The sequence below is a fragment of the Acanthaster planci genome, linkage group LG04 (genome assembly GCF_054643075.1).
Source record: "Acanthaster planci isolate LZ-2023a linkage group LG04, COTS_SCS, whole genome shotgun sequence".
Classification (NCBI taxonomy): domain Eukaryota; kingdom Metazoa; phylum Echinodermata; class Asteroidea; order Valvatida; family Acanthasteridae; genus Acanthaster; species Acanthaster planci.
In genome coordinates this window covers 14,205,801-14,430,938 of record NC_141780.1, presented here as the reverse complement: position 1 = coordinate 14,430,938, position 225,138 = coordinate 14,205,801, and the positions used below count along the sequence as shown (strand labels likewise).

The window sequence follows — 225,138 nt, the reverse complement described above, 5'->3', positions numbered from 1 at the left end:
CTGCAGGAGCAAGGATGCGCAAGATGACGAGTCTTGGTGCCGCTCAGAGCAATACCACCGACGCTATGATGACGCCTATGAAGACGAAAATCAGGCACTGTCTGGGTTCACGGGCACTCGAGACAGGGCAGGGGTCATCCAAGTTATCCACGGTACAAATCAGGTTGTTAAACGTGCAGTTGGAGTTGTAATCCTCAAAGCCACCGGTGGCACTGTAGCGGCACATGTACACATCTTGTGAACTTCTGTCCGTCACCACGGTTACATCGGTGAAATTGTACACATATCCAAGAGATGAGGGATATAGGGCAGTCTTTGACCTTTTCACGACTGGCAGTCTGTCATCACCTCTCCACAAGGTCAGCGAGCCGTGGGAGTTCCCATCGACATCAGTGACAGTGCAATAGTAAGACAGGTCGTCGCCTTTCTGGGCTTTCGAATCGATGGGGATAGAGATGGAACACGTCGGTAACGGCGGGCTCCATTCCACTATCATTTCCGCTACAGTGCTCCGTGTGAATTCTCCAGAAGAAGCAGAGTGGACACCAAACAGGCATCGGAACGGTGCCGGCGTGCCACTGTCATATCGGCTGACGTGACTGATGGCGATGCTGTACTCTGTCTCGTTCTGACTATTTGTGGTGAGGGTCGCGTTGGAGAAGCGGTTCAAAGCGTCAAAGAAAAGGATTCGCTCGCGATCAGCGATCACCTCCCAGTCACTACGGCCATACCTTTTCCACTGCATCTGAACCGTGTCAAAGGGACGGTTGTCTGTCTCCTTAGCACAACAAGCGAAGACGGCCGTGTCGCCCTCCACGAATCCGTTCAGTGCTCGCGTTCCATCTTCACGAAGCCACGATCCCGTCAGCGATATTTGAAATGATTCGTCGGCACAAGCGACAAGACCCACTCCCCGAAGTATCAGAAGGAGGAACAGAAATCGAGCCATTACTAATCTTCGAGTGGAATGGCTCCCGAGTGCAATCACAAGTTGCATCGCAGCCCTTAATCCTGCAACGAGCAGTTTCTCGATACACTCCTTATATGCAGGCACGGCCTCCAGGCTAGAGTTCTCACCTGTTCCACGTTTGCAATTCATAAGCGAACAAATCATAAGCCCGCGTGCCTTGACTGCGGCTAGAAATTATGCACTTGTCCATGGTACTGCGGCCAACGTCAGTGAATCGTGTTTGAAGGCGCAGCCAAGTGATTTGTTCTGTGTTCTGCGCAACAGCTGAACTTTGACATGACGCTAGGTCGGGTGTGAGATTCATTCCAGTCGTTGCTGGTGTTTGGCTGGTTTGGTCGTGTAATCGCGGTGGTTTCGGGACTATTATGGAACAACTCCAATATTTTTTTTAAAACTGCGTCCAATAAAAATAATCACTGTTATGTGGTGGTAACCGCTAATTGTTGAACGTCAAGCCACAAATCACGGCCAGCTTGTACTGGCATTATCTCCATTTAGTTTTACGACCACTCTAACGACATTGTTACGTCATTTTTAGCAGGGAAACTGGGTATAAATAAGTTATGAAATGGTTTATACGTATTGTTTGGAAAGAAAAATACTTGTGTTTAGTTTAATCAAAACTTGATGAAGATGGCGGTGTTTGACTTGTGCTCGAAAAGAGGCACAATCTTCAATCAGTACTTCAATCATTGTTTTTAACTTGCTTGTAACTCCTGACCTCTTTTAAACCTGTATATGGCCATATAGGCAGAGGGGAATTTTGTTGAACTCTCTTTCATGCAGGTATAAATAACAGCACAAAGTTCAAGTCCGACCGCCATTTTGATACATATTTTTAATGCGAGTTACTGAGTTATTGGCCATGTACTTCGAGGAAATATGCTGCTTGTGATGGTTTGTGGCAAAATCAAAACCTGTACCGAGTTGACATCCATGAGACTGATCGTTTGATTGTTTTTAGTTTGTTTGATTTTAGTTGCAAATGTTTCATCATTTTAGTGCTTGCCTTTTTGGAGCAGACTTCTGCGGTCAGCGGACCGATCAAACATTTGAAAAAAAAGTGGCGCTCGCCTTGTATTTATGAAAAGGTGACACAAAAGATCCGACCTATGCAAGCAGGCCCTTTTCTAACATTATTAAATCAACAGTTTAGGGCAAACTTCAATGTAATTAGGGGAAATGGGTTTCTGATAAGTTTCGCTCATGTCGAAAATTGAGGCGATTAAGATTGCAAATTAAAATATGAAACTAATAAATATATCGTATTCGAGTCCTCCTTTGACTTACTGTGATATAAGTGTCTCAGTCACGGACATCACATATTAAAATAATCGGACTCGCAATGCCTTTGTACCAAATGAAGCCGCCCGCAGCCATATTACCGTGCTTAGCCAAGCTGATGCCTGGCCTGGTTGCCATGATATCTATTGATGCCACGAACGAATTACAGTGGTGAGCGAGCTCCTGTATTATACCTTTGTATTTGATACGGTAAGATGGCCTCCCAGTGGCTTCAACCTCTTCGTGTTGATTAAGGGTAGCCTCGACAGACTGTATTCACGATGTACAAATGATTGACTTGTTTTCATTTGTAAGAAAAACTGATTAGTTTTTCATTCATAACTATGGCTCATGTTTTCAGTAGTTCTCGTAGGCTTACATGAATAGCAGTTTATGTCGATTCTTTGCGTGATTTTGATGGGGCTCAGGGAGTTTAGTTCGGGGGGGGGAATACATGTTATCGTCGTCTGTATAGCCATTTAATATGTATAGGCCTACCGTTGTTTAAACCGGTATGCTGGATTTTCAATTTTAGGAGGTTTCCAATCTTCAGACGTAATCAAAAATCTAAAATAAATAGACAAAAATCAGCCGGGTCATTTTTACGTCTTTTAAGGAAAATCAATTTTTGTGATTTTGGATATGTTCTAAAAAGGTAGGCCTACTTGCATCATTGACCAGTCAACTGAGTTTGTGAATGGAACTTCTGAAACTGCATAGTTACTCTCGTGATCTGTTTCTTTCATCGAGCGACGGTCATAAAGGCCTGGTTTGTGTAGCAATTTTAACTTCATGCGGATTACGGCACTTAGTGTCCCTTCCTTGAAGATGCATGACGGTTATCAATATGGGTGTTTCACACTAGTGCGCCTCCGAGAGTTTGCGACGCGTTGGTCAATCACAACGCGCGAAATCATTATGCTCATTATAGTTGTTAGGTTTTGAATATGTGTGTAACAGTATCCATTTGTAAGCCTTTCCCCAACTGCTTGTACAAAGTATAATTATATAAACTGCGAATTTCAGAGTTCCAAGTTTTCCTCTTGGAAAAACTATTCCTACGTGGGTATTGAAGTGACATAGACACGAGGTTTGGGCATCCGATGGAGCCGATTAAGTGGGGACCGATCATGCAACCTGGTGGAACCGGCCGACGTCATCCTCCGGCCAGTCACAGACATCCGAGATCCTTCGTCGGTTATCATGTGGTTTATTGAGAGGAGAACCCTGGCCGAAAACCTCGAAAAATTTTCAAAAAAGGCGCACAAAACTTGACCATCCAAAAGACACTTACATGCTGCTTGTTGAGGGTTTCAAGAGCAATCGTTGCGAGGTTTATGTTCTGTGGAACATGAATTGTCTGAAATTTTTGTGATGCAAGGTTACATTGATGCAGTAAATAAGGACAATAAACGTGACTTTGCAAACTTTCCTGCATTTCCCACAAATATCAGAGGAGTTTTGTCCGGAATAAAAAAATGGCTACCTATGGAGAGTAGTTTTCCTCAGTCTATGCCTAGTGTGTGTTTTTTTAAACATCTATTTACGAGTTTTTACTTAGAGCTCTGATATACCAAGAAAAAAATGTTGAAGCTAATTTTGAGAAAAGATAAACCTGTGTTCTTCAAGGAAAGACTCGAACATTTCTCTAAAATCTCATCGTCTAATTAATAAGATGCACCTGCCCTCATGTTTATACATTCAGCCTCCCGTCATCAATAAACATCCCAGACGTACATGTACATGTAACAGTATTCAGGGGAAACCGTCTCCATGAATCATCTATCTGAAGGGACAATAATGTCTTTGCAAAACCAATGGAAATTTTCAACTATCTCCATAAAGAATCCCACCCACTTCATACTGTTTATTTTAAAATCAAGCCTTACGAGTGGGGACATAAATTGGTATCACGATCTTTTTGATTTAATTGTTTTTATGATGACAATCCACGATGATCCAGTGAGGCAAAAATCGCATTTGTAATCCAACGTATCAAAATGAGGTATAAGTCGCAAGACCTGTACCTTTGATGTCTATATATAAATAGTTTAAATGGCCTTTGAATGAATATTGCCAGTGTGCAAATCAACAGCATGTTCCAACAACGTTACGACCAATTTCACAACGATGACAATTAAAGGTGAAGCATTGAAGTTAACTACATTTTTCTTCATGTGCAAACCAGAACGGTCGAAGTACTCAAAATCGCTTCAGAGTTGTCGAGTAACTATTGTGGCCATTTTGAAAGACCTTATGTTTTGCAGACGCGGATCGTCTTCTATTAGACATTAAGTTAGTTTTTAAATCTTCATTGTGAAAAGGCATTGTCTATAAGGAATTGTGTTGCAAGTGACCTTTTCAGTTTTCTAAAGATAACTTGCTCTCTATCATCGCTGTGTAAAAAAGATCAGGGGCCAAATTTTGCTCAAACGTCACGAGGTCGAGGTTGTGCACACAGGCGCCATGATGAATTTTTCAGGAACGCTGTATTATATAGGCACTCCAGCATTACATTTCGTAACTCGTCGGCTATGGGTAGCTGAGAAAATAATTGTGAATGAAGACACCCTAGCACATTTATACAATGAGTGCTCGCCATGGCTCCAGGCCAAACGCCAGATCGACACCACTGACGTACCGAAAACTGCGAGTTTGCAAATGTATTACTGCGACGGACTTTTTATTTTATGGGGCTGGAGTTACACTTGAAATCAGGTCGCCACTGACGGTCGTGATCGTCCACTTGCGCCACCGACAAAAACACTTTCCCCGTCCTTAAACGTTGCGCAATACCGGCAATTCACAATACTGCGTCTCCAAGACTTTGCAACGCGTTAACCAATCACAAGCCGCGAAAATCTGTCGACCCATTCCAAACGCGCATAGAGTACCGAATTGAATACCGGTACGTCACATGCGCAATCAGTGTGTAAAAGGCATTAGCGCGAGAACCAGCGCGTGAACCAACACGTGCGCGTACCCCATTCCTTTGCACTGCACTTTCTGGTTCACCGTGACGTCACACTTCGGTACTCTTTTCGACGTGTGCGACATACTATTATTCGCATGAGACCGAAGTTGCACGGTACGTTCTCACGCGATTACACCGAACGCTACACGTAACACGGTACGCGTGGGTGGATTAAACCAGACTTGATTTGAAGTCTTTACGACTGGGCAGAGAAATAACAAAAAGACTCCAAACAAAACATGAAAAAACTATTCGGTCAGAGAGAAATGAAATAGAAAACGCCAAAAACGCAAATTAAACAAAAGAAAACTGTCAACATGTAACCATCCAAACACAACAAGCGTAAATACGCCAACTCATCAAAACTTGAAATAGAGTTGTCCTTTGTCAGAGTCTGTCATTACCGCAATATAATGAACTAAGTCAAATCACAGCCGGGGCAAGTTCGTTTACTCTCTTGAGTAAATTCCAAGTATAGGATCGTGATCGTATCAGAGTGAATGAGAAACAAACAAGCCAAAAATAAAATCAAAACAAAACCACAAAATAAGGGTTACAGCTTTAAACAAAAGTAATATTGCATCGCAAATAATTACATATAAACGGGCCTATAGTTTAGAGGTATTAATCATGTGACAAATTGAATGTTCCAGCACAATTACTACTTTGTTAAATCAGTTTATTTAAACTTCATTATCCCCAACTTGCGGGAAATATCAGTGGCCTTTTACATTTGAGCAAGGAAATGAAAAACGTTAACATTAAAATTCATGATTAAATTAAATTGCATTGATTTATTGCATTAAGACTTTTAACATTTATTGAATAAAATAGAATGTGCAGCATACAAACATGCCGTATGCATAAACGTGTCAATTATAGGTGTTACAGATTTGCGTTTAATTTGCGTTTAGAAGTTAAAGGCTTGGGTTTAACAGTGTAATGGAAATAATGCACAACAAAAGGACTCAAAACGTCTTGCCATCTGCGAATGGTTTGTCTGTTTTCTTTTTTTTTAATTGCACATAATGAAATCCTTTGCTGCATGTTCTCTGTATAATAATAACCTTTCGAATTGCATATTAAACATTCCTGCAGCCGCAGAGACAAATGCGTTGGTGGCATGTACCGCTTCGTTCTTATCCTTCGTTGTAGGACCAGTTATATCTAACAGAAACATTAAGTTAGCATCAGAGAATTATAAATGCTGTCAACCACTAATTGACCAGTGCTGAATATTTTGTTTGCTGTTTGTTTACCTACCCATTTATCCAATTGAAACCAATCTAGTGCTGGCATAGTTCCAAGTTCAAAAGTGAGAGGGTATGTAATAATATTTGGCGATATGCTTTATCAGCTGCTGACATCGGTTATTGTCATCCGAGCACAAGTTTGCACGTGACACACCTTTGCACGGATTTCTCAATACATGTAATTCTCATAATGACATGCTTAGAAAGGACGAAGTTAAGGTTACTTTAATAACTGATTCAAGTGTCAAACTTTAGTCTTTACATCATTAACATAAATTTATACGACATTAAAACTTATACGACCCTCCAAAACGTGAGACGGAGGCCTTGCAGACCGTGTCGGAGTGATAGACCTTAGCAAACACTAGCGCTGTAAAATTCTGAGTCTAGCCCCAGACTGTGACCGAGCGATTTGGATCACGTGGAAACCTGTAGAGTCTCCTGGTTTATCCATCAAAGTCATACCATACATGCAGCTTGCGTGGTATACATGTACATGAATGCGACAGACCTATACTGTACATATAAATATATGTAGTCTTCATATCTGATTACTGACCAGCATATTAATGCGTCTTTTTTTGGTCTAGATGATAATGTTGCATTAGTGTCACAGCCAGTAATCAAACGACGCGCAAAACACTTTGCTGATTTCGAACAAACCAATAATATAGCAAAGGTTAACATGGAAGGTTGTGACCTTGACAAACACGAACATTATCATTTCATCATTGCTATTTGTGCAGAGCTTTGGCAGCGGATAGTCCGAGTGCTGTGAGTTGTTTCAACAAGCCCGCAAAGGCTGCGGCTACTCATCAATAGGCTCTGTAAGTAACTTGAAGAGGCATGCATGCACGTAGCATATATACACACTGCATTAGGAGTATACCGACTAATGAAACGCCGTTGACAAGATTTTCCCACACATTTTAACAAAGACAACTTCAGTCTTTGCGTTTTGCCGATGATTATTAGTTGAGGCAAATTCTATCGAAATCTGAAGACACAGAATGGACATAAGGTGAAAAAGATTAAGGTGAAACCATTGATCACTCGGAGTGATCCGGTTGACAAAATTTATTTCAACATTATTTTTCACACGTGTGCCAGTCTTCCCGAGACGAATTTGAAGTTAACCCTTATATGAATTGAATTAACTCGTTTTGACATATGGGGAAACGTATTCCTCAGTCACTGGTATACAATAATTACGGTCAAAACATCCAATACAAGATTAAACCTAACATGCATGCCAAACTGTTAACAAGGGTGAAAAGAGCGAAGTGGAAAAAAAAACTTACAAGTGCAGCGACAAGATAATGCAACGGACAAGGAGTCATCGAGGGAATTATGGGTAGAAAAAATGGCTTTCTTAAATCCCTTGCAGCGCTAGAATTACAAGTAGTGCACGTTTTGCATATGCACGTCATATTTTGTTACTAAGTCTGACATGACGAGTTATTTGACAAGTTTGTCTAACAATAAGATGCATGGCAATTTGTTTGTCACAACATTAAAGGCCGATTCATCATACTTGGCGCAAAAGTGATCATGATTTTGACGTCAGATCATTACATTCGGGATGCGAATTTGCAAAAGTGGACGCATTTGAAGTCAAGCAAACGTGCTGGGAACGCATCATGGCGCCAAAAGTTGCTTCACATTCGGCTCAAGTATACAGTACCGAAATGAATACGTCACGCGCACAATCAGTGTTAAAAAGGCATTAGCGCGAGAACCAGCGCGTGAACCAACACGCACGCGTACTCTATTCGTTTGCACTGCTTGCACTGCACTTTCTGGTTCACAGTCACACTTCGGCGACAAAGTGCGACGTCACTGTGGACCAGAAAGTGCAGTGCAAACGAATGGAGTACGCGCGCGTGTTGGTTCACGCACTGGTTCTCGCGCTAATGCCTTTTAAACACTAATTGTGCGCGTGACGTATTCTCTTTATTATAGTCTATTAACCTTTAATCAAGGCGCGCGTGGCTACCTGGACACACGACGCACGCACAAGCGCGAGCGGCTTCTCATGATAGGAACCGGCCACTAAAGTGAAATATGTAAGGGCTGCGTAGCACCCGTGATCAGAAAATCGACGAGAATATAATATCAAATCAGTGCTCTGAAATATGTGATTGCCGAGCTTTCGGTAACTGAGTACCTTCTTCAGGGTAAGCAGATTCAGTTCTCAGAACTGGTTCAGATTCAGAACTGAATCTGCTTGCCCTGAAGAAGGTACTCAGTTACCGAAAGCTCGACAATCACATATTTCAGAGCACTGATTTGATATGATATTCTCGTCGACATACCGGCCACTACGGTGCTGATAAGTGTTTCGAGGATGCACGAGAGTACAAAAAGTCACTGTACCGCTCAGAACAATATCACCGACGCTATGATCACGCCTATGAAGACGAAAGTTAGGAATTGTCTGGGTTCACGGGCACTCGAGACAGGACAGGGATCAGCCAAGTTATCCACGGTACATATCAGTTTGTTAAACGTGCAGTTGGAGTTGTAATCCTCAAAGCCACCGGTGGCACTGTAGCGGCACATGTACACATCTTGTGAACTCCTGTCTGTCACCTTGGTTACTTCGGTGATATTGTACACATATCCAAGAGATGAGGGATATAGGGCAGTCTTAGACCTTTTCAAGACTGGCAGTCTGTCATCACCTCTCCACAAGGTCAGCGAGCCGTGGGAGTTCCCATCGACATCAGTGACAGTGCAATAGTAAGACAGGTCGTCGCCTTTCTGGGCTTTCGAATCGATGGGGATAGAGATGGAACACGTCGGTACCGGCGGGCTCCATTCTACTTTCATTTCCGCTGAAGTACTCCATGTGGTTTCTCCAGAAGAAGCAGTGTGGACACCGAACAGGCATCGGAACGGTGCCGGCGTGGCACTGTCGTATCGGCTGACGGGGCTGATGATGATGCTGTACTCTGTCTCATTTCGACTATTTGTGGTGAGGGTCGCGTGGGAGAAGCGGTTCAAAGCGTCAAAGAAAAGGATTTGCTCGCGATCAGCGATCACCTCCCAGTCGTCACGGCCGTACCTTTTCCACTGCATCTGGACCTTGTTAAAGGGACGGTTGGAGACCGTCTCTTTAGCCCGGCACACGAAGACAGCCGTGTCACCCTCTACAAATCCGTTCGCCGCCGACGTTCCATCTTTATGTCTCAACGATCCCCTCAGCGATACTCCAATCTGCTCGGCATGAGCGACTGGAACAACACCCCCAAGTATGAGAACGAGAAACAGCAACCGTGTCATGGCCAATGTTGAGTGGAAATGGCTCCAGCAATCACATTGTGCCATACACTTGATTCTACAACCATAGAGCTATGCTGCCACGATCGTTTTTTCTGCGCAGTGCGCACTGCGCAGGCACGCCCTCCAGAAAACCTCGACTGACCTTTTGCTGAGCTCATTGGCATAAAAAGTGTCTCCACGGTTTATTTTCAAAAAGGAGATTGTTTGGCCGGAAAATGGAAAGATCGTGGAACGATCATGGGCCAGGATCAATTCCCTGGGTGAGGGAGCTTCCATCAGAGGGCAGAGTTGGGGAAATTACCGGTAGAAAACGGTCCTCAGAGCCCCCGGAAGTACAGGGAAGCCATTTCAATAATGTGTGCAAGCCGACTCGGGAGCTATCACTTTGCGCGTACATGTATAATTAAAAATGTAGAAGGCTAACACCAAAAACTGAAAAGAAATGGAGAGACTAGCGTCAAGACAATAATTTAATGTTTGTTTGAGAAACTCCAGTAATGTCGGCTTGCGTTTGTAGCGACCCTTGACCTATAAAGGTCACACCAACAAACGAACCTTTATACAAACGTAGACCTTCAGGAACAAATGACTTCCCTTCTACACCATATAATTGTTTTCGCGCGTGTATTCTCCCAGGAATTTTCCTACGTCTTCAGCCTAATTTTCGGCAGCTTCGTTCACTACTTATTTTGTTAACTGTTCGAGGAGAATCATTCTTCACATCATCTGTTTCATCAACCGTGCAGTGACTTTAATTAACTGACTGACAGGGGTGATATCGTTAGGCCGTCTGACTTTGCTGCCTTAAAGGTGCACGAAGTTTTTGACTCGTGTCATTAATTTTGGATTTTTCTTTATAACATGTTTCCCTTTTAACTGTACCAACGGAAACGTGGCCCGTGACTTTACGAGGGGAAATTCACGGAGATCAACCGACTGAGACTAAGGGCGTTTTCGAAACGAGTGGCCTGGTTTCGTTGGTTCCAGCCACCTTGAAAAAGCTTTCGAACCCACACGTTCAAGCTCTGACGGGAACCAGCAAAACCGAAGTCTATTAAAGCTGATTCCACTTGTTTCGGAGACGCTCTATGAAATGACTTGCGACTTGGCCTATGGAACAAAATGACTCTGTGAAAACTCGATACACGTCCATTTCAGAGATTGGAGGATCACATACGATTGCTTGTAGATGTTGTGCATGTCAACCATGCATTTCTTCCGGTAAGAGCTGTTGTTACACAAGGACATGCACGAACAGACCTTTTCGTGTTATTCCTCTGTATTAAACGAGCAGTTACCAGAATTGATATTGCAAACGCCACGTACTAGTCGGAGTCGCTTGGGAATCCTTAAAATTCTTCACAATCCGCTTTAATTTTTGCTCATTACGAAAAAGTGCGGGGGGGGGTGGTGATTCGATTGCCAATCCCCCACCTCAAAAAAAGAGGGGATAAATATCCCATCCCCAGGGATTTACGCCCATGTGTATCTGGTAGTGACATTTGGCATAACAGAACTGGGCCCACGCCTACTGGCACCTCAACTACGTGTATCGTTAGGCATAGCCTCACCGGTAGGCCGAGGGCCTACCGCCGCTGACGTCTAGTCTGTTGGTGGTAACGCATTCATCGCTTGTACTCTGTCATGAGCGTCGAGTAAACGGTTCGTGGTCTTCTCGGTTATCATGACAAAATTGTTTTTTTTTATCGATAACTAAACTCTCAAAAAGTAACGAGCTATGACTTCTTTGACACACTAGATTCGAGATAGGATTACGCGCTGTCATAGCGTCATAAATTGCCGCCCCCAACGTTTGCTTGTACTTAATTGTTTCTATTCGTCCTTTGATCGTTTGGCTTTGTCCCTTGATCGTTTGGCTCCGTCGTTTAATCGTTTGGGGTTTAGTTTTTGTCTTTAGATCCTTTGGTTTTGTTCTATGATCGGTTGGTTTGTGTTTTTATTATTCATTTCTGTCCTTTTTTCTAATTTAGTTTTGTCTGTTGATCATTTCCTTTTCTCTGATCGTTTGAGGTTTTCATCATATAGTTCGCAATTGCTGTTCGCAGAGCAGGGTTTAGAACTCTGCTTCAGTTTTCTGATATTTGTTTTTAATTTATCCTTTTCACTTTCTTGATGTCCTTTGTTTATGTAATTTTTCTTTTCTTTGGTTTTAAATTTTGAGCTGTGTTTTTGGTTTCTGTAAAATATTAATTTTGGCCTTGATGGCGCCCATTAATGACGCTTGGCTGCCATCATGGTACAACCTCGAAAGTTAGGCTCAATCATCAGCCCCGTCACCAGCTTCAGGCGTTGGGGAGGAGCACAGTACCAGCGAGGGCGGCACATCACAAGAACAACAGGTAAAATATCTGCCTATGATTTTTGCGGTGGGTCAGCTTTTCGCCAAGGCCGGGCCTGTTCTTGACTTAAGTGTTTGTATTAATGAGGTGAAGCAAAGAACATTACGTAGTTAGTTGCAAGAGAATCGAATCACGGCTATTTTGCGCGCATTAGGCATTGCTGACATTAACGTCTCAGGAAACCACCACGACAGTCTATCCGCCTCGAGCAGAAGCAAACCTTCATTGGTTGGAAGAGCCCTTTTGGTCGGGAGTGTTCAGTTCGTTGGTAGCGATGCGACCGTAACGCGTGTATTTCCTAGTCGTTCGTTAACCAGCGAAGTTCAGTTCCGAACAAAGGAGCCTCCGTTGCTAAGAACTTTGCACCCTTTCTTGGTCCAGCTCGAGGCTCATAGTATGCACGAGGCGAAAATCCCGCCAAGTAGAATGAATCAGAACGTTCATCGTGCATGTCACTGCAAAATTAAACTGATGAAGTGATGAAAGTTCACAATCAAATTTTACAGTAAAGGCGAAATTTTGGTACAGTTCCAATATATTTCCAGGGAAAACCTATCCATTTGATTGCAGTCCGATAAATAGTCTGGTGGGCACATTGCCCCACGAATCCACCACGTTTCAACTTAGGTAGAAATAATTCGGATTAATGGACACTGTGCACCGAAATACAGTTTCGAGTAATGTGGAATTTATAGGGGATACACCCCTTTCAGCCGCTGACTCAGATCAGCCACAAAATAAAATAATGCTGTGCTCAGTCAGTGCAGAATTTGATACCTCTCTTGTAAATTTTGTTTACATTGGGGATTTTTCATTCAGTCCTGACCGCATAAAGATTAGTGAGCAAACTTTTCTCACTACGGTCTTGAATGATAAATTTTGGGGTTGGAATAGAAAACCTCTCAAATGAGCAACGCCCTTCTATCGATCGTGACTGCCAGCTCTGGTGACTTCCAGAGCTGTTTGTAACTTCACAACACTTCTCTCATTTGTCAGGAAAAACATGGAGAATCATGTTTGAAAAGGTGGCACTATTTTTACTGAGAGTAATCAAAAAGAGATGTCATGTACTGTCTTCCATTACAATTGATCATAATATTTTGTTTTAAAATTGAATAGATATGGCATTAGAGGAGCGGCTTTGGATTGGTTTAGAAACTGTCTTTCTGACCGAAAACAGTTGGTCCAATGAAAACATCGTCATCAACTCTTAATAAACCTTTCAGATGTGGTATCCCACAAGGATCAATCCTAGGCCCTATTCATTTTCTCATTTATATCAACGACATTTGTAATTCTTCGAGTTTAGTATCCTTTATTTTATTTGCAGATGATACTAATATTTTACACAGTCAAAATCATTTAAAGGAAGTAGTCAGTACTTTAAACAAAGAATTACGTCGCATTTCGTATTGGCTTAATAATCGGCTTGCGATAAATGAAAAAGACGTGTTATATGCTCTGCTCTAATACCGACAGGAATAGTATTATTGATGTATATGTTAATAATTCAAAAATAAGTCCAGTAAGTTCCTTCAAATTTCTCGGTGTTATTATTGATAAAGGTCTTAAATGGAAACTGCACTACCAGCAGATCCATATGTCAGTTTCACGAATACTGGGGATTTTGCGCAAGTTGAAATACATATTGCCAACAAAAGTACTGCTTTCTGTTTATAATACCGTAGCTCTGCCCCATCTTCAGTATGGATTGTTAGTTTGGGGAAACTCCCAGTTGACCTCTATGAATAAATTATTAATATTACAAAAACAAATGCTACGGGTTAGTACAAACTCTGGTCTTAGAGACCATACCGAACCGCTATTCCGGAAACTGAACACCCTATCAATTTTCAATCTATACAAATATCAATTGGGTATTCTAATGTGAATTAAATTTGAAAACAATTTTCTGCCCCCTGAAACCAAATCATTGTTTCTGAGGAACACTGAAGTCTACTCAAATAATACTAAGTCAGCAGCCAAGTTTCACATTACAAAGGCAAGAACTACAATATTTCTTAATAAAAAGTTCGACATCAAGGCCCTTTTCTCTGGAATAAAATCACCCCCAGTACCCTACTTCAGAAGTATACATGGTTTTAAAAAGTACTTGAAGAATATTCCCCTTTCCAGTGTAATATAGTTTATTTACCCTGTATTATACATGTATTTTGTGTACGAATATCACATTTCTACTGTGCATTTATAACCTTCATAAAGAAACAGTCATGTCTAGAATTGTATCATTCCCAAGATGTTATCACAAGGAAAATCTTGCTCAATTCTGAATTTGCAGAACGACCCTGAACCGACGTTTCACTCCCTACACTGTAAGTCTGAATCACCCGTAATCTCATATAGCATACACTGTATGTTGGGTAAGAGGAGCTCTAATCTTCATTTCTAAACTGTCCATAAGCCAATGAACAACCCATTCTCGCAAATTTAAAGTATGATACGTACTGCTAGAATCCTTTTTATCCAGTGTGTCTGAAAATCAACATGGTGAAAGGAAAACGGACATCACAAGGCGAAAGTCGGGAACTGTCTGGGTTCACAGGTGTTCGAGACAGGGCAGGGATCAGCCAAGTTATCCACGGTACAAATCAGTTTGAATTGTAACCGGTGGCACTGTAGCGACACATGTACACATCACGTGAACTTCTGTCCCTCACCTCGGTTACATAATGTGCTATTGTACTCAAATACTGGAAAGGGCGGGCGAAGGTTATTCCTGCATCTTTGAAAGAGAGGAAGTTGAAAATCACATCTCCACACAGAGAGCAAACCGCGGGAGCACTCATCAGCAACAGTGATGGTGCAATATAGTAAGACAGGCTTCGAGCAGAAGGGAATAGAGATGGAACATGTCGGTGACGGCGAGCTGTAGCCTTCTTTCATTTTTTCTACAGTGCTCTTTGTGACATGGGTCCCAGAATCACTGACACCTTCGAGCAGAAGGGAATAGAGATGGAACATGTCGGTGACGGCGAGCTGTAGCCTTCTTTCATTTTTTCTACAGTGCTCTTTGTGACATGGGTCCCAGAATCACTGACACCAAAGGAGCATTGGAACGGTGCCCATATCCAGACGTCAGATCGGCTCACGTGACTGATGGTGATGCTGTTCTCTCATTTCGGCTGTTTGTGGTGAGGGTCGTGTTAGACAAGCAGTTCAGATCATCAAAAATAATTATTTACAGGGGAGGGTTAGGGCTATTTCTAATGCATTCCTAAAAAAAATAGTCAAATAGTGTGCGAACAAATGGTTTTATAGGGTCCAAAGCTCTTTTGCCGAAAGTTTGTTTACGTTTTGATATGATTTTCAAAGTCGTACTGTTGCAGTGCAACAGTACCTACTTAATGCGTCCTGAGCATAATTGTGCATATGACGCACGTCGTTCTATGGTTCTCCTTTCCGTTTATACCTTTCTTTTGGTTGTCAAACAACAGATCCGCTCGATGGAGCCCTTACGTAACGTTTTGCAGGCGCATTAATGCCTGTAATAAAGCGCCCATTCAACCATTGGGGTTTCCTATACCTCCATGATAAAGAAAGAATGCTTTTATCCGTCATTTTAGCGTTCAAACCCAGCTTACCCCCTTGCTCTCCTGTATCAATCTCATCACAGGCAATGAAACGGCAGCGAGTGCATACTTGAGGGGTGTCTCTGGATGCAAACAACATACTCCTCTTGAAAGAGGGGGCTTTTCGTGGTCCCAAGTGGCAGGAGGAATGCAGTTGTGGCAACAATCGCCCTTCCTCGATTTAATACACTCTCGACATCATTTTTCACCCGTTCTGGTCAGTCCAAGTGTTCAACCACAGAGAAAGGTCCTTGCTCTATGGTTCAACTATCTAACTTCGCCTTCGCAAGGTTGATGGTGTTTCTTTCGAACTCGATGGACGCAGAAACCTTTAGCTGAAGTTGTGGTTGGCATAATCTTGACAAGTGTTGAACCAACAATGACATGAAATCTTCAGGGTTCAATTTATCTTTGCCGTCCGAATTCCTTGGGTCGTCGTCCGCTGGGTTGACCACCTCCGGCTCCCAGAGTCTTTCCCCCGGGCACTGTGCTGTTCGCTTGACTGGTTATAGTGGCGCAGACCAGATACAAATTATTCATTCACTCGTTTAATTCCCAAAAGAGGTGGAACATTAGCAAGTACAAAATAGCTTAGGTGAACAAATGTTTCATTCCCTATGCTTGACAAAAGAAGCACAGTTACAAATTATCTCCTTTCCCAATTTTAAACAAGTCAAGTTCTACGACTTGGGCTATACTGAAACCAATGTGTCTGGTAGAACCCTTTTATCAAGTACAGGTGTCTGAAAATTGAAATAACTAAAAGGCAACCTTAAATTACGATTAACCCCTGTTAGTGTGCCACAGATGGATTGTTTAACGACATTAGTGACCCCATCGTACTCCAAAAAATTGGTATGATATTGAACTATAACTTACATCTTCAGACACACGAAAGGAACTTTTACTATCAAGATCACGACTCGTGCAAACTGCTGCGAATATTTCCTGTTGCCACATTTGCTTCGCTTTCGCTTGAGGTGTAAAATAATATTAATATAGCTGCAATGAATTAAAAAACCTCCAAAATGCATCTTTTGTCTCAGTTAATCTCATTTCATTTTTGTTTCACGCTTTCAAAGGGTATTTTGCTGCCTGTTTGCTTTCATGCTAATGGTATTTTTTCATATCCATGAGCAAAACTGTGAAGTTGACTCCCGGAAGATAGTCTTATAGTGTTACATAGATTTGTTTTAGAGTTTGGACTAAATTTTGTCTCCTGCGTTGATTAATTGTTGTTTAAGGACATTGTAATAGGCAAGCAATTAACCCTTTTTTATTCACGGAATAAATTCTGGGTGCAAGATTTGGACAGAAAACCCGAACACTAAACTATGTCTTCCCTAGATGGCTTCACAGCAACAACGCCCTCAGTTTTCTACAGGAAAGCATGGGCAATTTTAAATGTTTTTTGAAAAGTACATTTTTGAATGCCTTTACCCGAAGGGGGGTACAGTTATTTTGAGGAAGAGTATAACGTTGCAGAAAAATAGATCTTAGAAATAAATCATTGCAACTACATTTTCACGGTACTGTTTACGTGGAAAATTGAAAATTGAAAGTTAAATTTTACACAAGAGGTCACTGCATGCATGTGAACACGTGGAACATACATACTGCGGCAGCAAGGATGTGCTAGATGACAAGTTATGGTGCCACTCAGAACAATACAACCGACACTATAATCGATACCATGCCTATGAAGACAGAAGTCAGGCACTGTCCGGGTTCACGGGCGTTCGAGACAGGGCAGGGGTCATCCAAGTTATCCACGGTACAAATCAGTTTGTTAAACGTGCAGTTGGAATTGTAATCCTCAAAGCCACCGGTGGCACTATAGCGACACATGTACACATCTTGTGAACTTCTGTCCGTCACCTCGGTTACATATGTGCTATTGTACTCATATCCCAGAAAGGGTGGACGAAGGGCTGTCATGGATCTCTGGAAGAGTGGAACTTCGAAATTACCGCTCCACACAGTGAGCAAACCGCGGGAGCGTTCATCGGCATCAGTGATGGTACAGTAGTAAGAAAGATCGTCGCCTTTCTGGGCTTTCGAGTCAAAGGGAATAGAGATGGAACACGTTGGTGACGGCGGGCTCCATGCCACTTTCATTTCTTCTACCGTGCTCTTTGTGAAAAGGACCCCAGAATCACTGACGCTAAATGAGCATCGGAATGGTGCCCGTGTCCAGACGTCATATCGGCTGACGTGACTGATGGTGATGCTGTACTCCGTCTCGTTCTGACTGTTAGTGTAGAGGGTCGCGTTGGAGAACCGGTTTAAAGCGTCAAAGAAAACGATTCGCTCGCGATCAGCGATCACCGTCCAGTCGCTACGGCTGTACCTTTTCCACTGCATCTGAACCGTGTCAAAGGGACGGTTGTCTGTCTCTTTAGCCCGGCAAGCGAAGACGGCCGTGTCACCCTCCACGAATCCGTCCACAGCCAGTGTCCCATCTTCATGGAGCCATGATCCCGTCAGCAGTATTTGGAACGACACATCGGTGCAGGCAACGAGACCTACACCATCAAGCATCAGAACAAGGAACAGAAATCGCGTCATGGCCAATTTATTTTTGAGTGGAAATGTCTCCGAAAATCAACACCATCAGTTACAACCCGTATTACGAAGATCAGCTTTCTATCAGCGAGGGATGAAGATGTAGATTGTTCGCATGCAGGCTGGCACGCCCTTCCCCCAAAAAAATCAAGTCAGGAATGCTTCAGCCGCAAGCCGCACTTTTCAACTACGCATGTCCAATTCTAGGGGTATTTGCATACATAATAAAAGTTACTTGTGTCCTGTCCGCGTTTGATGCACATTATGTATATGTACTTTTTGCACCTTTGGAGACAAAAAGAGGGGGCAAATTTACATACAGGTCACGGCTATTTCTGACGCATTCCTTGACAAAAGATATAGTCATAGAGTGTGCGAAAACAGTGATCTTAGGGTACGGCCCGGATATCTTTTCGCCGAGCGTTTGCTTACGTTTTGACATGATTTTTAAAGTCCGAAGTATTCTGTAAGTTTTCAGAAATAAGCTGTGGTATGGAGCGAGGCCTAAAGGTTCCAGATTTGTTTACGGATTTTCACAATTTTTTGTCTTCCCGACTGGATGCGTTTGTGGCCACAATCGACCAAAACTCAAAATTGACAACACGAAACACCGCGTGTAATAATCGTTTACCCGAAAGGACTTAATAATTTAGTGTTAGAAGTAAACTATGGGACAGAAAGATCTCCCCGCCTTTATGTTGGTCAGTGCATGCAGGTAGTACTGGTTTCTCAGGAATTTGTTTCAGACATGGGGGGGGTTAAGTGACAATAGGCGGAGTGTGCCAGATTGGACTTGTTTGGGGGGTACCCCTCTGTCCCATTTCGTGCCTAATATACGATAAACCGTGAAGTTCACAAGAAGTACACTCTTGAAAACATGCATGACATCGCTAGGGGGCGTACAATATACAACACAGATCCAGAGGTCTCAAAGAACGCCGGTTCTATATTGTTGCATGAGCATTGAAATGATCTCTTACAATGTCCTTGAAAACGATTGCCAGTAGGGCTGGACTTAATCGGCTGATTTATGGTGAAAGCCTTCGTTAGCATTGTCGGAACATGGAGGAAGGACACAAACTTGTCGGAAATGAGTAAAAGTCGTATACAAAAATCTAGCTAGATGAAATCGACAGTATTGCATAATACCTGATCTGTAACTTCTAATAACACGGAGAAATTGGAAGTAACAGGGGGTGAGAACCAGTGGAAGAAATGCCGCTTCTTTTAACCATCATGCAAAAGGGGCTCATTAGAGCTAGCCCTTACGTAACGTATTTGTCAAGCCCGATAATGCTTTTAACTGTCAAAGCTCAGATTTCAAATGAACGCCTTTCTTATCGGTTTGAGATTACGACCTTAGAAGCCGGGTACCCCCGTATACACTACATCGCAACTACCCATGCTTGTGTACAATTGCCACATCGATCCATTCTACGAGTGACGACATTAAGGACACAGGAGTTTGAACTGCCCGGGATGTAACATCTGGCCAATTACCGCTTTCTGGCATGCCTGGTAAGTCCATAGCCAGAGCGCGCGAACGCTGGCCACGCACCACCTGTTTAATTTCGCAATCAGGAAACCCCTTTGTACCATAGGGGTGCAGACCACTAATTCAAGTGAGAATTTTTGACCAGCTCATTAGCATTAAAAGTGCCCCCCACAGTATCTTTTGAAAAAGGAGATTATTTGGCCCCCAAAATAATGAGATTGTGTAAATCGTTACCAGGATCAACTCCCTGGGTCTTTGAGCTTTCATATGAGAGCAGAAGGGCTAAAAACTACGGTTGCAAAATGGTCCTAAGTGCCCGAGAAAGTGGAGGGTTGCCACTTGAAAAATGGCTGCAATCAGACTTCGGAAAAATTACTTTTTCAGGGGTGGTTTTGTTTTGTGGGAATAACTAAAAATGTAATTGGTTAAACCACAAAAAATTAAAAAGAAATTGAAAGATAAGTGACCAGACAAGAATTTCATTTGTGTTTCAGAAATCTCAGGGATGTTGGCGTGCATGCTATTGGGCCCTGAACGGTGCTGATTTTACACTGTTTTCAATGGGGCTTGAATTAGTGGACTGGACCCATGGGATCACCGCCGCAATTTGTCGCTGGTAATCTGCGTCCTTAAAACTTCGTATACCGAGGTATAGGAAATTGAATATTCATGTATTTGTTGGTGCTTGGTATGATCTCATGACAAATCAATTTTAATGATTGCGCAGTTGCTTGCATTACACCGTGTGCCCTAAAGCTGTTTGTGCAGTCATTGCCCTCAATAAACTCTTTCTTCTCGAGTTATTTGGGAATAAATAGCCTGGTTGTTTACAAGATTGGGTGTTTTGTTTGAATCATTTGTATTATGGTATTTGCAAAAAAGCGTATTTTATAAGATTTCACGATCACTCCCTGCGATGAAATAGCGCATTTTGTTCCAAATGAACTAAGCTTCCAGTAGTGAACATTTTGATGGCCATTCTTAGCCAAATTCGTAGCAAGTCTTTGAACACTGATGTATTTGACGGAGGAGAATAGAATAAACTTTGCATGGATAATGAAACAGTGTGTCAAAATGTAAAAGTTTATTTACGATGGAAGACGTGGGTCTAATATCAGGAATTTTTTTCTCTCTCTATTTCCTGGTCACATAGATAATTTGTATTTAATTGCAAGCAAAAAACTACAAGGATATCACTGGCCCTGCTTGTCCGGCTAAGATGCAGGCAGCAATAAGACATTTTTGGAATGTTTTCTATTATTCGTATGGCTCGGCGGCGACCATCATTGAACGCTTTGAAGAGCCTGAGTTACAACTCTCTCTGTGTCCTTCCTCTATGATAAACCACTGTCAATCTGAACACTCTGAAAAGGTACATTAGTATTGCGTATTGCTGCCAAAAGCGAACAAAAATTTCCTTTAAACGACTTCCTATCTAATTTAAACAACTTACTATCTCATTTGAACGACTTAGCTATACATGTAATTAGAAATAACGACCTAGCGATATTGTGTTTAAACGAGATGATAAGTCATTATATCGAGATACATGTAATCAATTGTTAGATGAGATTTGAAGCTTTTCATGGTGGAGGTAGTCTTGGTTCCAAGACCTCCCAGTTGTTACAGGATACGAACCATTAAATAAATCAACGGAGCATCATGCGCGAGTCCCAGTCTGAGTGTTTTTCCACTGGCAAATAAGGCTACACGTACTGTACATGTACACACATGTACATGTACATGTACGTAAATGTATATGTACATGTACGTGTACAGGGCGCTATTACCTCACGAATCGTTATCACAGGAAAAATGAGCCCGTCTACTTATAAGCGTAATTTTCGTTGTTATTCCAGTTGACCTCGCTTATTGCGTATTTTCAAAGCAACATTTTGGTATAGGAGTGTGTATAAAGTGCCCGTCAGATCTGATCAAAAGGAATTGTACTTCTGATTCTTTCTGCTCCAGTCTTATCCAGGTTGTCGGAGTCAAACAACCGAGCTGAGCACGCACAGAATACTTTAAATGACCCTCAGTCGTAGCATTGTTAACTGATATTGTGATAATTTGTCCAGACTTTTTGTCCACATTTATATGCATTTGCATGGTTGAAATTCTGATTGGAAATTGATGAGGATAAAAACCGTCACTGCCTTCAATATAGCTTCAAAAGAGTTTGTGCTGATTCGCTTTATCACCGGTCCTCAGATTTAGCGTATACTATAAGCCTAAAACTTGTCTGTCCTCGAAAAAACTAATTCGAGGAAACTGGTGCTCACTTAAATTGCAATTCCTGTACCAATCCACCTCGAATAGAAGCACCCCCTCATCGGTTAAAAAGAGCCATGTTGGTCGGAAATAGTCCGGACATCAACCTTTTCATTATAATCATCCTTCAAAAACAACGATCAGCTTTCTACGGGCGCAGGATGTACATTATTCGCAGGCAGGCACGCCCTCCCCGAATCAAATCAGCTATAGGCTTCAGCTGCACCTTTCAACACGTATGTTCAATTCCAGGGGTCTTTTGCATACACACGACCAGCTTGTGTCCTCTCCACGTTTCATACACATGAAACGCGTAATTTTGCACCTTTGGACACCAAAATAGGAGGCAAACATTCACAGGGGATGGTTAAGGCATTCTACCTCCATGGTTAAGGCTATTTCTAACACATTCCGTGGAAAAAGAGACATGGTCATGGACGGTTCCAAACTAGAGATATCGACTGTATTGCATAGGCCTGATCTGTAACTTCTAAAACGGAAAAATTGGAAGGACATGTGGCCAAAAGGGGGAAGAATCAGTTGAAAAAATGCTGTTTCTTTTGCCATCAAACGAAAGGGGGCTCATTAGAGCTAGCCCTTACGTAACGTTTTTATCAAGCCCGATAATGCTTTTAACAGTAAAAGCCAGGATTTCAAATGAATGCCTTTCTTATCGGTTATAGACATAAGAAGCAAAATAAGAGAACCCCTCACCTTTGCGTTGGTCACTGTTTGATTGGAATTTCAGGAATTCTTTACAGACATCGAGGGGGATGTGTTAGGTAACAATACTCTGGGGTGTGTATAGTGATATGGGCATGTAGGGGGGTACCCCTCCGTCCCATTTCTTGCTAGGTATAGTTTGGGCATCACGTCCTTACTACAACTTACAAGCCGGGTATACCATTATACATGTACACCGGCAACCTCACAACTGCGATTCGCGTACCAATCCGCCTCGAACAGAAGCACCCCCTCATCGGTTGAAAAGAGCCATGTTGGTTGGGAGTGTTCATATTTGCTGACAGCGATGCGACCCTAACGCGTGCATTTCACAGTCGTTCGTCAACCAGCGAGGTTAAGTTCCGACCAAAGACGCCTTCGTTGCTAGGAAAACTGCGCCCTCTCTTGGTCCAACTCGAGGCACATAGTAAGCTAAAACTTACTTGAACCCTATGAGACTTATTCAATGAAAAACAGAATTCGTGTACAGTCGTCGTACGCGTGATTTGCAGCCTCATACCTCCGGTACATACCCCCCCCCCGGAAGACTGGTATATTTTATCCATCCATGCGACTGCCATTTGTGATATGATTATACCACACGTAACTGTATTTCGAGCCCTAACCACTCGAATCTGACGGCTGGCTTTCATCTTATACTGTACTGTTTCCATATATCTTAGGCGTTTGTTATGGCCTTTTCTCAACCATTCCATAAGTTCCCTAAAAACCGACGTCTCTTCCATTTTTTCGGAATGTGGTTATAGAAATTAGGTTTCTTGCATAGGAACATGGAACATTATAAGAAAATACGATTTCTTTTGGGTAGACGGAAAAGGAGAACACGTAGAACAACGTGTGCGTGATATACATGTATATACAGCACATATTCTCAGAAAGTGTTTACGTTACTACACCTCATAAATATTCATGAGCAAATCGGAGCGCCTCATTGGCCGATTCCACCTCACGTCCGGGAAATAGAAATGATACGCGACCAGTAGACGTCATCTACCTCGCTGCCATGCCGTGCGTTATATATACTACGTGTAGTTTTTCTGGTAACATCAGTAAAAAAATCCCTCTGGAACCCACCGCGTGAATATGTAGTCTGTATCATGTAATCTTTGCGGAACCAGTCTCGAGTTGTATCCTAATAACTATTACAGTAAAGTCCCAACACGTATGTCGGCACCAGACTACTGAAGCCCTGTTTCTATGGTTGCACTCATCGATCTCCATTAAAGAGACTGGATAGGACATCGCGCATTGTTTAAACGTGCACAAAATGCGCGGCCGAACAATGGCGGTGCTTCAGGAGGGCAATGCGATGCTGTATGCTGTGCATTTCTGGTCAATTCCGCTTCCCAGACCCCAACAATCTTCATGTAGCGTGTGTAATGGATGACAAACAGTTGTTATGGTAGGGAAACCAGTCCATGCTACCAGGTGCTAGGCCAATTTCAATGAAGCTGCTAAGCACAAAAATTTGCTTAGCACAGTATTATCTTGCTCAGGAGAAAGAGGTTATTTCCGAAGATGGATGTTTTGCGCTGGGGAAATGTTTTTTTCCCCTGCCCGACGTGTATGCTAACACTAATACACGTCAAGGAAAAGAAATCATGCTCATGATCCATGAAATTGTCCCTGGACGCTCACAAATACGACGTTCAACCTCACAAAAAGTCACAAACACGACGTTCGAACTCACACACACGACGTTTGCCTGTCTGCTCTATTTCTGTGTCCATGGAACACCATAGGAAACAACTCAACTTTGACAGATCGCGGCGCGAGTGTTAGATCCGTTCGAGTCTCGTTCGTTTTAGCAGGACTTGCAGCTGGCCCCACACACAACTGAAAGAGTAAAGACTGAAAACGGGGTTATTGTAAGAAGTTGGCGGTGATAGCCACTGAGCCTCTCTGAATGCTAAGCCGCATGACGGCCAAACTGGCTGCATATGACCACGGAGGACGCGACGAAGAGTTCCTCCGTGGTATGACATAATCCTTTTCCAGAATCGCGAGAATCGGCTTGCTTTTGTGTGTCATGCTGACTATGAAAGCAGCGCCTCACACAGCGCTTAGATTCATACTGTGGTCGTCGGTGCTAATTCACATCTAACCTGCTACTGGTATAGAAAGAGGATGTCCGATTGTTTTTCTTTAACTGGTTCATAATTATGTGAACTTGTTGGCACCGTCTCCCACATTTTGTGTACAGATTTCCCATCATGGACATTCGAGGAAAGGGCCAAACCTTTTGTTACTTTTCACGCAAATGTGTCATTGGATTGGATCACAGACTATGGGTCTTATGCATACCAGTATTTTTGCTTCGGACTTTATCTTAATACCCACTCATCCATCCACAGATGAATGGACATTTCTTGAGAAAGACGTTTTAAAATTACCAAAAACCTCACATTTGTAAAGCTTATTAGAAAACAAAATTCTCTTCATGTATGTCTTTTCTGGCCAATCCCAGTTCAATGTCGTTCACAGTCATCGTCCATGACAGAAACCCGCTCAAGGAAGAATCTGTAAAACTTCCTTTGTTCTGACAAGCTTGACAATTTGAATATTTTCTCATATCCCTTTGAATTATTCTCCCAAATACTCCATGCAACACTGCCACCGCATGTGTAAAGATGAAGACATTTTGTACACTCCTTCCATGCATCTGTACATAAACTGCACTGCTTGTCTGTCATCCCTTCTCATGATGCAAGGTGAATGGTGAAAAGGCTTATTTGAAAAGGAAACTTTTTTCTCTCATACGTGTCCCACACCACAACAAAGAGCACACTGAAAGCAACCATTCTGTGCTGTTTGTCAATCATAAATGAATATTTTATTGAATTGTAATCAAATGGTAAACAATTCATTAGTATACTTTTCAGTAACAACTGCACAAAGGCCCCAATAATACATTTGATAGTGCTTTCTGAAACTCTGTGTCTCCTTTGCCTCAAATACCACATACTCAGCCCCAAGCAATGTGAAGTTAATCCAACATAAAACTCCCACAAGTCAGTGTATATTAACTCATGAATTATCTGCAAAGTCCTGAAGTAACTTTAGTGACTCCTACTCTAACCGAACACTGTTATTTTTCCTGTACCCTGTAACAGCTATAAAATATAATCTTCAGTTCTGGGAGAAGAAAAAGTTGCTTTACATCGCTTCACTCATACAAAGAAAGCAGTTCATTTCCAGAACTCTCCTAAAGCTGAGACAAAAAACTGACAAATCTCTGTGACATCAGAGAGATTTATCAGGTACTGGAGTTCTAACTCATAATTTGGACACGATGGCATTTATTACCTATATTGTGTATTCATCAGCAAATATTCCCATAGTTTAACCCTAACAGTCCTCAATCCTTCACCTGTTGGAGGACTGAGGACCCTAACAGTCCTCCAACTTTTGTAGCAAATGCTTTCCCAAAGTTAGCACACTGTCCATACCAAATACTTGAGGAAACTCAATAAGCTTTTGCGAGTTAAATAAAATCTGGTCCAACTGAGTCATCTGATTGCATATAAACATAACAATTTGAATTCCCCGGACTAAAGACACTTTTGCTGTACCTTGTGATTTGGGAAAGCTTTACATAGCGACCACCATCTCTGGAATGGACTGGTCCCTTTGTGTCCTTATCCATTATAGACAGTGTAATGGTGCATGGCGTCTCTTATGTAACAAAGCAAAAGCTTGCCCCGAATCACGAGGTATAGTAATAGTGTCTTTAATATGGAGAGCTATTGTAGATCATGTGAATTTAAATAATTCAGTGCACCAGTTTTCATTCAAATTAACTTGCAAAAGGCTTATTGCCGAAACAGAATAAGTACAATGTAAGCAAGTTTGCAAGTACATGCACATACATGTATACATATACCGTTATTAATTCTGCAAAAACTGTTTCCATGTCCAACTCCCTTCTTTTGCATTTACCAAAGTACTCAACGGCTGTGTTTTGGTGGTCATAACCAAGCACTGATTTGGCTGATTGCTACATTTTTGTCGGCAGTCTCAGTGGTGCAAGAATTGCATGAGAAATTTCCAGATTTACTAAGCAGACACAACCAGCCCCATTCTCGGATGGGATCAAGAAAACACACCAAAGCATGGAGAAACTAATGAGGGTATGTTCCACAGTCTCATACTGAAGAGGAAAGTGCGCCCTCTGTAATGCAGGAAAATTTGGGCTGTGTGACCCCACAATGTTTCTGGTGCAATCTGTGTCATCCTGACAACTACAGAACAAGTAATGTACCACACTGCCACGTTCTTTCATGTGTACATCCAATTTCCATGCAAACTGTGTGAGGTCACTACCGTAGCTGTGGGGACATACACTTGACATTTCACCCTTTTTGTGGGGACTGAAAACATGGGGACTCAGAAATGTCCCCACAGCTCGGTTCAAATTTCTCTAAGTTGTCCCCTGAACAAGGTGAATGCCTACCCACATTGTCAGATTGCAGCAATGCCACACAGAGAAATGTCAACTTGCAGTCTCATTCTACTTGTGAGCATGTCGCCAATATTCCTGAGGGTTTCTTCTCACTCTGGACATGCCATAAAAGGAAAGCGTCCTCAGCCTCAGTGTGACAGGATTACATTGCATTTTGAGCAAATGTTGAAACAGGTCTTCATAGAACAAGCTTACGTTGAAATCCCTTGCACCCTGTAATAACAGTATTCGAGCATATGTATGTGCATTTGCCACTGTGTGAGAAATGGCAAAAACTAAACCATTCTCTTACAGGTATGGCACAGGCCTACATCTGCAGCTACTGATGAAGTAACTGACCAAATATTGTTGAAAAGCATACTTGGTTTAAGATAGTTATGGGAGTATCTCCCTCAGACCCTGTGAAATCATTCTTTCAGGTAAGCTGTGTCTGAAGATTCATTCCTGGAAATTGCCATAGGTAATTTATTTTTAATTTGGCAAAGCGCACGCAGGTGTTGACAAGACGCATCAGCGTGCATGGCTGATATAATTCGTCAGATAGGTGAGCAACATCGCATGGCTGCAACTGGCTGACTGAGAGCATGTTCCAGATGATGAATTTGGGTGCAATTCCACACATGACTCTGTAACTTGAGATCCTGGAATATTGTTCCACAGCATTCACTGACCTCAAACTTCATAAGGTTAATTGTAAAGCATCCTTCCTCAGATCTGTAGAGTTTGAGCATTTCCTTTGTCTCAAATCAACATAAGGCACAAGGGACAGACTGTACCTTTAATGGCTTAAATGTGCCATTTCAATGCACTGAAATAAACCATCAGTATTACATGTACAGCTTCGAGTTCAGGTCAGGGCCCTGTGACAACATTCCTGGCATGAATCTTGTGTTCTGTAAAAGTGATACCAAATTAGCATACAGCAGCTTTCAACAAGGTTTCGAAGATACCTTTACCTGACTACCACTGACATGCAAGTATGGAAGGATAATAAGCCTTGGCGGGCCTCAACCACACGCACCATTTGTTATAGTGACAACGGCAATTTCCTGAGTGCACATAATTTCCCTTCATTTTTTTTCATTGCTAGATATCAAAGCTTACACTCCCAGACCTCTGGTTATGGAATCTTCAGACTAAAAGCCCATTCATTTCCCGTGACATCACTGAAAGTAAAAAACAAACTGCAGTGGACTGCAACAAGGCTCTGCCTTGTGATATCTACATGTATACCATTCATCAGCCATGCTCACTAAAAATACCACAAGGATATACACGTACGAGTTGCCGTTCATTTCTTCTCTTTTGGGAAAGGGGTCAAAATATCAAGCCTGGGAGTTCTGGCATGAGTGGTTTACCAGAACAGTCTTCTAATGGTTTCAACACTTCAAATAGCACAACAGGTTCCAAACACGAATGGAACATTACGTGCAGAAAAACCATGCCGAATAAAGATCAGAGCAGCTTCAGCCTGTAACAGACAAACATCTCTATACTTTTCATGAGGCATAAACAAGGTCTGAAAGTGTTTCACCAGCCCAGGTCTGAGGTCTCCAATCTATTTTGAAAGCAGAGTTTCTCCAACATTTAACCAGGGAACTTGCAAAAACCAATGCCAAAGACCATTAGACTACAGTGGTATATCCAAACATCACACAAAGCTTGACAAGTCAATGGTCTGGCTACCTTGTGATGGACAGAATGTTCAGAAACAGATTTAGGAACCAGCCCGAAAATAACACGAGTGTGTGGCAGTGGCTGCAGCCAGTGATTCAGTGGGGGCCACAGTTGACGGTATTGGACAGATTGTTTAATGCACTAGACTATTTTTTAGTGTTGTGTGTTTTTACTATCTTACGTTTTGGACTCTCCTGAACAGTATGGAGAGTCCCAAATCTTCAGACTGTACACCAATGTTCAGAACTAGAAGTACATGTAGAACTCTGATTAACGGGGACAGCTTCATCCTCACAACGGCTTTCTCAGTAGTTTAACTACACCTACCCCTAACATTTACACAAATCTAAGCAATGGATTTATCGCAGCCCACACTAGACTTTGCCAAGCAGGTCAGTTTGTACTGGCTCCAGAAGCAACTGTACACGAGAATGTGACACCGAGAAGCTTCCAATGCAAAATCTGCCGCAGATGGAATTTGCTGAACTGAGGCAAATTCCAAAGCATGAATATTCAGCATGTTACCTGCTGTGACCAGGACGAAGAGTCCTTCACTGTGTTGCACTTGCCATTACTCAAGACAAACTCCACAGAATTCTAGGAGCAGCTTTTCTGGAAACTTTTGCGATGTTCCCCCCAAAATTCCAGCCGTTCTGGCAGAGGAGCTGGGCTTAGAACATTTGATTGTCCAGTGATTTAACTGTCTGTCTAGAGCTATATCTATGACTGAACAAGACAGGTAGTGTAGAGCCATGGTAGCCATCTTACAGGACAGTTGTTTTGTTCCATAGGGAAACCTCTTCTGTGCACACCCTGAGGAACAAAAGCACTGACCTGCAGGATTGCAGCCATGCAAACCCTCTACTGTGGTTTTTGATACAACTAATCATTACGTTAGATATTCCACCTTTTCTGCAATGCCGTACTTTACAATTTGTAACAATGAACAAGCGTGTTCCTATGCCCGCCTTGGCTTTTAAAATTCTTCAATAAACATCCTTTTACATTCAAACTGCCCAGGTATTTTTTTTTAAATTTTGGCATCAGTCTTGTTAAAAACAAGAGAGTGCCTCACCACTGTATCATTGCGCAAGCCACGTTATACTATCAGTGAACATGTCATCATCAAGTTCCAATAACAGAGTTACAGTGTACGTCAATATTGAACCATTTTGACTCGCCAGTTTTGACTTTCTTTGGGCTTCCTCTGAGCTAGCCATTTTGACTCATTAAGCCAGATGCTGTCAGACTTCAAATTCTTCAAAGGATACCAGGCCCAGACATCCCATAACATGAATGACACATCAGCAACCCAGTCTTTGGACAAAGCATGCCAACTCCTTTACATCAGAACATCCGATACAACCATGCTGACATAAATCTACAGGTACATACCGGTAACACATACTTTCACTCTAGCCTATGCAGTTTCAATAAATGTGGTTAAAATGACACATTTTGGGAAGTCACTAAATCTCACAATGCTCTGCTTCCTCATTTTTTTTCTTAACCGTGCTTCATGTGGACATGCACAATTCAGACAATTCAGAAGGTGGTTGCTTTAAACGTCAGGACTGAAAAGAGAGAAGATGAGCTCAAGGATCAAATATGCACGTGAAACTTGATGTACGCATGGAGGAAGGACACAGAAGGAGTTACAACTCTGGCACATTAAAGTGCTCGATGATCATCGCCGCCCGGTCAGACGAACAATAGTAAACATTTAAAAAATGCCTGCTTACTGCCTGCAGCTTAGCCGGACAAGTGGGGCCAGTAATATCGTAGCAATATTTGTGGTGTTTTCTTTGCAATTAACTGGAACTTGTTGCAGTGACCAGGAAATAGAAAGAAAATTAGCTAACATTAGATTTACTTTTGCAGCTGTAATTTTTTTTTTAGATTTTGAAGCACTTTTCTATAATCCATGCAATGTTTGTAATTTTATTTTGTCACTCCAAAACATCAATTTTCAAAGTCTTTCTACGAATTTGGCTAAGTCTAGCCAACAACATGTTGACCACCACAGGACAGTTAAGTTCACGAAAAACGAAATGTGTGGTTTCATCACAAGGAGTGATCATGAAATCTCATAAAATACCTTTATGTGTGTAAATTCCGTAATAAAAATGATTCAAATAAAACGCAAGATCTTATAAACAACTTGGCTATTTATTTCCAAAATAAGTCCAGAAGAAAGCGTTCGATAAGGGCAACAACTGCACGTGAACACTTCAGGTACACAGCCTAATAAAAGCAACTGCGCAAGCATTAAATTTGATGTTGTTGTCATATCATACCGAGCACCAGCGATGGCACGAATATACAACTTCCTATACTGCAGTACACAACATTTTAAGGATGCAGATTACCAGCAAAAAATTGTGGCGGTGATCATGGGGTACAAAGGGGGCTTATGGTTGTGAAACAGGTGGTGCGTAGCATGTATTTGCTGGGCTCTGGCTATGGACATACCGAAAAGCGGTAATTGGCCAGATGTTATAGCCTGGGCAATTCAAGCTCCTTCTGTGTCCTTCCTCCGTGATGTACAGCAGCTCAAACAACAATTCAGTTGTCCTGTACAACTTCAATTTTGGAATTTCAGACTCACCACTATAACCTCTACGCGTACCACCACCATCACCATTTGGAACTTTTAAAGGTATATGCAGTCTTTGCTTGGGCGAGCTTGATCAGAAGCATGCTGTAGCAACCGGGTGTGGTCTGCAGTACAGTGAAGGACACAAAAGAAAAAAAAGGTGAGTGATAAGTCGGACGTGAAGTTTCGGTTTTTGAAATACATTCCAAGAACTTTCTGTCAAACACTAAAAAAAACCTATATGAAAAGGTTAAATGGCCGTTGTTCTGGGAGCAGGCTGTGGATACTTTGATCTTGAGTTGAGAGTGTTTCAGAGAAGCTGTGTTAAACTGATCAATAACAACACATGTAAGGACCACTCTGCTAATTTTACTTGTTATTTATTGTTTAACTGTCGGGTTGTTTGTACAGATGAGAACAGATGGAATTCCATGGGCCTGTTTCTTTTTTCACATGGATCAGAATCTCAATCAGTGATCTCAAAGCTGGTTCACTACGTCCATTAATTACATGTAGGATCTGGAGTTAGAGAACCAATTTTGGATCATTGATCACCATCTACGATACACAAACAGGCTCCTTGAGGTAAAAAAAATCAAACATGCCACTTTGCTTTGGGACTGTTTACGAAGAGAGGGAACAAAGCATGCAGCAGGGTAACAAACCGCTGCGTTCAGAAACCTGAACAATTTTTCAAAGATGCTGAACTGAGACAACATGATCTAGAAAATCAGCGGTCTCATTAGGTATAAAGCCATGGACTGACAGGCATGGTCGATTCATCCTTGCCTTGCCTTTGACTCTTACGATGGGCTGCGACTGTTACTATGGAAAGTCGGTATCTGCATACCAAGCAGGCTTCTGCCTTGTATGTAAAACAAAACTCTTTCTGCTTTGTTTCCACTCTTCTTTGAAAATGGGCCTTTAGTCTGTAAAACTACATGTGCATGTACATATCGCAAAAGGCTGTGCAAGACTGCATATACCCCTTAACCCTAACCTTCCCCAACCACACAGAATTAAACAGTAGAAAAGTGTTTAATTCTGTGGGGATAGGTCTGGTAGGCCCATAACAGCTGGCTTTTGCATTGGGTTTGGCATACCTCAGAAAACAAAGTTCAACAGCCTCTGTGCACAAAAGGTTAGGGCCAGCAACCCTTGGGGGGTTAGGGTTAATGCACAGAAAGCAATATATGCATCACTTAAATTGCTCCATCATGCTGAGTTCGGAGCTTTAATATGTTATATAAAAGAATGCTACGTAAGAAATAAGAAGTTAACAACAGACTTGTTTATCCTGAGAACATGCAAACACCATCACAAACTAGAATCAAATGTTTTGGCAGAATGGTGCATATGTAAAAAAGCAGCAATGTTGTTCTTAATCACAAGATAGGAAACTTTAATCCTTCTCGAGGTCCTACAACATACACACACCACTGATCCCCAAGTTACACTGATTGGATAGGGCATTGAGACACTGAAGGTACAAGGCACTATCTTGGGAGGCCAAATTTTGCTCCTGTCCATGATGGTATATTAGTATCCAAGAGATCAGTCACATGCCTTCAGCAATTAGCTAATAAACTTTCTAACAAGGGCACCACTTTTCCCCCCAACATTGATAATGTTTTCAAGTTTATCGGTGTCGTCTGTTATCTGTGATTGGGCCTCTTGGTGTCACAACTTGTTTGCCCTGGTTGGATGACATTTTGCAGACCTTCACATCTGACTGATCTCGGGGAAAAGGATTCGCTGCTCTGCAATAATATCTTTGTTTTCAATCCTTATAAATTTTGCCAAGCAGTGATACATGTAACTCTTATGTGCCCCCTCCAACAAAACAGAAAAATTAAATGCGGACCCAGAATGATATGCTTGGACATTGTATATATAAACTAAATTCTTTGACCTAAATATTAGTTTAAGAGGAAGAAAAAAACTGATCACAAGACCACATAAACGGATGTTTATATTGATTATAAAAACTTTTGATCGCTACTGAGTTTGTAATTGTCAGAGGTTTTTAATGCTATTGTTTTTAACAACTGCGCACACATGAGATTGTCAAATGCTAAGTAGTGAATTCCTAACTTTGTCTTGCATAATGAAGGGATTATGCAGTACCTAAATTATACATCAGAGTGAATCAGAATCATCTGAATCATCATCATCGTAATCATCTTCATCATTATCTTCGTCTTCACCGTCAACAGCAACAGCTCCATTCTCCCCCTCACCTGAAGCACTCCCCGTCTCTCCCTCATCATCGGTATCAGATGATACAGTGGCACCGCCTTGCATTGAGGAAGCCGCCATGGCGACGGTCGCCGCGGCAATCCCATCTCCATCTTCCTCCTCATCCTCACTGTAGTCAGAGCTCTCCCCTGAGCCAAAAAACTCAAAGTAATCACTCCAAAGTCCGTGGTCCTCAATGTCACTGAAGTCGAAATCATCCGACCAGTCATAGTACAGAAACCAGTCGTCATCGTCGTCACTGTCCCAGTCCATCACACGGTTTTCCCTCTCCTCGAAAAAGTCCCACAGAGACAAGGAGCGGCAGGTGTTGAGTTTGCCGTCCCCACTGCTGAACTGGCGTGCCTTGGTACGGTCCTCCTTGGTTCCATCTGGGTAGGCATGGAGGTAGAAGCACTCGGCACCAAATGGACAGGTTCCAGAACCCTGCTTGAAATACTTGCACTCTTTTTTACTGCAGAGGAACCAAAAAAAAAAGGTCAATCAAGACTCTATCTCTCAAGGGACTTGTGCTGAGAACCTTTCTGAATACTTAAAAGCCATTTTCAGCAGAGGACCCAATAGCACATTCGTTGCGTTTTTCAAGTCCCATGTAAAGTGAAACAAAACTGGTTGGCATGAACTTTGCTTAATCTTGCCTTCTGGTGAATTTTCAAGGATCAGATAAGGTTGGTTTACCGATTCTTGTTTTGGTTCTGTCCTGGTTTCCAGAGGAGCAATTAAAGAAATTAACCAGAAGATTTTTTTGAGTGCCATTTTTGAAAAGAAAATCACCCACAGTGCCACATTTACCTTTGCAGTGCACTCTTTGTCTGTGGAGGCTAACTGAATATTAAGCTTGAACTTTGCTAATGTGCAAGCAGCCTGTAATGGTAGCATACATAAGAAATATGGTATAAACGCCATTCAAATGACGCTGGCAAATCAGTATTTGTGGTATCTGCAGAACCTTTGGGACGGCGCTGTGTGTCTGGGGGTATCCCATGCCTGGCATCCTTAACCCTAACCCCCAAAGGGTTGCTGGCCCTAACCTTCCCCATTCACACAAAGTTAAACGTGGGACTTTGTGCACAGAGGCTATTGGACTTTGTTTTTCTGAGATATGCCAAACCCAATGCAAAAGCCAGCTGTTATGGGCCTACCAGACCTATCCCCACAGAATTAAACACTTTTCTACTGTTAAATTCTGTGTGGTTGGCGAAAATTAGGGTTAAGGGATCAGTCAGATAGACTGTCCCAGTAAAACAGCTCTTATGCAGTGTATTAACCGCTTGCTGCCGGGGAGCCTGGTTTTGGGCACATATTCTTTATATGCAGAGCAAAGGTCTCTGAATTCGGACAAAGGGAGCTGGGCCTTGTAACAAAAGACTGAACTCATAACAAAACACCAGCCTCCTGGTAATTACCAACATTTTGGCACTGTAAATTAGTGGAGACAATCCAGCATTTTTGGAAACAGTATACCACTGTTTGGGGCATTAAGTGCGAGTGGATTACCACCGGGGACAAAATCACTCCCCCAACGCAGTGATGAGCCACACAGTACCGCTGCACACTAATCTGGCCCCTATTGAAAAGAGGTCAGCAGCGCACTTTGCCAGTCTCGTGACCAAAAGAAAATTACATAACACCGCACAATCTGGGCTCTTTTTACAAGGTGGCAGGCTCGGCCGAAATACTCCAGCGTCAATAGATGTCGTCTGTCAGATTAGAGTAGAAACCAGACAGTTTGTCTTGTGGGTGTAAGAAGTGTCCAATAAATGAAGATATGAATTTTTAAAGAATTTTGAAAACAGAAAAAAATGAAAAATATTCCGTCTCAGCTGAATCAACATTCATAAATGCCCCCGGCGCGATGTGGTTCATACATGTAACTACTCAACTTAATTATTAGCCATTGTAAATTTTCATGTATCTCTCTCTGTCTTGCTTGATAAATCAATGTAAATCGCCCTGAGGTTAATTTAATAGCGGGCGTTGGCCAAATCCATTTTACTATAATACTAATTATTATCATTTGTCAGTACATCAAATGGTGGCAGCTGTATCTTGCCTTTTTGAAAGTTGCAATTTTTAGCCCCCCCAACACATCTTTAAGTGGTTTAATACAGAAAAAAATGCAGACTTGCTACAGAATACAGATAATACCTTAATGCTTCTTTGTACTTCTCCAATACTGTCTTCTTCTCCTCTGCATTGTCAACCCAGAAATCACTCGGTGTGACGAAGGGTGAGGCTATGCGGCAAATTGGGCATGCTCTGTTCCGAAAAAAACACAGAAATAAAATAATAATTTCCACTTTTAAAGTGTACAGAAGTTGAAAATCTTCTTTCTCTATTCCATTTGTCAGCTGTCTTTTTACATTTAACAGTCTCTTTTACCAGATAATGCCAAATGACTTTCTCCCAAGAAGTCAACAACCAACAAAGTCAAGTTTGAAAGATGACAATCTGTCAACCACAAGTAGATTTTTCCCTGGTAACTTGAGCACAAAATACATCCTGGGTACCAGGCAAAATCAACCAGTGGTTGATACAATAGTCCTCCCTCAAATTTGCCCCAGCATAAACAGAATGCCCCAACTTGTACTTTGCACTCTCAAGCCGTATCTTTTCTGACCTCAAGCGGTGTTGTCTAATTTTTCGGTTGATAAGGTTCAAACTCGTGCATAAATAATGAAATCTTAGCCAAAGGTTACACAGAGCAAATGATGCAATTAAAAAAGCGGTCCCTTTGACACTTAATGGCACATTCTTTTTCAGTTCAGTGAAAATGCCTAAGAAGACGCAAAATGAAAACACCTTGTCTACTCATGACTATGACTATAAAAAAAATTCAACCTGGAGATGTACTGAGATTCGTTTGAATGGAATGACACTCGATGGAAACTTTAAGGATACTTGTGATGGGGGCAAAAGTAATGGGCCTTTTTTACTGTTTACGTCACTTTAGAGGTAATGTGCGTATACTTCAGAGAGAGGTCAAAAATTACCACCATTATGTTTGTACTAAGGTGGCATTGCAAAATTGACCAACCGTTCTGCACCGCTGACATCCTGCGGGATCACGAAAAGCACGACAGTCCCCGCCAAACAAAAGACTCCTTGACAACCAGGAGCGCCCACGGACGGAACACAATATGCTAGGCTTATGTAACTTAGCAGTCTCATGAATACGCCCGATATTCCGTGGATTCCTGGCTCAGAAAAAAAAGCTACTAGGCTTCTTTCGGCCTGCCATTGCCCATGAAAGGAATGGCTTCAGTTTGTACCAAAGATAGATAAATGACAGCAGTAACATATTTCTCGTCACTGTAGGGAAACAAAATTCACTGATCCTTGATCGTCAGCAAAGTTACATGCTTGTACGAGCATGCAAAATTTCTTGTTCGCACTGCCTCTAGATTGCCAAGCGTCTGAAAGCCTCCCACTATCGTGCACCAAAAGCATGATACCTACCTTACAACTTTCTTTTCGTACTGCTTGGCACTGCGCCACTTGCGGATGCAGGACAAGCAGTAAGGGTGGTTGCAGTTGGACAGGAGGCCGAACTTACGCTCTTTGGCCGGCGACTTCTCCAGGACGACCTCCATGCAGATGCAGCACTGGACGTCCTTGCTGTGCTGGAAGGCAAACGCCTCCTGCATGCTCTTCTCGTGGGCTGCTAAACATAACTGCCAATGAAAAAAAGAAGGGATGTTGGAAATTTCACATAATAAGGCCGTTCGACTCCAAAAAAAAAAAGGCACTTGTTCTTGTGTGTCTGTACCTACACACCATCTGCTTTCTAAAATTATACAATTAAACCACTACGGTGCTTGTGTGTAATATTAACATACACGGTATTAAATCTGGCATTGTCAAAAACCTTCAAGTATGAGTGCAATTACAAAAACAATCCATCATCATCCCATCCTAATTATTTATTCTACCCACTAACCCATGCTAATTTTTTTCCCAATGTAACGGGAGAGACAGTTAATATTTACTTGTCTCTAGAAGCTTTACATGTACATGTATGTGCTATCGAAATCAGGCAAGAGATGGCAATGAGCCCTTTACACAACATAGGAGAAAATTTCCACACGAGGTCAAATTCATGCAAGTTTTTTTCCATACTAACCTCACGGTGATGCTTGTTTTGCACAGGATCATTGATAATGAGACAGGCCGAGCCGCACATGTCGCACACCTCCCCGTGCAAGAACTTGCAGTTCTCGCCGTAACGGCACGTCCCCTGCAGCGCAAATGGGCACAGCAAGTCTTCTGCGTGTTGCGGCCCGTCGTGAAGGACTGCAGACGGGCCAGGACTGACGTCCTTGGAGTCTACACCAGACTGAGCAGCGGCTGAGTACGTCGGCGGCACTGTTGGACAGAAGTGAAAACGGTACAGTCTGTGATGAGCCAATGTGGCTCACCAGGCCAGCATTTCATCTCGTTTCAGTACCATGACACAAGGACTGAGAATATCCCGAAGGATTGGCCATTAGTCCATCACAGGTTCTGCAGCTAAGGCTGTTTCACATTTGTTTTCCTAGGTGGAGAGAGGTTAGTGTGAGTGAAGGACACAACACCCAACGCCCAGTGGCTGCAGTTGAATCTTTAACCCTCTGATGAGTTGACAACCCTAACCACTTGGTAAATCTTTCCCACAGTGTTGACCACTGGTAGATAGACAAATTCAATTTCAAGTGTAGCATGTCAATACAGTGACTACTTTATGCCGAAGTGTAAAACTGTAAGCGTTTTTATGAGTCCAGAAGAAAAAAACAAATCAAAAGATAAAGCTGTCACTGTTTCATTTTCACACCTCACTCACAGATTCTAAACAATATTAAGAGCAAGTTTTCCTCAGTGCAAATCACTCCTATTTCAGTTCAGCATTTCTTGAAAACCAGGCCATGATGGCCAGTGCCCACGGTTTCTTTTAATTTGCCATACTGCCCTCTATAAAAACACACTTTAAGACTCTGTTTGTCTTGCCCATTTCCCAACTGATAGAATTACGGCTGTGCGTACAGGAACCTTTTTCAAACTCATTGGTAAATGTACATTTTCAAACTTCTCTGTAAAGATATTGGGTACAACCAGTTTCTTAACAGCAAAGTAAAGAAATTGGTTGTACATAAAGTGGCGAATTATCCACGATGATTAAACCTCTACATCTGTACAGTTTGGGGTTAAAAAAATCCTGAACTCTGGAAGAATCCTGAACAATCCGCCTCCTCTCATGGTCAAAGACAGTGTGAAAATCCATGAACTCAGGAAGAATCCCGAACAATCCACCCCCTCTCATGGTCAAAGACAGTGTGAAAATCCTGAACTCAGGAAGAATCCTGAACAATCCGCCTCCTCTCATGGTCAAAGACAGTGTGAAAATCCTGAACTCAGGAAGAATCCTGAACAATCCGCCTCCTCTCATGGTCAAAGACAGTGTGAAAATCCTGAACTCAGGAAGAATCCTGAACAATCCGCCTCCTCTCATGGTCAAAGACAGTGTGAAAATCCTGAACTCAGGAAGAATCCTGAACAATCCGCCTCCTCTCATGGTCAAAGACAGTGTGAAAATCCTGAACTCAGGAAGAATCCCGAACAATCCACCCCCTCTCATGGTCAAAGACAGTGTGAAAATCCTGAACTCAGGAAGAATCCTGAACAATCCGCCTCCTCTCATGGTCAAAGACAGTGTGAAAATCCTGAACTCAGGAAGAATCCTGAACAATCCGCCTCCTCTCATGGTCAAAGACAGTGTGAAAATCCTGAACTCAGGAAGAATCCTGAACAATCCGCCTCCTCTCATGGTCAAAGACAGTGTGAAAATCCTGAACTCAGGAAGAATCCTGAACAATCCGCCTCCTCTCATGGTCAAAGACAGTGTGAAAATCCATGAACTCAGGAAGAATCCTGAACAATCCGCCTCCTCTCATGGTCAAAGACAGTGTGAAAATCCATGAACTCAGGAAGAATCCTGAACAATCCACCCCCTCTCATGGTCAAAGACAGTGTGAAAATCCATGAACTCAGGAAGAATCCTGAACAATCCGCCTCCTCTCATGGTCAAAGACAGTGTGAAAATCCTGAACTCAGGAAGAATCCTGAACAATCCACCCCCTCTCATGGTCAAAAACAGTGCAGCGGCTGGCAGGCAAATTGTAACAAGGTGCCTGGCAATAAATGGGTTGCCAAGGCAAACTGTGTGACACCCACAACCAATCACGCTACTTGGCCAATATTCTTACTTCCAAAAGGTCACGTAATTTGTGAACAAGGATGCCATGACAGCAGTCTTAGCACAATCATGGTCAGTGCATGTGAGCCAGGGTATGGCTGCACTGATACGGTAAGCCTTGCATAAGTGCATTGATGCTCTTGAATGGCCTGCGACATTTTGTTTTGTACAAGTGCTATTGGAATTACGGTCTCCCCTGAGCTGCTGATGAGCATGAGGTGGTAAGAAAGGTTTGTATTCTGTGGCCTTCTGTGCCAGTCAGAACAATCCAAACGAGAACTATTCCACAAAATACTTGGACTTTTATTATTTTTCTTTCATTTTTATCTTTTCTTTTTTTTAACTGTAGGGTGGCAATGTTGGCAAGAAAAGGGCTGGGGGTGGGTTAAATAAAATTAGTGAGGCGAATCACCTCGCATTTGAATAGAACGAAGAAAGCTAGGTTGGGAGACCAAACAGACTTGCAGCTAAACTCACCAGAGCCGACGTACAGCTGACCAGGCACAAATTCGGCAGCTCCGACCAGATCCTCCATGCGCCACTTCCTGAGTGGGCTCAGCTGGTCTTCCCTCATCGCCTCGCTGGCCAAGCCTTTCCGCAGCTTCACCATCTTGCTGGGGGCATCTTCCAGGGTGCCTACAGAGGCGGTGCCTTTATGGGCTGAACTGAGTGCAGTCGCTTTATTGGCTCTCTGAGATGAGCTCTTTGAGTTTGGTTTGACATGGTCATACCTGTGGATGATCAAGTTTCTTGAGATTCACTGAATGATTTTGTACCCTAAGAGATTTTCGAAACCAAACTTGTCTGTATTGTTTGAATAATTTTTAAATTTTAAACAGATTTTTTGTTAGCTTTTGGGTGATTTTATCACTGTACTTACACCACTTGCTGCCGGGGTTGCCGATACCGAAACCGTATTCTTTACACACGTGACCAGGGTCTCCGAAATCGTTCAAAGGGAACTGGGCCTTATAACAAAAAACCCTACTCGTAACAAAAGACCAGGCTGCTGGACATTACCAACATTTTTTCACTCTCATTAGTGGAGATAATCTAGCCTTGTTTTGAAACAGTATGCCTCAGTTTTGGGAATTTAGCGTGAGCGGATTACCATCGGGGACAAAAGAGCTCCACCACCGCAGTGATGAGCCACACAGTACCGCTGCACACTAATCTGGCCCCTATTGAAAAGAGGTCAGCAGCGCACTGTGCCAGGTTCGTGAACAAAAGAAAATTACGTAACACCCCAAAATCTGTCGTCTGTCAGATTACAGTAGAAACCAGACAGTCCTTCATGTGGGTGTAAGCGTCCAGTAAATGAAGACATGAATTTTTAAATAATTTTGAAAGCAGAAAAAAAGAAAGAAAATTATCCCGTCCCAGCATCATCAACATTCATAATGCCCCCAGTGCGAAATGGTTAACCTGCCAACAGTTTCATGAAATGACATTTAATTTGGCCTTTAGAATAAAAAATAAATCAAAAGCAATCAAGACTCAAACCAATTTATTAAGAATAAAAGTCAAATGTTACAAAGATTTTTGTAAGCATGTTGAAGTGACCTTTAAATACAGAAAAAGATTTGACCTTGCGGAATGGTATTTGATCTTACAACAGGGGTCAAACAGGACCCTACCTGCAGCTCGAACCAAAGCGACAGTTGCCACTGAGATAAAATCGGCAAATGTTGGCATCTTTCCCCGATCTGTCATGAGCATATCTGCAGTTGTCCCCTGCCCGGCAGACACCATGGATGAAATATCTGAATGGAGGAAAAAAGGACAGGACACATGAACTCCATTTTAACCATTTTGGGGTATCATAAGACAGTAGGCCAATTCATTTTAACCACTAAACACGAATGGGCCAAATTGATACCAAAATTTCACAGATTTCTACAAACTGGAATGGCCCAAAGTAACACATAGGTGGTTTGATGGGGTGAGAGATCCATACATGCAAAAGGATTTCATAGAAGGCATTTTTGCAGAGTCTCCACTTTTTGGATTGACCGGTGTGGGGCCAAGGATACAGAGGGAGTCCAGTACTCGGCAGTAGACTGGCCCCCAGTCTGGGGCTACCCAGGCATCTTCATGATATGGATTTCTTATACCATATTTGTGTTCCGGCAAAGTAGGCCTAGGCCTGTGCTGTGGGTTATGGTGCAATTGGCTGGTCACTGACCAACAGCACAGGCCTACGGCTAGTCAGGTCATGTTTCGTTAGGGGTGTTTAACATCCATGGAATACTTCCGGGTTAAGCAAACCTTACAGATGGCAACGTAAACAGTCATATCCGACATGGTGTTACTTCGGTTTGTATGAAATTTCTATGCTGTTACATGTACACCGATGTTACCCCAACAATTTCATGAGGTCTCCCAGGATACATTTTTGTATGGGACAGGGAGGTTAATTTACATTTTACCATTTAAAAGGGTGAAATTTATGAGATTTTTCCTGACCCACACCGTGTCCACAACTGCTTGCGAAAGGAAACTGAATAGAAAGAGATGGGAGCCACGTTGTAATTGGTGACGCTGCCACACCGCTGACAACGATGACCTTTCAACTGACATGATCAGGTGAGCTATGCAGGCAGTTGTGGACACAGGTGTGGGTAAGGAAAATTCTCATAAATTTGATGGTACAGTCGACTCCCGTTATAACGAGCTCGGTCATAACGATAACCCGGATGCAACAAGCATATTCTCCCAGTCCCGAACAATTTGTGTTCGTTGCTATGGAAAAATATTTGGTTATTACATGCACAGATATCGCGAGACTCCGCCTAAAACGACGATTTGTGCCGACCCGATGCGATCAAAAGTATTGTTCTCAACCCATTTACAGCGACTTTTTTCCAAACCGTGTTATCTGCACCTGTCAACGACAAACCCCTTGTCCCGATTCGGGCATCATACGTTTTCCCAGTCTGTCAAGGCCTTATCAATGCACCTTTGTAAGAACTTCAACGTAATGTTGTTTCATCTCGCCGATCTTTCATCAATGACATTGCTCCCTCTCTTGTCCCGTTTCATTAAATGCAAATCTATGTGAAACGCATCTCCCTTAAAACAGGTGCAGGAAAATATGCCCTGCAAAAAGCATCAAAATAATCCAAAGCTTTTATTTGCATCAATAAAAGAAAAATTTCACTAGAAAAATAATCTTATCTACATCTCAACAAAAACCCCGGATATACTGGTAATAGTGGTGCCCTCTTTTGACTGGTTTTAGCCAATTCATGACGAAAGCAAACCGTACACTCAGGACGTGTGACGTTAATGTACTGACAGGCATGGACTTGAATGTTTCTTCTCACTCGGCTATTCTTCTCGGCTTCTTCTGATCCAGGTTGTGAAATATTTGACTTTTAAATGTACTCTATTTACATCATTTTATTCATCAACATTAGATAAAAATTCAGCATCAATAAGAGACACATAACATTGTCTTTTCATGTGTTCGGCGTGCGGTATCAGAGTACCTGTACATGATTACAACAGACACGTACGTGGCTGTAAACTTGTGCAAAATGAGTGTGAAAAATTGCGCTCCGGTTTTAACAACGCTCTGGCTATAACGACAGAATTGTGAAAGTCCGCCAGCCCTCGTAATAACGGAAGTCGACTGTATAATGTAAATGAACCTCCCCGTCCCATACAAAATCAAAATTGTATCCTAGTTCTGGGAGACCTCATGAAATTATAGGGGCAAAATCGGTGTAACGGCATAGAAATTTTATACAAACCAAAGTAGCACCATGTCGGATATGATGGTTCACGTTGCCATCTGTACAGCTCTGCTAAGACCTAAGTTCTGGAAGTCGTCAATCGTGTCTATGGCCGGCCCAGGGCTGGCTGCATCATGATCATGCGGCTGCGAGCTCGGGAAATTAAAGTGAGTGATTTTGGCCAACTCCCCCGAAATCATCAGTTTCCCTGGGGATCATCAAGAGCAACATATATCAGGCTATACTTTTCCCAATAAAAATTAGCAATCGCACTTTTCACAAACCTGCATGTGATGTTTTTCTGCCAGTCGGTGTTCGGCCCGGGAGACTCCGCTGCCGCCATCTTGGTAAACTGAACCATCTGGTGTGAAAAGCGCGCCATCTATCATCAAGCAGACGACACGTTGGCCTAGCGCCCAGCGCTGCACGTACCATGCGCCTGACTTGCATGCATAGGATCAGAATGCGCCTCGAAGTGGGCACGGCTTCGGGTTCATGATGGTTAAAGCAAAAACACCTGCAGGTGTTCAGTAAAACACTCCAACAGAACAGGAAGTAAAGTAACAGACACTTACACAGGTGCAAGAACATTGTCTGGAGGCACTTCTTGATTGGAATGGGGGGGGGGGCTTTAGGCAAATGTGGTGATTTTTGCCCTTTACTCCCTTACTCCAATGCCAATTACATGTTTATCTCCCTGCCAACTTGACTTCAAGGACAAGCGCAGTGTCAAACCCCCGTCATAATTTCTTGGTCCAGTTTTAAGATTTTTTATTCTCTGCCCGGCTGATGGCTGACCCAACACCCTTGCAGATAAATCGGCCTGGCCAGCCACCGGTTCTTAAAAAAATCGGTCGCAACTCACAGGTAGGTGTGAGCGCAGCAGGGGCTCTGATGGGGCCAAGCTCCAAGATTACACCTATGAAAGGCCACACAAACGCACTCGACAGTTTCGACTCAAATAAATGGAGGCGGACCCGTGACTTCAGAGTAGACGGACACAATATGCAATCACTTCAGGTTTATTCCTCCCAAAAAAAAAAAAAAAAAAAGGAAAAAAAGAAGCCAAATATATTTGGTCTTACCTCGAGATATATGGGACAACCCCGCTTACATACAAATCAAAATGTGCTATTTATTATGCTACTTTACAATACACATATTACAAACGCTTGGTTTAAAGGCAGTTTAACCTCCATTACGGTGACAAATTTGTAACAAGAAATAACCACAGGGGTAAATATAAAATTAGAAACTAAATAGAAATCATGTAGCTTTAGCATATTGTGAAAAAGGTATGGTCTTTAAAATAAAATATGTATTTAACTTAATCTTAATAAAGAGCCACATTTAATGAAACAACCCAGATGAGGATGAACACATTATAAAAAAACAAAACACAATTATACAGAAAAAATAGAACAAACAAAAAATTCAAAAACTAAATAAGAGGGTTTCAAAAACTGAAACTGCTAGCATCATTAAACACATGTACCTCAAACAAGATGTGATCCTTCTTGCAAGGCTGTAAAGATCACTTTGCATTGAAGAATATGAGTAAACCTTTGTCATTTTATATTCCAGAAACACTTCTAACACAGGGACGCAAACATTTAGGCAACCCAACAGGATAGATCCATTGTAATGAAAGAGGTCTACATGTCATCTGAAATTTCAGTGATAAAAAGTTGCAAGCTTTCTTGATCAATTCCTTTCATTTAGCTTCCTTTTTTTTTCTACACAGGACTGATTTTCAGTTGTTTCTGAACAAACAGGGTATCACATTCTTAAATATATGAAATGGCCATGTGCCTTTCATTACAGTGGATTTTACCAAGATCTACAGGCAATGTCCGAGGAGAGCTTCCTTTTGTGATCAACTACATGTGCGAGTGTATGGGCATTCAATGGACCAAACAGAAAAGTGCCAGTCTGTCAATTAACAGAGCACGCCATTAAGTGCAATACCCACCCACATGGCCAAATGCAACATCTGTGGGGTGGAAGTAAACAAATGGAAACAGTTTATTTCCAGTCGATAGCAAGTTTCGCCTTCCTCATTATTGGAAGTTGACAATAGGTTAGGGAGCTAAAATTGACTACCTACCAGAAACAAATCCTATTATATTTGATCCACCACACCTCAGTCATATTCAGTTGCCATAAAAATGCCAGGGGCAAGAAAAGGTGGCATGTATGTGCCCCACTGTCTCTTCATATGTAATGTGCATGTAGCACATGCATACTCCACACGAATGATGATTACACTGAACTGTTGGCATATCTTACTTGTGTGTGGATCCTCGCGTGCACCCCGGTAAACAGTTAAAACGGCAACTGGCAAGTGACGACGAATGGACCAGTGAGAGTTTAGCTCTTGATCATAAATATGTATGAGACACGGTAACAGATAATGTAATAATGTACACACTGTTAATTTGAAGTAGCCAATACGCTACTGGGGAAAAAATCCACTCACACTATTTCAAAATAACCTATACATAAATTATTACACAATGTCCCTCGGCAATATTCCCAAGGGAATAACAACTCTTGACCAGAATTTTCCATCTAAGTTTGGACCACAGTCTTACACTCAGGGGCATACCATTTTTCCACTCTTCTATTTTGACCAGTATGGCAGGTGATACTCAAAGTAATGTCACAGCAATTACTACAGTGGTTTACAGGTTGCTATAGTGGTTTTTCTGGTGGTGTTTAGAAGGGACAAGCATCAATATTTCACAAATATGAGTGAATTTATCAATCAACAGTCATGACAGCTGCTTCAAACTTACGAAATGGACCTACACGTTCGCTCTGACCCTGAAAGCCATGTCTTTGGAATTTTGATGTCTGTAAACTTTATGTATAAAAAGCATGCTTCTTTCTGTGAAACTGAATAGGCTGCAAAATCAAATCAAATCAAACCAAATCTGTTATCAGATCTTAAAATAATGAGTACGCTTTCTCTAGATGAAACTTAATCAAAGATTTACTCAGTTTCCACCTACCATTAGTAACTTTCATTCCTTCATAAATCACTCAATAATTAGGTTCAAGTGCCTCATCAGTTATCATGCAGATGGATAAACGATACTCAATGATATGAAATCTTATCCACTGTATTAAACATAACATAAACTCACACTATCTTTGTGATAGTACCACCTGAAGAGCTTGATGGATAAACCTTTGCCCTTATTTGTAGCAAGGGCAGACAGTGACCATACTCTACTCTGACCGACTACTCTCTGATGTGTTACCATCATCAGATGCATCATTAAAACTAACAATTCTGAATTCTCTATGGTAGCAGGATTTCAAGACTGTTAAGGTTGGAGAAAACAACTGCCAAGTCCTTAATTAAGGTTAACCAGTTACTGTTATTTTTCTTGAATGAATTCAAATGACGTAAGTCTTGATACAAAAACCACCTAACTAACAATGTCAAGAGTTGCACTTTGGCTCATCAATGACATAAAGTGCATTTTGAAACAACATTTTTTTAAAACGAAGCTCCTGTTTTGTGCAGATTACCCGCACCTTGCCAGAAAGTTGTACTTCTGTCTGGAAACAGACTGCAGACCAGTCTACTCATATTGTTACTGCCACTTTGATCAAGTTCTGCCACTCCACAACAATCCTCTCCTCAAAAATCTGACAGCAAAATACAACGTGGGGCAGCTAACTGCTCTGGTATCATTTGTGTAGATGACTTGCCATCAGACCATTGAATCGTTTTTTTGGTCCAACTTATCCGAACAAAAGCCCTTGCCTCCACTATCACATTTTTCCTTGTTTACAAAAACAGTTATGTACAACATATGCATATTGACGGTAACCAAAATTAAGACAAGTAATTACCCTGCGCACGTCGGTTTTACAGGGATTTGATTAAAAACCATGTATCTAGTCTTTTGGATGTCCAGCATGGACACTCCTATTCAAATTCCCAAGTGTCCAAACCACTGATGTCCAATTAAGGAAAAAAAAAACCTGGACAGACCACTGGCTTTATAAGCGGAGTCGCTATCTTCCACAGGACCACCTCGTGAACAATAGATACGTAAAGGTTTTTGTTTATTTAGTGGAGATTGATGGTCCTAACAGATCCCACAGTTGTAGAAACATTGTTCTGCAACAGGTTCCTGGGATGCCTCTTCATCACCGAAAGCTGCTCAATGATATGTATAGTATACAGCGTCACCAATTTACACGTAATTCTACACACTGCTATCGAGCTGAACTATGATCTAACATCCAGGAAAAAACGTAAACACTTTCATCTGCCACACACTGGTGCTATGGGGAACCTTGAGAGGGATAGCACATCCTTTAATATCCTCTACTCCTGTCTTTACATGTATGCAGCAAAAAAAAATCAGCTCACTCTTGAAAGAACGAGTCACTTGTTGGACATCAACTACTGATCATCCTTTCTGCACATCGGTAGAAATTTCTTGCAACTAATATCATCATTGACAGTAACCAACTGCAGCTGATAATGAAACATCAATTCACTGGAACCTGTATGAAGCCAAGCTATCTACAACGGCCCATACTGCATGCAATGTTATGTACACAACTCTCAACCTTTAGCACTGACCTTTGACACTGACCTCTGACATTACAAATGGCTGCACCCTTTCGACACACAGACGTCAGACAACACACAAATTCACGTACAGAAAAAAAGCTGTTTGCTTTTCCAAGATTGCATCACTGCATCAAAATCAAACAAAATGTGATGTGAAGAAATTCTATAAGATTGTTTCAATCATGACATGGCAAGTATGATCCAATTGGTAATTTTGATATCAAGGACACAAGACTTTCAGACAAACAGAAAAATAAATTAATAAATGAAATAAAACTTCCCCATCTTTGAACATTCATCTGCCATCTGTCAGTGTGTAATGAACTTGGATGGGCATGTTATACTTAAACACGAGTAGTAAAGACAAGGCCATTGATAAGTTGACGTATTAATCTGCACAATCGTATTCAGGACCCTCAATCACCCATTTCTTAATTTTGCAAACACATTAGAAACTGTTGAGTATGTTACAATTTGAAAGGCATTTCTTATCAAACTCAAAATCAATGGCACGAGTTTGCATCCATGTGTAAATCTATGATTTCTTTTTTTTTTTACAAAAAGGCCAACGGTTTTGACATAGGAGGGCAAGGAGGGGGTTTTCCGTTTTCACTGCTCAACTTTTTTGGCATTTACATCAAAACCTAGCCTGCACATTACAAAGTCTTTGGATAATCGTGTCCTTCTGCTCTGAAATAACACCCCCCCCTCAAAGTACGGCCATCTGTTCATTTAAAGTAATAAATTATTTCTGATACACAGTCAGACAATCGAAGACAAAGTTGAGTTAAAAGTACATGTACACAGACAATAAAAAAAGTTCAATCTTTGTTGATATGACCCCCATTTTTCAATAATTTTTCACTTTTTCTTCAACTCTGCTCCATTTATGCATTCTGTAGGTGACCAAGCAAAGTTCAAGGAAACAAGGTCCACGGACCAAACTAACCTCAGAATATCTGGGCACATTGGTCCAGTTGCATACCCCTTAAAACGTTACATTATAACATTACTTGCACTTGAATGGTTCATCAGTTAAAAAAAAAATTTACAGTTAACGTAAAAATCACCTCAACAATTTAAACAAAAAAAAAATCATACAGATGGGAGGACACGTGAAGGGAGCCCTCCACCATCTTTGTCACATCTCAGAGGATCGTGGGAGAAAAATGGGCTTGCCTTATAGCTTTGGGAGGAACGCTGCAAAGATCACAGCAGGGCTTCCCTCCCTTCCCCCCTCCCCCATTTCTCTGGTAATTAGAAATATAAGCACATTACAATGCATCAAGAACAGGACAGAAAACCGACTCCAGCTACACGCCAAACCACAGAACTCATTTCCTTTTTCCTTTTCTGTTGAGTGTGTGTGTGTATGTGTGCGAGGGAAGGCCTTCACAGCACGAAGGGATCATTTCTTTCGTCGAGAAATTTGGGACTGAGTTGTGGAGGCAAAATTTTGTCCCCATAGTGTTTTGGGTCCCCACAAAACAGGTGCAAAGAGGAGTGCTTGTCCCCACAATTACTTTATACATCCCTGCGTGGGTGTGTGTGTTTTACTGTGGGCAAATAATTCAACATATGGAAATTAAACGTAGCTGGTCGACAAAAAGGCTATTTCTTGACAGTTCCTTTTAGAAATAGCTTGCAAACCACAAGTCCTCTCTGTTGGAGGCAAGTTAGCAAATCATGTCACAATCAAGCTCTTGTACGTGCCCTATAATGTGATTACACAATAACTTTAAACTGAGTGTATAAAGGGGAACTGTGGATTATCCTGTTTAAGGTTAATATGATATTATACAAATCTTCTACTATGGAAATCATGACGAACGACTCAGCTTTCCTGGTTCTTGAGCGTTTTCAGTCCTGCTCTATGGTGCATGGATGTCCATCACATTATCTGCAACGGAGGAGAAAAAAAATCAAAATCAATTTGTAAATTAGACTAGTTTTTAAAACTTAACACCCCAAAATCTCACATCTAATATTAAGAAAGAGTAACCTGTCTCCTATTTAATTCTAAATATAGCAGGAGCATATATCTAAAAATGTCATTTTCCCAGCAATTTTGACGATAGCATTATTCGTGCCTGGTCTGAAATGTTGAAACAATGTCCGGAACCAAGACACAGAGCTGCCAGAATAATGTCACATTGTCACCTTATACTTCTACCCTAGGTATACTGTATACCCTAGGTATACGACGTACACTGGAAAGCTCTCTTTCTGCTGAATTCAAAAATGCCAATACATATATCTCTATTTTGAAAATGCATACAGTTGAATGACAGTGATCAAACTTCAACAGGCAATTTTTATCTAAACTAAAGTGAACCCTTCCATTCAGTGACAGATAAAATTTTCCACTCCATTTGGCTTGGCCTTATGAAATGGAACATTCCACATGTCCCTCCTGAAATTACAGTACAACACAGCTAAACAGAACAACTGCAAGGAAGATTATTTTGCTTGGACCCTGTTGTGTTCATTGCAGCTACATTGTACTGTATTCTTACCACTTCACTTTAATATTAGGCACATCTACGGATCACAAATGATTCCTTTCCATCTTATTTTACCTGCTTAAACTCCAGCAGTCCGCTCGCTGCAGCTGGACTCAGTAACCTCTCCTCTCCTCAGTGACCTGGGATCCGTCGGGCATCACGGTCACATCGGCCCGCTGCGGCATCTGTACCATGTGGGGCGGGACGTAGTAGGCGGCAGCCATGACTGGTTGGTACATGGGGTGGACGGGGGGCTGGCCCCAGCTGATGTTCTGGGCCATGGGGATCATGGCCGGGGGTGGCAGGCTCATGGGCTGGACTGGGGCACCCGGCACGTCATGGTCAAACCTGGAGAGAACAAACAGGTTTAAAGGTGGGGTGAATGGAGGTTTTACACTCCATTTACACAGTGAATGGGAAAGATATGCCACGTGGCCCAAACTATAAAACACAGTAGTTTCCTATGTGACTGATTACATGAAAGTAGTCACAGTGCACAAAAGGGCAATGAACATTTTCATTTATAAAAATGAGCGATTTTCAAGGATACCAAAGTGCGATATGAAGTTCTGGCAAGTACATATGAAGTACAATATCTTTAGGATGGAGGACTAGCTGGCATGGTTGAGTGCTTCTTCATGACGCCTTGGGGCTCTTCCTATGGTGCATTCAGGGTGGAAATTTACGTATAATTTGAAAAACGTTTAGAAACTTTCCTATTTAAACGTTTAGCCAACGCTTTCCAGAGGCTGCTGCTGCCTACCTCGATGTTTTCATACATGCATAATTATATAATTCAACAATGCACATGGTCCAACCAATGCAAAAATGTAGATTGATGTCGGGGCATTTAAAAAAGCAATGTTTATTATTTTAGAATTCACTTTTTTCTCAAAACGTACATGGATGTCAAAGGGGAAAAGTTTTTTGAGAATCAGATTACATTTGTGTTTTCGTCTTACAGTCTGCCATGTTTTGGTAACAGCTCTTCTTTGAGCATCCTTGTATACAAGACTACGATCAGTGTTTGTTCTTCCGTCGTTACCGACGATAAAGTCTGCATCATAGATTAAAGTGGTGTAGTTCTGTTCTGTCCAAGATCCCAGTATAAGCTGGCGATTTTTCTGGCACACAACGACTGCAGTCTGATATCGCCAAGTCTGATGGTAGCCATTGTGACCCTGTACGTTTGCGTGTGAACAGGTGACAAAATTCTGAACTGGATGGACACAAAGGGTAACTGAAGTTATTTTTGTTATTGTTGCGTCAGCCTTTCAGCTTCACTCGTCAACCACAATGACAAGAATGGGTTACTACTGACAACGGCCATGTTACTGGAAACGCTGCTTCTCAACACTGCAAACAACACTCAGGTTTCTGAAACCTGCATCTCCTCCTATGGCAATTCTTTGGACACATTCAATATAACGTTGTTACCATGCGGTGATATTGAGCCAAACCTAGGACCAGATGCTCAACTTCTTCACCGAAGTCTTATCCATTACAGATATTCCAATCTTGTACACAATCCAGATGATCTTGAAGTCATTGGCGATGCCAGCTGCCCTAAAGCACCTTTCCCTCTACATGATTGGTCCATCACTGTCGACCTTGGATCAACTCAAACCGGCCCACACATAGGGGGCCCCGAGCCATTGCCCTTTAGGCCAAATATCGTCCAAGTCGCATATTCAACATGACCTCAACCACCATTTCCGATCACCTCAGTGTGCGTCTTTGGAATGCACGCTCACTTCGCAACAAAACGCTTTCATTTTCTGGATATGTGACAGAAACCAGGCTTAGTATTGTAAGAAATCCTCGCTGGACACGAGCAAACTCACCGACTTTCACCCACTGTCAAACCAACCTTTTCTTTCAAAAGTTATTGAGAAGGCCATAGTATCCCACCTCCCTGCACACATGGATGACCACCATCTCTGGGAGTCCCATCAGTCTGCATACAGATATGGTCAGAGTACGGAAACTGCACTACTATTGGTAAAAGATGACATGCATGTAACACAGGCGATGGACAATAATAGAGTAGTGTTCCATGTCCTCTTGGACTTGAGCGCAGCTTTTGACACTGTGGATCACCGTATTCTTCTCCAGAGGCTTGGCGAATCCATTGGCCTGGTGGGAAATGCTCTCTCTTGGTTTCGCAGCTTTCATACAGACAGATCTTGTAGTGCATATGTTGAGGGGCACTCCTTGTGCCCAAAACCTCTCAACTACAGAGTCCTCAAGGCTCCGTTCTAGGGACCTTTGTATTTATCATCTACATCAACCTTATGGGTGACATCATTCGCCCATACGGTCTCAAGTTTCACATTTATGCTGATGACATTCAGTTATATTGCACTTTTAACTCTAAGGATCCGGACTCCATATCAGCTGCGCCTTCCAGGTTGTTTTCTTGCATCCAGCACTTGAAGTCATGGTTGACTGACAACGTGCTTAAGCTGAATGAAGCAAAACAGAAGTTCTCGTTGCAGCATCAGCCCATTCACTTCTCAATTTGCCTCTTGTCACCTTGCAAATCGGGAGTTCCATTGTCTCACCATCACAGTCGGTCCGCTATCTCGGGATTCACTTTGATGAACACATGTCCATGACTACACCCGTTGCCACAATCCAGCGGTCCATTAACTTCCACTTTCGGAACATGTCACGAATTCGCGGATACCTTGATTTTGATTCCTGTCATCATGTCAGCAGAGCCGTTGTTCTCTTACGGCTTGATTTTTGTAATTCTCTGTTATTTGGTGAAGCTGAAACACATCTAACAAGACTCAAACGACCTCAAAATCATGCTGCCGGCATTTTATTTGCTGCTGGCTGGTGCGAACCACTGTCTCCACTGCTTGCCCGACTTCACTGGCTTCCTGTCCAACAGAGAATTCAATTTAAGCTTGCTCTGCTCATCTTCCAATTTCACCACACAGTTCCTCAGTACCTTGAACACTGCTTCACCCTTGATGTTCCTGGTCCACCTGGTCTTCGTTGCAGCTGTGATGTCACCCTGCTGTCAGTACTACCGGGATCACAACACGGCTTCACCCACGAAGCCTTCACAATCTCTGGTCCCACACTGTGGAACACAATAGCTGCCCACATCAGAGCTCTGGAAACTGTTTCATCCTTCAAAAAACAACTAAAAACATCGATATTTGCGATCTAAATTAAATGTCCTTTTATCATTGGTCGTTGCTACCCTTAGCGCCATGATCTACATGTAGATGGATAGCACTATAGAAATCCTGTATTATTATTTTATATTATTTTACAGGCATCATTTACAATAAAAAGAACATAAGATTGCATCAATCAAAACAGCAAACCTCTAAAGGACGGTTCCATTTATTAACCTTGGATTCTGTGTGAGTTGGGACACACACAGGTCACTGTGTGCAGTGTCTGGCTTGCTGTACTAATTGTTGGACTATGCTTGATTTTGTCAGGTTTGGTACTGTTCAGTGCAAGTCATCCTATACTGCATAGACTCATCCATACCATATCACTCAAATTCCAACGGGCTCATTCTGTTGGAGTTTATCAGGTTTGGTACAGTAACCTGCATATACAAGTACATAGACAAGTACATAAACCTGTTGGATTTTGTGAGGTTCGGTATGCTTTTCTAGTGCAGGAGCCTTGGGGGTTAGGGTTAAGCATTTGGCAAAATCTGTAAACGGATTTGGAACTTGCTTACTTTAAACGTTTAACATCTCACCCTTATGGTGCATTATTGTAAAAAGCTAATAATATGCTTTGCAAGCCAAGCTAGCTTCCGCCATGTATGTAATCAACATATTATACGGCATGTCCCTTTCTGTAAATGCTTTTCATAACCACTCATCTGTGTAAATGGGCCCATATGAGAGAACTCTGGCAGCAGCCCGCAATACTTTGAAAGCAAATTAGAAACTCGGCTCAAAAAGGAGGCATTGGTGGCACATACATGTAAGTTGTCACAAAAAGTGGTTACTATACACGTCTATCTTCTCTTGCAGCTCTTTGAGGGCTTTTGACTGTCACCTGATATGTTACCTGAATACATAGAGCTGGACGGCTCTGTTGGCAGAGTAACAGCATGGTTTACTAGATTTGCAAGAGGTCACCGGTTCAAATCCTATCCAAGTCAATTACTGTCAATCTGTAGGCAGTGACGTCACTTGAGAGAGACACCTACATGTATTTTGTGTTTAAAAGGCTTAACCCTACACGTAACACTTAAACTTGCAAGACTGTACTTGTGACTATTCAAAATATCCTAACCCTATACTGCCAGGATCCTACATGTCGATGAGAATGAGTGCCCTTTAAAAATTAAAAAAAAAAAGATGCTTAGTGGTGGATTTTGCAGGATCTAGAAAGATTTAGAGCAGAAAATGCCAAAATTGGTCCTTTAACCCTTAACAGTCCTGCACATCATTTGGCTTACAGTACTCAGTAGTATAAAATACCACTTAGTAGTCTGAGCCTTAAGGACCTAGTGCTACAAATTACTACTTCTGGATGGGGCACCCTCCCTTGTTACTCGTACAGAGAACAATAAAGTTGTGCATTCATAGTGCCATAGCACTGTATGGTGCATTGTTTTAGCTATTGTATTTTATGGCTTCAGGTAACAATAAGGTCATGTCCTCTTACAAGCGACAGCACTTAGTACTACATTTTACTACCAAGTATTATGTACTGTTAAGGTTAAACAATGTGCAACAAGTATAAACTAAAAAAAAGTACTTACTTGCACTGGTTGCCATAGCGACAGGTTCCAAGCAAGAAAAATTTGCAACGTGTGGAAGGTTTACCTGCCCGGTCATGGGCGTATCTACAGTTGTCCCCTGCTCTGCAGAGTCCATGAATGAAGTATCTGCCAAGGCACAGAAGATGGGAAAAATCATTAAAAAAACACTGTCTTTCCCCAAAAAAGACAACTCGAGAAAATCAGAGTTATCTAAGTCGGCTCAATCACTGTCTTCTTTTTTTCATTTTCTGAATTAACTGACAGTGTTTCCAGTGTCAAGTTAGAAACTAAGAGAAGAAAATCTGTCTTACTTTCAATTGTTACCTGCTTTGAAATTTAGAACCAAAATGCCATTCCACTACCGAGTCCATTATTCAGAATTTGTCAACGAAAGGGGGTAAGCTTTTTTTTTTTTAGAAAAAAGTCAAATTTGGTAATACCTATTAATTTTGATTTCTGAAAACTTCTTGTTGTTTTACTTTCACTTTCACTTCCTATAAAACATCTTTTCCATTACAAACATTGGCGAGTTAAATTTTCAGAATGGTACGTGTCTGCTTTGGTGTGAAAGTGCTCTTTCCCAGATATTTTTGATTCCATATATTTACATAAATTTCATTCTCATGAATCACATTTTAGTGAGAGAGAGATTTTCACTTGTATTTCATAATCATAAGTGATTTTAGTGCTTTTAGCAGGGCAAATCTGGGGGCAATTCTGAGCACAATCATGTAAATCCTGGTTGGAATTGGAATCAAGTTTCAAATCGTAGATTTGTCCAAACCTAGTTTGGTAATTACAGTCCATTCAATTTCTCCGGAGGGGTGTATTTTGTTTCCTTCGTTGCTTTCTAAGTGAGAGCTACATGGTAAGCTAGGATTCTACTTTGTGATTGACGGGTATAGTAAAACCAACAGTACATTACAGTGAGCTTTGCTTTCAATCAGGGTTTCCCCTGGGGTACTGATATGTTTGAGGCAGTCACACAAATTTAGCCAAAATTCAAGCGCCTAAAACAAAAGCGAGTATTTTCCAAATGGCCTACAATAAATATATTTACCCTAAATTTCCAATCTAAAATAAAGCGATCTGGTATTCTATGCCCCCCTTTACCATTCTGAATGATTTGAAACTGATCTATTTCAGAATATCTGTATAACATTTGTTTTGCTTTTTCCTTTCATCTTTGTCTATTTTAAGTGTTGAGGTGGTAAAATTCAACAGAAAAGCTTAAGGTGGTCACTAAAGTCAGTGAGGTGGGCCGCCTCACAGTTGAATTGGCTGGGGAAACCCTGCTTTCAATGTATACTTTTGTCTTGCTTTGCTCGAGTGTACTCTTATTTTCCAGTGCAATCAATGTATGATTATATTTATTTTTAAAGCGTACTAGATGAAATGATAAACATTCTTGCAAACTACTATATCATGTGGAAGATTTGTGCAGGAAGAATGGACTTGACACAAGTTGAATGTACATACAATGGTCATCAAAACCAAACAAAACTGCAAGTCTGTAAACTAAATGATGACATGTGTACATGTACATTACTCTATGCAAATAAGAACATAAAAATTGTAAGACTGACATGCATTAGGAGTAACAAAATATGCAGTTTTATGCAACTCCTTCATTTCTTGACTAAGTTTATGAAAGCATGTGTGCACGTCATGCACGTAAAAGCACACAGGCCTACACATAATATGTAAGCCTGTAACTTATAAGTAACACAAGAGAATCAGATTGGAAATGAAACAGCATTCTATCCACTTTTTCTGGTTGCCCTTTCCCCATTCAATCAAAATATCTACACAATATTACAAGCACAGATCATGTTTCCTGACTTGCTGTGTGGCATACAAGCCAGACATGATGTATCAATAATGTACTCATGTTATGCAAGTAAAACATGGTAAAGAACTTTTTCCTTAACCAGAGTGTATTTCCATAACTATAAAATAGACATGATAGAATAGGTAGTTCTGGACAATCATGTTCACTGAATCAACTCTGCAATGTCTCCCAACTGTGCCATTTTCATGTACTGCAAACACAAGAACAAAACAGAAATGTTGTCAAATCACGGTCACACTGTTTATGACTAATGCTATTTGATCTTGATTCCACAAGACAATGCCTATGCACTGCGCAAGCATATTTGCAGTACGGCAACTCGCAGGCAAAATACCAGTCGTGCCATCTGCTCGCACGACAAATCACATGCTGGTACAATGTCATGTTACACGTCTACCAACGACAACGCACGACATCACACCGGCTCACGATCGCAACGCCCCATCGGGAAATCACATGATAAAAAATCACAAACACTGCATTTATCGCAGTGAAATGTGGGACAAACCTGCAAGCGATGTTTTTCCGCCAGTCTGCGCCGTTGTTCGGTCCGCGCCCCTGGCCTGGCATGCCTTGCACGCTAGACAGCCCGGGCCCAGACGGCGCATTACTGGCAGCAGCCATCTTGTACCGATGGAGCTGCTGTAATTGCTGGTACCCGGCACTCAGATTGGGCTTCATTCATTCAGCACGGGTGTGGGTACCGATCTACGTCTGACAGCGCGATGTGGTTTACCGTAACCAGTGAAACATAATTGATCGATTGATCAATCGATACATTTCGCCGGCAATCATCAACTCGAGCTGGTATGGTACAAACAGCCTGAGGCTGACAAGTTACCTTTGAAGGGCAATTGGGAAGTATGGAGAAGGGACAACAACGAAAAAATCAGGTTCACCCAAACCCCAAATGCATTGATTGCCATTGAGTTTCTCGGAACCGTAACTCGGGGGAGGGCACGGACGCCCGCTCCTGGCCTGTGGCCCCCACTCAGAACTTAGAGAAGGAAAAAGTGTGGACGTAGTCCGCTTTAACGGTCTTTTAACTGTGACCGAAACCCACTGAGTGTCCCCTCCAGAAAATGACAATCCTAGCCCCCCCCCAAAAAAACGAACCCCAGTTACAACAGTGGAGTTACTTAAAATATTGAATTATAAAGGTCCAGTCGCTCCCCGTGTCTTCCGGTAGAGTGAGAAAGGTGGGGCTGCCGGCCGGCGCAAAACATTTATGTGGCAAGCAGATGCTGTTCTGATAACATCCATGTACACTTCAGTAGCTGCAAAGGCATCAACGTGCAGAGCCAAACACCCTCGTAGCCTGGAATCCACTGCAGAAATTCAAAACACGGTACGTCAAGTAAAATCGCCACGCGCGCGAGTCAATCGGCGAAGAAATTAAATTGTTTAACAAAATCGTTGGAAATTTATCATTTTAAACTTATTTTAGAGGATGATGTAATAGAAATATTTCACTAAACTGCACCTCTGTGTTTCAGTTGACCTTATTTTGCTTTTTTAAATCTGTATTTTGGGGCTGTTTTGTTTGACAGCTAATTTGAATTTACATATTCATGAGCAAATCTATGATGTAATCCGTGGCACTGTCCTCCGAGAGGGCACAGTTTTGTATCACTGGGATAGGCTTGAGTAAACCTTATTTGCACTCGTTGTAACTAAATTAAAATAATATAAACAGCCTCGGAGACACTATGTGGACGCCAGCAACGCCTAACCTCTACGTTGCATTGATTTTTGCACCAAAAATTGCAAGATTTTTTACAGTTCGCTATCGAAGATTTTCGTTTCTTTTGGCAGTTTATTGTTGTGTAAGTAGGCCTACATGGCAATAAACTCGCAAGCAACTTTTTTCTCAGAAATATTTTCAAAGAGCAAATTTGGGGTTCAAAATGTGAACATGAAAACATGCAAACTAAACTGTGCCTTGCGTATGTCGATCATTGCTGGATTTACACCACACAATCAGCGCCCTCACTAGTGTTGAAAAACGTGGGCAATTTTGAATAATTAAAAAAGTGCACTTCACTGTTCACTTAAGTCCAAAACATAAATTCAACCATTTTTCATGCATTGAAGAACAATTTGAATGTACACAGAAAGTGATTGTTAGAACATTAATTGTTCCTTTAACTTCGTTTTGAGACCAGATCAGGATAACACACGCTGAATAATGGCGGAGGCGAACGTTCGAAGCCCGCAGATCCCAAAATCCACGAGCGTCAATTGGTGGGGGACTGGGAGACATGCCCCTCCCCATTGTTTAAATATTTTTTGGGGGGATCATATCATTTGCTCCCTCCCCTTTTTCCGGACTCTTAATACACATGTAGAGGGAGTAGGCCAACATTATTTTTGATAGTTCAGATAGAAATTATTTTGAATTTCAGATAAAAATTATTTGAAATTGACGTCAATCTTGCAAAAGCATTTGCTAATATCAAAGTTTGTCAAAGTGGCCAGAAATTGCCTTAGATCTCACCACAAAACTTTTAGTATCCAAAATTTCCCAGGGCCCTCAAGCGGGTCCTGGACCTCACGTTGTTGGGGGCTTCGTGTTTCGCGTTTCTGTTAGTTCTTTACAAGGTTATGACCCCCCCACTTTTGAAAAGCGATTGATACGCATGCTATCCAGCAGACCGTTTCTTTAAGATAGGAAACGAGCTGTTGCCCGTAAGTGTGCAAGACTGAGTTATTAACAGAATGATCTTTTGAGATCGCTGCAGTTTACAAGAAGCCCAAAATCTGAATTTTCGAGTTTGCATTTTTGCGAACATGCATATAACTAGTTTTTTGGGATGGTACTCATGTGCCCCTCGGACGCGGTCGGGCTATAGGGTCGACAGAGCGGTGCACATGCTTGCTGATGTCGACAAGAAGTTCAATATTACCACGGAGAATGAATTCCTTCCTCCATGGTATTACCAACACTGGCTGGCAGAACTGGCCCTGGAAACTCGTTTGTTGCATTGGACATGTCGACTGTTATTTGCCAGAGTCAATCTCAGCACTATGCCCCCCTGTAGGCCTATACGTCTTCCTGAACTGACATTGACCGTGTGACTGGCCATCTGCTGCCGAGGCCTGGTGGTAGCATGTACGTGTATTCTGGATTAGATCGGCAATACATTCCAACTTCAAAGCCGACACTTCGGTACGAATTGTCTCGGGAACACAATCTAGCTCGTAGGACGCTTAGTACGTTGTCATCGACAGGAAATCCATTATAAATCTGTCCATAAAAAAGACGGACGTAATTAAATTTGTTAAAAGGACGTAATTAGGGGAAATCACAAACATTTAGCTTTCTGTGCAGTTTGGACTAAATTGCTTAACAGTCAAAGTGCTAAAGAAAACGTACTGTCTGCAAGGACGCGCTACGTGAGAGTGCAAATAAAACACGTTAAAAGTTTGCTCCTCATGTGGGTTCTGTCACGTCGACGTGTCCCTGCTCGATCGTGCTCTGAAGCATAACGGATGGACTGATAACCAGTCTACACAATATGGTGCGCAGTGTGACGACTGGTATGGTGGTTGTGGGGGATGTCAACCCATTTTTAACTGGCTGTTTGTAAAGCGTGTATCTTTGTAAATTTCCCTTAAATGTTATTTCTGTTCTCCCAATAAAATACAAAATAGAAATAAAATACAAAAATAAGTTGCTTTTTCTAATCTATAAATCTATTTTCCTGCCAAAATAGAAGAAATGAAAAAATATAAATATTTATTCTAGAATCTCTCAGCCAATCACAGAGAATTGCTGTAAGTTACCGGTTTCTGTGGGGTTGTCTCTTTCTGCAAAGGAGTGGAAAATTAATCGACCAAAATGCTTTATTTAGAGGATTATTTAGAGAGTAAGTATGGATTTGTGCCACTTTATCACTGCAAGTGAAACCAGGGGCCTGTTCTGTAGTAGTAGTATTCCACTAGAAGTCCATTAATGTGATTTCTCTGACTTTCTTTTTGCCAGTGATCGAGCAACTTCCAATGGACTTAAGAGAGCGGTTCACAGAAATGCGCGAGATGGACCTCCAAGTACAAAGTATGTCCGTTAAATGGTCCTCTTCTTCCAAATGCGACTTTTTAAAATTTCTTTATGAGACAAGATTACGTGATTAATATCCTTTCTTTCCATTTAGATGCAATGGACAACCTGGAAGAACGACAAAACAAGTTTTTTGAGGCTGCAAAGAAAACAAATTCAGGAAAGCCAGAGTTGAAGAATTATGAAGCCATCAGGAAGGTGAGTAAAGAGGGCGCCCTTTGCATTAGCTTATAGTCTAGTTCCTGCAAAGGCCAAGTGTACATCAATTACTAATTAGATTCTATATTGTAAATATTGGACTTCCAGTTTATTTTTTCACTTTTGATCCAGTTCTTGCCATCACAGAAATTAGAAAACCAACAAGCAAAAAAGAAAAAGTTGCCATTAGTTTTTCTGTGTTTTAAAAGTCTTGAAACTGTTCTGAGTGTTATTTTACTCAGCCTGGTCTAAGTAAGTATAATAAAGGGATATTAAGGGGTGCTGTGTACTTACTCATTTTACTAATTGGAAATTGTGATTAAAATTTGTGTTTTTTGCATGATGTGTCTCCTCTCTTCAAATTCCAATTTCAATTTTTTTGAAATTCTAAGTAAGAATTTTATTCATTGAAATAAGGCCCGATTATGAATAAAGGTTTAAATGAAAGGGTGAAATTTAAGCATTTCAGTCCAAAATTCGCACATGTTTTGTGTACAAAATAATCACAATTTACTCTGCATTATGCATGTACATTTTGTTTCCTCAAAACATCCCCTGCTTCAAATAAGTTTTTCTCTCCTTCAGTGGCGTAGCCAGGATTTTACTAGTGGGGGGAGGGGGCACAAGGTAGACACCAGCGTCTTATGGGGGCACCAGCTTTCAGTGGGTTGGTTTTTTGTGGGGCAAGTTTTTGTTAGCCTTGTTCAATATCCATTCATCCATTTTTTAGTGGGGGGGGGAGGGACCTGGGGGAAATGGAAATTTGTGGGGACATGTGCCCCCCCCATGACTGTGACACTACTTTCCTTTCAAGCCTGATAGAATCCAATCTTACATATCTATCAAAATGTGTCTTATGACTTCATCTCCAAGATCATCTCAAAACAAAACAGGAAAAAGTGTCTCAGAAAGAAGTATCCCACCAACTTATATTTTTTACAATTTTAAGAAATGTACTGTTGCCAATAACCTTCTGAAATGCCGAAATAGATATTATCTCAGCACTTGAAAGGTGTGACTGTTCATTGTGTGTCAGTGCGTTACAAACTTGCAACACTGGGACATCCAAAGCTGTGATACAGATTACCATGGAAATGCCTAGAAAATGGTTTGTTGTTTTATTGCATACAATACATGTATTAATTGATGGCTATCATAAATCAGAAAGATAACATGGAGAATAATCCAAAGATTTAAAATTGGAAGTGACCAAAACAAGGATTTTAGAATTTTTTTTGGTCACCACTCATGATCCAAAAAGGCAACTGCAGTTTCAAACGACAAAAAGTCTTTTATTTTATTACATAAAATGACGCAAATAGGCAATTCCTTCTGCTGCTTTGTAATATTAATTAAGTTTCTCCCCTTTTTCTACATTTGCTTCCAGGATTATTACAAAGTCTTGGAGGACTGTGATGAGAAGGTTCAGTTGGCGAACCAAGTTTATGATTTGGTAAAGTAGAAAGCCCACTAGGAATATTGCATTTCTTGTATCTGTAACGCTTGACATGTCCTTAGTGTATATCTTGTGTAGAAACTTCGGCTACCATTTCCGATGGATGGCCAAGGTTGGCGGGAGTTCTTCCTTGGGTGGCCAAAGATTTTACTTTCAAATGCACATTTGCCACGTAAGCATTAAGAAGTATTTTGTGTGCTGATAAAATAGTGCGCTACTGCATCTGACTGTGGATCTATGGGTGTGATGATTACACAAGTGCATTATTAGACTAAAAAGACTGATTGGAACACCTTCAACAGATTTTTCCAAGAGATGGAACGGAACCCAAACCAAAAATGGACTTTTATTAATCCTAATGCTTTCCAGCTCCGTTTTATGTAGAAACAACAATGCAAATCATATGGATTGGTGGGATTTCTTATCTTTGCTGGGGTTGTTATCTGGGTTAAAATGCTTGCCAAAGGAATCACAAAGTTTTCCCAATACATTTACGAGGATGACAAGGAAGATGGCTAACTGAATGCGATGATGAGTAAAATGCAGGTCAATTACCTCAGGATGACATCTTTACACAGGTGGATCGCTACTTGCGGAAACTAGACCAGGAACTGAATAAGTTTAAAATGGAACTGGAAGCAGACAATGCTGGTATCACTGAAGTCCTAGAAAGAAGTAAGGCTAAAGAAATTGATATTCTGGCAATCTGTTTCTGATAATGACTGCTTCGAGAGAGTTTGTGGCAGTTTCATGTAAAAGTGGAAACAAGGTCACAGTACATGCACTGACCTCCATCAAATTGTAATTCACAAAGAAAAGAAGTGTTCCATAATACCAACATTGGAATTCAAAACAATAGTGCTGCTTATTTCCACTGGCTTTTTCCCCCCAAAAAATCCCCTTCTTTTTAAGAATTACAAGCAAGTTATAAGATCAACAACAGTGTGATTACTTTCCGCTTTCCCACGGGAGTGCCCTCTAGTTTTATGTTCTTTATTTCAATCTTCAGCGTACCTTAAACTCTAGGTATCTGGTGCAATTAAATAGGGCAGGAGCACAGTAAAGTTACTTGTAGCAGCACCTCTTATCGGTTGACCTCAACTCTATCCAACTTAACCATGTCTTCTTAACGTGGGCTTTATGTGTGCGATTGTTGCAGGGTCATTAGAGCTGGACATTCCACAGAAGCAACTCCAGGCACCGACGAGGGGAGAAAGTAAGTTGGAGTAGCTTTGGGGCCTCGTGCTTTAGTTCTAGGAGTAAGAAATCAGCCCGTTCGAATAGCCCACAAACTGATTGTGATTGCATTCGCGTGCATCAACAGGAAATTCTGCATCAGGATTAAAAAATGGGCTGTAATGCATACAGAATCACAAATGTCATCAGTGTAATGGAAGTGAGAGTTCTTATTTTAAAAGTAAGCGGCAAATTCTTGACACTGAACAGTACCGTCTTCTGCAGTATGTTTTATTCCTCAATCTGGAATACTAAATTGGCATACTGTGTCACTGCAAACAGTCGCCATGAAGTGTGATTTTAATAGATCTGTAATAGATCCTAATAGATCTCAATCCTCCTGGGGTGTTTTGGTGAAAGTCAGTGAAAATTACGGATGGTTGATAGTCTTCAAGATTCGAGGGATGGGATTATTTAGCATGTATCAGTAACTTCATTGATTAGACAGCGACTGATTGTGCAGATATCCACAGCTTGAGAGGTTTAACCCTCAGTGTTCTTTCTCAAACCCTCCCCGTGCAGAGAGGAAGAACCACATGGAGAATCACACGGACAAGAAGACCCTCTCCGAGAAGAAGCTTCTGTCCAGCCTCCCCGTGGATGTCTCCCAGGAGATGCTGAGCTTCCGCACCAGCAGCCTGACGACCAAGGCCGCCTCCTCCCTAATGGAGGGCCGGGAGTCTGGGGCTTCCCAGCCCGCCTTGTCCTACAACCTGGGCCACGTGGGTGCTGGCAGTAACGCCATAGCGCTGGCAGCTGCCCAGGCTGTCTCCAACACTCTACAGGTGTGGGGGGGTTAACCAGTTTGGCAACAGTTTACTTGGAAAGATGGTGTTTAAATCATAGTTATTCATCAGGTTTTGGGGGTTGATTTTTGTTGTCAATTTACTCTCAGTTGTGTAGCTGATGTACCCTTTTACCCCTTGTTCTATGAAGAAGGCCTTGGTAGTCCAGCTTTTAGAAGTCACGTTTCTTGGGGCAGTGCAAAAGATTTAATCAATTGAATCTCGCATATGTTCTATTAGATGCAACAGGGTAGGCGAACGGCCAGCCTGAAGGCCAGCTACGAGGCGCTAAAGTCGGGGGGCTTCAGTGGACTGGGAGCAGTGGGCAGAGACATCAGCCAGTCAGCATCGTCAAGCACGTCAGCGGCCACCTCCACGACCCTCACCAGCACGGAGAGCAGCAGGCACAGAGGTAGAAGGTCAGTGAACCTTGGAGACAAGCAACAGTTGGGAGCAGGACCAGTGTGCTTGTGTACTGATGATGTCACGGTTTCTTTACTTGTACGCTGGCCTATTGAGTTTCGACTCTGGTTTCTCCTGCCGACTTGAGCAGGAAAATGTACACAGAGATGAAGTGTAACGTCATCAGTACATGGGCCAATTTGTTCTTGATTTGGGGGTTGCGCTTGCCTCATCATTGATGGAGGTAACCCCACCTGCATCTTTGGATCTGATTGGTGGGATGAATTCTTCTTTTCTTCTGCCGTCTGCTGTTGATTTTATCTTCAATTTAGACTTTAGATCCGGACAATTGTTTCGTTGATTGAGTGGGCAACCTGGTCAATATCTTGGTCTACTTTTAGTTTAGGGTGAGCTTAAGAGAAAAATGTTTATAAGTATGCTTTACAAAGATTTGTTCACAGAGGTTTAGGCAGTTCGCAATTGAAGAGGCCTTTGAGAGTAAAAACTATATGACAAGTTTGTAACAGTATGGAAAGGCGGGATGTCCTTTAAGTACATGGGGGAACAAATGTTCCAAAGGAATGAAATTTAAATTTGACATCATTCGGTGCATTCCTAGATACATTTGCTGCTTTCCCATGTTAATGTAAAATGTAAACCAGGTAGTAAATATGCTGTTAACTCTTTCAAAGGGAAAGTAATGGGGTTATACTTTGCTAAGTTTGTTCAAAACTCCTCCAAAAACCTCCAGGTGAATTCTGAACGATCTGGGTGAGAGTTCATGAGGTTTTAGCAGTTATCATTTAGTTTTTGTAATCCTGTTCTTGTCCAGTAGGACAAACTCCAGGGCCTCCACGCCTAGCGTCACAAATGTCCAGTCGCAGGCTCCGACGACAACCTCGACGCAGCCCCTGGCGGACCTGCTGACAGACAGCATCCTGGACGACTCTAACCCGCAGACCGCCGACTGGACCTACGACCCCAATGAGCCCCGCTACTGCCTGTGCAATCAGGTGTCGTACGGCGAGATGGTCGGGTGCGACAATGCCAATGTGAGTATGCCGATGTTCTATGACGAAATGGTCTGTCTTATAGCTGTAACTGATTGAGGGAGTGCTCCCGTCAAAATGTGACCCACTCTGTGAAAATAAGTCAAAAATCACCAGAGCCACTTCCTGAGTTGAACTTCTATTGGAATGAGCAAAGTGACGTCTTTGTGTTGATTTGTATCTCAGTTTAGGTATCCTAATAAAAATTGACACTATGAGGGGGAACAATGTACCGGAGACATTGGCTTTAAACGCATGGCTGAGGTGACCGAAATCGGACAAAAGGAACAGGGCCTTTGTAACAAAAGACCAAGCTGCTGGGAATTGCCCAAAACTTTTAGCACAGAGGTAATCCGTCATTGTTTTGAAGCAGTAAACCACTGTTTGGGGCATTCATCCCCCGCGGATTATCAGCGGGGACAAAAGTGTTCCAGCACTCCTGTGTGAGCGATACAGTACCACCGCCGCGCTAATTTGGCTTCATTTGAAAAGACACCACTGCCATTCAGCAACGCACTGGGCCAATTTCGGGAACAAAGGAAATTACGCTTCATCGCACAATTTTGGGCTCTCCTTACTGGGTGGCAGGCTTGGCTGCAATACCCCAGTGCCAGTGGAGGCTGCCTGTCAGATTAGAGTAGCCACCAGACAGTCATTCGTGTGGGTGTAAGCGTCCGGTAATTGAAGTTATGAATTTTTGGAACAATTTACAATTTTGAAAACGGAAAATCATGAAAAATGGCCCAGCGACTTGTCCTGAATGTGCAAACTCCACCCGGCAGGAAGTGGTTAAGGTTAACATACACGCTGTGTGCCTTTGGCCGTCTGCACGAGGGAGAATGTAGAGGGTCCCGAGAGTACAGCCAAAAATGTCTGTTTGTGACCACATCCCAGAAAATGTGTTTGAAAGCGATTTCATTTTTTAGTAATTTTGTGTAAACTGAAATTAGAGCAAACTGAGCTCTGCGGTTTGATGCATCAGTCAGTGTGGCAGTGTGTTGAAAGATGACATTTCCCCTATGGAAATCATGGTATGTTGGTGGCTGAGCCACAGGATGTGTGTGATTCAAGATTTCTCTTTAAGGCCAGAAGCTTGAAAGTGACTCTAGTGATTTTCAACTCATTTTCTAAGGTGTGGACATAATTTGAGATTCAGTAAATTATGAAATGTCACAAACTCTTATCTTTGCGTATTAGAACGTGTCAGTGTTTACAAGTGCTGATATGGTAAACCCTCTTACCATTTCAAAGAGACGATTTGGGGACTTGTTTTCATCTGGCAAATACACTCGGCCTTTTCAAGTCTATTCTCTCTTGTTCTTTTCCTACAGTGTCCCATCGAGTGGTTCCACTACGGCTGCGTGGGCATCACCAACCCCCCTAAGGGCAAATGGTACTGCCCGCAGTGCACGGTGGCCATGAAGCGTCGCGAGAAGAAGGACTCCAGCAACAAGAAATGAGAAAAGTTCAGCGCAATAGTTACAGCTTCCCGACATTGGTCATCGCCATTCAGCCTGAAATCCTTGCTGTTTTGGAAGTTGGTTCTAAATGTGAAGAAGACAGACTCTTCCAAAAGTGTGTCCCTGCAGCCCCGTTTGCTGTTTAAGGTCGCAATAGAACAGCCAGTGTGACGGAGCCTTACTTTACAAAGCTGGAAGACTCGGGCAATGCTCTCCGACAGCTTTTCTTGACTGGGCATATTACAGCAGTGTGTGACACATTGCAGGAGGTCCTGCATGTGTGCTCAGCAATGTAGATGTGTGTCCAGCAAAAATGATCTGCGGTTACAGTACGAAATTGGAGTCAAGAACAGGTTCTCTTTCTCCTGTGAACAGTCTTTCCTGTGAATAACGGATTTTCCCCCAAGAAACTTGCTAACAATTAATAGAATCACTGATCTTGCTTAACATGTATGTTTTTTTTTTTTTTGAGAAAGAAATAGTCAAAAAGTAACAAAGAAGATTGCCTTTGGAACCCCCCCTCAAAAATCTGTTCATAACCTGCTTTCCTAAACAATGGATATGTGACTGTTTATGAATCACTAAGAAACAACATATTTTAAAATCTTAAAGTCTCTCTGGTATTCATCTTCTTGAAGGGGTCAAGAAATAAAGGCATACAAACTTATTCAAATTATGTTCAGACTTTTTGTTTTTCCAGCTGTGTGACGTGGCTTGCTTATAAAAACCCAAATCTACACATAAATTGAAGAGTGCTCAGTCTGTAGTGATATGCAATATCTGAAAGCTAATATCTGTGGTACTGAATGCTCAAATGTTTACACTAAGTTCCAAGTCCCAAGACTGAATTGAGGAAATGTATACTAAGCATTACATAATTGTTGTCTTATGGCCAGTTCATGCATGGTGTAAAAGTAAACGCGAGTAAGATTTTGTGACCGATTAAATCTATTTACGCTGCGAGTTTGCCTAACTTGAACACTTTTCAACTCGAGTGAGTTTGGCTGCAAATATTTTGTGATGTCAAGTTTGCTGTGCTCTCGCGTTCATCGGAAGTATGAACTGGTCTTTATCCTGTCTATGCCAAGTTCAGAAACATTTAGATATGCTGATCCACAAGTTGATTTGTTCTAGACCCATCTTCTCAAAGTAAAAGTGATCAGTCTTTTTATTTCTGTTTCTTTCAATGTATGATTTTATTCTTTGGTAATGAGAAATACTGAATGAGCTGTAACAGGTGCCGTTCACAGAAGTACTAATATGGCTAAATAAGAGCTTGTCACTGAATGTTGTGGCCTATGTTATTTATAGATTGACTACATTTTTAAAAGTTGGTTGTGGAAACTATACAGGGACGGGAGCCTTTGGATGAGTTTATAAAGTTTATAAGACAGAGAACAACAAATTACGGCTTTCCTTATCTGAGTATCACAATTTTGAGGGAAGTTTGAATAAACAGGGAGCTCAGCTAATGAATTCAAGTTACCATTTGGGGAGTTTTCAAGTAGCAGCGCCATTGAACACCTACCCCCCCCCCAACTTACTGATATCCACTGTACTGTACTCCGCCATCCAACTCCCCCTCCCCCGTACGGATACCCACTTATGGTACAAGGAGAAAAGAATGATGATGAAAGTTGATTATCATGTTAAATCTATATAATGTTCCTGGAGAGGCTTTTTGGTTTTTTTGTGTTTGTTTGTTCGTTTTTTTTTTAGTCTGTGGGTTTACCGAAGATCGTATTGCGCCGCGAATCTGCGCATCTTTGGGGTTTACATAGGTTTTGAATTTTAACCTTACCGATGAGGGCGCTATTCATGACGCATGGTCTCTACTCCATTTTTAACGCTAAATTATTATTGTTGAGGTCACGCACGACCATTGATTGGGGTGTCAAGAACTTTCACCGGTTTTTTCATCATGAGTTCTCGAAAAGGTATCTTCTTTTGTAAGATAATTTTCTCAAACTGGACGTCACTTATTTAGTGATGATACTGCTGATTTCGTTCTTGGTCCTCTTGTTTTCGCAGTGATGGCCATCCAGGCGAGGAAGAAACGAAAGCCGCCCAAGAATCGGCAGAAACATGACGGCGGACCTAAAAAGAGCGGATCGGCGGCCATGTCAAAGTGCGTACCGTTGTGTCATTCTTTCTCGCGTGTTGTGTGTGTGTGTGTAGTCTGCATACCAACATTGATGTTGCCAGGGAAAAAAATGTTGCATCCTGACTCCACTTTTCTCATATCATCTCAATAAAAGTCAGTCATTACAGAAATGCTGGAAAGACACGAATTCTGGATTGAGAAACATTTACCGGTGTTGTTTGGAAATAGTTTGAAAATTCTCTTCACTCCCCATAGACTTTGTACACAACTGCCGAAGTGGAGTCATCATGCAACATTTTTTCCGTTGCGAGGTCTGGCAAAGAAGAAAAAATTGTACTTGAGAATTTGGGAATACAGGCCATTTGCCTCATGTTGGGCCAGGCCTGTATTTACATGAATGTGCAAAACTAATTGTCCGTGTGTTTGATCATCATCATGGTCATAATATTGTTCCATCATTTCTTTTTTCATCGCTTAAAAGATGGGCATAGGAAAGGCAAAAGAAGTTGAAAAGAAATTGAACGAATTAAATAAAAGAGCAGCATTGCCACCATAAAAGGCATTTCACGTGAAATGTTTTTGTAAATTTTTTTGGTTGGAATGACATCACGCTGTGTCTCTTTCTGCCACTCTCTACATCCTGACGTGTTGCGTGCCATCGGCGTTTGTTATGACCATATGGAAACCAGGCTTTCCACCCTTCCGAACTCTGCAGTATTTGTATGCAGTAAACAGTACATGTAAATAGCCAATTGGAGAAGAAGGCTCTGGGTACCAGTTCATGTGTGTTTATTGTATATACTTCGTGTTAACTCGCCTCACTGCCCATGTGGTTCTGGGAAGGTGTACAAATACATGGAGTACAGATGTTGCAAAGCATTGCTGGTTGCTTATGGAAGTGCTAACCCAATTCACCTTAGTTGAAGAGGCTTAAAGAAATTCCATCCAATCCTGAAAAAATTAGCCCAATCCAGTGCTCTGTAAGGATGGTAGGGATGACTGCGATATCTACTCGCTTGTGGTCACTGTGGTCACCCACAGTCCTCTGAGGATGCTTGGGCCTACTGCAGGAAGCTTAAGTTTTCAGCTTAGATTAATGTGGGATTCTGTTTCCTTCCAACTTAGTTCTGCTTGAGTCCACAGTACTTACCAGGTGGCAATTATAACAGCCAATGAAAACAAACCTACTATATACATGTACATGTACATGTATGGCACATGTACATGTATGCTCACAATGAAAGGAATGGTATTTCTTGTTGATGTGCTACATGTCAGCACCGAGAACTGCCACTCATACATTGTACATGTACTGTGCATGTAAAAATATCAACAAGGTGAGGGGGTGAGATTTGTCTTTTTTTTCTGGATTGCAGGATTTTTTCTTCAGGATTTTCCTTGTTTCAGGATTTTTCAAGCAATCTCTTTCAAAGTCCGGAAAATCCTGGTTGACCATTATGGTGGTTTTACATACATGTATATGGGTCATTCCATGAGGTTGGGGCACAATTTGTGATGGTGTCCTTGTTACAAATAACACACACCTCTGTATTCAGCCTTACAAGATGTGTCAATTTGGAGTCCACCTGCAGGGAAATAGCTGTTTATTTTTACGGAACCCACGTAATAGTGGACACTGTCACAAATTATGCCCCAACCTCATGGAATGACCTGTATATAAAAGTTGACATCGAGCATATTCAAGAAATGGGTATTTAAATGGTGCCTTTAGGCAAACACTGCAGTGGGGCCCCTCAAGCTCTCTGCCAGTTATTTTGGGGGTATTTCATTTTCCTCCAATCTCACCTGTGCAACATATCGGTATTGGTACATGTACCTGTACATATCATGTGTATCCAAACTGAGTCATCTCCATCTGTGCCAAATGACGTTTCTCAAAAATCAGTCTTCACTGTCGTCAGAGGGCATGTTGACTTTGTTGCTGCAGTTCAACATTCCATTTGATTTGATTCCATTTGAACAGAAAGAGTTTCATACTCGGACATCACTTGAAACCCCGCGCACAAACACCATGTGAGACTGTTGTGAATATTCAGTTTTTTTTCAGACTAAATTGCTTTGACGCTTTCCCTGCTGAATTTGACTTTTGAGGACAGGCTCTTGCTTTCTAATGGCCGATATACCACTTATTTTTCCATAAGTGATACCTGCATGCATATACAGCTGTGTGGGACTCGCTTAGGTGTAGCTGCAGGGGAGCGGGCTAGGGATGCAAAGGGGACTCATCCAAATGTCGGTCACTCAGCGCCCATCCTATTCAGCTTCCTAATAATTCGGCACTTGACCGTGTCGGTGCCTAATCAGCTCGGCAGTGAATATTGCCTCCTGAATAATATTTTCATGTTTTCATAAATTTTGACAACAAAATGCAAATTTTGCTATTGAGACCAACACAGGAAAACAGTTCTAGACGATATCTCTTTGTAACAAGAAGAAACTTCATTTTATTAGCAAACAGAAGCAAAATTAACCTAGGATTAATTGAAATAACAAACAAATCAACACCACTGAGCACAAAAACAGACAGCCCGACAAACATACAGTCAACCCATCAAATAATCCCAAGATATTGCCAATAAGAAGTGAGAATGATGCTTGCCATTGGGCTACCGGTATGTGGACAATATGCCAAAGGGAAGACTGTGAGTCCTTTTGATAATTTAATCATTACATTCATTTTTTAAATTTGATTTTTTTTATATTCAAGTTTTTTTCCTCAAATGTCTCCAAAAGGAAGAGTTGCACTTTCAGTACTAGTTCATCCATGCAGCCTCGCTTTATTTTGGAGGTGTAGAGCTTGCGAGGTGACAAGTTGGCTAGGTGCTGAACTGTTGAGGTGCCGAGTTGGGTGTCAAGTTAACAAGGTGCCAAAGTGACCAGATACCACTCATATTCCCTCCCCCTAGCAGAGGTCTGTGCCCTCCGGGTGCCCCAAACTGAAAATTTAGAAATGTACATGTACACAACCTTCATGTATTTGTGCAAGCCACAGACATGGCAGACACAGTATTGAGACTGTACAGTGTGGAAATGTTGCTAAATACTTTCCATACAAATGTTAAATGTGCATCTGTGTTGATGCCAAATTCAATTACAGTACACTTACGATTCATTGTAGGGGCCTCACATGTATTGTACAATGTGACACACCAAGTGCTGGAATCGAACCTGGGACCAGCCTCGACCACACAGTCCTATCTCCTAGGCCACACTTCCTGAGCTGGTGACCTTTGGTTTGGCACCGAGTGGTTTCAAACAAAGTTCCCAGTTAACCTTAATTGTTCGACCAGCTGTGGCGCTGTACATCATGTACCGTATCTGCTTTGGAATTTTGAAAACTGATTCCCCACTTGCTGTCAACAGACAGGAATCGCTTTTTGTCCTGTTCTGACACATGCCTGCGCATTTCCTGGTTGTGAAGTTGAGCTTACACTCACATTTAGTTTGGGATTGTGTTTTTCCTGCAATGCCGGAGCCAAGTTTCCACGTTTAACCAACTCTGCGGTACCGGTACATGTGCACTGTATGCTCATGTACATGTAAGTTGAGAATCGTATTATGTTTCATGTCAGAAAGTTACATTTTAGCACCGCGTACTTCCTGTATACATGCGTTTTCTTGTTCCATAGTTGTGGGGACATACACACAATATTTCTCATTTTGTTGGGACCGACCACGTTATGGGGACAGAGAGGTGTCCTCACTCTGTCCTAATTTTCCTGACAGAAGACAGGGAAAGAAGGCCTACCCATGCATTCACACAAACTGCACACATTGTAGAACCTTGGTAACAGTTGTGACCTTGTGAAATTTGAAAGAGTTTTTAAGAGCTTTGGTCTTTTTCAGGAACATACTGCGGACATCTGCATGATGTATAGTGAAATTGTTTAGGCCTACATACCTAGTACATGTATATTAAGTCAAGAATGCATGCTGGTTCATTTGCCTTTCTACTAGTTCTTGTACATGTGGTCAGTTCTTTTCTGACTAGTTTTTTTATTGACTTTTGCAGTAAAGGACAATGTTTAGGACAAGATGTGTGTGAAGAGTCTTGCAAACTGAATTAAATTTCTTCCATTTGTTGTGTCCATTGTTCAGTTAAAAAACTAGACAATCAATTCTGATTAACGTTTTAATTTTATGGATCTTGTTTTAGTAGCCACATTTTGCCTGAAATTTGAATTGGCATTGATGACGCTTGTCTTGATTGAATCCGAATGCTCTGTGATAATGCTGGCCTGGAGTGATTGGTATTCATTTCAAGAAAATTGCAGTTAGAAGATGAAGCATAGTTATTGAAACTTTTAGTGTTGGTTGTAATTGAAAGTCCAGCGGCCCACGAAGGTAAAGGTTTGCAAATTTTATAGTTTACAGTTTACATGTGGATTTGACTGTTAAATGGGCGGATATTGGCTATAGTACCCCTGTAGGGGTGCATTGACTGTGGCTACTGATCCATGCTACCTGTGAAGACTATGGGTGATCACAGAGACCTTGCTTGCATGATGTAGATCATGTACATTACTGTTACATGTACATGTATGCTGTACAAGCAATAACAAGAATGGTTGATTATGCACTACCAGTGCCCAACTGTAATTTTTTTGTCTGTTTGTTGAGCCTGCTATGTGTAAATGCTCATTTAGTCTGGATTATAGTGTAGATGACGTTGTCAGTGAAAAAAATAATTAAATAAAAAGCGTGTTTAAAATTGTTAGATTGCAATGGACATTCATTTTCATTACCAATACTCCGAGGACTTTCTACCGGTACGTAGAAAATAGCACTCTCACTGGTCTGAGGGTACTTGTATGTACCAGTAACCTGTTAACCTATCAATTGAATGCAACCTGCTGCGTGGTACCAGACTACCAGTACCCGCTACATACATGTATGTACATGTAGCTTTTGTATGTGTAACTGCTTAACATTTAGGCTTATGGAATATTGTTGAGACATTAGCAAATGTCCTTTCCCCCTTCCATTTCATAACTGGATTTAAAAAATAAATTCAGTTGTTCCATATAAAATAGAAATGAACATGAGCAGCTAATATTGATATGGTCCGTGTACCACTCCACTTTCGTGTCCTACACATGTACCTGGTCTTGGTAGAATTCCCACTGAGCATTAGGGCTGCAGGAGTTGAACATGATTCGGGTCAATTTCAAATAGAAGTTATGTGTATGTGTATTGGGAAGACATGATTTAGCGCATACAGGGTTCTGCCCAGGATGGTTTTAGTGCCGGCAGGACTATCTAAGCGGAGCGCCTCCATCGGTTGGCGCGGAGTGTACCAGAAAATTTTTGGAATCTAAAAGCCCCCAGATGGCCGGAAACAGCACTTTCTGGGTGTTTTCAGCTGTGTATACACAGCCTAGAATTAGGGATCTCATGTCTGAAATTTCTGAAATTTAATAAAAAAATTGAAAATTTGTAATTTTGGTCAACTAGGATGAGGTGATAATTTTAGACGGGCAATTGAATTAGAAAAAAAGAGTAGAAATAAATATTGATTTTATTCTGTAAATCCCTTAAATATTGAATTAATTTCTATCTCTATGATGCCCATAATGTTTCATTGCCATTCAAATCATTTTTCTTTTTTTTGTGTGTTGAAAATACATGTAAGGCGAAACATGCAAAATCTTGGCGGAATATTTTCCTTATTTTCTTTGTACGAAAGTTCGTACAGTATGCATATGGGATAACGACATTCATAAATGTGTGCAGGGATTTTCTGAACAGTCATTTTAAAGTCTACATGAACATAATGTAGATTGGCCATTTGCTTTTCTGACACATCTGGCCATGTGTCACGTGCATACTGAGCGCGTGTATCTTGCCATATGGAACTCATTTACAGAAAAGGCAAAATCATGCTGTTACTTTTGAATAAAAAAATTGCCGAGTTAATATTTTCACCGTGGGATAAACAACAATTAACGAATGTGGTGCGATCGTTGGTTTAAAAAACGATCGCAGTGATCGTTTTATGCAACATCGAGCAGAAAATACACGCACCGAATGTTGCTAACCGTGGTCGGCGCGGCGAAAAACAGTCACGGTCGATTGTCAGTTTTGCAAGTACATGTAAAATTGTTTTTCTGCCAGATTTTTAAGTGTTTAAACGAAGTGTGAATGGGGTCATTTGCAATTTTGTCTTTCTGAAAGTTAAGCCAAATTTTCTTTTCAAGTTGTGGAACTGGTTAAAATGCAGAACTGGACAAACAACGCTGTACATCATGGAGAGGGGGTTTTCTGATCTTCGCGCACTGAGAGTGTTGCATATGCAAGCCTATGTGCGGCCTTCCAACCAATGGAAAGATTCGTTACACACTATGTACACGTGCATTGCGCGTAACAAAGCCTCCTATTGGTTCATGTTAATATTTGGTCCAGGTATGTTGCATATGCACGTACGTGGGTGCGCAGACGATATGCATAGCAGTGCAAAGTGAAATTTACGAAGAAATTTTACGGTTTCTTCACGATCTTCATATCTTCACGATCGATCCCTCGACCAAGGTGCTATTTTATTTGGGTTCTTATCGGGAATACGTGCCGGTCGGAAAAGTTGATTTGGCAGATTGTTGCGGTCGGCAATTCTGCGTGCCGGTCGGGCCCGACCGGCGCCGACCGGATCCCTGCGCATAGCTTTTTTTGTTCAAATTGTGAACCCAAAATTAACTCATGGAACACATTTTAGAGAAAGGGTTGCATGATTTCTTATTGCCACGTAGGTGTACTTACGTGTAAGCAACAGTGAATCACCTGGGAAAAAAATCTGAGTCCAGTTTTTTTACAGGCATGTAGGAACCAGTGCAACATTGAGATTCTCTTCCTGGGATGACATCATAGTTTTGTTCATGAATATGGAATTATACTCATTAGCATACAAATAAAAAGGCAGCAAAATACCCTTTGAAATAGTGAAACAAAAAAAATTAAAATGAGGTTAATCGCCATGTAAAGACGTGTGCATTTTGGAGGTTTGTATTGCATTACAGCTACATGTGTACCCTTTAAGTCACTGCTTTATTCTGTCTTATCTTGTCCAAGGTTCCCCGTAATCTATACAGGTCTGTATTGGGAAATTCTCGTTACTGCCATAAATTATTCCAAGCAGTCTGGGCTGTTAACCTTTCTGAGAATTAATCGTTCCACGAGGAATTCGACCCCAGGGACAATGGTGTGCTCAACACTGTTATAATTACGCCGAAGATGGTTAACAACTTGCAAGTTCATGACACCCCCGCTCAGTGTACCGGGTACACACCTGTACACATTTTGTGCCGATGTAAAATGATGTGGACATGTAAGGTGTACATTCAGTGTACGCATACATGTATATGTGTGTTCATGTAAATTACTGGCGCATGTACCGGTATTTTTCAATGTTGTTTTAACTTTGGTTTTACACCATTTGGAGTGTTTGTTTTCTTTTGTTTAGATTTTTTTGTTTTGTTTTGGCTGTACATGTAGATCCTTTATTTTTTGCAAGAATTTGCTACCTGTACAGTACATGTGCATCTTAAATTACATAGTTTCTTTGAGAATAACAAGATTTTTTTGTGTAAATTAACCAATATCACATTTAACAAATTGATGATATATTGGAGAAAAATCGGACTGTGCAAACTTGCTATGGATGGTACAAATCACATGTGGAAATTAACAGAGCTGATGAATTACAGTTGCCAGTCATTATAAGTACAGTCAAGGGAAACCTCTCCACCTTTGCTGATTCATTCTACCAGTATCTCGCTACCTCATGGCAGCATATCTTATTTCATTTGGCAGGGTAAAGACCGCAATCATTACTCAAACACATGGAAATGCTCTTGTTCGATGTTGCTGTTTCAGTTATTTGTTTTTTTTTTTAAATCAGTGTGGAATCCATCCATTTGGTTTAAGTTCGGCAGTATAATTTGATTGGGTGCTTTTATTGCTTGACTGGGCTTCTTTTGTCCTGGCCATTACTTTTTTGGTCAGGGATTGTTAAAAATTAACACTGACAGCTAAGAAGTGAGGAAAACTGCAGTCTGAGGATTCAGGAATTTTGGAGTGAAGTTTACATGTAACCCACTTGAACCTTGCGTTCAAGAAGGAATACATGTATCTTCCAAAATCATTGAGCAACGCAAGCTGTTTTTTTCACTCCTTTTCAGTCGTACTCGGATTGACATTGATTGTATTTGTAAGACATTTTGTTGCCTTGTTTTCTGTTAGGATCATCATTTTGCATAGGGAAAGCAAGCAGGCCTTACTTGTACCTTTGACATGGGTCAGTGATTTCTATTAGTCCATTCTTCAAGAGGCTCTCAAAGACAAGGCCAACGTCAGGCCCCCCCTCGAATAATGCTGGTCACAACGAAACCTTGACTCTGTTGGCTAATGTACATGTAGGATTATGTAGGGTTTATGCCTTACTAAAGGAAGTTAATATTAAAAATCCTCCCACAGTATCTTTTACCCTTACATTATACATGTACATGTGTGAAGATTTGCGGCTTTAAGTTTTTATTCACATGTACAAGTACCGGTACATCTATGTAGAAACCAATGTTACATTTTTAGGGCACCAGTTTAGATTGGAAATGTTATACCGGTATGTACATGTACAATGTAGGTAGTTAAAGCCAAAAGATGGATGTTTGCCACGAAGCTGTATCTTTGACGTACTGTGTGATGTGCACACAGCCCCACTGCATCATGAGTGTTTCCTCTCATTATGTTGTTCACTCATGTTGAGCACATGACTGTGTTTGAGGAATGCAGCTCCATCACTCATGTTCTCATGGTCAGCAATTTTCGCCTTGCACTTGTGCGTAAGGGTAAAGTAGTCTGGTAAGACTCGAGCGAAGCCAAGGCGCCAGGATGGTTGTTCACTTCTCTTCCTTGGGTTAAAACCCGTTGGATGGTATAAATTACACAAAATATTACTGTATGTGGGTGTCCATACGTGTAATATGCACGTCATGTTGTCTGTTTCATGAGCAAACGTAACAGCAAATCATGCTGGCTTGATGTGCATGATTTTTGCACAGCATATGCACTTGCTATACATGTAGTTATAAAATACACGTACATGTACATACATGTACAAACACATGTACTGGTTTTGTGTGGGAGTGAATGCAGTTAGCATGCCAGATGGGCCTTGTGGTTTTGGAATTGTACATGTATGTAAATAACTTGTTTTAACCCTTCACATACTGAAAGAATACTGTACATGTACCTTTGTTGTGTCAGAAAGTAGAATCGTGACAATGTACACTGTACATGGGTCTTGATTTTAATATGGGGGCCAATGTGTATTTCAGGGACATCACAATTATGACCATTTAAAACGACAAGTTTCACTTTCCCATTTAATTTTCACATGTACATGTATTTGCCAGTTAATATAAGTTGATTACATTAAATTCATTTACATTAAAAAAGTGGATTCACACAATAATTGTAAGGGAAAAACCTCATCGTTTCTTTCTGTTTTTTGGTATTTAGTGTGACATTTTTGATGACCTGTGTCATATGACATTTCAAGCCACTGGCAAAACAAATACATGTACATGTAACTAACCTATCAACAGAGAGGTAAATTATGATATCGTATAAATCTCCAAATGAAATTCATTTTAATTGAGAATACAGGTGCCATCATAATCTGATATAACAACATAACATTTCGTTTCTCCAGTTGTTACAAAGTGAAAATCATTTTAGGCTGTTAAAACAAACAAAAAGCTGTTGCAAATCATTTAAAAAACCTAAAATATCAACTCTAAGTACTCCCCAAAATACCTCCTACTAACTTGTGTCTGAGATCCCAAACATTTCTGAAGATATCCCTGTCATTTCTCGTAAATAAATATTTTGGTTACAAATTTGGCTCGCAAAATGGTTACATTGTAAGCAAAAAAGTTCTTGCAGCTTCCAACATTTGCCCGAATTGGGATCATATTGCAAGCCTGCATGCGCTGTCATGTGATCGTCACATGACACAAACATGCCAAGTTCCCGCCATTCCTTCATCGTCGAGAAATTTCAATCGAAGTTTTTGTTACTCACACATTACGCTATGACAAAAAGTTACGGGTTGCAGGTTTCTTCTCAAGACATGAAGGTAAAATTTTACCTGAAACTTCATGTATTTACCGAAAAAAGGAGCACGATAGCCACTTAAAACTTACAAATAAAAATGAGCGTAAGGAAGAAAAAAAACATTTTTCCCCTTCGAATCGGAAACGCTTGTCGTCGTCGCCATTTTTCGTTTTGCGAGTTTACCTTTTATGCTAGTGTCCATTAACGATGTCATGACACGCCGGCCTCGCGGTCCATTCACAGCGTGCTGTGTCAAGTCGGTACACGTGCGCTGGCGACTGTCTTGTGAGTGGTGGAACGTTCAGTGGCAGTGAACACATGGAAAGAGTGCAGTGCACATTACGCCTCTCGGGAAACAGTCACCGGCATATGTGTGCCGCGCCGACTCGGCATGCTGGTGCTATTTTGTGAATGGTCCGCTAGGCCGGCGTGCTGTGACCTCATCAACATACATGTACATCAGCATACAGCTCAAATCACAAAATTGGACATGGGGATTTTAAAAACTTTTTGGCATAAATGCTTTGTGACATCAAACTTTCTTTGCATTCCACTTGAATAAAAATCTGAACCGGCATCTAAGTACATGTATCTCTGCAACTCTGAATTCTTTGAAATTTTCTTCATTATCCACAAAAGACAGAAGTTATGTTTTTAACTTTCAAGTAGGCCAGTGGGTGCGTGACAAGTTTTTATAGGCCTACCCGTTCAGTCATGACAGTCCAACCTCGTTAATAACAGCACTTTAAATACAAGATTCTCCTTTAACAAGAATTCTTTTTTAAGCCCCAATCCTTAGTTTTTCTACATTTTCATTATAAAAGGTTTCTTTTCTTATTCACAAATGTTGAACCCACTGCAATATGTGCAATGTTTGGTGACAATTGTAATGCTTTATGACATCAAAATTGCTTCCCATTAATTCCCATTCATCGGAAATATGGACAGGTTTTAGAGTACATTTGTATCCCTAATTCATTTGAGATCACTATTCATTGACTGCAGACATGAAATGTTGTTGCCATTGTTACAACAAAATCTAATGCAGTTCCCAGTGTAAATTAATATTTGTATTGTGACAGTTTTCCCATGTGTAACAGAGAAACCGGTTTCTCTGTTAGACGTGAAATGAGTCATGAACCTCTTTAAACTAAAAACTTCAAAACACTTAATGTTTCTGGCAAAGGTGCACAAGCTGAACGGCATACATACTTATGAGCTGTGCCATATATTTACTATTTAACCAACTTTGTGTTAAACCAAATGAAACTTTGCAAAATAATTTTTAAAAATAGCCAAAAAGTGAAATTTGGGGGAAAATGTTTTGCCCATTTTTATGCCACCGGAAACAGTATCTAGAAGAAGCAACTTGTGATTGGAATATATGGCATGTACACAAACAAAATTGGCAACGGTTGAAAAGAAACCTTTACCAACCAAAAATGACATGCATAGGACCATCATGTTTGGTTTCTTTGTTACACATTAAATAATTTCCTGCACCACTGCACAAATTGAGTCTGTACACGTCAAAGTAGTTATTCAAAGCAAAAATTTTTTACATTTATTGCATATGTATTATCAATTACATATCAACAAGTTTTGAATTTGTTTAGACAATTTTGAAATTTTGACCACCATGTCACACATTTGGCCCCCTATTTAAAACAAGTAATAATATTTATGTTGTAATGTTTCTCATGATTACAACATGTACTTCTTAAATAGGCTGCAAATAATGTGGATTTTACCAAAAACGTAATGAGGATTTGGGAATAAAGCTTGTTTCTGGGTACCTACATGGACACAATTTTCTATACATGTACATGTGTAAAATGGGTTTATTTGAAGTTTCCACAGTGTAAATTGTCACCCAAACTGACTGCCTGATAAATACAATGGAGCGTACAAATGTTGACTGGACTGCAACAGGGAGCAGAAATAATCCAGATGGCTGAAATGGCTCATTTCTAGTAAACCATATTGAAATATTATAAGCTTCCTCTGCCAAGTGGCGCCTCAGAGATGTAGAGACATCGGTGGAGAGCCTGACTGGAGCTTGGATCTATCCCGTACCCAGGATATTAATGTTCAGGTGGGATGGGAAGGAGGGAGACGCTGTATGTGGGGCGGCACGGGAAGATCATGCATTATTACTCGCCTCACTCGCCGCTCAGTCCTAATCGAGCGAGACACACACTGCACTCATATTATCATATACATGTACTGTAGAAGGGTTCCTTCAGGACACATCTGTCTCAGATGGTATGAATTGAAGCCGTTTAAGAATTGGCTGGTTTGAAGGGATACCGAGAGACTTTGAAACCTCCTCTGTTTCCCTCTTCCCATTTCTTGGGTGGAAAAATGTTGAAAGAACCTGTGTTCCGATGAAGCTTGTGTTTTTCAGCTGTTGTTGGGGAAATATGCCGCACGTTCACTCCTGTTCCGGCAGTGCACAGGTTGCGCCTGGCTCCGTGTACGGCTGTCGTCTAGGCTGTTCCCTTCCACATACTGGTTTTGAACGGTGAGTGAGTCGCTGGCATTATTTACCCCCCCTCTCTGCGTGTTTTCCAGAAGGCATGGATCTCAGCTGACTGTGCAAATGGGTAATGATTTTTTGGGGAATGCTGTAGGGTCCTTGCCATGGTGATTTGTAGACTGCTAGAATGGTTTATTCATCATGCCAGCAGTTACATGTACATGTGCAATACACACCGATGTTAGCATCTTGGGAGCAGACAGCATATTTTGTTTTTGTCATTGAAATACATGTGCCAGTAGCCTGTGGAACCACCTGTCTCTTGTGCCCCCCCCCACCAAATTAAGCATTTTACAATTACAGAGTACCAGTAGTACCTGTCAGAGACTTGTTGTGTTTGTACGTGTACATGTATGTGCAGTAAGTACCGTACCGGTACGTCCCACTTCACCTGCCATGCATCGTGGGAAAAAGGTTGACAGTTCTTGACTAGTAATTTCAAATGGTATCCATTTTTTCACAGGGTGACAAAGAACCATTACCGGTACCTTTGTGAATTTGTGGATGTGCGGCGATTGTGCACACTGTGTCTGCGAAAGGCTGTGTATTTTAGTAACTTGACATTTAGCATGTGATCGTGTCTGGTCCATGCATTGTACGGTACTGTACCAGCATGCATGACACACAAATGATGAGTGATGGTAGAATAACGGCTGAACAATATGTGCAAATGTTGGGAGTGCATCATGAAGTTGAAAAGAGGTCTGTTGTGCTCCCTGTGCTCGGAATATGTATCTACCGTTAACTGAAGGCATTGTGTGTAATGGGTATTGTTTGAATCATACACCTCTGTGGATTGACGTCCAGTCAGACCCCTCGACCTATTAAATATGTGCAGTGCAGTTTCCACTTCACTGTCTGTTCAATCAGATGTTTATATACAGCGAAAACAGGCAGAAAAATATCGAAGGTCACCCATTTTCATGTGTAAAAACAACATTACTAAAGGTTTTGGCTATGTAACCGTATTTGTTTTGAATGTACATTGTACATGTACCAAATCTGGTGACAGTTAGCGCTTGCTTTGATAGGTGGTTGTCAAACACACTTATAACTATGATGGCTTATTGGAGCAAAGTGCCTTATTCAAGACACACAGACATTCTTCAAAAGAATCAGGTACCCAAGGAGTTTGGATTAGATGGTCAACAGCCGTATACGCTATGCTTCAGAGGTTGCAAGTTTGAACCTGTGAAGTTTTCCCTGTACATTTATGTCAATACATGTACATGTACATGTATGTAGACTCCTTGTCTCCTTACAATCAACCCTAAACCTATGTATCTTTCAGAATCCACTAAAGGTTTTTTTGGACTTTGTTAGGATTGAGAAGGTACTGGTAGAGCCAAGCCACTATTACATGTACACCTTGCATTAATCTTAGCATTCTGTGAAAGTAGGGAGCATGTAATGGAAGTGTTCTACTGAAATCCATAAAATTGCACCTTACTGGTATTTGTTTCAGTTAACCTCAGTTTCGTTTTTTTCCCATTTTTTATCTGTATTGTGGGCCTTTTTAATGTTTTTGTGCTACATACATGTACATGTACAGTAATATGACTTCATGAGCATAACTGTGATGTACAGTTTAATTAGAGGCACAGAAGTGGACTGAACCTCAGTGTTACATTACATTGATTTGTGCACAAAAATACTAGATTTTTTATACTTCGCTATTGGAGATCTTCCAAATCCTTTGACAATTTATTCTTCTGTGAGCCAGCGGGCAGTTTTTCTGAGAAATCTTTCAAGAAACAAATTTGGGGTTCAAAATTTGAACATGAAAACATTCAAACTGAACCGTGTCTTCCTGGATTTACCGGGGCTACTGGGTACATCACACTAACAGCACCCTCACTTGTCTAAAAAAAAAAAGCAGTGCCAATTTGAAATGTTTAAAAAAGTGCACTTTCCAGTTCACTTAACTTAAAAAAGATTTCCTTTTTTTTACATTGAAGAAGAGTTTAATCAGGCACAAAAAGTGATTCTAAGAAAAATTCATTGCATTTGTCCTTTTAACTACAAACTTTTATACATTTAGAAATGTACCAGGTACTCATAATTGTAAAAATTGGTTTTTTGTACAGTGTACCGGCAGAACTAGGAGGATTCCAGAAGGTTGTTATTAAGTGTATGCATGACCCAGAGATTTAGAGTTTATGTACAGTACCAGCACATGTAAATAATCAGTTTTGTTAAGCGATTAAATCCTCTTTTAGAAAATTAATCTTTTTTTTTTTTGAGTATTAAATCTTCAACCTGGCCATGAATAGACTTACATTTACATACCATACTGGACACAGTGCAAGCATGAAAATGATTACATTTAAATGTAGTGTTTCTTCTAGATAATTTTTAAACTGATACATTTCATGCAGATTGCATTGTTGCATTGTGTATTGGTTGATTCATACTGCATGTACATGGCCTTTAGCCCACATACTGTGTACAGTGTGTACGCACAAAACTGTAAACGTAAATTTGAAATCGTAACCCTTTCACTCAATCATAGTCTTTCCAACTCCCGTTTGCTAATTGCTTAGTTCTGTTCAGTGTATACAGTACCCTGGGGCTGTAGACACACAGACACGTTCCGCCTCTGGCGGTTTCCAATATAGCGATACATTATAATTGAATTAACAATGTCTCATGGTTAAATGTAACATAATACAGGTGCACTTAATGAGCTCGGGGCACAGGTTGTGCGAGCACTGCATTACAAACACTTCACCGCCCAGTTAAATTTTCACCCAGACTGCATCAACATCTACCAAGAAAAAAAATTGGGCCGGCTCACTTTGAGCTGAGGGGAATTTGCATTTCAGGCACATGCGTGATTCATCAGTGCTATTAATAAATCTCATTGTAAACTGAAATTTTAAATCCCGGCATTGAAAATACTGGCAATTGTAAATATTAATGTCTTCAGCTGTGAAGTTTAATAATATATGCAAATTGGGAAGTGTTGTTCATTAGTTGAGGGGTGTCATTTCTTCTAATTTCTTGAGAATTTGGGATTTTGACTCCAGAAGTCTAGATTTTTAGAGTTTCAATCATTCAGGTTTTTGTCACTTTTTCATTTTTCTTTGCACATACAGTAATTATTTTTTTTCAATATACTCACAACAAACTGCGAGTACGACACATGCAGTCATGGCGATTTGTGAGAGAGATCATGCTATATGACCTAGTAAAAGCTCTTCAAAGTCCCAATATTTTCTTGTCATTGTTTCACCTTCTGCGCTGGATATTTCCCGGATTTTCTCTTCATCCCCCAGTTTCTTCCCCGATACAAAATTAGTGTACTTGAAATACATGTACGACTTCATTCCATACATTTGGATATTTGTGTTTACTTCACATTTGACTGTAGAAACTTTAATTCACATTACTACATGTACACGTATATCTTAAAGCTTAGATTAGGCATTGCTTCTGTCTCACTGTGCCGTTGCTTGTACATGTACATTGGCCGTCCTGTATCTTCTTATGGTGTAATCTTCCAGCTATCAAGCGCATGTTAGGGAAATGTTCATTAGGAATGTCAAAGCAGCGGTAATTTGAAGATGACACATCTTTGGATTTTAAGGTTGCACGTGCTACATAGTTGGCCTGGCAATGTGACGTACTCAAAGGTTGATTTCTTCATTGTGTCCTGCTCAGTAATCCTACTGGAAGAGATCCCTGCAAGAAGGGAAATGACATACATGTTTCACAGAAAACCTGCAACAAGATTTTTGTGTGACATGCTGCTGGTGAATACAACTGTCACATGTGTTTTTCACTGTCATGTGATCTATTTAGAGTGCAAATAATACTTGAAAAAGAATAGTCTGTAGTCAAATGAGAGTTTGTTGAAATTTTAAGTGGAAAACGAGCAAAGAAATCGATAACAGAAGGGCACGTACTTTGGGGCTGAGTTCGGGCGGCTTGTTCTCGTAGGTTCATGGAGAGCTCGATTTGTTGTTCGTAGGTCGGCCGCTCGAACGATGGGAACATACAACCGGTTAGTATTGCTAGTAGTTATTTGTGGCAAGCAACATGCAACATGGCAGCGTCCTTGTACCGGTACATTCTTTGAGAGTCAATGTCGGATAACTGGGCTAACTTCTTTTCCATTAACAAAAATCATTTCTGTCATGGAAAATTATTAATGCTAATTTTGCAAAACTTTCCATTGTTTTCGGCTTTGTAAGCCATATCAATACTTGTTGAGGCTGTTCAAAAATCAAATCTCACAATTTTTTCCGTGTGTTCGAGTAAAATACCGATGAGGAGGTGGTGCGTGATCCTGTTCCGAGAACAGTGTTCTAAGGTGTGTTTCCACGTTCGAGTGCGAGAACACGAAACCCGTGTCAAGAAGAGGCCGCCCGAACTCGACCTTTGTGTAATGACATGTACATGTATGTCTACATGAAACAAAAGTTTTTGTCTTTGCTTTCAAGCAGTTCCCAGAAATCATTTCTTGTTTGTTTTAATGCTGAACCGTTGTTCTGATGAAGAGTACTAGTTGTTGACTCATACTCTTGAAAATGTACTTCTACTCACATAAAAAACACAATCCATGTACTCACACGTGTTCTCATGCAGAAGCACTTATACCTGCTCTCTGATTCATTCTGATTCCATAATGTTTTCTCGCGAGTATGAGTACGTGTAGTTCAGATGATATTTGGTTCAAAGTTTGAACAGAACCCCCCATGATCAGTGTCTTCATCTAATGACATCACAATAACAGTGCCCTCATTTGTCGGGAAAAGTATCGAAAATTTTCTGGTGGTTTATGAAAGAAAATGCACTTTTCGATGAGACTAACCAAAATGGATACATATTTCTTACATGTATTGAAGAGGAAAGAAAGTTCCACAAAAAAACATGTCTCCAGATAAAATTTGCATCTTGGACCCTAAATGATTGCCACTGTACAGAATACACTTGTGTGTGTGGTTGTACAGTGTATGTGATTCTGTGAAGGATCCAATGATTGTGGTCTGAGGTAGTGCCTACCCCCTCGCTTGATTGGTATTTCGGGAATGTACAGGTGCATTTCATTCCAACTGAAATTACTCAAGGTCAATGAAATGTTTTCATAGTTTTTTTTATCCGTAGCAGGTATTCAATTCTGTTTGTGTATTAAACGGTATCTCCGGTGCTTCTTTCTTACCTTGTTGGCAATTCTTGTTTTCTTTGTATTTTGAATTCAAGCATTACACCTTCAGTTGTGTTACCTGTTTTATTTTGAGATGAAAAAATTCTCTGCAGAAAATGACATACATGTACAAATGTAAAGTGACTGAGGAAGAGCGCCCCCAAGTGTCACCCTCATTTGCTCCAGCTATTCATTTCTTTTTCATTGTCACGCTGCCTGCTGGATAGCTCACCTACAGACACAAAAGCTTAATTGTCCAAAGTTGTAAGCCGTACCCTCTCTCTTGAATAGTGAAAATTGTTCAGCAACCTTGTGACCATAAAAGACAGAAAAGCAAAGAACAGAAAAAGTCAAGTGCAGTGCTGGAATAGGGCTGTAGGGAAGTCCGAGCTTTACCCATTGTCAGTTTTACACAAACATACATGTAAATGCCACCTCTGTCTCTTAGTACAGTTAAGAGATTTTTGAAAGCACAACTGGTCGCTTTATGTCTTTCACATGTATGTGTTCAGTTGAGGCACAAACAGCTCTGCCTTCACATTCTGTAAACAGAAAGGTTCGTTTGGGTCAGTGTGCTGCTATCGATCTACATTTACAATGTAGCCCTAGGTAAAGCTTAGTGTAGATGTAAACCCTGTTTTGGCTGAGTCATTGGACTATAAGGTCGAGTTTGGGCAGTCCATTCTTGGCATTGGTTTCATGTTCTCATGCTCGAACGGTGGGAACATGAGTCAAGAACACTGTTCTGGGATCACACAACAGGGTCACTCACCACCTCTCGTAAGGATTTTACACGAACACACGGAAAAACTCGTGAGATTTGATTTTTGAACAGCCCCAAAGAGCACCAATGTGGTTTTACAAAGCCGAAGACAATGGAAAGTTTTCAAAATTAACAGTGGGCCCTTATAATTTTCCACGACAGAATTTTTTAAATGGAAAAGAAGTTAGCCCAGTTATCCAACATTAACTCTCGAAGAATGCACAAGGACGATGCCATGTTGCATGTCACAAATAACTACATGTACTAGCGCTAAGAACCGGTTGTACATTCCCGGCGTTCGAGCGACTGACCCACGAACAACAAATCGAGCTGTTCGTGAACAAACAAGAACAAGCCGCCCAAACTCAGCCTAAGAGTCAGATTGACTGTACATGATGTACAGTGTATAGTGATAGTTCATTACAAAAAAACGGAAAAAAAAGGAGAAAATTGCAGAACTAGAAATATGCTTGGAAAATGTACATTATATGTGTGCAAGGGCACAGTTACTGAATTAGTTAACCATCCAAAATCAGTGGTGTTCGTGGGGGACGGCTTTTCAAAGTAGCAGTAGATTACATTTGTATTTCTCCGAAAGGTCTTGGGGACCTTTTTTACAGTGCATTGTGGGGAAAAGGTTGACACCACGCTCTTGACATTACATGTAATTCATTTTCCACGTACTATAACAGACAAAACCAGAAGCAAAGAATTGCCCATGTGAAAAAAATGTCCAGCAGAATTCCTCCTTCCACCTAGAATGAATCATGGCCCAGTTTCACGGCCTTGTAAATCCATGGCTCGTCACGGATTACCTGGTATCTTAACAGTACATTGTACTGACAGCCCTGTTTAAGGACCGAATTCCCAGTCACGGGAAAAAGTGCAAAATTCAAAGTTTACTGCTGACCCATGAAATACATGCTCACCCGTAACAGAAGTTTAACGGCAAACACCTCCTGTTCATGTACATGTAGGTTCTGCACAGCATTTTCTCATTTGAGTGTATGTACCCGGTATCATTGGCAACATTTCCAGGGTTCAAGATCTGGAACCCTTGTACTAGTACACAAGGATGCCTTGCATTCAACTTGCAGCTGTAGAGATCCGCATGCACATGTGTACCCGTAGGACAGTGGATGGTCGGTGCAATATTGTCCACGATTAATAACTTCCCTGGCATTTCCTGTTCTAGGGAAGTGACAGGTGCAAATATTTGTCCATTACTGTGATCGTACATCCCGTACCGGTACTTAACATCTTCATCCACTTTCTCTTCAGAAGGATAACAGATAGGTGATTGTCGTAGCAGTTTACAGGGATCCAAATCAAAATTTCTCTTGAAATGAAACATTTTCAAGGATGCATAACCCACGTAGTGAATTTAGTTATACTCTGTACATGCATGTACATGTACTAGTACGTTAATACCCCCCGACCCATAGAGTAACAAAACAGATTTCATACATTCGGTTGAGAGCAGGGGCAGTTCTTATCAGTTGATATACATGTACACAAGTACCGGTGCAAACTGGGTCTTTACACTTTCACAGTTCTCATGTCTAAGTTTGACACTTCATGTTCTCTCCTCTTCACTTAGGCATACACAATATTTATCCAAAGAGTCTGCAACTCTGCATTTCATCACAGAGTCGAACTCCCACTCTGCACCAACTCAGCTTCATTCTTTGTCAAATCACACAGCACGCACCACGCGCAAAATGTCATGAACACACGTTGTGCATGTATACACTGTACATGTACAGGAACAGTGCATGCGAGGACTTTTAAGTACTAAGCACAAGGTGCACGTCTAAAGGGGTTTTTGCGAAACAAAAGGTAAAATTGATGAACAAAACGGTTGGAAACATGTGACTGTTTGACTCATTTTTACCTTTTTACCCCAAAAGGTCCGGGATTTATGAAAGGAAATAACAATGTGAAGGGGTTGGTTTGGAACAAGCAGATGTATGTTTTAACCAGCTTGCGGCTTGCGGACAATGGAACATTTATCATCTCCACCCCTTGCCGATTTTAAGCCTACTAGTTTTCAACCAACCCACCGCACCTTCATTCCCTTACTCTGCTTTCTATTTGGCTCCATGCAGTGGGCTGATCCTCCCCTACATGTACATGTAGGCTTTCAGGGGCAATCACATCCAAGTTTAATGGTCTCTTGAAGAAGAGTTTCTCATTACATGTATGCGCGCATCTCCCCAGGTGTGGTTTTCAGGCCAATGGATGCATACAGGTACCATTCTGCATTTCATGTAGTGTTGGATGCCATGGTAACATGTCCATTAGCAAAATAGTGAAATGTACCGGTAGGTAATTGAGAAGAGTGGAAGAAAAAGAAAAACAAGGCAACAAATGATCTGCTAAAAAAGATTCTTTTATCCCTAGGGCAGTTGCTGCATGCAATTTGAAACATACAAGGGGAACAGACGAACTTTAATAAGATGTGGTATTGATGATTTTTAATGATTTGTAATGTATTAATTTTGTATTTTAATTAGATTCAGGGTATGCAGGTGTTAGAATACTAATTTTTGTATGTTTTTGATGAGGCTTGTACGCAGAGATGTAATTTAACCCTAACTCCCAAGGGTTGCTGGCCCTAACCTTCCCCATTCACACAAAGTTAAACACCCATATGGGACTTTGTGCACAGAGGCTGTTGGACTTTGTTTTTCTGAGGTATGCCAAACCTAATGCAAAAGCCAGCTATGGGCCTATCAGACCTATCCCCACAGAATTAAACACTTTACTACTGTTTAATTCTGTGTGGTTGGGGAAGGTTAGGGTTAATTCCTTTGGGATTAATAAAATAGCTATGAACTATGAACTACAGTACCAGTACACTATGATGCACTAGTACACACATGTACAGTTCACTAGAACTTCTACTTAGTGTCTTCAGACTTGTGTAAAACTTGTAATTGGCCATTCCCCAATTTTCCCCCATCACGTGTGACTACTTATCAAAATCTGTCACAGTGGATGACACTTGATTAGCCTGGTCTGCCAGAAAGGTTGGTCCTCACAGCCTTGCAGATTTGTCGGTTGACTGAATAGCAACCTCTCTAAAGAGAGCCCCGAAGAAATATTGATGAGGAAGACAGCCTTGCTTGCTCATTCACGCAGTGCCTTTGATGCTGTTACGTGCACGCCTTTGTGACAATAAAGGCTTTTGTAGCGACAGTTACGGTGAACCTTTGTGTTCAGTGGGACATTGTTAACGACCGGCCGCTGTGGATCTGGGTGAGGTGAAGGTCCAGATGAGTCGAAGGCACATGTCAAGTTTGTGAATTGTTGGGGGGGGGGAAAGGAGGAAAAAATGCCTCAGTGTGGCCCATTCAGATGCTCTGAAGCTGAACGTGGTCCGTACTTGTTCATTGTACATATTACACATGTTGATACTTTGTCTGGGTCTTATGTCTGGATTTGTGGAACAGGCACCTGGTGCCATGACGACTTGAAACCCCACATTTTGCCTTTATTGATAGCGCAGATGCCATATGAAATGTATGGTACCATTTTGAATTGAAACATGGACAACTGGGTACCTGGGAAATACTAGTCCATGTACCTGTTTGGAAAATTAACTTAATAAAGTCCAAAGAAAAAAAGAAAATACAATGCACATGTGAAGAACGTATTCAAATTTCCAATTTGTTCTTATCAAAAATACTGAAAAGCAATCTTTGGACATAGACATCTGTTTGTGAAACGTTATCTAACAATCCACTTTGGCAACATTTGTGATTTAAAAATTTCCCTACAAAATCCTATATATATTTTTTCCTTGTCCTGTGGTGCTCATCCCCAACTGCATTGTGGCCTTAAGCAAATCTCTGGAAACCTCCGTATTCATGTGACATTTGGTGTAGCAATTTTTCTTGCCGGGCAGAGGCCAGTGTGCAGCGGTTCCATGCGGTGAACTTGTTTTGTTGGGCAGTAATTGAAAAAAAAAAAATTAAGTATTGTTGAAGCTGTCATTGGGCGAGTAAAATGTGCATACATGTACTTGTACGTTTGCAAAGAAGAAGAAAAAAAAACCATGGAAACATAAGAAATAAACACTTGATGATGATTGTATGATTGTCAGTATGTAGCGGTGTCTGGAGCTTGCGAAGGGACTAAAAAGGCAAGTTGAATTGAGATTGAGATTCTCCGTAACAAATTCAGACTTGGGCCAGAAACTGGAAATAAAGTGTGCTTATCTGAGTTCATATACATTTACTGTGCACAACTGCACATGTACCGAAACATGTAAGTTTGTACACTGTACACTTTATATAGAGTACATGTGTACATGTACATTGTAGATGTACCAGTACAGTGTAGGCCTACTGTACATTTGTACATGTAGACATGTCCAAACATGTACATGTACGTGTACATTAGGTACCCCTTTAAGAAGATGACGTAATAGGTTCATGTACGAACATGTGATAAACTATGTCAAGTGTACTTTTGTAGATACATGTGTATGAGTATTTATTGTACTTTGACATTGATCCATTGGATGGTTTATTTATTAAACAGGCTGCTATTTGTGTGAAACACCTTTGTAACTACATGTATTGTCTGTTTTGGAAATTCCCTGTTTTGCACATATGGGTCCAAAATTACTTTGACGAATGTGCCTTTTTTTTTACAAAGAATAAGGTGTACCTAAATCAGTCTTCATTATTTTTGTTCGAAGAATGATCTAGAATTCTTCAACTTCCAACATATCAGTGAGTTGTGGTGAAGTTACCCCCAGAATACATGGCCAACTTTTGAATATGCGCAATACTTGTTTTGTTACATTTGTAAGAGTTAACAATTGCTAGTGTACATTGGCCTTTTTTTTTCACCCGAGAGAAATGACGACCATCAAGTTTCAAAAGCTCAGTCTTCATGCAGGGCCATGCAACTTGTCAGTCTGTACATGCTGCTGGCGATGGAGCTAGGGTTGTCAGCCTTGCAAAAGCTCCATAATCCGATTATTTTGAGAAGCAATCAATCCAACTCAATTACCAGGCTACAAAATTATTTTTAGCCTTTGTTGCCAGTCCTTGACTTGTAACACTTTCTTTCCTGTAGAAAAAGTTTATTCCTGATCTTGGTATCTCAAAGACTTGCAGGTACCCTACAGAGTTTTTTTTCCGTGTGCCAGAACGCAAACTCACCACAACCACAAAGTATTTGTAATGGGAAAAAAGGTCATGCTCAGTTTATGCCAGTAACAATGAGAATTCTTAAATGACAGTGCTTCAGTGCTTGTCAGCTTTAATGGATTTTCCCCCCTCCGTTTGGGGTTGACGAATAGTCTCTCTTGATTGGTTTGTTGCCAGACCGAAAGGACCAGGTTTTGAATATTCACGTTTGATTGCTAGAGAGTTGAAATGGTCACGCTCGGTTTGAGGGCACAGACGAGGCCCATTCATCAAGTTCTGGAGTCAGATACTGTGTCAGTCTGTTTGCCTCCCCCCCTTTTTCATATTGTTGGGCACCTGTGACTTGCGTCCGGTTTCATTGTCAGGAGGATCTGAAAAGTTTGGGCTGGGTTGAAGTTTGGGGCAGTTGGGGCTTGGGAGTTGCGCGGTGTCGACACACTGCCGAATCTGGACGTTGTGTTTTGGCAGCCTTGGAGCAGTGTTGCATCATGCCCTTCATACAGACTGAGGAAGGGCTCTATTACTGGCTCACTTCTCTGGAAATGATGTAAGTTTAGCTGAGTTGTGGAATTTTACTCTCTGAGACATCCACACTGTGACCCACTTCTTGGGGCCAACTTGTTCCAAAATGTTCAGCTGGTGTCTTTTCTATTAAGCTAAGCTGAGGTTTTTTGTTTCTTTAACACTATGATGTTCTTAAACAGTTTGAAAATTCTGGGGGAACCTCTGTAGCGAGCATTACAGCAGCTTCATTCTTTTTCTTTGAACTTTCTGTAAATTTCAATAAATGCTTTTCACTTTTGAATTTTGTATTTATCCTCCCTCCTCCCTCACAATCAAAAATAACCCGTCATTTCAGTTTACTGTGTCATCACCGCATTGCCAGTTGTGTAAATGAACAAGGATCATCCATACATAACACAAGTACAAGTACTTGCTAGCACATGTACCTACAAATTGGTAAAAGGGTGATATGAATAAAAGTACATGCCAAATTGCAGTGTGACTGGATGAGCATCTAGAGGGAAGATGGCCATAACCAAATTAAACCATTCTGATTGAGGATGGAGTTTTGTATCTATGGTTACCTGAGGATAGAGTTTGTTACTGTGGTTGCCTCAGGATAGTTTGTCACTGTGGTTGCCTCAGGATAGAGTTTGTTACTGTGGTTGCCTCAGGATAGAGTTTGTCACTGTGGTTGCCTGAGGATAGAGTTTGTTACTGTGGTTGCCTCAGGATAGAGTTTGTCACTGACGTTGCCTGAGGATAGAGTTTGTTACTGTGGTTGCCTCAGGATAGAGTTTGTCACTGTGGTTGCCTCCAAGGATAGTTTGTTACTGTGGTTGCCTGAGGATAGTTTGTTACCGTGGTTGCCTCAGGATAGAGTTTGTCACTGTGGTTGCTTCAGGGGCAGTGTTTTCTGCTTGATGATGTCTGATACCAGGGTAGCAGTTACTGGTATTCTGTAATCAGTGGAAGTTCTTGTGTGTGCACTGCAATTTATTTTTAACCCCTTCCTACCAGGGAGCCTGGTACCGGAGACCTTCACTGCATACGCATTGCCGGGGTGCCTGAAATAGGACTGTTCTTTTTAAAAAAAAAAAAGTTGCTCGGCATTTTTAGAAAAAGTTCACTTGCTGTCAGTCAGCTGCTGGGACTTGCCAGTCAAGGTTCATATGCTGTCTGCAGCATGCTTACCATTGTAAGTGGAGGTAATCCGTCATTGCTTTGGAACAATACTATTGTTTGCTGCTGCCAGCGCCCACAGATTATCAGTGGGGACAAAAAGGCTCTAGCACTCCAGCGATTAGCGATACAATATTGCTGGGTGCTCGTGGAATCTGGCAACGTTAGTACAGACGACACCGCTGTTCAGCAACGCACTGGGCCAATTTCCAAAACAAAGAGGAAATTACACAACACAGCCCAATAGGGGCTCTTTACTAGGCTCACACATCAATGGAGGTTGCCTGTCAGATAAGACTTGCCACAAGACAGTCATCTATTTGGGTGTACGCATCCCATAAATAAAGATATGAATTTTTAAAGAATTTGTAAAACGGAAAAAAATGAAAACGCATCCGACAGGGGGTGATGCATGCCGCTAACTCCACCCGGCAGAAAGTGGTTAACCCTAACTCCCCAGAGTGATTTACTATGAACCGTACCATTCACACAAATTCCAACACCATATGGTAAACTGTGCACAAAAACTGTTGGACTCTGTTTATTTTGGGTATGCCTGAATCCATGTTAAAGCACAAGCAGTTTAGGGGTACAGTACCCAGTGCCACCAATTCACACACTTCACCGGTGCTCAGTTCTGTGTGATTAGGGAAGGTTAGGGTTAATGCACTTCTCAAAGTCTGTAGGCTTGTGGTTTGAACAGAAACTGGCACTTACGTAATCATACATGTACAGTACATAAATTTTATGCATGTGTCAATGACCTGTCTATTAAATGTGCATGTACAAATGCATACGTGTACATGTACCGGTATGATGATGTGAACACGTTTATTAGTGTGATTGTGTAGAAGCGTATACTTAATGGTACATACTGCAGCATGGTTGCCAACATTGAATGAGAGTTGATTGACTTTGTAGCTATGGAAGCCCATTTTGAACACAACTTACTTGTACATGTACGTGTATGTACATGTAAAGCCAACTCACACAAAAACATACACTTGTACTGCATCATTGGCATTAGACTACCGGTAAATATTGTGAAACATTATACTACGAGTGCTTTCAAACGTTCCATCATGGGTATTTTTATGTGTGTCCATGCATATATGTAGATCAGTTGTGACTTGCAGGAGGGCCTTTGGTCACTTACAACTTGCAGTGGCGTGTCTTCCCAGAATCTCATGAGGGCACTCTCTGATTGCCTGTATAATCTGACCCTGGATGTTGCCTGAGGGAAGCCTGAAATCTTTCGAATTTTTTGTCATACATGTACTCAAGTTGTCCAATTTGCATCTCCAAAGTCCAGTGGACAGCACTGCTTCAGATTCATGTGCAAGAGAAAACAGGTCACATGGGTATGCCCTGACCCAATCATGTAATCAGAAGTAAAGTTAACAACACAGTCAGTAGCTGTCCGCATGGGACTTTTCCTACAATGGAAAAGTTACAATCCACTTCTCTTGCACCCCCTTTCGGCTGTGGAAAGTACATGTAGTTACCGATGATCAGTAGTTGACAATTAAATGTTCACCAATTGTCCATATTGGAACATTTGTGAACATACTGGTGCCTGGTGACATTGCCACTACCAAAAAAAAAAAAAAACCACCAGAAACAAGCTTACAGATGTTCATTCCAGGGTTTAATAGACACTGTAGGGCAGGACGAGTGACCTCTTCAAATATTGTATAGTATTTATTTCATATATAGATTTTTATTTTTGGCATGAGAAATCCCATTCGGATGTGGAAGGTTGAGAATAACTTCCAAGCCCGAGATGCGCGAGTCTCAAGGGCATCATTCTGGTACATGTACCTGTAATTGTTGGTACATTTTGTTTGAAAGCCAGTGATGAGGGACTTCTCGTGACAAGTGGTGGTGATGTCGTGATTATTAAATTTGTAGAAGTCTAGAGTCATTTTATGCTTAGGAAGTAGGGTTGTCTTTCAGATTGGGACTGTAGGTGTGCAGTTACAGTACAAGTGCAGCACAGTTCAGCACAGTTCACCATGCACCATAGTCAAAAACAACAAAGAAGCACAAAGTACTTTCTGAAAGTAAACTTGATACAAAACCCTGACACTGGGCTTTGTTGTGCAAGTTGTCAAAATACAGGGTTTATTTTTTAAGTTGTTTTCTCACTTGCAAGTGTTTAGTTTTGATTGCAAACTCAAACAAACCAGGACAGAGCAGGTGAATGGGCCATGCCAGTCACAAATTTTGTTGACGTCAAACTTCCCCCCCCAGTTCATCAGAGGTCGTGGTTTTTTGTGGAAGAGGGCCTACTGCCTGAATGGTCACACACAAGTTACATCTACCAGTAGGTACACGTACTTATACATGTATATACATGTATGTACATGTACATGTATATCCATGGACATACATGCAACATCACTGTTGTACCATATTTACGAGACAAGGAAATGCTCGTATGAATTTGGCTCACGCGGCATGCCTGACTTGGACACAATACAAATTATGCATTGCTTGATTGCTTTTTCTGTAATGAGTTGCCTTGCTTATGAAAGCCCATATTTGGTTGTGGGACAAACGGGACATGCAAGGCTTAATTTTAGACTTTGTGCTTGATTTGATAAAGTGACGGTGGCAGTTCCGAAGAACTAGTCGTTAACGTTACATTTACAAGTGCACAGCTACTGTGCATTGTCACTGTACTTTGCTACTGTACGTCGTCAGTTTGTAAACTCATGGAGTGCAGTAATGTGCAGTTGATGACTTCAGAAAAGACAGAAATGGTTGCTTCTTCGCCCATGCTGGAAATAAACTGCAAAGAACAAGGTGACTGCACTTTATCGTCAACATTTCTCTATCTGCCTAGGTAGTCTGACAGTACAATGCCTCCATTGTTTCAGTGCCACAGCTGGCAGCGAGTTCATGTACATGTAGGTGTGGCTTCACAGCATTGATCCATGTCATATTTACATGTAGGCTAAGCATTGTGGATCTTCAGTTCTGGGTCCATTTAAAAAATAGACTAAACAGTAGGAGACTGCATTGATTGCAGCATGGAGCTGTTAAACACATTGCAGGAACGCTTGAAGGCATTGATCGGCTTTTGTACCTGCTGAGTTCTACATGTATTGTACATGTACATTGTGTACACATGTACATGTACACTGTATCTGAACATGTGATGCCATTGCTGCACCTGTATAACTGCATGATTAGGCAGCCCTCAACAAGCAGATGAAATTGGTCTGCAAACTGACGCCAGGATTTACACCTTATGTAATGAACCTCATTTGAATCATTTGCGGGTTGCTGACAGGGCTCGCTGTGTACATGTACAGGGATGAAGTCATTTGACCCAGTGTGAACAGCTGAGGCTGTGCTGGATGGAGCACACAGGCTGGAGACTGCCGGGATTGGATATTTGGGAAACATGAGAATAAATGGGTCGACAGGTCCCTTTTTTTTTTTAAATAAAAGAACACAGCTCAGCGGCTTACATATTTTGGCAGACTTTCACGCAGAGATTTCCTCCTGTGCCTGTATAACTTTGGTAGAAAGTTGGGAAGCATTCCTATTCGAAACGGCAAGAGGAACACATGGGTCATCCTTTAGAACTTGAGGATCACGTAGACTCTGCATGTATACGTGTACAACTTCATACTTCCACCCCTGTTCGCATGTATGCGGCCTTTGCAAACTTTTTTGATGTCAATAAATAACATCGTTCGGGATATCATTTGACAGACTGTACAGCCAATGAGAGAATGCCAACTTGTGGTCACTGATGGGGTCCTCTGATGGGGTCCTCTGACGACCCACATATACATGTACTTCAGAAACCAGCACTATAAAGGGGGGCTTTCTGACAAGCCGACCAAGCGTGTTGACAGATGCCATACCTAAGCGTGCATACTGGAGAAAGTCTTGTACCCCCCCTTTGTTCCCCCCTCCATGTTAAACTCAGTTGATCTAGGATCTTCAAGCCCGACATTTTTTCTTCGAGAGGGTCTTCCATTTTCAGTGACTTTCCCTGGCCTGAACTTCCTTGACTCCTTTTTCGCGGAAAGTGCTGGCCTGACCTCGACTTAGTGCCAACAACGGGACCAGGATTGTGTTTGATTCCAAGGGATCACATTTTAAGACTGCGGGCCACAGGTTGCAGGAGGTATGGCCCCCCTTGAACGCACTGGGCGGAACGTGTCGTGACTGTGATTGGAAAACTTGGCAGTCTCTCCAGCCGCAATGCCAGTAGGGGTGCTGCGCCTTTTCAAGATCTGCAGGTATCATTTTTTTAATTTTGTGTTAAAAAGTGGTTATTTTGGGGATTTTTTTGTTTTGACTTTTCAGATTGGTTTTGTTGGATCTGCTTTCAAAATCAGAGGTTGTAACTCACAAGCTTGCTCATAGACAGTACACTGTAAGTGCAAAGTGAAGGGAATGTTCAGAAAACAGTCAGAAAGTTCACTATTGCACCGTATATGTGCATGTCATTCCAGAAACATTAGGAGACAAGATTGAACCAACAGCTATCAAAACTATACCGGTATGTTCTTTGAAAGATATCAGTGACCTATCATAAAATTGCTCTGTCCTTGATACGACTTGTGTTGATGACTTCTTTATTAATGCATTCCGTACATGTGTGTGGTTTTGAATCTCAGGTAGTTTTTACCATTAGAACAGCGTAGAAAAGGTTTATACATAAAGAACATGTACACATCAGTAAGATTAGATGAGGGGGGATGACTTGCTTGCAAGCAGTACGTATACAGTACCGTGATGTGCACCTGTTAACAAGCTGATTTTTACACAGGAAAGCTTCTGCTTAAACCCTTGCATTTGAAAGCAAGCCACACTTTCATGGCTTGTGTCAAGTCATTAAACTGCAGTGGAAGGTAGGGTGTGAAAGGAGTTGATGAAAAAGTCATGAAAGTAACACCCATTTGTTTTTTGTGAAAACTTCCCCCCCCCCCAAAAAGGATGTAGGGCATTTATCATGTTCATTTGCTTGGCCAGGTAGAGGGAAATTTACAGTTTTAGCCCCTCCCCCCACGGTCTTTCTGTGTCTGGTGGGATTTACTTCACAATTTGGCTCTTGAAACTGAAGATTTCATAAAGTGCTTGTCATAAACTGTTGATCATCGGAGAAATGGTGAACTTCACCGGGTGAAGACACTGAAGAAATGTTTCGGGGCCATTCAGTATTTTTAGTGTTTTTAAATTTTGATTTTTCTTTCCGAATTTTTTCGGCCCACACTCCCAGCCTCATTTTCGATTAACAAAAAGTGATTTTGTCACCCAGTAAACCAGCGTACTTCTGGTACATGAAATTGCATACATGTACTGGTACACGTATACACATACATACAGTACGTGCATACATACACGTACATGTACCGGTATGTTGTACCATGTTGTACATATCATGTAGTTCAGTTCAGTCGCATATCGTAGTTCATGCAAGTCAAAGGATCTTTTTTTTCTTGTTTGTTTGTTTGGTTTTTTTATGAAAAATGAATTTCGATTTTCAGTTATTTTCCTTGACCCACTAACCTACTATTTCGAAAAAAAAAAAATTGAAATTTATAAACATTGAAAATTTTGAATGGTTAGTTTTTGGCTTTTAGAGATAGGAAGAGAGTCCCAGATTTTATGTGGATGTCAATGCAATTTACACCGTCCATTTCACACAAGTGCTACAGCTTTTAGTATTTGTTGAGGAAGAAAAAATTGGGGTGTGGATCGAAATTCTCCAGCCCCAACGAGCAGCACATTTCCCACCAGCACATTTTTAACGCAATAAAATGGCAAGCTTTTCTATTGAAAAGTGGTTCTAGAAATGGTACCAGTAATTGTATTGATAATTGAACGTTGAACCTGTAACCTTGGATCACAACAGGCCCCAGACACCTGTAGAAATCTGGAGACCGTTCATGTGGTGAGAGAAATTCCTCTCTACTCAGCCAGCAAAACTCTCAGCCAATGTTTGCCGAGGACTAAAGCCTGTACATGTGACCAGTCAACCAACTCCTCTTTTTGTTGTTGCTGAGCTGAGTTGAGGGCTGGGTACAAAGACAACAAATAGGGGATTGCCAATATTGATGGGCTCTCAGCGTATTGTTTGGTTGGGTTACTCATCCTTCGGCTTATGTGAGACTCACACACATCCACACACGTGTCTGTATGCCTGCCTGGTGTGTGCTTTGGTCTATTCAATCAACACCCAGTGCAAGGTTTGCATGTCTATTGGGGAGTTTGCCCTTTATCTCCTAGCTGATAGGACAGATTTGACTGTTACCACTGGACATGTTTGGAAAAAATCTTATTTTATTGTTGTGACTCAATTTTGGAGGCAGGGTGCTGAATGCTGTGGGCCTTCCAACAAAGTTGTGCACTTTACACTAGTAGCAAGCAAGGAACACTCTCTGTTTAGGAACGTGGAACACAATATGAATGATGTATGGATTTTGTGTTGTTGGGTAAGTGCTTCCAGTATTTGGGATTGATTCAGCACTAAATTGCTGTCATTGACTTTGACTATGTACATTTACATGTAGTTTTGTTTGTGTGATTTGTAATAGATGTCTGGTACATGTACTTGTAAAATACCTGTACATATATACATGTACATGTATGTACAGACATTTTTAAATGTACATATGTATGTGCACTGGATATCGTGCACATTGTTCAGGTTGATTTCTGCTCCCTGCTACAAGATACTGGTACATGTACATTACAATATCAATATTGTCAGGATTATTTTTTTGCATGGGTGTTACATTTAGGTCCACAGTGAACAGTTTACAACCTTGGGTAACTTCACTGTTGTATTCAATCGTATGGTAGTGTTCTTCAATTTATTATGTAGCGGTAGTCCAGTGCATGTACATTACAAACAAGTACTGATACATACTTGTGCATGTATATGTACCGGGTATATATACCGGTACGCATACACAGAGTTGTAATGATTACTGTACATTCTTGTTGAATCATAGTTATTAGCACTCGGTCCCATATTTCTGAACATGAGAAATTGTCCCCTTGTCCGTAGAGCGAGGAGTAATTCAGAGCCAGCCAGGGGACACATACTGTGCACTGGTACGTTTTCCACGGCTGTTTGATATCACACACCTGTTGGATGATGGAATAAAATCTTTATACGGATGTACAAGAGTCCCAACAATCCAGCCGAATATTTCCAAACAAATGTCCCCCCATTAAATCATTAAATACTAAGACAGCAGGTGCAGTATGAGCTGTACATTTACATGTACATTTAGACATTGTACGGGGACTCTGATAATGAGGATTAGGCCTATAACAAAAGAAATACCAGTTGTATTGGAAGACTGAGGGTCAATAGAATTGAATCAGTATTATCTGATCACAGAAGAGAAAAGAAAGTACTTGTGTACAGGAAGTGGTTTTTCATTGAATTCCACAAAAGAAGGGCTAACCTATAGGAAGAGCACACACACCTTTGGATTGAGACCCATTTGGGACTGTTTTGTTTGAGTCTGAGTCACCAGTTCAGGGAACCATTATCTCTTGTGTGGTCTCACACAAGATTTTATAACCTGTCACTGAGGACACTTAAAAGTTTGTAACTTTGCGTTTCAAGAAAAAAAGAAAGAAACAACAGGAAAAAGAAAGAAAAAACATACAGTAAAACCAAAGTGATGGAAAAAAATCCTGCTGCTTTAAAGGTTTGTTTTGAGCAATATTTTGTCTGAGACAGGAACAGGGAAAAATTGACTTTTGGCAGCAGTGTCAACATGTAAATTTATCCTTTTTCAGTGTAGATTTCTGAAAAGGAAAGCGATAGAGATCATGAGACATCCCTCTGAATAAAATGTTCGTTAACATAAAGCACTCGCTAATGTTGGCAGCACCCTTCGCGAGTCAAATTTAGTGCCTCGTAAATGCTTTGATAAAAAAACTGCAATGGTGCCGGAGCCCATACATCTGCTCACATGCCAATGTCTTCATTGTGATGCTGTCCATCATCTATTGTGATTCATTGTTCGGGATGTGCATTAATGGATGGTTTGGAGTGCCACACCATGCTGGTGTTACTGCTGGGCCTTTCAACAGGGTTCCGTGTTCGTGCCAATGTGCTGTCTCCCAACAGCTGTATCTGAATTATCAAAATGCATACATTGTACGGTTTACACACCACACTGACCAAGGTTCCATGTACATGTACATGTACGTACTCGTACATTGAGCAGTTTGCGCAGCAATATGGGATCGTTTTTATCAATGGTGAACTCAAATGTTTGTAACATACCTCTGCTTTCTTTGTAGTTTCATAAAGAGACCTTTTAGGTGTAATGTTTTCACAGCTGAGGAAAAGGCTGTTTTGTGAAAGCCAGTCATTTGGTGTTTTGTGCCAAACATTTAAGTTAATTTGTAGTATGTGAACACACACTATGAAAGTATACAAGAAGTCTTCATCACATTCGTTTAGGATAAAAAAAGAGTCAACATGTATGTTCGTGCATTGCAATGCAATCTAATGAACTTATGTTTTTACACTACCAAGTGACCCTAACCATGCACCGGTACGTATGTGTAAGACTGCGTGTCTTTGTTGCCGTACCGGTATATGTACACGTACATGCATCAAAAGTTAACATGGATTACCGAAGAAGAAAATTGTAAGGCTAATTTTTATCAAGACAATATTGCCTATCTTTTGTCTGTCAGCAGTAAAGCCTCCACGGTAAGCTCATTTTCTATGAATAAAGATTTCCCCCTTGCCCTGGGGTGGTTTTGGTCTGAGCTGCTCACTGCCGTCTCTTCCCCCCTCCCACCCAGAGCAGATCATTTGGGAAAAAAAAACTAGGTCAACAGGCTGTATGCAGAGTCTAGGGTTTCAGCCTGACTTGAAGTCTGCAAATGGAAGAGAAGATTTCTTTCTCCTTGTTGCTCGTTATTCAAGACTTTGGTGTTTAATCACAGAGCATGTACATTACATGTAGCTCTTAAAGGCTCTGTGGTATGGATTCTGCACTAAATCATTTTTTTGTGTGCAGCTATCTGTATGTTAAACTATGATAACCTTTGAAATAAGAACGTGTATGAACTTTCAATCGGCTGCACACATGTGTACATGTACATACATGTAAGCATGAGCATGTAAATTCCAAGGATTTTATGATAAATGCATTGACCATAAAAAATTATGTTCAGGTGAGTCAGCATTTGGGTATTCATTTTCGATACCTGTACATTGTACATGTACATGTATGTGTACCTTTCAATGTGTTTGGCAACTGGCAAACAGGTAAGAAAAGTTGTTCAGGTATTGGGTGTTATTTGAAGCAACCAGTGTCCATTTACCGGTAGTTTAAAAATGCCAACTGAGCATCGTTATAGCGTACGATTATAGCGTACAGTGCGGCTGGCTGCTCTGCATGCTGTACTGGTAGAAGTGGAAAACAAAGATCGTAGAGCACCACGTAGTGGCGCAAGATGGAGAACTTCACCATGAATACATGTAAAACGTTGTGATCGCATGGGAACCATTTCAGCAAGCGATACGCCTGCGCAATGCACATTAATGCACAGGTGCAGGCGTTGCGGCAGGCACGTACACCTGGTGTGTCTGCACCTGTGCATTACCGTGAACTGCGCAGGCGTATTGCTTGCTTAAATGGCACCCATGGTGATTGCACCTTTTGGGTAGAGTTATCCATCTTGCGTCTTCGGCACTATACAATCGTTGGTGGAAAGAGCCCTGAATTTTGCAATTCAGTTTCAAGCATACACATCCATGTTAAGGTTTTTCAGTTTAAACACAAGACCAGATTCAAACTTAAGGGCTGCAGTGTGCTTAAAAGGAAAATAAGATGGTGACTGCCTCTTTAATGTGGAGAATGTATTGAAAGTACAGTACATATGTACATGTATTTTGTGTGCATGCCTGTTTCCCTTTCCATTTCACGGCCATTACGTGCTCATTTCCTCGTTTTCGGTTTTGTAACTGGATAACTACTCTTGAGGTCAAGCAGGCTGAACTAATACGGTGCCTGACAAAGTTTCTTCTGTGGAAACTTTTCATTTTGTTTTGTAAATACATGTACTAATCTGTTGTTGACATTGTAAATTAGTCATTGGATATATATGTAAGTCATTGGTTGTTTCAGTTAAAGAAGTCATCCTTTTTCCTGTGCTCAAGTGCTTTAGACAGACAGGCACACATGAAAAGGTGTCCCCAAAATCTGACTGTTGCATGGAAATCAGGCGGGGAAAGATAGACTGGCTCATTATTCACAAATTAGTCAAGAAATGCCTGGAACCCCCCCTTTTTTGGAGGGCATTGTCATGCGCTGTACTTGTTGACTTGTGATAACCTCTGCAACTTGCCCACTTGACTTCAGTCATTGATGAGCTGGTTCGCTTGTCAAAGAATGAAGCATCACCAATGCGGAAGGCTCTGTATTTACTGTGTTTGCAAGAGGGGGCACTTTTTACCTAGCAACAAGCTTGACACACTGTGTGCACACCAGTTATCACATGCAAAACTATTTCTGTTGTTTGACCTGGTGTTCAGCCACTCGTTGCTTTTAAACATGCATCACAAAGTGTGTTATTCAGCCAATCGTGATTATTTGCAATTGCTATGAACAGTTGAATGCAAATTTGTGAACCAACTCATGCTTCATGCTACATGTACCTACATGTACATGTACCGGTATGCATGCCTGTCATTATTTAAACTCATATTTGTGACCAAGCTTGAGCTTTACGCTGCCTTTCCACCAACGTGGTATTGGTCCATTCTGTTTATGTATCCATTTGTTCCACTTGTTATTCCCTTTATTCCCAGACCTGAAATGCAGCTGACTGTAAGCTGAGCAGGACAGGAGGCACACATAGCTGAACTTTACTTGTACAATGTATACATGTGCCATTCTAACTTGTAAACAAATCCAGGTCTTTACAAGTGTCCATGTACAGTACATGTACATGTAGCATGTACACATGTATGTACCCTCATGGACATGTACATTGTACAGGTGTACATGTACAACTCCACTAGTGGGCATGTGTATTACAACCTGTCATTTCCATGTAATGATCTCCATGCTATTTATGGCCGGCCAAGGTGTGAAGAACATTCCAATCCAATTACATGTACCTGTTTGCTGCATGCACTCTCTCAGCCAGCCAAGCCAGACGGGCTTCACTAGACTAGCCACCAGTCTCTCTTCTGGAGATGAATGGAAGCACAGTCGATGGAGCGGTGTTAAGACTGATCCATATTTCAGACGAATGCGAAAGTGAAGCAGATTTGACATCATGGAAAATTTGCAGCGAAATTTCGCCCGAGTTGAAATATGTTCAACTTTTACGAATATTTTGATCTGCCCTCACAAATGCATAGTGTTCATTTTCCCTTTGGCGTTAAGTACATCTACATGTTCAAATGGCCTTTAATGTACTTTTGTGTGTGTGCTGTCTGGATTGGCTTCATACATGAACAAGAGAGGGAGCTTTTGTTACCAAGCAGTGATTACTGCACAGACAATACCTACTGCACAGACAGTATCTACTGTTGACATGCATGAGCATGGACATGCAGGGACAAAGTATACACATGTACATGTAGTGCAGGTGGTGCAAACTTTGCATTCACACTATCTATAGAGGGATTTCACATTAGCGCTGTCTGCGCATATCCGCATTGAAACCGAGGCTCTCTGTGTTGAACTTTGTAGCGCGCGCCCGCGGAGTCGACACAGTTCATGCAGTATCCAGTTCGTAAGTGTGACGCCACTTCAGTTTAAACCACGCCCACTGCACATGCAGATACACGACCACCGCAGGTACGTTAGTTCGCGGTAAATTGTCGTTATTTTTTCTTTTGATTCGACATGTGGAGTCATCCTGAAAGACTCTTCCAAAAAATTTGCAGCCTGAACAGTCTGAATTTAACATACCTTCAGGTATTTTGTGTCTTGAGTCCTTACTTTCAATCGTCTGATCGTATTAAGAATTGAAGCTGACACGTACAGCCTCGTTTTCAAACGCAGAAGTGTGCAGATCGATGCTAAAAGCGTCGCATTGGGATCCCTTTATTCCTTCCTCTTTGCCATGAAGGAATCCTCCATGTGTTGACTAAGCTATGGTCCATAAGGTTTGTTACTTTCAGAGAACGGTTTTCAAGGCATTTTTGGTCAGAGAGTTGTTCAAAATAAGGAGGGACTGACAAGGAAACAACACAAACCAAATCAGGCTAAGCGTTCGCAGTGTGAGAAAAATAAGTACAGATATGTTTTTTAAAACTACGCTAAATTAAAGGAATGTTCATACTAGGTGTATGTACATGTACATATCAATCAATCTATGATGGTTTATTTAAATATCCACCTTTAGCAACAGAAGGCCGAATTGTCGGTGAATTTACGGTATCTAGACAGTAAGACAGATAAATAAAACATAAACTTATATTGTTAAAATGAACGAAAAGGCCATCTTAATAAAAGTTTTTATAAATTTGCATTCATAAAAAGGGGTTTACAAAGGAAATAAGAAAAAATAAAACAGAATTAAAACGACGACAAAAAAACAATGAGACGTGACATTAAAACCCGACAGTAACTAACAAAAGGAATTACACTGTTAATGATCAACACACATTTAAACAATGGACAAGGTATGGTAAGGCACTACTCTTCATCCTGTTGGTTTGACAGTGGAATTCAGGAATTTTGGCTTTGTGGGTGAGGGTCTTGACAGTGTTGGTAGAAGTTTTATTTGAAAATTTTTCCATAAATGAAACACAAAGGGATTTTCTACTGTCTTCCAAAGATTGGAGCTAACACCGGGAAAGTATTTCATCATGTGTTGTATCAGCGGATCCGAATATTATCTGCAACGCACGTTTCTAAATCGTCTCAATGTGTTCAAGTTGATTTTGAGTCAGGGCTCCACTCCAAACTGGTACCGCGTATTCGGTGAGAGGCCTAATCTACCCAACATACATGTAAACAGTTCATAAATCCTCACTCAGTTCATAATGACTCTTCAAAATGATGTGCACATAGCACGTATAGTTTGCCATTGGCACGTTTCTCAATATCCTTAACAGGTTTCCCATTTCGAATCATTTTGGATGTAAACGCCTTGTACCTTCGCAACACTAACAGTGGCTAAATTATGATCGCCGGTAAGGATGCCTGGTCCGTTTGGGGGATTTCGCATACAGGAAGTATCCATTGTAACACAGTTCATCAGGATTTAGTTTCATCTTATTTCTATTAGACCATTCGACAAGGTTATCTACTGCAGATTGGATATATGACAGCTGGCCAGTACCTCAGCACTTAAACAGTGTCAGATTGTCTAGGTATTTGAATATGTGTAGTCGATCAGAAGGGTTAACATCACTAATCATTGACCCCCCAAAAAATTGGTCCGAGTTTCGTGCCCTGAGGAACCTCAGCATTAAGTGTTAACCAGTCAGAGCAAGTAGAGTGGAATCTTACACGTTGTTGGCGAGACAAGTGAAAATTTCAAATCCACCTAAAGATGGCAATTCTCACTCTGAGATCAATTAATGTACCTTGTAGCAATAGTGTGGTCGATTCTATCAGATGTCTTTGAGAAGTCTGTAATTACTACAAAAGATGATGGTTGGGGTTTCTCAGCATTAAGATATATCGGGTGAAGCATGTAATTAGGTAATGGCTAGTAGACAAAGATTTCCTGTTCCGAACTGGTCCAGGGCACAAGGAGAGGCGGGACTGAAGTGTGAAATTTTCTACTGGCAGCTGTGCATATTGTGTAAAGATACAATGTCTCTTTAGTCACATGGTGCCAGTTCTGTCTTTAAGGCATGCATCAATGGGTCTTATACTTGCTGTACTTCACTCAGTTGTGCTAAAAATCGCTGCCGGTAGAAAATTTCACACTTCAGTCTCACATCCTCTTGTGCCTTGGACCATTTGCTGCCATTAGACTCTGTCACTGTACATGTAGATATAACAAGTGTTTACTTCTGAAATTCTAGATAAAATTGAAAAATTTGATCCAAATTTTAAATTGGTCAGAAGATGTGAAATTACATACTGCTGGTGTTTGCGGATTTCTTCAGCAAGGAGACAAGTGTGGGAAGCACTAGTAATCTAGTTGCATTCCAAGCTGTTTTGTCTATATCTCCTTTGCTGTTTTCCCTGGAGGAAGAAATGCTTTCAGTTCTGTGTTATTCTGACCTTCTCATGTTTCAGTCAGTAATTTTTTTCAGAGGTGAACATTATACAATGTATGCCTGTGGTGATTAGTTCTGATGGTCAGGCTTACAGGTTGCCAAACCCCAAATCCCGGCTTTCAGGCAGGTGTTAGAGTGTTTCATTGGAGCAGAGTGTTGCATGCTTTAGTCCCTGGTGAGTAGGCGCTCTAATTCCAGAAATGTGTCAGCTTTTGTCTCTCTGCTCACGGATTGAGATGCCAGTCAGCTTGAAACTGGGGAAGAATCCCAGAAATTACAGATTTGACATTGGCTTTATTTTGTCGAATTACGGAGAGCCACCGACATTCATCAGCCTTCCCCTCTCCCCTCGAGCTTAACCCCAAAAGCTTGACTCCTAAACCCTCTTAGATTCTTCAAAATCCTCTCAAAGGATTTGAAAGATTTTCTAAGATTTGGACGGGTATTATGTACATGTATCCTATATGGTACATGTGCGCGTACATTTATTGTACATGGTAGTAAAGCCAGTGTTACACTGCGTGAAAGGTAGCTGGTGCCTCTTGAAAATCGTAGTCCATGTACACTGTACTGGTACCAAGAACATGCCTCGTTTCCAGCAGAGCGAAAGTTTGGGAGGATTTACTACCGTATATATTTAATCGTTGGGTCAAGCTTAGTGAGTTTACATGTTTGAACAAACATGCTTTTCAAACCATGTTTTCTCCCTCTGAAATCAAAACATTTTTAGAAGATGTATTGCAGAGAAAGCTTACATGTAAATTAGGATTTTTCATGACTGGCAATAGTAAGTGAATACACTACTTTGGCAGAGATTTTTAAATCTTGTACTGGCACATGTTGGTGTATATGGGATATTTGTTGTAGGTGGATACGGTCAAGTTCACACCCGACAGTAGCCCCTTTCGACTACGTAGATTCAGGCACTGTGTGCTTCACAGGCAGGGTCTCCCGGGAAGTGTTTGCATTCCTCTCAGAGATTGGTGGCCCCAGACATGACTAATAACAGCTGCTTTAATGTCTTCCTTGGTATCCAGTGGGCTGAGGCCCGATCGTTATGAAACAAGAGGTCGGAGAGGTTGATTGAGGAGCGGGCCGTGCAAATGTGTAAATATCACAAGCATCACTTAGGGTTAAAATTGGATCCCGGCGTGCGGCAAGGCAGAAAGGGAATAGTGCTTTTCATTGGCTCAGATTGATGGATGAGAAATTCGCATCATTGTAATCGGTCATCAAATACACAAGTGCATTGGACACTGCTTTGTACAGTGTCTGTGCGTAACCATCACATTTCAGTGCAAACACATCATTTTTTCAGCCAGTATTACATAGCCATTGATACCCATATGTGAAGAGATCACATGAAAGGAGTCATTTGTCGACCCAGGTGTATGAATTGATGTGAAAACGTTTTATGTACAATGTACCTTGGAGTGTCCTGCCATAACATACATGTAAATGTACCGGGTCTCAGTTTGGAGAACTTAATGTGATTGTGGTGTGATTTCAAAGAAAAAGCATGATTTATGCCTCTTTTGGCAAATCATCTCTAGATACATGTACTTTTCCAAAAATCTACATTGTACAGGCCTATATGATTATTTGCAGCTACATTTTTCCAGTGGCTGATTTGACATGTGTGGCTTGTCCAATTGGATAAGTGCTGCAACTATCTGACACCCGGCCTGAAACATGTTGCAGCCAACCCCAAGAAATGGGGGGGGGGACAGGGAGGGTACCAGGAGCCAACGTGAGTCCACTTTATTGATTTGTCAAGTTGAAATTTAAAACCAGGCACTACTACTAGTAGGTTGTAAACCGTCTATGCACTTCGTGTACTTCAGTCATTGGTTGGGCGTTGTCACATCTTCAGTCATGCCTCCGTGACGTCCTTGTTCCAACTGAAAGAATCAAAAGATTCGGCCAATTCAAAATGGCAGACGATAAGCAAGCTTTTTTGTCGGTTTTAAAAGAAGTGAATTCTGTGTACTTACCTTGCAATTTGTTGTTGCATTCAGTGAAACAAAATGTATACTTTCTTTGAGAATGTGAAAAAACATAGCATGAGTGGTGAGGAAACGTGCTAAAAACTGAGAGAAAATGCCATTTGCCTACAATGTTGTCTGCTAAATGTACCGTATGTTGTACTTTGTCTCTCTTGGATGACATACATGCAACATTTTCTGGTGACTGCGGTTTTTTTGCAGGCTCCCCGTAAACATATTCCTCAGTCATTCCAAGTTATTCCTAGTTATTATTCCTTAGTTATTCTTAGTTATATACATTAGCTTTGACGTCACATGCATACTTGTACATGTACTGTGTGTTTCTGGTTAGGGGTTATGAAAACATGTTCCAGACTGATGTGTTTCGTGTACGAGTGTGCACATCTGCATGTACATGTATGCATGATTCAAGTAGGTGGAGCCTGCACCTTGAGCGGCTGGAGAAAATCCAGCTTCGTGACTCGGACTGAGCAAGTCAGAAGTTTGTGCAAACAGTGTGTGAGCCCCAGGGGAGAGGGAACATTATTGCTTACTGACAAAACACCCCGCTTATTAATGTGGTACCCGTAGTCATGGGAGAAAAAATACATATCTTTGCAAGTGGAACTTGAAAATATTTGCATGTCTCTTTTCTCCTGATGAGCATATGCTGATGTCAAAAGAGGTTTTGAGACATCACTTCTATTACTCGTAAGACTTCTATTACTCATGTTCAGTTACCTGAATGTGGAAGTCTCAAGGCTCTGCGTTATCAGAGACTGGAAGAGCTATCCACAAACACTTACATGTACATGTACCCGGTATCCTGTCAAGCGCTAACCAGCAAGGATCACTGCAAGCTGTGATGGGGATCTGAGATGTCAGACTGCAATGGCAAGAATTTTGTGAATTGACAGTGGAGACAAGCTTGTGATTCGCTGCGAGCACAGCAGATGCGTGCCAGGAAACAATTTGTTTTACTTACCGCGTCCTTGGACACTTCGTGTATTTATTATTTATGATCAGCTACCTGTAGCAACAATGACAAATTATCAAGTAAAGTTGTGAGGTGCCCTTGGGGCCAGTTCTGAGCACTACACCTTGCCAGAACATGCTTTGAATTTACATATGTATCATTTTCGGGGTTTGCAAATCTTTGGCAAAACATGAACGTTCCTGCCTTGTAAGTTTCCTTTAACCCTCCGTCTGTTTTGTCAAAAACAGTCAAAAATGCCTTCCACTTGATTTCCCCCAGTACACAGACATATATGGAAATTTGACTGATTTTGACTGATGTGACAACTGTGTCGAGAGTGTATCTTAGCATAGGAGGGTTAAGGACGTGGACGGACTACTAGACGTTGTCATAACAACTAAGCCAAATCATGGCAGGATCCCCTGTTCTGTTTTCCCAGACATCATTAGTGTGGCGAGAGGAATTTGCGGGATGCGTGCCTGTACCTCGCACGTCAACGTTCCCTCTAGCAGTCCACAAATTAATTGAGGAGCTTTAAGGGGGATGTGGTGTGGATGCACAAGGTAATCTCAGTCACACCTCAGTCAGACAGCATGCAGTGTTAGACTTCTTGCCAGATCCACAAATTTAGCAGACTTGGAAAATTCCACCCAGTGTACATGTACATAACATACATGTACATGTAAACCGGCACATCAGGTCTCAAACAAGCTGGATGTATGTCTTTAAGATGAGTAGTTTTTTCCATCAGGGAGATGTTCATTTCTGTATTTGGTATTCTTGTCCTATATATTTGCACTGTATACTCAGTATTGTCTGAAGGCTTGTTTAGAAATTATTCACAAACTTACTCTGGTGGGACTTGAACCCATAACCTGCTGCTTACTAGTGCAGATGTCTCACCACTGAACCATAGAGCTTGCCTTGGATGTATGCGTATATGTGTAAATTGCCGAAGACAGCCTAAAGTTCATGTATGTGAGGCCGAAGCACTTCATATCCGTGGTAGGTTTTCTTTCCCCATACAGTAGTTACCAGGTATCCATGGAAACCAAATGCTTAAAGCCCACATTTGGATTTGAAGTGGTCTGAGGCTGTGGAGAAACACATGCACTCCTTCAACACTTCCCTACACGTACATTAAAGTGCCTTGGTAATCTGTATCATTCACATCAGGCAGGGGTATTTTGTGACGTAACGGTAACACGTAGCATGCTCCAAGTTTTGCACTTTCATTCAGGGTTCATTCTGGTCATGGATTACAGAATCTGCTGGGCAAATGGAAACACCAGTTGTAATTTTTGAAGGGTCAATGTGATTTAATTTTTTAGATACGTTATTCACATGTACATATATGTCTTTATAATATTCTTTAGTGTATGAAAACTGTTTGAAATCCTTTTGAGGAATAAGTGCATTGCACTTTATTTAACACTAAAATTGTCCAAACTTTTTTGATAGCTGAGGTTGCTGTTCCCTTGATGTCAGTCAGAGAAGACATTGCTCAATTTTACATTTCTCTGTTCAGAACGTGAACTGCCAAGGTGCTTGTTGACACTTGCCGATCCCTGTCCTATTTACTACAGTACATGTAAATCAAAAGAGAAATGAAAATTTTAGGACAGCAAATTATAAAATCCAGCAGGTTGTTACATGTACATGTACATACGTATCAATACTGTACATTGTATATTCAGGTTTTCACCCTGGGATGACTTCATACAATGTAGATTTGCTCATGAATATGGAAATTTTTATTAGCATAAAAATCTAAAGGGCACCGAAACAGCTTTCAAACTACTGGTAGAAAAACCAATTCAACAATAAGGTGTGCTTAACTATAAAGGTGCATTTTCAAGGTATTTCACAAAATAATAGTATTGTGTGGACCCTCTAAAGGTTTCCCAAATGTGACATGTTACTACAAAATGAGCTGAAAGTTGGAATTTTCAAAAAATGAGATATTGGTATCTTTGAATTCAGCAGAAAGAGAGATTTCCAGTGTACATGGAACACTTGCAGTAAAAGTACCTGTATAGGGTGACACTGTGACATTATTCTGGCAGCTTTGGGTCTTTTTTCCGGCATTGTTTCAGGCACGAATAATGCTTGAAATTGCTGAGAAAATGACATCTCTAAATGCCTGACCCTGCGAAAAAATTTTGAATGAAATACATGTAGATGGGTTACTCTGTCCAAATATTACAAAAATTGACCTCCACTTCAATACTTGACTTTGAACCCTCAAAATAGGAAAGAGCCAAATGCCGGGTCACAAATGATACACATTTAGCTTGTGCTCATCTTATTGTCAGTCTTGCGCAAGGCTTATGATACGTTTCATTACCTTGAACATGTATACATGTACATGTATGTACATTTTGTAACCGCTGCCTTTTTCCTACTGTGTTATTCATACCAGTACCCATTTTGTTTGCAGTACACACTGTATATCTACATGTATTTGTAAATTTTAATGTAATGAATTTATATGATGTAAAGGGACAAAGGGAATTCCCCCAGGCATTGCAGGACATCAAACTGAAGATGAGACCTCCTTCAGAATTTCCCGTGCGACATGCGGCATTACTTCTCCATCTTGTCTAATTCTTGAGTGGAGATCTCCTGTTCCCTTGAGTAAAGCATGTAAAATGTACTTGTACGGAGGCTAAGTTCAAGAAGATGCTGCAGGAAATGCCTCAGGGAGCACTTGGAGTTACTTGTGAAGGCAAGGAGATAGGACTGCAAAATGTTGCTGTGATGTCCAAACAAGGAAATAAATTCATTTCAGTTCATGATCCATCGTTGTTGGTGCATCTTGTATTCGCGAAGTGCATGTATATAATCTGTTCAGAGTCCTCCCATATTGCCTGCTGTTCATGTGGATGGCCATATTTGCAAAAATACATGTACCACCCTTGGTTGGTGTAATATTTTACATGTACATGTACATTGTACCTGAAAATATACATGTAGACACTGTACATTTGCCCAGTGGCTTTGAAAGGGGGTCCTACTTTCATTATGAGTAGTAATGAAGTATTTTTTCTTGGGTACCATGATAGCTGTGTGGGATTTTTTTAACAATTACTGACTTATTCTTGTGCTTTTGTGCTGATGGCTAGCCATAGTCTTTACTCCGCAGTGAGCAGGCTGGTCTTGTTTGAACATACTGATTAATTTCTACTGGAAAGTATTAAACTGCTCACGTACAGTTCTCCTTGTTCACCACAGGTCTCATCCCAGTAAGCCGTCCCAGAAGCCCCTGGACTCCTCAGACGAAGAGGAGCCCCAAGACAACAGCTACTTCCGGGAGGATGGCGTCAACGAACGCGACAACCTCATCACGGACGGGGACCAGCGGGATGAGAGATATCGGGCCGAGGAGGACGAGGAAGAAGAGGAGGAACAACTGGGATCCGACGATGATGAGCAAGAGGACCCCAAGGATTACTGCAAAGGTGGGCGGTTGATGCTCAAAGGCTGTTTGGTATTAAAACCCTCATGAAAATTTTCGTTTTCAGTGAAGTTTTCATACACCCGCAAGTGTGTTGTACTCAATGCTGTCAGTCAACATTGGTTCCTCAGTGTCCAGCAGTTCCTAGAGCACTAAGATTGTGATGTAGATCTGTACATTGAGCAGAGGCAAACACTTCAGCATTGGGATTTATAACTAAATGATCACCGTCTGTAGCCTGTTTTACATGTACTTGCAAGATCTATGAAGCTTCAGCCCCATTGCGTGATCCATTATGAGTAGATACAATGTAGATTTATAGTGATTGCCCTCAAGAATGACCTGTCTCAGGTTTTTATTGCAGTGATAGGTCATTGGTTTGTGACTTTTTGTTCTGGAACATTGGTATCAGTAATAGGTTTTTTGGGGGGAGGGACGTCAAACTGTAGGCGATACATAGCTCTCCTAAAAGTACCCATATTGGCCTGGGACGCATTCTCAACACTTGAGCATACATGTACATGGGTATCTGTTCATGTACCTGGTATAGGTTTGCTGGTTGAGTTTTAAGAACAGTACTGGTACCTGAAGTTTGCAGCGGTTTAAGTTGAAAGCTGGCCTGCCACTGTCAATGCATCAGTTGGTCTTCCGACTGCCCACAGGACCGGTCAGACACCCATCGAGTCCGATGCCGTGGCTGGTCCGAGGAACAGAGCAGTCACGCCAGCTGTCACTGCCAAATAGCAGTTGGTTTCCAGGATCGAATGGAATGAGTCTCTCGCCATGCCGACCCCAAAATAACCACATATGGGGGGGGGGAAGTCCAGGTTATTGAGGACCGTGACAAGATGGTCATTTGGTTCACGCATTTTCAGCGCCAGATGGTTGATCATCCGTTATTTACTGTGTTTGCAGTTGGAATGCCAAGAGTATTCCGCTAAAGAGGTGTTTTGGGGTGGATCAAAAAATGCGGTAAATGTATACTGTCTTGGTGTTTATAGTCATGAACAAATTATGAATAAAAGAACTGTGGAAATTTTGTCCCAGATGTACCTGTATACTGTATTTAGACATAGATCCTGTGTACATAGTAAACTGTTCTTTCCTCTGTTGCTAGTGGCCACTTAACTGTACTTTACGTGTATTTGTACTCAGAAACTATGGCCACTGTTGGATGGGGATTTACATGTACAGTTGTTGAACTAGTTTTTACAGATATTCTGTACTACAACATGCATTTACTTGTACATGTATTTCACTTTGATAAGAAACCCTCCAATGGCGTCTACACAGTGCATTGTTGCCAGCTTGTCTTGTCCAATGTTGCCTTGCTTTTTGTGTAGGCCTACTGGGTACATGTAGTCCTTGGCCAGGCACCCAGAGCACCTCTTGGGTGAATGATCTCTTGGTCAGTTTCTCTTGTTGTAGGGGGTTGTGCGTGGGTAGCATTGGATCTTTGCCTTTTGGTAGTGACCATATCTGTTGCACCCAAGGTCACATTTACATGGTAATTGATACTTTTCCACCCTGCTGTGAGACAACAGGATGCGACAGATGTTTTAAGATTCACACGCTGTAAAAGACTGTTTTTCACCATCAGTGTACTGGTACATTTACTGTATGTACAAGTACATGGATTTTCAGACTTGAATAGTTTCCCCTGTACCACAGTGTTTGGGGAGTCAGGTTGGCATTGTTCTTTCCTTGCCTTCCACCTCTGTAGTCTGGGTTGGATTCCCGGTTGGTCCACATGGGGATTGGGTTGCCTGATTTTTTTATTCCTCTGGAGTTTTCCTCCCACCTCCGTGACATGTCTGTTCCGCATTGGCTCCTCTCTACAGGTTTCTTCGGGCTCATTAGCTACAGTGCCTTGGGCGCTTTTGAGGAATCCTCGGTGTCATTACCGGAAACTATTATTCATGAGAATAGCAAGTTCTGTTTGACAGCCAGATCAGGGTGCATTGTAATTCTGAAGAAATCGATCCAGAATTTGCTTCTATCTGTATTGTTGAAGACCACCCTGAATTTCCAAGGAGTGAATTTATAGTTGGGCTTACCTGCATGTACTGTGGATCTAATGTACATGTACATGTATTGCAGTTTGTGCGTCTTCGGGTCACCTTTCTGTCTATTTGCATTACAAAGCAAAGAAAGAAATTACTCATAAGTATAAACCTCCTCCAAATCTCAAAGCATCTTCCTTAGCAATAGACAAATAAGCATGCATATAGAGGAAGCACAGAGGTTTCTTCTTTGGGACGTGTTGTCTCAGGCACCACAATGAGAGTTGGGCCCAAGATGGCGGCACGTGTCCACCAGCTGGCATGAATCACGCACGTTTGCCCCCTGATACACGGCCATGCTTGAACTACCTACCGGTACCGACCACATTCCCTGGGCATTCCCAGCCTGCTGGATATTTCACGATCATTGGATATGACTGATGGATTGTTTATCTCCCAGGCTGTGACAAGACAGGGACTGTGCTTATGTGCTTGAATCTGGACACAGTCAATGTTTTTCTTTCTGTGCGCAGTAAGATGTGCATTTAAAAGTGCCAACACTATTCTCTGGAATACTCAGGGGGGAGATTTCTCAGCTATTTTTGGTTTTGGATTTCAGCTTTTTTCTTCATTGGCTGTGTACAAAAGTATAGGAGATTTTCACAGGTCAGCTTCTTTTTATGCCTTTTTTCAGCTGTTTTCAGCTTTTTTTATCATTGTTCAATCTCACCCCTGAATACCGTATCCTGAAAAATTACACATACTTACATGTACTGTACACATTTGTAGTTTGTTACCGGTAGTTTGAAAATTGTACATCATAAAGAGGTATAACATAACATGATAATAGGACTTTGCTGGTAATAATTATTGGTAGTATCGGGCAACTGCTTGTTTTCCACAGGTGCTGCTCAAAAGTAGTAAATGAGTGACCCAAAAATGTGATTCAGTCTTTGAAACGATGAGGGCCTGTCAGTTTCACACTGATCTGGATCTCAGTCAGTAGTCCCCATGCTGGTTCACTTCATCCATTGGACGCGTTTACATGATGTAGTTGTCAGGGAACCGACCAATTTGGATCCGTGTGAAACAAGCAAACCCTTCACTTAGCATTTGCTTGCGTGCAGGATGTCATGCATATGAGATCTTTAAGTGCCACTTTGCATTTGATGTATTGCCCGTCAGCTTTTTGGTGTGACTTCTTTCCAGCAAGTCGAAATAAAGACGCAGGTGTGATGTTTCACACTGGTCATATGAAAGTAAACACAGCCAGCTTGATCCGACTCGGATGAGTCTTTGGGGAGAAGGGAGCAGAATTGATTCCAAACTGAGTTTCAGAATGCTGATCGAAATTCGTTTGCAGGAATAAACTAATGGCCAAGGAGTTCTACCTGCATCCGTGGTTTCCTAAAAAGTTGATTCCAAGCAGCTCTGAAGATTTATCACCCAACCGCAACATGAATTAAAGATTAAAAAAATGAAATGGATTCTTAAGAACCTTGAAATGGTAACTTGGAGCAGTAAATGTTAGAGCACGTTGATGCCTTTCATCTGTGAAAACTGTGACTCTAACCTAATTTTAGATGGTAGTCATCTGGATGACTTGAGATCACAAAGTGCGCTTATTTGAGCTATTTGTGTTCTTGAAGGTCTGCCCTTAACAAGGAGGACTTTGAGACGGAAATTGTGACTCTTGCACAGAACGATAATTGGCTTCAAAATTTCGGGACATGCTTGCACAAGTCCTCCCATGATTTGCTGCCTCCGGACATTTAAAAAAATTGTCTATACTGGTACATGTAGGACAGTGCAAGCAGATGCTTACAAATACATACCGGTACTTTGTACATGTACATTATGCGCGCAAATACCTTGTGAACTTGTCACAGTTAGAATCCTTCCTTTGCTTGATCCCTAGCTGCCAAATTGGTTTGAGTTGTAGAATTTGTTGCTTTGCCAAATTCTCCTTTTGCCAATCCAAGGCAGTGTGTATTTTCAAAGCTGACTATACATGTACATGTATCATACCGGTATTTACATGTACACTGTATGTACATGTGCTTCCTATTGACTGTCTCATATACATGTGCATGTGAAATGTACAAGTTTGCAAAAGCTGTTGCCCTCATTTGTTCATATTCAATCGCCTCTTGTCCTTACCGTCATCTGCCTCAAGTGGGAAATTCTTGCAGTTTCCCTCAATTAACAGTTTTCTGCATTCAAGGCTTCATAACTCAAACATCAGCCAATAACTACCGGTAACCGCGCATGCATTGGTCCACTGGTTGACACATGTGCATGTGGTTTAGCGGTAATGTATACCAGTCTGCATTGACGGCAGCTTTGTCATGATTAATGACCTGCATCATCAGCGGACTTGTTTGTTGATATTTTGGCTCCTGGTTTCTCTACAGAAGCAGGGGGAAAAATAGGCCATTTGTTCGTAATTTTTCTCCCTGAACATTTTGCAATTCTAGTCGTGCACAAGTGAATTGATGGTTGAGTTGGTCTGACTCAATTGACCCAGTAACAGCAGGTACGTGTATTTGTTAAAAGGGTTGTAGGCGTACTGTACTTTTAATGGTTTACTTTGTGGAGTAAGCTACTTTCGCAAATATACCAGGTACATGTACAACTGTATGATTTACACTGTGGAGGTGTAATTCCTTAAACTTTATCACAGTTTCTGTTTTCCCCTCTAAGGTTTAGAATTTTGTTTAATTTGAAAAACCTCTAGGAAACTTTCCCATACTGCTTAAACATTTAGCCAACACTTTACAGAGGCGGCTGCTGCCTACCTCAGTATTTTCGTATGCATTAATAACAAGCAGTGTTTATTGTTTTAGAATCCACTGTTTTGTCAAAAAGTACAATGTACATGGATGCCGAAAGGGAAAAAAGTTTTCTGAGAATCAGATAACATTTCATGAATTTAACATTTGATTGTATCGATCAATACGTCAAACCTCTAAAAGGGGCGGTTCCATTTAAACTGCTGGCAAAATCTGTAAATGGATTTAGAACTTGTTTCATTTAAATGTTTAAACATGTAAACATCCCAGCCTTATTGCGTTCCATTCTAAAAACATGGCATCCCCCCTCCCCCAAACCCCAAAAATTTGTTGCAATTCATGTATGCAGGTATAACTGTGCTGGTGCACTTCAACCAGTCACTTCAGCATTGATAATCTCAGTCGCCTCCCATTCAGTGTCTCTTGGCGACCTCTTACTCCTCCCACAAACATGTACGTGCATGAAATCCCTGTCTGTAATCTTTTCAAATGAAGGAAAGTAAAAACAGTCAAACCTCCCCCCCCAAAAAAAAAAAAATTGGAGTGCAAGTTTTTTGTCAGCTCATATTCTCACAAATTTGACCTCGATGAAAACCTGCTCTGTGCTTGTATACACGTGTCGAACATCTAAAATCCCATTTCTGTCTGAATTTTTCAGACAGGAAATTGGTCACAGATGACCGATGATTCCCCTTAGAACGAGACATATACAGTTAGGCATGTACACTTGCGTGTACGTGCAGCCCGCTTGGTTTCCTCAAAAGCAAAGAGTTCTGATTTTGTGAGGTCTTTAGAAAGTAGGTCACTGTGTCCAAGCGTAGATCCAAACTTGTAACACCCACGGGAACAGATACATGCATACATGTACTAGTGGACACATGTATAATGCCAGTGTTTCTAGCCGCAGGTGTTCAGGCCAACTGCATTTGCAAATTGGAAAATCAATGAGTGGCTGCATCAGAATGTCAAATGGATCGTGCAAAGGTGAAGAAAAAGCTCGGCACTTCATGTGTTGGAGTGCTAAGCAGTTCATAGGGAGATTCAGTGGAACGTGTTTGACTTTGAAATAGCCTCCGGGCATTTGCAGCACATGTGCACTGCACATGTATGTCTAAAACATGAATATGTCTCTATTGAAATTGGTCAAGCAAAACAGCGGTAACAAAGTAAAAAAATGTTCTGTATCATACATCTGTGTTCATGCACATGTGCTGTATTCATCCCCATTTTCAGGTCTCAAAGAATGCTTGAAAGTTGGAAAAATTCATTCAAGGTTGACCAGTTGATTTACAATTTATTACATGTGCTGTATATGTATACATGTACATGTATGTAGCATGATGAACATGCACACGAGAAAATACAGTACGTATGTGCATACATAAATGTGTATAGTCTACATGTACGGTAACTGCCTTGCACTGTAGTACTACCGATATGTGGTTTTGGACAAGCGGTTGTCAGATTTCTAAGGTGGTCAATTGAACAAATGTTGTACTTTTAATACCATGTCATAGATATTTAATTTTTATTGATTGCGAAATCATCATGCCACAAGCAAGTATCGTTTACGACGGAGGGCATTGGCGATGTTGCCGTGCTACAAAAAAATCATCCTACTGTACCTTGGGTAGGAGGATGGATAGCCGTGACAACGACATGAGAGTTTGTTAACAATGGCGATTGCAATTAGCAGCAGAACAGTGATTAGAGCGTGCTACTCATGTACTACTCATTCCATGAGCATAGCCGGGAGCAACGGAAGTCTAGTAACCAGTGGCCTGGTCAGAGTACATGTACATTTACATGTAGCTCATGTGAACACACACAGTGCTTCACTGTACAGCGTACATGTACAAGCTGACATTTTATGCTTGTACCCCAATACATACATGTACATCAGTGTAGCCTACATGTGTATGTACATGTAGGCTACATGTACGTACATGTAGACTACATGTACAAGGCACCTTGGAATTTTTCTGATCAAAATGTTGGTATACATTGTACATGTCAATGATGATATGCCATCTATGTGCATAGATGGTGTAAAGGTCCCTATGCCCAGTCCAAATAAACAGGATCGGCCCATAGACCTTTTGATGACAAAATGTGATAGATGTGCGGCTAAAAAATGAAACATTGCCCTACATAATGACAACTGACTGGTGTACATGTTTGTACATGTTTACCAGTGATTGTCACATTGGGTAAGATGCTGAAGCTGGGGTCTACATGTAGCTGCCTTTACAAAGATGCACATGCATACATGTACATGTACATGCACATGTGTAATGAGTCAGACACGAGTTCTCATGTTTATTCTTGTGGTCACTCATGTCCAGTTTTCTCCCCACATCCTCAGATTCACTTCATTTGTAAGTTGTGCAGTAGCATTAGGTCTGTGCTTCAGCTGTGCATGCATGTGATTTGGTCAATTTTTGGGTTTTTTTTTAATGTTGGATTTGTACTCACAGTACAGGTAAACATACCCTGGTACATGTACATGTATGCTAGTACATTTACATAAGAATGCTTGGAAAAATTTGTGAGGTATTCATATTGCTCTTGATTCGTAATTGTGTTAAGACTTCTTACAGAATAAGTCATTTAAGGTTACTGGTATCTACACAAGGGCTTTGGTGCTTGTGAGCTTCAAAACATGTGATACTGTGCACGATGAAGTACCCCTTATTTGAGAGCAGCATCAAAATCAGACTTCAAATATTATTGATTGGTACCCATAGTATCAACCTCTTGACTTTCCAGTCTGTGTGTAGAGCATGTAGTGCCAGACTATGTGTACATGTATTTTAGACAAAAATTAATGCCATCTGCCCTTGCAGTGCGTAGTCAGGGGAACATACCGTATTTGTACCAGATTCATACTCTAGGGAGAGTTTTACCGGTATCGCATTCTGCAGCCTGTGTGAGCGTCAGGGTGCCACTGGTCCTCTGTCAGTCTTTTGTGAACTCAAGAAGTCTCATGTGTACCGTGTACATGTGTGTAATGTACAAGCAGGACAGACTGCGTCGGTGATGTTTGCTGCAGTTTATCACATCGTTATTTCATCCCTCTGCCATTTTCAACATCTTCATCCCTGAAGTTGCTGGATATCTGCCATAACAGACAACCAGATGTACTGCCCATGTTTGTGTACAGATAAACAAGAATTTACGAGTGCACGGACCGATATATGTATGCTGGAACTTTACAAATCTCTGGATCAAGAATCGTTAGTTAATCAGTAATCAAGGTTCAGCAGAGTAGTCGAATGTTTCACCCTGAAATATCACAGTGTTGGCTATGTGCCACATTTTGGTAACAAACAGCTATTGATAGCCAGTGATGTGGCTCATCGGGGTTGGATGGTTCTGAATTGTCAGGTTGGCCTTCTGGAAAGTTGTTGTCTTCCTGTGATTAACCTTGAATATTAACCAAATTCACCCCAAAGGAAACATGTTCAGCAGAAAGAGGGCTGTAATTTACTGTGGCTGCTCATGTGGAAATGAGCAGGGAAATTGCACTTTTCTTACCAGGGTTGGAGTGCTTTTCAACCAGTTAATTTGAACAGACTTTTCAAAGGCATTTGAAAGGTTTCAATGTTAAAAAAAAGCATAACAAGAGTGCAACACGAGAGGGCCCACGTCAGAGTTTTTAACCCTCGGTTCCTTCTATCAGGGTCCAAAACCATCACCGATTTGTTAAAGGTCAGATTGGGACCCTCAGTCGACTGATTAAGTCACATCTGCGTACTGAATACCATGCCTGTAATTTTCGGCATCTCTTTTTCCCTTCTCCCGGCAGGTGGCTACCACTTAGTGAAAATTGGTGACCTTTTCAACAACCGGTATCACGTCGTCCGCAAGCTAGGCTGGGGACACTTCTCCACTGTCTGGCTGGCGTGGGACCTCAAGTAAGTCAGTAAAGCTTGGTAAAAGTCCCCAGTTAATCATTTACATTTTTCAACCTTGCGCACACTGTGTACTGCATGCACCACTCATGTAGATGTACATCTGCCCTTTATTAATCTCATTGGTTATTAGCATGGGAATCACCAAGATTTTGTCCAGGGCAGGGGGGCAAGATATTTTTTGGGGGGATGGGTGGGAAGCACTTATCAGTGGTAAATAGGTAGACCACTAAAGGTGGAAGAGGGGTCTGTTGTGAAGTATTTTTAAGCCAATTTCTATCCACTGTTCTCCCTTTTTTGTGCCTCCTACTTTTTTCATTCTTTCATTCTTTACCTTTTAAAAATGTTTTTCTCTTTTTCATGGGGGGGGGCAACCTGTCACTCGTAATTCATGAATGAAATCATTTTTATTCCTGTGAAATTATTCTTGCCGTTAGACCCTGTGGGGAACATGTACATGTATACATGTACCTACATGTATATAGCCATAAGTTTGATGGTACAGGAGCAGATTTTGGAATTCTGAAATCGCAACCGAGCTCTTAAATTTTGGGGGGCAGTCGAGTGCTATTTAGAGTCCCTTTCTTTTACCCTAGGGCATGAGAAACACAGGTACATGTACATGTTTTCTCTAGATTTTGTAAAATTTGGCCATGAAATACACATTTATATTAACCTTCCATTTGTTGTGACAGTCGTAGCCAGACCAAACTTCCTCCCACTTCTCCCTCTATAGCACGTAGACATACCATACATGTCACTTGACAGATTTTGACTGATAGGACAACTTAGTGCAGATGCATCTTTGCACGGGAAGGTTAAAGGAGGAGAAATATGTAGCTGCAGCATTTTACAAGCGATATCTTCTTTTTACATACATGTACCTACATGTATACCAGTAATTCATGCAGATTTTTACGATTGGAATAAATGCCTGCACATGCACCTGTACTCCAAGTAGGCATTTGGCTGGGATGTCTGTTTCTGGGAGCAGAGAAGCCTTTTTTCTGCTGGTGACTTATTTTGGGTCCATCAAGCCTCATGCTTTGAATGGATGCTGAACAAAAGAGATTTACTGCGCCAGACTGTTTAAAATAACTCCAGGGCTGTCAAAAATCATGGATTTGCCTTGAGTGGTCAGGGATGATGAGAAGGGAAAAAACAGAACAACTGATAACAAACTGACGATGTGTTATAGTTTGGAGGCGTTTATTTTTTTACCCCTTTGAAAGGAAGATTGCCCAAGGGAACACTGTCATTCTTACTCCCCATCATTTTGTTCCCGTCTTGATCATTTCAACAACTCCAGCCAGCTCCCAAGTAACAAAAATTTGGACTGCAAACACTGAATGGCCCTTTTGCATCAACCCGTCGGATCGATTACTAGGGAACAACAACGTGTGCAGAAAGTGCAGCCACAGTTGTTGCGTTGGCGTGGCGTTAATAAATGAATGGAGTCTTTAATTCTAGTGTACAATTAGCACCACTGGCTGATGAACCGGATCCGAAAATACCTTTGTACTTTTCTGGGTGAAGCTGTAATGGCTTAGAATAGAGCCACCAGTACGGACCCTGAGGCAGTGACACACCGTGAAAGATCACAGGGCAGGAGAAATCTCAGCATTCCCCCGGGATGCTTGTGTGATTTCCCCCTCAAAATCACAAACGGCAGAAAAGACATTCATCTTTTTTGTAACACACATCATTCGAAATTCGACTGCTTTGCCAAGGAGTATGGTCAAAAGGTGCTCTTTTTTGAAATGATCTTGAAAGCCTTGGAACTTTAGAAGTGACATTTTCACATGTGCTGAAGAAGAAAAAGTCTCACATTTTGGATGTCGAAATGTAAAATAGTTGCGTTCAAATTTTTACTGTCACGGTTTTAATGGGCAAGACTGATTGATGAATGGTTCAAGCAGTCTGTGTGGTCATCTTGCCGATGTTAAAATTCTTTTTTGCCATTCTCTTTCCAGGGGCCGTAAATATGTAGCACTGAAGGTGGTTAAAAGTGCACAGCACTACACAGAAACTGCAATAGATGAAATCAAACTACTTAAAGCTGTGAGTAGATTGTACAACTATCCTCAAACTGGCCTTGGCATTTAAATATTCTCACAAAATGTTTGCTGTCCCACTTTTTTTCGTAAACTTGGCAAGGATATACATGTAATGAGGACAGTCGTGCACATACAGTTTTGCTCCAGTTGGAGGAGGGGGACGTTGCTATGGTTACTTTTGTAATAAACAGAATGGCTTATCAGTTCATGCGTAGGACATTCCCTGAGTATGTTTTGAAGAAGAAGAACAGTTTTGTGCTTCGTTGTAGTTGTATTACTTTGCTCACTGCACCAATTGACTGCTCTGCCAAATGTTTTGTCCATTGAAGATGTTTATTGTGTCAGGAAATGGATTTTCATGCAGCTCCCACAGACCTTGTGTGCTTATTTTGAAAAAGTCAATTTTCCAGTCTTCCTTAAAATCCAAAATAAGTAAGCTGTGGCCTGTTTTTTTCCCTTATTTGTGCTTCCTGTAAAATTCATGACAACTGAAATTAGGCATTGAATTGGAATATCAGCCCATAACTCTTTGACAATCTGTCAACTTATTTTTTTTTTTCGACAGGTACGAGAGAGTGACACATCTGACGCAAACAGAGAGAGAGTAGTCCAGCTGCTAGATGACTTCAAGGTATCCGGTGTCAATGGAACCCGTATCCTTAACATCTATACATGGCTAAACAGTGGAATGCCGCTATACCGAACACCGCTATACCGAACATTTGGCTGTACAGAAAATTGTCCTTGGCTCCCAATATTTTATGCACAAAACCTACCGAACATTATGCAGTTGCAAATCAAGCAAGATTCGCCACAGCATGCATCAGAGATGGATCCTGAGTGGTAGCTTCACAACTTTTAGGATAAACTAAATATCAATTTTGTAACTCAAGATTTAATAAAAAACAAAAATAATTATAGATACATTTCTATAAACCTCAAACGTGAATGCAACGGCAAAACATCACGAAAACAGCAAATCATAGTATCACAAAAGGGTGCACTTCAGTTAGACAAGAGAGGGCGCTATTCAACATGGCAACGAAATGTTCGGCAGTTAATTTCGCTATACTGAATGAACAGTTGTCATGAAAAAGATTGATGCTTTCAATTGATCGGGAAAAAGTTTTGCCCTAACTCTGTTTCCCCATAGATGTGTGCATGGTCTTTGAGGTGCTCGGCAATAACCTCCTCAAACCCATCATCAAGTCCAAGTACATGGGCCTCCCACTGCATCAAGTGAAAAGCATCATTAGACAGGTGGGTGCCTGGGTGTCGTAGCGGGCGGGACTTGTCCTCCCCGGGGAGGGGTCGAGAAATGAAGAGTACAGTAATGGTGGGCGAAGAAATGAGAAAATGAGAGAAACAAAAGAAAACGGAGGAAGGGGATGAACGCTTGAAAGTACCTGAGAAATGGACCCTCTCCACTGCTGATGATTTTTTCAGTTTGCTGGTGGTGAGTCTTGTAATAGAAAGGAGGACACAGTTGAAACCAGACAAACCATTGGCTTGTTTATTTTGGCTCCATTTCTAAAGGTCCTGGAAGGCTTGGACTACTTACACACCAAGTGTCACATCATCCACACGGACATCAAGCCCGAGAACATCCTGATGTGTGTCAACGATGAGTACATCAGGAAACTGGCCCATGAAGCCAAGGATTGGGTGCAGGGTAACGCCAAGCCCCCAGTGTCATCTGGTAAGCCCAGTGTCTCTGGTCGACCTCACCAATTTTCTCAGACCCTCTTTCTTCCCAGTGTTTTTCGCAATCGAATTGCTCACAAGTGCCGTCACAAGTAATCCAGTCTCAAGTCGAGTTTCAAGCTATTCAAATGAACTTTGGTGAAAAAATCCTTGAGTAATTGTTCAACCGATGTTAATTGCTATGGACTTGTGATCTGACTTGTGATTGTCTTGTGGTTTGTCTTGTGATGGACTTGTGATCTGATTTTCGATTGTCTTGTGGCTTGACCTGGGATGAATTTGTGACCTGACTAATGATTGGCTTATGATTTAACTCACATTGTGGTCATTTCCCCATGTCACAGTAAGCACCGCTCCCATTGAGAAGAAACCAGAAAAGCTGTCCAAGAACAAGAAGAGGCGGTTGAAGCAGAAGCAGAAGAAACAACTTGCCCTCCTGGAAAAGCAAGAGCAACAGCTGATGGAGCTGGAGAAGGAGAGACACTCAAGGTTATCAGGTACACTGGGCTCTTCTGTTTCCATGAGGAGTGTGCTTAACAGCAGAATCATTAGCAAAAACAACTGTGACTCGTTTGCTCATAATTCATGTGACATCATGTAAACAGTTCTGGGCGTTAAATTTCTTTCTCCATACTTCCGTAAGAAAACAATTTTGTTTTCTAAATCCCCCTCATGTGTGACACAAGGGATCAGAAATAATGACAAGGGTGGACGCAAACATTGGAACACATTGGGGAGGCCGAGCTGCTTGCCTCGCCCACACCATAATTTAACTTTCTCATTCTCTGGCGTACACAAATATTGTATCAAACCAACATAACATTCTGTATCCTCTCTGTGACCTTAAAAGCCGGAAGAAAACAAGCATTTCATAAAAAAAATGACACGCTGATCGGGCAAATGAACTTCCTATCAGACTTTCTTTCAAAAGGTTTCAGGAGTGCCCTGGAGGTTGGTTGAAAGTGAACTACAGCTGCTGATGGGAGTAAAACTGTTTCCTGATCTGGCTCCACATATGTGTTTCTAGATTTGTCTGTCTTCCGTGTCTTGAAATTGAATATGACGGTACCCGTGTGTAGGAAGCAGCAGTTGCACCTCCTGACCCGAGGCTGTGTGAACCAAAGTTCTGAATGTTTGGAACCAAAGGGCTGAGTGCTTGCAAAACAAATTTCTCTGGTTCTAGTATAACTAAGTTCATATTTTGTTGGAACGAGACCCTGTTTGGTCCGGGTCAGTCGGCGAAGGACCGGCAAAGGTGAATCATGGGGGTCACCCAGTGCTCCCAAGAAATATGTACCGGTATCTCTCTGCGATGGCAACAGGGCAAGTTGTCTTAAAAGTTCGGGCAGTAGTTACGGTATTGCCTTGCCAAAACTGATCAGTCTTGGACCTGGGGCAGGTGAGTAAGGAGCCTGTCGCTTAGAATGCTGCAGTCCATATGACAGACATTACTGGTGTCATTCAATTTGGAGAAATCCGACGTAACAAATGAAACACACAAACAGAATGCCTAGATCGTCTAGAGCAGCACCTGGCTGCCCGTGAACTTGGTAAAGCTTCGTAAATAGTTCTAGAGAAATGGGTCCCTTCCTGTTGGGAGTTGAGGAGGTGAGTCTTCTGTAACCTTGTAAAATTGTTTTGACCAGAGGATGCTCCATTTGTGATGGTAGGCCGGCTAAGCTATTCGCCCAATTAGCTGTGGATATGGCAAATTCTGCTGCAGATTGCCTGTCTGTGCGGGAAAGCGCAGGTAAATAAAGCGCAAGGTCTGTTAGGTCGATCGGGAAAGTTTGGACGTTGGTCTTGGATGAAGCCCATTGCTTCCAACTGACACTGTATCCTCTGGACGTGAATTTTGCCCTGGATGCCATCAGAATTTGTGGCAGAGTACTGTCGACGAGGTCATGTTTCCCAAGCTGTTGAAAAACAGAAACAAAGACAAAACTAGGTTGGTTTAACTGGAAAATTTCGGGTGGGAGGGCTTTTGGGACAGCGAGGTTACGCTGCTCAAGTGAGAGTGAAGCTACCCAGGGAATGCCCTGCATTTAAAGGAATGTGTTATATAATAGGATGGGCTCTGAAGAGTGCAACCCACCTGTCATCTGATAATGAAAAGAAAATTAACTACCCACAAGTATATTTGCAGTAGTCAGTGCACTTGTAGTGTTAACACAATAGTGGATAAACCCTTTCTAGCCAGTGGCCCAAGAGCACAATATGGCTGTTAAACTTTGAAGTTGTATTTTGAATCATTTCTTCAGGATTCATTTATTCTGCAGCCTCTGTTTTCAAAAATTGTTTCCCCCCTTGTGTAATCCAACAGTCATTTGAAAGCACGTTTGCAGAGAAAGAACCCATAAATTTCATTTGTCCAAGAACGTTTTGTTCTGATGGTGTTCATTTCTATTTCCATGCCATGGTCCAAACAAGAGGTTTTACTTTGAAATAATTTAAACACAGCCACATCTGACAAAGACCAAGTCCACTCCATGGAAACAGAGAGGCAGCAGCATGCTGGCAACAACAGCAGCGGCAGCAGCAACGGCAACCAGACGCCGCTCAGCGAGACGGCCACCACTCCAGGCAGTGAGTTTGCCACTACCCCGAGCAGCGAGTACGCCACCACGCCGGGCAGTGAGGTTGCCCCAGCTGCCCTGGCGGGTAAGGAAATGGGGAACGAGACGGCCATGCAAGGGGTGCAGGAGGAGGCGGAGGAGGTACAGGAGAGGAACGACCGGCTGGATGCCGATGGGACAGAGGGCCAAACAGGTACTGTTGCTAATTGGATCGAAGCTGCTACTGGAAAGAAAGACCGCACTGCAAATAGTCCAGTGATTACAAGTACAACAGTACCATGTTCACAATTAAAAACAAAGTTTAATTATCACTTCCAATTAATCCCGATTAATTATCACGTCCCGAATTCGAATCCCCAAGTGACTGTACCACGGATTAACATAGGAATCCCAGTGGTAAAATGCACAGCCTGATACCTTTCAAATATAATGAAAATAAGCTCTGATAAATAATCTCAATGATTTGTGACTATAGTGAACTAGCTTCAAAATCTACTACCCATAAACCTCAACTAAACTTTAGAGCATCATTCTCAATTTACATCAATGTCAACTACGCTGATTAGTGGGTAAAATTATTCAGCAGCATTCCAGAGACATATGTGCCACAATCTCTGAAGTTTAAAATCAAGTTCCCAAATCTCAAAGCAAACTTGCTGATCAGATTCAATCTGAAAATACCAGGGATCTCATAAAACACTTAAAATCACAATCATCTAATTCTAATACATGCAAAATTGACAAAAGAAAGACAGTTCACAGCAATCGCGAAGTTGTGGTTTGTTGAAGTGAGGTACTGGTCCAGTTTAGCTGACGACCAAGGTGCTGTGCCCCATGCTCCACTTCACTTGGTAGGGTCATTCACATCACCGTTAGCATGGTTTTGATCGTGCACCATGCACTGACCAGTGGCGACAATGGCGGTGATTTGCTGTGTCGGGTTTGTCAGCGCCCTCTATCGTTGGCCTGTAATGCAAGATCGGTCATCTGGAGTCTTGTCCATGCCCACCACAAGGCTCACAGGAAAACATCAGGTCAGGGCAGGCCACCTAATATTTAATGAAAACTTGGCCACATATACTGCAATAATATTCGAAATCCTAGCAGATTAGCTCTTTCAGGTATAATCTTGAAGTCACATTTTTTAAAACACCATAAAATTCAGTTGAATAATCACTGTGCGAGATCAATTTCAAAATATCAACACATCAAACCATTATGTTTGACAAGGGCATAAAAGAAAGGGAAGAATATCTTTCAGATTTCGAGATGTTCCAAAACTTTAATTGCTTATCCAGCCGCTCAACTAGCTCTGAACCAATTTACCCTTGAGCAGTCTGAAAAATACCTGCTCCAAATAGCGCAAACTCCGGCTGCTACAGGCTTGAAAGCGCGCGGCTCTGAGGATCACACAAACTGTCCACCTTCATACTGTCTCAAAACCAAGAGTTGTGTCTTGACACACCCCCAACTGGTTATATATCCTTGCCATCATCTTTTCACATGCAAAATAAATTCCACTGACCCACACTCTCCTTCAACCACTGACGCCTCATGGCAAACTGCAGTGAATCTAAAAGACTTGACTGATCAAACACAGAAGAAAGGGCATTCTACTTGGGAGTCTGCACTCCGTACCTGAATTGTTAAACAAAAACTGGCAGTTATTTGCATGGTGTATGGAAATCTATGGCCCTGAGAATAAAAAGAAACAGGTTACGGATTAAAGAAGTGAATATGGATGAAGGCTGCTTAGGCCTGTCTCTGAAAAGAAATAGAGAAATAAAAGGGGAATCCTGATGGGGGGGATGTGAGACTTGGTGCTGGTGGCGAAATTTCTTGGTTCAAAAACGTTGTTGCCTTTTTGTGCAGCATAAACTGCAGTTGTTTTCATTAAACACTGACAGTTTTGTTGGAACTGCATCATTGTTAGATTAATTGTGGCTAACACTGAAATGTCTTCTACTGATTGTACTTGTTATTGAACTGATATGGCATGGTGCCAGTAGTTTTTGTCCTGGACTGTTTCCACATGCTGTTCTGGTTACCATGCATGGCTTCTCTACTGGTATTGACTGACCCATGAAAGGAACCAGGAAATAGAAATGCTTTTATAAATTGTACTAAAAACCCTTGAAATTGCATCTTTTTGTTTCAGTTAATCTTATTTTAAATTTTTGTTTTGCAATTTTAACCCATATTTTAATGTTTTATTTTGTTTTATGCTAATGTATTTGCATATTCATGAGTAGAACTATGATGTCATCCAAGGCGCTGAATCTCAGTGTTGCACTGATTTGTTCACAGGAAAATTTCTAGATTTTTTAAACTGCTGTTATGGCAAATTTCATTTTCTTTGGCAATTTATTGCTGTGTAAGCATATGGTAATAATTCAGCAAAAAACCTTTTTACAGAAGTGTGCCAAGATACGATGTAGCGAATTTGGAGTTCACAATTTGCTCATGTAAACATGCAACCTGAACTACATGTATGTCTTCCTGGATTTACATCAAAGCAAAAGCGCCCTCACTTGTCCAGAAATGCTTGGTCAATTTTTAATGTTTGAAAAAGTGCACCATTCAGTTAACGTAACGCAAAAAAGATGTCAAACAGTCTTCATACATGACCGATCACAGCTGCCAGTGTGCAGCTGCAAAAAGCAATGAGGCATTGAAGAGAAGCACGTACTAGTTGCCCTTGTGCACAGCGTGTGGGACTGAATCACAGTTTCTACATGGGCATTTTGTAGTGCCTACAGTTCAGCACTGGAATGAGTATGCACTGGTATTTAAATGGAACAGTAACTTTCATACAAAACTTTGTATGATGCCCATGGTTTCCGTACTTGAAATCAAGTGGGGCCCATGGTTTCTGTTTGAAATTTGGACGGTACCCACGGTTTCTGTGCTGGGATTTGCTTAGTGCCCAGTGGTTTCTTTACTTGAATTGCCTTATTCAGCATGTCTGATGTGCCACTCTAAACTTAGTTCCGTAAGCTCCATTGTGCAAACAGCTTTGTATTTATACTATGCATGGAATTGTCATTTTATCTTACAGATGTCACAAGCCTGACCACAAATGGCAACGGGAACCCCAAAGAGACCAACATACTAATCACGGACACCCAGGACCCAGTGGATGAAACATCGTCAGATACACCGGCTAGCCCGCAACGGTTAAAACAGCAGCAGGAGCCGTTACCCATGGCAGATCCTATGGTGGATCCCATAGGGGACGGCCCCTGGGTACAGGCTCAGGACGCCGGCGAACTCTGCAACGGCTACGGGGACGAGGGCGGAGACATGGAGAGGGAGGAGAAGGCGGATGAGGTGGAGGAAGGAGTCAACGACAGGGAGAAGAACGGGGAAATGCAGAACGGTGGGACGGACCACAGCCAGATGAATGGGGATAAGAGCGACGACAAAGGTAACCACGATTACATGTTGTAACTGCTTATCGATTGCATTCCAAGTCGCGCTTGCTGCTTGCTGCTTGCTGCTGGGTGCTGGGTGCTGGGTGCTTGCTGCTGGGTGCTGGGTGCTGGGTGCTGTATCCACCCTGAGCTGCAGTGCACCCTCAGCAGCAAAAGAAAGACAGATGGTACTAAGTTCTCCAACCAGCTCATTGCACGTGTTCGGGGTGCGCGCAAAGACCATGCATTCCAGACTAAACTCGTTACGCGTACTCGGCGTGCTCCGCGTCAAGCGCACATAAACTTGCACACCTATGCGGTGAATGCGTACCAAAGGACCGTCAGTTTAATTTTAAAGGGGCCCTGTTTTGTTCCTGCTCGGAGCGGATTACTTTCAGCCCAAAACACCAGCATGCTAAAATGACAAGACACCAAAGCCACGGTCCGTTACAAAGATGGACTTTACAAATGCCACCACCGGGGAGGTCATTTGTTTCAAGATTTGTGCAACATTTCTTACCGTATCGGTGTCTCTTTAAAACTGCGAGACTATGTCATAGAGCGATGTTTACTGCAACGCGCAGCTGTGGCCCACAGACGCTTGAGGGCTCCACACATGTGTAAGAGGTATTCCCCTTTTTTTTTTTTACTAGTCCCCTTAAAATTTTACTCTTTATTGTTTTCTTTCTTTTGTATGATACACCCCCAACCACTTTTTGTTTTTGCTGTTGGAGTTTCAACTTGGTTTAGCCCACTACACCTGTGCTTACTCTAGACAGTTAGATCCCCTTCTTGAAAGTGGAGTGACCCTGGATGGGGTGGTGAGCTGGTCTGGGTGGTGTGGTCCAGCATGCTTCAGTGCTGTACCATCCCCTACCTATTCCAACCACCTTGTCTGTGTTCTCTCCTTTTCAGCCTGCCAGCAATCAAGGGTCACAAGCCCCCCCCCCACCCCATTACAAATGCTCAACCTCCGCGCACCAATTCAAGTTTATGGGAATCACTCAAGCGTGGGGCAAGTGAAGATGTCATGTGACATTGCATGCAGAATTTGCCCAAACTTGTTAATTTTAACATCCACCTTGTTGTGTGATACAGGAAATCCTTGCGTGTCTGCACTTCGTCACGCATGAATTTGTTAATGTGGAATTCCATCTCTGTATCGCAATTTGACTCAAAAATGAGTTGGAAGATGGAATCTGTTCCTTAACCCCCCCCCCTCAGTTTTGATTTCCTGACAGAACCGACATAGTATTTTGGGGGGATTTTACCGACAATGGTGTGTGAAGTACTGATTACCAATAGTGCAAACAATTTTCTGATTGGACTGAAATTTTGCCCATGTACGGAGTAAGAACAGGCCAAATTTCATGCTTGGTGTAAGTAAAAGTTCATCTCTGCACAGCTGGAATCTAAAGAAGGAGGACGTAGGGGATTGTTCAAGGTAAGATAATAAACTATGCAGGACCGACTCCCCCAATATTCTTGTGAGCATTATCTTCTTTTTCCCCTGCTTCAAAGATGATCTTGTCAAAGACGCAAGTCCTGAAGTTTCGACAAACCAGGAGAACAGACTTCTGGATGACCCCTCACCGAGCAAAGAGGTAGAGCTGACCAGCGTGCAGGAGACCGGACAAGACACGACGGAGGTTGAGGCACGAGGGGAGAGGTGGCAGGAGGCAGAGAGAGGCACAGACGAGCGACAGGAGAAGCGGGAGCTGGAGAAGGATAGCGACGAGCAAGATGCAATACGGGAGGCGGGGAGGGCCAGCAAGGAGGATGCAATGAAGACGGGCAATCCGACTGAGGGTAAAAAGAATTACTCTGTGTACAAGTTTACCTGGCAAAATCTTTGCTATCTCTACAGAGTAAACTTCGCAGAAAACTGTTTGTGGACTGTTGGCAAGTCTAACATAGAGGGATTTCACATTAGCGCCGTCTGCGCATATCTGCATCGAAACCGAGGCTCTCTGTGTTGAACTTCCTCGCGCGCGCCCGCGGAGTGCACACAGTACATGGAGTAAGCTGGTTCGTAAGTGTGACGCCACTTCAGTTTTAACCACGCCCACTGCACAAGACACACGACCATCGCAGGTACGTTAGTACGTTCGCGGGAAATTGTCGTTATTTTTTCTTTGGATTTTACGTGTCGAGTCATCCTGAAAGACTCTTCCACAAAAATGCGCAGCCTTAAAAGTCTGAATTTAACATACCTTTATGTATTTTGTGTCTTGACTCCTTACTTTCAATCGTCTGATCGTATTAAGAATTGAAGCTGACACATACAGCCTCGTTTTCAAACGCAGAAGTGCGCAGATCGACGCTAAAAGCGTCGTATTGGGATCCCTCTATTATGCTGATAGAGAGCAGTCAAAATAGTTAATTGATATTTGAATATTCAACCTGAAATTCTGTTCAATATTCTCAACATTCAGTTGTACATCAAATTGAAATAATCAAGTGTTCAGTAATCGATTAAATATTTGTATGTTTGGCACAACCTAATACTCTTGTTTTTTTTATGATTTCGATGATTTCTGTTGATTATGTTAATCCATCCCTTGCCTAGATCCTTCCAAACCCACCTGTTGGTTTTGGAGGATTTTGCTGTCTTGAGGGGATGCAGCCTCTCCTATGTTACATGACATGGGGCTTGATGCCTTTTGAAACTTCTTATCTAAAGAAACTGTGAAACTTCTTATGTAAAGAATGTACCGTGGAGGAACCCTGTAAGAATGTCCAGAGAATCCAAGTTTAGTTAGTAGCTGTGCACCTGTAGATGCTGCATTGTTGACTTGTAGTGTAGCCTCTTCTCCTCTTCTCAAGCGACCGTTCACCAGTCAGTTGTACTTATCTCATTAGTTTGACTTGTCTGTCAGGTGAGGAGAGCCCGTCAGCCAATGGCGACACTGAACTGAAAGTCAAGATCGCTGATTTGGGCAACGCATGCTGGACCGTAAGCTGTTTTGAGTTAGCTTTAAAACTTGCTGTGTCAGGTCGACCATAGCGTTGACGCTGCCATGAATTGTTAAACAGGTTTTTTTGAAAAGTCGGTGGTTGATTTGATAACTGTTTTGAATATGTGTGATAGTGTGTTACAACTGATTTCACACGTTGTTGCTATCAGTGTTGAATAGAAGTTTTGTCTTATGAATGACTTACGAATCTTCGCACTGTACTTATTCTTCATTCTTGATGGGATAATGGTTCGCACGATTGCTGTGATAAAGTGTATGCATTTTGGGCATAACATGGCAACGGTTGTGCCGTTCAGAAAGTATGTCATGAACTAATCATTCATGAGTCCGTTGCAAGACTGGCTACAGACAATCACTGGTGTATAGTAATGAAGAAATACCTTGGTCAAAAATCCTATTGCAACTTGTACCTCGAACTGAAACCTGGATGACTTGCGATGACCTGATTTCAAGTGCACTCCATAGTCTGATTTCATCTCTTCACAGCATCATCACTTCACCGAAGACATCCAGACGAGGCAGTATCGAGCCTTGGAAGTCATTATCGGAGCGGGGTACGACACTCCCGGAGACATCTGGAGCACAGCTTGCATGGTACGCCACTCCTAGGCTGAACTCTGTTTGAGGGAGGGCGGGGGGCTTGCTCTTCTTTTTAAAAAGGCTTGACAACATTTCAACATTTACGTCGAACACTAACTGCACCTTGAACAAGTGAATTGACTTTTGTAGGAGGACTCTGGCAGAGGGGAATGTTGGTTAATTGATTCAAATCGTGAAGGTTTCTTATTGTTTACTATTTGTAACATTTCCAAGTTACAGTGCAGCATGTGTTCTGTCAACAGAATTTTGTCACATGGTGTTTTTAAATACATTCAGCGTTGTATGGCCCACAAGTGTGCTCCTTTGTGTTACTTTTTGCTCTTCGCACAGTCATTCAATTTGATGTCGTACTGCACTGATTATGACATCACAGAAATTCAGGCCATTGTTAAAAAATTCTCAGTTGTGGGAACTTCAAACTGGCAACAGGTTTTCATTGCACATTGACTTTTTTTTTTCTTCAGGCATTCGAGTTAGCCTGTGGTGACTACTTGTTTGAGCCTCACTCGGGTGAAAACTACAGCAGGGACGAAGGTGAGTCTCCCCCTCGTAAATGCCGCACGGACGGTGCCCTCGATTTGAAACACGTGAGCTGCGTTTGTAGGTAACAAAACTTTCATCAAATCTGAAGGCACTCTCGTTCCTCCTTGAAGTGCGAAATGTAAATCTTGTTTGGCATCAGAATTGCAGGGCAATTCACTCTGAACTTGCCTGTAAATGTGTTCAGTTTGGTGAATTCCCAGTGAAAGTCATTGGTCGTGATGTCACAGATTTGCAGTCGTCTTCACCTTTGTGATGAGTTTGGCACAGTGGTGTCCATTCTCGTCCGGTCTCTGTAGAGAATTTTCGGTTACATGATTTTTGACGGTCAGTGTTCAATTTACTCAGATGTGCGTGAAAATGCTCACACCTTCCTAACATTTGGGCGTACATGAAATTGCCAATAGAAATACCCAGATTGATTCATGGTATGCCTCCTTTAATGCCTTTTCCCGTCATGTTACGTCGCGTGAAACCTTCCATAGTGTAATTGGGCAACCAGAATTTGAAGCCATTACTGCGGTGGCACAGCGCTTGTGAACAAGTGTTACGCGCTCCATTCATGCCTCTTTGACTAATTGGGTGTTGTGATTTACTAAATGCAGGCGCGTGTCAAGCGCAATGCCACCATAGTTACGGCTTCTCCTTGGATTGGTCTACAGCTGTTCAAAGCAAACTTTGGCTGTGATTTTTGTTGTCTGCTCATCCACGTCTGGGTGGCTGTTTAATCTGCATGGTGTGTATAGACGTCAGAAAAAAAGTGGCTTGTTTGGAGTCCAAAAAATGTTCCTGCCGCTGCCTTTGGCTAACTTTGCCAATGCTTATTTTTTTTGGTTTTCAGATCACATTGCCCACATTACTGAGCTGCTGGGCACGATACCCAAGCACATTGCCCTCGGGGGGAAGTTCTCACGGGAGTTCTTCAACAGAAGAGGTAAGCACAGTTAAGAACAGAAACGTGAGCTGTTTGTGAAAAAACGGTAACATAGCTACCGATTTTATGGTACTTCTCGTTTTTTGTCTTATCGGGCAATGCTGCTTACTTGTGTTATAAAGAGAAACATCTCTGGTGACAGAGAAACTCTGGGCAGTCTTTTGAATTTTGTGGTCACTGCACCCAGTGCGCACTCAAAAATCTGGAGGGTTCATATTTGGGTTAACTTTGTGCTGTGGTAATGAAGCTTTCTTAAGTGGCCACGAACTCTTGTCTGCTGTCTGCTTAAAATGTAAGGTACGTGTTGAGGCTAGGCAGCATCTGAATTTGAATGGCTGTGGCTGTCAGTAACCCAGTTTCCCATGGAAAGTAACTGGCAGCGGCTGCAACCACTTTCAATAGACATGCGTGTACCTTCCAGCTGCAGCTGATAGATTGGACACAGCCTCGCTGTTCTGTTTTGTGAACTGATTCAAGGAATTATGGTACCCAGAGTTTAGAAAGAATTGAAAGTATGAGAGAATAACTAAATTTGGAGGCAACTGGATGGTTGCCAATTAGGCAGTTTCATCTCATACAGGTATTTTAAATTCTAATATGCATGGGCTTATTGAAACCAATATAACTTGAAAAATAATAACAGGTGTTGAGTGATAGCAGTCTGAATAGCCCACCACCAATTAAGTGGAGTGCATCTCTAGGGATTGGGTACGTGTGTATTCCAAACGTAGTTATTTGATTCTGTGTTTTGTAAATAATGGGTTTCATTGTTGGTTTAAGGAAACTTTTGCTTGTGTGGTGTTCAAAGGCTGGTAAGAATTGCCTCGTTCTCCAGTCATTTCACGAATGTACAACATTTCTCCCAAATTGTATGACTCTGGGACAGTTGCCATTCTCTTGATTATATTTGACCTTACTATCCCTCCCCCGGAATTCTTTCCTCTGCCAGGTGAGCTGCGCCACATCACCAAGCTGAAGCCCTGGAGCCTCTTCTACGTCCTGACAGAGAAGTACGACTGGACCGAGCGGGAGGCCATCGAGTTTGCCTCCTTCCTGGAGCCCATGCTGAAGTTTGACCCCAACAAGCGGGCCACGGCTGCCGCGTGCCTCCAACACCGCTGGCTCTACTCCTCGTGACGGCGGCTGCACCGTAATCAGTGCTCGTAGAATTTTGAAAATAAAGGGAAAAGGCGAAAACACAACCGAGCTCTTACTCATTTGTACAGTACACAGGGTAGGGCATTGTTCTTCCGTAAACGGCACGTGATTGAATGAACATCATATGTGTAAGAAATAAAGTACTATAAGGAATAGAGTTGTTTCACTGTCAGTCACAAATAAACGCAAATCATCAGTTGAAACAAGGACTTCCCTCGCATAGTCCCTGCACCTGGAGCGACTTATTTTCAAACGTCCATGCATGGAACATCACTTCGGTGTATGAAAAAAGTATCCCCTCTATCGTTTTTTTTAGATTAGCATCAGAAGAGCAGTGAAGTGGATTACACTGTGTCAACAGTCTAGGCTCACTGCGATATTTGCTATGATCACAACAGATCCCTGTTGCTGTGCCTCCAGGCAGGATCTGGGCGTAACAGGGAGTGATCTTTGACAAAGGATTGGGACTAATGCCTTGGCCGGGGTGCATGTGAATAGCTTGTGTTGTACCTTGACGACTGGGCCATTTGCAATTTCATGTGTGACAAATCGACAATTAGTTGCTGACCAGTCTGGTAGAGAATGAACAGAGAACATTTGTAGCACTTCTTAAGGACAAAGGTTTGTGCTTTTTATGTTTGTTTTTTTAATATTTCAAATCGGTCGTATTTTTTCTGTATCTTTAACCCCTTTGCTACGGAGGACTGCTACTACCACACCGTTGTGTGAGGATTAATGCATACCACACATACAGTCCATTCACCATGCAGCTGCTGGTTCAATGGGGCCTGCTGCTGGACAAAGCTTTGCATTCAGGGCATACCACAGCCCAGCAGTCGCGGTCAAAATAATCCAGCCGTGAAGGGGTTAAGGGTTGTGTTTCACGTCTCAGCCAGGGTATGTCCTATTTTTGTAATTTTTGTAAGTCTAACTTTTCAGTTGACTTCATTTTTCCCATTCAAACTCAGAGGGAATGTGCAAAACATGTTCGCTGCTCAAAACAATTGAAATCTGAATGGAAGGACGAAATAAACATTGCTAGTGTCTGGAAAGGAATCCTCGTTTGGTTCTCAGTCCAGAAGGATCTCGTCGGAGCAGATGTGGCGTACAGCACCAGGCCCGAGTAACTGAGTAATTTGGAAACACTAACGCAGAATGCGCCATTGTTTTGTCAAGGACGTTTGCATCAAATCTTTCCATCACAGTTTTGGAAATCTTCAGATCAGGGTCATTTTCCCAACCTTATTTTGACTCGGGGGGTACCGTAGGCCACAAGTTTTCATCTGTCCAAAGTGGCCCTTTCAGCATCATTCTGTGAGCACTAAGAGAGAAGATGGCTCCTTTGGAAGTCAGTTTGGACATGTGAAATCAGATCTCGGTTCCGAATGGGTCTCTCTCTAGTGACATCACTGAGCACAGATTGCCACATGCATCAGCACTGTAGACTTCTAATTTCCTTGAGGTGCATCTGCTGTGCCGTATTTCGAAGATAGTCGGATCAACCCACGTTGCTTGGGTGTAGAACATTGCACACTGTGTGCACACACACCTGTTGGCGTTGTACATGCGGTCGTAATTTTTCTACAAAGATGGCACCCTGTGAGCGAGAGATCTCTGACGTGCTGGGAAGAGTGTACCACAGTTCCCCTTGTTTATTATCTCTCATAGAGAAACCAGTTTTAAGGAAGTCTTGTGCGAGAGACGGTACACCTTTTTATCATTTTACTGGCAGACAAGGATATTTCTGTGTATTCAACATTTCTTGAAATGTCTAGCATTCTGCGTCATAGTTTCCTCCTTTGATGATGGTATTATGAGCCCGAATTGATTGAGCAGTTCCCCCGTGAAATATGGATTTACTATCCATCCTGTAATTTTTTTATCGCAATGTTACGGAGCAATAAGTACATCAAAAATCCTAGCTTCAAATTTATTAATGGAATTAAAAAAACAAAGAAAAACTTGCGTCGGCGTTCCAGATTATGCACATGTTTAGCGTATTGTAAATAGGTATATTTATTCACAGCAAGTTTAGTGAGAGCTGTGTTGTAAATTTGAACAATATTCCACATTGGTTGGTGTTGTACATGAATTATAAGTGTACATGTAAATTTCCTCTCTTTTTTGATATTGGTAGTGTTTTGTAGGTAGTTGTTTGTGAAGCTGTGTGTTATAGGGAGTGAGCACTGTTTGGATTGATGAAACTAGTGTCAGGTGTCATACCCATGTAAATTATTCCCGGAAATTTTATACCACGTTTCTTGTCGATCAAGTAAAAAGAACAAAAAAGAAAATTGTGACACATCATGTGCGAGTGTCGGTAGAATGTAACAGCCCATCGAAATCAATAGGCTTTGTATTGTTCTTATCTTTTCCATAATTTGTATAACAGGAAACATGCAAAAGGAAAGCTTTAATTGCCTGTCTTTTCATTTTTTGTAGTGACTGTGATTAGCATCTTCTGTGCCCTCCAAAGATCAGTGAATTTGATGTAAACTGGTCAAGATATCAAAAACTTTTGGACCAGTTTGTGTGGAACATGCGAGGTCTCCTGTTGTGGATGCACAATGCACACATGATGCACTTAACCTTGGCGAGCTGCCAAGACTGCAGACGTCAACCTTGTTCCCATGGGTAGGATCTTGCTGAGCCATTTTGGCTCCCACCATGCCTTGCGTGATCTTGGTGAAGGAACGCGCACGCAGCCCATGGAGTCAAGGTTGACCGCAGGCATTGCTGACTGCCTTGAGAAGTCTACTGAACAAGTTGTCAGTGACATGAATTGTATGTATATGTATCACTGTTGATGGAGCTTAGCACAAGGGAGATGCAGTGGCGTGGCTGGGGTACATTTTACCTGGGGCACTTGGGGACCCTCATTTTCTGGGGAGGGGACACAATGGGTTCGGTCACAGTCAAAACTTTGACCATGGTGAACTATCACCAGATTATCTTCTAATTCCTGAACAGGGGAGGGGGCACCCCCCCCGTTACCTTACTTGGGAGATGTATTTACATGTATACTAATACCAGATGTTTGGTCTTGGGCACAGTTGGTCGAACTATGCAGTCACATATTATTATGCTGTGGTGGATTCGAACTCTCAACCCTGTGATCGGGAGTAACAAACCCTATACATGTACATCCGAAAGGCTGCTTGTCTGCTTACCACACAAACACTTACTACTGTTTGAAAAATTGACGCAGAATCCTTGCAAAACAAACTCTTGCTGAAATTCCATGCTAGTTTGATACCATTTGAAAGAGTGACATTTAATCAGACATGTGGTCCAATTTGGTTTGTAAGACTGCTTAATGGTTACGTATGTTAATCTTTTTTATATCAAACGATGTAAAGATTTTTTCCATGGATCAACAAGAGATGCCCTCAAATAGTGTACCAGATTTTCCAGTAGTATGATGATGTTCATTTTCCTGTTCATAAATCATTCATTCTGCCATATTAAGTGACTTTGACAGTGCATTGTGATTGGCTGGTATATCAGTACACTTGTAGATTTCATGCAGTTGGAAGTTGAACTAGTCACATCAAAAAATGAATTATTCATGAGTTACTTGGAAGGAGTACCATTTCCACTGTAAGTTTCACACATTGTGATACACATGTTAATAATCGTTTGTAAATGTGAAGGAATTATTCAAACTAAGTTTTCCCTCAGACACTACCGGTCCAGTGGTAGATGTCTTGTAGGACAGCTAATTTTTTTCCTTGGTGTGTGCGTGTCATTAATTATTCGTAAATACACTCCACCGGCATCTTCCCTTTGAAATATTCCTTATGGTCGAGGACCACACCGAAACTTCAGTGTAGGCCAGTTATTTCGGTAAGTGGTTGGTATATGTACATAGTTCGACTCATTCGAGAGATTTTACCCTCAAGTAACCTGTGTTGATCACAGAATGAGGAATTGCCGAAAATGCAAACTGAGACTCAAACTGTGTGATTTTTTTTTTCAGACGTGCGGAGCAAGAGGGATCTTGGGGATGGGCCAATTATGGTTTCTTTCGAACTTGTCCTAGTGTGCACGAGAGAGCGAGTAAAATTCACAAAGGTGAAAAACAAGGCTGGAAAATGCCTGCCTACTGGTTGAAAATTGGCCTGATCTGTAGTGCACGTGACCGATTCAAAGATAAAAGATTTCCCAATGTGACCAAAAGCCGTCAGTTTTAAACATCAGCCGTATATGATCTATGAATCGGTTGAAACGAAAGTGTATGTTCAGATTTGATAACCTTGGCTTTTTCATTTGTAATTGGGCTTAGGTAGATGCCGTCCTTGCAGAAGTTTGTTGTATTCAAAAGGAATCGTGCAACCAGGAATTCTCACAGGGCTGCGAAGCGCGGGAACGTTCCTTTTTTTTTAGCAAGAAGATGGATGTTGAACCCTTCAGTGTCACATAGAAGACACGATGTTGCATGGTGCCTTCAGGTTGTGTTAAGCCAGATTTGTTCAGCAAATGAATTCGATAAGAACTGTTTTTGCTAAGTAGCTCTGTGGTCATACCTGATAGTCAGCCGTGTAGAGGGAAGTTTCTGTAAATTGGATATGCAACAAAATGAGTAACACAAGTAGTGGTGCGCACTACGTTATTTTATATGCAGGATAAAAATGGAAATAGACTTAAAGTAACAGTACTTTTAATAAAGAAATTAATGATTTAAAAAATTACCAACTTGATATGCAGTGGCCGTGTCGGATTCTATAAACAGGAATTTCAGAATTGGAAGTTGGTACTCCTTGAAAGAATTGAATTTAAGCTAGAAAGTGAAGCCCATTTTATGATGAATTTGGCCGTGCATACTTTTGGGGACGTCATTTAATGCGGCTGGAAGTGCACAGAGGCCGTCTGAATAGCTCGGCTGCGGCTGGAAGACATGTTTGTAACTGGTAGAAGCGTCAAGCCGTTGGCTTGCGGCTTCTATAGGTACGCGTCATGTCCAGCCGTAGCCCAAGTCATTCAGACACGACCCAAGCGCTTAGGTTGAACATGACCGAAGGCCGGCAATTTAGAGTTGAGTTGGTTCATTGTGGTTATCTTGGACATTTCATCCCACTGGGGAAAAGACCAACATTTCGACTGCAGCTTGATTTTGTAAGTCTGTAAATTGTCACGGGTGTATGACTTAAATGCTGATTTGCGTTCGGGAGTAGGATCTGAAATGTGACGACACTGACGAGTCTCGGAATCAAATGCAAATGAAATAAACTACGTCATAAACAGTGAAATTGTTTTTCCGGCTTCATGTTAGTTTGGAGTCTGTACACGTTTAATCATAGTGTCTACAGTAGAAAATTCACTCAAAAGTCTGACGTCAAACAGGAGCTTGAATGTAAAAGTACGCGATTTTTAATTATAGCATCGACCTTTATCCTTTACATATACAAGTCAAATTCACAGCACTGAACCATTTTAGGCAGTTCTACGCTTCGCCTATCTGCTATGCCTTCAGTGGATGTCGTGATTTATACAACTTGGAATTTACAGTCCTCTACAGTATAAATCCAGTGACTTTGTTTGGATTAAGCCAAAATAGTATACGTTTTGTACCTTTAAAATGAGGCACTGACGGTATGCTTAAAGGGCGACTTCAATTGCAGAAATAGCTTGTCAAATGTCCTATAATGAACGTTGCTCTATTGTCATCTAAGTTTGCCTTATATCTACAGTTGGAAAAAAAAGACCTACAAAAGCGGTTTCAAACACTTGGAAAATGGTACAATACTATAGTCCCTATTTAAAAGTATCTCTTGTGGTAAAATAGTAGGAATATCTTATTTTAACCCACCGTAGCAATGTAATGCCATATTTTTTTACGATTCTTCTTCATTTTAGCAGAAACACCGGTTTATTGAAGACTTTCATGACCTGGAGTTGCATAATTCGTATAATAAGTCAAAAGTTGAGAAATCCAGGGAGCTTGCTGTAATGATGCTCAATACAGCGTGAATTAAAACTAGATTGTGTTCATTATTGAAGGACCGAATGAGATGCCGTTTAAGGATCGAGAGGCACCTTCTTTTGCGACTTTTTTAAAATCATAGATATCTTTTCCTTATTACCCTTGGTTTGCTTACAACTTATGTAATGGCGTTTAACAGAAACTGCCACTAAAATCCACGAACAATACCCCGCTCCGGTTCACCTCCATTTACGTACGTAAATGTTGCCCCCTTTTTTGTAAAAGCTGGATCCACCGCTATGCGCTGTATTTTGTCCTCCATTGTGCCGGAAAGGTAACGTTTTCTTTTAAGGAGCTTTATCAATTTGGCAGATGAGGCAGGTGACCAGACCATATTGAAAGAAGATTTGCTAGTAAATAGTTATGTTTATTTGTAGGAAAAAAGGTCATCGTCAAGGCTGTGTAACGGATGTACTGCCGTTAGCCGAACATCCAACAAGAGGAGAATCGGCACCATGTTAGACGCTGAAGCCGTATTGAGCGGGAACAACTAAAACCGTCCGTCAATATCTGCCCCTTGTTCGGTTACATCTTTGTGGGATGGTTCGATACCTCCTCGTCAGGTGGTGCAGATGGGGCCCCTCTCCTTGACAGAGGCGGGGGTGGGGGCGGGTATGCAGCCCGTGGGTACTGCCTGGCCGGAGCAGTGCGTTTGTCCAGTAGTGGTGGGGCCTGTTGCCCGGAAGCAGAGAACAGTGGCGAAGAGGGCGGAGGCGGTGGTGGCGGCGGTGGGTATCGAGGCGACGGGGGAGGCGGTGGTGGGTAGGCTGCGGCGGCAGTGGGGAACTCATCAGGCGCTTCAGAGGTGGCACTGGTGTGCTTGTCGAGCAGCGGAGGTGCTTGGCGCTGGTGTTCACTGGACGCCACCGAGTATGGCGGCGGGGGTGCCGTGAAGGACGGCAGGGGTGCGGCTTCGGCGGTGGGGTAAGCAGGCCCCTCGTGCACCATCCGGGGGACCGGATGCGGATATGGCTGGGGAGGATAGTTCGGCGGGTAGCTCGGCGGATACTGGTGCGAAAGGTATGGCAGCGGGTACTGCTGGGGCGGGTGGGGCTGTTGTGGTGGGTATGGCTGAGGGTAGGGTTGGGGAGGGTAACTGGGCTGGGTTGGGGCTGGGCGATGATGTCGGCGTGGCGGTGTTGGGATCTGTGGACTCGAGTCCGATGACGCGGCAGGTGAAGCTGGAATTGCACAAACAAAGGCAAAAGTTTAAGAGCAACCCATAGACAAATAACTACAACGTTAAAAGGCCAGTTGAATCAGAAACATGCATCTTTAACGGTTTTTAGTAAAATAGCTGCACTTCATGGACCGTTCCAGGTCCGAAGTACTCGCTGCGAAATTCACAGAAGTTTAAAATAATGTGTTCACTCATTTTCGAATTCGCCTTTCCCATGACCGCCCACATACACATTCATGTTCCTTGCCCTGCCGGGTATGACCGGCATTTTGACCAGCATTTTAACACTGTCAAAAATGTGACGTGCTGGTCGGGTCTTTCTGTTTCTGAGATGAACAATTTTGCACCCATGCAATTTACGCATGCATGTACTGTTTCGATTCCAGATCACCTTCATAATATCCCACCCACCTTCGGTGTTGGGCGCCCTCCTTTCCCGCCTGGCCCGCATTAAGGTCTCCCGGAGTCCCCCGGGCGACATCATGTAGCGAGCCGACCGACGTCGGTCAGGATGCTGGTGGTAATGGTGATGGTGACGGTCGGAGTACACGCGGCCCCTGGTGCACAGACAGCAGGAACAGCAGCAGCAGCTGATGATGACGCAGAGCAAGACGATGACGAAGACGCTTACCAGGATGCCAATCAGGTTGCCGATACTGCGAGGAATGCCGTAAGTGCACATTTCAATTCTTCAATGCTTTCACAAGCAGTTCTAATTCCTATTCATGGTTCAAGCTCTTATCCTACGAAAGGGCGAACTTTTGATTACAAACATTGTGTAGTATAGGTGGGTCATCATTCAAAGATATACACTCGTATACATAATGATGAGGGACCATCTATTTCCCATCTTTTGCGCAAGCGTGCAAACTGTTCACTGGGGAACGGGGAGGAGGTTACGGATCGATGGACGCTTTTCCAAAATATGAAAAATGACGACACTCAACATAGAAATTAACATGTTTTCCTTTTCAATTTGTACACTGTGGGAGGTTGGCTTGTATTACTTTTATCAACCACCAACACCGAATGAATTTTCATGCTTATAGTAATAGTATTTTTGTTTGCATCACAGAGGTGTTCCCCAGTTTGATAGTGCTGTCAGTTTTGAGTCAGCCGGATGAATCGACCGTGGTATGTTGAAATTACATTTGATGCAAACTTTGGGACAGAGAGAACCCCCTCCTCACCTTTATGTTGGTCATTGTTATACTGGTATCTCAGGAATTCTCTTCAGACATCTGGGGGGGGGTGTTAATTAAGTAAAAATAGGCTGGAGTGTGTATAGGGATTGGACTCGTGGGGGGGTACCCCTCTGTCCCATTTCGTGCATGGTAAACGAAATTGCTTCAGTGGTGACGAGATCGATGCAGTGAAAGCCTAGTTTTTGAAATTATCCAACTTTTTTGTAGCTTTCTGACCACTTGGAAGACGAAAATTCAATTATGACACCTGTGCGTAGGCGGGATTTGTTTAATTAAATTCAGTCCTGAATTCTGCAACAGGTGGAGGATTCGGGTCGAATGACTGGGGTTATCAGTCAGATAGAGTCATCAGAGCTTTATTTAGGGGGTTATTGAAATATAGTTGACTCAATGAGGTACGGGTAGACTCAAACCTTATTACATGTGTAAAAAGTATCCAAGGTCAAATCTATTGGCATCATTGTCTGAATGCAGGCTGACTGTAAAGTTGCGTGATCATGAATTTGCGACGTTTGAGCAAGTTGTTTTGAATCATGCTAAAGTCTTTAAAGCCAAAATGACAGACTTGTTCAAGTGTCCTTTTTCGTTTCGAACAGTGATAATTCAATGAATGTAGCTGCATGCACATTAGAAATTAAGCCCTATAAAGTAATGGTGGATGCATGTGTTTATCAGAAACAAAAACCAAGCGGGTACAAAGGCTTTACGTGGAAGCCATCTTGCAGGGCAGTTCTTTTGTTCTACAGGGAACCTCATCTACGCACACTCTATGTATGAAACAAAAGAAATGTTCTGTAAGATGGCTGCCACGCGAAGCACATTGGCTGCGACTGTGGGTAACACGCGTCTATATGAGAAGCATTAGAATCCAGTGATCTCTGGACCAGTGATTGTCTACGTCTAGTTAAAATACAAGTTGGAAATTTCTTAGTTCGCGAGGACTGACTTTTTCAAAATTGGGTTTTGTTCAGGAGTGATTTACACTGTTCGCAGAGTAGGTCCTATTACATTATTAAAATTTATGGCTGATGACTTGGTAATGTAATGGTGAAACGGACCTGGACCAACTGCATTCGAAGGCCTCTGATCAGGTGGGAAATCCTGCATGGGAGGTTAAGCGTTCTGAGTCATGTTCCTGTTTCTAGGTGAGAGTTCAAATATCGAATCTGTTTGGATCATAGGAGGTGTGCTACCTATAAGTTCCTATTCATTCCATTTTGTTGGAAAAGAGTTGGTCATCGTGCACTTCTTCGGGATAGATTATATACTTGTGATTTATCGTGCATATAGTGCGCCAAACGAGGCTATTACAAAATGGCGTTTTGATGGACCCTTCAGTAAATAGAACCGGTCTATGAGAGCTGCTGTGTTCCTTCGTTACGGATCTCTGGAGGAACCATTCAGGGTGTTGATGTCATAGATGTCGACATCTGCGTCGACGTCGCTGTCATTATGGGATGGTGGCACCCTGAAGTTAGAAGTTATCCTTTAGAAACCTATCACTTGTTAAAAATATCTTTGAGGGCACGATGTCGACATCCTTACAACTAAAATTTTGTGGAAAATCGACAATTTCAAAGTGGGATGTCAGTAGCTCGTCATTTATTTATAAGAGATCAAATGTCGACACCCTGGGGATAGAGGATGACGACGCCTCTCCTTTTTATGCTGCAATGAATTAACTGTCGACATTAAGACGTCGACATTATTCTCCTAAAATGTGACTGGTTATCTCACTGGTTATCTCATCCTAGATTAAAAAAATATTGACACCCTGAGATACAATTTTAGAATCTTAGACTTGGGTACCACCCGGCGAGCTCCGTGGTACAAGCACTACAGAAATTTCACCCCTGTTGAGGTGTTTCGCTCCAGGGATCCAGAAGAAATTCACAAAAGAAGAAATTACAAGTATGGGGCCTTTTGTCGAATCTCCATTGATAATGGCAGAAAAGGCGAATGAAGAGGAATGCTTTACCGCTTTCGTTGCATCAGTCACTGTTTACTGATACGAACAAATCTACACCAGAAATTTCAGCTCAGATTTCTGGTGTATAACAGTATTACCCCGTCTGAATATTGTGCTTAGATGAAACTGCTGCATGAATTACCTTGCCACATTGTGTTTAAGAACTCAGGACACTTCTCTATCCTGCAAAGAACTGAACGGGAAGGATATCAAAATCACCCTTCCGTTGACAGGGCGGAGTCGTAATTGCGTTCAAAGAGTACATTTAAAGGGCATTCTTTTGCATTGTACAGCAAACTTCGATAGCCGGTGCAGATAACTTTACAGAGAGTAAAGTCAAATAGGAAGTATTTTTCCTTAACCTAATTATGACCCAGAGCGCCCGTACATTGATGACCATCCCCACAATTATGGCAGACAATGCCGTGTTTAATGTGTGACTTCCCTGTAAGTTATTCAGTAGGCTATCCGTCTGTCTCTAAGCTATCCAGATCCGCCTTTCTGTACGCGTGTACTTTTTTCGGGGTGGGTTGCGTACACGACGCGTTCATGCGTTTCACTTTTACGGACACAAAAAACAAGTCCATTAACATCACACCCGTTCGCGTTGCGTTCGGCCGTCAAAATACGTAACACCTGTTGCAAGTGTTGACTCGCATATGGAAAGGAGCCTTCAAGCTCGTTTCATTCCTGCGGGTAATAGGCCTATAATGCTTGTATACAAGTGGCAGGCTAAGCAAAAGCAAAAATCCCAAGTAACGACGGTCTCCAGTAGCACCATTTTGAAATGTCTTTTTGGGAGCGAGAAGGGGCCCGAACAGTATGTTCTCAGCGTTTTGGATAGTATGCTGGTATGCTCCTGGGAGATTCCCGACGACAAACAGGGCATACTGTCCAATACTGTTAAGTACATGAACCTCTTTTGGACCAACTCACTTTCTTTTGAAGAGACCTTTCGCATGGTACTATGTTACCGGAAACCTTTGTTATACGTCTATGTCCACCATGTAAAACCTCCAACATTTAATCATGTATAAATGGAAAGTTTTACTTCAGTGATTGAAGCATCTTGTAACTTTTCCATAACTTTTGCAATGTGTGTTGGCCTACGAATGACTAATTGAGACATTTACATATAATGTCTGCACCATCGAGATAGCGCTTACTACCGTTTTTTATGCTGGAACATTGCACTTCATCATTTTTTCCTGCTAAAAAAGGCTTTCTCCTGGGAAATATGTGGCATTCGATTGACAGATTAAGAAAGATTCCTGGTGTTTTGTGATTAAGATTTGATTTTCAGACAGATACCCAGAGAAGAGTTTTTATGAGAGTAAAACGAAATTGCCCGCGGTTCTTATAGCAAAATACATTATTACAAGACGACAGCAAGAACAGAAATTTATCGCACAACTTTTTCCATCTTTTCAACTGACAGAGAGTTTCCGATGTCAATACGGCCGTTTCACAATAGGGCGCCTCCAAGAGTTTGCAACGCGTTGGCCAATCACAACGTTCGAAATTTGTCGACCCTGTCTAAACGCGCAATGGGTCGACAACTTTCGCGCATTGTGATCGGCCAACGCGTTGCAAACTCTTGCTGGCACACTTTTGTGAAACGGCCGTATTATCTACGTGAGTGTTGAGCTCTTAGTTATACATGTACATTTCTGTTATTGCTGTTCTGTTTAGTTACAATGTAGTTTGCTAAGAACCGAGGGAATTTCATTTCACTCTAACGATGTTTTCTATATGTTTACAAAGTAATAATATTAGTAATAGCAACTTAATGTTTTGTAAAATGTTTATCTGCTAAACAGCGTTTGACATTAAGTCCACAAGACTTGAGGTGGATGGAGGAGAGAGAGAGAGAACTTACCTCAGTGAATCGATAAAGAATCCCTTGTCACAGCAATATTTGTCAGTGGGTGTTCCGCAGCAAGAGAGTTCATCAGGTGCGTCGTGTGTGCCTTTACACTGGAAACCATCGTGGTATTCTTTGTTCTCGTCATAATATCCCTCGCAGTACTCGCCAAGAACTGTTCATACGAATGACAGTATCTATTTAAAATCGGATTCTGGCAATGTAATTCACACGTGTTACCTTTTTGGCATGACGTCTGCGATTATCGGTTAAAAATGCAGTAAGAGTTCGAATTAACTATCCCTCCACATCATTTTACGATCTCGATATACAAGCGATCAAACATTTCGAAACAAAGCCACTTAAAGTTAGCGACATCATTGTTTGCAATGCAACAACACCATTAAAAGTAGAAAATGTGTATGGATAAGGGATTGGAAGATGATAAAACGAATTTCCCTATAAACTAGGGATAAATCGCCACCGTCCCCCATGGGGAAGGGGGAACGGGGGCAATGCCCCCATCGTACATCTACCCCCTACTCTCCACCCCTCAACTTAAAATCTTGAAATAAATCAATTTTCAAGCTGTACTTAATATTCCCCCCCCCCTGAAAATCTTTGCATCCACCAAGTGCCTGCTAGAAATTTCACTCCAGTGGGCCAATGCATTTCACTGCCAAGAAAAAAAAATGGGGCAATTAACAAGTAGTCTCTTTATGCAATTTTATACTCACCCTCTTCCAGGGAGACCAAGTTATCGGGATCATCTGCCAAACATAAAGACGCGACAGCAGCGAGCAATAGGCCTAGTCCCACCAACAACAATCCTGCGCTGCGGGCCATGTCCGCCACATTCGATTTGAAAGAGGCTAGAGTCCAGCTAATTTACCGCGGACATTTCCATGAAACACTGGTCCATTCGACCGTCATAGAGAACGGGTCTGATCAGGGCGTATATCATCAGTCCACGCAGTTAATACATTGCACCAGTACATACTGGTAAAAAAGTTGCCGGGGGGGGGGGTTACGTGCACTCATTATTTTGCTGACGTCAAGTGGGGGATACACTTAGCCTGGGAAAAGAGCACAGTCTTTCGACGACGTTAACGTCTTGAAAGATTTACGCGGGGAGGGTTTGGGCCAGGCAGAACACAGGGTTGGTCTAAGGAAAAGTAAGGCATGAGTAATACCCATGCGAGTCAAGGACTACAGACTAGATGTTACTTCGTCGGGGCCGAAAATCTAATTGTAAGCTTCCTTTCACGTCACAACATAGCAGGGAGAGTACACCCATATACACTAGCTTTTGTAGTCGGGTTTCATACAATAAAATTATTTCAACTATTTGAAGGGAAAATCCTCAAGTTCGATAGTCACCACTGTCACGTGGCTGAAACGGAAGGGTGGGATAATTTTCAAAATTGTCCGAATTTCTGGAAGCATTTCGTTGATTTTCAATCACTGTTCATTTTCGTTAATGTCTGCAGAGCATAAATCTCATTTTCACTGAAGTTACAGAGTACACGCACATGCATTTTTTAAGTGGTGCATTTGCACAACTCATAAACCTTATCAACATTTAGAATTGTATAGACATTCTCATTGGTCCATTGACCATCGCGCAAGCGATGATCCACTCACAAGTGAAAACGCAACTAACATTATGTTTATACAACGAGAGTGCTTGAGGGGTGCACTGAACCAATTCAAGCTCCATTGAAAATAGTGTAAAATCAACCAAGTTTGGAGCCCCATGGCAGGCAACTGAAGTCCTTGAGGCCTCTCAAACAAAAAACAATGTGTTGTTTGGTCCTTCAGATTTTATTTGATTTTTAATTTTAGTAGGTTAACCGATGATTTTTTTTTATTATCCGCCCAAAACAAACTCACCCCCCCCAAAAAAGTGAATGTTGCCAAGCCTTCCCAGCGGCCATTTTTCAAATGACATCCCTCACCTTCCTGGGGATCTTCTGACTAATTTTCAATCCCATTTTTGTCTGCTTTGCCCCCAGATGGGTGCCCCTGAATCCACAGAGATGATCCTGGGCCATACTGACACAATCTCACCATTTCTTGGCCCAAATAGACCCCTCTTTTCGAAACAATCTGTGGGGGGTACTTTTTGTGCGCCTCCGCCTGGTGGAGAATTTTCCTTGAATTGGGACACTGCACCCATTGACGGAGTTCGCATCTTGGGATAGGCTGGTTCCCACTCTATATCAGTATGATGATTGTTGGTAGCCATCGACAATAAAACAGAGTGTAACGTGCAGTGCATTGGATTCTGCCCTCTCTTGTTTGCTGCAGTGCATGCACATCAATTACTGCGCAAGATTGGAGACCAGTAAGACAGTAAAGAGAAAAAACAGTATTTCTTCTTTCTTTCTTTTTTTGCCTAGATCGCAGGGTATGAATGCAAGAAATAAAAACGAAAAAGGGAAATTCATGGTGTACATATTTTATTATGACTGCCAACATGTCCGCTCTTGCTTCAACTAAAATGGATTGAGTAACATACATTTAATGCTCAACCAGATAAGCAATTTACAGCTGTCGTAACAGACACAAACGGTCAAAACTGAAGACTTCCTGGGTCACTTCCAGAAGTGATACGAGTCAAGGTCTGCCAATAAAACTCCCTGTATTTTGACTTATGAATTTCTTTTTAGCGCAATAGGGCTATCGGTCTATGGAACATGCCCCTAAGGTTAACTCTGTCTAGATTTACTGGTATTTATTATGACTTCTAAATTCAAATACATATTATGACTTCTAAATTCAAATACATATGAATTTAGAAGCATTGACTTCTAAATCAACCAACCAACCAACCAACCAAAACACGCCCTCTTTTGCTCCACTGGGAGCGGATAGGCCCCCTATCCGGTTCGTAAGTGTAACGTCACTTCAGTTTAAACCACGCCCACTGCACATGCACTGCACCTAGAGTTACATGCAACGATTGCCGTTTATGTGGAACCATGGAACGGAAACGGAAGTTAACAGGCAACTACTGCGATCGTCCAATGGGAGCCTGCGAATCGTGGCGCGTCCGCCTTTGTGACGAAGTCACTCACGAACCGGATAGAAGACCAACAAAGGATTTTCAGTCACGTGATTTTTGACGGTCGGCGTTCAAGTTACACAAATGTGCGCGGAAACGCGCGCCTTCGATGTCTCTCAACATTCTGGCGTACATGATTCTGCCAAAAGAAAGAGAAGATTCGAAAATAAGTTTCAAAAGAATGGTTGTCGAACAATCAGGAATGAAAAAGAAAGTAAAAAAAAATCTAACTAAAACAAAACACAAAACTAAAATTGCCTATTAAGGGACTTTCCAAGGATTTTGCAAGGACAACCAATGCCTGGCACCAGGTGACCTCACCGGATACGGTAGTAGTGTTGAATTAACATTAGTCCGGATGCCGAAGCTTTTTGTACTAATAGAGGAATATTGCTGAATAAACCAACAATTCACCACAAAGCAAAATTTCAAGTCATGCAAAAGTGAAAGGTTAACGCATTATTACTGGTATGCCATAGGCCTTCCAGATGCGAGTTTCACTGAATTAATTAGGGAATAAGCATGTGCTTAGCTGTTCTTACTCGTTTAACACCTTCTCACGAGAATGGATATGAGTACATGTATAATGAATGCCCGTACATCAAGCGCCTTTTGTGCGAACGTTCAAAATAACACGTTGCACACCGCATTCCGTTGGGCCTGATGCTCATCTGTACAATAATACTGTCTCGGTGATCCATACGAACTCTCAAGTCAGTGTTTTTATAAGCCAACGTTATTTTCCGACTCAACAACATAAAACATCAACATAAAACACGTATGCGTTGCGTTCAGCCGTCAAAATCACCCCGCGAACGGATATGTAACGCTTGGCAAGAGTGTTGACGTGCATATGGAAAGCGGCCTTAATACGCCAAGATACACGCCTAATGATTTCCTACTTTTTCGTTCGCTGTCGAGCTTCGATTACTATCGTGCTTGAAACTTGGCATATGTTGATGTTCCTACGCCTGTTTTTAATGAGTAATGAACTATGCCGTCACTGCATTACGATCCCACTGATAGGAAGCAAGACATTCAAAAACAATTCTCCGTCTCCTGTAATGTACAAATTAATTATGATGCATCTTATCACATCTCTTCCACCTGATTTCAGTTTGGGTTACGTTTTCAAAGTAAATTAAATCTTGTTTCGAAAGTGAGTTTCAACTCAATCGCAAGGTTGTAGTGCTTCGCAGTTCCCACACTCCCATGAGTACAAGAAGTTCTTGAGTGAAATTGCGAACAAGAAAATGTGCGTCTTCTACCTCTTTCCTTTCAAACAAAGAACACTTTCTTGGCCAGGAAAATGGAACTATACCGGTACGTGATTAAAAACAAGCTTACTCTAATAAACCCAAGACTGAACCTTCTTTCCAGTGATATATGCGTATACAAAACAACAGGCAATTTTCGGCAAATTTGTGTACGTTATAAATTCCGTACCAGGGAACTAATCGACTCCCGGGGTTGTTTTAATTGCTACAAACCTACGACGTAACGATAATTATAAACGCGTTTACTATAACGAGAGGTATCACCTAAGCCTCTTCTGAGATCTTTTTTATTAACTTTCCCCCCTTATTTTCCAGTATACTTTTTGCAAGCGTCGATATTTTTCTTTTGCATTACACATGATAAACTTTTGCAAACTAGCTAATGCCCACAATTTCGGGAAATAGCATGGACGGGTGAGCCAGACAAGAAAAAAATTCTGCTAGGATCAAAATGTCGGGCCCACTCTCTTTGAATATTTTGGATCGAAACCCAGAAACAAGTCTATCGAAATGAGAACCAAGGAAATGAAAAAATGGATGCTCTGTCTAATCTTGGATTTCGAAAGCCTGAATCTGCTCCTGTCTACCAGCCCAAATGGAGGCTAGGAGTTGCTGCCAGCATCTTTCCTCTTCCTCTGGCCTCCATTCCAGGCACGTGATCTTGTCTCGAAGTACCGTCAAGGTGGTTGGCAGTGCATCCACTGGAAGAGCGTCAAGCAACACCAGAAGGATGCCTGTCGCCCGATCCAAGACAGGGGCGTTAACTGCTGCGGCGGCTGGAACTGCACCTACGCCGGCGCCGGCCTCCATCATCCTGGAACACGCCATATTTAACTCGAGCACGCACTGGCCGCTGGCGATGAAGTTGGCGTCTAGGAGAACGATCACCAACCGACTCTCCGTCATTGCAGTCGCCACATTATCCAACTTATTGGTACCGACAAGGAAATCGCGAAAAGACACACACAGGCGGAAATTATTGGGCTCCCCCTCGAGGCGTGGAATCATTTGTTCGGAGATAAACTCTTCCATGTCGCCATGATGGCAGATGTAAGCGTCGTATTGGTATCTTGTATTATCAGCTTCATCACCCCTGTGATGATGAGGACCAAATCTCCTAAACAACCCGACCCACTTCAAATTTATCTTTCTGTGGAATATCACAACCACGGCTGTAAATGCTATTCCAAGCAACACAATGGCTGAGATAATTGGGGCAGCCAGCCGCGCGACTGTGGAGGAGTCTACAAAATCCGGCAAATCCCGCGTTGTGTAGTTCACAGGTTTTGCAGTGCTTTCTCCGGTACAATTAAGTTCCACATACGTGGGGAGACTCAAGTCAGAAAGGTATTTGAAGGGTTTGGGGACTGCTACAGAGATATTCCCCATATAAATTCGAAGTTAAAGAAAATGGAGGCTCACCGTGCAACAGGTTAATAAACGACAACAATTCACATGTGCAACTGAAAGGGTTGTCGAACAAGTAAACTTTTTCCAGAGAAGGTAGCCTCATCAGGGCGTCTACGTCCGTGGCATATACCGTTCTGATGTTGTTATTGGACAGTTCTAAGAGAGTTAGGCTAGAGAGGTGAGATAATAAATTAATCGGTACGCGCTCCAACTCGCCACTAACTATTATAAGTTTCTTTAGAGCGGGAACATTCCGGATTGCACCTGGTGAAACGCGCACAACCCGAACCCAAATGAGGGTTAAAGATTCCAAGGAGGGTAAGTCATTCAGGAAACCGTCAGGTAGAAACTTGGAAACCATCGGCAAGGCATTAATAGTAATATCTTTTAGAGCTTGAAACGAGTGGAAACGCGGAGGTTCAATCGGCTCGCCGCTCCTCTGACGTACCCTGACTATTTCAACATATTCTAAGTTCATCTTCTGGTCTCGAAAACTCTCTAAGGGCAGTCTGGTCATTTCAGTTCTGTAGAACTTGAGACCCTTGATAGTCCGACCAGCAAATGCCCCCTTCTCGATCGATAGGAGGTGAACGCCATCAGTGGCTAAATCGAACGGTGTTACGTTAGCCGAGGACGGAATGGCGTTGGCCGGGATGATCAACAGATTTTTCGTATAATTCCCGCCGTCACGCCACGAGTGGAAACGCAGAGTCCACGGAAACACTGCGGAAAAGTTCAGGAGGGCTAATTCTGAGAAATTAAATCCGGCCGAACTGACCCCACACGAGACCGTCAGAGCGGAGAAGCGCTCCTGGCGATAAGGGACATACCTGCAGAAGCATCGTCTGGCAGGGTCGGTACTTGTACAGATGGGTGGGTCGTCCCTAAAGGAAAACGCCCAGTGCAGGAAACACAGCAGAAGCAACAAGCGGTAAGACAAGCCCTCCATCGTTGAACAAACTGTGGATAAATTTCCAGAAATATCGTTGGACAAAGAACTAAAAGCCTCATTAAACTTGAGGAAATGTGTCGATTGTTTGAAGTAGAAATAAACGCTAACTTATTTTAGGACAACACTTTTCAGTGTAGTATCAAGAGAGATTTGAGATTTCTGGACTTATCACGATTATGTAAGTAGTTGCCAATGTATTTATGATGAAGACTGACGACTGATATAGCCAGCGCTGGCGCAAAACAACTGAGCACTTATAAGCAGTGACCAGCAAGATGACAGTCATGCAAACCCTCTATTTCCGATTTCAATTGATACCAACAGCATCAAATCCAAGACTTTCCGCAAAAGAAACCAAGAGTTTGCTTAAATACCTGACTGTGCAACTTGCATAAAGGCAGGGAGTTGCAGTGAGTTTCCGCGAAGGCAAGGAAGAGGAATCTAAACGAAGCAGAGGCAACTAGAAGACGATAGCAACGAAAAGCCCTGCACAGCTATGGCTGGAACACGATACACGAATTAACTGGACCTTGGAGTAACTGTTCCATCAGTGATAGTTCCATCTTTGTTCGCTGAGATTCAAGGGCCAGGCTCGTGAACACTGCCAAGGGCACATCATAAAATGAAACTGTACCTTTCCCAACCTTACTGTTACATTAACTTTCTGAAAGGAATATAAATAAAATATGCTACAGGGTAAAATAAAGCAATATACTGGCTTGTCTTCAGGTAGTCTTACTTTCATTTTCAGTGCTAACAATTATCCGAACACGACTCAGAGTTCAGAAGTGTACTGTGGTCGCAAGGATAAGAAAAACCATTAAAGGTCCCATATTTCGAACTGAGATGCTTGATGAGGAATCAACAGAGAAAAACAATCCAGGCACACCCCCGCTCGCTATTATTAACGAAATGGTTTGAGCAACGTGTATAAAGGGGTTTTCTTTGCTTCTTCCTTTTGCTCAACGTGCTTAGGAAAGGGTATAGGCCTATTACATGTTCGTTACAGTTAATGCTCTCTTGGGTTTATTTCTTTGTGTTTGTGGTCACGTGATGCCTGGTACGTTAACTTTTGAGTCAACTAAATATTAGTTTATTTGCATATATCATTCCTGTTATCATTATTATTATAAATCACTATTTGTTCTTGAACAAGGAATAAAAAGAAAGTTTAAAAACTCAAAATAAAACAAAGCACAAAACTAATTGTCTCTGGATGGAATTTCCATGGATGAATTTCAAGGACAACCACTGCACGGCATCAGTGCACGTGACTTCAACGGACTGCAATGTTGACTTAACACTGATCTGTAGTCATGAAGGTTTGGTATATAGACGGATATCGCTGTTGCACCAAATATCTATCATAAAGCAAAAGTCATGCAGATGTGAAGAGTGCTAGCTTCCCATGTCGTATACAAACCCCACTGAGCTAATGTACGAGAAAAGGTCAAACTACACCGGAATTTGTACCTTATAATATTCCATATCCGTGTTCATGCCAGACTTTTTACCCTCTCCTCATTCCTATTCATCCCTACGTCAACCTGTGCCATATCTTTCCCCCCTACACCTCATTCTTATTCATATCCTCATGATCATATAATTATGCTTATACATATTCATGTGGCTTTTTATATTTCTGTAGCAAAGGTCAAACTGTACCAGACAGCCCCCCCACTACTCATGTCTTCCAAAAGCCAATGCTGTCGTTACCTTTCTAAGGGGATTACCGCCATAAAATGGCCCCAAATTACATTTTTCAGATAATTTACTTAGTTTAGTTCAAACGTTTGATTGCAAAGAATCCAGTCTTGTGCCTTACAGTTGCTGAGAAATAATAAGAAACATTAATTTGTCCCCAAGACACACGACGCACGGGAAGGTATATTTCCATCGAAATTTTTTGGTGGTAAAAAATGGTACAGCTACAGGTTAGGATTTACTAAATAAATTCATTGTACTCCCCTCTCTCATTACTCCATCTTCCCAGACCACCCCGCACCCCATCGGCCTTGCACTACGATATACGTGTGGAGCACCCCCCTCCCCCGTTCCCGCTCAGACGTTCTCTTGGCATGTGTTGCACGCCAAGAGAACACTGGCCTCGCGATTCCCATAGGGATATACATTTGTAGTTCTCTTGGGTACACCTTCATTCCAAGTCCTCATCCTAATGAAGGATAACTGATTCACCATACCATACGACGGTGTTTTCCTGGGTAACACTACTATGAACTGAAATAAACCGTATCGATCTGAGAGTACCAGTATAAAAAGAAACAAGACATTTGCCAACCTCGCTTTGCAAATTGACGAAGGCAAAGGAGTCGCAGTGAGTTTCTTCGAGGGTAAGGAAGAGAAAGTCCAACTGAAGTACATGCAACTAAACGACGATAGCAACGAGAAGCCCCGTACAACTTCAACTACGCCGATACAATAATAAGAATAATGTACGTGTGAAACTACATTTTTCGTAAAGTGACCGTGTGCGTTAAGGCAGGGACAAGATGAATCTTGTTCGCTGAGATGCACGGGCTGGCGAACACTGCAAAGGCTATTTCATGACTGAAACTGTTAGGTCCTTTTCCAGCTTGACTGCATAACTTTTTTCTTTCTGAAAGGAAAATAAACAAACGAGACAAACGTAAAATAATTATGATCAGAGTATAAAATAAAGCACATGTACATCCGGTTTGCCTTCTGGTAGTCTCACTTTTATTCTCATTCTTATTGTACGTGAACATAAATTCGAAAGTGAATTTGGTTTTAATACATGAAAAGGAAACTCTCATCTTAAACCATAATTTATCTGTCGGACCTTCTCGCATGGACGGAAGATTCCACCCTCCACTTCCAAGATCTCAGGTGTCCCATACTCAGCCAACTAAGCATGAAGCCGTCCATTATAAGCAAACCTGTGAAATTTGGTCTGGTCCTTGCATGCGTACAAGAATTTTTGTTGTGGCGGTCCTTAAAACTCCCACGCTGTCATGCGTTTGCGCGTACTTAGCACGTCAGTAAGAAATGACAGCTGTTTACGAACTTAAATGGTCATTTTAGCCAAGTAGGTGTGTTCGATTTTCATGAAAAATTGTGTCATATTTCCGGAAGACAATGAGCGACTGAAGGATGCATTGCGATGACAGCAGATGTGTATGAGAGGGAGGATTCCTTCGCCAGTGCTCTTTTAAGGTTGAGTGGATAGATGGTGACGAGGGAATCTGGGTTGGAACTTGCACAAAATATGACGATTTTTCACGAAAACGAGACTCGGTTTTTCCAACCAAACGCGAAGAACTTTGGTTGGTTAACTGACCGTCATAGCTAACAATGGACCTTAAAACATCGCAAACAGCCTGCGTGGGTCCTTGCTCTATGGTCAGAAACAAACGGAGGAGAAAACTCACCCCCCGCTTTAGTCGATCAATAATATACGATCATCTATAAAGTGTTAAAACCGCTCGGAAAAAAATGAAGAAACTGAAAAGAATATAGTACAATCGTCACTTCTATCCTTTTGAGTTTTTGTCTGTAGTTCAAGTCTGTGATAGTGACTTAGTCCACTTCTATTCGTGTGGTGTTTTCCGCTCACCCACATCTGCTGTCATCTGTTGTATAGTACAGCGACACAAAATATTAATCTTTGTTAATACCAGCCACCCATCAATAGTTTGACCGTGACACTGTGGCACATGCCATTTTGTTGACGTCCTTCTTTCGGGTAAATTCTATTTTGTTCGAGTTCAGCTCAAACACACGAGGCTGCGATTCCTTGAGTGGGGTGTCCCGGATAGACGGTTCAGGGAGAAATGTTCCGGAACAAAGTGGTCGTTCAGTTTACTTCCGTCGCGCCCTTTAACATATATATTATTAGTGACCCAATAATAACATTGCAAAAACCTCCAAGTTTACTGCCAAAACGCGTTAAACTGATTAGAGTTGAAGCATAACCCAACATCAGTGAAACTGTGTACAGAATTACTTGCATACAACCACAAAGTGAAACTTATATCCCACTCTGATATTTATAGATACTGTAGTCTCACTAACCAGCTAGACACACAATAATTATTGCGATACTTTGAGCTGCACCTGTTGTGCTTTCTAAACGGATACGCGCTTCCTAAACTTTGTAATACAGCAAAAGAAAGGTGCAGGCCCTTCGGTGCACCATGCTGAGTAGATTTCTGCATACATTAATGAGTGAAAGTTACCAGGAAAACTGGCCCGATTAGTATTAAGGCACCAAATGCTTAAAGTTCGCAGTTAACAAACTTCATAATTGATCACATTTCACAGCTTGTATCCTAGCGCTTTGCCTCTGCCAGACAGCTGATCAACAAGCAATTAAACTAAAAACAAAAAAGGGATACATTGCTGCAGTCCTAGTATATCGATGGAAGAATTCGGGAAACAAGGAAACTGCTCCTTTTTACAAAACTCGAACAGTGAGACACCGATGTTTGTGAATAACACTTTAATCCTAAATCTGATTTGTGAGATACGAACCTGGCAATTTTGAAGGCCTCATTAGTGTACAAGTCCATGAATGGAAACAAAATGCACACAAAGACAATATCCAATACTGCGCGATTCTTCTGAAAACTTGACGGAGTCGGGAATATTTGGGCATATTTATATTTTTCGGGAATATTGAGCCGTAAATTATTTGGAATTCGAGGAAAAAATTGACAACTTTTCCAAACGGACAACAAAATCTCATGAAACATCATTCGCTGAAATTATTTTTTACTCCAAATGGAAGAAATCTCGGGAAGCATCTCTGAACATGTGTCCAGGCAACGTGATAAACCAATTCCGTTTTCTTTTTTGTCGTTGGTTTCTTTGAGGCATGTGACTAAACTGAAGTAATCCATTCTCGATTATTCGAGAAAATTCGGCCAAAACATAACGCAAGCAAGTAGGAATTGTTGTTACTGAGTATTCTTCTTAAGCAACCTAGAAACCTACATAAGCAGCATAGCCGACTTTTCAGGTTTGACCGATGTGATGTCAAATGTTCTGCCTAACATACGACTGGAAGCTTTGCCCTCCAAATTATATAAGCGGTTGTGTTATATCAAAACTCTCAAGTTGAGGGCTTTGGTAGTATGTAGTATTCCGGAGGGAGATTTTAAATTGTTGCCAGCATCTTCTGGTGTCCTCCCTGTTCCACTCCAAGCACGTAATCTTGTCCTGGAGTACCTTTAACGTTGTAGGCAGGGCTTCCACGGGGAGTGCTTCGAGAAGAACGAGCAGGAGACCAGTTGCGCCATCCGGGAGGAGATGGTGAGCCTCGGAACTCGGCGCGGCTGGGACAACACCTACGCCGGCCTCGAGCGTGCGGGTGCACGCCATATTCAACTCTAGCATGCACTGACCGCAGGCGATAAACTCTCCGTCCAGGAGCACGATTACAAACCGACTAGCCTTCATGGCAGTCGCTACGTTGTCAACTTTGTCGGCACCAACAAGAAAGTCTCTGAAGGATAGGCACAGACGGAAGCCGCCTGGTTCCCCTTCCATCTCCGGCATCATCTCGTTGACGACGAACTCAGTCGCGCTTTCGTGATGGCAAATGTACGCGTCGTATCTGTAGCCCATTTCCTGGTCGGGGGTATTTGACACTTGTCGGGGAACAATGCTGGGATCAAAACGTCTAAACAAGCCCACCCACCTCCTCTTTAGTCTATTGTGCAGCATCCAGGTAGCAACCACACCCACTGCACTCAACACGACGGACACAATGGCAACAGGTATGATAAATCGATACGATAAGGAGACATCAGCAACTTTCCCGCCGTGGCTTTCCTCCGTCGTGTTAGGCGGAGATGCTGAAGGCTCAGCGGTTACATCTCTACTGCAGTTTGATTCTAGGTAGGAGAGAAGATCAGGCGACAGCAGTCGCGCTCCAGATAGTTGTGGGGGATTCTTGCACGCGTAAGAGGCAAAGTTGCTCTTTTTGCCGATGTGTATTGAGGATTTGTGCAACCAGACTAGGAAGGGAAGCAACTCGCACGTGCACAAGAAGGGGTTGTCACCGTCAAGACGGAAAGCCTGGAGGGATGTCATGTTTTCCAAAATTGCCGCCACCGCCCCGTCTAACACCTCGATTCGGTTGCCCTGCAAATCCAGTACTTGCAGTCCCCGAAGACTGCTTAAAACTCTTGCTTCAACGTTCTCGATTTCGTTATCCGAGAGATCCAAGCGTTTTAGGGTCCGGAGATGGGTCAGTGCAGCGGGTATCTCGGTGAAGCCAACGCGGCTCAACCGCAGGGTTTCCAGACGAGGCACGTCGTTAAACACTGATGGGGGAAATCCTTGGTCTCCCAAGAGCACATTGGAGACTTTCAAATGCAGCAGAGCGGGTAAGTGGCAGAAACTGAAGTTTGGGAGAGGCAGAAGTGTTGTGTCCTCGATACTGATTGTTTGAAGTGCCTCAAATGAGTCGAAGCGGGGAGGTATTATGGCTCTTCTGTTGTGGGTGGACACATCAAAGATATCTACTTTAAGCAACGATGAACTATGCTCCCTCAAGGCCTCCATAGGTAGACTCTTCAAACCTAGACCAGCGAATGCAACTCTTCGCAGTTCAAGTCCACGGAATACACCGCTCTTGATCGGGGCTAGATTGTAAAATCTGTAAAAACCGAGGCAGCAGGGTGATGCATTTGTGAAGGACGTAAACGCCCCGACCGGCACAACAACGAGCTGGTTCGGCGACACATAACTCTGCAGTTCCAGCTCGTATTCTTCCGAGGGAAACTCACTCACATTACTAAAATACGACGAGAAGTGGTCGAGGCTCCTGATCTTGCACGACGCAGAGATGTAAGGTGGACCAAAGACATTACTCAAACAGGAACACACTTGGCACAGATGCGTGTTTAGTGTAGTCTTCATCACCAGACACCCAATGATTACAAAAGCCAGAATTCGAAGAGGAAGCTCACGGGCCAGAAGGAAGTACACGTATAGCATCTTTGCAGCGGGAAAAGAAAGAATAAATTATGAAGACGAGCAAAAGGTACCTTATGCATGCTGCTGGACGTTCTGTTGCTTATGCATTATACTGGGCTACAGGGACATATCTGTGATGTTCCTGTTGGGAAACAACATTACATTGCATATCCTGTTTTTGTAAGACAAAGGACTGCAATTGTCATCTCTTTGCTGTTGTTACAAGGTCGCAGCAACTAACACCATACATGATAGAACGGATCGTGGTACTATCTGACTGCCTAAAAATATACTGACTTTAGAAAGAGATCTAGCCAACAGCATGTTTTGCACCAAGCCAATGCAGTAAACTTTCTAAACGATATTTGAACCGTTGGTTTTAGATAGACATATGTATAGAGAGGTTAAAGCAGTGAACTTTCATTATGTCGCTTTCTGAAAGTGTTTGTCATGATCACGGTGGCAGGGGAGTGTGCTCATTATGTGAGGACAAGTTCCTCACAGACTAATGTAAAAGACACCATCGCAGCACAGCTTGAACCAGTTTTGGCGCCGGAAGCGTCAGACTTGTCGCGGAAAAGAATAGACACAGTTTCAGCCTGCGTCCGAATCACCAGGCCGTGGCCTGCAATTACACGTGACTCTGTAGGAACTGGCTGCAGTTACTTCCACACTCTTGCGTTAGGCCGAAGGTCATCAGATTTCAAATCACAAGCGATTGTAGTTTAAAAAAAAACCCAAGAAAACACAACTTCTATCAGCTGTATCTCATGATCTGATATAAATGGTGATTATGTATTTTGAGATTTTAGAGATCTTGAGTTGACAACAATTTTGTCTGGAAGGGAGGCTTCGAAGTCGTCTGACCTTATTTTCTGGGGTTAAAGGGTCAAAGTTGAGGTATATTTGAGATGCTTGTGCCCTTTAAAATCAGTGCATCGGTCAATAGCTTTCAAACTGTTTCGAATTTTAATGCGAAACTCCACCCTGATGTAGAGATGTGTATTTTTCTTGATATCACTCTGACGTCATCAATTTAAAAGGTAGCTACAAAGCTGGTAATGGCAATACGGCGTTTCACAATAGTGCACCTCGAAGAGTTTGCAACGCGTTGACTAATCACAACGTGCAAAATATGTCGACCCAGTCCGCGTTTGGAAAGGGTCGACAAATTTTATGTGTTGTGATTGGTCAACGCGTTGCAGACACTTGGTGGCGCACTATTGTAAATCACCCGTATTTGCAGTTATACATGCGCCTCAATGGCAAACACCATATAAGTTATTTTTATTTTTCTTCAGAACTCACTTTCTTTTCCCTTGACGCAGAATATTTGACAACGAAGTGATGGATTTCATAAAAATTACATAGGCCTATCCGCTCCAAGCGGAACAAAAGAGGGCGTGTTTTTTGGTATTCACCACAGACATTTATGTCTGTGGTACTCACCCATTGATCTCCATTATGTAATGGACATCGATGCACTAACCACATAGGCGCGCCTCCTGGCGCGCAAGTATATGCGCGTTTGACGCGGAGCACGCTGAGCACGCGTAATAATTCTGGCACAGTGTTCCGGCATGTTTTTTTTTTGTACACGCAAAACACGTACAATTACACAAGAACCCACTTGTGACCACCTGTCTTTCTTTCGCCGATTGGAGGTGCACTTCAGCTCGGGGCGGATTCTTTACATTGATATCAATCTGAAACATCTATCATAGAACCTACTCAAGATTACTGAGCACAAGAGCAATTGTACATTACAGGCATATACATGCACATTATTCTTGACTTCACTTTGTTAGAGTAAGAGTTTCATTCTGGGATGTGAGATGCTTATTACTTACCCCAAAGACGTAAGTCAATCTTATTATGTTTCCATTGAGAAGCAAGATGTGGTATCAAACGAATGATTTTGACATTTAGGTGATTTGGCTGAACCTAATCACCTTGTTTTGAAATCATACGATTCGATCTTTTCCTTTCGTTTTTTTCTGGGTCTTTATGTCAACATGGTACAACACATGAACTTCAAAGCAGGGGCGTAGCGAAGGCATTTTCTTAATGGGGGTGCTAAAGTCAATTTAAGGACTTGTAACTTATTCGCCAACTTCGTGTCCTGTAAAATGGAAGTCTGTGGTGGGTTACATTTCATGCTTCGATGAAATGCCGACGGCAAACGTATATCGTTTGTGTACCAATGTTGAATTCATTTGCCAACCACAGCTCTATTTGCCGACGGGGGGGGGGCACACCCACCCTCGATCGCTACGCCCTTGCATCAATACGCGTATGAACGTCAATTTTGATCCTGAAGTGTGCAGAAACAATTTACGTCATGATGACGTCTTCCGGAGTCAAATTACAAACGATAAAATTGAATATTTTCAAGTTTTAAAAATCCAAATAAAGTCATTTTTGAGAAACCCATCTTACGTTTTTTGCAGCAAGTGAAATGATGAGTGTTGTCACCCGGCGATCTATAAAGGGTCTAACCACGATTCGTCTTTTCTCCCCGTCCATATAAGTTATAACCTCACAATTGTTGCTGTCCATGTCGAAGCATTTATTGGATACTAATTCAGTAAAAACATTATGCAAGACACCGATCCTGTAGTATTTTTATCTCTATCTTTTCTGAAAGACCTTATAATTTGATGGGAATGTTTAAATACAGTGTACTTTTAATGGTGGAATTATTATTTTAGCTATGAGTCGGTACCGAATGGGAATGTCATGTGAAAAAGGACTTGTAGATCAGCAACTTTGCCTCTAATGCTTCGGGTGATAAGAGACATCGTCATTTTGCTTTTGTGAAAGTTTTTCCTGCTTGCACCACTTGTAAAGAAGCTCCACCCAGTTCACTGTGACCTAAGTCGAGTTTCTTTCGCGTATTTTTAGCTCATGATTCTCAAAAACGAACTTGAGAAGGTTAACAGTTTTTAAGCAGTTCCACACATCATGAGTCCCCCGATTTTTGTAGTGATTGATGATTCTGAGATGTGCAGGACAGCAAATCCACCATTCGCATGAATCACAGTATAACCATGGAGGCAGAAAAATACTTCCATGATATAAGCATGGAGAATTAAATTAATAAAAAAAACTAGTAGCAGAGTACGTCTGTCTCTCTTGTATACGTTGTGGCCACATACTCCACTAGAGCTGTGCTGCACTCATTACCACGGATCCGCATTGTTTTGAAGATCTTCAAGGCCATCTTTAGGTTCCTTAGCTTCACTCAGAGGTCGATGGAATTTCATTGGATACCTGAGACTGGATTTTTATCCCCATTCCGGCCAAGAACTTTACTTTTTAACGAATGTGCAGTGCAACGTGTTTTAAAATACCGAAGGGCGTTTTTGATCCTCCGTAGATGACGAGACCAATCCCTTGTCTAGTACCCCAAAACATCATGCTGGTCCCGTCCTTGCCGAGCGGGGAAAACTGCCTGTCTAAAAATTGGACCAGTCTAACTTACTATTTGTAGGCATTAGATAAATTCAGGTGACTCGTTTGCTACCGCCGTACCGGTATGCTGTAATCTGCTTTAAAGCAAAAACTAAGTTACACTGCCTTCGAATTGCAAAGTGGAAGCCAAATTGCTTGAACCATGGACGAAGGAAAGCAGGTGGAGCCTAACCAAGCGCGCAAAACTCAGGTGAAATTTCAGCAGATTTGCTTGCTTAACTTGCATTGCCTGGCCTGGCTTAGACCCTAGTCAGGCTAGTCCTCTGTCTGGTCCGAGTACTGGCCTACCGGTAGGCCTAACTGAAACTTGAACCCTACAAACATGATAAATCGCCTTTTTAAACATTTGGACGTGGTTGGGTGATAAGTAGTGCCTTTTTTGCCGTTTTGCTACTCTTGACGAATTTTGGCCTGACTTGTATATTAATACACAGACTGCTTTGTATGGTTAAGTAATGGTAGACTTCAGACTTCAGCACCTAAGAATTTCGTTCAGATCTGCTAGAGAACCTGTCGACCTAAGTGCCCGTGGAAAATCACAGCTGCTTTGTGTCGCAGCTAATGTGCAATGCCCTTGGCTGGTTCCCTGTCCAGTCACACACTGCTTGCAGCAAATCATTGGTAGCATGGATTGCTCTCTGTGACGTAACACGAGAGTGACGAAACAGCTGTCAGTTTTGTCCAAGTGGGACAAAATTCGTCCGGAGTGGAAAACGGCAAAAAAAGGCAACATTTTTTCCTCCAAACAAGAAAACGGCAAGTTGTCTGCAATTAGCCACCTAGCGGAAAGTTTACCCTGTATGTAGTGAACGTACTGAGGCAATTTCAGCTCATAAAATCAAGGGTATGTTTAGTTATGCCCCCGGATATCCCGGATAAAACTTTTCGAAATAAATCCCTATGAATCGGGACAAGGTTCAGTATACGACGGAGGAGTATTCGTTGGGCCCCATTTACGGGTCTAACTTGGACCCTCCTAAGTAGTCTATATCCCGACCACATCCAAATGTTGAAAAAGGCGATTTGTAGGGTCCAATTTACTCGGACTAGGCCTGACTGTGGTCTTTATGGTAAGACCTGACACTGTCATGACTACTGTCATTGGGCAAGCCTGCTGGATTTCATGATTTTTTAATGGTTCGTAACGCAGTGGGTTTTTGAATGCAGCCCAGTTAATCAAAGAGGAAAGAAAACAGAATTCCTCCATGGTCAGATCGAGGTACATTTCTGTGCAGCAAAAACTCCAGTCTCCACTTTCTCAATCAGATCTTCCCTCCAATACAGTACCCAACAAAACCGATGCTATTTTCAAAACCATGCGACTGGCTGCAGATGTACATTGTAGCAGGTCAAGACTTATATCTACATGTACATGTACCTGTCAGGCCTGTATAAACTCAGGAAGTGGAGGCCCTTCTTCCTTTTCTTCAAATTTGGACATTGCCCCTGTATATTGTACCGGTAGCATAGACTAGGCAGAAAATCTTAATTAAAACAAGAGTTGGTTCAGTGAAACTGCATAAATGTACATGCCAAAACAGTCCAGAAAATCAATGATAACACTGAATCGTGTTCAGCATAATATATTCAGGGAAAGCCTACTTGTATGTGAAACTGAAATCTCTCTGTATGAAAATGCACTCAAGTACAAGAATTGTAGTTTACATGTACTGCACCAAAACCAAGCTGCATCCATCTTGTGGAAGTGAACTTTAATTTTCTGGCCATTCTCACTGCCTTGTGCAATAATTACTGCTGCACTAATGAGATGATTGAAATGCACAGTAAGAAAAATTTCTGGTGTAAAAATATTGTAGGTATATTGGACTTGAACAGGCAAAGTACCTTACACCAAACTAAAATGAATCATGTATGTACTTTACATGTACAATGTACACGTATTTGATTTTTTTCTTCTGTTTAACTACCTGAAACCTTTGCGTCATCCAATATTGGTTCCAAAAGTTTTTTCCCTTCCGTTATTGGTAATGATTACCTCTGGCCTTGTGCTAGCTTTTCGTCCTGGTCGTCCCACTGGGCTGCCATGCTACAGTACGCTTTCTAGAGCCAACTGGTTTGCTCTTTTTGTGCAACTTTAAGGTTATCTCACAAGCATGCTATCATGCTGGATACATGTACCGCTAAATGTCACAGTTAATCAGATTATTTGGATTGTACTGAAAGTATTACATGTACCGGCACATGGAAATGTACATATATTGGATCTTTCCTCTTGACTCTTTCCTGGCCCCCCTCCCCCCCTCTAAAAGAGTACAAAATAAAATGATGATTTCTCTGTGGTACATGTACACTGAGGACCCATTCTAACTCACAATGTAAGGCTGTTCGTGTGCAGTAGACGACCAGAGAGTAGTGGCAGGAGGAAAAACAATGTCCATGACAGGCCTCGACATTCGTGGTTTTCTGATTGCCCGGGACAAATTTCTTCTTTCAGTTTGGGCAAGTGAAAATTAAGGACAAATTGCCTGATGGACAGGTACATGTACTTTTTCTTAAAATGAAACTGTCCATTTTTTTGTGGCCAAGAATAGCAGTCAGCAAATGTGCCTTTGATTTGATTTTTTCCCTCTTCACGAAAGCTTGTAAAAAGTGGTAAAAAGTACATGTATACAGCTATGTTGTTACAATAATTGTTTACATTGTTAAGTACATGTACCAACCTGCGTGTATTAAGCATGCTGTGCATTTAGCAGGGCACCTTTCCACGTAATTCTAACTAAAACAAAACACAAAACTAAAATTGCCTATTAAGGGACTTTCCAAGGATGATTTTGCAAGGACAACCAATGCCTGGCACCAGGTGACCTCACCGGATACGGTAGTAATGTTGAATTAACATTAGTCTGGATGCCGAAGCTTTTTGTACTAATGGAGGAATATTGCTGAATAAACCAACAATTCACCACAAAGCAAAATTTCAAGTCATGCAAAAGTGAAAGGTTAACGCATTATTACTGGTATGCCATAGGCCTTCCAGATGCGAGTTTCACTGAATTAATTAGGGAATAAGCATGTGCTTAGCTGTTCTTACTCGTTTAACACCTTCTCACGAGAATGGATATGAGTACATGTATAATGAATGCCCGTACATCAAGCGCCTTTTGTGCGAACGTTCAAAATAACACGTTGCACACCGCATTCCGTTGGGCCTGATGCTCATCTGTACAATAATACTGTCTCGGTGATCCATACGAACTCTCAAGTCAGTGTTTTTATAAGCCAACGTTATTTTCCGACTCAACAACATAAAACATCAACATAAAACACGTATGCGTTGCGTTCAGCCGTCAAAATCACCCCGCGAACGGATATGTAACGCTTGGCAAGAGTGTTGACGTGCATATGGAAAGCGGCCTTAATACGCCAAGATACACGCCTAATGATTTCCTACTTTTTCGTTCGCTGTCGAGCTTCGATTACTATCGTGCTTGAAACTTGGCATATGTTGATGTTCCTACGCCTGTTTTTAATGAGTAATGAACTATGCCGTCACTGCATTACGATCCCACTGATAGGAAGCAAGACATTCAAAAACAATTCTCCGTCTCCTGTAATGTACAAATTAATTATGATGCATCTTATCACATCTCTTCCACCTGATTTCAGTTTGGGTTACGTTTTCAAAGTAAATTAAATCTTGTTTCGAAAGTGAGTTTCAACTCAATCGCAAGGTTGTAGTGCTTCGCAGTTCCCACACTCCCATGAGTACAAGAAGTTCTTGAGTGAAATTGCGAACAAGAAAATGTGCGTCTTCTACCTCTTTCCTTTCAAACAAAGAACACTTTCTTGGCCAGGAAAATGGAACTATACCGGTACGTGATTAAAAACAAGCTTACTCTAATAAACCCAAGACTGAACCTTCTTTCCAGTGATATATGCGTATACAAAACAACAGGCAATTTTCGGCAAATTTGTGTACGTTATAAATTCCGTACCAGGGAACTAATCGACTCCCGGGGTTGTTTTAATTGCTACAAACCTACGACGTAACGATAATTATAAACGCGTTTACTATAACGAGAGGTATCACCTAAGCCTCTTCTGAGATCTTTTTTATTAACTTTCCCCCCTTATTTTCCAGTATACTTTTTGCAAGCGTCGATATTTTTCTTTTGCATTACACATGATAAACTTTTGCAAACTAGCTAATGCCCACAATTTCGGGAAATAGCATGGACGGGTGAGCCAGACAAGAAAAAAATTCTGCTAGGATCAAAATGTCGGGCCCACTCTCTTTGAATATTTTGGATCGAAACCCAGAAACAAGTCTATCGAAATGAGAACCAAGGAAATGAAAAAATGGATGCTCTGTCTAATCTTGGATTTCGAAAGCCTGAATCTGCTCCTGTCTACCAGCCCAAATGGAGGCTAGGAGTTGTTGCCAGCATCTTTCCTCTTCCTCTGGCCTCCATTCCAGGCACGTGATCTTGTCTCGAAGTACCGTCAAGGTGGTTGGCAGTGCATCCACCGGAAGAGCGTCAAGCAACACCAGAAGGATGCCTGTCGCCCGATCCAAGACAGGGGCGTGAACTGCTGCGGCGGCTGGAACTGCACCTACGCCGGCGCCGGCCTCCATCATCCTGGAACACGCCATATTTAACTCGAGCACGCACTGGCCGCTGGCGATGAAGTTGGCGTCTAGGAGAACGATCACCAACCGACTCTCCGTCATTGCAGTCGCCACATTATCCAACTTATTGGTACCGACAAGGAAATCGCGAAAAGACACACACAGGCGGAAATTATTGGGCTCCCCCTCGAGGCGTGGAATCATTTGTTCGGAGATAAACTCTTCCATGTCGCCATGATGGCAGATGTAAGCGTCGTATTGGTATCTTGTATTATCAGCTTCATCACCCCTGTGATGATGAGGACCAAATCTCCTAAACAACCCGACCCACTTCAAATTTATCTTTCTGTGGAATATCACAACCACGGCTGTAAATGCTATTCCAAGCAACACAATGGCTGAGATAATTGGGGCAGCCAGCCGCGCGACTGTGGAGGAGTCTACAAAATCCGGCAAATCCCGCGTTGTGTAGTTCACAGGTTTTGCAGTGCTTTCTCCGGTACAATTAAGTTCCACATACGTGGGGAGACTCAAGTCAGAAAGGTATTTGCCCTGAAGGGTTTGGGGACTGCTACAGAGATATTCCCCATATAAAGAAAATGGAGGCTCACCGTGCCACAGGTTAATAAACGACAACAATTCACATGTGCAACTGAAAGGGTTGTCGAACAAGTAAACTTTTTCAAGAGAAGGTAGCCTCATCAGGGCGTCTACGTCCGTGGCATATACCGTTCTGATGTTGTTACTGGACAGTTCTAAGAGAGTTAGGCTAGAGAGGTGAGATAATAAATTAATCGGTACGCGCTCCAACTCGCCACTAACTATTATAAGTTTCTTTAGAGCGGGAACATTCCGGATTGCACCTGGTGAAACGCGCACAACCCGAACCCAAATGAGGGTTAAAGATTCCAAGGAGGGTAAGTCATTCAGGAAACCGTCAGGTAGAAACTTGGAAACCATCGGCAAGGCATTAATAGTAATATCTTTTAGAGCTTGAAACGAGTGGAAACGCGGAGGTTCAATCGGCTCGCCGCTCCTCTGACTTACTGCGACTATTTCAACATATTCTAAGTTCATCTTCTGGTCTCGAAAACTCTCTAAGGGCAGTCTGGTCATTTCAGTTCTGTAGAACTTGAGACCCTTGATAGTCCGACCAGCAAATGCCCCCTTCTCGATCGATAGGAGGTGAACGCCATCAGTGGCTAAATCGAACGGTGTTACGTTAGCCGAGGACGGAATGGCGTTGGCCGGGATGATCAACAGATTTTTCGTATAATTCCCGCCGTCACGCCACGAGTGGAAACGCAGAGTCCACGGAAACACTGCGGAAAAGTTCAGGAGGGCTAATTCTGAGAAATTAAATCCGGCCGAACTGACCCCACACGAGACCGTCAGAGCGAAGAAGAGCTCCTGGCGATAAGGGACATACCTGCAGAAGCATCGTCTGGCAGGGTCGGTACTTGTACAGATGGGTGGGTCGTCCCTAAAGGAAAACGCCCAGTGCAGGAAACACAGCAGAAGCAACAAGCGGTAAGACAAATCCTCCATCGTTGAACAAACTGTGGATAAATTTCCAGAAATATCGTTGGACAAAGAACTAAAAGCCTCATTAAACTTGAGGAAATGTGTCGATTGTTTAAAGAAGAAATAAACGCTAACTTAGTTTAGGACAACACTTTTCAGTGTAGTATTAAGAGAGATTTGAGATTTCAGGACTTATCACGATTATGTGAGTAGTTGCCAATGTATTCATGACGAAGACTGGGGACTGATATAGCCAGCGCTGGCGCAAAACAACTGAGCACTTATAAGCGCTGACCAGCAAGATGACAGTCATGCAAACCCCCTATGTCCGATTTCCATTGATATCAACAGCATCAAATCCAAGACTTTCTGCAAAAGAAACAAAGAGTTTGCTTAAATACCTGACTGTGCAACTTGCATGAAGGCAGGGAGTTGCAGGGAGTTTCCGCGAGGGCAAGGAAGGGGAATCTAAAAGAAGCAGAGGCAACTATAGAAGACGATAGCAACGAAAAGCCCTGCACAGCTATGGCCGGAACACGGTACACGAATTAACTGGACCTTTCGCGAGTGACTGTTCCACCAGTGATAGTTCCATCTTTGTTCGCTGAGATTCAAGGGCCAGGCTCGTGAACACTGCCAAGGGCACATCATAAAATGAAACTGTACCTTTCCCAACCTTACTGTTACATTAACCTTCTGAAAGGAATATAAATAAAATATGCTACAGGGTAAAATAAAGCAATATACTGGCTTGTCTTCAGGTAGTCTTACTTTCATTTTCAGTGCTAACAATTATCTGAACACGACTCGGAGTTCAGAAGTGTACTGTGGTCGCAAGGATAAGAAAAACTCCACCTTATCCATTAAAGGTCCCATATTTCGAACTGAGATGCTTGATGGGGAATCAACAGAGATAAACAATCCATGCACACACCCCCGCAAGTGTATAAAGGGGTTTTCTTCGCTTCTTCCTTTTGCTCAACGTGCTTAGGAAAGGGTATATTACATGTTCGTTACATTTAATGCTCTCTTTGGTTTGTGGTCACGTGATGCCTGGTACGTTAACTTTTGAGTCAACTAAATATTAGTTTATTTGCATATATCATTCCTGTTATCATTATTATTATAAATCACTATTCGTTCTTGAACAAGGAATAAAAAGAAAGTTTAAAAACTCAAAATAAAACAAAGCACAAAACTAATTGTCTCTGGATGGAATTTCCGTGGATGAATTTCAAGGACAACCACTGCACGGCATCAGTGCACGTGACTTCAACGGACTGCAATGTTGACTTAACACTGATCTGTAGTCATGAAGGTTTGGTATATAGACGGATATCGCTGTTACACCAAATATCTATCATAAAGCAAAAGTCATGCAGATGTGAAGAGTGCTAGCTTCCCATGTCGTATACAAACCCCACTGAGCTAATGTACGAGAAAAGGTCAAACTACACCGGAATTTGTACCCTATAATATTCCATATCCGTGTTCATGCCAGACTTTTTACCCTCTCCTCATTCCTATTCATCCCTACGTCAACCTGTGCCATATCTTTCCCCCTACACCTCATTCTTATTCATATCCTCATGATCATATAATTATGCTTATACATATTCATGTGACTTTTTATATTTCTGTAGCAAAGGTCAAACTGTACCAGACAGCCCCCCCACTACTCATATCTTCCAAAAGCCAATGCTGTCGTTCCATCTCTAAGGGGATTACCGCCATAAAATGGCCCCAAATTACATTTTTCAGATAATTTACTTAGTTTAGTTCAAACGTTTGATTGCAAAGAATCCAGTCTTGTGCCTTACAGTTGCTGAGAAATAATAAGAAACATTAATTTGTCCCCAAGACACACGACGCACGGGAAGGTATATTTCCATCGAAATTTTTTGGTGGTAAAAAATGGTACAGCTACAGGTTAGGATTTACTAAATAAATTCATTGTACTCCCCTCTCTCATTACTCCATCTTCCCAGACCACCCCGCACCCCACCGGCCTTGCACTACGATATACGTGTGGAGCATCCCCCTCCCCCGTTCCCGCTCAGACGTTCTCTTGGCATGTGTTGCACGCCAAGAGAACACTCCCCTCGCGATTCCCATAGGGATATACATTTGTAGTTCTCTTGGGTACACCTTCATTCCAAGTCCTATCCTAATGAAGGATAACTGATTCACCATACCATACGACGGTGTTTTCCTGGGTAACACTACTATGAACTGAAATAAACCGTATCGATCTGAGAGTACCAGTATAAAAAGAAACAAGACATTTGCCTACCTCGCTTTGCAAATTGACGAAGACAAAGGAGTCGCAGTGAGTTTCCGCGAGGGTAAGGAAGAGAAAGTCCAACTGAAGTACATGCAACTAAACGACGATAGCAACGAGAAGCCCCGTACAACTTCAACTACGCCGATACAATAATAAGAATAATGTACGTGTGAAACTACATTTTTCGTAAAGTGACCGTGTGCGTTAAGGCAGGGACAAGATGAATCTTGTTCGCTGAGATGCACGGGCTGGCGAACACTGCAAAGGCTATTTCATGACTGAAACTGTTAGGTCCTTTTCCAGCTTGACTGCATAACTTTTTTACTTTCTGAAAGGAAAATAAACAAACGAGACAAACGTAAAATAATTATGATCAGAGTATAAAATAAAGCACATGTACATCCGGTTTGCCTTCTGGTAGTCTCACTTTTATTCTCATTCTTATTGTACGTGAACATAAATTCGAAAGTGAATTTGGTTTTAATACATGAAAAGGAAACTCTCATCTTAAACCATAATTTATCTGTCGGACCTTCTCGCATGGACGGAAGATTCCACCCTCCACTTCCAAGATCTCAGGTGTCCCATACTCAGCCAACTAAGCATGAAGCCGTCCATTATAAGCAAACCTGTGAAATTTGGTCTGGTCCTTGCATGCGTACAAGAATTTTTGTTGTGGCGGTCCTTAAAACTCCCACGCTGTCATGCGTTTGCGCGTACTTAGCACGTCAGTAAGAAATGACAGCTGTTTACGAACTTAAATGGTCATTTTAGCCAAGTAGGTGTGTTCGATTTTCATGAAAAATTGTGTCATATTTCCGGAAGACAATGAGCGACTGAAGGATGCGTTGTGATGACAGCAGATGTGTATGAGAGGGAGGATTCCTTCGCCAGTGCTCTTTTAAGGTTGAGTGGATAGATGGTGACGAGGGAATCTGGGTTGGAACTTGCACAAAATATGACGATTTTTCACGAAAACGAGACTCGGTTTTTCCAACCAAACGCGAAGAACTTTGGTTGGTTAACTGACCGTCATAGCTAACAATGGACCTTAAAACATCGCAAACAGCCTGCGTGGGTCCTTGCTCTATGGTCAGAAACAAACGGAGGAGAAAACTCACCCCCCGCCTTAGTCGATCAATAATATACGATCATCTATAAAGTGTTAAAACCGCTCGGAAAAAAAATGAAGAAACTGAAAAGAATATAGTACAATCGTCACTTCTATCCTTTTGAGTTTTTGTCTGTAGTTCAAGTCTGTGATAGTGACTTAGTCCACTTCTATCCGTGTGGTGTTTTCCGTTCACCCACATCTGCTGTCATCTGTTGTATAGTACAGCGACACAAAATATTAATCTTTGTTAATACCAGCCCCCCATCAATAGTTTGACCGTGACACTGTGGCACATGCCATTTTGTTGACGTCCTTCTTTCGGGTAAATTCTATTTTGTTTGAGTTCAGCTCAAACACACGAGGCTGCGATTCCTTGAGTGGGGTGTCCCGGATAGACGGTTCAGGGAGAAATAACATTGCAACAACCTCCAAGTTTACTGCCAAAACGCGTTAAACTGATTAGAGTTGAAGCATAACCCAACATCAGTGAAACTGTGTACAGAATTACTTGCATACAACCACAAAGTGAAACTTATATCCCACTCTGATATTTATAGATACTGTAGTCTCACTAACCAGCTAGACACACAATAATTATTGCGATACTTTGAGCTGCACCTGTTGTGCTTTCTAAACGGATACGCGCTTCCTAAACTTTGTAATACAGCAAAAGAAAGGTGCAGGCCCTTCGGTGCACCATGCTGAGTAGATTTCTGCATACATTAATGAGTGAAAGTTACCAGGAAAACTGGCCCGATTAGTATTAAGGCACCAAATGCTTAAAGTTCGCAGTTAACAAACTTCATAATTGATCACATTTCACAGCTTGTATCCTAGCGCTTTGCCTCTGCCAGACAGCTGATCAACAAGCAATTAAACTGAAAACAAAAAAGGGATACATTGCTGCAGTCCTAGTATATCGACGGAAGAATTCGGGAAACAAGGAAACTGCTCCTTTTTACAAAACTCGAACAGTGAGACACCGATGTTTGTGAATAACACTTTAATCCTAAATCTGATTTGTGAGATACGAACCTGGCAATTTTGAAGGCCTCATTAGTGTACAAGTCCATGAATGGAAACAAAATGCACACAAAGACAATATCCAAGACTGCGCGATTCTTCTGAAAACTTGACGGAGTCGGGAATATTTGGGCATATTTATATTTTTCGGGAATATTGAGCCGTAAATTATTTGGAATTCGAGGAAAAAATTGACAACTTTTCCAAACGGACAACAAAATCTCATGAAACATCATTCGCTGAAATTATTTTTTACTCCAAATGGAAGAAATCTCGGGAAGCATCTCTGAACATGTGTCCAGGCAACGTGATAAACCAATTCCGTTTTCTTTTTTGTCGTTGGTTTCTTTGAGACATGTGACTAAACTGAAGTAATCCATTCTCGATTATTCGAGAAAATTCGGCCAAAACATAACGCAAGCAAGTAGGAATTGTTGTTACTGAGTATTCTTCTTAAGCAACCTAGAAACCTACATAAGCAGCATAGCCGACTTTTTCAGGTTTGACCGATGTGATGTCAAATGTTCTGCCTAACATACGACTGGAAGCTTTGCCCTCCAAATTATATAAGCGGTTGTGTTATATCAAAACTCTCTTCAAGTTGAGGGCTTTGGTAGTATGTAGTATTCCGGAGGGAGATTTTAAGTTGTTGCCAGCATCTTCTGGTGTCCTCCCTGTTCCACTCCAAGCACGTAATCTTGTCCTGGAGTACCCGTAACGTTGTAGGCAGGGCTTCCACGGGGAGTGCTTCGAGAAGAACGAGCAGGAGACCAGTTGCGCCATCCGGGAGGAGATGGTGAGCCTCGGAACTCGGCGCGGCTGGGACACATACGCCGGCCTCGAGCGTGCGGGTGCACGCCATATTCAACTCTAGCATGCACTGACCGCAGGCGATAAACTCTCCGTCCAGGAGCACGATTACAAACCGACTAGCCTTCATGGCAGTCGCTACGTTGTCAACTTTGTCGGCACCAACAAGAAAGTCTCTGAAGGATAGGCACAGACGGAAGCCCCCTGGTTCCCCTTCCATCTCCGGCATCATCTCGTTGACGACGAACTCAGTCGCGCTTTCGTGATGGCAAATGTACGCGTCGTATCTGTAGCCCATTTCCTGGTCTTGGGTATTTGACACTTGTCGGGGAACAATGTTGGGATCAAAACGTCTAAACAAGCCCACCCACCTCCTCTTTAGTCTCTTGTGCAGCATCCAGGTAGCAACCACACCCACTGCACTCAACACGACGGACACAATGGCAACAGGTATGATAATTTGATACGATAAGGAGACATCCGCAACTTTCCCGCCGTGACTTTCCTCCGTCGTGTTAGGCGGAGATGCTGAAGGCTCATCGGTTACATCTCTACTGCAGTTTGATTCTAGGTAGGAGAGAAGATCAGGCGACAGCAGTCGCGCTCCAGACAGTTGTGGGGGATTCTTGCACGCGTAAGTGGCAAAGTTGCTCTTTTTGCCGATGTGTATTGAGGATTTGTGCAACCAGACTAGGAAGGGAAGCAACTCGCACGTGCACAAGAAGGGGTTGTCACCGTCAAGACGGAAAGCCTGGAGGGATGTCATGTTTTCCAAAGTTGCCGCCACCGCCCCGTCTAACACCTCGATTCGGTTGCCCTGCAAATCCAGTACTTGCAGTCCCCGAAGAGTGCTTAAAACTCTTGCTTCAACGTTCTCGATTTCGTTATCCGAGAGATCCAAGCGTTTTAGGGTCCGGAGATGGGTCAGTGCAGCGGGTATCTCGGTGAAGCCAACGCGGCTCAACCGCAGGGTTTCCAGACGAGGCACGTCGTTAAACACTGATGGGGGAAATCCTTGGTCTCCCAAGAGCACATTGGAGACTTTCAAATGCAGCAGAGCGGGTAAGTGGCAGAAACTGAAGTTTGGGAGAGGCAGAAGTGTTGTGTCCTCGATACTGATTGTTTGAAGTGCCTCAAATGAGTCGAAGCGGGGAGGTATTATGGCTCTTCTGTTGTGGGTGGACACATCAAAGATATCTACTTTAAGCAACGATGAACTCTGCTCCCTCAAGGCCTCCATAGGTAGACTCTTCAAACCCAGACCAGCAAATGCAACTCTTCGCAGTTCAAGTCCACGGAATACACCGCTCTTGATCGGGGCTAGATTGTAAAATCTGTAAAAACCGAGGCAGCAGGGTGATGCATTTGTGAAGGACGTAAACGCCCCGACCGGCACAACAACGAGCTGGTTCGGCGACACATAACTCTGCAGTTCCAGCTCGTATTCTTCCGAGGGAAACTCAGTCACATTACTAAAATACGATGAGAAGTGGTCGAGGCTACTGATCTTGCACGACGCAGAGATGTAAGGTGGACCAAAGACATTACTCAAACAGGAACACACTTGGCACAGATGCGTGTTTAGTGTAGTCTTCATCACCAGACACCCAATGATTACAAAAGCCAGAATTCGAAGAGGAAGCTCACGGGCCAGAAGGAAGTACACGTATAGCATCTTTGCAGCGGGAAAAGAAAGAATAAATTATGAAGACGAGAAAAAGGTACCTTATGCATGCTGCTGGACGTTCTGTTGCTTATGCATTATACTGGGCTACAGGGACATATCTGTGATGTTCCTGTTGGGAAACAACATTACATTGCATATCCTGTTTTTGTAAGACAAAGGACTGCAATTGTCATCTCTTTGCTGTTGTTACAAGGTCGCAGCAACTAACACCATACATGATAGAACGGATCGTGGTACTATCTGACTGCCTAAAAATATACTGACTTTAGAAAGAGATCTACCCAACAGCATGTTTTGCACCAAGCCAATGCAGTAAACTTTCTAAACGATATTTGAACTTAAAAGGGTTTTAGATAGACATATGTATAGAGAGGTTAAAGCAGTGAACTCGCTTCCTGAAAGTCTTTGTCATGATCGCGGTGGCAGGGGAGTGTGCTCATATTATTATCGTATTTTTTTTCATATACGCATGCGCATAAAGAACACAAGCATTTTCTGTTTGATTTTTCACTGGACAAGTTCCTCACAGACTAATGTAAAAGACACCATCGCAGCACAGGTTGAACCAGTTTTGACGCCGGAAACGTCAAACTTGTCGCGGAAAAGAATAGACACAGTTTCAAGCCTGCGTCCGAATCACCAGGCCGTGGCCTGCAATTACACGCGGCTCTATAGGAACTGGCTGCAGTTACTTCCAAACTCGTGCGTTAGGCCGAAGGTCATCAGATTTCACATCACAAGCGATTGTAGTTAAAAAAAACCCAAGAAAACACAACTTCTATCAGCTGTATCTCATGATCTGATATAAATGGTGATTATGTATTTTGAGATTTTAGAGATCTTGAGTTGACAACAATTTTGTCTGGAAGGGAGGCTTCGAAGTCGTCTGACCTTATTTTCTGGGGTTAAAGGGTCAAAGTTGAGGTATATTTGAGATGCTTATACCCTTTAAAATCAGTGCATCGGTCAATAGCTTCCAAACTGGTTCGAATTTTAATGCGAACCTCCACCCTGATGTAGAGATGTGTATTTTTCTTGATATCACTCTGACGTCATCAATTTAAAAGGTAGCTACAAAAGCTGGTAATGGCAATAGGGGCGTTTCACAATAGTGCACCTCGAAGAGTTTGAAACGCGTTGACTAATCACAACGTGCAAAATCTGTCGACCCAGTGCGCGTTTGGAAAGGGTCGACAAATTTTATGTGTTGTGATTGGTCAACGTTGCAGACTCTTGGTGGCGCACTATTGTGAATCGCTCGTATTTGCAGTTATACATGCGCCTCAATGGCAAACACCATATAAGTTATTTTTAGTTTTCTTCAGAACTCACTTTCTTTTCCCTTGACGCAAAATATTTGACAACGAAGTGAAGGATTTTTATAAAAATTACATAGGCCTATCCGCTCCAAGTAGAACAAAAGAGGGCGTGTTTTTTGGTATTCACCACAGACATAAATGTCTGTGGTGAATACCAAAAAACAATGGACATCAATGGGTGAGTACCACAGACATAAATGTCTGTGGTACTCACCCATTGATGTCCATTATGTAATGGACATCGATGTACTCACTGCATAGGCGCGCCTCATGGCGCGCAAGTATATGCGCGTTTGACGCGGAGCACGCTGAGCACGCGTAATAATTCTGGCACAGTGTTCCGGCATGTTTTTGCGTACACGCAGAACATGTTAAATTACAAGAACCCACTTGTAAAAACCTGTCTTTCTTTCGCCGATTGGAGGTGCACTTCAGCTCGGGGCGGATTCTTTACATTGATATCAATCTGAAACATCTATCGTAGAACCTACACAAGATTACTGAGCACCAGAGCAATCGTACATTGCAGGCATATACATGCACATTATTCTTGACTTCACTTTGTTAGAGTAAGAGTTTCATTCTGGGATGTGAGATGCTTATTACTTACCCCAAAGACGTGACTCAATCTTACTATGTTTCCATTGAGAAGCAAGATGTGGTATCTAATGAATGATTTTGACATTTAGGTGATTTGGCTGAACCTAATCACCTTGTTTTGAAATAATACGATTCGACCTTTTCCTTTTGTTTTCTTCTGGGTCTTTATGTCAACATGGTACAACACATGAACTTCAAAGCAGGGGCGTAACGAAGGCATTTTCTTGGGGGTGGGGTGCTAAATTCAATTTAAGGACTTGTAACTTATTCGCCAACTTCGTGTCCTGTAAAATGGAAGTCCGTGGTGGGTTACATTTCATGCTTTGGGGAAATGCCGACGGCAAACGTATATCGTTTGTGTACCAATGCTGAATTCATTTGCCAACCACAGCTCTATTTGCCGACGGGGGGGGCACACCCACCCCCGATCGCTACGCCATTGCATCAATACGCGTATGAACGTCAATTTTGATCCTGAAGTGTGCAGAAACAATTTACGTCATGATGACGTCTTCCGGTGTCAAATTACAAACGATAAAATTGGATATTTCAAGTTTTAAAAATCCAAATAAAGTCAATTTTGAGATACCCATCTTCCGTTGCGGCAAGTGAAATGATGAGTGTTGTCACCCGGCGATCTATAAAGGGTCTAACCACGATTCGTCTTTTTTCCCGTCCATATAAGTTATAACCTCACAATTGTTGCTATCCATGTCAAAGCATTTATTGGATACCAGGTCAGTTAAAACATTATGCAAGACACCGCATCCTGTAGTATTTTTATCTCTATCTTTTCCGAAAGACCTTATAATTTGATGGGAATGTTTAAATACAGTGTACTTTTAATGGTCGAATTATTTTAACCATGACCGCAGAGAATGTCATGTGAATAAGGACTTGTAGATCAGTAACCTTGCCTCTAATGCTTCGGGTGATAAGAGACATCGTCATTTTGCTTTTGTGAAAGTTTTTCCTGCTTGCACCACTTGCAAAGAAGCTCCACCCAGTTCACTGTGACCTAAGGGATGTTTTCAGTCGAGTTTCTTTCGCGTATTTTTAGCTCATGTTTCTCAAAAACGATCTTGAGAAGGTTGACAGTTTTTAAGCAGTCCCGCACATCCCCTGATTTTTCATTCATTCGCATGAATCAAAGTATAACCATGGAGGTAGAAAAATACTTCCATGATATAAGCATGGAGAATTAAATTAATAAAAAAAACTAGTAGCAGAGTATACGTCTGTCTCTCTCGTATACGTTGTGGTCACATACTCCACTAGAGCTGTGCTGCACTCATTACCACGGATCTGCATTGTTTTGAAGATCTTCAAGGCCATCTTTAGGTTCCTTAGCTTCACTCAGAGGTCGATGGAATTTCATTGGATACCTGAGACTGGATTTTTATCCCCATTCCGGCCAAGAACTTTACTTTTTAACGAATGTGCAGTGTAACGTGTTTTAAAATACCGAAGGGCGTTTTTGATCCTCCGTAGATGACGAGACCAATCCCTTGTCTAGTACCCCAAAACATCATGTTGGTCCCGCCCTTGCCGAACGGGGAAAACTGCCTGTCTAAAAATTGGACCAGTCTAACTTACTATTTTTAGGCATTAGATAAATTCAGGTGACTCGTTTGCTACCGCCGTACCGGTATGCTGTAATCTGCTTTAAAGCAAAAACTAAGTTACACTGCCTTCGAATTGCAAAGTGGAAGCCAAATTGCTTGAACCATGGACGAAGGAAAGCAGGTGGAGCCTAACCAAGCGCGCAAAACTCAGGTGAAATTTCAGCAGATTTGCTTGCTTAACTTGCATTGCCTGGCCTGGCTTAGACCCTAGTCAGGCTAGTCCTCTGTCTGGTCCGAGTACTGGCCTACCGGTAGGCCTAACTGAACTTGAACCCTACAAACATGATAAATCGCCTTTTTAAACATTTGGACGTGCTCGGGTGATAAGTAGTACCTTCCATAGGTTTTCCATCTACGAGTTATTTTGAGTGAAATTATTTAATGGAAGCAAAAGCCTGTGGAAGGTACTTGCCACTTGGACCTAGACCCGTAAACAGGGCTGGACTCCTCCGTCGTATACTGGACCCTGTCCTGATTCATAGGGATTTCTTTCGAAAAGTTTTCTCCGGGATATCCGGCGACATAACTAAACATCCGCTTGATTTTATGAGCCAAAATTGCACCAGTATGTTCACTACTTACACTCACAGGGTAAACTTTCCGCTTGGTGGCTAATTGCAGAAAACTTGCTGTTTTCTCATTCGGAGGAAAAAATGTTGCCTTTTTTGCCGTTTTCCTACTCTTGACGAATTTTGGCCTGACTTGTATATTAATACACAGACTGCTTTGTATGGTTAAGTAATGGTAGACTTCAGACTTCAGCACCTAAGAATTTCGTTCAGATCTGCTAGAGAACCTGTCGACCTAAGTGCCCGTGGAAAATCACAGCTGCTTTGTGTCGCAGCTAATGTGCAATGCCCTTGGCTGGTTCCCTGTCCAGTCACACACTGCTTGCAGCAAATCATTGGTAGCATGGATTGCTCTCTGTGACGTAACACGAGAGTGATGAAACAGCTGTCAGTTTTGTCCAAGTGGGACAAAATTCGTCCGGAGTGGAAAATGGCAAAAAAAGGCAACATTTTTTCCTCCAAACAAGAAAACGGCAAGTTGTCTGCAATTAGCCACCTAGCGGAAAGTTTACCCTGTATGAAGTGAACGTACTGGTGCAATTTCAGCTCATAAAATCAAGGGGATGTTTAGTTATGCCCCGGATATCCCGGATAAAACTTTTCGAAAGAAATCCCTATGAATCGGGACAAGGTTCAGTATACGACGGAGGAGTATTCGTTGGGCCCCGTTTACGGGTCTAACTTGGACCCTCCTAAGTAGTCTATATCCCGACCACATCCAAATGTTGAAAAAGGCGATTTGTAGGGTCCAATTTACTCGGACTAGGCCTGACTGTGGTCTTTATGGTAAGACCTGACACTGTCATGACTACTGTCATTGGGCAAGCCTGCTGGTTTTCATGATTTTTTAATGGTTCGTAACGCAGTTTTTGAATGCAGCCCAGTTAATCAAAGAGGAAAGAAAACAGAATTCCTTGATGGTCAGATCGAGGTACATTTCTGTGCAGCAAAAACTCCAGTCTCCACTTTCGCAATCAGATCTTCCCTCCAATACAGTACCCAACAAAACCGATGCTATTTTCAAAACCATGCGACTGACTACTTCCTGAAAAAATAAATCAGAGCTACAGTACAATGTAGCACTGTGAAGTCAGTTACATGTACTTAGACCTTTTCTTCATTAGACAGTCAATATTGAGTAACCGTTTGATATTCAAGGTTGAATAAGTAACAGTTTGAAATTTGACGAGTGCTCAAGATGCACACCCCCTAACAAAGCCCTTGCTGGCATTCTGGTTGCAATACACGTAGAAAGGATGGAGTGCAAAAGGGACAAAAATCAAACTGTGGCACCTACATTTGAGGGCTGGTTTGACACCAAAAACGTCAATCCCTGGGTTGCAAGGAGTAATTGGTGATAGAGGAAAACAGTAAGATCAACGTGAAGGTACCGGTAGTCTTGAGGTGGGGCAAGTGGTTTGGATATTTTTTATTTGATTTTAGAAAAGTTTGACAATGTGCCAAGGTTTACTAAATTGATTTTCCCATCTGGTCTGTAAGCAAAATGCTCCACCAACAAGTAAGGGGTCTGGTTAACCTTAAAAACCACCGTTCCCCTAGTAGACATGGTAGAAATGGAGGCAGTGGGCATGGTGACGTTGCTTACGAGTCCAGAAATACTTTGAAAAGCAGGGGCCTACTGGTTCATGTATTGCAATTTTTGGAATATGCTTCACCTTGTACCTTGTTGAGCAGTGATGAACCTTACAATGAATATGATTACATACATGTACAGGCAGTCAGTATTTTATAACTGTCATTTAACCAATTTTTTTCAGAACCACTTAAACCACCTAAAATGACTGCGTAAGTTACGCCCTAATTTGTTGCTGAGATTGTGGACTTGGGCAGTGCGTGACTGTTGTGAAGTATGGTACATGTATGTCCTAATGTATTAAAGAACTACAATAAAATGTGGCATAAGTGAAGTAACACCACTGCGTGTATGCATTCCTGGAATGAGATTCATATATTGGGGCATCATTTGACACCCTGTGCATACATTGTAAATCCTGTGAGACCGCTCTGAAAAATCCTGAGCATTTTCTAAGTAAATGCTTTAATGATTTCCCTCGTACATGTGAACTGGACTTTTTGGCGCACGTGATTACTTTCTGATGGCTATTAAATCACTGCAAGGGAAAGTGAGACATGAACTCTTGTACCTGTAAGCTTTCATTAAACTGGCTGCAGATCTACATTGTAGCAGGTCAAGACTTATATCTACATGTACCTGTCAGGCCTGTATAAACTAAGGAAGTGGAGGCCCTTCTTCCTTTTCTTCAAATTTGGACATTGCCCCTGTATATTGTACCGGTAGCATAGACTAGGCAGAAAATCTTAATTAAAACAAGAGTTGGTTCAGTGAAACTGCATAAATGTACATGCCAAAACAGTCCAGAAGATCAATGATAACACTGAATCGTGTTCAGCATAATATATTCAGGGAAAGCCTACTTGTATGTGAAACTGAAATCTCTCTGTATGAAAATGCACTCAAGTACAAGAATTGTAGTTTACATGTACTGCACCAAAACCAAGCTGCATCCATCTTGTGGAAGTGAACTTTAATTTTCTGGCCATTCTCACTGCCTTGTGCAATAATTACTGCTGCACTAATGAGAGAAAAATGTCTGGTGTAAAAATATTGTATGTGTATATTGGACTTGAACAGGCAAAGTACCTTACACCAAACTAAAATAAATCATGTATGTACATGTACTTTACATGTATTTGATTTTTTTTTCTTCTGTTTTACTACCTGAAACCTTTGCGTCATCCAATATTGGTTCCAAAAGTTTTTGCCATTCCGTTATTGGTAGTGATTACCTCTGGCCTTGTGCTTCATGTAGCTTTTCGTCCTGGTCGTCCCACTGGGCTGCCATGCTGCAGGTAACTGCAGATTAAAGTAGACTAGCCCATGTTATACTCTCATTCGGTACACATTGAGAAACTCATTTTTACAATTCACAGACGGCATTGTGTTGCGTATATCAGATGCCACATGTACCTCAGTTGACTCGGTCTGACACACTATATAGCTGTTCAGCCAGTAAAGGTTGGAAAGGTGGATTACGATGTGAAAGAGAATAGTACACATGCCCTGTACCTTGCCATGAGCTCTGCTGTGTTATGGTACGCTTTCTAGAGCCAACTGGTTTGCTCTTTTTGTGCAACTTCGAGGTTATCTCACACAAGCATGCTATCATGCTGGATACATGTACGGCTAAATGTCACAGTTAATCAGATTATTTGGATTGTACTGAAAGTATTACATGTACCGGCACATGGAAATGTACATATATTGGATCTTTCCTCTTGACTCTTTCCTGGCTTCCCTCCCTCCCTCTAAAAGAGTACAAAATAAAATGATGATTTCTCTGTGGTACATGTACACTGAGGACCCATTTTAACTCACAATGTAAGGCTGTTCATGTGCAGTAGACGACCAGAGAGTAGTGGCAGGAGGAAAAACAATGTCCATGACAGGCCTCGACATTCGCGGTTTTCCAATTGCCTAGGACAAATTTTTTCTTTCAGTTTGGGCAAGTGAAAATTAAGGACAAATTGCCTGATGGACAGGTACATGTACTTTTTCTTAAAATGAAACTGTCCATTTTTTTGTGGCCAAGAATAGCAGTCAGCAAATGTGCCTTTGATTTGATTTTTTCCCTCTTCACGAAAGCTTGTAAAAAGTGGTAAAAAGTACATGTATACAGCTATGTGGTTACAATAATTGTTTACATTGTTAAGTACATGTACCAACCTGTGTGTATTAAGCATGCTGTGCATTTAGCAGGGCACCTTTCCACATAAGGGAAAATGCGTACATAAATAAACTGTAAAATACACTTGTGTCTGGGTACCAAGCCTCATTGCACACACAGCACAGGGGAGTTTGGGGGAAGCTCGAAGACTATTTCACATGTGGCTGTGATTTCGACGTCAGTGAATTTTTCCTGGAACTTGTGTGTGTACTTTTTTCATATACATGTACATATATGACACCGGGAAAAATCATTGAGTGGTTAAGAAATAGCCGTTGGCCGAGCTTGTATGAATGATGCATCAAAGCTTTTTTTTTTACATGAGACAAATGAGAAAGAGCATTAAATTTGATGTCATTCGGAGCAAATTTTGCATAAGTTGATACATAGTACATGAGTACATGTTCACCTTTTGCAAATTCATGGGAATATTTGATCAGGAATATTTGATCTGACTTCACAAAAGTGTGGTCATGTTTGCTTTTGCCCCTGGCATGGACAGTATGAACTGGCCTGAATGGCTGAACAATGTGGGCATGTCAGTGTAAAGCCCGACATGTTTTCTGGGGAATTGCACTGTTGAGAAACTTACATGAATGTGTAGCCTCCAGGCTCAACCTCTAGGGTACTCAGTGTTCTCTAAGTTGTACATGTACATGTAAGTTTTAATCTTCCTGGGGACTGATGAAAATGCTGCAACGGGGAGGGGGAAGAGTGGAATTTTATGTAGGTTATGGCTCACTTAAAGAGGTGGTAGAAATCTAATTAGTGCATTTCTTGACATCTTTGCCATCATTGAAATTCAGAGCAATTATACATGTAGCTGTTTGGGTGTAAGTTCAAATATTCCAGAATGTAAATGTAGCACCAAAGATTTTCAACTAGATGGCTTTAAAGCTTGGTGGCTACTTTCTAAGCATGATGGAAGGCGAACAAAATGTGGTGGGCCGCCTTGCTTCATCTGTGGGTTGGAGAACACTGGTTGGAATCGTACACGTTCCAGGCACTAGATTTAGGACATACACTGGAAGGAGACCTGTGTGAAGCATTGTGTGTTTTTACCCCTTTTGGCACCCAACTATTCACAAATGCTTTTCTCTGTGGTTCTCTTTCACACACAGGAGTCACTCTTCCGGTTCAGGGTGTTGCTGGAACCCAGGGGATTCTTGAGAATCATTGAGTTCGTGAGTGTTTTTCTCTGTTTTCTCTCTGCTGAATGCAGCCAAGGGCAAAAGTTGTACATAGCCTGAATGTGCAGTTGAATGCAGAGATTAATATGAGCCGTAGAGGCACTGCAGTACATATGTAGCTACGCAGTGAAAAGGCTAGTCAGGGGTGGATCCAGAACCAGGTTATCGGGAGGAGGGGGCGGGAAGGGAGCCATGTGGGGGAAGGGAGAATATAGGGAGGGCAAAACTTGTGAACTTTGTACCGATATGTCTTGCTGATGAGCAAGGCTCAATTTTGGGGCTTTTTTGCATGCTTTTGGAAGGACTGAAATACATGTAGTCACCTAAAAGTGAAAATCTTGGTTTCCTTCCTTTTGGACTCTCCTTAATGTACGTGTAGGTGTGTTAACTGTGCACTCTCCTTGTGTCTTTCTGTTCTACAGTTCTTAGCCGTGCTCATGTTCGCCACTACAGCTGGATATAGCAGTTCGGTGGTGTACAATATCACTTGCCTCAATTACGAATTTGAAAAAAAGTATGAGTTTGGTTATCCGTTCAAGTAAGTGTCCATTTTGCTTCTCTCTCCGGCAGATGGTTTTCTTTATGCCAGATAACATTCCCAGTATCTTCTTTCTTTAATAGAGCTGACCAAAGAGTCCAGTGTTTTCCTAAATATTTAGGGGTTTGACCTATGGGCCTAAACATAGAACCAGGACCAAAATTGAAACTCAAATACTAGTGCCCCCTTGTTCCAGCCACACTTTTTAACCTTGTTTGGAACTGCATCAGTTTGAGTCAGGCCACATGGTGGGGTGGTTGAATTGGCTTGGAAGTGACCTTATTTATCCTTCAGTCATTTTGACGATTCTGTGAAAGTCAGACATACATGTACTGGTCTCACAAAATGCATATTTTTCTGAGACAGGTAAAAAAAAAAAAATTTAGCATGTTTAGTAGGCCAACAAGTGTGGGGCCATAAATTACACATGATTTTAACAAAAACCCTGTTGGATGGGATTGAAATTATACAGGTTTACTCTTAATAAAGGTACATGTATTTACTGGTACATCGTGTCATTTAAAAAAAAAATGTACGAGGCAGCGGAGATTGGGAGGGGGGGATTTCCCCTACCTCTCTGTTGTAAAATGAAAACTGGGCATTACGTTTAATACATGTACCATCCTTTGGAAGTGCGTATGCATATTAAGCTTGATGCTATACATGCTGGATGGGCAGTTTTCAACAGAAGCGCAAACCACGTTGGTGAAAATGTTCCGAACGCTTTCCATGTCGACCTTGTGTCCGTTGTTGCTGAGAGAAATCTCTTCCCCCCCCAATTGCAGTTTCAAAGACTATGACGAAGTCTGTGTACCATCCAATGCAACGGGCGGTATGAAGGTGAACGCCTACCCCGGAGGGAAAGCGTCCTTCTTTGTTGCCATCGGAGTCTTGGCGATGCTGTACTGCATTGCCACTCTCATCTGGTACGTCATCTTTGAGGTCAAGTTCATCAGGTTCGACCTCATCCCTGCCGCTGTGAGTGCAAAACTTTTGTTATGGGTTCTTTGTGGACTGAGAGAGAGAATTTACTGAGTTGTTGCCAGCTTCTAACATCATTATCACATTTCATAAATTGATACTCTGACCCCAAAGTGATGCAGACTTTCTGTTGCAGTGATATTTGGCGAATGCGTTACATGTAGTCACTGAGCTGAGAAGAGCCTCATTTCATCGCATAAAGGGAACCCACTTGGTTCTTTGTTATACCGTACCTTCTAGTTTCACCTCCAACCCCTCGGAACCTCAGCTAAATACTTTTGCCCACAGGCATGCACACTTCAAAACTCTTTGCAGTCACTGTAGCCCTCTGCCGATGGTTCCCACCGAAATCTTTCACAGTTCATGGGAGTGGTAAACTCGGGCAAGGAATTGGACTCGGTTTCACTTCCCTGCACAAATTCAACCATCGGTAGGTGCGGGGGGAACAACATAAATTATTTGACACAATGAGACTTTTTTCAGAAAGTGTTCATTAATCCCTTACCTTTAGCCCTTCCCCCCAGTAAGACCATAGAAGGCTATATTAACACATTTTCCTTATTTTTTACTCCTGCCACGGCCCCCCCCCGATTTGGTTTTTGATCTGCCATGCAACTGCTCCCTCAGGCCAACACTTTGGTACACCCAAATTAAAAAGAGTTTCAAAGTGTAATACAACAGGGACTGGTGTAAAATTGCTGCGTTCATGTATTGATGGACATGTACTCAACCACCGTTATTTTCGGAAAAGAAGCCACCCGATGCATAAGCTGCAGCACGCGAAAATCGGCAACTTAAGTTTTAAATTTATGAGCGTATATACCAGTGTGTAAGTTGCACCGGTGTATAAGCCACAGTGCAGCGCTAACGATCCAACCTGGAAGGGCATCGTGCTGCATGCTGAAGCACCAGTGCGGCATGTGCAGTACGTCAGTGGCTCCACTACATGTGCGATCCTAATAAATCTAGGCAGAGTGCAACCGAGTGCCACCATTAAAGTGAATATTAAGTCCTTGAAAATTGATAAATTTTGCAGGGTGGATGATTTTCCTGCATGGGCCCTACAGCAGCTCTTGCCCTTTTTTCCAAGTGGGCAGCAAAAGTTATGCAGACAAGGATGAACTATAAAATCTTTATAACTCAAAGTCAATTTAGTCAAAAGACCATTTTATTTCGTAGGCCATCTTTTTCTCGTCAAAAGAATATGTTGTTAAGTACAAAAATACCTCCGTAACTTGAAATGTCCACAACACTACTAGACCTGAAGATGTACATGTTCATTTCCAGTGGAAGAGTACCCCGTTTTCAGAAAGGTATGAAAAGATGTGAGTGGCGAAGGCGCAAGCTCACATGTACAGGTTTGACCAGTTGTGTTTCTGTGCAAAACATAGCGTGGTTGTCATTGTTGTATCAGGTAACTTTTCCTTGGATCTGCTGATTTCCTCACTTTTTACTTCACACTCATGCTATTGAAAATTGAAAACCTCCTTACAAAGTCCTGTGACAATTGGCATTTCCTCGTTTTTTGGGGGGCTCAAAGTCCAAGTCACATGCCTGATTCATTTGGTTTTTGTTCTAGGATCTGGTCCTCACTGCGACGTTCGCACTGTTCTTCTTCCTGGCGTCTTGTGCTTGGGCCTCCGGTGTCTCCACAGTCAAATACTGGACAACCTTTGAGAACATCAAGACCAACTTCTACAAGAATGTTTGCAACACTCCAGGAACTAAGTGCATTGGGGTCACTCCTGCAAGCTATGCCTCCCTTAATGCCTCGATCGTAAGTAACCCCCTCCTGCAAGCAGAAACTGACACTGGTCATGTTTAAATAAATTTTTTCTTCAGAAAGGTGGCCAAACTGGGCTTGTGTAGGCCACTTAAGGACTGCCATTCTGAAGGGTTTTTTATTAATTGGGCAACATGTATAAGTCTATTGAATCATGATATTTAGAAATTGGGATGCAGCTATCATTCTTAATACATGCAGTTCAGTAGATCGTGTGCCACAACATTGTTTGCATAGGTCACAGGGTCACATATTCAGTTTGCTTTTCAGGCACTTGCTGATGGCATTATATTTGGCTGATACATGTACAAGGCATGACAATGCGGCCAGTGTTTGATACACAGCCAGACCTCACAAACACTGATTCAGGAGAGCCATTTGAATAGTATTTCTATGCTATTCGTTGCCACATTCCCATCTGTCTCAGTACTCCAGGGTGTGCCTGGGGAGTGATATTTCCTTCCACAACAGGCTGTGCAATGCAGCAACTGACATGAACTACATGTCTGTAAATACAGTGTACATTACCATGGTCACTGAATTTATTTACATATGTACAGGTGTTGTTTTTGAGGGCTATGGGCTGTATAAATTTTCCCTCATCCGTCAGTAAAAGAGAGGCTAGGCCCCTTTCCCAGTTCCTTTCTCCGTAATTCTTCAAAATAAAACCCACAATCTGGCAACCAGTAACAACTGTCCATCCTCCTTCTCTCAGTATGCCTAGTTTTCTACCAGATTAAATCAATCATGAAAACTCACTTCTGCTTTTCACCGGTGCCCATTTATTCTCCTGACTGGAGAGAGGCAAGTTAGAGTAAAGCAACTCGCCCAAGGTCACAATGTATGCCCTATTGCAGGATTGGAAGCCCGACCTACATGTAGTGATTTGCTGTTCCAAACCCTAAAGACCTTTTTTACCCACATCATTGGATTGCGCTAAATGTGAACAATAGAGTACCAAAGTGAATGCGTCACGCGCACAATTAGTGTGTAAAAGGCATTAGCGCGAGAACCGGCGTGTGAACCAACACGCGCGCATACTCCATTCGTTTGCACTGCACTTTCTGGTTCACAGTGACGTCACACTTCGGTTCTCTATACCACTATGTGTGGACTGTTGTGTCCACGGTGATCGCATACATTCCTACAGGCAGTTTCAACCATGTGCAAGCGCACGTGCGAACGCTGCATGCTTGACTAGTTTATCTTGAATAAGTAAATCACCATCACAACACTATGCACTCATTACCACCACAACACATTGCAGTCCATCATGATTGTGACATCACAGGAAAAAGGTCTATACCGATAGGCCCCAAAGCCTGTCTAATCATACAAGTATGTCTGTGTTTTAATAGTGGTTGAATTTGTATCTCTCAGATTCCCATTGGAGCTGCTAACAAAATATTCTCTCCAAATGTCTTTTTGTCCCTTGGCAGCTTTTTGGCTTTCTGAACTTCCTGGTGTGGCTGGGCAATTGTTGGTTCGTCTTCAAGGAGACTACCTGGTTCCAGGCTCGGCAGAAGAAGCAAGAGCCACAAACCCAGGCGGAACCTCCTCCCAATGATATCTAGACCTCTGAGAACACACCTCAACACGCCCAGCTTGGAGAGCTTTCTGCCATACCGATCTCGATTTCCTGCTGTCGCTTCTGTTTGCCTTTGTGAGAACAGACCTGGAGGTATTATTTAGTTTAATCTTATGTGGGTACATTTTTTTCTGTTAGATTACTTGAAAACACAGATTTCCTTCCAGATGATGAAAAAGAATAGCCAAACATCACTTTGTCTGAAAATCTCAAACGTTCTCAAGTATAGAAAAACAGCGGAAGGAACACAAAGGAAGATTGCCTTTAAAAACCGCCATCATATTGGATTCAGTTATGACTTGAATAGACGATCTGCCTGAAAATTCCTTGAGACTGACTACTTGCTCAAAGATTGTGGTTGGAAGGTGTAAGTTGGGTGATGACGCTTAGTGAAACTTCATTAGTACGGACAGCTTGCTGCTTTGTTGTCGTTGACTAAAATTTTAAATGAAATTGATGGACTGAAACTCTTCTGTTTGATTAATTGTATCTTTAATCGAAAAGGGAAGGGTAATCAATCAAGAGAATATTTTAAAACTTCTGGGACCAGAGGAGGAGCCAATTGTGTAGTGCATTATGGGAAGGCAATTGACCAAAAAAATGGTATTCATGTCACTGATCAACCTTTTTATATACTGGTACATGTAGCCCTCTTTGGAATCTTTTTAGACCCAAGTGTTTTTGGGTAGGTGGAAATGACAGGTGCGCATTTCTTTGGGAGTTTGATACAGCTACCAACAAGCACAGGCATTGATCCAGTTGACGGCAGTAAATTATGTCTGTAACCCAGACAAGTTACCTGTTATTTATCCTTTTTTGGGGGGGATATGCTATATTTAGACAAGCATGAAGTACATGTACATGTACGATCTATCAGCTTTTACATATGCAAATAATGTGATCAATATGATAAATAATGCTTGATGTATGTGTGTTTGTCAATATATTAGGAGTTACTCCTGTGTACAACAAGTTGGCAGAGCTTTTACTGCGTACGCATAGTTGTTGCTTGTAGCTGTGTGATTGTTGGCTCGTTTGGCTGTGATATCTTATGATTATTTGAAAATATTGCTGTGATGTAGTGACCATGTACATGTATGGCTTTTTGGTACTGAGATCGCTACTGAGATTAAGGATTGAACAGACAAGGTGCATTTGTTATTGTGTTTTGTGCAGTGCATATTGTGTTCATTTTGATGGGAATCTTGTTTTCTGAATCTTAACTGAGTGTAAGGAAAGATGCGACCGTGTTTTGCCCTTTTTTTTTCAAGTGTACAAAGATGTAAATTCCTTGCTACACGCCCAAAACGAAATCAATTTTTGGGTTACTGAAGTTCTTTAGACAGTCTCGCTTTATGAACTTGTTTAAAGAGTGTGCTTTTTCTAGGGAGGACCACTTGGGCTCTAACCCCATCTGGGAATGCCATGCCAAAAATTTCATACTTCTGTAGTAACTTACATAGTGGTCTCAAAGCATTTCACTGGAACAATCATCGTCTTGTTCAGCAGACAAGACCAGTGAACTGCTTGTATAGGCCTACATGTACGTGTTTGTGTTGGCTACATTTGTAAACTTTTAACTGCAACTGTACCCACTTATACAGGCCTGGGTAGAGAACTGTACCCACTTATACAGGCCTGGGTAGAGAACTGTACCCACTTATACAGGCCTGGGTTGAGAACTGTACCCACTTATACAGGCCTGGGTAGAGAACTGTACCCACTTATACAGGCCTGGGTAGAGAACTGTACCCACTTATACAGGCCTGGGTAGAGAACTGTACCCACTTATACAGGCCTGGGTAGAGAACTGTACCCACTTATACAGGCCTGGGTTGAGAACTGTACCCACTTATACAGGCCTGGGTAGAGAACTGTACCCACTTATACAGGCCTGGGTTGAAAACTGTACCCACTTATACAGGCCTGGGTTGAGAACTGTACCCACTTATACAGGCCTGGGTTGAGAACTGTACCCACTTATACAGGCCTGGGTAGAGAGGGGCTAGGAGGGGTAAAAGTGATCTGCCCCAGCTGAGCCAAGGTCACAACTTAATCCCTGCAATCTGGTGGTCAAGGGTCGCTGAGCCCTCACCACCAGTAGGTAAACATGCCACACTAAGTCACATCAGTCATCAACTTGATACTGCAGGTTGCCTTGTGGGTAGTTTCCCAGATTCCACAGACCCCAAGTCCAGACAGTCCTGAAGCCTGTTCTACAGACTTGGGTGCCATGGCTCCAACTATTAATCATAGAACCCGCCCAGTGTTGGATTTTAACAGAAACAAAATGTACATGTATTTTCAGTATTTTTAAAATGTATTTTCAGGAAAAATAGTCCTGCTGTGATTTGGACTGAAACAATCCCTTCACGAAATGTATTTAATAATGTTCACACCTTGGCTTAATAGAATATACCAGGAAGTAATGGATTTGTATTGGTTTATTTATCTTATAAGTTTTCCTTGGTGTAATAGGAACATTTATGTTGTGCTTGCTTTATGTGTGCAGCTGCCTGATCCATATTACCTAGCAAAACAAAAAACTCTCTTAACAAAACCATGGATTCATTGCGTAACATGTGCCTGAGTTGTTGCTGGTCAAAATGTACATACATGTACATGTGTGTTCCCCTGCGGCTGATCAAGGAAAATAATCTGTATACCAGCACCTGTAGAGTGATTGTCTGTGAAATGAGTTGTTGCTGAAGCATGCTTATGAAACATATTATATGTACATGGGTCATTCCATGAGGTTGGGGCACAATTTGTGACAGTGTCAATTGTTACATGGGTTCCGTAAAAATCAACAGCTATTTCCCTGCAAGTGGATTCCAAATTGCCATTGTTATACATCTTGCAAGGCGTCTTACAGAGGTGTGTGTTATTTTTACAGAGTAAATGACCTGCTCTACAGGTCATGACAGGTGGTAAAAGTTACCCATGTACCAAGGACACCGTCACAAATTGTGCCCTAACCTCACTGAATGACCCATATTTAGATGAATGACAGAAACAATGTTAATCTCTCAGCTTGCATTTGTCATATTAATAACACTGGGAATCTTCCTGGAATAGGCATATTGCTCTTCTTCCAAATGTACATGTGGCTGTTGTGTTCTTTATGACATACATGTCTGTTCTGAAGACGGACAGAGCACTAACTGTCTGAAATGTGGAGTAACCACACATACTCAAAGAGATATTTTCCACGTGGTGTATCCACAAACCCTCTACCTTATCGTATTCCTCCATGCAAACCTTCAAGAGCTACTTTACATGTAAAGCCTTGAATATTGCTTTTTTTTCCCCAGACATTTGCTATTCTTCCGTGATGCATATTTTTTAAATGTAGATATTGTATATGTGACATTTTGCCTGGTACTGTATACCACACAGAGTTTTCACTTGAACGGGAGATGACCTCACCCAGAATAGCTACTGGTAGGGAGGTGGCATGTGTCAGAAGGTCAGTGTGTACTTGCTGGGTACAGTGCACAGTAAACATGACATATCCAGGGCAGCACTGACTTTTATCTGACACCATTTCAGAGTATCGTTTTGGTCACTGACATTTGTCTAAGATGTATGCTGATTATGTGCATATGATTAGGGCTGAGTAAAATAGAAGTTTCTTGTCACACCTGCTGGGTCGGATTAAGTGTTCTGCAGGCTTGAGGCATGAGTTCCTTTTAGGCCCGACTCTGATCCCGGTACCATTACCAATTTCATTGAGCTACCCTATAGTTTGGGCTGGAGCCTTGGATTTCATTTAATCTTTAATGCCAAGAGGAACAGAGTTTAAGGGACCTACATTGTACATGTAGTTTGAAGTTTTCTGAAAAGTAGAAGTTCAGAGGAAGACACTGCAACTAATCAACATGTCTCTTACGTTTGTTGTTTGTGTTGTTTGACGGTGCTATTTCGAGAGTTATAAATGTATTTTTAGAGGCCCTCAATTTTTTTGTAGCTCACTAATTTTATTAGGCCCAAGGTGTGTGCCTACTTATGAATAGTTTGGCCTGAAATTTTTTATTGAGGAATAACTCCCTGTTGTCTTTGTATGGTACTAAGTTTTAGTGAACTACAGTCTTGTAGATATACTTGCCAGTAGTAATCCCTGAAAGACAGGTTAAAACAAAATATCTCCACTAGAGAAAATTGATGTTTTTTTATTGCTAGATACATACTGAATCCTACAACAGCCTTAGTTTATAATATGAAACGATTCTGCAATGCAAAGGAAACAAAATATGTTTTTGTGATTGTCTGTGGCACAATGTGCTCTATTCCAGTGAATGTTATCACCACATTCTTGCATGGTCACATTTCCTGTCAAATTTACAGCAAAATAGTCATGCATCTCACCCCAAGGCACGGCCTGGTACATGTGCTTCATAGTTTGTGGTGGGTCAAGAATTTTTTTGTAGTGAGAAAGAAATGCAAGAATTGGATCACATTTCTGATTGCTTTGTGGTGTGCTGAGTGAAGCTGCCTCGTGAGAAAAGTCACACAGGCCCCAGTGCCAGCACTGAATTGTTTTTTATTTTTGGGGGGGGTGCCCTCTCGCCACCCTCCCCCATTAAGCTTTTAATAAGAACTAATGTGCCATCGGCCTCAACTATTCCACCCTAGGCATTAGCACATTTACATTTCAACTTGATAATAAGCTTCATTAGGAGATGTGTTTTTATACTACACCTAGATTGAATCATTCCCCCAAATCAAAAACTCAGGGAAAGACCAGAAGTTGAAAATCATTTCCTGTTTGTGTATTGGTCGTTACTGGTGTGAGTGGGTATTCAGATGGCACACATATACAGTGGAGCGTTTATAGTAATAAGCCTTAAAATTTTTGTAAGTCCCAGAATTTTTCGTAAGCCCAAAGATACTGTGCCTGTTAGGTAATCCAGCCCTTCACATCTGCTTTAACCCTGCCTTTTTCCTTTTCAATTTTCTGTTTTTTTTTTAGTTTTCTACCTTTTTTGTTATTTGCAAGGTATTGTGACAAGTTCAAAATCTGTTCGATGGTGCACAGGTCCTTTTGTTTCAAGGGACACAAATGTATCAGCAGAGAGTCCAGAGTTCCGTTTCCTGTCCTAGGAAACTGCTTGCCTCCTGTTTTAGGAAAAAAGGAACAAACTATTTTACACAGCCTGGGAACAAGCTCACTGAAACTTGCGGCTGGGTATTACACTTTGGGATTATTGAATCACCTATTAATATGATTTTGTTTGTATAACAAAATGCTCTTTGCAATACAAGTTTGAGCAGTAGGAATTAGTGTGTCAAAGTTTGTATAAATGCTTCATGGTGTTGATTTTTTGTCTTGCTTCTGTGGCTCGAGTTGTGACTTGAACAAATTTACTTTTAATTAAAGTAGTGACAATGCTATTACATTTGCAGTAGTGGACTCGAAAGAATGATTCTATTGAATGACTTGTGTGTACTTTAAGAATTCAAAGCAAAGGCTAGTGACACTTCTGTGGTTTGGACAGTTTTTGTGGTGACTTTGATGGTAAACACAATAAAAATGCTCTTGGTGCAGAAAGAGACCGAAGACATACCAGCAGAACGTCTTTGGTGTTATGGTGTAAAGTGGTCATTCACAAGGATGTGCATGAGTGGTCATTGCAGAGACTCAAGATTACAAGCCAGTAATTATGCAGAAAAGGAGTTCGATGGAAGTCGCTTGGCGACAGAATTTATTGAGAATTGGAATGAATGAAAAAGATTATTGAATGAAGACAAGGTGATTGCTAAAAGGGGGGAATGGAGGATAGGCTTTAACAATTTTTTGATTTCTCAAATGATCAGATTATGAACGACTTACGAAAATGGGAGGGGCTTACTTTTGTGTATTTAGGGGTCAGCTTGAGAACCGACCCCCCCGCGTGATAGCATAAAATCTGGTGCTTGCCCCTCCCCCGGCTATTTTTCCCCTTTTCAGAAATTGGGAAAAAGTGAAAATTGTGTTTTGTAAAACTATGTTGTGTTTTATAGTTCTATAATAAAGCCCTATGGGGCCCTACGGCGAGGATATTGAGGAAAAGTGACCAAAAATGTCCAAAATATGACAGTTTTCTTGACATAATGGGGTTCTGTACCCTGTTTATCTAAGCATACTCTCCAGTTAGGAAAACTACAGGTGTACTGACTATTTGCCGGTGGCTATTCGCACTGACTATATTTCACCTAAAAAGATCCGAACAATTATGCCACACGAGGGCAGTATGCATTTCGTGATAGAAATTAGACTTACACAAGTTTAGTGAGTGTAGCGTTCGTTTATGCGAGCTATTTTTATAATAACAGGCATAACTTGCAGAGCTCGAGTTTGCCAGGGACATCATTTTTGTTCGCGGCGGGTGGGGATGGGGGTGTTACTAAATGTAGTTGTCGTCATTTGTAAAGCCATTTAATCTCTTTGCTTTTTGTCCTTAGCCATACATGCAAAATAAGAACCCGTCATACTTTATGGAATTTTGGGGTCTTCCAACCTTCTGACGTTAGCTACCTTCAAATCATGATGATATTTTTTTTTGTTAAATAAAAATGAATAAGGCAGGGTGTGTGAAAGAGATTATCCCCCACACAGAATTCGCTACTCTGCTCATTGAAAATGTTGTTCCAATAGTGTAATTATTTTCTGTTACATGTTGATGGACTGGCCAAGGGGTTGGGAATCAAACGCAAAACGCAGATATGCCCTTGCAGCGATCGATGGTAGCTAGCTACTCATTAGTTCTAATCCCATTAGCCACTGTGTTCTGAAGTGCCTTGTGTGGTTAGTCCCAGAGACGCTTCGAAGCTGAGGAGGTGTATACATAGGGGCCTATACACGGCGTATTAAAAAAAGGAAGCCCAACTTTAAGTGGCCACTGTGGCAAAACTACACACCTTCTAGCCGAACACTTGGTATCATCTCAAAGTAGAGAACAAAATGATGCCTTGTTTGTGATTTTACCGTTACGGATCACTGAGCACCACTGCCTTGAAATTTAGCCACTTGCGAGTATCTGCAGCAAGGTATGAGATGGAGAGAACCCCCCGTGCTTTGTGTTGGTCATTGTCTCGCAGGAATCTGGGGAATTCCTTTCAGACATCTTGGGGGGGTGTGTGTTGAGTAAAAATAGTCTTGAATGTGTATAGGGATTGGACATGTTGGGGGGTACCCCTCGGTCTCATTTCTTGCTGGGTATATTTGCGAGTTAAATTTGAATAAAATCTGGTACACTATGTTATCTGATTGCATAGAAACGTAACAATTTGAATTCCCCAAACTAAAGACACTGTTGCTATACCTCGTGATTCGGGGCAAGATTTGCATAGCGACCACCATCTCTGGAATGGACTGGTTCCTTTGTTATACCCAGCTAGCAAGAAATTTGATAGTTTGTCGCTGGGAGTTCTGCTTTGGAGGTGTTTTGAGGGAATTTCTCAGTCTGCGCTAGTTTCATTTTGTTTGTCTGCAAATAGTTCACTCGTGTGACACTGGGTATTATGTTGGGAGACCCTGAGGATTACGGTTGACATGGCTTTCGTGTGAGGGGTTGTAACGCATAAGGTATGTGATTCACCTCCGTCTTTGAAACTGATTGATAGCTATGATATGAGTGAGCGTTGAGAGGGTTTAGTGTTCGGTATTGTTCGGTAGATTGGCCACGGAAGCTGAGTCTTGGGCTTTTGATGTACTGATGAGCTGTGTTGACCAAAGTTTTGGAATTTAACATTCATTTGATTTGCCTTGTTGGTTTAAGTAATTTTTTGCCATTTTGTTTGGAGAACATCATAATGAAGCAAATTTTATAAATTGTACCGTTCGCTATAGAAAGGCCTGCAAGAATAAATATTTCGGCAAATCCAACAGACAAGTGACTATCCCTGTGCCGCCGCGCGCCCTGATCTGGCTGTTGGAAATGGACTGCTTGAAACGCTTGTTTAAAGCAGTCTGGAGAGGGGCTATAGAGCGACGTCACGTGGTACAAAACTTACTGTCTTTGACCTTTGAAAAAGGCTTATACAGACAGTCTTTATGTCTGTTTATGAAGCATCATGTCTTCAATATTCAAAGATACTCTAATTACGTGCAAGGAGGTGATATGGTCCAAAAAGAAAAACAGAGTACAAAAGTCATGTCAAACTAAACTTCGGTTCTAAACTAATTAGCATCGCCGTGAAAAATATTAGGAACTTGGGCAATATAACTTTCGGCTTGGTGACGTCACAGAACGTTGATAGCTATCATCGAATGATCTTATTGGTTCATTTTTGTGTGTGCAAGATAACACCTCTAAAGTAGGCTGTATTAAATGAAGACTTATAATAAAGAGAGTTTATAATAGTCATCTCAAAATTTCCGAACAGCATCCAGAATAATGAAGTCCCCATTTTCAAACTTTATAAAATAATTATTCACCCATTGTTTCTGCCATCTTTTAGAATATGCAGAAAAACGCACTTTTAATTTCTAAAATCAACTGTCTTTGATGTGCCAGTGCCGGGAAAACACCCTCTTATTTCATGACGTCATCACCCATTGTATAATACTTGGCATAATCTTCTTTAAAAATTTAGTCAGTCATATTAGTTTGGGGGAATTTCAATCGGTAGTGTAGTTATATTCACATATTTTGCTCTTTCAGTTGTTCCCAAAGTTCAGGTTACGTGGTTCTGTGTCCAAACATAGATCGTTTTTCAGAAAATTCTTCTAATTCTTATATTTGCATATTAAACAGTGGCAGATACTTCTATTGCAAATGCATTTCTTCCACAATTATTTTCAAACCCACGCACTGTACCAACCGAGAACACATGACATGTTATTTACTTCGTTTACTATTTTACATGGCACCAAACCACGGTACAGTTACCTTGAAGCTGCAGCAAACAAAAGTATTGATCCTCAACAGCCATTTGTAGGTATTTCATTTACGCACAAATATTGGTGCGATTGAAAAGGGAGTGTTTTCTTCTCCCCCCCAAAAAAAATCTTCCATGCCGTCTCCAAACATTCGGTTTGTCGAATCAAATTGGCTGGATTGACGCGCCGAAGTCGTATCAAGCCTCTCTGACCAATTAACAAACGGAATTACGTTACGTCACACAATTTTTCACTGAACACCTCGAAAATAGGGCTTTAAAAGGACCCCCAAATCACTTCAAGGTCTACTTTTTAATGGAAATGGAAAACATCATAAACTAATCGAAATCGTAGCTCACCTGTTTTAAAAAAAATGAAAACTAGAATGTTTTAAAACATTTTGGTGCGGAGCAATATCTAATAGTGCTCCGTCTCGCGTAGTGAGAAACAGAGACAGCGACTTTTCACATTTACATTTTATTTTAGTGTGCCTTCGGATTTCAAGAGGAGAGGAGAAATGTGTCATCTACTCTGCCGAATTTTTCCCTCCATTGGTGAAATTTATCCTTTGAGTTTGGAAGCTAAAATACTGCCCTTAACATCAGGCAAAAATGTGGACTGAGACTTTACTGATTTTCGACAACATGGGAGAAATTGGGCTGTGGTTGGACGAAGAAGTCCACGGAAGCTTCGGCCAAATGCACCATGCATACACTGCAGTGGCCTGACCCTGCGGACATGCCGGTGCCCGGCCTAAGACATCCCTCGATGGATTTGAACTTTGACTTCAGAATGGACAGAGCTGGATATTTGTCAGCTTGTAAGAAACTGAACTTATGGCCCATAGCAAAAAAAGTGAACTGAACTTTAAAAATGTATTTGAAATTGTGTGGTCTTATTTTTGTCGAATGATCTGAGTGACGAATTCGGACCAAGTACCAGGCACCGTGGTGAGTTTGTTTGAAGAACATTCTGAGGTAAGTGGAGTTTGAATTCATGTAAGATCGTAGTTTTTCCTTGAAAAAATTTGAAAACGCGTGGCATAGGTCAAACCGCAAGTATCCCTCCGAAACAAACGCTCGTAAGTTCGGTCAAAATATGTGAACTTCAAAGCAGATTCATATTTACGGACTCTTTTGCTTCGCATAAAATAGGTCTCGTTCGAGCTTTAAGCGTGACCCAAAGTCCAGACAAAAACAAGTATCTGTGGCGAGTGGAAAAAAGACTGACAGGTAAAAGTCCAAATGGGTTAACATTTGTTTATGAATAGAACAAGCGCGTGCTTTTATGAAGCACGCCGTGCAAGCGGCTGGGCAAGGTATGCTACATTATCTAACTTGAATGCTGCGGTACGCGACCAGGTGTCACGTGTTGGCTAGAAACTCGCTGACAACCAACTACAGGGCTTAAGATGTATAATATTCGAATAACTACAGAGGAATCTCCAGAATTTAAATGATTGATGTATAAATCATCAGGAGAAAAGGACAGCGGCGGGACTGTTGTCCATTAATGAATGATGTATCAAAGATAAAACAAAAGGACAGCGGCGGGTCTGTTGTCCGAGAATTGAATGATGTATAAAGACAAAAGGACAGCGGCGGGTCTGTTGTCCGAGAATTGAATGATGTATCAAAGATCAAACAAAAGGACAGCGGCGGGTCTGTTGTCCGAGAATTGAATGATGTATAAAGATAAACAAAAGGACAGCGGCGGGTCTGTTGTCCGAGAATTCAATGATGTATAAAGACAAAAGGACAGCGGCGGGACTGTTGTCCGAGAATTGAATGATGTATAAAGAAAAAAAGGACAGCGGCGGGACTGTTGTCCGAGAATTGAATGATGTATTAAAGATAAAGCAAATGGACAGCGGCGGGTCTGTTGTCCGAGAATTCAATGATGTATAAAGAAAAAAAGGACAGCGGCGGGACTGTTGTCCGAGAATTGAATGATGTATAAAGAACAAAAGGACAGCGGCGGGTCTGTTGTCCGAGAATTCAATGATGTATAAAGACAAAAGGACAGCGGCGGGTCTGTTGTCCGAGAATTGAATGGTGTATAAAGAACAAAAGGACAGCGGCGGGTCTGTTGTCCGAGAATTCAATGATGTATAAGGAACAAAAGGACAGCGGCGGGTCTGTTGTCCGAGAATTGAATGATGTATAAAGACAAAAGGACAGCGGCGGGTCCGTTGTCCGAGAATTGAATGATGTATAAAAACAAAAGGACAGCGGCGGGTCTGTTGTCCGAGAATTGAATGATGTATAAAGACAAAAGAACAGCGGCAAGACTGTTGTCCGAGAATTGAATGATGTATAAAGATAAACAAAAGGACAGCGGCGGGTCTGTTGTCCGAGAATTCAATGATGTATAAAGACAAAAGGACAGCGGCGGGACTGTTGCCCGAGAATTGAATGATGTATAAAGAAAAAAAGGACAGCGGCGGGACTGTTGTCCGAGAATTGAATGATGTATTAAAGATAAAACAAATGGACAGCGGCGGGTCTGTTGTCCGAGAATTCAATGATGTATAAAGAAAAAAAGGACAGCGGCGGGACTGTTGTCCGAGAATTGAATGATGTATAAAGAACAAAAGGACAGCGGCGGGACTGTTGTCCGAGAATTGAATGATGTATAAAGACAAAAGGACAGCGGCGGGTCTGTTGTCCGAGAATTGAATGATGTATAAAGAACAAAAGAACAGCGGCGGGACTGTTGTCCGAGAATTCAATGATGTATAAGGAACAAAAGGACAGCGGCGGGTCTGTTGTCCGAGAATTGAATGATGTATAAAGACAAAAGGACAGCGGCGGGTCCGTTGTCCGAGAATTGAATGATGTATAAAGAACAAAAGGACAGCGGCGGGTCTGTTGTCCGAGAATTGAATGATGTATAAAGACAAAAGAACAGCGGCAAGACTGTTGTCCGAGAATTGAATGATGTATTAAAGATAAAACAAAAGGACAACGGCGGGTCTGTTGTCCGAGAATTCAATGATGTATAAAGAAAAAAAGGACAGCGGCGGGACTGTTGTCCGAGAATTGAATGATGTATGAAGACAAAAGGACAGCGGCGGGTCTGTTGTCCGAGAATTGAATGATGTATAAAGAACAAAAGGACAGCGGCGGGTCTGTTGTCCGAGAATTAAATGATGTATAAAGACAAAAGGACAGCGGCGGGTCTGTTGTCCGAGAATTGAATGATGTATAAGGAACAAAAGGACAACGGCGGGTCTGTTGTCCGAGAATTGGAGGATGTATAAAGAACAAAAGGACAGCGGCGGGTCTGTTGTCCGAGAATTAAATGATGTATAAAGACAAAAGGACAGCGGCGGGTCTGTTGTCCGAGAATTGAATGATGTATAAAGACAAAAGGACAGCGGCGGGTCTGTTGTCCGAGAATTGAATGATGTATAAAGAACAAAAGGACAGCGGCGGGTCTGTTGTCCGAGAATTGAATGATGTATAAGGAACAAAAGGACAGCGGCGGGACTGTTGTCCGAGAATTGAATGATGTATAAAGAACAAAAGGACAGCGGCGGGACTGTTGTCCGAGAATTGAAGGATGTATAAAGAACAAAAGGACAACGGCGGGTCTGTTGTCCGAGAATTGAAGGATGTATAAAGAACAAAAGGACAGCGGCGGGTCTGTTGTCCGAGAATTGAATGATGTATAAAGACAAAAGGACAGCGGCGGGTCTGTTGTCCGAGAATTGAATGATGTATAAAGACAAAAGGACAGCGGCGGGTCTGTTGTCCGAGAATTGAATGATGTATAAAGAACAAAAGGACAGCGGCGGGACTGTTGTCCGAGAATTGGAGGATGTATAAAGAACAAAAGGACAACAGCGGGTCTGTTGTCCGAGAATTGAAGGATGTATAAAGACAAAAGGACAGCGGCGGGTCTGTTGTCCGAGAATTGAATGATGTATAAAGAACAAAAGGACAGCGGCGGGTCTGTTGTCCAAGAATTGAATGATGTATAAAGACAAAAGGACAGCGGCGCGACCGTTGTCCGAGAATTGAATGATGTATAAAGAACAAAAGGACAGCGGCGGGTCTGTTGTCCGAGAATTGAATGATGTATAAAGAAAAAAAGGACAGCGGCGGGACTGTTGTCCGAGAATTGAATGATGTATAAAGACAAAAGGACAACGGCGGGTCTGTTGTCCGAGAATTGAAGGATGTATAAAGAACAAAAGGACAGCGGCGGGTCTGTTGTCCGAGAATTGAAGGATGTATAAAGAACAAAAGGACAGCGGCGGGTCTGTTGTCCGAGAATTGAATGATGTATAAAGACAAAAGGACAGCGGCGGGTCTGTTGTCCGAGAATTGAATGATGTATCAAAGATAAAACAAAAGGACAGCGGCGAGTCTGTTGTTCGAGAATTGAATGATGTATAAAGACAAAAGGACAGCGGCGGGACTGTTGTCCATTAATGAATGATGTATCAAAGATAAAGCAAAAGGACAGCGGCGGGTCTGTTGTCCGAGAATTGAATGATGTATAAAGACAAAAGGAAAGTGGCGGGACTGTTTTCCATAAAATGAATGATGTATAAAAGATGGTCTGTTGTCCGAGAATTGAATGATGTATAAAGCAGCGGGACTGTTGTCCGAGAATTAAATAATGTATATAAAGACGAAAGTACAGTGGCGGGACTGCTGTCCGTGAAATGAATGATGTATCTAGGATAAAAGCAAAAGGACAACGGCGGGACTGCTGTGAATTAGTTGAATTTATGTATTAGAAAAGAAGACAATAACGGGACTGTGGTCCAATTAACTGTATACCGAGTTCCTTTTAAAAAGCGGTATGACAATTGCTCGAATATTTTCTAATGGAAATATGCATTAATGATGGTCGGAATTCAAGGACAATATCAGGGATGTATCAGTGTAAAAAGAAGGAAAATGGTGGAAGTGTTGTCGATCATTTGATTTGATAGATAGATAGATTTGATAGATAAAGTGTAACGGTAGAAAAACAACAGTGCGGGAAAGTTCTCCAATTAGGGTTTGTTTTACTATGAAGAAAACAACCGTTGCACAAAGATGGAGATCGGAGGAAAAATGTCTACTTTAACCGCGACTCTGATGCCACCACCAAAGGGAACAGTTACTCCAGAGGTGCGCTGAAAAATCTCTTTTGTTCTTCTCCTTACGTCCCTTCCTGTCATTAAAGATCCAGTTTTTAATGTGAACAGTTACACGTTAATTCTTCAGCCTTTGTAAAACTTTATAATTCATCCGACTACAAACGTCAATGTCTTCTGTTCCACCAGGTCATCTCAGTACGAGCGAAAGTCTATACGCCATCTTTGTAAAGTCCCCAATGCAAATACTGTTTCCAGTCATCGTCGTAGAAATGCCGATATACTTAAATGACAATGTTAATTTCAATCCAGTCGTGTTCAATGCATAATGTCGCGACTTTCAAAGGGTTCCCACGAACCCCTTGTAACAAAATAATTGGCAAAGCCTGTCGGTTCGCTTAATCTTCGACAAACAATTCAAATTGAGACGAAAATGCAATACAATTATCGTCGATAAGCCGTAAAATTGGTCGGTACTCTCGTCACTCAGTGAAGTGACAGGGTTGAAGTACAACCCTGTCACTTCAAATTGTCAAAATGAAAAGATTAAAACGACGTTATTCGCAACTACCGAAGAGAATCTCTTTCGTTTTGGTCGATAAAAAGGAATTTATGAAAGACGTTATCCACGTTGAATTCAATTATCGTCGAAAACTGCGTCATCTTCGAAATATTCGGTATCATTTCATTGTCTTCTCTTTAAGCGAATGGTGAAAATTTTAATCAAAGTACATAAAAATAAAGTGAAAACGACGTTATTCGCAACCATCGAAACGAATCCCTGCCTGTTGTTCTGCACTTTTTCGTTAAGTGAAACGGTCTGGTTGAAAGCAGGTTGTTTCCACCTGGTCATTTTCAATGTAATGACCGCACGTACCTTGTCGTCTTCGAAAAGCAAAACGATATTCGCAGCTACTGAACCAATAGTCTTTCGTCTTGATCGATAAAATGCTTATGAAAGACGTTTTTCGTCTTCGAATTATCGTCGAAAAACGGCACGTTTAAGTGAAATCACCAGATTGAAAGCATGTTGTTTCTACCTGGCCATTCTCATTACGAACACACATACCAATTTATAAAGAACTGAGCGCAAGAGGGTTAATTGCAAATACCAAAAGACCCTTTTTCGTCATTCTCGATAAAAATTATTTAAGTGGTTTTGCTATTATCGTCGATAAAATGACAAGGTCGGAGCACATGGTTTCCCCCGTCATTCTCAATACAAAAAGTGCATATTATTTGCCATCGGTAAAAACTCTGAAAAATGTATTGCATTGCGTCATCTGTGACAATGGTGAACAATGTGGTATCGTTGTACTTTCTCTTCAACTGAATGATAAAAATTGTAATTAAAATACATATAAATATAAATAAAATGACAACCACGCTCTTTGGAACTGCGGAAAAGCCCTTAAAATGAAATTGATCGAAGTGCTGTTGCATTTTCGAAATTGATTAGTTGAATTAAATTACGGTTGGAGGCGTTTGCTTCGATCGAGTCACGATTTCATATACCGCGTGGCTTTCCGGGAATGCCTAAATGAGTCTTGCCAATTTATCAAATCATCACGAAAAAAAATCAAATGGAAATAACTGTTTTGTACTTGCCGTCGGTAAAATATTTGTGATCTGTCTTCGACTAAAGTTACGACACGTACGAAACGTTCTGAAACTACGCCATCTTAATTCATCGAGAACCGACATATGCAATAAAAATTATGCCGAGCACTTGCTGGCACAAAATCCGATAGAAAAATCGCATTATATTCTTATATCGTCGCAAAACGTTTAAGCAATATATCCTCGAAAAAATGCTCTAATCTGAAGAGAAAATTCCGATGAAAACGTTTTCATCAGACATTTTTGTGTATTTTAATTTGCTGTCGCGTGTAAGGTTATGTAAAGTTGCTGTTTAAGAGCCCTGAACGTCAGTCCGACCAGGAAAGATCGGCTATTTAGTTTTTTTCTGGAAAGTAACGTTTTAGTCTCCGTGTAAGACAGAAAGTTTGATCTGCATTTCGGTTGTTTATTGAAATGACGAAGTTGAAGCCCATCATTTCCAACGGTCGCAGTATCTTGTCATTGTCATAGAAATCGGCAAAAACCGTATTACATTGCGTCATCTTTTAAAAATGTGATATCTTTGGGTCTTCTCTTCAACTGAATGGTGAAAATTGTAAGTAACAATACGTATATACGACGCTATTCGGTACTGCGGAAAGGCCCTCTTTTCTTCTCTGTAAAAAGAAACTTATCGATGTGCTTTTGCATCTTCGAAATCGATTGGTTGAATTAAATTACGATTTAAGGCGTCGTTTCCATCGGCTCACTTTACAACGATTTCGTATACCGCGTCTGTCTTCGAATGAAGTTACGACACGTAGAAAACGATTCTGAAATTACGCTATCTTCAGTGAGGACCGACATATACCATGAAAATTATGTCGAGCGCTTGCTGGCACAAAATCCGATTGAAATATTGCATTACACTTTGATATAGTCGCAAAACTTTCAAAGCATTATATCCTCGAAAGAATGCTGTAATCTGCACAGAAATACTGATGAAAACACAAGTCCGACCTGGAAAGATTGGCTATTTATTTTTTTTCAGCAAAGTAACGTTTTAGTCTCCGTGAATTTACAATCAGTCGATTGACGCATATATGAAATCGATTGAATTCTATTCTCGTCAATAAACGGAAAGGTCGTTCTGCACAGTCGTCGTTTTTTAATTGAAGTGACGAAGTTGAAGCCCATCATTTCCAACAATCGTAGATATCTTTACATCGTCACAAATATCTGCAGATAGGGTATTACACTACGCCATCTTTGAAAATGTGGTATTGTGGCATTTTCTCTCCAACTGAATGATAACAATGTGATTAAAAATACATATAAATATGAATTAAATTAAAACATCGCTCTTCGGGACTGCGGAAAGGCCGTGTTTCTTCTCTTTCGACGTGCTTCTGCTTCTTCGAAATCGATTGGTTGAATTAAATTACGGTTGGAGGCGTTCGTTTCAATCGGGTCACTTTCAATAAAACGATTTCATATACCGCGTATTTTTCTGGAAATGCCTAAATGAGTCTTTCCAAATTATTAAATCATCGGAAAAAACAAATGGAAGTATTTATTTTGTACTCGCCGTCCGTGACGCAATTGCGGTCTGCCTTCGAATGAAGTTACGACAAGTACGAAACGATTCTAAAACTACGCTATCTTCAGTGAGGACCGACATATCCCATAAAATTATGTCGAGCGCTTGCCGGCACAAAACCCGATGAAAAAATCGCATTACACTCTGATATCGTCACAAAACATTCAAAGCATTATATCCTCGAAAAATATGCTGTAATCTGCACAGAAATTCTGATGGAAACATTTTTATCAGATATTGTGTATTTTAATTTGCTGTCACGTATAAGGTTGTGTTCTTTGTAAAAGTGCCGTGTAAGAGCCCTGAACGTAAGTCCGACCTGGAAAGGTTGGCTATTTAGTTTTATTTTTTTCAGCTAAGTAACGTTTACGTCGATCGATTGTCGCATGCATGAAATCCATTGAATTCCATTCTCGTCTAGAAACGAATGGTCGTTCTGCACTGTAGTCGTTAATTGAAATAACGAGGTTGAAGCCCATAACTGCCAACGATTGCAGTAACTTGTCATCGTCTCAAAAATCTCCAAAGAGAGTATTGCACTGCGTCATCTTAAAAAAAATATCGTATCGTAGCATCTTCTTTATTTCAAATGAATAATAAAATTGTGATTAAAAATACATATAAATATAGATAAAACGAAAACACGCTATTTGGAACAGCGGAAAGGCCCTCTTTCTTCTCGGTAGATAAAAAGAAATTGATCGAAGTGCTTTTGCATCTTCGAAATCGATTAGTTGAATTAAATTACGGTTGGAGGCTTTCGTTTCCACAAGGTGGACTGTCAATAGAACGTTTACATATACCGCGTGGTCTGCTTTATACTCATTTTCATCAGATATATATTGTTGTGGATTATTAATTGTTGTTACATATAAGCTTATGTTATGTATAACTGCTGAATAGCGGCCCTGAATGTAAGTCCGACCTAGCCCCCGCAAAGATGGGCTATTTAGTTTCCTTTTTTAGCAAAGTTACGTCTTAGTTATTGTGAATTTACGATCAGTCGATGGCAGCATAGCATTTTTATCAAATATTCTTGTAAGATTATAAATTGTTGCCACCTATTAGATTGTATCTAATATACTACTGCTGTCCTGGACCTAAGTCCAACATAGCCTGCAAAGATCAGCGACCTTATATTTAAGTTTTTCAACACACTGTGATTTTACAATTAGTCGAGTGACACGACATTTTTCTTATGCTTGCAGATTATAATTTATTGTTGCGTTAAAATTGTTTCCCATGTAAAACAGCCCTGAACGAAAGTCTGACCTGCAAAGATCGGCAAATTATTGTCAATTTTTCCTACAAAATAACGCTTTAGCCACTGTCGATTGTCGCCTGACCTTTTTTCCGACGATATTCTTGTTGATTAAACATTGTTTTCACGTGTAAGGTTGTATCTCATGTAAATCTGATGTGAAAAACAGTAAACATACGTCTGACGCGCAAAGATCGGCAATTTATTGCTTTCTTGCAGCAAAGTAACGCTTTAGTTATCGTGAGTTTACGATCAGTCTGTTGTCGCCTGACATTTTTCATCAAGTGTTCCTGCGTCTTATTGTTTCCATGTAAACTGCGTATAACAGCCTTAGACTAACTTGGACTTGCAAAGATTGGCAAATTGGCGTTTTGTATTTTTGTCCTGAAAAGCAACCTTTAGCTACCGTGATTTTACTACAAGTCGATTGACTGTGACATTTTCGTCACAACTTAAAAATGTGGGTTTGTATTTATCACATGTAGGGTTGTGAACCATGTCAAACTGCCGTAAATATGCCAGTCCTGATCGTAAGTCCGACCTGCGAGGATCGGCCCATTAGGGTTTTGTTGTCTGGTTACAGTCAGGTTTCACGATCGGTCGATTGATAACATGACATTTTCTATCAGATATTTTTAGAGACTTGAAAATTTTTGTAACGTTTAAGGTCGTATCCTATACGCATAACTACTGTATGTGCAACTGCCCTGATCGTAAGTCCGACATGCAAAGATCGGCAAATTAGGGATTTGTTGGGGTTGTTTTTTGTTTTGTTTTCTTTTTATGAAGGTTTTAAGCAAAGTAATGCTTTGGCGACAGTGAGTTTTGTAATCAGCCGATTGATGCGTGACATTTTCTATCAGATATTTTGATGGATTTGAATTTGTTGTCACCTGTAGGTTGTATCCTGCTGTATGTACAACAGCCCTGATCGTAAGACCGACCTGCGAAGATCGGCAAATTAGGGTTTTAAGTTGTTGGGGTTGTTTTTGGTTGTGCTTTTTCTAAACTTCTTGAGCAAAGTAACGTTTTCGTGAGTTTACAATAAGTTGAGTTATGCATGACATTTTCTATCGGATATATTGATGGATTTGAATTTGCTACCATGTGTATACATGTAACAAGGTTGTATTCCATGTTTAACTGCTACATGATAGCCATGATCGTAAGTCCGACCTTCGAAGATCGGCATATTCGTTTTTTTTTTCAGCAGTTGAATGTAAAGCTTTATTTAGTATGAGTTAACGATGAGTCAGTCGTCGCAAGAAATTTTCATGAAATATTCTTTTGGATTTCAATTTGGGTTTGTAAGGAAGTACTGCATGTCGCTCAGCATGTCCATCTCCGAAATTGCGAGTGGCACCACCAACTGTAGTTCCCGTTCACTGGTGCGTACACCGTTCATCCATCTGAATACTAGCCTTTGTCATAATTGTCTCGTGTTGTGGATTGCTGTTGAGGACGCTATCAACACTGCGCTGCTGCATTTTAAAACATCGCACAGCTCAATAAAACAACACCGTTTGGGAAGTAGAACGTAAACTGCCTGAAAATTCTGAATTCTATCGTTTAAGAAGATAACCAGGACGTAATCCTATTTTTTGTAGTATTCATTCAACAATGGTTAGGCTTAGTGTGGTTTACTAGTAAACGAAGGTAGAAAGGTGTACTAGTGGAAAGTGCAGAAATCAGTTAGGCTTACACGACTAGGTAGGACTAACCTCGTGGTAATCTAACTGACTTGTTCTGGTGATAACTGAGATTTATGTATACTAAATTCAGCCTGCCTTGGCGAGTGTTTGTCTTTTCATCTCAACAGTGAGTACCGTACCAGGAAAGCACCTAAATTGTACCCATGTGTCTTGCAGAGGGAGGAGAGACGGCCTTCGAGTTGGATTTCTGGAATGGCGATGACCGATTAGCAAGGAGATCTAGATGAAGACATCCCAGGCAACTTTGGTAATAAATCTAAAAAAATACAATATTGGAAAAAATTCATTTCGCTCACTTCTCTCTAGTCTTCCCGTTTCCCAAAATGCAGAGCTTTGCAGGCAGCCTCGAGATGGTTTTTTCTACACAAGCGACACCTGGATTACTGGCCTAGGAGAAGTCGTCGACTTGCTGAATACCACACAATCCATGGTCGTTGGCTGGATGCACTCTTCACCAATTTGTTTCCTCCAAGTCCATCCAAGTAGGCTTGAGCTGTACTGCAAAAATGTGACATTTGCCCCAAACTGTATCTCCTTTTTTTTCACTGGGTTGGAAGAGAAGTCCACATATTGAGAAAAGATTTCTTTTGTGAAATTTGATGTAATGAGCCTGTGCACTGTAAAAGTGTAGGGCTTTTTAAAAAACATTCTGAAGTGATATCTACCTCCCAAAGATGTCCAACTGTTTGATAAATCTTTTGGGAAATCTTTAAAAAAGTATACTAATATTGACCAACATCTGGATAATTTGTGCATGAAGCCCGGGAATTTTTGCGGGGGCCCTGTTTTTGTTTTGTTTTTTCTTTATCACATCTCGACAGCCAGGCGACTACTTCAGGTTAGAACTACCTGTCCACCCAGTACAGAGACAGCTCTCAAGACCGACCTTTTGGAAGACGATGAACGATTGGAACCAGAAGGAACAGTGGCTTCTGTCACACCCTACTTGACTTGCATGCCTATTGGACTTCTCAATGTAAGTTTTTCGAAACCAAACTTGAGAAACCTTTCATTTTGAAAAAAAAGAAAAGTCCCACTTTTTACAGGCTCTCTAAAAATCCTTGCTTCCAGTATCCGTGAAATTATTTACTAACTCCAAATGCATGCCTCTCGTATTTCTTTCTGTTTCCAGAATGCAAAGCTTGCCAGGTGGCTTCGAGATGGATTACCACTCCAGGTGGATATGGATCATCGGACTAGCACCAGAATCGCCTTACTGCTCACTACACAGCGCACAGCTGTCGGACACTCTCTCCACTGCACCTTTCCTGTCGGCCTATCAAGGTTGGCATTTTCTGTGGTGCCCTTGTCATAAAGGGGATTTGGACAAGAATTTACCAGCAAAATTAGCTCATTATGCCCAGGCCCCTCCACACATTGTCCTACAGGGGATGTGGACGTATGGTCATATCAAAGCTACACGTGCGTGTAGGTGTATATGCATCTCAGTTTTTCAGAAAGTAAAAAAAAGGAAAACCTCCGAGTCTTTGCGGTCCTGTACCCAAGTCGCCCCCACGTGCGCTACTGGGTGTTCATTCTGTACATGAACTGCCTCTCTTCTGTGACTTGCAGAGTGTTCGAATATGCCAACCCTAATATTGGCTTCTTGAGTCCCGCCGAGTGCTGCTTTCAAGACACGCCTGTTTGCCGTCTTTAACTCCATTTACCTTCTGGTGAATAGCACCCTCAGCGCCTTCAGCATGGCTATTGAAGCCGGCTCTATCATTTCGTGTTCAGCTTTTAACCCATCCATATGTGATATCTTAATACTCTAACGTCTTTTTGCGAACAAAACGAAATGGCACAGTGGCTCGAAATCGACATGGTATGGTAAACACTTCAACCTGTTGGGCACTATATAAAAAACCCAAGTTCGTCACTTTAGGCTATGTTATGTTGATCTGTAACAATAAACCGAAACTTTTGTCCATTTTTGTCATTTGAACAGGTTCCTGAAGACACCAGCAGTAGACCGTCGAACATCGGGAGCTGCTCCTATTCACCCTGCTCAGCTTGTTTCTCATTTACTCATCATTCAAAAGAGTGAATGTTCGCTGCCTCCCTGGGAACGCTCACTCTCACTGAAACTAGGGACAAGACAGTGGGGTGAAATGTCTTCAGGGACGGATGGGGGAGGTGGGGGTGTGTGGGGGGTCCACCCCCTTTTTTCACCAATAAATAAATTAATAAAAGGAAGAAAAAGAGGGAGGGAGAAGAAAAAGGAGGGATCATACTGCCTGAAATTGCACCACAGAGCGCCCAGAATCCAAAACGGCTCTGGACCCCATGCTGTCCAGGCATTTTATCATAACTGCTTTAGTTCACACCCCCCTTTGGAAAATCTGGTATCACGCCCCCTAGATAGATAGATTAAGATTATGTACTCAAGTTTCCCCGGGAATGGCTCTTTATAGAACTATTTTCACCCCTAACTTGGATTATTTCACTCTGAATAGTCTTATCCTTGGTTTCAGTCTTTGAAAGTCCGAAAGTGAATTGGTTCGGCGGTCAAACATTTATACACACACATTCCGATTATTTTTGTTTTACTGAGATTTCTACCTTTACTAATAAATACATACACTATCAAATGAATGAAAACAATCAAGCATGAGAAAAACTGTAAGTAATATCAAAAACGAATGATTGCCAAAATGAGTGTTAATATATTATTGAAATTTTAGCCAAAGTGTGTGTGTAAACGTTCGACCAAAACTTGATCCATGCACTTTCATTCTTTAGGTTTAAAAACAATTCCTGCTTATGAAAAAAGATATCCGAAACTATTTCTAGTCAAAGAGTTTATTTACTTAAGCCTACTTTTGAAGCCCTGGAAGAGACTGGATGGAATTATTCATTTTAATTGCTGTTATTTCGTGAGCTGGAAATACTTCGTTCCAACGAATCCACGAATGGATTTTTATTCGCAAGTAATGACAAAGTAAATAAAAGTCCATCCAGTCCTTTCTTGGGCCTTATTAATGTGTAAACAATTATTTTGCATAAATCGAAGCCACAGAAGCGTACGATACTGAATTGGTTTATTCGATTCACAATGTTACTGCAACATCACAAAAGCCATGATAGACCGTTTAAATGTGTTCATTATTTGTAATATCTCCTTCAAGATGATTTCAAATGGTTTATTTTCATTGATAAGTATTCTGTTCCAAATTTCATCTGAAATTGGGGATCAATGTTTACTTGTTAACATTCTGACTTCCTTAAATACTAAATCTGCAAGAAAGTATGGATTCCATTACAGAAAACTAACCTCTGTTTACCTACATTGCATACCAGCTGCATGCGGGCTGGTATGCAAATGATAATAATTTGATAAGAAGTTCAGCGAGCCCATGCTGCAGGAGGCCAAACGCCGCAAGAATGAATGTTTAGTTGAACGACGGTGATCCAACTTGTGACAAGTTGGACCTCCTGCGGGTCCCTTCCCTCCTGGATTATTATCCAACAGTGCTGCTCTGCAAATGTAGGTACTCAGAGGCGAGTTGTTTTCTGTAATGGAATTCTCCAAATCCAAGGGGATTTTCCATACTAGCAAGAAAACGCTTCTCTATTAACATCCCTCCCAGAAAGAAAAAAAACCAACAAACAGGCGAGTCTTGGTGCTACACAGCCTTTTGTATGGGAACACGTAGTGGGCGCGAAGGGTGTGTCTTGGGCGACTTTTTCAACGAGGTTTCCTGTGCATGCGCGCTGATATGCAAATGTCGGTAAACAGAGGTGTGTATTCTTACTAGAATGGAAAATCTCCTTGAATTTTGGGAAAACTGACAGTGGCGTTGATGTAGATCCTCAGTATATCGGGCAATTGCTTAAACGCAAGTATTGGAAAGAAGTGATCCGGAATGGTCCGTCTCTAGTCTAGTGCTGTTTCTCTCCTGTGTGGTGTTACAGTGTCACGTTTCGTTAGAATAGAGACCAAGTATTTCTCGGTTGGAAGCACCATAAAGAAATCTGGACCTGCATCTCCTAAATGAAGGGGCCCAAAATGTAATTTTCTAAAAGGCATTAGTCAAAAATATGAACAAACTTTCACAAATTAATGTTAGATGTGTATTGAAATATAAAAGTACGTGAAAAACGGTTTGATTTCCAAGATAAACTAAGACTTAAGAATTTAAAGAAATAAGCATTGAAGAATTAAAATGCGGAATGGCGAGTGAACTTCCGGTTTTTTATTCTGTTCCTATCTATGGTCATGTGTTTCTGTTTGTAAGTTGAAGAAAGGATATAAATGTGATCGAATTACAAAAGAAGTGAATCAATAATAGCGGCGTATTTCTGGAGTAAGTTGTCATAATTATGAAACCGTTTGAAACTTCAACAATACAATTTTAATTACGTATGCTAGCTCACGTTTGAAAGGTCTTCTTTAATTTCATGACGTAGAATTATTAAAGAAATCCAACTAATTCCGTCTAAATTCATGTAATTCTACCACATTGTGTACAGAAAATGGGGCAAAATGGGGAAATTGAAGAACTAAATTGAAATTGGTGAGGCAAAATAAGCAGCTTGTCATCTGAAACCAAGATTGGGGAGTCGAAATGAGATTGAATACTCCAGTGACGTCTTCGCACATCTGCAGCACTGCTATCTCACTGGAAAAGGGGGTTCCAACAGACCGGAAAGTGTCGTCGACCAAACCCAGTTATTGGTCTTATTCAAAAGTGGGCCATTGAATTGAAAGCGGTGTTAATTTGTAATTATAATTAAACGGTTCAAGTCACATTAAAAAAAAATGCAAGTGATCAATGGAGTCCCAAACAGTCTGACACCGCCCCATTTAACAGATTACGGTGAATAAGATTCCCGGAACATGACAACGTTTTCCCCCTGAACATAAGGTGTATTGGCTCTCGTCATGTGCTATGACTATGAAAGCATTCTCAATCATCCCTGAAAGTTACATTTGTGAATCTGCTGAGGGTTGGGGAGAGAGAGGACGATCACTCGATAGCGTGGCTCTTAAGAAAAGACTATATAAGAGTGTGTCTTCGGACCATGTCACTTTCATTCGATCTAAACGACGCTTTGCTACAGTTTGAAACTAATTCATGGCCTAAATCCTTCGGGACGGGTTACTGACCATCTCACACGTTTTCGTGGTGATGAAAAAAAGGGTGGACTGTGAAGAATCATGAACTGTATCATCAGAATCATCTGTATCACTTACATCGCCCCTTGTGTCAAATGGTGTCAGCACCCCCCCTGCTCTTTTAGAATTCCCATGGGCGGGCATGTCATAGAGTCTATGCGGAAACGCAGCCTCAGAAGGCAAGAGTTTTGTATCATTGGAATAGGCTCAAGTAAACCTTTTGTGTAGTCGTTGTAACTGAATTGAAATAACAAAAACGGCCTCTGATACACCATCAACGCATCTGAAACAAGATATCCCCTAGTTTCTTTATAACCTCTATTCCTCCACAATCCCCTTGTTTCCCTATAACCTTCTATTCCTCCACAATCCCCTAGTTTCCCTATAACCTTCTATTCCTCCACAATCCCCTAGTTTCCCTATAAACTCTATTCTTCCACAATCCCCTAGTTTCCCTATTACCTCTATTCCTCCACAATCCCCTAGTTTCCCTATAACCTCTATTCCTCCACAATCCCCTAGTTTCCCTATAACCTTCTATTCCTCCACAATCCCCTAGTTTCCCTATAACCTCTATTCCTCCACAATCCCCTAGTTTCCCTATAACCTTCATTCCTCCACAATCCCCTAGTTTCTCTATAACCTTTATTCCTCCACAATCCCCTAGTTTCCCTATAACCTCTATTCCTCCACAATCCCCTAGTTTCCCTATAACCTTTATTCCTCCACAATCCCTTAGTTTCTCTATAACCTTTATTCCTCCACAATCCCCTAGTTTCCCTATAACCTCTATTCCTCCACAATCCCCTAGTTTCTCTATAACCTTTATTCCTCCACAATCCCCTAGTTTCCCTATAACCTCTATTCCTCCACAAATCCCTAGTTTCTCTATCACCTCTATTCCTCCACAATCCCCTAGTTTCTCTATAACCTTTATTCCTCCACAATCCCCTAGTTTCCCTATAACCTTCTATTCCTCCACAATCCCCTAGTTTCCCTATAAACTCTATTCTTCCACAATCCCCTAGTTTCCCTATAACCTTCTATTCCTCCACAATCCCCTAGTTTCCCTATTACCTCTATTCCTCCACAATCCCCTAGTTTCCCTATAACCTCTATTCCTCCACAATCCCCTAGTTTCCCTATAACCTTCTATTCCTCCACAATCCCCTAGTTTCCCTATAACCTCTATTCCTCCACAATCCCCTAGTTTCCCTATAACCTTCATTCCTCCACAATCCCCTAGTTTCTCTATAACCTTTATTCCTCCACAATCCCCTAGTTTCCCTATAACCTCTATTCCTCCACAATCCCCTAGTTTCCCTATAACCTTTATTCCTCCACAATCCCCTAGTTTCTCTATAACCTTTATTCCTCCACAATCCCCTAGTTTCCCTATAACCTCTATTCCTCCACAATCCCCTAGTTTCTCTATAACCTTTATTCCTCCACGATCCCCTAGTTTCCCTATAACCTCTATTCCTCCACAAATCCCTAGTTTCTCTATCACCTCTATTCCTCCACAATCCCCTAGTTTCTCTATAACCTTTATTCCTCCACAATCCCCTAGTTTCCCTATAACCTCTATTCCTCCACAATCCCCTAGTTTCCCTATCATGGTTACCATTTTCCAGGAGACCTGTGACCTCACTCAACAAGTCTAGAGATTGTTGGAAAGCTGACGCGATCCCAGGTTACTCCAGTTTAAAGATTGTGACCCGTTGTAAGCAGGACCAGTATGCAGCGGAATTGCTTGAAGCAAAACCAGTCCGCATTGGAGGAGTTCTACGGTATATGCCACACCCCTCTTGGGTAGCAATGAAGGCACTCAGTTCCATCCTGACAAAGAATCAGTTCCCCCAAACCCAAAAAGACTACTCTAGAAGCAGCCGGACCTCGCTGGGATCCACAAAGACCAGATTCAGAAGCTACTTGATGCAGGCTACGTGAGAGTCTTCAGTGAGGCAGAAGCCCAGCAGACTCGTGGCACTTTTTACACCGCATCGTTGAAACCAACTGTAAACCACGTTTGGTGTTCAAATTTGAGCAGTTGAAAACAAAATAACGTTTTGAAAAAACGTCTTCTACCCGGACCCAACTATGAAGCTTCCCTCCGTGGAGTCTTCCTCAGATTTAGGCAGAACCCGGTGGCAATAACTGGGGATATCCAAGCAATGTTTCACCAAGTACGACTCCATCCAGCTGAGACGCCTCTCTTGAGATTCATCAGGCAGAACATTGACAGAGAATCTAAAGCTTGAAGTCTATGAGAAGCAGTTCTTCCAATCAGCACAATCTGTAGCCCCCCCCCCGCTGTGCTTCCTTTGCCCTGCAAAGGACAACGAAGAAGTTGCACGTGATGTGCAGCAATCCTTCGACGTTGGCAACTGCCTGGACAGTCTCTCTTCAGCCGAGGAAGCTACAGAGTTGGTCATGAAGATTCACACATTGCTCGCAAAAGGTGGCTTTAACATTCCTCAGTGGGCAAGCAACACGCCCTCAGTGATGGATCTGAGGGGTATTTTGCTGCCAGACCAAAGGGGTTTGAAGACTGGCGGCGGAAGCGGGGGGAGGGGGCCAGTGGCCTCCACTTTTCCGACTTGGGGCCTCCCCACTTTTTATAGGTCCTATAATTGGGTGGGGCTCGACCTATTAATGGCT

General features: G+C 41.8%; 11 protein-coding genes, 1 long non-coding RNA gene and 1 pseudogene across 20 annotated transcripts; 4 read left to right on the top strand and 9 right to left on the bottom strand.

Moving 5' to 3' along the window:
* Positions 1-8,655: 8,655 nt before the first annotated feature.
* On the bottom strand, positions 8,656-9,960 carry LOC147799412 (uncharacterized). Its single transcript, XM_087136046.1, has one exon. The coding sequence runs from the start codon at positions 9,809-9,811 to the stop codon at positions 8,861-8,863; it is 951 nt and encodes a 316-aa protein (XP_086992172.1). The 5' UTR covers positions 9,812-9,960; the 3' UTR covers positions 8,656-8,860.
* Positions 9,961-16,286: 6,326 nt separating this feature from the next.
* LOC147799411 (uncharacterized) lies at positions 16,287-18,422 on the bottom strand. The gene has a single exon (XM_087136047.1). It carries the CDS (start codon positions 18,282-18,284, stop codon positions 17,376-17,378), a length of 909 nt encoding a protein of 302 aa, XP_086992173.1. The 5' UTR covers positions 18,285-18,422; the 3' UTR covers positions 16,287-17,375.
* Positions 18,423-31,080: 12,658 nt separating this feature from the next.
* Positions 31,081-44,102, bottom strand: LOC110974102 (putative E3 ubiquitin-protein ligase makorin-1). 2 transcript variants are annotated; one of them, XM_022225469.2, is made up of 8 exons: positions 44,033-44,102; positions 41,649-41,774; positions 40,489-40,742; positions 37,906-38,147; positions 37,242-37,456; positions 35,931-36,041; positions 33,654-34,236; positions 31,081-31,651 (listed from the first exon to the last, which is right to left on the bottom strand). In XM_022225469.2, exons 1-7 carry the CDS (start codon positions 44,089-44,091, stop codon positions 33,666-33,668), a joined length of 1,578 nt encoding a protein of 525 aa, XP_022081161.2. In that variant the 5' UTR covers positions 44,092-44,102; the 3' UTR covers positions 31,081-31,651; positions 33,654-33,665. The 2 variants fall into 2 exon arrangements, with proteins under 2 accessions (XP_022081161.2, XP_022081162.2); XM_022225470.2 differs by having other exon boundaries at positions 33,767-34,236.
* A 630-nt stretch (positions 44,103-44,732) lies between these two features.
* On the bottom strand, positions 44,733-58,123 carry LOC110974036 (uncharacterized). Its single transcript, XM_022225341.2, has 4 exons — positions 57,966-58,123; positions 55,606-55,731; positions 50,928-51,200; positions 44,733-50,248 (listed from the first exon to the last, which is right to left on the bottom strand). Exons 1-3 carry the CDS (start codon positions 58,079-58,081, stop codon positions 50,966-50,968), a joined length of 477 nt encoding a protein of 158 aa, XP_022081033.2. The 5' UTR covers positions 58,082-58,123; the 3' UTR covers positions 44,733-50,248; positions 50,928-50,965.
* Positions 58,124-61,222: 3,099 nt separating this feature from the next.
* ing3 (inhibitor of growth family member 3) lies at positions 61,223-68,770 on the top strand. 2 transcript variants are annotated; one of them, XM_022225452.2, is made up of 10 exons: positions 61,223-61,326; positions 61,443-61,514; positions 61,612-61,715; positions 63,103-63,168; positions 63,750-63,846; positions 64,331-64,387; positions 64,930-65,192; positions 65,433-65,611; positions 66,430-66,646; positions 67,975-68,770. In XM_022225452.2, exons 1-10 carry the CDS (start codon positions 61,299-61,301, stop codon positions 68,101-68,103), a joined length of 1,212 nt encoding a protein of 403 aa, XP_022081144.1. In that variant the 5' UTR covers positions 61,223-61,298; the 3' UTR covers positions 68,104-68,770. The 2 variants fall into 2 exon arrangements, with proteins under 2 accessions (XP_022081144.1, XP_086992322.1); XM_087136196.1 differs by having other exon boundaries at positions 66,427-66,646.
* Positions 68,771-69,911: 1,141 nt separating this feature from the next.
* Positions 69,912-146,179, top strand: srpk2 (SRSF protein kinase 2). Of its 6 annotated transcripts, XM_022225375.2 has the most exons (17): positions 69,912-70,040; positions 70,135-70,231; positions 116,039-116,265; positions 124,865-124,973; positions 126,944-127,031; positions 127,593-127,680; positions 128,181-128,287; positions 128,564-128,726; positions 129,076-129,228; positions 131,192-131,500; positions 134,366-134,734; positions 136,242-136,529; positions 137,600-137,676; positions 138,185-138,292; positions 138,763-138,832; positions 139,680-139,772; positions 140,722-146,179. In XM_022225375.2, the coding sequence occupies exons 1-17, from the start codon at positions 70,025-70,027 to the stop codon at positions 140,907-140,909; spliced, it is 2,550 nt and encodes an 849-aa protein (XP_022081067.2). In that variant the 5' UTR covers positions 69,912-70,024; the 3' UTR covers positions 140,910-146,179. The 6 variants fall into 6 exon arrangements, with proteins under 6 accessions (XP_022081067.2, XP_086992040.1, XP_022081066.2 ...); XM_087135914.1 differs by lacking the exons at positions 69,912-70,040; positions 70,135-70,231 and adding an exon at positions 73,654-73,767; XM_022225374.2 differs by lacking the exons at positions 69,912-70,040; positions 70,135-70,231 and adding an exon at positions 82,566-82,859.
* On the bottom strand, positions 129,601-131,058 carry LOC147799410 (uncharacterized; annotated as a pseudogene).
* Positions 146,180-146,277: 98 nt separating the features above from the next.
* On the bottom strand, positions 146,278-162,455 carry LOC110974004 (uncharacterized). 2 transcript variants are annotated; one of them, XM_087135915.1, is made up of 6 exons: positions 162,137-162,455; positions 159,716-159,845; positions 153,869-156,337; positions 153,147-153,306; positions 148,505-148,749; positions 146,278-148,094 (listed from the first exon to the last, which is right to left on the bottom strand). In XM_087135915.1, exons 3-6 carry the CDS (start codon positions 153,975-153,977, stop codon positions 147,439-147,441), a joined length of 1,170 nt encoding a protein of 389 aa, XP_086992041.1. In that variant the 5' UTR covers positions 153,978-156,337; positions 159,716-159,845; positions 162,137-162,455; the 3' UTR covers positions 146,278-147,438. The 2 variants fall into 2 exon arrangements, with proteins under 2 accessions (XP_086992041.1, XP_086992042.1); XM_087135916.1 differs by lacking the exon at positions 159,716-159,845.
* LOC147799409 (toll-like receptor 6) lies at positions 155,577-159,834 on the bottom strand. The gene is given in 2 exon segments (XM_087135536.1): positions 155,577-158,829; positions 158,831-159,834. Coding segments are annotated over 2 exon segments (1,812 nt in total). The 3' UTR covers positions 155,577-158,021.
* Positions 162,456-164,300: 1,845 nt separating the features above from the next.
* On the bottom strand, positions 164,301-183,931 carry LOC110974002 (uncharacterized). The gene is made up of 3 exons (XM_087135535.1): positions 178,683-183,931; positions 174,614-176,424; positions 164,301-166,830 (listed from the first exon to the last, which is right to left on the bottom strand). Exons 2-3 carry the CDS (start codon positions 176,411-176,413, stop codon positions 164,899-164,901), a joined length of 3,732 nt encoding a protein of 1,243 aa, XP_086991661.1. The 5' UTR covers positions 176,414-176,424; positions 178,683-183,931; the 3' UTR covers positions 164,301-164,898.
* Positions 181,373-182,860, bottom strand: LOC110974003 (toll-like receptor 6). Its single transcript, XM_087135534.1, has one exon. The coding sequence runs from the start codon at positions 182,858-182,860 to the stop codon at positions 181,373-181,375; it is 1,488 nt and encodes a 495-aa protein (XP_086991660.1).
* A 2,889-nt stretch (positions 183,932-186,820) lies between the features above and the next one.
* Positions 186,821-202,827, top strand: LOC110974073 (synaptophysin-like). The gene is made up of 6 exons (XM_087135917.1): positions 186,821-187,002; positions 192,309-192,371; positions 192,800-192,915; positions 193,701-193,893; positions 195,476-195,673; positions 197,119-202,827. Exons 1-6 carry the CDS (start codon positions 186,955-186,957, stop codon positions 197,251-197,253), a joined length of 753 nt encoding a protein of 250 aa, XP_086992043.1. The 5' UTR covers positions 186,821-186,954; the 3' UTR covers positions 197,254-202,827.
* Positions 202,828-214,189: 11,362 nt separating this feature from the next.
* Positions 214,190-222,867, top strand: LOC110974116 (uncharacterized). Its single transcript, XR_015425090.1, has 3 exons — positions 214,190-218,334; positions 218,491-218,642; positions 219,307-222,867. It is a non-coding gene; the product is annotated as an uncharacterized LOC110974116 (long non-coding RNA).
* The last annotated feature ends 2,271 nt before the right edge of the window (positions 222,868-225,138 follow it).

Coding starts and splice junctions, on each gene's coding strand:
- LOC147799412 (XM_087136046.1), bottom strand. CDS start 9,811: ATGGCACAATGTGATTGCTGGAGCCATTTCCACTCAACATTGGCCATG.
- LOC147799411 (XM_087136047.1), bottom strand. CDS start 18,284: ATGACGCGATTTCTGTTCCTTGTTCTGATGCTTGATGGTGTAGGTCTC.
- LOC110974102 (XM_022225469.2), bottom strand. CDS start 44,091: ATGGCGGCAGCGGAGTCTCCCGGGCCGAACACCGACTGGCAGAAAAAC. Junction 37,457..37,905: donor AAAACAAGCATCACCGTGAG/GTTAGTATGGAA, acceptor TTTCATTGGCAG/TTATGTTTAGCAGCCCACGA. Junction 36,042..37,241: donor TACGAAAAGAAAGTTGTAAG/GTAGGTATCATG, acceptor TTTTCGGAACAG/AGCATGCCCAATTTGCCGCA.
- LOC110974036 (XM_022225341.2), bottom strand. CDS start 58,081: ATGGCTGCTGCCAGTAATGCGCCGTCTGGGCCCGGGCTGTCTAGCGTG. Junction 55,732..57,965: donor CGGAAAAACATCGCTTGCAG/GTTTGTCCCACA, acceptor GTGCCTTGGCAG/ATACTTCATTCATGGACTCT. Junction 51,201..55,605: donor CGCTATGGCAACCAGTGCAA/GTAAGTACTTTT, acceptor TGTTCTCTCCAG/GTTTGACCATGACGTGCCGG.
- ing3 (XM_087136196.1), top strand. CDS start 61,299: ATGCTTTATTTAGAGGATTATTTAGAGA. Junction 61,515..61,611: donor GATGGACCTCCAAGTACAAA/GTATGTCCGTTA, acceptor CTTTCCATTTAG/ATGCAATGGACAACCTGGAA. Junction 64,388..64,929: donor GGCACCGACGAGGGGAGAAA/GTAAGTTGGAGT, acceptor CTCCCCGTGCAG/AGAGGAAGAACCACATGGAG.
- srpk2 (XM_022225374.2), top strand. CDS start 82,723: ATGAAGCTTGTGTTTTTCAGCTGTTGTTGGGGAAATATGCCGCACGTT. Junction 129,229..131,191: donor GAGACACTCAAGGTTATCAG/GTACACTGGGCT, acceptor ATTTAAACACAG/CCACATCTGACAAAGACCAA. Junction 134,735..136,241: donor GGATAAGAGCGACGACAAAG/GTAACCACGATT, acceptor CCTGCTTCAAAG/ATGATCTTGTCAAAGACGCA.
- LOC110974004 (XM_087135915.1), bottom strand. CDS start 153,977: ATGGCCCGCAGCGCAGGATTGTTGTTGGTGGGACTAGGCCTATTGCTC. Junction 153,307..153,868: donor CTTGGTCTCCCTGGAAGAGG/GTGAGTATAAAA, acceptor TCGTATGAACAG/TTCTTGGCGAGTACTGCGAG. Junction 148,095..148,504: donor GAGGGCGCCCAACACCGAAG/GTGGGTGGGATA, acceptor GTGCAATTCCAG/CTTCACCTGCCGCGTCATCG.
- LOC110974002 (XM_087135535.1), bottom strand. CDS start 176,413: ATGGAGGATTTGTCTTACCGCTTGTTGCTTCTGCTGTGTTTCCTGCAC. Junction 166,831..174,613: donor TTCAGGCTTTCGAAATCCAA/GATTAGACAGAG, acceptor CTTTCTTTTCCC/GCTGCAAAGATGCTATACGT.
- LOC110974003 (XM_087135534.1), bottom strand. CDS start 182,860: ATGGAGGCCTTGAGGGAGCAGAGTTCATCGTTGCTTAAAGTAGATATC.
- LOC110974073 (XM_087135917.1), top strand. CDS start 186,955: ATGGACGAAGGAAAGCAGGTGGAGCCTAACCAAGCGCGCAAAACTCAG. Junction 187,003..192,308: donor ACCAAGCGCGCAAAACTCAG/GTGAAATTTCAG, acceptor TTTCACACACAG/GAGTCACTCTTCCGGTTCAG. Junction 192,372..192,799: donor TCTTGAGAATCATTGAGTTC/GTGAGTGTTTTT, acceptor TCTGTTCTACAG/TTCTTAGCCGTGCTCATGTT.